Consider the following 288,358-nt stretch of genomic DNA (forward strand, 5'->3'; position numbering starts at 1 on the left):
AGTACAAACAGCTAACTGCAAAATGAAAATACCCTCAAAATGGTGACTTCAGCTCTTCCAAAATTTCACATGCTGTTAGTGAGGGAGGAGGGGAGAGCTGATCCCTATATTAAATTTTCCTTCCCACTTTGAGGATGGAGAAGGTGTCACATTACAACCAGAACTTCAAATTTGCTTTTGAAAAAATCATGTAAAATAAGACATTTCCGACCAAGACTGGATAAATGATTACACAGCTGCTTGCCTTTCAAACAGAATTTGCTCAGACTCTGGGCTTGCCTGGGTGCTCACTTCATTATTAAAGAGCACTGTCATAGCTCACTCTCTGTGTGAGCTGGGAAGCGGGGTGCTCTCTCACATACCCACCCCTGATCACTGCTTCCTCTGTGGAAACAATGTGGGGTGCGGGGGAAGGGAGGCAGACAAAGGAAGGAGGGCTCTAGCCAAAGACCTTTAGGTAGATCCACATCCAGGATTAACACTTTCCACTTCCCAGACTTCACATGTAAATTGACCTGGCAGATCTACCCTCCTTGCTAAGAAATATAAGCATGTTTCCAAGTTACCTAATCAGTGGACATTTTCCTAGTAAAAGATTAACCAACTTGATCAGTTTTTCAGCGACTGAAGGTGAACAGTTAATTCTCTGTTCTACACGCCAAAACATACCCAAAGATCATCTTTCCTCCGTTGAATCATTCACAAAGACTTCTAAAAAATTAAATAAATATCATTTCCTAATGTAAACTTAAATGACACTAACTCAGCCTTACCCTCTAAAAATGAACAGACACATCTTGGTTTGCTTATATATTTCTAAACTGCTATATGCAAAAGATGCATTTCGCTTGAAGGCAAGCAAGAAAATTTATTTTTCCATTTGTCATTAATTTGTTGTTTACAAGTGTCAGTGCTATTTTCAATGAACTGTGATGTGACATTGATTACATTAATATTTAAATGATGCTATTCTAAGAATGATTAATTTTTTATTAAAATAACTTATATGTTCCATATAGTAATTTTGAGATATTTGAAACTTATATTGGGATTGATTTTCTTGAGTGCAAAGGAACACATTTCCTACCTTCCTATCCAGAGAACTTTCCTCCTGGAGTATCCTCTTTAATGAAGTGCTACTTCTCAGAAAGTTATGTTTTTATAACTTGTTGCCATTAATTCAGTGATAGTAGTCTAAATAAACATCGTGAAGTAATTTGATAATGAAGAAGTAGGAGGAGACACCATTGTTTAACCTCCAAACTATGCTAATAAGTAGGGTGATAGACTTGCCTTGTGCTAAATAATGGAGCTGTTATTCTAGCCCAGTGGGACGGTCTCCAGAGCCTCCTGGGAAGAGCTGCTGACCTGGCTGTGTGCTGCCCATGAGTGCATAGCCTCCCGTGTCCAGTTACAGCACACTTATCAAAGGAAATCACAATTTGGAAGAAAACCACATTCTCTACTCTTTCAAATAAGAAACATCCCTGTACATTGCTTTCATTTTACATGTTTTACCTAGGTAAAACAGAAGACTAATCTGGAAAAGTACTTGTTAATACAAAGAACTACAACACTGAGAGAATTTCACTCCTTTGTAATACATATTTTAAAGAGGCCATTTTGATATTGTCAGGAAAAAAGTATATTTTCTTTATAAAGCCTGAACGTGCTAATATATTATTATACACAACGTAAAGTTAAGGGTGTTTGAGCAGTGGAAATAGAAAGCATTCGTAGTTATTCAACCCTGAATGCTTAGGACATTTCATTTCTTTTTACAGCAACCATATTCAGTCAATAAAAGATCAAATGCTTTTGGTTACTGGACTGAAAAAAATCAAATCCTCCAAATTTTAGCACTCCATGTTCCCTGAGTATTTGCTCTCAGCTATATCTCATTAAGTGAGCTGATCCACCATTGAGTCTATAAATTGAAACACAAGCAAAGAGCTTTCTCTTCCTTTTCAAAGTAGATGGCACCCAACTGAAATGCACCAAAGTCTGGGCTATTTACAAATTCTTCTTGCACATCGTAGATTACTTTTTGCAGAATAAACGCATGTCATTAATCTCCCAATTTTTCAATAATGATCTAATTAGGACTTCTCTGGGTAGGAGTGGTGAAACTGTGATTATTAATTGATAATTGGATGAGATTAAGGGGAGATGATGCAAAAGGTAAAGGAAGCTAGATAAACTGGTATTTCATAATGGTATGATTTGCATTTACTTGACAGATTTTACTGAATTTTATTTATTTCATTTCACACAAAAATAGTGTTAGGCACTATTCTAGACATTTTATAAATATAGTGTACAAACAATTCTATGAAATGGGTGTTATCACGTATCCCCTTATTAAAGGTGATAAACTGTCACAAAAGTTACAGAGCTAATAAGCAACAGAGTTAGTGTTACAGCACCAGGTTTGTTTTTGCCCACTGCCTGGAAAGCCAAACACCGAGACAACGAGATTGCAGCAGAGAAAGGGTTTAATCACAAGGCAGCCATGTGAGGAAGCAAGAGCATGAATCTCAAATCCTCTTCCTTAAAAATAGGGACTCAGGGATATTTACGGGATCGGGGGCAAGGTGGTCTGAAGTGTGGAGATAGATCATTGGAGGTGAGGAGAGATGAAGTAATTGATGATCTGCTCAAGCGTAGTCAGCCTTCATGGCTTTTCACAGGACACATGCTCACAAAATGGTGACATTAGTATGATCTGAATGTGGAGTTTTTAGCCTCTTAACATCAAAAGGTGGCTTATCAGACATCTGTGCAGGCCCAGTTGATGGGTTGGTGGTCTCAACCAGCCTGAAATGGACAAGGGGTTCTAATTCCCGAAAAATAGCTCAAAACACCCATTACCATCATGATCCAGGCTCCAGGGAGATGTTATCTACAGGAACCTCGTGAGAATCACCTAGCATATTGCCTAAACAGCACAGTTAATAATGGGTGGGTTAAATAGCTAAAAGCTATAATCAGTAATTGCAAAAGGGAAAAAAATTTAATTCCTACCTACTTAATCATCAATGTCTGTTTGCTGGTTTTAATCCCCCTCTTCCTTGGTCATCTCTTATTCTTGAGGGATTCAGGGCAAGGACTTATGGAGCTACTTCCTGCTGACTTGGGGCATAGATCTGGGTTAGAGGAATGAAACTGTTTAGCACTCATTTGGACATATTCTCTTGTTCCCGGCTTCAGGTTGACATTTTGCATTATTAGAAATTTTTACCTTGCTCAACAGTTTTGGAACAACACCTAAAGGCACATTTTATAATCAAGTATCAGACCAGAAGGATAGGAAGTATAGACAACCCAAATTTTAAGTCCCTGAAAAATAGTTCTTATCCCACTGTGGCCTCCATCTTAGTTCCCAATAGTCTTCTGTTCCAGTGGATATATATCAGAGACTGGAGCAATGCCCCATACCCTGATCTTTCAGTTGTCATTGATGATGGCTATCAGCATAGACTCTCTGCCTGGGGGTCATCATATTCCTAAGGAACTCAAAAGAACAAAGTTATCAACTTATAGCAGCTGGCAGGGGCCATAAAATCTACAAAGCATGTCTGGGTTAATTAATCAGAGGTCATTCAAAGCTACAATATGGTTTCTTTTCTACAATATGTCTTCCCTGTGTCAACACTGTGTTGAGCCGGTATCATTAGAATGTGAACCCAGGGAGTATTAGCCTGGAGTTTATCCTCTTAACCAGTACACTACACTACTTCTTGCCTCTTTCTTAAGGGATGCTAAATAAGGAGGTTTTTTTCTTAAGGGATGCTAAATGAAGAGTCCCAAGGTATTTGAAGTCAATTGACCAATATATAGTAGTCAAGGCATTTACACTACCCATTTCTACAATCTCTCCTTATATAAAACATCCTATTAGACAAAATATAATCAAAGATGCTTTGTAATCTGGTGCATATGGTGCCAATTCATTCATTTTCAACCAAATTTCCATCATAGAGGTGATACTGGTAGTATTACTGATTTTCAGTCTCAATTATTAGTTTTCCTTTATAGCTTACATCAAAGAAAAGGTTTCTAATATTTATTAGGTCTTAACCAATCCAAGATATTATTTTAATAACAGTTCTGCAATATTCTCTAAACAGAGAGCTTGGTTGTAGGGTTAATTTTTAGTAGTACATTCTAGTGTTACCATCTTAGAAATCTAAATTTATGTTGGTTATCTATAAGATTCTGGGGAGCAAGAACCATCATAAAAGTCTCAAATCTTAGTAATTTAAGACAGAAGACACCTATTCCTTCTCTACAAAGTAAAATTCATTCATTCCACAAATATTTATTGAGCATCCACTAAGAACCGGGATTATAGAAGTGAGCTATACATCCTATCAAAATCCCTGCTGACTTCTTGCAGAAATTCACAAGCTGATCATAAAATTCATATGGAAATTCAAAGGACCTAGAATAGCCAAAACAATCTTGAAAAAGAGAACAACGTTGGAGGGCTCATGCTTCTTGATGTCAAAATCTATAAATCTGCGGTTATCAAGACAATGTAATACTGGCATAGGAAAAGGCAAATAGATCATGGAACATCACTGAGATTCAGACATAAACACTCTCAATTACAGTCAATTGATTTTCAACAGAGTGTCAAGACAACTCAATGGGGAAAGAATAGTCTTTTCAAAAAATGGTGCTAGGACAACTGGGTATCGACATGAGAAAGAATGAAGTTGGATCTACGTCTCACACTTCACACCATATATAAAAATTAACTCCAAATAGATTACAGACATAATACAAAGGCTAAACTATGAAACTCTTAGTAAAAAGCAGAAATGTAAATCTTCATGACCTTGGATTAGTCAGTGATTTCTTAGATATGACATCAAAAACATAAATGAAAAAAGAACAATAATCTGGACATATCAAAATTAAGAAATTTTGTACTTCAAATGACACCATCAAAAGAGTGTAAAGGCAATCCAGAGAATGAGAGAAGACACTTGCAAATCACATATCTGATAAGGGACTTACATCTAGAATATATAAAGAACTCTACCATCTCAGTAATAAAAGGCAAATAATCATTAAATGAGCAAAGGATCTGAACAAACATTTCTCCAGAGAAGATGTACAAGTGGTCAGTAAGCTCATAAAAAGATGCTGGACATGATTATTCATCAGGGAAATGCAAATCAAAACCACAATGATATACGACTTTACACCTGTTAAGGTAGCAAGAATTTTTAAAAATATGTTGGTGAGGATGAAGAGAAATCAGAACTCTCATACACTGCTGTTGGGAATGTAAAATAGTGCAACTGCTTTAGAAAAACATCTAGCAGTTTCTCAAATGGTTAAATATAGAGTTGACATATGATCCAGAATTCCACTCCTAGGTATATACCTATGAGAACTGAAAACAATGTCCAACTAAAAACTTAGACACAAATGTTCATAGCAGCATTATACATAATTGCCAGAAATTGGAAACAACCCAAATGTCAATCAACTGATGAATAAACAAAGTATGGTTTATCTATAAAATGGAATATTATTTGGCAAAAAGAATGAATGAAGTACTGATACATGTAACAACATAGATGAGCTTTGAAAAAACACTGTTACATGAAAGAAGCTCGCAAAGGACCACATACTCTATGATTCCATTTATATGAAACGTCCAGAATAGGCAAATGTATAGAGACAGAGAGTAGATTAGCTGTTGTCTAGGGCTGCAGAGGATAAGGAGAAGCGGGGTGATGGCTAGAAAGAGCAGGATTTCTTCTGGGGGCAATGAGACAATATTCTAAAATTGATTGTGATGACGGTTATTCTATGAATATGCTAAAAGCCATTGAATTGTGCACTTTAAATGGGTGAATTATGTAATATATGAATTCTATCTTATTAAAGCTGTTTTTAAAAATAGTGAGCTATACAGATGAAAGCCCTGCCCTTGTGGGGCTCGCCTTCTAGTAGGAATAATAACATGTCAGGTGGTGATAAGTGCTATAAAGAAAAATAGAAGGTTAGAGAGTGATAAGGGGAGGTCATGGTGAGATACTATTTTATAGAGGGTGGCCAGTGAAGGCCTTTCTAATGAGCTGAATCGAAGAATTCTATATGGTACATAGACGATTATAAGGCCTTTGTTTTTTATTTTGAATGAGATAGGAAACTATTAAAGGGGTCAGAGCAAAGAACTGACAGGATATGATTTCTGTTTAAAAGGATCATGCCATCTACTGTGTTAAGAATAGATTACAGGTGGTCAAGAGAAGAAACAGTGAGACCAATTAAGAAGCTATTTCAATAATCTCGCCAAAAAGTAATTGTGACTTGGATCACAGTGGTAGTAGTAGAAACGGTAAAAGAAAAAAAAGTTGAGATATATTTTGACAGAGAAAGAGAGGGCACTAGAGATAGAGATGGAGATATTTTGAAGGTTGAGCTGACATTATTTTGAATGTGAGAGAAAAGAGAAGTCAAGGATGACTGCAAAATTTTTTGAGCTGAACTCTCTGAAACATGGAGTCATGACTTACCGAGACGCTTCCTTTGGTCAGGGTGGTGGTGCAAGGGTGGAGGAAAAGATCGAATTGAAATGATAATTTACCACCAAAACATTAGTTATGTCATAATCAAAGTGACTAATGAAATGAAACCGATACAAGTACACCACACATAAAGAAAATTCTTTTCCAAAAGAAAACTCAATCACTACAAGACTCTTAAAAATAACAAGTCATATCAGAGCATTTAAATTTTTTAAGTATTTGTAATTCACGTTTTACAAATTACTAAAGTAATGCATGGTTTTTAAAAACTTCAAGCAATTTGAAAACTATAAAACAAAATATCAGAGTCTGTCCCCTCAACAGAGGTAACCACATTTAGTAAGTTAATGTTTTGTTCTTATTAACCATTTTATAGGCATATATTTAAGTGTTCTATGAGATATTAAGGGATATTTAATAATGCAAATAAAAATGCTTTGAAAATGTAGTAATATTTTACAAATATACTAAAAACATGAGAGTATTTAGAAAAATTCAATTGCTACACAACTTGTTAGAAAAGAAATGTTTAATAAAATCAGGCCATGTAAAAAATATAAAATGCATAAGAATATATTCCAATGCCTGAGATCACATCATAAATTTAAATACAAATTTTAGAAGTAAAGTTAGTTTATTTTTTAAAGTTCAGATAACTTTCAAATTAATGATAAATTCAGTTCTTTATGCCACTTTCTGGTGAGTTATTAGTCTTTTTATTTTAACAGACATTAGTTTTTGGAGCACTTTTAGGATCATAGCAAAATTGAAGGGAAAGTACAGAGAGTTCCCATGTACTGCCTGTCCTCCCACACACACAACCTCCCCCACTATTGACATCCCTCACCAGAGTGGTACATCTGTTACAAATTGATTAACCTACATTGACACATCATTAGCACCCAAGGTCCATAGTTTACATCACATTTCCTTCTTGGTTTTGTACATTCTATGGGTTTTGACAAATGTATTGACATGGATCCACCATTATGCAGAATAGATTCACTGCCTTAAAAATCCTCTGTATTCTGCCTATTTATTTCTCTCTCCCTAATCCCTGGTAACCGCTGGTCTTTTTACTGTCTCCATAGCTTTGCCTTTTCCAGAATATAATATAATTAGAATCATATAGTGTGTAGCCTTTTCAGATCAGCTTCTTTCACTTATGCATTTAAGTTTCCTCCATGTCTTTTCATGACTTGATAGCTCATTTTTTTTGTGCATTGGGTAATATTCCATTGTCTGGATGGACCACAGTTTATTTACCCATTCACCTGCTGAAGGATGTCTTGGTTGCCTCCAAGCTTTGGCAATTCTGAATAATGCTGCTATCAACAGCTGTGTGCAGGTTTGCGTGTGGACATAAATTTTCAATTCATTTGGGTAAATACCAAGGAACACTGTATGAGAGGAAAAGTTTTCCTCAACCCTCTTAGGGTTCCTGGCTGGGCCTGAAAATTAAATGTACGAAGACAGATTAGCAGGAGAAAAGCATACAAATTTATTTAATATAAAGATCTATGTGGCATGGGAGTCTTCATAAGGAAATGAAGATCGCAAAGAAATGGTTAAGCTGAGTGTTTTTATGCTGTTTTGATGAAGAATGAAAAGTCGTGGGGAGATGGTAGGGCAAAGAGGGTGAGACAGGTGAAGTAAACTGGGGAAACAGAGAAAGGCCTGTTTGTTCAGCCTCCTCTCCGTGCTCCCTGTCTTCAAAGACAAGCAGGCTCCTTTCCTCCCAGTGTCGGGAGGGTACCTCTCACATGAAGGTTTTATGACCTGCTTCAGGAGAAGATCAGCAAGTCCTTCCTGCTCATGCCATTTCTCAAGTTCCTTCAGCTTGAAATATTCAGTGTGCCAAAATGCCATATTTTGAGGCAGTGTGTCCTGATCCCATCATTGCTGTTACTGGATTGTGTGGAAAGAGTATATTTGGTTTTGCAAGAAACTGCCAAACTCTCTGCTATGGACTGAATGTGTCCTCCCAAAATTCATATATTGAAACCCCACGCCCCGCCCTTCCCCAACATGATGGCATTGGGAGAGCCTTTGAGAGACAATTAGGGTTAGATGAGGTCACATGGGTAGAACTGTGATGGATGGGGTTAGCGCCCTTATGAGAACCTTCGAAGGCTTGCTCTCTGCTCTCTACCATGTGAGGATATAATGAGAAGGTGGCAGTGTGCCACCCAGAAGAGGGTCTCACCAGAACCTGACCATGCTGGCATCCTAATCTTGGACCTCTAGGCCTCCAGAACTGTGAGAAACAAATTTCTGTTGTTTATAAGCCACCCAGTCTTTGATACTTTCTTATAGCAGCCTGAACTGACTAAGACGCTGTCTTTCAAAGTGGCTGTCTCATTTTCCTTTCCCACTAGCAATGAATGAGAGTTCCTGTTGTTCCACATTCTCATCAGCGTTTCATGTTTTGGATTTGGGCCATTTTAATAGGTGTGTTGCAGTATCCCATTGTTGTTTTAATTCGCAATTTCCTGATGACATATGATGTTGAACATCTTTTCACATGCTTATTTGCCATCTGTATATCTTCTTTGGTGAAGTGCTGTTGAGTTCTTTTGCCCATTTTCTTAACTGGGTTGTTCATTTTCTTATTTTTGAGTTTTAAGAGTTCCTTTTATTTTGGGGATAACAATCCTTTATTGGATATGTCTTCTGCAAACATTTCCTCCCAGTGTCTGGCTTGTCTTCTCATTCTATAATCCTCTATTTTTGTAAGTTTAAGGTACTTGGTTCTCGGAAGTAACATACCAATTGGAAAATTTTTAAATTTCTACCGTAAAATCCTGTTTTCTCCCTTACATATTAATTAAAGTCTTGCTGGTCCCATTCTCCATTCAGTCTCCCAAACTTAATGCCTTAAATTGCCTAGAGTCATTTTACACTCACTTCTCTGAAAGACCCGGTAACTAGATTTCCCACAAAAGAACAGGCCTGTTTAATGTTGCCCTTTGAGCCTTGGATGTCTGATACAAACACAGAGGAAATCTCCTCACTTTTATCCACCTATATTCTTTTTTCAATTTCCTTTTCCTGAACCAGTTACCCATTTGCTTCAATTGTTCTCCTATTCCCTGCAGAGGCATAAAATAAAAATGTACCTTAATTTCACAACCAAGGGTGACAAAGAATTGGATGTGGTCATTTTCACATGTAGAATACAGTGCTAGAGCCAGCAGCAAGGCAAATGCATTTGCTCATTTGTCTAATCGTTTTCAGGTGTTAGTACCTAACTTATTAACAAATGATTTAAGGAAGTTGGTGGAAGAGGGTCCTGCATGAGGACAATTATTTAGATTTTCAAATAGTTTGAAAAATTGAGGCATAAATCTAAAGCTTGGTATCAAAGCTCTGTGTTTTCCGGGCATGTCTGCGGAAATGATCAGACGTATGGAATTACAAGAACTCCTCCTCATTTAGGGTGTCCATGGAAATCAAAGAACAGTAGAAACCACTGTTGTCCAGGAAACAATGCTGCCTTTGAAAGCTTCATCTCCCAAAGACCTGTCTTTCTGAAATCCATGAAAAAGCCACCCTGGCCATTGTGGTGGAGCTCAGATGTCTCACACGTGCAGCACAGCCTGGAAGACACTGGTTAAGTCAAAATGACTAAATCTAGCCTGCCCAACAAGTTTGTTTTTCAGATTTCTAAGAGTAACTTGCTCATTGACAGATATTTATACCTTCCCTGCTCTGTGCAAATCGGCTCACACAGCAAGAAAAACATATTCAGATGGACATATAAGATACCAAGAGCTAAATACCGTGAGAGGAACAAAAGTCTATTCATCAGTTCTTAGAAGGAGCCAGTACTCTCATTCAGTACATGTGATCAGACAGGCTTTCAGGAGGACATGCAACATGAGCATGATTTTAACAAAGGTGAGGACATTGGCAAGTGGAGACGGCAGAAAAGAGTAGTTTGGATGGAAGAGCATCCTGAGGAAAAGGTGTAGACATAAAAGTCTGTGTCCTCTAGTCCTGTTTGGGAAAAGAAGACCAGTTCAGTTTGGCTGGAACTTAAAACATGTATAAGGATATTAGCGAAATGAGAAAAGAGATATGGGAAAGAGCATCAGAACTCTTGTATTAGTTGTCTTTTGTTGCATAACAAATTACCCAAAACTTAGCAGCTTCGGGCAAAAAATAATCCTTATTTCACAATTTCTGTGGGTCAAGAATCCTGGTGCGGCTTAGCTCGGTGATTCAGGAGAGGCTGTAATCGAGGTATCTATGAGTCTGGGCTGCAGTCACCTGCAGCTTGTCTGGGTCAGGAGATTCCATTTCTAAACTGTCAGCCAAAGGCCTTAGTTCACGTCCATATGGGCCTCTCCATGGCTTCCCCCAGAGGAGTAATGAGAGCCAGACAGAGAGAAAGATTGGAACAGAAGCTCTAGTGTCTTTTGTAATCTGATCTTGGAAATGACTACCATCACTTCTACCATGTCTTCTCGGTCACACAGACCAACCCTCCTACAATGTGAGTGGGACTACACAGGAGTGTGGATATCAGGAGGTGGGTATCATTGGAGGCCATTCTAGAGTGTGACTAGCGCAATTACCATTACAGTTGTACAGATGGGCCATACATCTCTAAGGGTCTTCATTCATATTGTTGACATTATGAAAGAATTTTTGAACAGTAGAGTATATGAACACATAAACAGAATTGTCTGCCTCCCAAGATGTAACTAGTGACATTTAAACTCATGCATTAGATAAATGGTACAATGAGTAACCAGCAGGGTGAAGAGCTGGAAGGACCCTGCAGGTCTAGATGAGATCTAACAAAGCCTCAGCTGGGATGGAAACAGTGGGATGGGAAAGAAGGGTCAGATGCCCAAGTCAATAGCACAAAGGCTAAATCAACAGAACTTGGTATCTACCTCCAAAAGAGTTCAAGCAGAGGTCTAAAGATGTCTAATGTGCTTGTTCTATGCATATTAATATGTGAAAGACACTAAATATTAAATATTTGGTGATTGGCAAATAGAGAAACAATATCTTTATAAAGATCTATATAAAAAGAACATGGTTTTAAGGACTAGCAGCTATGAAATCATTTCCTTTTTGTGATTTCCTAGGAGGTCATCTAGTTTCATGAAAGTAAAGAAGGGAAAGAATACCATGTGCTCTTTCCAATCCCTTTGCTCATCACAAGCACATTTCACTCCTCACCTGCTTAGAAAGCCAATAAGCCAGCAAACCCCTGGGCCAGGGCCCAGAACTGGCATCCACTCTAGCCCTTGGACACGAGTCAGACCAATTATAGGTTGTGGAGACACTGCAGGTTGTTTGAAAATACTAAGTAGGTCAAATCATCCTGTGAAACGTAGGCTGCCAAGTTCTTTATTAGTAAGAAGACCATTTATTCAATTATTCATGTATTTGACATCTGTTTCTAGAGTTCAAGGCAGTTTAATGGGGATTTTGAGTCTTACCAAAATGAGTCAGAGGCCCTGACCCCTGGAGACCCATAGTCTAGAAGGGAGATCGACACAAAAGGCTAACACAGGGTGGCAGTGTTATATGCCATACAACATACAACAAATAAATATTGTTATTTCACAATAACACAATTTAAACAGTCCATTGACCATTTTTTTGATCTCTCACTGGCAGCAAAGTTGAGGAGTGCTGAAAAAACTGCAGTAAGACATTGCTATCAGCTGGGAACCAGTATTTCTGGGCCAGCATCCAAATGCCAAGGCGGCCCGTGGCTATATATAGTTTAGGTGTTTCAAAACTATGCTTCAAGAACTTGAAATATCACATGCCCCTTTTTTTAATCATGTCAAGAAAAATTAGTTAAAATCATAGCAGCTCCCTGAATGAAGAGAGCTTTAAGACTATCTTAACTGGCATCAGTGAAAGTCATCCACTAAGCCAGAGGTAGGCAAAAATACCAACGTGTGCCAAGAGGCAAGCAGAAATATGGAACATCACGAGGGGCTTTAGAGGTCAGGGGCAGGTCAATACTCCTCTGCAGGCTGCCTGAGAAGAGCTTTAGTGATCAGGCTGATGACTATGGGCAGCTTCTCTGTGAACAAGCTGAGCTGCAACAGAGCAGAAAAGTAGAGACACAGACAGTGGAAAGGATTCTGAATAGGAAAATGATCACCTCCACAGAGTCACAAGAAAAGATAGGGCTGAGTTGCTTCCATCCTGAAGGCAAATTCTGAAGGTAGCTTAAGCTGAGATGGACAAGCTGAGGACCCTAGTGGACATGCTGGTAGCAGGACCCAAATAGTACCATGGGGTATGGAAGAGTCAGTAGCACAGCTTGATGGATGACCAAAAGAGATGCAAAGGTATCAGCAGGACTACTTGTTCTTACTTGGTCTAAATTGAGGGAAGAAATAGCCACTACAACTAGGTGGTGATTTCTTCCATCCAAAATAAGTACCCCTCATGGACATTCCCAAAGCATCTCGAATTTACTCGTCTCACAGCACAGGATTGTAATGTCTACTTACTTGTATGTGCCCCTGCCTAGACTGTAATCTCCTTGAAGTATCTGTTATTTCTCTATATTCATTACCCAGCCCAGTGCTTAGCATATAGGTATCATTAAATGTTTGTTAAATGAGATAGTGATTGGATGATTTGTAGTTGGGTTTTGTTGGAATGGGGATATAGGAGGGTAAGTTGCAGGACATTAGATTCAGAAGACAAAGTGAGCTTGTAGTGAATCTTTATCATTTACCCAGCATCTAAACCACCCTCCTTTTCCTTTGAGGAATTCCCATTTTCCTTTATGCAATTTACTGCTTTTGAGTCATGGAAGGGGGCAGATCCCACCCTGCCATTGAAGACAGCCAATCTGCCAACTTCTTATTCCCAATCTCCCTTGCAGTTAGGGCATGGGCATGTGACCACCAATTAGATGCACCCACCTCCCTGCTTTTTTAATAGGGAGTTTGTAATGTAAGAAGCAGAGACAGAAAAAAATTGACAGCGGCATTGGTGACAGTTGCAGAACGTCATGCTTGGGGCAGCAGTAGGATGATGGCTGCAGCAGAAGACAGTGCCCATGGCAACAACGTCAGTAGTGGGAACTGCCTCTTCCAGTGTTTGGTGGCAGCAGCAGTGGTGTCCTCATCCAACTCGGTCCTCGGCGTGATTTTGAGAATTAGTTCTGGCAGCATAAGCTTCTGAGCCTGGTTCTCCAGAATCTCCCGGCAATTCTGTGACCTGCCCAATATCCTTTTTTAGAAACTCCTTTTTTTCTCAAATCAAACAGAGTCTGTTTCTGTAACTTGCAACGTGGAACCCTATCTGGTATAGGGCTAAATCCTGGCGGACCGGGTAGAACTTTCCAATATTATCTGCAGGCAGCAGGGAACCGTTTACAATTTTTAAGGGGATTGCGACAATCCCAGAGGTACTCTAAGAAGATCAAACGGTCAGCAGCATGTAGCACGAACTGGAGGAAGGTGAGTCTGGAAGAAGAGACCAGGTAGGAAGCTTTTACAGTGATAGAGGTGAAAAGTAATGCAGTAATGAGAGACTGCACTAGGAGCTGTGTAACTACCCAGATGGTAGGCAAACGGAAATAGGTCCGTTTCTGATTCACTTTCTGGTTTTCCACAGGTACTTTAGTCTAGTTTGGGAAAAATTATACATCAATGGGAAATGCACTGTTTAAAGCACACCTTTACAGGTTATCTGATTCTGGTTTTTCATTGTCTTTGAGCTATTTTACAACTCTAATTTGTAGACAACTCATGGGGATGCAAAATAATTTTTGGCTACAGACATCTAAATTCTACCTAGTGGAGGTTCAGCTGACTTTCTTCCCCGCTGTGGAAGAGGCCAGTTTTGCCTCCATTTGCATGTTCATTTCAGTATTTTTGATCTATAAATGTAAACTTAAAAAAAATTGTCCCTTGAACTGGTTGAAACAGCTCACTAGTTTCCTCATTAATGAAGTAAATTTAACTTGTGTTCATATTTATATCTGTATGAGACTCAGACTTGGTCTTTTTATAAAACATTTTAACAGCCTTCCTTTCTTTCTTTGTAAATGGCTTCTTGAAACAAACCTCCAAATGCAGGTGGATGACTGTTTTTCCTGTTATCCTAGGTTGGTGTTGAGCACTAGAGGTAAATTTCTAGTAAATGATAGAATTTACCTTGAAGAGGCCACTTGCAAGTGCAAAGGCCAACGGTTTGAGAGTTAAGTACAAGCAAAATAAGTAAGGCCTGGTGCCATCTCTGCCTTCCTTCTGGAGGATCCTGAGAGTGCCCGTCTGAGCTCAGTTGTCTTTTCCAGTTATTTTTTGGCCTACTCTTGAAAATAGCTCTTTTCCTCATTGCAAAAAAAGCAAGATCATGTCAGGGAGCAGAAAAAGAATTTCATTTACTTTCATTTTGTCAGGAGTTACCAAAAAGAAATGGATATGTCCTTTTTAAGAAATGGAAACAGGCGAATATTTATTTTTCACCCGGCCTGCCCTTTCATACATAAAGTATTTGTCACCCAGTGTCCTAAGTACATGGAAGATCCAGTAGAAGTGTACAAGAGGTTAAAATCTGCCTATCTGACACAGTTCAAAGTAGATTGCAATCAACACAAATGGGTGGATGTTTATAGTGCCAGTTTTATGGCTGCATGCCAAATTCCTTTCAGTGGACTCCAAGGAAATGACCCAATTCTATGGTTATATTAGAATTTTTGTTATATGGAATATTGCTTAAAATAAGTGGGCCATCAGCTAAAAGCAAGAAATCTTTGAATCTATTTCAGTGGAATGGAATTTGATTTGTGCTACAATCATAAAATGTAATCTAGCAGTGCAAGATACCCTTCTACAGGTTCATGAATACGGATCTATCTTTTACACAGATATATCTCAGAAGCTAACATTCGGAAATGTGCTCACACAATATGTCACAATATGTTGTTTAACAAAAATATAGAAAAAAGTCATATCTGCCACAAATGAGGAATGTCATTAATGCATCAGCTGCAAGTTGTTCACAGGCTTCTGACTTGGCAGTTGGCTGAAGAGAACCACTTACTTAAGCAATTCCTCGCAATTAGATTTTGCTTGTTGCTCTTGGCTTCAGCACAAAGCCGCTTTCAAAAGCAGGTGACAAAATGAACTCTACAAAGGCTTAAATATACTACCTTATTTCCGGTCATTTGTAACTTCACAAATCGTTGGTAAAAAATGTAAGAACATTAATAGGTTGGTATAGTTTTCTTAACCCACCTGAATAGGGTGGTTCTCAGAAAGACCCTTGCCATCACAAAGCAAGGACTTCAGAGACAGACTGCCTGGGTGCAAATTATGGCTCCACCAACTCCTAGCTGTTTGACCCTGAGCAAATTACTTAAACCTCACAGTGTCTTGGTCACTCATCAGTAAATCCTAGAATTCTTGTGAGAAGTGAATATGTAAAGTGCTTAGAATGAAGTCTAGACGGTAGAAATGCTACATAAGTGTGTGCTGATATTAGTAAGATCAGATCTATTTAGTGGTTGAAAAAAGCATTCCTAAAAACTACAATGGTCCTAGCTACTTTCCAACATGTGGAAGTGAGAGAACATTCCTCAATATTGCCAACAGCTAGAGAAGACCAAAATGACTAACTACTCCCTTCTCTAGTCTAATATTTCCTCTCTCCTTTCCACATTTCCCACATTTCTGGGAAAAGGGCCCAATAATGAGGATGATTTGTTTGCAGGAGCCTCCCATGAGATGTGAAAGGGATGGTACCTGGTCTGAAGCCCATTCTTCAAGGGAAATGCCCAGACTCTTCCTCTACTCAGTGGGAGTGATCAAAATTTCTTTTGATCATTTTTCTGCAAATTTCAGTGAATTTCATCCCAAGTTGTAAGCATAATAAACGTGGATGCCATCTTCTTTTATCTCTCTTGCAAAATAGTTAAGAAGTCTGAGAGAGGTCCTTACACCTTTAGGCTTGTCTTGAAGAGTCAGTCCTAAAAGAGGTAGACAGATTTCCTGCTCCCCGAGCAGGCTTCATTCTGTTAGCATTCCGCTAACAGGGTTAGCATTCCGCTGATAACCCCACTAGTGTGCTCTGTAGGGAAATGGACAATGCCTCCCAGGCTCCCATTACCCTAAACAGGAGGGCCTGGGAGGCTTGGGAAGCATTCACCCAGAGCATGAATGGGTCACATCACTTCGTATAACTTGCAACACAAGCTTTGTTTAACATTCAAGTAAGATTACTGGGATAAGATAGAGAGAAAGAGGGAGAGAGAGAGAGAAACTTAAGTAAGCTATAGTGAGGACAGCCTAAAGGTCAGAATTGTAATATTAAATAAATCTTACAAGATTTTATAAACCCTAATTTATTGTCTATGTGCAACTGACATTTTAGCTCTTGGTTTAATACCAGACACTTCAAAGTATTCTTGTAGAAGAATGGTTGATAACCCTCTTACACAGTATAATTGGAATTCTGCATGTTAGAACATTTGGTTTCTGAAAGATTTTTGTAAATGTTAATAGCTGTCTTTTAAAATGGTATAAGTGTGAAATGCTATGAAAAGCAAAGGTTTAAATGTCACTCTGTCTATAATTTTTATATAGTAAAAACTAAATAAGTTTTTAAAAATGGAAAACCTAAAAGCCTGCTATAAGTTTGAAGATATCAACTCATTCATTCTTCCTTTTTGAAATGGATACGACATTTAACCAAATGAGCTAAATTTAGAATTAAAGGTAATCTGTTTTTTCTAAAGTTTACTATTGAACATTTAGCCTAAACTGAAAAGCACTTATATTGACAGCATTCTCCTCTTTTTCCCTTATTGCATGAGAGTATGATTAAAGATCTGTCTTTAAAGCATGTACCTGATGAGCCACCCAGGTGTACATGGTCATGACCATCTGCGTTTTTGTTCCTGACTCCAGGCAGTCTGACTGAGGTGTTCAGGCACCCCGGGTAGTGGTGGAGCCAGGTCATTTCTCCCCAGCTGACTGAATGATTTGGCCACTATGAAAATCAAAAATACTTTTCCATCCTTTTTTCTTTCTTTCCTTTTTTTCTCTGGCTAGCTTTCTCTGCCTTTTACAAATTTACTGTGCAAGAGAAAAACTGTTCATTTCCTCCACTTACTCTACTTGGGGATCTGAACTCTGCATCACCTCCAGCATTTAGCAGCCTAACTATTCAGGTCAAGACTGAGCAACCTATAAACAAAAAAATAAATAAACCTGGTTCACCCAGAATAGAGTCTGAACATTACAACTCAGAACCCATTTTTGCCTAAGTACTGTTTTTTGTTTTGTTTTGTTTTGTTTTTTGAGGAAGATTAGCCCTGAGCTGACATCTGTGCCATCTTCCTCTATTTTATATGTGGGATGCCTGCCACAGCTTGATGAGCAGTGCGCAGGTCTGCGCCTGGGATCCGGGCGGGCGAACCCCGTGCTCCCAAAGCAGAGAGCACAAATTTAACCGCTTTGCCACCAGGCAGACCCCCTAAGTACTGTTTAATGCACAAGTGTGGTTCTAAAATGTGGTGTTGGATATGTGGGTGCCACCAGAAATTTGTTACTCTTCATTAAGTATCAAAGATTGCAAAGGAATCAATTAATAAAAATGTAAATGTGATTTCAAGAATTTTCGTATGATACGTCACGCTCATTAACTGCGTTTCAATATATTTTGCTGACTGGAAGACAGAAGAGCCCAGATACAGCTCAAATGCCAGGAAATACACACAGCTCATAGTCTAACCTCCCCCTGCTCCTATAAGCACATGCTCTACATCTCAGCATCCTTTGCCTTGTGCAGCAGAGGAAAGCCAGTTGAGGACGAATGGTTTTAAATACACTAAGGCTATTTTCATAGAATCACTTGTAGCTTTTACTGATTGTCCCTCAGCCTTTAACTCTGTGAATAGAAACCAGTTTTAGCCTAAGCCGATGTTAGAGGCAGAGTCAGGAGGTACAGTATTGGCCAAATCCAGTATTTTCCATTGGGATAAATTAGAGACGGATGTAGTCTGATCCTCTTTCATCTTGACTTTGACCTTAAGAATATACCCTAATAATATATCACTTTGACTGTAAACTGGATGCTCTGCCTCCTCCTTCTCCATAGAGAAGGAAAAATAAGCATCCTTCCATGTGAAAATAATAAAAAAAAATTTGGGGTCATATCCTGGAACAGTCTTAACAGATGACTAGCCCTATCATTTAATTTCAACACAAGAATAATGATTCTCAAACTGTAGCCAGCGTCAGAATCACCTGCAGGGCTTGTTAAAACACAGATTGCTGGGTCCCCACCCCCAGAGTTTCTGATTCAGTAGATCTGGGATGAGGCTTAGAATCTGCATATCTAACAAGTTCCCAGATGGTGCTGATGCTGCGGTTTGAGTTTCACACTTGAGAACCACTGAAATCGCGTGCTTTTCCAGCACCCAAGCTAAAACATAACTGGGTTATAGTTAACAACCCTAAATGACAAACTTACTAAGTCACCTATGGGCATATTTTATTTCCTGCTTTGCCAGAAAGATAAATTACACCAAACTAGACCTTTGCCAGATGATTTACAAAGATCATTTCTAATGGCATGGATCATGGCGTGGTAAAACAGCTTAAAAATTTTCCAGTTAAATTATTGTGGACATTCTTCATTTGGGGCCTTGATTATCCATTCAGTCCTCTTTTTTTCCTGCAAAACAAAAATAATAATAACTTCCATTTGTTCACTTCTTCTTACAACGTTACTGGCTCTGATTTGCTTGGTTCCCATCGGTTTACCTCATTCAACCCTAACTGCAATCAGTGAGGAAGATTTATCATTCCCATCTGATAGATCTGAGCACATGGCTGAGGGAGATTAAAAAAGGGCATTTGGAAATACTGCTTTAGATCCTCCACAGGTTAACCTTGGAGTGGACCAGACTGCAGAGAGCATTGTCACTAGCTAACCGCTTTCTTTTTATCCACTGGACTTGGCGTCAGGCAATCAGCCACACTGAGAGATCTCATAAGGAACACCCCCATAACTCATTCACTGCTTTCCTGTAAGGATGTTGTCAAGGACATTATTTACTTCATTACAAAGTGTCTTCTTTGTGAGGGCCTGCTGGAGAAGCTTCTCTTGGGTCTCAGCGCCAGGAGGAGTTGTGTTTCTCCTGAACCCTGGGTTTGATCTACAGACAACGTAATCCCATACTCAGGCGTGTCCTCCTTTGGCTTTACTTAATTTTTTCATCTTCCAACATCTACATAATAATATTTACTTTTTTGAATGGCCTCAACAATGAATATAACGAAGACAATCTGAGGAAACTGATCATAAACTTTGTGTCAGCCTAGCCGAGCCTGTTTCCTGCAGGAAGATGCCACTGTTCCCACTGAAATGGAAAACAATAGAAGGAAGTAGGAGTAACTATGAGGGGACCTGTATGGGTTGAAAGAGCTGAGTAGAATCTGTGTACATCTAATTTATGTGAGAAGACTTTGGGACTATCATTATCGTGCCCTTAGCATTTATATGCTCCCCCGGCTCTTCTCTCGTTCTTCTCCTTTAATAATTCTCTCTATACCTGTCACCTTCCCTCGCAAAAATGGCATGGGGGAGGGGAGTTCTTTCATTCTTCTGTCCTCGAATAATCAGCTTTGCGTTTTGGCTAAGGCGGTAGAAGGGGAAGGGCACTGATTGATTCTGCACAGCATTGTTCACCACAGAGTAAGAAAAAACTAAAATCCAAATATGTTTAGTCACCATGTTTTGTAAACTATTTAAGAGATCTTATCCTGCTTCCTCTTAAAATATGTGAGAACAGCTTCTAGCACCTTGTTGTTCAACTATGCTTATCTTAGAGCGAAGCCAACTAAGAGAAAGAGACTGTCCTCAAAATTTACTACTTACTGATAAAGGGGAAAATAGCAGTTTAACAGTGGAGAACTCTGGCGGGTGCCACTCTACCCAACTTTGTATCACCAGGAGGGGGATGACAGCATCATGTGAAAGGACACAATATCACTTCCTACTTCCCTTGTATTCCTAAAAAAAAAAAACAATTATATATATATCCTGAACTCTTACAATGAAACATCATATGAACCCAAACTGAGGGATGTTCAACAAAATAAATGACCCACACTCTTCAAAACGATATCGTGAAAGACAAAGAAAGGTTAAGGACACATTCCAGATTAAAGGAGAATAAAAGTCAAAAAACTAAATGAAATGCAAGATCCTGAATTGGATTCTGAAGCAGGGGAAAAGTTACTCTAAGAACAATATTGGGACATTTGGCAAAATGTGAATGAAGATCTGTAGATTAGATAATGGTATTATATCAACGTTCAACTTCCTCATTTTGATGATTGTACCATTGTTATGTGAATGCATAGCACTCTTCTTAGGAAATAAACACTGAACTATTTAGGGCTAAAGAGACAGTGGGTCTACAGCTTATTGCCAAAGGGTTCAGAAAAATTAATCGTATAATCATTATATATATTTATATGTATTATATGTGGCTTTAACCCACGTTCATTATGTTTTGCTGAGTAAATACATATATATTATGTATATACATACCATATATATAATATTATTTACAGAGAGAGAGTAAATATCTTTCCATCTATATATATCTCTCTCTATATACAGAGAGAATATTAAAGCAAATGAGGCAAAAATGTTAAAAACTGGTGAATGTGGATGAAGGGTACACTTTGTACTATTATTTATTCTTTGTACTATTATTGCAATTTTTCTGTGTGTTTGGAATTATCACATAAGTTTAAGTTTTCTTTAAAAAAAGAGAATGGCCACAGAGTGTTCTTTTCCTAAGCAATAGTGGATGAAGTGTTGTTTGTGATGTGGCAAAGCACATAGCTGCAAAATAAGGTCATGCACATAACAAGCATAGTCATCTTTCAAGCATGATGCCTCACGAAAACCACTTCCTTTCATGCATAGACTTGGCTAAATCCTTTTTAAAATTTTTTTGAAGCACCAGAGTTTATTATTTACACCACAGGGTTCTCATGTGGTAGCGATGTTATGCATGCCATCTTTAAAACATGCTTGGACCTCAAAAATCCCTTCCCCCATCCTCTAAAAAAACATCAAAACATACCAGAGCTTAGGAGTTACCAGCTGGAGTCATATATTCTGTTTTCTTTGACAAGGGTAGTGCCATTATAATCCAATAGGCCCATGTGAATGTGCCGCAAACATTAGCTTCAATTTTTATTGTGGAGCTTGATAGAAAAGAACATTTGTTCCTTTTCATTCCTGAATGTTTTCACGGTGACATTTCTCAATCCGTGGGTTTGGGGGTGGGGGGTGTGTGTGTGTGTTTACTGCTTTCTTTTCCCTCAAAGAGATCATCCAGTGACCTTGAAATCTGCACTGGCATTTTGCTGGCAGGAAGAGAAGCTCTCTCTTCTCATTTGCAAAATGAATAACAATTTGATCATCCTTAAACTTCTAAAAGGTTAATTATGCTCTCTCCATGAGTACTGAATAAAAACCTGTTTTATCTCTGCCCAGATGAAGCCCACAGGGCTCACCCTCCTTCTAACTCTGCCAGGAGACCACGTCCTTCCGGCTGTCAATTAACCACTATCAACGCCTAGATCTGTGTGAGCTGCAGTAGATTTTCTCATCCAAAAACCATGACAGCCCTCATTTGCTAGAGCTGTGTGGTGACTTTAAAAATTTCTCAGCAGGAAAGTGTTATCTGGCTGCGGGCATGACAGAAAGAAAAAGGAAGCAAGAGGAGTCAGCTAGAGAGAAAGAAAGAAAGATAAGAAGGTGTTGGATTACTGAAACTTCATTTCACTTCAAAGATTTCCACAAGAACAAAACAACAAAACAGAAATGCACGCACAAAGATAATAAAAATAACCACCATTAAAATTAAAAGCAAATTTAAAGTGATTACGCTCTACTGCTCCCGGAAGCATCAGATCCTTGCTGACCTGCCACTTCTCACAGAAGGTACTGTCCCCACACTCGACTATAAGAGCACCTGTGGGTCAACACTTAGGGGAGGGGTAGGCGACAAACCTTGTACAAAAAAGTTTCGACATCTGCCCTTCTCCCATTTAAGCTTTGTAAGCTACTACTCTTTCTTGGCCATAAACAGCCTCTTTAGCTATAAAGTTATAAGCCAGAAGCCGTATCTTAAAAAGCAAGTCTAAGAGAGTTACATTTCATTTTTATTACAAGAAAACCTCATCTTTAAAGGGAAAGTAATGGCAGAGAATGGGGGAGAGGTGGTGTGGAGTGAAGGGCAGGAAATCCCTGACTTCTGCCTGACACTCACGGCTTCTTGTTTTAATAACTTAAAATTCATAACTTGAACAATTTCACAGAAGCCAAGTAAACATTATTATATGTGAAAACAACAACAGAAGAAAAGATGGGACAAGCAATATATTTTTTTCTAGAGGAAACATGTTACTATATACAACAGTTCAGCAGTAATATAATTACCAAGATGCCACATGGGGCCTGATCTTTTGGCCAGGCTGAAGTGGGTTACTGTATGTGTGTAAAAAAGGCCTCTGTGTAGCTTTATCCCATGTTCACTATGCAGCGGAGTCAATACTGGTGGGGAGGGGGCCCCACGTCTCTTATTTCTACTGTGACACCTCTGTAAAAAGATCTGGTGGAGACTACAACTATCCAATGATTTCATGAAAACTGAAATTATTTTCACCAAGAAGCACTCATGCCAAGAATATAGTTTTTGGTTTTTTTTTTAAAGATTTTATTTTTTCCTTTTTCTCCCCACAGCTCCCCGGTACATAGTTGAATATTCTTCGTTGTGGGTCCTTCTAGTTGTGGTATGTGGGACGCTGCCTCAGCGTGGTTTGATGAGCAGTGCCATGTCCATGCCCAGGATTCGAACCAACGAAACACTGGGCCGCCTGCAGCGGAGCGCGCGAACTTAACCACTCGGCCACGGGGCCAGCCCCCCAAGAATGTAGTTTTTGTTGCTGTTCTTCCTGGATGGTGTGTGTATGGTAAAAAATACATAACATAAATTTACCATTTTAGCCATTTTCACGTGTACAATTCAGCAGCATTAAGTACATTTACAATGTTGTGCAACCATCCCCACTATCCATCTCTAGAACTTTTTCATCACCCTAAACAGAAGCTCTGTGTTCACTAAACAACTCCTCCTCCCCTCCTCTCCCTCACGCTATGATCTGAATGTCTGTATCCCCTCAAAATTCCTGTGTTGAAATCGTAATCCTCAAAGGTGATGGTGTTAGGAGGTGGGGCCTTTGGGAGGTGCTTAGGTCATGAGGGTGGAGCTCTCATGAATGGGATTAGTGCTTTTACAGGAGACCCCACAGAGCTCTCTAACCCCTTCTGCTATGTGAGGATACAATGAAAGTCTGCAACCTGGAAGAGGGCCCTCGCCTGACCATGCCGGCGCCCTGATACCAGACTTCCAGCCTCCAGAACTGTGAGAAATAAATTTCTATTGTTTATAAACTACTCCGTCTGTGCTTTTTGTTATAGCAACCCAAACAGAGGAAGATACCCCAGCCCCTGGTAACCTTTATTCTACTTTCTGTCTATGAATTAGCCTTACTAGGTACCTCATATATTTGGAATCAGACAATATTTGTCCTTTTGTGTCTGGCTTATTTAACTTAGCACAATGTTTTTAAGGTTTATCCATATTATAGCACGTATCAGAATTCCATTCCTTTTTTAAGGCTGAATAATATTCCATCGTCAGTGTATACCATGTTTTGTTTTCATTCATCTGTCAATGGTCATTTGGGTTGTTTCCACCTTTTAGCTGTTATGATTAATGCTGCTATGAACATTGGTGTACAAGCATCTGTTTGAGCTGTTACTTTCAATTCTTTTGGGTACATCCCTGGAAGTGAAGTTGCAAAGTATATAGGTTTTTTTGTTTGTTTATTTTTTATTTTTTGTTTTGTTGTTTATGGATTGTGTGTGTGTGTGAGGAAGATTGGCCCTGAGGTAACACCTGTTGCCAATCTCCTTTTTTTTTTCTCATGCTTGAGGAAAAGTGGCCCTGAGCTAACATCTGTGCCCATCTTCCTCTATTTTTTCTATGTGGGTTGCCAACACAGCATGGCTTGATGAGTGGTGTAGGTCCACACCTGGGATCCAAACCCACAAACCTGGGCCATCGAAGCAGAGCACACAGACTTAATCACTATGCCACTGGGCCAGGCCACAAAGTATATAGTTTTTATAAGGCAATAATCGTGTTAGCCAGGTCATTATACATGAGTTAAGAAATAGAATAGAAATTTCACTTAGCAAATATTGGATATTACTTGCTTGAATTCCATCCCAAGATCTTTTTTGTTGTTGTCCTTGAATTATTTGAGTGTTTGTAGGAAGATTTTGAAACTTTAGAAAATAGAAGAGACTGAATCCATCCTCTTTAGAATTTTCTCCTAGGAAAAATACAGAGTTTAAGTCCAAACTAAAGCATTAACGTGGGTAATGACTGTCTTCCTCTGAGTGGTAGACAGAGCAAGAACTGGGCATTTCTTAAGAAAAGTTATTATTTGAGAGGGACAGTTGGCAAGAGTTCCATCTCCAGCCTCCTGTGTACCTCTTCTCTCCCTGGAGTACTGGGGATGTTTCCCACTGCCCATCCTCGGTGTTCTTTGGCAAACTGCCCCTCCGTTCCTTCACTTTTCCCTCCAGCCCAACTGTGCCCTTCATGAACAAGATCATCCCACTGTTCTGCCCCCAGCTGATGCTAATTTTTCTAGGAATAGGCTCGTGATCCAAGGAGGGTCAGTCTAGACTGGCTAATTGATCAGGTTTTGGATTGCAAACATGAGCTGAACTAGTTGGGCTCGTCTCTTAGGAAATGAGAATCAGGAAACAAAGACGAATCATATACTCACTGAAGCTGAGGGCAAAGATTGTACTAAGAATGCTATGAAGTAGAGTTACATTTGGAGAGAATATTGTAAGTCAAAGTCACATGCAGGTTGAAGTTATGAGAGAGCAGAGAAAATCAGAGATTAGGAAAACATGGATCAGGGGCCGTCCCGGTGGCGCAGCGGTTAAGTTTGCACGTTCCGCTTCAGCGGCCCGGGGTTCCCCGGTTCGGATCCCGGGTGCAGACATGGCACCGCTTGGCACGCCATTCTGTGGTAGGTCTCCCACGTATAAAGTAGAGGAAGATGGGCATGGATGTGAGCTCAGGGCCAGTCTTCCTCAGCAAAAAGAGGAGGATTGGCAGATGTTAGCTCAGGGCTGATCTTCCTCAAAAAAAAAATTAATAAATAAAAAGAAAAACATGGATCAGATACACAGAGAGAAGTAGAAACATCATGTAAGAAAGAGAACGTACAGCCCACGAGGAAGATGGCAGAGCTGCTTGCAAGACCTGCCTTTGTGCCTAAGGCTTACCATTTCAAGCTCCCCATGTGTTTCTTTACCAGTGGACCCTTTTGTTGAGTTAACTGGAGTGGGTCTCTGTTTCTTGCAGTTTACCAAGCCTGACTGAAACTCTCTTTTTTGTTGCTTTCTTATGTCCACCTCCTTACAATGTCTTTTTTTCTCCTTCTAAGCCCCCTTCTTTCTTTTTCCTTCTTTTCCTTCCCCTCCCCCCACTGTCAATCCCTCAGGCATACTGCTAGGGCCCATCTCTATAAAAGACCCCAAAAACTGAAAAGAAATAATACAGTGGGTTTTTTAATAGCAGCTTTATTGAAATATAATTCATATGCCATAAAATTCAATATTTTCAGTGATTTTTAGTATTATCACAGTTACACAATCATCACTACTGTCTAATATTAGAACATTTTCATCACCCCAAAAAGAAATCCCATACCCATGGACAGTCTTTCCCTGTTCCCTTCTCCCCCTAGTCCTAATCTACTAATCTACTTTCTGTCTCTATGGATTTGCCTTTTCTAGATATTTCATGTAAATACAATACATACAAAATACAATGAGTGCAATGTGTGACTAGCTTCTTTCACTTAGCATAATGTCTTCAAGATTCATCCATGTTGTTATGTAGATCAGTCCATTCCATTTTATCATCATTGAGTGATATTCTGTTGTGTGGATATAGCACATTTTGTTTATCCTTTCACCAGTTAATGGGCATTTGGGTTATTTCCCGTTTGGGGCTATTATGAATAATGCTTCTGAACATGAACATGAACATGGGGAACAGGTATTTGTGTGGACATGTTTTCAGCTCTCTTGTGCAGATATCTAGGAGTGGAACTGCCAGGTCATATGGTATAGCACAGGGCATTTAGTTGTCCTTTTGCTCCCTTTTCCTTTTTAGGATATTTTGAGACCTTCTTCAGGCTTTGCTGACATCATTCTCTGTTCTTCTTTTCATTTTCTTTGTCCGTTACCACTTTCAGTACACTTTTCCGTTTTTCTCTTCTCCTCATTTCTACTTTCATCATTTGAGTTCATTTTTAAAAATTATCCTTAAATCACTTTACTGTATTCCCTTTATCGTTGCTTCCTTCTCTCTCCCTATCTCTGATAGTGCTTGAGCAAAGTCTGTTCACCTACAGGAAAGTAAGTCTCGTGTCAAATATAGTCCCATGAAGTAGTTCTATAGTGTAAGAACTTCAGAAACAGAAACAGAAGGACGCATTCAAGGGTGCAGAGACATAAGGTTAAAGTAGCTTATATGTAAATGACCGTTGCGGTCATATTTTTATTCCTGTATTTGCTAAGTCTGACCAAAAAACTTGATGTTGACCTGCAGTCTCTTCCATCCATCCCTCCGAACAAACTGCAAATATAATGTGACTCCCAGGTAATTGCTGCTGCCGCTGCTCTAGGGTATGTCACCAGCAGCAGCACTAACCCTTTGCCTCAGGCACCATGTGGATGGTGACAGGCAAATCACCCTGAAGAGATGAAGAACTGTGAGTGGATTGAGGGAGGCCTTTGACTTGTCCCAGCCCCACTGCTTCCCAGTAGGATGCGCCTCTGTCTTATTCTCGCTGGAAACTCAAGTCTGAAGCTGAGAAGCACCAATTTTCCTCGGGGAGATGATTCAGTATTTTCCAAGTTTTTGACAGCTGACCAATTAAAAACCAGATGACACCATTAACAAACTCAAATAAGCCAGGATTGAGAGCAACAGAAGGCACCAAAGCGCCTACTATACAGACACTCTCAGTGTGAATTCGAGAGAAACTCAGTGATAATTACAATGGTGAAGATGAAGCTGATGACCTCAGGGATGCTGGGCAGGATTCAAATCATTAACTGGAAGGCAGCAAATTCTGTTTCTTACAAATATTTCCATGAGCCTTCCTTTACTCCATTTCAGTATTTTCTTCGTCGAAATTCTCAAACTTTATCCAGTTCCAGTTAATGATTTGAATCCTGCCCAATGTTCCTAAAGTCTTCATCATTTTCATCACCAACATAATTATCATTGCATGTTTTTCACACTTATATTGAGCATGACCACATGTTAGATAAAGCAATGTGGCCGATTTCACATGTAATTCTAAAAGCACAGTTTCATCCATTTTTGGTCAAACCACCTAGTCTATATCCCTAGTAAGATGTTCGTAATGCCCTTTGTTAAGTCTTTCAGTCTGTGAATAGGGACACTGGGATGTGTTTCAAAAGAGAAAAAGACACAAACTCATAATTCTGAAATTCATTAAGGTTACCATTTTGTAAAAGCTATGGGGAATTTTTCAGGACTAAAGAATGACAGAGAGGCCTAAGCCCAAAATTGATTGGCATGGTCCTTTACTTACAATTCTGATAAATATTCAGTGTGTCAAGCAATAGAACCTTTGTGGATACAGGGCATGTGAACAGTAATGCTTTCTATTTTCATTTTTGTACTCTTTCTTAGCCAATATACCAAACTCCTTGCCAAATAGAGCTAGAGCCAACATCTATCAGGATTTCTGGATGAGTCAGGGCACCCTTTGCTCTGTATGAGCAGACTTCAGTGAGAGGTCCAGAACAACGAGGGTGGGGGCTGCTGGACTTTAGATCTGAGTTGCTATGAAAAGGGCACATTAGAGAAGTTTCGGATAGCACAGCATGATGCAAATTGCTACCATACGCATCACTTACCAGAACCACGCCAATCTCAGGAGAGGTGGCAGGAGTGACATCACCAACACTGTGATTTGAACCACCCTGAGGAAAACATAGCTGATGGTGGTTAGCAGCACACAGAGACCCACCAATCCACACCATGTGAGACCAATCAAGAAGCCGTCACAGGGGTTCTCAGTTTCGTTTCTCAAATTTTACAGCCAGCCCACATAGAGAACTTGTAAGAGCAACTTGGGACATTTTGAGGCAATGATGGGAAGTGGCACTGTGAGCAACATTTTACTTTGTTCTTATCAGGTAAAGAATCACCAGAAATGAAAGTTTTCATTTGCCAGTATTAAGAGCTAATGATTCCGGTCACCAATTCTGATGTCTGGGTTTTTTCCCCCACATCACGCAATTCTCAGACACCAGCTGAGTGTCTCACAATTCAACTCAATTCTGACACTATCTACCTGGAGACAGCATATCTGATCCCACATGTTAAGGCCTCACTCGTACAACACTGCCCGCTCCCCATTTCAGATGCTAATATCAAGCCCCGATTGTCACCTGTGCTTCTGACCAACTGGCTATAGATTGGAGGTTCCAAGGAACCCTTCTTGGGTTTGATTCACTTGCTAGAGCAGTTCACAGGATTCAGAGAAACACTTTACTTACTAGATTATGGGTTTAATATAAAAGGATATAACACAGGAACAGCCCAATGGAAGCGATGCACGGGGCAAGGTATGGGGAAACAGCGCAGAGCCTCTATGCTTTCTGAGCACACCACTCTCCTGGTATCACCATGTGTTCACCAACCCAGAAACTCTCCAAACCCTGGCTGTTTTGGTTTTTATGAAGGCTTCATTACACAGGCATTATTGATTAAATCATTGGCCATTGGTGATTGAACTTAATTTCCAGCCTCTCTCCCCTCCCAGAGGTCTGAAGTTTATTTACTTATGTTTTCCCCCGCTAACATGAAAACTCATGAAAACAGAGTGCTAACTGGACTAACGCTGTGAGGAAAAGCCAAGCAGAGGGAACAGCCTCTGGGAAATCCTGAGACAGCAGAGAGCTCAGTGTGCTGAGCAACTGACAGCTGTGTGGCTTTATGATTTCTCTGGAACCACAGATGCCTCCAACTCTGAAAGGTGAGGCAAAGGGTTGGGCAATAGAATGAAAACACTGTTAGGAAAAGAGTCCCCAGTATGCAAAATAGCCCAGAGACACGGAGGAAGGGGAAAGGAGTGAGAAGAAGAGAGAAGTCAACTTGCACTGCTCTGCAAGGCACCCAAAAAGTCATGCTTCCAAAAACATTAAATTTCATGAGTATTGTTTGTTCCTCATTTTCTTGATAAGATCAATTGAAAAACATCTGCCTTTACAAAATTCAGCTAGAGAAAGTTGGTTAGGAAAGAAATTGTTTTAGCATGAATCAGTGAAACCTACACTCTCAGCACCTTTCACAGCCCTTGCTATTGTTAGGCACTTGTTAAGCTCACAATGTCATTGTTTATGAGAATAACTAACAAAAACATGTCCCAAATGAATTATAGTCCTTTTACTTAACATGTTATTCTCTGGATGCACTGCTCATTGAGTCAGTATTATTGAATATACCAGTTAAAACAGGGAATCACACACACACACAAAAGTACCATAGACTCCCTTATCCTTGGTTCTGTTTTCTGTGGTTTCGTTTACCCGCAGTCAACTGTGGTCCAAAAATATTACCTGGAAAATTCCAGAAGTAAACAATTCGTAATTTTTAAATGACATGCCTTTCTAAGTAGCATGATGAAATCTCGTCCTGCCCTGGAATTATCCCTTTGTCCAGCATATCCATGCTGCATACGCTACTGCCCATTGGTCACTTAGCAGCCCTCTCAGTTTTCAGATCAACTGTCGCAGTATCTTGTGTTCAAGTAAGCCTTATTTTACTTGATCATGGTCCCAAAGAACAAGCGTAGTGATGCTGGCAATTCAGATATGCCAAACAGAAGTTATTGTTAATCTCTTACTGTGCCTAATTTATAAATTGAACTTTATCATATATGTATGCATAGGAAAAAACATAGTACATATAGGGTTCAGCGCTCTCCACAGTTTCAGGCATCCACTGGGAGTCTTGGAACATATACCCTGCTGATAAGGTGGGACTACTATACATGCTTATCTCAAACATTTTAACACTCATTTGCCATTTTTCTGATATACAGCTGAGATCAGGGACCTCAACATTGGCTTTCTTATTTAAATTACACCCAAAATGCACCACCAATTTTTCTAGGAAAAACTTAAACACATTTATGATGTAATCAATGCAAATCACTTCTAGATTTCTAGGCTCCTCTCCCCAGAATATTCATAGTTGTTTCCACCATACCTAATCAACTGCCTTTCCTTTAGAGCAACTCTATGCTATTAAGTATTTCTAACACTTTCAACTTAGTTTTCATTGAAATAATGTTTCTTTTCAACCTCATATTTTATTGGTTCATGTAAATTTTAATTATGTTTATAATTACAATAGCAATTAAAACTTGCACAAACAGGTTCGGGAACAAATGTAACCCCCTTCATGAAGAACTCAACTTAACCGGTGGGAGAAGCGACTGCCATATTTTAACCAGCACTCAGCCCTAAACTAACCATGTTCTCTGCGGCTGCCTCTCTCTGATATTTACTACCTAAGTACCAGGTACCTACTAATAACTCTTCTCAAGAGGATGCCAACCTAGTTAACATCTTCTCTAACATTTCAGTCAATTCACCACATATATTTTAGATCCACCATGTGCAGAGGTTTACAATAGATTCAGCAGGAGGGATTAAAAAATAAATGAAAGGGGAAAAAAGATGTTGTTGACACTAAAAGACCTCTAATATTATTGTACAAATAAATACCACATCCTTGTTATTAGCCAACATTCATTGACTATCTACTTCGTGGTAGGCATTATGCAAAATATTTTGCATACATTATCTCAGTTAATCCCCACAACACGTCTCTGAGGTAGATACAAATACTATCAACCCTGTTTTACAGATAAGTTAACTGCGCAAGTGACGCAGCCATGATTTGACTCTGAGTGAAAGTTGCTGCCACTCTGCTTCATTGACCTTCACTATTAACAACGATCAGAAGCCTTGGATCAGTCTTTCTGCTGTTGGGCTCCGATAAACATTTCTCCTTATTTTTTTGCTATTAGCATAGAGAGCTTTTCTTTTTTTAATTTTTCTCCCCAAAGCCCCCTGGTACATAGTTGTATACATTTTACTTGTGGGTCCTTCTAGTTGTGGCATGTGGGATGCCACCCCAATGTGGCCCGATGAGTGGTGCCGTGTCCGCACCCAGGATCCAAACTGGTGAAACCCTGGGCCACTGAAGTGGAGTGCACGAACTTAACCACTCGGCCACAGGGCCAGCCCTAGAGAGCTTTTCTTAAATCATGCTCTCCACCAGAAGTTAACACTAAGATGAAGAAGACCTAAAAACTTGTGAAGTCTGTCAAGAATTCACCAAGCGTCCAGCATTGTGCTAGAACTGCAAACACTGAATCAGGCTCAGAACCCAAATTTCAGTGGTCTTGACCAACCAACTGGGCCATGGCGTGACTGATGGGCATACTGTCCAGAAGCCACAGTGAGTGCACCTCTTCTCCACCTGCTAGTGAAACCCAAATTTTATTACTCTTATTACGTTTATCTTAATAGGACTTCTTTTCTCAATTATTTTACAGAACTGGACAGAATAATGAAAAAAAGAATAAACAAAGAAAAATATTAAGTGGTGGTTGTGACCTACTTCTAAGACATTAATTTAATACCAAGATTTCTTTAACAATGATGAAAATGTCATCTTCTGCATTTACAGTTTGTAATAATCATTAATACACATTCTGGTAAATAATTCCAACAATATAGAAAAGTGTGAAAAATAAAAGCACTCGAAATTCCCACACACACTGACAACCACCATTAGCATTAATTTATATATAATATTCTCCATGCATAAATAAAATTTTGGTGGCATACTGACTTATTTCTCTGTAAATAATTATCTACTTAGATTTTCACCTTTGCAAAGGAGTAGGAAGTATCCAGATCTGCCATCAGGTGGTATCTCCTATGGCCTTTCAGGAACTTCCTTTCACAAATCCAACTGGAAGTAAAGTAAATACTGTCATGCAGATACAATGATGTCCTGTTGCAAACATCTTGGCATTGAGACACAGCCTGTCTTATATTTTTCTCTTGAGTGCATATATGTGTGGTTCCTAAATACAATGGTCTCTTTTTGTACCCCTTCCATAGAATTGATGTGTTTAATTAAGTTGAATTCCATTGATTTATTACAGTGAACTGAATTGAGTTGAATTAAAGAGAGCCATATGGGAATTGTTGAGCAGTTGTTAAAACATATCTCTACTCTTGTGGCAATGTGGCGCCTTCAGTCTCATGGACTTAACAATAAAATAAAAAGACTTACAACCCTTTAAGATAGCAAAATCTCCTAAAGTTCCATCCCAGTGAACAATGTACTGTTCTACCCAAAATGTCCAAAAATAAATTACTCCACCAAGGGCTCTCTCAGTAATTGAATGAATCAGAGAAAAAGAAATTTTTCTTTTTTCATTGATATGTGTATGTAGTATCTTTATTCTCATTATTATCATTCCTTCATACCTTAATCTATTCTTGAAATCCTTTCCCATCTGGAAATAGAACTACAGCTAAAATATTTTAAATACTGAAATATATGGTTAGGAGAAGTCAGAAAATCTGGAAGTAAATAGCCAATTGTTAAGCCCATTGCGACTTCTCATTGATGGCCCACTGAGGGTCACTGGATGGGGAGATGCTCTACAGTTCTGGCTCTTTGGGGAGCAGCAAAAGGATGTCATCACTCCCTCTGAAACAAAAGGGTCTCCTGTACCTAGTAATTGCCACCAAGAATTCCTAAAGTGGCATTCTTTATTCAACAAGGAGATTTTAGAACTTTTTTTACTACTTTTCACAGGTATGGCATTTTTTTCCTTCTTCAGATAGAAACTAGAGCTCTTTAATACATATCTGATCAACCTACTGGAATGTGTCCTACAAAGGGAGCTACACTTGAACAGCACCCTGATAATCTTCAGAAATAAACAAGCATCCAACACAGCAGGGGAAGGAGAGTTGTATCCTATGCGAAAAGCAATTTCACTACATGGAATGGGGCCTGGGAGCAAAAAAGATCAATTAGAGCCCTTTCATCTACAGAATCAAGATAAACAAAAGCAGTGGAGAAAACTTAAACCCCCTATGCCTGGTAACTGGCCACCATCTGCCTTCCATAAATCCCTTGGAAGAGGAGAAAGCATTTCAGGTGCTAAATGGGACAAGGCCCATATGTTGAAATCAGTGCATTTACAAAAGCCATACCCTCAACTACAGTTATTTACAAATGGCAGCAGCTGCAGCTATTGCTTCCCAGTAGTCATTCTCCCCTTATTTAGTAATAGAATCCTGACTTTCTCTGAGTGCCTCCATGAACTCCGATGAAGGACTCTGTCAGCGTCCCTTGCTGTTAGATGTGACCATGTGACAAAGTTCAGGCTAATAATACAAAACCAAAATGTTATCTACTGGCCCTCTCCTGGGCCTGAACACAGCTTCATAAAACTTCTCAGTTCAGTGAAGATTCAGGCCACCACTACCAATTCTTTGGGCTGGACGTAAGCCGAGAGAGACATATCATACAAAGGCTCTATAGCAGTGTTTCTCAACTCTTTATTTCATTCCACTTCTAGTAAACATAAAAAGCTCCAAGCCCTGGCACTTGAGATAATGATACCTCCCTGAAGGTAGTACCCACCCCCCATGCCACTGAGAATAACTAGAACAGAGCTCCCATCAGCTGTCTGGGTGCTGCCGAAGGTGCTCATTAGGGGGCTTTGTTCTTTGTGTATAAAGCAGTTCTCAACTTTTTTTTCTGCTTCAAGAAACAGAACAGATGATATTCACAATGTGAAATACCCATGGGCATGCCCAGAGTGAGAAGAAATTCCCAGCTTGCTGGCTGTAACTCCATCATTTTCTATCCCACTCAAGAAAGCATATAGGAATTGGGATTAGAATGACATTATTATAAATCGTATAATGATGGGACAACTTTGAATTTGCTTTAATATATAAAGATAGTAAATCATATCAAACTTTCATAAATAACTAGTCTTAAAGATCATTTGTAACAACTCTCATGAAAACTGCTTTAACATGCTGCAACACCTCCAACAAAGTCACTCATTTATAAAACTCTACCCTTGCTATAATCATACTGAAGACTCCAGATTCTCCTCAGTGATTTCCAAGGCTGCGAGAGGCTTCCAATATAGAAACCATTCACCAGGTAAACAGCCGAGCAAGCTTCCTCATGCAAATGAGTTTTGAATAAAAATCTCTTTAAAGATAATAATGAGAATGCTGATCAGAGCCAATTATTTCAAGCTTCATAATTTGTATATTAACTAAACACCCTCATAATTAAGCAAGTTAGCCTAGGGAAATACCATTCATTAAAGGCTCCGGTGTATTTTGCTTTTGGATTTTCTGCTCTAAAATATTCCTGTGAATAGGAAGTGAACTTGTCCATAAGTAACAGGAAGGTGAAAGGAGAGAGCGTAAACAAATTTCGGGTATGATTATCATTATTATTACTATTTTCATATAAGCAGAAGTCTGGAGGTGAGCTCTCAGAGCTGATGCTGTGACTCCAGGTGGCTAACGGGGATCCAGGCTCTTTTCTATTTCTGCTCAGCATATCCTCAGGGTGAGCTCTCCTTAGGGTGTCAACCTAATGTTGACTGCTCCACTCCAACTTCCTACCCTGTTTCAAGCAGGAAAGGGAAGGCAAAGGGCAGCCACCAGCTGAGTCAGTTTCCTTTCTAGAGAGCTTGCCTAGAAGCTCTACCCAGCAACTTCCACTTGCATATTGGTGACCAAACCTCGAGCTACAAATTTTGAGGCAGGGAGGAGGGGGTGTTAGTGAGAGTGATGGTGAGGAGGGTAGGAGGGATAGAGAAGAAAGGGTGATGCAAAAGTTCTTCAGCAGGGCAAATTCTTTCCCCAAACAAAACCATGGTTCTACTAGGAAGCAAGGTGGGAAAATTGAAATTGGGTAAGCCACCAACATTGTCACTTATCACCTAGCACTCAGAGGGTAAAGGAAAATCATAACTGAGGAATTCTAAAACCCTCTTAAAAAAATCTATGTTTGAGTCTACCAATAGAAGTCATGAAAACCCTACTTGGAAGGCAACACATAACATTGGGGTTCATGCTCGTCTCGCTTCAGAACTGGAGCAAAGAGGTGGAAACTCTGTCCGTACAGAAGTGCCCACAGACCCCGAGAAGCTGAACCTAAAAAGTCAAGCTGCCTTCAGCAATGCAACAAACGTGAGGAATGTTGTATTTCTTTTAGTAAAAGATGAAAGAAGACTGAAATGTAATGCTTACTATATTAAACCTTTCTTCATTTTTCGGTTGTCCCTAAAGCATCCTTGTTTTTATTTAAACTTCTGTTTTCTCCTTTTTATGATAAAACAAAAGATTCTGAAAAGCTGCCATAATTGTGTTTTTCTCATATTTTCTTCCTGACCTACAATGTTCTGATCACTTGGGCCCTTCTTTACAAGTCAAAGTGTGCAGGTTTTTATTTGTCAGTAATGGAAACCCAGCTTGACATGTGACAGTCAGGCCCGGTCCTTTCTGCTTTACGCGTCAGTAACAACTGGAACAGTTCTGGAATTAGCGCTTCGCTGTCAGTTTTGTTAATGATGTTTGAGGCAAAGAGGAACACAATCTCCTCTTCTGGGAATATAATGTATTGACTCTGCAGAACTGACAGTAGGAAAATGTTGGTTTATTGCCAAATTCCTTTCAGACATGTCATAAATTCTAAACATCTGAAAAAAGAATTAATATGGCTTAACCCTATATAAGCAAATTGTGAAAAGTTGAATTTAAAAGTTGGCATAAGAAGAGATTTTTTAAAATTATTATTAATCGCCAGAAAATCTCCATTCCAGGGGACATAGAGAAATGAACAACAGAAATACTTTGTGCTCATATAATATTTTCCTATCCAAAATAAAAATGATGATTCGCTAATATTTTCAATGAGCCCTGAAATAAGCCTAGACAAAAATTATATAATTTTTTCAGTAAATTGACATAACGGTTGAAAATGTTCGGTAAAAGTTATATACTGTCATCATTTTTTGCAGGAAAATAAGTCACCTCCTCATGGTCTGTGAGCCCCATGCTGTATACCGCTTCAGTGAGGCAGCATATAATAATGAATTGTTTTCTTATCGTGAAAGCATTGATCTAAGAAATTAGAACTAAGCCTCCAGCTTTCTTGTTAGAATTTCTAACTGCAGATTTGCCAGTTGAACAACACAGGATATGCTATGTTATTCCTTGAATCTTTGTTCAAAAACATGCTGAACGTGTTTGTGCAAAATGCACAAACGCAAGTAGGACACACACATCCAGCTCCGGGGAGAAGATTCTAGCACCTTATGTTCTTAAACTTCTGTGCTGTCTGTCCACTGAAATAAATGCACTGCCAATCTTTCCTCTTTTATCAAATAGACTTAATAAATCTACAAGGTAAACTGCTTAAGTGCACCAAGAACATATTCCAATTTTATTTATAGATCAGTTTGATAGGTTAAAAGCACGAGTTTCATGAAAACATTGTGTTAAAGGCATATCAAGCATAGTTTTTAAAAGAATAAAACAATGGCACAATCATAAGAGCGTGGTCAATCTTTTCACATAGAGCAAAGATAACTATTTTTTCCTATGTATTTTTAAAATTATTTTTAGTTGTAGTGAAACACACATAACATAAAATTTACCATCTTAACCATTTTTAAGTGTACCGTTCAGTGGCATTAAGAACATTCACATTGTTTGCAACCATCACCACCATCCATCTCCAGAACTGTTTCATCTTCCCCAACTCTATACTCTTTAAACAATAACTCCCCATTCCCCGCTCTTGCCCGTCCCCTGGGAAACATCATTCTACCTTCTGTCTCTATGAATTTGACTACTCTAGGAACTTTAAATAAATGGAATCATATAGTATTTGCCGTTTTGTGACTGGCTATTTCACTTAATACAATGTCCTCAAAGTTCACCTATGTCATAGCATGTGTTAGGATTTTCTTCCTTTTTAAGGCTGAATAATATTCCATTGTATGTATATGCCACATTTTTTTATCCATTATCCATCTACGAACATTTGGGTTGCTTCCAACTTTGGGTACAGTAGTGCCCCCTTATCCGAGGTTTCATTTCCTGAGATCTCAGTTACCTGCAGTCAACCACAGTCTGAAAATATTAAATGGAAAATCCCAGAAATAAACAATTCATAAGTTTTAAATTGTGCATCATTCTGAGTAGCGTGATGACATCTCCCACTATACTGCTCCACCCCACCCCTACCCCGACATGAATCATCCCTTTGTCCAACATATCCATGTTTTATCCACTATCCACCCATTAGTCATTAGCAGCCATCTCGGTTATCAGAGCAACTGTCTCAGTATCACAGTGCTTGTGTTCAAGTAACCCTTATTTTACTTCATAATGGCCCCAAGGGGCAAAGTAGTGATCCTGGCAATTCAGATGTGCCAAACAGAAGTCGTCAAATGTTTCCTTTAAGTGAAAAGGTGAAAGTTCTCAACTTAAGAAAAAAATCGTTTGCTGAGGTTGCTAAGATCTACAGTAACTTTTATTACAATATATTGGGATACTCATTCTATTTTATTATTAGTAGTTGTTAATCTCTTACTGTGCCTAATTTATAAATTAACCTTTATCATTGGTACGTGTGTGTAGGAAAAAACATGGTATATACAGGGTTCGATAATTATCTGCGGTTGCAGGCATCCACTGGGGTTTTAGCACACATCCCCCACGGACAGAGGAGGACCGCTGTATTGTGACTAACGCTGCTATGAACGTGGGCATACAAATATCTCTTCAAGTCCTTGCTTTCAATTCTTTTGTTTCCCATGTGTTTTTACATGGTAAATCTGAGTCCTGGGGTTTATTTCATATGTGGAAAAATACTTCAGAAATATTTGGAAAAAATTTCAATCTACTGGGTAGCAGGGCAAGAGCAGAAGATGGTAGAAAGAACAGACTCATCTTGGTGACTTCCCAGCTTTGTGACCTTTTGAGAGTCACTTGAGTTCTGGTTTCCTCACCTGTAAAATAAAAACCTCTAATTATGTGGTTAGGTCTCCATTCCGGTTCTATAATTCCGTGGTTTAATGGCTCTAATCAACTCACGGCTTCCCCTCACCGAAGCTTACATGGCAGTTCATGATGCTCCAGGGCCTGATCCAAAGTGTGAGGAATTTTTCTTTTTCTTCTAAGTTTGCTTTTTAAGCTCTGAAATGTCTCCTCCCACTTGCAGGGAAGGGAAAACTAACAAGACATTTATTTGCAAAGCAATTGCTGTTTTTCAAAAGAAATAGTAGAAAAATGAGGACACCAAGGCGTCATCCTTGCAGGTTATATTCTTTCTGAAAAGAGAAACATATTCACTAGTAGTATCTCTGTAAATGTTGTAAGAATTGGCAGTATATGTTATTTTTCAATATTGTCCACTGATGCGCTGTTCTTAAAGTACAGTTTAACTAAAGGAATCTCAACAATTATGTTATCCAAGTGAAGTTTTTTAAATTACATTTTACTCAGACAGGGGTGTGTGTGTGTGAATGTTTTCCTCTAAGCTGTGCCGTGAGCATCTTCGACTCTTCCACACAGTTTGGTTCACGTCTGAGAGTCGGATTACGCAGTTTGGATCACTCCTTGGTTCAAACAAGCTACATAATTGCAAACTTTCCACTTCATTTTCTGTTGAGTAAACACAGAGTTTGTGTTAAGGCTGTGGTTTTGTAATACTACCAAGCCCACTCTCCCGTCCTGGCACAGAGGCCACCGATCCCCTGCCTCCTGGGTCTGGCAGAGCATCAAGGACGGCAGAATCGGCCAGCGGTGGTAAAACAGATTCATGCAGCTGCTTCTCTCGGGATGGGGTGATGCGGCAAATTGCTCTGCTGTAAGCCTTTCCATTCTGTGATTGGTTAGCGCCGTGGCAGGAGGCATGTAGGACACATCTGATTGGAGCAGAAAGTTAACCTGTATGCTGGGTACCTTATTTAGGATCTACCTCACCCTCCTCTTCCACGCCTGTGAAATTGAAGGATGCAGATAACTTGCATGCATGCCCGCCTTTGAGCCACTGCCTAGTAATGTCATCTTAACCTCTGTGTGCCTCAGTTTTTATGTCTGTAAAATGGGCATTACAAGAGTACTACCCCTTAAGGAGTTTGTGAGGATTAAATGAATTAATACAGTCAAGATGCTAAGATCTGTACCTGGCACATGGTGAGCTACGGGTACATGTAAAGGAGCGTTATTCTTCCCTACCACGGCTCTGGCTCTTGATTACCATCATGGTGTGTCCCAGTGCCTTGATTTTACGTGGAACCCCCATGTGTCTTCTGATTCTGGGCATCTTCTGTGGCTCCAGGCCCTTACAGCTTGCCTAATGTTTTTGTGCACTTATGCCAGAATCTGACCAATTTCCAAACCTTTCTTATCACACTCTCCTGGGTCTCTACCCTCAAGGTTTGGTCTTGATGAAAAGCTCTCTTTTTACAGTCTGATCTGAGGGGAGATTGGCAGTGGCACATGTAGCTTGGACGTTGTCTACTGGATAACCTTCTAATCTGATGAAAAAGGAGAATGCTGGAGCCCTGTTCAAACCCTTGCACCCCTCTCCCCCCAGGTCTGCTCTATAATGAATGTGGGGTCGAAGCCATGTCTGCTGTCCTGAATCATACAGGATGTCAGTAACAGAGCCAGAAACCGGGGCCAGCTCTCGGCTTTCCCATGGTTATATTCTACCCACTCAACTATAATGCCAAAAAAAAAGAAAAAGACACCACAGACATTTCATCAACCTGTCTCTTCTGTCAAATTGCGTTATTCTCAAATTGTGTAAGCCTTATGTAAACAATATCGCTTCACACATGGGGTTCCATAAGTACATTTTCTGCGTGTTTCTCACACAGCAGGTTTTCTATGGATGGGTATATAAAAAAGTGCCAAGATTTCAAACTTAAGAAAACACTTAAAGGGCAGCCGTCCAGCAGCATTACAGTCATTTTTTGCCCTGAGGCACGGGAGCGTAAGTTCTTTGCAGCTGGGCTGTCATAGGTGGTACTCATTATCCAGCGCTTAAAGCGCATGGGTTCCCTACTCTGCCGATTCACCAAGACCTAACGGCTGACGGATTTGACTGACTTTTGAGGTACATTAATTTACACTTTCTTGCTGCATTTTTCTTCTTTCTTTTTCTCCATTTCGTCACTCTTCTGCTCCCTCACTGTCACATTCACCACTCAGAATAATCATTCTCGCTCTCCTCTCCATCCCCCGCCAACTCCCTCCTCTCAAACAACACACACGTTTATTTGGAGTTATTATGTCTAGGGAAGAGGAGTCTCTTTCAAAGCTCCCTTAAAACACCCAAATTCATTGCATAAAAATGCTCCTCCTATCTATCTGAATCATATTTATAGGGTTGCTGAATATTTATTGTATTTTGTGAAAAAGATGGAGTTTCCTCCTAGTAGTTACTAGCTACAAGTCATTAAATTAGCTTTTACTACAATAAAATGAAAGCATTTAATTGATAGTTAAATAATTTAAAACAGGCTCACTAAGGTATATTGCCACAATTTAATATGTTGTACCATAAAATGAAGACGCTAAAACCTTGACAAAGAACAGCTTTAGAATTCAGCAGCAGGTCTTATAATTTATATATATTATGCTGATTAAGACATTATCTTAAAAAAATAGCTTTTCCTGCCTCCAATCCCTTGTCTATCCAATCTATCTAACCCACACTTGCCAGCTTAATCTTCCAGAAACACCACTTTATAAGCGTTACATGCCTTTCGGAAATCTTCTGTGGCTTAGGATAATTTAGAGCTGTGGTTCTCCAATGAGCTCCCAAAGCACCAGGAGGGCTTGTTAAAACGAATTCAGATCTGGCAGGACTAGGGTGGGGCCTGAGAATTTACATACCTACCCAGCTGCTGGTCTAGAGTCCAGGCATAAAACTTGGATATTAATATGACTTTCAAGGCCTTTTCTTATAATAATGTGGCCTTTATTTCCCTCTTCCAATGGACGTCCATGAGTCTTCGTCACAGCAACCTGTTTTAGTGTAACTCTTCTATTTGTTTTTCCTGAACTTTTAGCTTCATGTCCTAGTTTTGCTATGTATATAAGTCCAGAGGTGGATTTACTATGAAGATAATGAAGCTTAATCTTCAGGCTCATCACTTGCATGATGGAATGGACCTGTCCCACACTTGGTGAGGAATTCTAACACTGAGTCCACGTGGTCATATACTTTTGTAAATTTTGCAAAAGTAAAAGATTTTTTTAAACTTTTTGCTTAAAGAGGGCTCCCAAAATTGTATAAGCATCAAACCGTACCTAACCTGGGTCTGGCCCTGGAGACAGTTCGTGTTTATAGATCTAAAATTAATAAGGCAACCAAATCAAAAGCCAAATTAAGGCCCTCAAAAATAAACAATCACTCCTTCCCCCAGTTCTCAAATTTGCTTTGAATCCATAAATATAACCCTAGAACTATTTAATCAAACGAAGATACATGTTTTGCTATTTGCAAATTGGCAGCCATCTTACTCATTTGTGAAAATGGACAATATTAATTTGCATCCTCATTGATTTTATGTGATTATATTATAAATAACATTACATGAAATACAGTCAATTACAATGTTAGCAGTGGTTATCTTTGTAAATCAATGTGGATCCCAGGGAATTAAAACTTGTATTTTGATGACCAGCATGACAAACTAAAAAGCTTAACGCAATCAACAAAGCATTGCATGTTTGCATAATAAGGATGTGTGAAGGAGTGATGTCTCACTAGCAAGCATAACACATTACTCAACTCTTTATTTCCGCAAAGATCATAGGTAGAAGGTTTAGAAAGATCTGAAAGGCACAAACTGTAAAAGTTAAAATTGGGCCTTTTAAGCTTATGATCAGAGAAGCTTATTTACAGATGCTGGAATATGTCTAGTACTTACACAAATTTGTTTCAAAAACAAAAAGTAGTGTTTTCTTTCAAAGCAATTCATTGTGAGCAATTTGTCATCACAAACAACTTCTGGCGCTTGACCAATTCTTTTTAGAGACTTGCTTTAAAACAAATGGCCATTAAAATCTTACAATGTCTCAATAGAAAATTCTTAACTATGATTCATTCTTAACGCAAAATTTGCTTAAATTACTGTATTCATTGAGAGATTACTAAACTTCGTTTCATAAACAAAGTCATTTTCATAAGCAGTAAATCACAATTTAGATTTCTCTTTACTTTCATCAGACACATTTTTGGTTTCCCGTGTATAAGATCATAACTGTTTTTCTTCAAACAGTGAGTAATTTCTAAGAACAAAGATTTTCATTTTTAGCCCCCATTTCTTAAAGATGCGATAGAAATGAAGTGAAATTTACCTTATTTGGTACGTTTAAAATTAGGCTTACATTTTTAAAGCCAAAAAACACAAAACGTTCAAGTTAAGGGTCAGAAAAAGTGTTCAGCAGGGGCTGGCCGGTGGCATAGTGGTTGAGTTCGTGTGCTTCACTTCAGCAGCCCAGGTTCACCGATTTGGATTCTGGGTGCAGACCTGCTCACCGCTTATCCGGCCATGCTGTGGCAGGCATCCCACATATGGAATGGGGGAGAATGGGCACAGATGTTGGCTCGGGGCCACTCTTCCTCAGCAGGAGGAGGAGGGCTGGTGACAAATGTTGGCTCAGGCTAATCTTCCTCAAAAAAAATTTAAAAATTTAAAAAAAGAAAATCTTCAGTAAAGCCCATTGTAATTCAAATTAAATGGATACTATTATTAATCACTATGTGCACAATCAATGGCACAAAGAAATTGCTCTATAAATGCTGTTTGAATGAATGACAGATGGATACATAAATTAACTAAGGCTGAAATGTTGAGAAAATTTTGCAGTCTTGGCCATATACAACCAAAAAGGCTCTAATATATTAATAATGGAAAGATGACCATTCACAATGTATTTAAATGAAAATTTTCTGACTCTTAACACTGGAGACAATATCAGTCTGCTTAACAAACCTTAGTAAACAACCCTTATCTACCATATATTTCCAAGTCACCATCCCACAATTTACTACCCATAGGACCCCAAACCACTCCCCCTTCTCCTTGTCTAGTCATTTCTCTACAATTCATTGTCCTTTGTTAAAATGGTATATAAGCCATTGGGTCTAATCACCTCTTTGGGTTTTTTGCTTCTTTTCTGTGAAGCACATAAAAATGTTAATAAAATTTGTATGCCTTTTCTCCTATTAATCTCTTTGTCAGTTTAACTTGCAGGCCCCATAAGAAGAACATGAGGTTGGAGGAAGAATCTTTCCTCTCCTACACTGCTTTGGGGGATGAGTTTGTGCCTTGGAAAGGGAGTTGTTAATGACAGGGAATACTTTTAGGGACTGTTTCCTTAATACTTCAAATCTGTGCCAATTAGGAGAACAAAAAGTGTTTGCTTCTGGGGCTGGCCTGGTGGCACAGTGGTTAACTTTGCACGCTCTGCTTTGGCGGGCCCAGTTTTGCTGGTTTGGATCCTGGACGCAGACCTACATGCTGCTCATCAAGCCATGCTGTAACAGCATCCCCACATACAAAATAGAGGGAGATTAGCACAGATGTTAGCTCAGTGACAATCTTCCTCAAGCAAAAAGAGGAAGATCGGCAACAGATGTTAGCACAGGGCCAATCTTCCTCACCAAAAAAAAAGCTTGCTTCTGATCCACTGCAGCATTATTTATTATTTACCAGGAAATTTCCCCCCACATTGGAGTACAATGAGGACTTCAGCTGAATGTATGGACTTAGTTTTCAAACCAACTGAGAGTAGGGTCTAGGAACTAGCAAAAATGGTAGTAGTTGAACAAAGCTGATCTCTGAATTTAGAACAGAGGCTGCTGTCTTTCACTATCTTAGACTTCCTGCTAGCTAAGAGCATCCCTTGTTCTAGAGGTATTGATTATAGCCAGAAATAAATCAGAGACTTCTGTGCCTGCTTATGTAAAGAGAAATCAGACTTCACACTCTTGACAGCTCTGCCTGGGCCACGATCTGTGCCCAGCCAACACAAATCCTTTATAAACGTAAGGAAGAAGGCACTCTCTGAGCATGGCCAAAGTCACTGAAAGCATTAAGCCAAAGCAGTTGCTCAGTCCCCAAATTGGCAGCATCAGCATCATATGGTCATACACACACCCACAGAATCAGAAACTCAACAGGGTGGGGATCAGTAATCAGAGTCTTAACAAGCCCTCCGGGTGATTCTAATGCAAGCTAATCATTGAGATAAAGGAATACTCTTCCCATGTGTATTGAGCACTTCCTATGTACCTGGCACATTTCTAAGCCTATTAACTCATTTAATCTTTACACCAACCCTGTATGGTGGGTATCATTTTTATCTCATTTAATGGATGTTGAAAGTGCAGCTCAGAGCACTGTTTCACACCATTATCAAAACTGAAACCAGTCAAGTACCTGGCACTGTCCTGTATTGGCCACTTGGACACAATAGAGAGCAAAAACACATATGACTCTGTCCTAATGGAACCTACAGTCTATAGTAGCCACTAAGGACATAAACAAATGAGAGGTATAGGGCAAATTTTTTTACATAGAGATATCTGAACCATAAAAATCGTTCCAAGGTGACTCTCTCACATGGGCAGCAAGTTGGTGCTGGCTGATGGTTGAAGACCTCAGTTCCTCTTCACATGGGCCTATACTTGAGCATCTTCACAACACGGTGAACAATCCAAAAGAAGAAGGTGGAAGCTGAAAAGCCCTTCATAGGGTTGCCAGATTTAGCAAATAAAAATACAGAACGCCCAGGGGCCGGCCTGGTGGTGTAGTGGTTGTGTTCGCACACTCCACTTCAGTGGCCTGGGGTTCACAGGTTCTGTTCCAGGACACAGACCTAGCACTGCTCCTCAAGCCACACTGTGGTGGCATCCCACATAAAATAGAGGAAGACTGGCACAGATGTTAGCCAAGGGCCAATCTTCCTCACACACACAAACAAAAATACAGAACAACTAGTTAAATTTGAATCACAAATAAGAAATAAATAATTTGTTAGTGTTAATATGGCACATGCAATATTTCAGACATACTTATACTAAAAATTTTTTTGTTGATTGTATGAAATTCAAAGTTAACTCAGCATACTGTATTTTATCTAGCAACCCAACACTTGTGACTCAGGGTCAGAAATCATACGCCATCATTTGTATGTATTTACCATACTTTTGGGCCACACAGAGCAGCTCTGATTCCACATGGGAGAAGACGGCAGAAGGATGTTAATACCAGGAGGTGAAAATTACTGGGTCCTGTCTTAGAAGCTGGCTAAGACACCAGATCTATAACCTTGTGACCTAAGGCTTTCTCCAAGGATCTATTCCATTTTCTCACATTTTTCCCAAGAGGAAGAGTGATCGTTCAGCATCTGTTATCACAATTTTATAGTGTGAAAACACAAAATAAGAATAATAAGAACAATTTCCCCTAAAGGAAGGGGGAGGTGAACAATGTAAGCCTTTTCTTGAAGGCACTTCCTCAGCAGTGAGATCGATGTTTGCATATGTGTCTGACTTTAACATCTATTCAAAATTTTATCTGTACCCACACATGCAAAGGCCTTTCAAACAACAGTGATGATTTTCTTCTATTCCATTTATGGTTTTAAATGACACTGTGGGTATTTGCATCCCCCTAGAATAAAACATTATGTTGCTTTCCTGTTCAAGATCTTTAAGTCATTGTGAGCCTTTTCTTCAAGGCTAATAATATTTTTAAATTAAAGGCTTTAACGTTTTCACAGTATCAGTAACATAGTCAATGCATAGTGTTTTATCAACTATTTAGACTTTGGAAAGCAATCAAGCAGAAGTGGAAATAGGAACTCGCATTTCTTAAGTACCTGCTAATGTTTGGGAACTTTTCCTATCTTTTAAGCCTCACTAAAAATCTGCAATGTAGTTATAATATCTTGGTTTCCTTTTTCTCATTGAATTTTATCTCACTAGTCTACAAGCTGAACACATCATTTTATTGAGGGTTTTAAGAGACCAGGAATTAAATACCTGTTTCATTGCGCCTAGCTGCAGGCAATAGAGAAGAGCAAGTGCTGGGCCAGTCAGAGCAGAGGTGGAAGGCGGCAACCTGGTTTTCATGGTAAAGTTGGCAAGGATCTGAAAATCAGGATGTCAAGTAATGGAAAACAATATAGCAGCATCTGAAGGCAAGCTATAGTTTGACAATGGAGTAGGGGAAATTTGTATTCTAATGAGTCAAAATCAAATGCTGGTTCTTCCATCACACCATTCTAACACTTTCGGTTAGAATTTACATTTATAGCTCAGTGCCTACAAAAGAGTTTTACCTTTTTATTTTGGCTTTACCTATTTTATTCTGCATTTTATTATGAATAGTGATAAAAGCTCCCATTCATTGAGTACATTACATATGTGAGGCATTTTCTTAAGTGCCTACATATATAGGCACTGTCCTATATAGAGTGCCCATATGACACTAATCTTTACGCCAGGCCCAAAAAATTGGTTTTCTTTCCTTCATTTCATATATGGAAAAACTGACGTTCAGAGTTACAGTAGTCCCCCCCAATCCACAATTTCAGTTACCTGCAGTCAAACATAGTCCAGAAAACATGCTACGTCACAATGCCTGTCATTCATTTCACTTCATCTCATCGTGTAGGCATTTTATCATCTCACATCATCACAAGAAACCGCTGAGTAAAGTACAATAAGAGATTTTGAGAGAGAGAGGGACCACATCCACATAACTTTTACTATAGTATATTGTTATAATTGTTTTATTTTATAATTAGTTATTGTTATTAATCTATTACTGTTCCTAATTTATAAATTAAACTTTGTCATAGGCATGTATGGATAGGAAAAAACATAGTATGTATAGGGTGCAGTACCTTCTGCAGGTTCAGGCATCCACTGGGGGTCTTGGAATGGATCCCCATAGCTGATAAGAGGGGACTACTGGACAAAGTAACTAGCCCAAGTTTGCAAAACCATTAAGTGTCATAGTTGTAGCATCACCAAATGTTTCAATTTGTCTGGGGTAGAAGCCCTTCCCAGGATGCAAGATTTTCAATGCTAAAACCAGTGCAGTTGTGGGGAAACTGGGAAGTTTGGTCATCCTGCATAGGGTTTAGACTCCAGAGCCTTTGAATCAAAAGTACATGTTTTTCTATTACTCAACATTTCATTGTTGAGTTGTGTAGTCTCTGTTTACTCCCATTACAGCAATCCTTAGCATAGTCCTTTGTACATAACAGCACTAACTAAATACTTATTGAATGAATGAAAGGATGGGTAGATAATTTCTGTAAGTATGACTGTATAATAATGCCTATGGTATGCGTAGAAAACGTTAAAGTCATGGGGCTTCCAGCTTTCTTTTTTTTTTTTTCTGTCCAATTCAAATAGAACGCTGGCAAATGTGCTAGTAAATGCTTAACAACTCTTAGGGGCAGGGGAGGATGAGCGTGTGGGAGAGGGAGTGAGTAGGCAGCCCTGAGTTGTAGTTTGCTGATTTCCCACGATGGCCAATTTCAAGCTACCAAGGCAATGTCACTGAATGTGGAGTTGGGAAGAGATGAAGTAGCACATCATTATATTTCCATCATATAGACATGATAAATGTAAATAACCTCAAAAGGATAGGTAATAGGAAATAATTAGAACTTGGTAAGTTTTTATGTATTACCTTTATTTGAATACAATTTATTTAAATGTAAATTTACATAATTTAATTTTTAAGAATGACTGTGTTTAACAACCAGCTCATCAAAATCCTGAAAACTAAGCAATCAGTTCTTAGAAACAATGAGTTCCACTGGTTGGAAAGCTCCTGGCCCATGTAGCAGTCCCGCAGATTTCTCCCACTGGAGAAATTACTAGTGAATGTATTGGTTCAGGTCAACTCCATCATCATGCCTGGAAAACTCAAAGCCGATATCTCTCTGATATAAAAAAAGAGCAGAGCATATTTTCCAGAGATAAAGTACCAGAATCATTGAGGTAAGACTTTGCAGGATTTTAGAAATTTGGTGGGCAATTAACATTTATGAAAGTATTTTTAAGGTTGGCTAAATTTCATAGAAGAAAGCAGTATTCTCACATAATTGTGCATCTTTATTTTAATTGACTGATGAAAACAGACTTCAGCCAGTTTCCTGGAGAAATGTGATGATGTAGCTTCACCTACAAATATTTACGTATATAGCACAAGGATTTAGTTATAATATTGTACATACAGAAATATAAATACTTAAAGAAATCTGTAATGTTTGTGATATTCTGTTAGTTCTATACAACTATTTCCTCAAATGAAATTCACCTAATAAAATTAATTCATAATTAGGAGTAGGAATAATTAGGAAAGAGACACTATAAATATCTAGTCTAAAGGAGATTTATATATATACTGCTTTGTCAGTGACGTCAGGTATAGTAAGATCTTTTCGTTGTTGTTGAGATCTGAGCTTTAATTTGAAGGATAATTAACTCTAAGATTATGGCTATGCAGGTAAAGCAAAATGAATCCCAAAAGCAATTATCCATCCCTATTTAAGCAGAAGCAACAACTGTTAAACAAACATGCTTTTCCAGGTAGATCAACTTTGCTCCTCGTTCTTTCCAGGATAGGCTCAAGGTACAAATGTTCTTATGTTTGGTGAAAGGTATGTCCCAATTCTGCGCTGCCAAGATGGGCTCCTAGAGCACCTTTGTGACTCCTCTCCGATGAAAGAAGATCTAAAATATCCAGAAGATCCAGTCTAGACATGTCCTGGAACTGACCGATAATTGACAGTGCCACAATTATATATAAAGATCTTTAGGACCCTCAAAAGCAGCTAGGCTTATAGGGTGCCTTTGGCTCAAGAATGACATAGAGGGGCAGGCCTGGAGGCCGAGTGTTTCAGTTCGCGCACTCCGCTTCAGTGGCCCAGGGTTTTGTGGGTTCAGATCCTGGGCGCGGACATGGCACCACTCATCAAGCCATGCTGAGGCCGAGTCCCACATGCCACGACTAGACGGACCCACAACTGAAAAAATATATATATACAACTATATACTGGGAGGATTTGGGAAGAAAAGAAAAAAAAGCACAACATAGGGCTGCTAACAGGGCCACCTGGAGCTGTGCGCCCCAGTGCACTAGTGTGGATCTTCATGTATTCTATCAATAAGTACTAAGGAGCTCCGGCCACACGCCCAGGCCCTATGTTTCGATCCTGGGTGAGCCAGATGTAGTCCCCCCTTTCATTGTGTGCCAGGGAGACAATCAGACTCTGCCTGGACTTAACATTCCTGAAAGGAGTCAAATATAAGCTTTTAGCAATATCTTTAAATAAGGTTATATAGTCACAGGAATACACTGACAAGATGGCAATTCTTTTTTAAAATCAGATTTATCGAGGTAAATTTTTTATAGTAAAAAAAATCACCGTTTTTAAGCATACGTTTGATGCATTTTGACAAATGCATACAGTTGTGTGACTACCACCATCACACTACTTTAAGCTTACATCGTGGTAGTGGACCACACCACCTGTGAATGAAAATATTTTTAATCCTGCAATTAATTATCTTAAGAGTAGCATAAATATGATCTGCCTTAAATATTTTACTGGTAGAAACACTAAATTTGTTCAATGTAAGTCTTCAAATATACTTTAATGTTTTTAAGCCTGTTTTGGCCATTCTTCATTTTTCTAATTATCCCAGGGCTATCAAAAAAGGGAAATAGTCCTGGTCTCTCTCCTGTACTGGAAGGATTTGGTCTAATTATTTAATAGGTTTTGTGTATAGCTAAAAAAATGTGAAAAATAAAGCGTATGCACACAACACTTTGCAGAAAGTTGAATTGGATTCCTCTTGCATTATCCTTGTTGTACTCCATTTCTTTCATCATCACCCCTGAGTATAACACTGGCAAGAAAATAAGTTTCATAAAGTAATATTTGAAAACTAGTGGGTCTGTGCATTCTAAATATATGAGACACTGGGAATGGCCTGTCAGTTCCTCTTCCCCTCCCCCACCCCATTCCCACTTCCCCCTCCTTGAAAATAAGTGAGCCCACATCACTGCATATTATTAAGGGTTTTTCAAGCCTGTTCAACATCTACAGCGTAGCAATACTCCACCTCAGAGAAATTGGTCCCAGCACAGAGGGGAAAATTAATCACTTGGGCAAATGACCAGGCAAAAATTATGCAAAAACATTTGACAAAGACTTGTAGGCATGGATAGCAATGGAAATATATAACCTTTTGGTAACTCTTTCCCTAATTCAACTCCCAGTGACTCACTATGTGAATCTGTGTTGTGTACTTCAACTTCCCATGCTTAGATGTGCTCATCTGACAGAGGGAAATAACATATCTCGTGGGGTTCTTAGGAGAATTCAATGAGAATAACATGTTTACCAAGCAGAGCCCCTAGCACACAGAAGATGCTTCATCATTTTAGTTCCTTCCTCCCCTCCTCCTTAAAAATTAGCATCAAAACTCACTTGAAATATTCAAAGCTATTTATGGGCCCAAAAATCCTCATTTAAATCAAATGCATTTAGTAAGAAGACAATCAATAATGCTGACCCTTAGCAAAAGTAAGAGACTATCTGGAAAGTCCAGATCCCCTCTGGGTGGATTTTGTGTCTCAACTTCTTGAATCAAGTAAACAAGGGCCTTTTGTGGTAATCTCTCCCACATGAGCAATGGGAACCGATTGTCTTCAATCTTAAAGCGAATGAGAAATTGCTTAAGTAAAGGTAGTGACTGTATGAATCAGAAACCACTTTCTCAAATAACAGCCATTAAGCAAGTCTGTGTACAAATTTGACAATTTTTATTGCCCTGCCTTTTGACAGCCCCTTAGAAGAGTTTAAGAGAACGAGATCTGACTACAGCTTTCAAAAATTCATCACTGAATATTTGTTAACCTTGCTCCCTGTGATAGCTAAGAACTAAGATAATGCCGTTCAAATGGAGATAAATTACAGTCTTTCAAAAGATTATCACAGTCTTAATCGAGTTTGCTCCGGCAGCTGAACAGCCTGTGACCTTGTTAGCTGTACAACAAACATCTCTGTTACTTTATGCTTCTATAGGTAGTAGGGTAGAACCTTTAATCTCAATGTTTTCTGTATAGAGAAGGATGGATTCACTTCAGTTAATCCAGCTTTTGGAGATAAAACAGAAGATTCAGCTTATTATAAAAAGAATGCATCAAGCTAGTTCAGATATGGTTCAGATGTTTTACAAATGTTTCCTATTGACATCATTTTGGAAGTATATAAAAGTTGAAAGAATAATACAAAGACTGTCTGGATATCTCTCAGTCAGAGTCCCCAAATGTTACCATTTCATAGATGTGTAGTATGATTTAAAGGCAGAGGAAGGTAATTCCAGGTTCAGAATCAGGCATTACCTTGTATAATTCTGTGATAGTGTGCTGTTATACATATGATAAAAGCATAATCACAATTAAAATATTCAGGAGAATATTAGAGAATCCACATTCTTAATTTCTTTGAAAGAAATCATTTGCCAATTTTTATATATAAATGTAACTGCAGGTATATGAACAGATTTCAACATATGGCCCAGTTTATGAAAACTACAATTACTACATCTTGGGAAATTAAAGTACTTTTATTCTGAATATAATGTTACAATAGCATAGAAATCAGCACGTTGGGTGTTCCAGGATGTCAGCACATCAGCAGTTATGCCATAGTGCCAACTTTCAACAGAAGGGAGGGAGAGTTTGAATGGTATTAATTATTAAATGGTAACATTTAATCCTAGATCCTTATTATCTGTGCCAAGTGAAAACATCTGTGGGTGCTTAGAACAGGCAGATTTGGAGCATCCATACAGATTCTGTTAGGTTTTGATGAAGCCTCCCAGGGAACAAGGTAATTTGGGAAGCTAAGCATTTATTCTCCCGCTTACACTCTTAACCTCTCTGCAAATGGATGACTCTGTGGTACCCAGAAGGACTTTATGACTTACCCCATGTGGCAGAGAAGAAAAGGAAGGGAGCTTCTTTTGCAATTCTGCCTCGTCAGGGCTATTTGAAACAAGTTCAGTGTCAGTCATTGCACAAGAGAAAATTCAGTATCCCAGCCTCGGCCGGTCCAGCGGTGGCCACCATCTGTATGACAACATCCATTCATTCTGTTTCCTGCTGCCCCTTGCCTCTCTGTTTTAGTGTTCTTTTGTAAGTGTTCCTGACATTTTGTTTATCTTTCTTTTAAACATTCTGCCAAGATTATGTCTGAAAATGAGAAAAAAACCCTCCATTTTTCACTTGTTAAGTCTGTTGCAAGGGAAACAATTCAGCACCATTCTCAAAACACTAAGAATGTTTCAAGACACTCAAAAGTCTTCAGCAAATAGGTGGGCTGTAGTACAAATGCAAAAGGGACAAAATAAATTCTCATACATGATGCTACTTAGATGAAATCAGACTTTTAATTGATATTCTAGTCTTTCCATTGTTTAAGTGACAAACAGTCTTAAAGAAAAACACATTTTCCCTCTTAGCCTCTCAAGTAGACACATACACAAAGCCCTGGTACTCCTCTTTTGAAATAAGTGCATTAATGTTCATTTTGTTAGATTTTGATGACTTGCTTAGCAATGGACGCCCCAAATGTAGTGCTTAACCATTCTGTCATAAAATGCTGCAGCTCGTCAACAGAGGAAAGTTTATAAGGAAGTCAAAAAAAAAATCCTGTTTCACAAGAGTCTAAAGACTGCTTTTGAATTTTAAACTTAATCCACCATTATAAATCTGATTTCCATGTTATCAGATTTCTTGTCTGTGCTTTTCATTAGCTAGATTGTTGGGTGCCCTCCTCCCCTCCCCCGTTTCTGACCTTTCCTTGATCCCTTCACCTCCTAATGTTTGAATCATGCTTTTTCTCCCCAAGATTTGGGTAAACTTAGAAAGAAGATAGAAAACTTCCAGCAAAATGGCCAGAATTTTTCACTAATTTCTACGTAGTCTGTTTATAATATTTGTAAATCCATGACCAAAACTTAGACCAGTTTTTCAGATGACTGTCAACTAAAGAAGCACAGCGAAAAAAGGAATTCCTAATCTTTGCTGATGTCCTTCTCAAACACTTAAGAATATCCAAGAATGTAGTTTTCATTAATTCACTTAAAACCTCCTACTTTTGTATTTATTTTCTAAGCCTATAAACTCCTGGGAGCTTCTCTCTTCAACATTCAACTCTCTGTCAACACAGTACCTTGTCATTGTCATCTTTGTCATTCCGTCTTCTCACCCTTCATACCATTTGTTTTCCCATGTGACATGCTCTCAATACATTAACGTCTTTTCCACAGAGCCCCTCAAGACATGGTTCTTCTGCATTGGTTGTTCCACCAAAAATGTTCATGTGGCTTTTATCATTGCTACTCCCACTGTTTTAGGCAGGGACCCTCAAACAGAGCCACATTAATTGTAATAGTTTCTCAAGCTTTCCTTTCTACCTGCTATTGTAAGCCCTAGAGACTCATGTAAAGCCCACCACTTAACTCTGGGAACTCCCAAGGGTTGTCTCTGAAGTTCTTATAAACAAGGCTCAGTATCAAACAAACATAGTTCATGATTCAATCTTTAGCCCACACGGCTGTGTAATCTTAAGCATATTATTTCCCTACCTGCTACAGTGGGTTGAGTAGTGTCCCTTAAAAACTCATGTCCACCTAGAACCTCAGAATGTGATCTTATTTGGAAATAGGATCTTTGCAGATATAGTTAAGGTAAGGATCAAAATGAGATCCTACTGGATTTAGAGTGGCCCTAAATCCAATGAGTGTCCTTATAGGGACAGAAAAGGACACACAGACACACAAGGAAGAAGACCATGTGAAAACAGAGACAGAGACTGGAGTTATGCTGCCACAAGCCGAGGACACCAGGAGCCACCATGAGCTAGAAGAGGCAAGGAAGGATTCTCTCCTGCAGACTTTGAAGGGAGCAAGACTCTGCAGACACCTGATTTTGGACTTCTGGACTCCAATACAGTGGGAAAGTAGTATGTACCTCATGAACGTATTGTGTAGATTAAATGAGATAGTGCAAGTGAAGGACCTGCTGCAAGACCAGGTTCAAGTCTCTGCTTACCATTCCCTAGTGATGGTAGAGAACACTCCTCAAATTCTCTGAACCTCAGTTACCTTAGCTATAAGAAAACGGGGATAATAATTTCACCTACCTTCACTGAAGAATTTTTATGATGAATAAATAAAGTTATAAACATAAAAATTCCTGGTATGTAAGAAACAATCATGAAATGTGGCAATCTGTGCTCTTCCTTCCTCCTTTGCCCTCCAGCTACTGGAGGTGGTAGAATGGGGACAAAAACAAGATAATCAGGATATAGTTACTTCAATAAGAAGAATGACCATCTGCAGACAGCAGCTCCAAAGAATTCTGGTAGTATCTTCAGGTTGACTTCTGGATCTTGTTAAGCTGTTATCCTCTAAATATAGCGTTCAAAAGTGTTAATACTGGTGTCACTAAGCCGTAACAATCTCTGTGTAGATAGAACTGGTAAAAACCATATCAGCAGTTCTATCAGTTCAGCCAGTCCAGATCTTCCTTCCTCCTTCTCTTCCTGCTTTCCTTCTTGCCAACTTTTCTTCACATCTACTCTCTCTCCATATTGTTACACCGCTGTGAAGTCATGATTGGGATAATTCTGAAAAGAGAGCAGCCCCAGTCTGTGCAGGGTGATTCCTCATGGTCTAAGCTTGACTAGTCAGAAAGTACTACAAAGGTATGTTCCTGGGCACTGTGGCAGGTTTCCCTAAGAACTGGGACAGATCGCTCAAGAGAGCATATGCAGCATAGAAACAGGGTAGTAGGTATTTGCGAACGATTCAATAAATCACAACGATCCACAAGACCAAGTTGGTGGCTGTAGACAGGGCTATAATTTCACATGTGGTGACCACAAGACCACAAAAGTATCAGGGAGGAATCAAGCCAGGGAAATATGTGACAGGAGCACAGCCTCATTATCAGCTGTTTATTCAGGGCCCTTGAGTTTACGGCAGTCACCTGGGAGAGGAGCAGTCAGGTACATCGCTGTCTTCTGAGGGCCTGCGGAGAAGCATGGGAAATACCCAGAGATAGAATCCCAAATGGCCCCACACCAGAAGGCTGCCCGGTTGATGCCTACTACTTGCTCCGCAAAGACACAGCCTGAGGGTACTGCAAGAGTCCAAAAACCTTTCCAGGGGGATAAAGGGTTAAAAATGTTTAAAGTGTAGAAAATATATGGCTTTGGAGTCATCCAGTCCTTGGTGTGAATCTGGCTCTGACATGCACTTGAGTGGCCTTGAGAAAATGACTTCTTGAAGCTTCAGTTGCCCCACATATAAAGTGGAGATAAAAATAACCTACCTTGCAGGCTCATTGTAACATCTCACTCAAGTTTTATATAAAGCACCCTGGGACTTAAGACTCGGAAAAAAATGCATTCTTTCCTTCCTTTCTTCCTCTTTTTCCCTGAGTTCCCATAAAATCACTTTTCCAAGATAAGGACTAAAGAACTTTTACATCCCACATGAAACAATCTATTTCTTGTTTATTTAGCATTAAGATTCAAATGACCCTTTTCATAGTAAAAGCTAGAAGGGACATTGGTAAGATCTCTTACAGACACCTCTAGATTTCTAAAGCTGGTGACCATCTGAATGTAAGCTCCCTCTCCACTTGTCGCTGGGTAAAGGATCCCCGTATTGTCTACAAGAACTAGGCCACATGTGTTATATATGCACTTCCATGCTCCTAAATGCTCATGTGTGGCAGGCCTAGAATAGACAGAGAAGAAATGATAAAAATGGCAAATTAATAGTAGCTAAGTTATCTGGGGGTCATAAAGCTGAAAAAGATATAAAGAAAGACAAGGTAAATGGCCAAGAAGTTAATGAAAGCTTCCTGAAAGCTGGGAATGAATTAAGGCCTGGAGTGAGAGATTGAGACTTAAAGAAGGTGGATTACTTAGGAAGATTTCAGCTTCAGGTAACAGAAAACTCAGTCCAAAATTGCTTAAACAATAGATTTATTGGCTTATATATCAGGAAGTCTAGATACAGTGAGGGCTTCAGCATTGTTGGATCCTGTGGTTCAATATATCGACATGGGGCTAGGTTCTTTTAGTCTTTCTACTCTGCAGTCCGAGTGTCAGCTCAGCACTGGGCCCCCTTCCTTGTTACTCCCAGGATGGCTGTAGTAGCCATCAGAGCCATGGGTGTGTTCTTGTTCACATGTGGTGGGAGAGAGGAACAGGCTTCTCAGAGCTAAGAAACCTCCTGCAAATCTGTCTTCACTTTAACTTCACCAGATTCAGATCACATACTCATTCCTGGCCAATGAGGCTCTGTGCTGGGCTGTGTGGGGGTCAGCTTCCCTGCAGAAATTTGGGCTATGTCAGGAGGCTTAGGTACCTGAACAAAACTGGAATTTATCAGGAAGAAGAAAGCATGAATGGGTCCAGGGTAGGCCACCAACCTTTTGTACTACAGAAGATTAGCGACATAAAATTTACAAATTTCTGTGGGCCAATTTTTTGTATGTGGGGGCAATGCATACAGGGAATTACTGACAAAGTCAGATCTGGGCAGTTTTCTTAAATCTCAGGCAGTGAGTTTGCTTTATTGTTGTGTTTTGTTTTAACCGTACTACACCACCTCTTAAACAAGTAGTACAAAATCTCCTCTCTGTAACAAATGCCTACAATAAAGGATTTCCAATTCTAGTCAGGTCCCAAGCCCATACATCATATAGTGCCCCCAGTGGAACGTCCTGGGAGTTTTGTCAAGATCACTGGTTCTTAACCTGACCGAGCAATAGGATCACCTGGGATGCTTATTTAAAAAACACCTGCCAGAGACACTGACTCAGTAGGTAAGAGATGAGGGTTGGACATCGATGTATTTTTTAATCTTGGATGAGAGGGGGTTGGAGACTGGAAAACTAAAGGCTGGGATGGGAGAGAGCATAATTTCACTTTTTTGTATCACTTGGATTTTTTTTAAATCACGTGTGTGTTATTCTCTGCCTTTTCCTTCCCTTCTCTTTTCTATTTTTAGGCCCCTGATGTTTCTGAGGTGCAGCCAGGGCTGAGAACTTTTCATCTATCTAGTCCAATATGAAGCTTTGGATTGGATTCTCTCGAGGCCAAAGTGTTTAGAACCATTTTGTCAAATCATGAAGGAGCATATTGCCTCGTTAATGAAAACCCTGAGGCCAACAAGGGGGTCAGTGTTAACATCTGACTCAGATTCTTGGACTCATTTCTTTTCTGGTTTTTGCATAGACAGAGAGTCTCAAATATGCTCCATTTCTTGAAGTGAAGACACAGGGATAACCAGAGAGTTTTGCTGACAGACACAGAAAAAGAGAATTCCACAGAAAGATGCTCTGCTTCCTTTAGAAATGGTAAGCAGCAGAAGCGCTCTAAGTCAAATCAGCTCCATGCTGTTCTCATCAGTCCACTGACACGTGTGTGTCTATGACACAAGGAGAGAGAGTAAGGTGATGTTGTTTTATTTTAAGACCTCATTGTAGGTGTTCTTTCCAAAGTCTAAGTGATCAGAGGCACTGCTCCTCTTTGAATTACAACCCTAAGAGGCAAGAATCATTAACTGGATGTTTTAAAGCCCTTCTCACTAGCAATTTAAAGAGATTGGAAGGTTGATGGAGAGAGATGTTTTTAGAAACCATTAAAATGGTAGACATGGTTTTCAGAAAGGATATTCTTTGTTCAGTCTTTTGCAGCTAGTTATGGTCGGATGGAAATCAACCACAAAGGAAATTCAGTGTAGCCTATCGGTCATTTTAGCAAGAACAGACCAGATGGCTTGTGGACACAGGATTTACTCTCTCTTTCACTCATGCTTCATACAGGATATATTTTAACTTGCATATAAATTGTTTGACAAATCTCTTAGGTATACCATATATGGGAATTGTTCCTCCTATAAGGCCAAAGTCATAGCTTGTCCTTACCAACTGACTCAAAACCTTTTAGGTGCAAAGTGTCCCTGCCTCTGTATACCTACACTGCACTTTCTCCCAGGAGGGCTTCCTCTTTTTATAACACCTGTGTAGACATTCTTCAGCAGCCTAAATTTAGAGGAAAGAGTTTGTCTGTTTGTAAGATGCAAATGCCAGGTAATTCTCGGGTAGAAGGGTTCAGAAGATGTCTCACTGATGAAATTTGTGCAGTATAGGGAGTGACTCAGTCTGAGGAAACATTGATCTGAGCCATTGGCATCAAATTTCCTACAGCTCCCTCACAGTGGCTTAGCCTTAGCCTGGACTTGGGGCCTGGGGGTTCATCCAAAATGGACAAAAACTCAGATTAGTTCCAGGAACTGATGAGAGAAAGTAGAAGGGAGACCAACATTTTCCTAGGGCCACTTTTCCCATGAAGCGTTCGTAGGAAGGAAGCCAAATTTTCTGTGTTCTAATTTTTTTCTGTTCCTATCCACCTACCTGGGTCTTAAATTTCTAAATATACCAAATATGATTATACTTAAGAACAAACCGAGTTCTACAGAATATGTATTTGTTTAAGTGAAATTTGATATTCAGTGTTCTGCACTACTTTAAAAATTAAAGAATTTTTTTTCTTTAGTTCAAAGAAGTGGGCAGAGAACCAACTTGCTGAGTCCCAGTTGTGATTCAGTTGCGTGTTGGATTTTTATGTTATCTCATTGAATTCTTGTAACCATCCTGCAAATCAGTTACGTTGTATTATTTAATATGAACCCCCAGATAGTGTCTACTGTGTGTTTTCTCTCTTCTGGGGACCCTTGCAGGCACTGGGGACTTTGTGATCCCGCCAGCAACTCAGTCTGGCGGGAAAGACAACATATGAATGACTAATTACAATAGGACAGAGAGGTGCCATCATAGATCCATGAATAGAAGGCTGGGGGAGCATGCATTTTAAAATTTAAATCTCTCTAATGGATGCATCAAAATGGTAGATTTACCCCAGAGACAAATTGAGGTAGTTGCAAGGGCTCCAAACTTTTGATACAATCAACTTACTAAAAACAGATGAATAATTAGCTAGGAATGTAAACTGCTCTTAATCTTTTTTTCTTTTAGGGAGCATTGGGAAGCTTTCTGAATCTCTCTTTTTTTCTGAAAAAGTAACTGAAAATGTTCTAAAGAGACTTCATTTATTCATTCATACCACCACATCATTTTTTAAATACTTTAACATGGCTTATAAAAATACATGTAACAGCACAGGGTAAATAAAAATACTCAGTAGCAAAATGACTGTATCTATCTATGTCAGTTTTCTCTTAATATCTGTTTCCTGTTCCCCCCAAATACCTGTTTCCTGTTTCCTGGTTTCAGTTCTGTTTTGAGTCACTGTGGCTATCCTGGGGAGCTTGGGTTTCCTCTGGAACTGATTTAGTGCCTTGCTCAGGCCCCAGACTGACTGGCTTGTCTCCACGTGGGGTCTGTGTCGCCTCCTCCACAAGCACAATTAAGTCTCCAAACTACTTAGGCAGGAACTTTTGTCTCAAACAAATCTGTTTATCAGAGAGCAATTGGATTGCATGTACAGAAGCCTCAACAAACAGGATATTCCATCTCAAATTTATGGCCTCTTGGCACACACAAGAATGCCTCCCAAGGAAGCACGTGGTTCTCAAGAACACCATGGCTTGTCTTCAACCACAGTTGCTGAAACAAACAGGCTAGACATCCACTCATTGGAACTTCCCGGTTGAAGTACGACAATTAGTGCCTTTTTTGAATTAATACAGCTTTTGGATTATTAATTTCAGGATGGGAAATCATTAGTATTCCTAATTTAAAGAGGAAAGCTTTGGACAAGAGTCTGCAGCTATAAATCAATAATAAAGATTTTCTCTGAATTGTGATGTTTTTACCTGACTCTAAAATTGGATTTTTTTTCCTATCATTTTTGAGCTTTTGAATTTGACTTACCATACTGATTCTGTCAGGTTCCTGTGGCGAATTGATGATGAAATTATGAGAGACAGGGTCCATGGACTCAGAAGGCCTCTGCCATCAGTTAAGTCTCTTCTCTGTTTCTGTAGCTGGCTTGACACTCGCTTAGTCACCTTGGTTTTGGCACTTGCCTCTGACACTGACACTTAAGAGAGCAGAGCTCAGAATGGAGATGAGGAGGTAGCGTGGTAAATAGACGTTATCAAAAAAAAGACAGAGGTGAAAATCAATACTTCCATTAACATCTAGAAGCAGACTTTTCAAAGAACATTTATATAGTTTGCTGACAGTAATGTACCAAGAAGACTAGTTCCTTTAAGGATCACAAATTATGTGACTAGCACTATGGTGTCACTTCATTTTCTCTTCATTTTGCCAAGAAATTTCACCAATAGAATTTAAAAATAAATCAAAGCAAAACAAAAAAAATCAGGCAACCAAAAAACTCTGCCTAGCAAAAATATTGAAATAAAGGTTACATTTTTCTAGAAAGTAGATATGATAGAATTCTGGTGATATACATCAAAATTATTAGTAATGTGCAACAAAATACCTATTCTCTTGAAGTTTGTTATAATAGGCATTGATTTGTATGTGTATCTCCTGTATAAGATCGTTACTCTTGTAATACAGACAAGTGAGATGCCTGTATTGCAATGAATTGTCATTTTCTGTTTTTGTTTTGTTTTGTTATCCTCTCATCCTCAAATGTAGGTTTAATTCCTGGCTTCTGCATTCCCTGGCTCTGTGACTTAGAGAAGCCAGTCAACTGATATAGTAATGCTCAGTTTCCACATGTGTGAAAATGGCACTGGGAGGAATAAATGATGTGTGTGTAAGTGCCTATGCAGTGCCTGGCAACAATAGAGCCTCACTAGATATGATTCCCCCACTGTCCCACTCTGTACTTCTTTGTTTTCCATTTCTCCCATATTAGTTCCTCTGGGTACTACCTCTGCTGTACCATCTCCACTCCATACCTTCAGAGGAACACCTCTGGGCAAAGGGTGATGGCATTCAATGACTTTGGATAACAGATGGACCTGATAGCCTTCCCTCCCGTGAAAGAGGCTGGGTACCTCTCCTGAGGCTGCCACCACTCCTATTCTGGCATTCTTTACTATGCCTGTGCATAGGAGTCAAAGCTTGGGAGGACCACCCACCATCATTAGGCAGTGTGGGGTTTGGAGCCCTCTTGCCTCTGGGGGCAGAGGTCTTCAACCCAGCAGATAAAGAGATGTAGATTGTCAGCTTGGACTTAGAGGACACGGTTACTCTAAACTTCATTCTGATCTTCAAGAAAGGACAGGTTGAGAACAAAGAAGTGCTAAAAACCTTGGGAGAAAATGAGAGCTTCTTGGAATTCAAATGAGCAAAAGACAGGAATGTTAATCAGTATCTTACATGCATCCTAGACTATGGAAAAGTGAATTTCAAAAAGTTCAAAGAAAATATATGTTTGGTCTTATGTCCAGAGGGTTTCTAAACGGGTATAGATAGGTCCAGAAGGAGTAGAAAACGAAATTCTAACTATATAATAAAAATTAGCCGTATATGGAAGAAAAACTAAAGAAATCAATATGGTTGCTCTGAGAACTCTCCTTTGAGCTCAGATTTGTAAAAAGTAAGTCTGAAAGATCAAAGAACTTGTAGCCAAGAACAAAAGCAATGCAATAGCACAAACCTAGAAGAATGGTGTCACAAAGAATAAAGTAAAAAGCAAGCTCAGTTTTTCCAGGGAACTAAATGACGTTTATCAATGTATAAGGAGCAGGAAGAACAAGGAACTGTTAGTCACATTTCTAAGAGATTATGATGTAATGTTAACAAGACAAAGAGAAAATAGAATTACTCAACTCCTATTTTGCTCTGTCTTCTCTACCAGAAGAATGACCTTCAGACTGAAAATGTAAAGAAGCCTGGCAGATGTGCCTGAGGACTGAAAACAAAAAGTCCTGGGCAGAGAGCCCCTTAATGATTTGCCATAGGGGAATGCAGCAGTGTGATGGATGACAGAAGCTGGACCACTACTGCAGTGGTCCATACAAGAGGTGATGAAGGACTGAAGTGAGGCAGTGCAGAGGGGACAGAGAAAGGAGGTAAAGTGAAGAGAAGCTGAGAAGATAGAACTGACAATCCATTGCAAAGACTCTCGAAAGGATTGGATATGCTGTTTGAGATGAGCACAGAGAAGGAAAGGATTTCACAGATCATTTCTGGAAACAGGAAGCAAACAGGATGAGGCGAGTGGAAAATGTGAGCAGAGAACAATCACATGAGCCTAGTGGTAGAGACAGAAAGTTGGGGTATGTTTCAGACATAGTGGGAACCGGGTTTCCCAGAATCACAGGTGATGATCAGGGAAATAGCTGGATATAAAGGGGCCATGGAGGAAGGGATAAAGTCTAGGTCCAAAGAATTTATGACCTATCAGAAAGTCCAGAATGAGGGCTCAACACCTGAGGAGGAGCTGGGGATAAGTAGGAAAAAAAAAGAAAAAAAAAAAGAGCCGTTCATGTACCTCCTCCTGTGGACACCATGTAACTGGAACATCCAGCTCAAACCTGAAGGAATCAAGAATTTTGTGAATTTCTTTGTGCTTTGTGGGATTGACTAGTTAACAGCAAAACTATTGAAAATGGACAGGACCACTCCTCTTTTCCCTCTTAAAGGAAGGGTATCTGGGTTACTTAATTGTTGAATGGCAGGGTGTTAATGCTAATAAAGTAAGTTTTGTGGTCCCACCAGCACTTAAAGTAAGGCTTCCTAAGGTAGACCAGCAGTCAAGAGAGGCTGCCCCAAGGACACGACGTATGGGCTGAGAGCTTGCAGATGAGTAAAACTTTGCTTGAAAAAGTATTGCACACATTGGGAGCGTTAAGACTTTATTCAGATCTGGGTGCCTCGCTTTAAAGAGAAATATTGCTAAACTGAAGCTCTGCTATATGAGGAACAGGAGACAGCCAGCCAAGAGTCACTGACACAGCAGGAAAGCTGTTTTATCATTCTGTGTAGCCTCTGAGGAGAGTTGGATCTAATTCTGAGGCAATCTAGCATCGAGGTCAATCTCAGAGTCTCCAGACTCAAATATCTGGATTTGAATCCTGGCTCTGCCATGAATGACATTACCTCATATGTATAACAACAACAACAACAATAATAATACATACTGCATAGGACTTGGGGGGGTTAAATGAATAAATACATGTCAAGTGTCTAAAACAGTGCCAGGGACATAGCAGTCGCTCAATACATGTTGGCTATTATTGTTCCCTAGTGAATAAAATTTATCACAAATAGGTGTGTGTCATTATATAATAGAATGTTTTAGCAATCCAAGTTGTTGAACAAAATAATCTGAGTTATCTGAAAAAATAACCTGAAGTGTTTACCCAGACAGTAGATGGTCATCTGGAAGAAACAAGGAGGAGCTGACACGTGCGTTGAGTGGGCAGATGAACTGGATGACATCTAGTCTTTCTGACTTTCAGATTCCCTAATTTCACGTCTAAGAACTGGATATTCCAAGAGTATTCATTTCAACTAATAGATATGTTCCTGGTAACAAACTATTTATTAAATGTTCTGCAGAGCTTTCCTTGTCAGGAGAAAAGATCCATTTTTTAGTTTCAAAAGACCATAGGTCTTTTTTTTTTAAAAGATTTTATTTTTCCTTTTTCTCCCCAAAGCCCCCCGGTACACAGCTGTATATTTTCAGTTGTGGGTGCTTCTAGTTGTGGCATGTGGGACACCGCCTCAGCATGGCTTGATGATCGGTGCCATGTCCGCGCCCACGATCCGAACTGGCAAAACCCTGGGCCACCAAGCGGAGCGCATGAACTCAACCACTCGGCCACGGGGCAGGCCCCAAAACCACAGGTCTTAAGCTAAGACATAGCTGCGTATTTCAATTTGTGTTGAGTCAAATCCCAAGGAAAACTATGTCTTTAGGTGATAAGGTGGAAACAAAGAACACAGAATTTTTAATAGGTTTTCATTCCAAATGTGAAATGAGGGACTTTTAATTTACTGTCAAACCGCCACAACCATTTTTTATGCACTTCTTGGTTATTAGTAAACTGATTGTATTTAATCAAGTCAGCAATGAGCAGTAGGATCAGTCAGAAAACACAGATTTTGTTTTCCTTTCCAGGGTTTTCCTCAAAATTCTTGATCTCAGTGAGAGCACTGATAATCCGTGAATTATCTGGGCTCTCAAAATGCAGAAAAGAATGAAAGGAGATTTAGAAGGAAAACATTGGCCTATTTTACTGAGAATTCAGCCAGGCTGATTTGCTCAATGGTTAAAGAGTAACAGCGACTACACTAAACACCAGAATGGTCAGTGCAATTAATGCAATTAAAGTAATTAGTCCTGGCAGCTGTAAGGTCAAATAGAGGTAGCTTTGTAACAACAATCTGCCACTGCAAAATTACTGACATTTCCAACTAAATTATATTCTCTAAATTGTTGCCTTAATGCTAAATAAATAAAGTTATGCTAATGTAGGGACTGATTACAGATTGAAATTAGCACAATTGCTTGTTATACAGTCTGCTAGGGTTAACATTTTTTAAAAACATAATTAATGGCCTTTGCTTACTGTCTCTGGTTATAGATCCGGCAGCTCATTTGCATTCTTTTGCAATATGCTGACAGTGCTAAATGTCTAAGAAGAAAGATCTCATCTGCAGGCAGAAAATGCGTTTTTCACGTCATCAAGCTAAAACTTGTTATGGCTTCAGGCCAGTGTTAATAACAAAGATGACCAGAAAGGGAATGGATAAGAATGAGGCTAGAATCCCTTTTTCTTTTCTGTCTTGTGATCCAAGCCTTTTCTGGAGTCAATGTGAAATGTAATTGCTCTTTTGACCTCTATCTTCTCTCTCCCCAGGTCTGAGGAAGAGCTACACTGGTTGATTATTGCAGGAATGAAAGGCACTCTGACCTTGTCGACCAAACGGCTTGCAGCTTTCAATGTTGCCCATTATACCGAAGGCAGCAACTCCTGGAGAGAGGCGGAATCTACAGGAGAGCTGCTCCCCGGGCAACCTGCCAGAAAAGGCTTCATCAGCAGCAGTTCAGACGTGGCCAAACAGCTCAGGCAGCAAAGGAAACAGCTGTGTGTGTGGGGGGGAACATAGTATATAAAAATATTGTTAGCACACAGACTAAAGAGCTCTCAGGCATCTATGCTAGAGAGCGCCTTTGCTAATACCTTCCCGTGTCATCGCCTGAACTGAAGACTGACCTGGTAAGGTTTGCTGAGGAAGGAAGCAGTAACCAGTGTAAGAGCAGCTACTGATTGCCTAAAATAGGCTGTCACTCACTCAGAAGGGTTTATGATAATACTCCTATGTAAATAGGAATGTAAAGTGATTTTCCGGCAAAAAGTAGGTCGGGATATTTAGTTACAACAATTGTTCTAGATTATAAATTATTCACTACAAACCTGGTTGGATTGTTTTTAGAATTTATGGTTAACGGAAGGATTAGGGTACAACTCACAATGAAAGCAACATGCTCTCTCCTCCAAGCCCTGCAGTTAACGGAGGCTTTGCTTAAAATCAGCTGTGGTTACTTTGCATATCTGCTAGTTCTACTCCAATCAATTCTATTCAGCAAAATTTTATCAAGCATTTATTACGTGCCTGAGCATTGTGGGAAAATAAATGACTTGCAAAGTGTGCCCATGAATTAATGAGACTGGTGGACCAAACAGACACAGAAATGGCGCCGTTTGTGTTGTTGTTCCATTTCATTCACTGAGGCAGAGCACTGAGGGCCTGCTATGAGTAAGGCACGGTGTTAGGTCCTTTAGATTCTGACTTTCATTAAAGTCCTTCAGTAATTTTGAGATTTGTAGTATCATCCCCACTTCAGGCAGAGTAGATTTCCTGCAGTAATAAAGGCTTTGGAGTCTGGAATTAGCCAGACTTGGGTTCAGACTCAATTCTGTTACTAGTCAAAATCTGTGCAATCATTTTTCTGGGCTTTGCTTGGCCTAATTCCTATAACGGAGGAGATCAGATGAACCCAAGAGTTTTTCCAGCTGTATATTTCTATGAGAAATATTGTTGAGCAACCATAGAGCCCAGATTTTCTGGGACATCACAACTCCAAATATAGTGGCCCGTTGTGCCTATAAAAATATTTATGTCCATCAAATGCTGAATTCAGGAATCACGATCTCCCTATCTATAAATAAAAAGAATCGTCAGAGGTAGGAAAAGAATGACAAGTAAAGGCTGGGGAGAATGGTTTTAAAAGATAATTTTCTTTTTTTTAAAGATTTTATTTTTCCTTTTTCTCCCCAAATCCCCCCTGGTACATAGTGGTGTATTTTTAATTGTGGGTCCTTCTAGTTGTAGCATGTGGGATGCCGCCTCAGCGTGGCTCGATGAGCGGTGCCATGTCCGCCACCCGGATTCCATTCAAGGAAACCCTGGGCTGCCTCAGCAGAGCACAAGAATTTAACCACTTGGCCTCGGGGCCAGCCCCATAAAAGATAATTTTCAAAGAAGGGTAAAATCGTGAGCCTCATATAGATATAAAAATGAATACACGGTAAAGATTTGATTCTACCTATTAATCAAAGAGGGAACGGACAGATGTTATAACTGGTTCAAGAGCATCTGAAGAGGCACATTTAAAGATCAGGAATATTGAAATCAGTATGCATATGAAACAAAACTGGTTTCTCCACGGGGAGTGAGAGGGAAGTCAATTGAACCTCTACCAGATGGGGAAGCATTTGCATGTCTGTTACCTTATAACATATGAAATTGTAAAATAGACCAGACAATGAAAGGCTAGCATCAGAGAGCAGGAAGGCTGTGCTGTATGCAGACAATGCATAGTTTCCCATTGAAGCACAAAACTTCTCGTGGAATATGGCATTTCATGTGATTTCTGATTCTTCAACGGATATCTGGGGAAGGATCTCAGTGGGGGCCTGGGTGTGATCTGGGATCGCCTGGGAAACTTTCAAAACAGAATCCCCACCTCCGACTGGCACTGAAGATTCTAATGGATGCTCTGAACAATTAGAGGGCCTCTTCAGCTGCTTTTTCAGTTTGAAGTTATGATTGGAGGAGACCTCGAAATTCAGCTGTGTGCAGTATTTACAGGTGCCGTATTTCTTCCTGATCCTCTAAGGAGCCTTTTGTGACTTTCCTTGTTGTGGTTTGAAAGTCATGGAGTTGTTAAGAGTTTAGTTCACCAGGGTTGCTACGGACCAATGTTCACAGTGAAGGCACAGGAAAGTCAAAGGAAAAACAAAAGAGAATTAAAGGAATAAAAAAGAGGGAAGACTAGGATAAGGAAGAATAGGAATAGGGAATAAGAGAGGAATCAGCTGGTGCAGAGGCGTGCCAAGGATGCCTCCCGTAGAGCTACTTTGTTAATAAAAACACCATTTCAAACTCAGGCCCATGAAGAGTAGGAGTAAAAAGAAGCTTTATTTGGAAAGCTCTGCAGCTTTGTAGATTTCCCACCTCCACTGGAAATCCAACTGGTCATATTTTTTACAAATTTATCAGAAAGTATGTATTCTATTTCTGTTATAATATATGAAATGCTCTCAAACACATTGTTCCTGCAGTTTTACACTTTGAGTTTTTTCCCTCTCTTTCACACTTCCCTCCCTACACAAAAATTGAAAATAAAGAAAATGATCAATTGGAAGCTGCATTGAAGACTTTTCTATTTTATTTTTTAAAACACACCAGAGTAGTTCCCCGTTATCCGCGGTTTTAGTTACCCGTGGTCAACTGCAGGCTGGAAGCGGATGATCCTCTTTCTAACCCATCTTCAGAAGGTCAGTAGTAGCCTAGTGCTAGGTCACAACGCCTACGTCATTCACCTCACTCCATCTCATCACGTAGGCATTGTATCATCTCACATCACCACAAGAAGAAGGGTGAGTATAGTATAATACAATATTTTGAGAGAGACTATATTCACATAACTTTTATTACAGTATATTGTTATAATTGTTCTATTTTATTATTAGTTCTTATCAATCTCTTACTGTGCCTAATTTATAAATGAAACTTTATCATAGGTATGTATGTGTAGGAAAAAACATAGTTATGTATAGGGTTCAGTACTATCAGGTGTTTCAGGCATCCACTAGGGGGTCTTGGAGCATCTCCCCCTCCGATAAGGGGAACTACTATATTTTAAATGGACTAGACTAAAGGAGATAATTATAGTTCTGAAAAGGAGGTTTGTGAAAATACCACAATATGGGCTTAGCTCAGCAGCTAAAATGAAATATGAAAAAAGAAAAAATGGAATGTGGAGAACTTTGTGGTGATTCTAGGAAGATTGTGAGAATCACTAGAGATTGATAACTGAGATGAAAGAAAGACAGCATAGGGTCAGAGCATACCAGCCCTTCCGTTTAGTAAAGTAAACGGAAAGTAAATGTGAATCTGGAGTCACTCTTGAAATAAAATTTGAAGAAACTTGATAACTCTCAAACTCAACGGGTCAACTCAAAACGGGAGGCTATATCATCTTGACTAAATCCTTCATGAAGTATGGACACCAGGAAAGGAATGAGGCCCCGTGGTTTTTCTACATGACATAGTGCAGCTGGCCAGGCAAACTCCCTGTTGGCAGTGAAATCACTGTGTTTGGACAAGTCAAAAAGGGTTAAACCAACTAACACCGTGAGGCAAATGAAAGAATGCTACTTGAGCCTCTTTGAAGTCAAAGTTTCAAATAAATTGTTTGGTCCAACAGAATAGTTTCTTTCTTTTCATTGTTTTAACCTAAGTGATGAAGAAAAATAAATCAATGTCAGATTAAAAAAAAAAAAGCTCTGGTACCTGGACATAATATATAAAAAATAAAAATAATTGTTTGTGGGGAGAAGAGAAAGCCAATAAAACTTATAGAAGCTTCCTTTTAATAGTACCCATTGTTTAAAAAGGAACCTTAGAGCTATTATTCCTCTTTTGATCTTCCCCAAAAGCTATGAGGTGTACAAAATCCACCCAAATTGCACTGCTTTCTAGCTGTCATGTTTTAAATAGTATCATACACATACCTTCCAAGTTTTGAAAAGCCCATTCAATGTTTTATATAAAGGCAAGTTACCAGAAATGAGCAGAGATCGCCCTACTAAATATAGCAACGTAATTACCGTCATGTAAATTATCTCGTCTACATAGTGTTAGAACAATGAGAGAAAAGGTTTATCTCGACAAAGTTTGAATAAGTAGAGGTGGCATTGATTCAGAATATCCATAAATTCATGGTCCACCGGCAGTGGGAGGGGGAAAAAAGAGCTCCTTTAATTTCAGTATCCACACGCGCTTCCTGTTCATTTGCATTTGGGGAGTTTTTCCACAGTGTATTCATTTGCTAGTGAGATAATGTGTCCCTGCGTGATCAGATAACAGAGGGATAGAATTACTAATGATGAAAGGAGGCAGCCCAAGGGCAAGAAAGCAAAGCAGCCCTTCCTTTTCTCACCTAATCTGGGTGGATCTGAATTTCAACCATCTCAATCATTTTTTTCTCATGGTGCTGGTGGGGCCATTTTCCCAGAGCTGGGTTGGGTATTGCAGATGGAGTTCTACAGATTATTTTTTGAAAGTGCCATTCAAAGAAGTAATGTGATGTCATTGGGCTGACTGGCTGTTCTATTCTGGCTATTTGTATGTACTTCTCGGCTAAAAAATTGAGGGCAGTTTAATTCAGCCGTCATTCAATAAGTGTCAGCTATTTTCCGGGTACTATGGAAATAATAACACAGAGGTTTTGTCCTTTAAATACAATTTTTGAGGGGACTGGCCCCGTGGCCGAGTGGTTAAGTTCGCACGCTCCGCTGCAGGCGGCCCAGTGTTTCGTTGGTTCGGGTCCTGGGCGCGGACATGGCACTGCTCGTCGAGCCACGCTGGGGCGGCGTCCCACATGCCACAGCTAGGTGGACCCACGGCGAAGAATATACAACTATGTAACGGGGGGGGGCTTTGGGGAGAAAAAGGAAAAAAATAAAATCTTTAAAAAGAAAACAATTTTTGTATAGAAAGTTAGAAAGCTGTGATTCAAAGAAATGTTTAAATTAATGATTAGAGTAATAGGATGTTACTGGCAGGAGAGCCTCAGAAGAATATAGATAGTCTAAATAGAAGTAGAGGTGATGTCTTATCCTTAAAGTAAAGACAAAAGTAACGGATTTCTCAGAGCACTCAGTGGACAGCAATTCAGTATTCCCTAGGACAAGTGAAAGACAGGAAGCCAACCCTGGGCACTGGAGCTGGGAAGCAGAATGGAGACTTGCCTTGGGTTCAGGCGTCTCTGGTCTGCAAACTAGACAATTAACCTGGCCCTTGTTTTCCCTTACTGTACACTTCCAAAAGTCTCCAGAACAGGAAAACTGTGTCCTTTTAGGAAAAATGTGGGAAAGCAACAGCATGAAGATCAACATTTCATTGATGTGAATAATACAGAGACCAAACACAAACATTCTTATATAATGGAAAGGATGTAGTAATACACAATGAAGAAAGACTATTTTGCTTTGGCAGACATAGGAAACTTTCCAAAGGTAGCTTGGAAGCGTGAAGCACTCAATTGGCTGACCTGACTGGGGAAGGCTTAACGTTCTGTCATCTATTGCCTGCAGCTCTTTGGGTCAAGTTCTTCCCTGGGGTGAAGAAGAGCTTAGAGTAAGAAACAACTTGCCAAATTTGAAGTCACTCTGCCTAGGCCACCCAGAAATGCCATAACTCTCAATGGGCTCCTAATACATTCTTGCTTCCCTATACCAGCCCATGGGGGTTAAGCCTTGTTTGGTTCTGAAATCTTCCAGGCTGAATAATGATACTCTGGGCCTTGTCTCCCACAGAGAGCAAAAGGAAGTATGAAATAGTCACAGTCTCAGGGAGAAAATAGTGTTTCTTTAGCGGAACACTGGTGCCCACTGAACAACTGTTACAAAGGAAATGTAGCTCCTACAATGAGGGAAATTTTTCCAAGCCTACTTTCCAAAGGTGAGTGTGTAATAGCAATAATCCTAAAAATGAGAATGCAATTCATGAAGGAATCCCTTGCAACCTGCCACCCTCACATTCTAAATGTATTCATTTCCCAAAACCATCAGAACATATCCTAAATTAAGACCAACACACAAGCAAAAGCAGCATTGTACCACCATTTTTCCACCACTGCACTGGCCATTTTTCAACCACAGACCCCCATCCCACTGAGCCCAGACTAGGGCAATTACAGAGGAGATAGCGAGAAGTGAATAGAGGAAAAACTGACAAAGATAGATCGGGTACGGGCAGAAGGGGTGGTGATGGCAAAGAATGTTTCAAAGATAGTCTCTCAGTTTCTGAAGGGAATGATGATGCGTTTATGGAGATACAAATTCTGGAGAAAGACTGGATTTGGAGGAGAAAGACCATGATGGGGAAAAATCAGAAATGAGAAACATCCTGCAAATAGAGAAATGGGAACAACTGAAAGAACCAGGCCCCACAGGAGATGGTAAGGAACCAAGTCTGCATATAGGTTGAAAGGTTAACCTTAGAAAGAGGAAGGACAGACATTCTTCTTCTAAACTCGGAAACACCTTGCTCTAAGTTAGGAAACTCCTTCATTTAAACTAGGGAGCTAACATTTACTGATGGGTTTGCATGTCCCTGGCATAATGCTTCAGCACTTTGTCATATAATTGGATGCTGTTAAAAGAGCAGGCTATCATATGACAGCCTTTATTTTCTTTGAGTCTACAGAACAAGGACATAGGCTAAGACTAATAAAATAGAGATCAGATTAGAAAGATGGCTACATTTGGGGGTATGCATTGGGGAAGGTGAAAGGAAAATGACCAAGGATGAAAAAAAAAAAGGAACACCAAATAGTACTGAGTAGTGAGAGCTGAATATGCATATGTCATTGTCTTAGTTTTTCTTTTTTTTACATCATCCAGAGTCTGTAGCAATTAGAATGGAAGAAAATGGTTTGCTTTGTTCTTGAAATAGTTATATTCTTAAAAAGCTAGGCTGAAAAAAAAGCACTGAGAAAACAGAAGTTGCTAGCATATTTCTAAGCTTAAAAGTATGGAAGATTCTTAAATCCATGCCCTTCCCAGGTCAATAGGTTAAACGTAAGTCTGTATTACATTGGTTCAGATACCCAGCAGGATTCCCAAGGGTTTAATCCTACAAATTAACAGCACTGGGAGATAGGGTTCTTGCATAACTCCATGAGCTCTCTTAACAAGTGTTTTGTGAATCTCTGAGAAATACAGTGCAAATGAAAAAAAGCAATATAGTTGAATTGCCTGAAAATGTTACATATTCTAGCAAAAATAGCTACAATAAACTCTCCTGTAATACGCAGTTGAACAAGTTGGCTTATTCAATTTAACAAACATTTACTAGGTCCTCCTAGGTGTAAAGCACACTGCTAGACACTGGGGGATACTGTGATGATGATGATGATGATGATGATGACAGGAGCTAACCTTCATGGAGGGCTTACTATGTACCAAGTACTGTTCTAAGCTCCCTACGTGCATCTGTCTCAGTAAGTGCTTATAACAACCTTATGAGGTAGGTCTAATCCCCATGGTTCAGAAGCGAGAACTGAGGCATGAACTGGTCACCCTCTTTGCCCTGCTGAGGCTCAAGGCAGTAAAAGTCAAGCCTTGAGGAAGAGCTTCCTGTCTTCCTTTCTTCTCCCTTACTCTCACTGTAAAAGTGTTATTAGCAGGGAAGTTGAACTCAGAAGTTACCAGGGTTGGGGGCCTGCCTGATGGCACAGTGGTTAAGTGCACACGTTCCAGTTGGGTGGCCCGGGTTCGGCGGTTCAGATGCCAGGTGCAGACATGGCACCACTTGGCAAGCCATGCTGTGGTAGGCGTCCCACATATAAAGTAGAGGAAGATGGGCGTGGAAAAAAAAAAGAGGAGGATTGGCAGCAGTTAGCTCAGGGCTAATCTTCCTAATAAAAAAGGAGTTACCAGGGAAGTACAGTGGACTTTTACATGAAGTCTAGATGTTGAGAAAATAGACCAATTCTTTATTGTCATATCATATCAGATTATCTTGATTGTCATAAAGATATATTTAGAAGTGTTACAAACAGCCTTGAAAAAAATTGTCTTTGGATTGTTGATTGTATTGGTTAATGGGTAACCGCTGAAGGCAGCTGGAGGCAGCCATATGCACAAGACCATCAATCTTTTTTTTTAAACCTTAAAATGTCTGACAGGGTGTGAGTGCTCCTAATGAGAACGTAGGAGTGAATGCATGTGTGAAAACATTCTAATGTGATAATTCATATTTTATTTGTCTCCTTTAATAAATTTTTTAAAAAAGGAAATTCTGTCCACTGAGAAACATCTAGAAACATTATATATCTATGTCCTAAGATACTTTTAGGGGCTTCTCTACTACCAAGATTTTTAAGAATCATTTCCATATTGGAACTACTCCTCCCTTAAAACGTCTATCTACCATTCCATTTAATTGCTGACATTGGATTTCTTTTAACCCCACCAAAAATGTATCAGCTACCACTTGAAGCCTCAAGAGTATATACAAATTTGTTATACCATCTTTAGAGAAAAACTTGTAAATTTTAAGTGTTTATGTTTAGTTTATTAACATTATTTAAATAGTGACATAACCAGTGTTGATTTGCTGCCACTATGTCGGAAATATTGAAACAGTATTATAACTTAGCTCCACATTCCAGTTTTATCTCTAAAATTAATGCTTTTAGGCTCAATTTATGCCTGTCAACAAGTAATGATCATAGATGTGAGCTGGCTCATAATCCAGAGGTACTAGGTTACAATGTGTTGCCATGGAAACTGTGTTTTATTGCATTTTCTCTTCTTGATTTAAGGCATTTGACAATCATAGCAACTGTTTGCCAGTCTTCCCACATCATAAAAAATTCAAAAACACAAACAACCAAAAGGGAAAAAAAAAAGAAAAGAAAAGAAGATGGGGGGGGGGAATCCTCTAATGTTCTTGGACCTCACTAGAAACATAAAAAAGAAATGACAGCCTTATGTTCAACATGGACCTTTTGTGAATTGTTTATCTCTCAGAAAGTCCAGGAGTGTCGGAAAATTCAATCAGTGGTTAGTCATCGAATGGACGTGTCTGCCTGTGGTTCATTTTGTTTATTGCACCATATATCTTTTATGATCACCGGGATTTTAGCCTGAAACAGCATTTTCTTTAACAAGAGCCATGTTTCCTTTAACGTTGTTTATTGCGTCTGAAACCTTATTCTTTGAAATCATGGTACGTTTTCTGTTGAGCAAAGGTCGGCAACTGAATCCTGCATGAATGTGTTTATTCAGGATCTAGAGTAAAAAAAAAAAAGAAAGAAAACTCGACCAGTTCATGTAACATTAATCACTTTGCCAGTGTTCAGCTGAGGTCATTGCCACATTCCTAGCAGTATTAAGGCAAGTCAAGATTAATCACGTACATTAAACCTTGGAAGGGAAGCGCGTGAAAGGGATCTCAAATTAGACATTTCTTAAAAGATGGAGAAGGGACTGCAACAAAATGGACTTATTCTGCGGCAGCTCGTCTTGCAACTTGCTTGGTTTTACTGCATGTGGTCAATATAACCGCTCTGAATCTACAGGCTTCCTTTTTCCTGTTTCTGGCAGTTTATAGGTCAAATTTAAGGTCTGTCTGAGCATTCGAAATGAAGACTCGTTCACTAAACATTTTCTCAGAACACGCAAACCACCAGGCACCAGCTAGGAACTGTTCATGCAAAGATGAACCAGATACCGCCCTCCCTCTCCCGCCTCCTCCGAGAAGCGCATGATGCACCCGGGAAGACCCGTACCAGATGTGTACAATCTGAATAGAGTTTTGTGGGAGTACAGAGGAGGGAATGAGTAATTGTGATGAGAAGGCAGAAAAGTTCACTTTACTGAAGTTAACGTTACAGGGGGAGAAAGGTGAGAAAAGCAGTTGAGGCGAAGGGAATGACATAAAGGCCTCCCGAGTGTTCTCAGATTCATCAGTGATTTGATGGGGCTGGAGCAGAAGGCTCTTGGGGAGGAACTGAAGGGAGTAGCATCGGATGGGATTGTACAGTAAGTTGGAGCCAGAGTGCAAAAACCTCTGAACATGCACTTTATTCTAACAGTGATGAGACGTCTGTGAAGAATTTTAAGTAGGAAAATTTGAATAATCAGATTGTATTAGAAACTGATTATAATTTGGGTGGAGGGCAGGTTGGATAGCAGGTACGTTGGTAAGAAACTAGAATCACTGTCTTCAAAGAGGAGGAGAATATAATCATTCAGAAAAGCGATAATAGCTCAAATTTGGCTGTAGAATAGAGAGACACTTATATTATGGAACCAGATGGGATAAGAATAGTCAGCTGAGTTCCGGAAAGGAGCCAAAGGGTAGGTGATGGAGAAAAAGGAAACTGACCTGATGCCAAGAGATCTAGCTGGGGTGAATATGCAGAGGCTAATGCCGTTAACCAAGGCTTCTAAGGTCATGGGAACATTAAAATGGTGCTTTCTATTAAGATGTTGGACAAAATATTATGGCACTGATGAATGACTATAAGACTGGATACCTTGATTTGGGGGTCATGAACTTATACTTGGTTGTTTAAGTCATAGGGGAAGATGAGAATGTCCAAGGGGAGAAGGTAGAAAAAAAGAGGGGCCAGCCCAGTGGCGCAGCGGTTAAGTTCACATGTTCTGCTTCTCGGTGGCCCAGGGTTCACCAGTTCAGATCCCGGGTGCGGACATGGCACGGCTTGGCACGCCATGCTGTGGTAGGCGTCCCACATATAAAGTAGAGGAAGATGGGCACAGATGTTAGCTCAGGGCCAGTCTTCCTCAGCAAAAAGAGGAGGATTGGCAGCAGTTAGCTCAGGGCTAATCTTCCTCAAAAAAAAAAAAAAAAAAAAAGAAGAGACAGCCTAGGGAAGAGTTTCTAGGAGAGAAACTGTTTCTTATTTGTATGATAATTTTCACACTGAGAAAAAAAAAATAGAGGCTTGAGGAATTTTTACATTTTTCTCTATTTAAATAAAAAGTAAACTTGGCACACAGAATAATAATATCTAAAAGAGAGAAAATTTAAGAACAAATATTGGATTAAAAATACTTTCCCACTGGTTGCTTATATATATAAAATGCAATCTGTATTTAAGATGCTAGTGGGCTCATATTTAGAGTAATGTTTCATATAAGAGGCTAACATTATTTTGAACCATTGCAGCTTTAAATGTTCATAATATGCATATTTAAATATGTTCTTATACTATATGTGACAGATTTACATACTTCCCATGTCACCATCATACACTTCCATTAAAGATTTATTTATTTTTAAAAATACATTTTATATCCCCATAAAAAGGAGAAATTAAATCATAAAAATACACACCAAGTTAGTGTTTATAGTGTAACTACTACTCGCACAAAAAACCATCAGTTGGTGGCTGTCTTTCCCGTGCTCAGTATGGAGAGAAGGCCCAGGCGAGAGGTTAGTTTTTGCTCGTGGAGCTTTACATTTCAAGGACAAAATTTTCCTAACAACTCAGATATAACAAATATGAGATACAAAATGTCACTTTCTAATAGAGCAGAAGGTTGAAATTGTATTCATCCATGCTCAGTCTCACCTTCATTAATATTGAAAATTTAAGAATTGTTTATCATCCAGTAGCAACAAGTTATTGGAAAAATCAGTACTATACGTAGAACTCAGAAACACTATTTTTGGGTGGTTTATGCATTCCAACTAGTTTTCTGTTCATGTAATCATTCATTCATTCAGTAAGAACTTACTGAGCAGCCATAATGTGCCAGACTCTCCGAGTGGTTATAAGATGGTGATACCATCCTTGCATTCAAGGAATGAATATTCTTGGCCAGAAGATGAGATAAATTCTCAGGTTGCTATTGTGATCGGCTGTGCGGGCTGGCCTCTGTACAACCCCAGAGGGAGCCATTCACATTATAGGCTACACTGTAGCCCTGGAGCAACCCCAACCCCGGCTTAAGCTAATCGGCATCCCCATTTCCCTGGTCACAGTGACACAATCAGAGCCAATGAGATGTGAAGAGATGTTTGCTGGAACTTCTAGGGAAAAGAAGTTCCCTCTGTCTTCCGAAGAGCTACCAAAAGGAGCCCATTTTCTTCTGGATGATGTGATGTGAGGATGTGAGGTCAGGAATTGCTTCTGGTGTTTTCCCACTGGGAGCTAGGAGCCCGGAGTTGGTCTTCCGTCATGTGCAGCTTGAAGAGGAAGGCAGCAACGAGGCGGACAGAACGGGGGAGGAAGCACCCCGATCCTTACCGACATTGTGGTAGCAGGGGATCAGGCCTCCTAAAATGCCAGAACTAACTCAGTTCCAAAAGCCCATAAATACCCTTTTTTTTTGCTTAAGCCAGATTGAGTGGGACTTCTTAGTCACAATTGCCAGAATCCTGACATAGTCACCAACACTAACACCTCCCCTCTATGTAACTTTTGTGCCTATTCAGGTATCAACTGGTCATGTTCTTCCCAACGTGTATTCTGGTTTAGGGTAAAATGGATCCCAGTGGAGTCTGAGAGAATGGATCAGTTCAACCCCTCTAAGAGCTTGACCTCTAAGCATAGAGGTGGAGCCGACTGCTTTCCCATCCATCAGTTCTCTTTCAACCTGATGTGGAGATGATGACAAAAAGAATGGACTTTAACAAGAAGTATTTAACATTCAAAGCCAGCCTCCTGACTTGACACTATCCTCCTAGATTTGGAGGCTTTTTGTTTTCATATCTTCAGTGACACCTAGGAAAGTGCTTAACATGTATGTAATGCTTAATAAAGATTTGCTTAAAATTTTTTTGTTTTTAGTGTGGTAAAATATACATAACATAAATTTACCATTTTAATCATTTTAAGTGTACTATTTAGGGGTATTAAGTACACTCACAATGTTGTACAACCATTACCACTAGCCATTTCCAGAGCTTTTTCATCATCGCAAACAGAAACTTTGTACACGTTACACAATAGCTCCCCCTTCTCCCTCCAGCCCTGGTAATCTCTAGTCTACTTTCCGTCTCTATGAGTTTGCCTCTTGTAGGTACTTTATACAAGTGGACTCACACAGTATTTGTCCTTTTGTGTCTTATTTCACTTAGCATAGTATTTTCAAGTTTCATCCATGTCGTAGCACAAAGATTAGCTTTGAAATGTATTCTTCCCCCTTTCTCTCTAGAATGTTTAATTTTTGCTATTCAAAAAATAACATGTAAATATTGGGTTAACTTTTTAAAAAAACTAGAACATACTCAGGAACTGACGTATATTTAGGATCCACAAGGGACGAGGCACTGTACTAAGCCCTTTACAGACATTACATTATTTAGTACCCACAATCCTAACAGTTATCTTACTTTCAAAGACCCAGAATCATAAAATCGCACAGTATTATAACTAAGAAACAATCCCAGTTCTCTCCGACCCAGAGCCATGCTTTCCTCATTTCTCCACATTGTGGTGTTCCAGATAACCCAAATCAGAGAATGGTCTAACCATAAACCTATTTCTAATTATTGAATAGCTTTAAAATGTCCAGGATTTATCCTTCTAATTAGATTTTATATGTGTTGATATAAAAACTAGTTCATGCTAGCTGGGTTTACTCAAATCTTTGGCATGGGGCTACCCTCCAGAAACCTACTGAGTGATAGATAGTCTCACTTGGGGACTCAAGCTTTCTGTGTCCATGCTAGAGTTCACCGCACACCCACCATACACACACACAGGTTGCCATTTGTCTGGATGCCCGCTGTGCTTTGCACACAGTAACCAATCAATACACGTGTGCTGAATACATGCTATCCTTGCTTCTCAGAAAGGATCTAGGCTCCCTTGGACACGAGTGCTGATGAACTCCCGTGACCGTTCTTCAACAACCACAATAGGGCCAGTGGAATCTTTAGGGACAAGATGGAGCTTGCCTCTGCCTCTTCTGCCCTCTACAATCCCTTCAAGTTCCTTCTTCTATCCCTATTAAAAATAAATAAATGCAAATTACCTGTGATTTTCAGGATACTTATCATTATGACAGAGCTCACCATTCTTCTTGCCTCTCTGTGCTACCATTCTACCTATCCCAGAGGAATCCTGCCCAGCAGCCTTGAGAGCAAGACGAGGACCACTCTTCAGCTCAAATCCTATGTGATTGTCTGAAAAGGGATGGAAAAAGTCTTCTGGCGAATTTATCTTGTTTTCTAGAGGCAGAAAAAAGTGGGTCAGAGATTCTTTCCAAATCTAGGGCAAACCTATTTTTTGGTTAAGGACTTTATAAGACATTGCTCAATTTAACAAGCAAACCACATTGCCACATAGCCAGTTCTTCTGAGAGAATTGTTTCCCCAAGTTTGGATCATCGCTAAATGTGCAGTCATGCATTCTTCACTCACATATAGTTTAGCCTTGTCAATGGCTCTCTGGGGACGCTTTGGGGGAATTAGTGTATGTACTGGCAAGTGAACAGACAGTGCAGTTAGCAGACTTGGGTTGGAATCACTGCTCTAACACTTTACTTAATGTGAGGCTAGGAGCAACTCTCTGAATCTCCCTCTAGCAATTATTTAGCTATTGCTGTATAATAAAGCAGCCCAAAATCTAGTTCCCAGCTGATGCCGGTGCTGCTGGTTTGGGGACTACATTTTGAACACCACCAACCTAGTATACTCTATCTTATTAAAAAAAAAAAGAAAAAGGCAAAACTCTCCTCTGATTTTACAAACACCTCCAAAAATGGTGCTCCAGTTCCCTCTTCCCCTTCACGGCCAAACTTCCTCAGAACATTATCTAATCTCACAATTTCCATTTTCTCACCTTATGTTCACCTCTCCAGCTAAAGCGCCCCACACCACCCACTTAGTCATTCCTTGACAGATAACCCTGTTTGTAACTATTGCATTTACTTTGTTTGTTTTCTTTGCCCCCCTAGCTAGAATGCAAGCTCCATGAGGCTTGCCTAGGGATTCAACATTATATCCCCAGGCACTACTACAGTGGGGGGGGGGGGGGGGTCCTGACAGATAGCCCATGGTAAATAGACACTCCTCAAAGTCATGAATGAATGTGTTGAATGAATGAATAAATAATGTGATAACAGGTTTCTTTCATTGAGGTGAAATGCACAAAACATAAAATTAACAATTTTTTTTTTTTTTTTTAAGATTTTATTTTTTCCTTTTTCTCCCCAAAGCCCCCCCGGTACATAGTTGTGTATTCTTCGTTGTGGGTTCTTCTAGTTGTGGCATGTGGGACGCTGCCTCAGCGTGGTCTGATGAGCAGTGCCATGTCCGCGCCCAGGATTCGAACTAAGGAAACACTGGGCCGCCTGCAGCGGAGCGCGCGAACTTAACCACTCGGCCACGGGGCCAGCCCCTAAAATTAACAATTTTAAAGTGAAAATTCAGTAGCATTTAGTACATTCACAATGTTCTCCAACTACCATCTCTATCTAGTCCTAAAATGTTTTCATCACTCCAAAATAAAACCCCTTACTCATTAAAGTTACATCCTATTTTCTCTTCCCCTCAGCCTTTGACAACCTTCAGTCTGCTTTGTGTGTCTATGGATGTCTGTGGATTTATCTATTCTGGATATTTCATATAAATGCAATCATATAATATGTGACCTTTTGTGCCTGGCTTCTTTTGCTTTGCACAATGTTTTCAAAATTCATCCACATTGTAACATGTATCAGTATTTCATTACTTATTATCATTAAATAATATTCCAGGGTACGTGTGTATGTGTGTGTGTATATATATATATATATATATATACACACACCATAATTTGTTTATCCACTCATCTGTTGATGGACATTTGCATTGATTCCACTTTTTGGCTGTTGTGACTAGTGCTGCTATGAACATAGATGCACTTTTGTTTTCAATAGGTCACAAATCTCACTTGGAACTTGAGATGTGGGCAGTGATTTCTAGAGCACAAGCCTCATTCAATTCTTGCCTCTTTCTGATTTCCCACATACCCCTCATGGCCCAGGATTTCTCAGAGTCACTGAGAGTGGTTTTATGATCACATCTGCTTAAATATCATAGAATTCATAATCTAATTGTTTACTCTATGGATTAACACAGCAGGTTCCAAGTTGAATCAGGCTGCAGACAGAACTGGAGGTAGGTGGGAAGAGATTAAGGAGAAGGGTGGTAGGTGTAGTTAAGATTATGACTTTTTAAAAACATGCACATTATAAGGTAATCAATTTACTTATCCACAGATGGACTCTATGTTTCCCTCAGAAATGTCAGTAGCTGCTAATGCTTTCTGAATTAGACACTTGGAATCCCTTGGTGGTACGTTCAGTGCCATCGCCAGTGTTAGAAAGTTTTAATCCGCAATTAGATATATATTAAGCCATTAAAATATCATTGCATTTTAATGATTTGAATCTCTGAAAATATGTAAATTAGTAATGGCTTATTAAACTTTACAGTTTCGGCTTATTGTACAAAAAAGATCTGTATAGATTAGGGGCAAAAGCCTTTCGTGTATTTTCTTACATCGTTCTTCAGTGAGGATGACAACAATGAAAATATTCGTGCAATTAAGGATTTTAAAAAATAAATATATTAGCTATTTGAATCAAAGCTATTTTCATGAAAGCTGAGTACAAACAGTTGTTTAGGTCTCAGCACTTTATCTTGATCCCTGGCACTCTATTTTGTGCTTTGGAAAGCTCTACTCAATTCAAAACATAAATTTGGAAAAGGCTTCCTCCCTGAACCCTCCAAAAGCCTGTCGTTATGGTAGTTACTTAAATATTATTTCCATAGCTACGCTGGCTCCTAGCCACAGCCGAAATGCATATCAACAAGCTTGGTGTGAAATGAGAAGGGAGGGAGAAAGCGGAGACAGAGGACACTAATTTTCCTTCTTCGGAGCAGGAGGTATAATGTCTTTATAAAGTAATAATTAAAAGAAAAACAATTACTGGAACCTTATCTGGACCGTGCAGCTGCACTTCCTACTTGTGCATTAGCAGTGTTTCTAAGGTTATGACAAACCATGAAAATTGCATCTTTAGAGGAGTTTTATTCCTTTTCCTATGATTTGATTGAAACAGACAGCTACATTTTGTGTATATATAATTAGGCAGTAAAATCGGCTTTGAAGGCAGGTTTCCATTTAGTATGTGAGTCACACGCACAACAGCCTTTCATTCAACAGCCAAAGACTGATCTTTTTAATGCCTCGACTCGCTCAACATGTTTTCTGAATGCTACATCTTGCACTGAGGGAAAAAAAATCAGCCTTGAGCCCATATTTCTTTCTTTTTTCATCTTCTTTCCAAAGGAAAAACAATCTGAAAAGCCAATCTAGGAAGTCTTTGGTGATTTAACCTTACGGCAAACTGATTTTTATCGTCCTTTTTCCAGATTGTCGTTGGGGCACCAGTGAATGCCGCCCCAGTTCTTGGCGTATCTAATCCCTCTCATAAAAGGCCATTGTGGCAGTAAAACTGAGACCAATGGCTTTTTCATTCTCCACCTCTCAGCTCTCCAAAGTAATGGCACTGGGTCTCCTCGTCGTGTTTTTCTTTTCAGATGCATAGTTTCTCCCTTTAACGAGGTTTAAAAAAAAAGGGGAGGGGGGAAGGAATCCAATCCCATTTTCTTGGTGCTGTCCCCATATGTGGCACTAAGTGCTTTTTTTTCCTGAACTTAAATTAGGAAGAGCGTTTGAGATGCAGCCTGTTTTTATGCAAGAGATTTCCCTCTGAGATTTTGAGGACAATGAGAACAACCCTGGGTGTATTTTTTTTCTCCTAATAGAAATCAGGCCTATCAACTGTGCATCATCATCCCTTATCTGATTAAAAAGCCGTCGCCTATTAATCTCTATCCTTTCATCTCGCTGTATACCATTTGCTATCTCCTGTCCTGTTCTGGCAAACCCAAGGATGGAGAGAAATAATATCAAGCTACTTGGCTGATTTATGCAAGTGATAGTTTGTGTTTGTAGAATGCCTTTCATCCCAAGACCTCAAAGGGCTTTACGAACATTATCACATTGACAGGGCCCAGCTCCAACAGAAAGGGCACAGAACGGCCATAGTTATGCAAATCTCAGTTTCTAGTCTGATTAGTACCCTGGTAACCAAGAGAGAGGAACTAGGTTCTCATTTTTGATGTGAAATTCGATGTCCATGCAGGAATTTCAATTTCCAATTCAGGCCCCATCACAAGATAAACCACTCAGTATTCAATTTACCTCCTGAGATGTCCCCCTGGGGAATCTACTCCCCAAGATGAAGGGCTTTACATGACAGGCAGGTGTATATATTTCTTCAATTGGCCTAATCTAATAAAGCTGGACATGATTTATATGTGCAAAATGTTGCCACGTTAAATAATTCAGAATGAAACTGCCTTTTCTAGTTGTGCTACAAATAGATGTCAATCTGCATTTGATGGTGCCTGTATCCCCCGGGGACTCGGGACCGACTGAGAGAAAATACATTCCTTGTGCTGGTTCTGAGGCAAAGCATTGCGGACAGCTCTCCTGAGCATATGTGATTTGGGCCCAAACCAAATGAAATCTTTCAAAGGGACTGTCCTGGCTGGTTCTGTTTTTGAGATTAGGAGGAGCAGCTTCCATTGGAGACTGCGGTACCCAGTAGGATTTCTTTGTAAATCTGATACAGAGACTTCCCCTGTTGTAAGAGATGGAGGTGGACATGGCCAGGGCCCCAAATTGGCATGAGTGGCTTCACCTCCTAACAGTCCCGTCTTTGCTAACTTTCTCATTCCTCTTCACATTTCTCCCCTATTCCTACCTCACAATCTCTCTCCCCATTTCAATCTCATTCTCCTAAACTGTGGATTTTGAAAGATTTCATTTCACCGAAACAATATCTTGGGCCAAATTTTTATTGTAGCTTATCTCAAAGTCACAAAGTTTGCATTCATCTTTTCCATATTAACCATAGAGACACAATGGGGGCTGTCAGTTTGTAAAAAGAAGATCTCCACATCTCAAGAGCTTTATGCCTTTGAACTTCAGTGATGGTTTTCTTTTACGTGATAAAACACAACAGGCATTATTTCCCAATCGGAGCTTCTTTATTTACGAAAATGAAATGGCAACGTTATGAAAATGATCTGGCTAATATCGAGAGTTTCTTGATAACTTCAAAATGCCAGTTTGTATTATCGACTTACCCTGATTTTATCTACGGATGTGATAAAACAGGGGAAATTTACGTCCTGCGCCTTTGTGAACTAACCTGAGCACAGCAGTCAGTTATTTCGCCAATCTTGAACAGCTGACTGGAATCCAGTGTTATGTTACCCCGAAAGAGGCCGCAAGAAAAGGCCAGTGATGGAGTGGAAAATGCCCAGTGGGCCCTACCCATGAGCATCCCTGGGTCACACAGAACCAAGACGTGATTTTTCTGGAGCTGGCCCCATTTCAAATGGGCAACGTGTAGTTAATATTTCTATTAATGCAAGCATATTTTTGGTGCTTATTTTAAACTCAATTCAGAGGAATATTCTACATTTAGGAAAGGAAATCTTCATTGATTTTTAATGATGGAGTGGGGGCAGTTAGAGAGTTAAAATTCCTCCTGCTCTCATCACAGTCTCTCATATCGTCCTTTTCTATTTTCTTCATAGCATTTCTTACTATCTGAAATTATTGTATTTATTTACTTGTTTACTTATCATTTCTCAGCTTCACTAGAGTATAAATTCCATGACAGCGGGAACTTTGGTATATGTAATAGATAACCCTGGTGCCTATAACAAAGCTTGGCACACAATGGATACTCAATAGGTATTTGTTGAAAGAATTAATGAATATTGGTAATATGGTGAATGCCCAGAAATACCTTCTTCTAAACAGATATATAAACATTTGATAGATTTCTGATTCTGTAATTCTGATGTAAAAAACATTTAACTAGTATAAAAATGATCTGGGCCAGCCCCGTGGCCAAGAGGTTAAGTTTGGTGCACTTGGCTTCAGCAGCCTGGGTTTGGTTCCTGGGCACGGACCTATATCACTTATAGGCAACCATGCTGTGGCGGCGACCCACAGACAAAATAGAGCAAGATTGGCACAGCTGTTAGCTCAAGGCAAATCTTCCTAAAGCAAAAAGAGGAAGATTGGCAATGGATGTTAGCTCAGAATGAATCTTTCTCAGCAAAAAAAAAAAAAAAAAAAAAAGATCTGGGGGGCTGGCCCTCTGGCTTAGTGATTAAGTTCAGCACACTCTGCTTCAGTGACCCAGGTTTGGTTCCCAAGTGTAGACCTACACCACTTGGCAGCAGCCATGCTGTAGTGGTGACCCACATACAAAATAGAGGAAGACTGGCACAGATTTTAGCACAGGGCAAATCTTCCTCAGCAAAAAAGAAAAAAGATTTTATTACTTTATTTTGATTGTTGTTTGGTATAAACATTAATCCACTAGAATTAATTGCAAGCTGATATCCAATGACTCTCTATGTCCACTTTATCATATCTACACTAAAATGAAAAATCACAGGTATATGAACGGCAGAATTAGTGTAAGATGCTAATGTGAAGTTATGATTTTGAAACAAAGTTTAGACATAGGTTGTAGGTAGTTTATTATATTCAAATTCATAGTTTGTGTAAGTCATAGACTGCACCCCTACCAACTAGTCTATGAACCAAGGACTGGAATTGCTAAATCCTGCACATGTTCTCTTACTGTTCCTCCCTTCTACTTTTTTTTTTTTTTTTGGTGAGGAAGATTGGCCCTGAGCTGACATCTGTGCCAATCTTCCTCTATTTTGTATGTAGGATGCCGCCAGAGCATGGCTTGATGAGCAGTGTGTAGGTCTGTGCCTGGGATCCACACCCACAAACCCCGGGCCGCTGAAGCAGAGCATGCAAACTTAATCAGTATGCCACCAAGTTGGCTCCTGTTCCTCCCTTCTTTGGAGGTCATGGACCACAGCTGTTGAGCATGTGGACTTTGCACTATATTACGCAGGTTAAGCTCTAACTCTCCCACTATGCCTCCATTTCTTCCTCCCCAAAATGAGATAATGGTTCCTAACTCAATTTTGTGTGTGTGTCTGTGTTTGAGGTTTTAAAAAGATAATTATGTAAAACACTTAGCACCATGCCTGGCACATAGCACTCAATAAAATTTAGCTATAAGTAGTAGTAGTACCACCATTATTCTCTTATTGCAATTATTCCCAAGCCCTTTCTGGTTAGTGAGTCAACTGCTAGACTCTACTTCTTGTATCTACATTGTCTCCCGCTCAAGGTCTCCCTTCAGACAGCCTGTTCTTTCCTTTAGAATTTGTTTGACCCACTTCAGCTCTTTTATTGGAACGGATCATTCAACAAATCTGCCTTGACTCCTGGCTGTTCGTGAGCTTCCTCTAGTCTCGTAGCCCAGCCACAGCAGGATTAACCCTGGAATCCCAGATTCTTAATGTAGCCACCACCTTGAGCCGGTCTCTCACTTTGGATTTGCAAAATGGTTTCAGAGATAGCTCTGAGTAACCAGAATATTAGAATAACCTTGCCACTATCTCACATGTATGGTTTTGGATAAAACGCATGCAAACCGAGTTTCTACGTTTTCAGCTGCAAAACCAAGGGAGTTGGATTAGAATATTCTCTAACGTTTTTTCCATCTAAAAATATTTGATTCTAATTATGTAATACTTTTCTTTACTTTCATACCTGTTCAGATTAAATTTTCAAAGAATTTGTACTATAGCAAAACATTCAACCTCACTATTATTTTATCAAATGTTAAACTCACTGATCTAGATTGCACATTGACTATTATGTCTTTATCTCGACATCTCCTATAGCTATCAGTTGCTAATATATCAGTTTCTAACATACTCTTGGGCTCATATGTATAGAACTGTTCTGACTCCTCTATCAATTCTTACTGGAAATACAATTTCAGTGTATAATATTAGCAAATTTATTATACCTGTTTGTATGAGCCACAACAGCCAAGATGGAGTGTCATTCAACTACAGGTTTATTTTATAGTTTCAAAATTCAATATACAAAATGAAAATGCATTGCATTTACAGATAGCTTTATGTTTTAAAAGTACCTTCATGCAGATTAACTCCTGTGACCCTCATAACAAACTAATGAGGTAAGTAGAGCAAGCCTTATTGTCCCAATTTATAACAAGAAAAACTAGGGCACAGCAGAAAACTTAAGTGGCTTGCCCCAGGCACCACAGTTGATTAGTGACATTTAGGACAAGAACTCAGGATTCTAACTCCGCATCTAGGGTTCTTTCCGTGGTGCCTGCCCCCATTTGCAGCCAACTTGCTCATTCCACTAAGTGCAAACAACCAAATCCTCTCCTGCTCTGAGAGATCCCCCCTACCCACTAACCACATTGCTTTGTTTCGGCAGAATTAGTCAAGGAGTTATTATATAAAAATGGAAAAGTGCACACACAAACATATGTACGAAGAGCTGACAAAGGCATTTCCAGTTTTCAGTTTTAGATGCAATGTATTGCTGGAGCTAATAGAAATTCTGGCTATGCTTGGCTTTATTGCCCTATTGCCTTCTTGGTTATGGATCCTCATGTGGAAATCATCTAATAATCAGTTAAAAATAACAAGCAAACTGCAGGATTTTAGTGAAGAATGCGTAGCATTGCTGCTTATGGGAAGCGATGAAAATGCTTACCGTCTGAGCTGTGAAGTCCTTTCTGTTTACAACCCTGAATGAACTGTTGGGTCAGATGTTTACCCTTGCTGACTTCCACTCGCGTTCCCAATTTTATTACTGTAACATCAAGGGCATTGGTATTAATCTCTTTCAACTTCAAAAAGCCTTGATGTTTTAAAATTTTGCCTCTTCTTCAATCTTCCATCACTCACCTCTTTCACAATAGTGAGTTCATGTATCATGTATCATAGTTGTTGTCCTTTCATTTCATTTGCAAATTTTGTGAAATCAGATTGTATTTGTATATTGCTCAGTCTACTCCATGTCTAGTCACAGCCGAAGCCCTGTAAAACAAAAGTAAAAGAAGGAGAAAGTACCATCTGTCCACTCGAAGTCTTGAGAGCCCAAGGTACATTTAAAAAGACTCTAGAGAAAAATATACCACAACTTATGGAAAACTACATCATGTAGTACATAGTGCAAAGAAATAATGAAATCAGAGAAGTAAAAAACTATTTGGGCTAGAAACCATGATGGTTTTAGGTTTACTTCTTAAACTTGTAAGAATTGTATGATTTGGATTGCATGAAGTCTTGAAAAAAGGGGGAAGGGGACTTTGGACTCATACAGACCTAGGTTCAAATTCAACCCTTGTTGTCAAAGACAGCCCTGGTGTCTTTCTAGCTACAATAATAGTAGTTATTATTTGAATGCCGATTTTGTGCCAGGATTTATGTCACACACATGATTTCATTTAATCCTCGAAACAACCTTGCCACTCAGTGCCTGACAGAATGCCTGGTATGGTAAGAGCTCAGTAAATGCTTGTTAAATGATTGAATACTAGAGTATGGTCCTTATTTCATTTACAAGGAACCAAGGCTCACAGAAGTTCTACTACTTGCACAAGGTTACACAGCTAACAAAGAATAAAACTGGGATTTGAACAAAATCTGTCTAATTTAAAAACGGGGATAGTACTTTTCTCGATTGGTTATGGGTTACATGAAATACTCTGGCTAAAGTACCATGCCTGGCACACAGAGAGCTCTTAAATAAATATTAGGACAAAACATCTCACAGAAGTGAACTGATCTGAGATGAATAAGGAACAGTAAGGAAAGCAGTAACACAGCTATTTTTGGATTTTCAACAGTTTAAGGCAACGTGTTCAGACTTGACAGAACCTCAGATGACCCACATAGAACAAATAGTTGACAAGATGGTTCCATTCATGCTCAGCCATGGCCAGTGTTACTTAGTTCTTTCTGTCTAATAATTTTAATCTCAAGCATAAGAGACAACTAAATGACTTTTCCTGGAATAGTCTCCATTTTCCATATGTAATAGTGGTTTAAAAATATTTTCTATGATGATATAAAACGTTGTTGCATACTCCCGATTCATAGAATACCTTGATAACTCTTTGAGGTGTTGAATCAAACCGTAAGCTTTTTGAAAACAACCTAAATATGCATTGTTAGTCTGTTCAGACTGCCATAACAAAATACCATAGACTGGGTGGCTTATAAGCAAGAGAGATTTATTTCTCACAGTTCTGGAGGCTGGAAGTTCAACAACAAGGCACTGGCAGAGTTGTTGTCTGGTGAGAACCTGCTTTCTCATTGCAGCACTTTCTCACTGATCACTGGCTTCTCACTGTAAACTCACAGGGCAGAAGGGCAAGCTAACTCTCCGGGTTCTTTTCTATAAGGACGCTAATCCCACTCATGAAGGCTCCACTCTCATGACCTAAGCACCTCCCAAGATCCCACCTCCAAATACCATCACATTAGGCATTTGGACTTCAACATATAATTTTGGGGCAGGCACAAATATTCAGTCCATAGCATCCATCAACTGGAGAATTGACATCATAAATTACAGTGATGAGTTGCTTAATGACAGGGATATGGCCTGAGAAATGAGTTGTTAGGCAATTCTGTCATTGTGCGAACATCATAGAGTGTACTTACACGAACCTAGGTGGTATAGCCTGCTGCACACCTAGGCTATATGGTACCAATCTTATAGAGATCACTGTCATATACGTAGTTTGTCATTGAACGAAATGTCATCATGTCTGCCTGACTACATAGCATTTCCACCCTAAAGATATTATGCAGCCATAAAAGGAATGAGATCATCTATATGTACTGACCTGGGAAGATGTTGACCATTCTTAAGTGAAAAAGTAATTGCAGAAAAGTTGTAATAGTGCGATTCCAGTTTTAGCAAGAAAAAACTTCTACATATCTTGCATATTCTTGTAAATGCTTGGAAAAACAGTGTGGAAGGGTCCATAGTAAACTATTGGGAGAAGCTTCTACTGGAGAAGGGGGTGTGGTTAGGAGGAGAATAACAGGAAGCTTATGGTTTTTGCTTTATGTACAATTATATCTTATCTTTTTTGTAACTTTTTGAGTTGAGCATGATTATTTTTATTTCTTCAATTTAAAACTCAATAGGGATTATATCAAGACAGTGACCTAAGCATACCTATGTAACTCCCCTGACACCCAAAACTCCATTGAAATGACAGAAAATAACCTTTAGGAGTGCTGCAAAACAGCACAGGTTACTATGAGACGTCTGCATATTTTGAGAAATTCCTGGAAGATAAAAACCAGTAGAGAAAAACACGGATAGAAGAAAGCTACTACAAAGGTGACGTTAGTAATCCCAACAATGAGCAAACATGTGCAAAGTTCAATGGGGTCCCAGTGTAATAACCCTCAGGGCGCTTGAGGAGCCGCATTTGACAAAGCTGCGCTAGGAGAGTCCAACTCCTCGCTCCTTCGCCACATCAGCCGAACAGCTGGAAACAAAGGCTTTCTGCTTTCCGATTATTATCCTAACTGCTTTGGAAACAAAATAAGAAACAGTAAAAGCCAAGGCCCCTAGCATGTGAGTTCGAGTTGGAGATGAACCCTATGTAAGACAAGACCTACTGAGGGGGGAAAATCTATGCTGGATTCAACTGGCCTCCTTTCCGTAAAAGGAAAAATAAAATTTGTATGTAAAAATAAAATTTGCTATCAGGACAAAATCTTGAATAGGGGTCTCTGAAGTGGGGGTTCTTACAGATGTGCACTGGAAGAGGTACCCCAGATAACTTACAAATGCCAAGAAGAGCTCTCAACCCAGGAGATAAGCTGGGAGCACACTGCTCCTTCTCAGATGGCGAGATATCATCAAACATTTGAAGAAAAGTAACATCTTAAAAAGAGGCTCAAAATTCAGGAAGTAGAGGAACTAAGCCCTGAGGGAACAGTCTCAGATAATAGAATCATATATTTAAACTAGAAAAAATTATTATTGTGGAAGATTCAAGAGAATATTGTATACATGAAAGAAAAGGCTGATATGAAAAAGAAACATTAGAGTTTTGGGAAATAAAAATTATGATTATTGAAATAAAAATCTTCAATAGGAGAAATAGCAGAGTGGATATGCTATGATCCAGTTACTGAGCAGGAAAATTGAGCCCAGTGTTTCTACCAGAAGGTAGGGCAAAAGGACAATGTCACGGGCTGAACTGCGTTCCCTTAATACTTCATATGTTGACGCCCTAACTCCCAGTACCTCAGAGTGTGACTATATTTGGATATAGGGCCTTTATAGAGGTAATTTAGGTTAAATGAGGTCATATGGGTGGGCCCCAATGAAATCTAACTAATGTCCTTACAACAAGAGGAAATTTGGGCACACAACAAGATGTACCACGGATCTACGCCCACAGAGGAAAGGCCACATGAGGACACAGCAAGAAGGCAGCCACCTGCAAGCCAAGGAGAAAAGCCTTGATCTTGGACATCCAGTCTCCAGAATTATGAGAAAATACATTTCTCTTGTTGAAGCCCCCCAGTCTGTGTTGTTTTGTTATGGCAGCCCTAGCAAACTAAGACAGACAAAAACATGGAAAGTATGAGAAAATAGTTAAGAAGCAGAAAATAGACCCAGAAGTTTTAACATTTATTCAATAAGACTTCCGGAAAGGTAGAATAAGTGATAATGGAAGAAAAAATATATTCATGAAAAATTCCCAGAACTTAAGTAAGTCTGCTAATTAAAAGAGTTTCCGGTTTGCTGAGCAAGATGCAGGAAAAAAAAAAAAAAAAAAGACCCACAACTACACGCCTTGTGAAATTTAATAAATAAATCAGGAAAAAAGTGACGTGGAGTTCTCTTTGAGGACAATAATCTATTGTCAACCTGAACGCACAGTGAGTTTTTTGCAGCTCAACAATGGTTCTTGATGTCTTTTCAGTCTCCCATTGACAGAATCAATATTTGGAGCTGGATCAAAGTTTAGAAGCCACCTTTCTACAAGTCTCTTATTTCCTAGAAATAAGGAAATTGAGTCTCGGAGAGATTAACTGGCTGGGTGTTTTTAAAAACGTAATTTCAGATTCTTTGACATCTCCCATAGACCTCTATAGGTATGGGATCTATGTTCCCTCCCCTCGAACCTAGGTGGGGCTGTGACTGCTTGGACTGATGCAGGATGGCACTAGGACGACCAAGCGTTCTGGGTTCCCCAGGACAGTCCTGGTTTTAGCACTGCAAGTCCCCCAGAAAATTCCTCAGAACTGGATAAACCAGGATGGTTATCTGAGAAGTGCTTTCCAAGGTTGGATCATCAAAGGCCATGCAGCTGTTACCTCGTTTGCTAGAACACTCACTCTTAGAGCCCTGAGATGCCCCATAAGGAATCTGACTATCCTGAGGCTACCAGGCCGGAACAGTTATGTGTAGGCATTTCGGCTGACGGTCCCAGCTGAGCCCAGCCTTCCAGGCCTCTCCCCAAGGTGTCAGAAACATAAGAGATGCTGTCTTCGACCTTCTTGACCAGCCCGAGTTCCAGCTGAGTACCACCAAGTGACCTCTATTGACACCACATGGAACAGAAGGATTCACCAAAGGATTCACCGACCCTTGAAATCATGAAATACATAAAACTGGTTATTTTAAGCTACTAAGTTTGGGGGTTGCTTGCTACATAGCTATAGATGATTAGAACAGTGGCTGAAATTATCGAGATTCTCAAGTCACTTCAGTTCAAAATGAGTGTAGATTCTCTTCCTACATTGAGCTATAGCTTTCTGGATATTAGATGTGCTTATTGGTCTACTGTAAGTGGATGTCAAAATATACTGTCTTCTGATAAGGAAATGGTTATAAAGATTTTTTTAAAAAGCAGATATTTCTGGCTCACACTATATTTTTATATCATTCTACATCTAATTAGGGAGAGAAACCAAATAGTAATTTGAACAGGGAGAGTTTAATATAAATAATTATTAAGCGTAACAGGGGATTGTAGTAACGAGGGACTGGCTAGTAGTAAATTATGAGAACTTTAAAGAATATAAGAATAACGGATACATAGTATCAGAAATAACACAATATAATATAGCCACTAACCCTAGTGCTGAGATAAAGCACCCAAGGAAGAATTCTCTCCTCCACACACCCAGAGTTGAGATGCAGACCTTTTTGGAAACAACATGGACATAACTCACTGGATAGCAAAGAAGGCACTGTGGGGCCATGCCAGCAGAACTGGTAGGAAATCTCCCCTTTATGGTGTTGGAGAAAGCTGTACACAGGGAGGAGTCTCATAAGAGGCATTTAGCTATGATACTGGCCAAAGGGGTGCCAAGGCAAGGTGCTGGCCGTTGGGTACCACTGGTCACTATACACTGAGGGAGCAGAGTGTTATGCTGCAGAAGCTTGGTGCTGGAGAAGCCACCCACGCTGCAGGAGCGCCAGGAGAATATGCTAGAACCAGGACACAAAATCCTTTTTTGCGGCAATGTCTCTCTAGTGCCCTCTACTAACAAAGTTTGACATTGTGCCAGCTGGCAAAAAGATGTATTTAAAGGCTCAGATCCACTTTTATAAAACAAACAAAAAGGATGAATTCAGAGCTGAGTGGATGAAAAGTGAAAAAAGATAACTGTCATAATTATTATGAACTATACATTAGGATTTCACTTTATCATATCTTGAACTTCTCATATCAAGTTCTGTAAAAGATTATCCAGATGTTTTTAAAAGGTGAATATTTTAGATGGTAATGGTCATATGTTTAAATAGTAAATTTATTACTTTCCAATTATAACTTTGATGTGAATGCCATTTTGCAGAGTATCAAATCATTAAATGTCGTTTCTGAAATTATTAAAAACCCCATTGGTGACTGTAAATACCCCATTAGTGACTGTAAATAGGCACAAAGTTTCTTTTGAGGGTGATGGGACTATTCTAAAATTAGATGTGGTAATGTTTGCAAGGTTCTGTAAATATGCTAAAATTCATTGAATTGTACTAAACTGGGTAAATCTTATGGTATATAAATTACATCTCAATAAAGTTGTTTTTAAAAAATCAGATACTAATTATCTGCCAAATCCAGTTTTCAAATGGAAAAACAGACATATATCTAAAGGTCTGAAAAATATTAGGTAACCTGTTTTCCCACTGCTAATTCATGTAATAATTTTAATACTGTAATCAGATGTTACATGCATATCCAGTCCTTACGTTTTTTTCCATTGTATAATATTTTGCAAGAGCTACAATATTTCATGACTTCCATAAATCTTTTCTGATTCCTCTTGAGCATGATATACCACTCCCAATTGTTTTTTCCATTTGAATACCTTTGAATGTTTTGGAAAACATTTTTAGAGTATTTGTATAATCATCTTTAATAAATAGTTTGATTTTACTGGCAGCAAAATGATATTATCACCCTAGGAACTTTGTTCTTTCTTACTATTTAGTCTATTAAATTTAAATAAACGTTCTGAGATGGCTGCAGAGGTTGCAGATTATTTTTGTTTTGTTTGTTTTTTTTCCTTTTTCTCCCCAAAGCCTCCTGGTACATAGTTGTATATTTTCAGTTGCGAGTCCTTCCAGTTGTGGTATGTGGGACGCTGCCTCAGCATGGCCTGATGAGCGGTGCCATGTCTGTGCCCAGGATCCGAACTGGCGAAACCCCGGGCCGCCGAAGCGGAGCGCACGAACTTAACCACTCAGGCACGGGGCCAGGCCCTGTTTTGTTTTCTTCTTGAAACAGTCTCATCTCGGAAGTTTTGTTTGTGACCTGGTGTTACCTGAGGTTCTGACAACTTGGATCCTGGACCTGGAAATCCTGGGTCCTGTTTTCTGATACTGACCTGTACCTCAGCCAGGGGATGACAGGAGTCCATTAATTGGTTTCTTGTTTCTGCATTACAAGTAAAGGTTAATGACGGTAGGATGACCTTCATCCATAAGTGACCATCTAACTTTTAAAAAATATTTGCAAATAAAATATTTAAAAAGAGTGCTTTTTAAGAATTAATCAATAAAATTCTTTTTTGCATCACCAAATCCAGCACAGTGTCTGAAATATAGTTGGTGTTTACATGATACTCAAGTGAATGAAGAAAGTAGTGATATAAAATAAACTAGTGAGATTTTAATGGGAGCAGCTCCACTTTGCATTGAGGCATGTGTCTCAAGTGTGGGTCAAGGACGAACATTGACTTTTGGTTTACATATGGCTATCCGGGTCAATACAGAAGCCTTTTATCTTAGACAAATATGAGCCAGCGGGACGTAAAGTTGGAATGTAAAGAAAAGCCCTAAAGTTTCTCCTTATTTTTGTCATCTAAAAAACTTGTTAAGAAATGGAGAGATTAATTTAGAACAATACACTTATTAAATTCTTTATACTTTGACAAGATAAATCTAATATCCCAAGTCAAGTTTCTTTCCCCTTAGTTCATCAGCTTCCCAGAAAGTTACTGGAGATACTGAATTATTAAGAGCTTTAGGTGTCCGAATAAAAAAGTCTAATGATCTTGGTCTCTATTTTACTTCTACTGCATGCTAAGACTGTTCTGGGTTCCACTGATGTCCTGACACTACTACTGCATGAGAGGCAGTGACCTTGTCAGAGCAGCTCCCTAAGTCTCACTGACTCCCTCCAGCTTGGGTTTCCTGTGTTAGAAATACTTGGTCATGACTGAATGCTCTCCTTCCCCTTCACCCCTTTCCCAGCGAGGATCTTTGTTCATCAATTAGCCTCTAAAACTTCAACTACTCTCCCCAGTGACTCCTCTCTCTCAAAATGTATGTTGAAGGCTGTTTCATAGTAGAAAGATGCAAACAACAGCAAAGTCTCCCCCAAGACTCTTCAAACTACCCTTCTCTATTCTCTTTCGACAAGAAGCTTCTAAAGAGAGTAAGCTTCATTTGATCTCTCATTTGCTGCCCTTTATTTCAGTCCTGAACCTAGTGATTTTGGCTACCATTTTACTTACATTGCTCTCTCTAAGGTCACTAAGTCCTCCCCCAAAATAAAAACCAAGAGAGGCTTAAACTCACCTGATTTCTCTGGTGCATTTAGAAGTGTTGTTCATTTGTTCTTTCTCAGAGGTATCCCTTACCTACTTGGTTTTTGGGTTTTTTTAATCTCTCTGCTCACTCATTCATCATTCAAGCAGTTATAGCTTCTGCTCCAAACTTAGATGTTGGTGTTCCCAAGGGATCCTATTTTTGACCCTGTGTTCTGTTTGTCGACATTAACTTTTGCTTCAACTGACATGTTTTCATTCATGAAGACCTATCTTTCAACAGGTTTTCATTGAGAAAGACCGCTCCCTGCTCTGGTTGGTTTATTTAATTTGGCTGTAGAATATTCTTGTAGAATTTGTACTTTCTAAGTTGAGGGTTTCTAAGTTCAGAGTTGGCTTATTACATATTTATTGTTATTGTTTGTCCACTGAATATACTCATTGGTTTGAATATTATCTCAATATACCTTGAGCTGCTCATAACCATTATTGTCCCCTACATTTTTGGAGAATCTTTTCTACTATTCTCACATATAGAAGCTCAATGCAAGTTGATTAATTTAACATGTTTGAGCATTACAATTTCCAAGAACTCAGCCAGGCACGGATGATATAATTTATTTACTACCTCCTGTACTTTTTCTGTCACCTTTTCTCTTTTTTTTTTCTTTCTCCTGAAAGCCCTCTAGTACATAGTTGTATTTTCTGGTTGTTAGGTCCTTCTGGTTGTTCTATGTGGGACGCCACCTCAGCATGGCCTGATGAGCGGTGCTGTGTCCGCATGTAGGATCCAAACCTGTGAAACCCTGGGACACCAAAGCAGAGTGCATGAACTTAACCACTTGGCCATGGGGCCAGCCCTACTTTCTCTTTATATATATATACATATATATTATAAAAGCCTGCCCCTTCTTAGGCTGACACACCATTGAGCCAGGGCAAATAGCTTGATGAGCAGAGCATGAGCTGGATGTCAGCTTCCATTGTTCCCTCACCAAAACACCTTCGTGTGGGTTCATAGTGGTCCTATCTACAATAAGACTTCAACCCACAGCCTGACCACCATTCCTTGCCTTCAACATCCCTATGATCTAGCTAAGCTGGACTAACACTGCTGTCCTATTGTTTTTTGCCTCTACACATACGCTCATTGTGTTTCCTCTCCTTGGCATGACCTTCCCTACGTCTCCATCCTAATATGGCACAACAATTTAACTGACTTCTTCCCGATAGCTAATAATGATTCCTTAGATAAAGTTAGCTTTTCTTCTTCCCCAAAGCAATACTTTTTCTATGTATTAGCATAAAACAAATCCTTTTTGGAGTTCGGCAAGTGTCTTATCTCAACTATGAAACTTGAAGCATCTCAAGAGCAGAGATGATGTCTTCATCTTTTTCGTATCTTCTGTGAATCTGTATAACACAGCAGAGATTTGGTGAATGAATATCTCAAACTTAACTAGAGGAAATGAGTTAATATTTGTAAAATACTTAGCATAATGCCTTTTACATTGTAAGTACTATACAGGTGTTTGTTAAATAAAATGAAAGGTTGATAGGACATGAGTTTGGATTTGAGAGGACTATTGTTATTATAATTAATGATAATTGCGTCCATAATTTATTAATAGACTCAGAGATACTTCCTTCTTTTACCACTAGACTTTTAGTAATGTGGAACCATGGATAGAAACATTGCTTTCTTTTTATATTCTATTCCTTTTTCTAATTACATATCATTTCTCTCACAGTGATAGTTAAATCTCATTATATTTAATGATTTATCCATTTTCTGCTATAACAGTTTTATCAGTGACTCCTTGTGTTATAATCTCATTATTTCACAAAATTATATCCTATTTGTTAAGAATAGTAACTGTTACCATGATTTCATCTTCTTCAATGCTCTATTTAATCTCAATGTCACAGCCTTCTTTGTGAAAAGATTAAGCATTTTTTCTCTTCATTTAGTCTAATTCTGTTCATGTTGCTTATATTATATAGTGTCTTTCACTGCGTTGCTGTGTTTTTTTAGAGAATTTAAATGTGTCTGAACTGTTTCATTTCTACAACTCTATTTCTTTGAATAAGACATAATAATATATGCGCTGAAGAAATCTAAATTACCAAATATTTTTTTCTTTCTTCCAATGTATAATATACCTGTAATGAAATATTGAATCTTCATTTAATTTCTATTGAATATATTTCTATATAGGAGCTTTTCCTTCTTGTTTGAAATATAGTTTATACAAGAAAGTTATAAAGTGTCAATTGAGTCTCCCAGTACATGTTGAAAATATAAACAGAACATTACAGATTTTTATCATATATGGCCTAGCAAGAAAACTTGACCTAAAACAAACAAACAAAAACCTGCGTAAACAAATGGTAGGAAGCGAGTGTAATCTATTGCTTATTTGTACACATAGCAATGTCATTTGAGACAATTTTACCCTACTGGGCAAATGCCAAAAATATTCCAAAGCCAAGGAATAAATTATGTTTCTGAATAACTCCTTCTCTAAGACCTAGAAGCTTTTTTCTTTCGATTTTTAATTTAGAAATTTCCAAATATATATGTGTGTTTTACATAAAGAATAATATTATGACCCCACGTACGCACCCCTAGTCTCAATAATGACCAGTCTTATGTCATTTTTAACCTGACTCTGCCACCCATTATGTTTATATTTTTTAATGTTTAAAAATTTTTAATTGAGTAATAACAAGAAACTGATTTTTATTTTTTTATTTTTTAATTCTGAGTCTTAGGTGCCGTGTTTTCTGCTTGTCATAGTATTGATCTCTGGCGGAAAAATGACCACAAGGGCTTTTCTTTGATTGAAAAGCAGTTATGTTCATTCTTTCAGGAAGAGCCATCAGTCACCTGCTAATGTTTCTATGCTCAGCAAAATAGGTAGGATTGTTGTCTGGAGCCATGTTTTGGTGGCCGTCTACTGCAGTGGCTGAGCATTCAGACTCAGGCTAGGCTTCCTGCATTCAACCTTGGTTCCACCAAGATTTGACTGCAACACTTGGGCAAGTTACTTATCTTGATGACAATAGTACTTATCTCATGAGGTTGCTATGAAGATTAAATGAATTAATACATATGAAGAATTAAGAAGAGTTTCTGGAACATGGTAAGTCACATACATTTCCCACTATTACTCACTTTCTTGAATTACAAACCTCCTTTAAGTTGGAAAGAGTTGTGCATCCTGAAGACATTTGTGGATCTTTGGGGATAACAATGCAAAATTTTAAAACATTTTAAAAAATTATAGATAAGATGCCACATCTTAATTATGAAGAAAAATTCATTGTCTCCTCTGCTCCTAAAAATTGTCTTACATGACTCCTTTCCAGTATTAAATCGAAAGTGATTTTATTCAATGTTTTAACTTTTAAAAATTTCAGAGAAAAAATTCTAATCACGCACAGATAATGTTTAGAATATAAAAATTGAAGCATTTTTTAGAATAATTTGTTCATTTAACTTTTGTAGGATTCCTCTAAAATCCAAGGACATAAGATGAGAACCCAAATAAACAGAAAACATCAAAATATGGTAAGAACAAATATCCCTGTGCATTAAATTTTATTTTTAGCAGATTCCCAGTATGAGAATATGTTTTAAAGGTGTTTAAAAAAATACAGGGTGCCTACCCCCCGAAGATTTTAAGAAGTTTTAAAAAAAGAAGGAAGGAAAAGGAAAGAGAAGAGAAGGTGATTAAAATATTTTTGGAAGAAGAGGGTCCAGGCAGAGCAGGCTGGCACTCCGTGTACGTGAGCTCTAGACACCTTAACATACTGGCCCAGGAGTCAGCCAATCAGGAAGCTGAGAACCATATTTCCATAATGATGATTGGCTGGTGGACTGGAGGCTCAGCTGAGCTGAGAAGATGGGGAAGAAATGCTCTGCTGAGAAAATAGCAAAACAACTTTCTGGCTTTCTGTTGTTTATTGCATATTCTCTAAATGATTGTAGTGATTCATCCTTTAGGAAAGCTTGTTTTCAAAACAAAAGAGGCACAGTTGTTCACAACAAAAGTGATATTCAGCAGCCAAAGAAGCTGAGTAAAATGGTACTCTTATTTTTCTTTAAAATAAACTTTAGTCTCCCGATTGTTTCTAACCAAATATGTTAAGACTTCCTAGGCTATTCATAAGGGTTTGATTTAAATTATAAATTAGACAAGGGTTACTATTTCTGATAAGCATCTTTGCTTTATTAACCTTCTGTCAGTTTTGTGAAACATGCACAAATAGAAAGCAGTTCGTTCGTAAAGTGTGGAAAAATCCTTAAGCTCCAGCCCCAGAAGTATTTGAAATACTTTCCTAATTAAGGTGATTCTACTACTCTCCAAAAAAGTAGTTATAATAGGAAATCTTTTTCTTGCAGTTACGTTTGTGTGAGAGCTAGTGATATATTTACCAATGTATTCAGTATTACTCTTACAAATTTTTACACATATATGAAAATCCACTGTCACTAAATCATAGAGTTTTTTTTTAAATATATTTTTTGGTGAGGAAGATTGGCCCTGAGCTAACATCTCTTGCTGATCTTCCTCTTTTTTCTTTTCTCCCCAAATCTCAGTACATAGTTGTATATCCTAGATGTAGGTCATTCCAGTTCTTCTATGTGGGATGTTGGCACAGCATGGCTTGATGAATGGTGTGTAGATCTGCGCCCGGGATCTGAATCCATGAACCCGGGGCTGCCGAAGCAAAGCCCACAAACTTAACCACTCGGCCACGGGGCTGCCCTGAGATTTTTAAAAGTGATAAAGGAGGGAGCGGAGAAGGAGAAGCAAGGGAGAAAGTTGGAGTAGAACAGCTTGGCTGTACCCTGCTGCCTTTTGGTCCTCTCCCGTTTGGTAGTATTGTACTTTGTTGTAGTTGTTGTTTTAGATTCAAATGGAGCAGTGACAACATTTCACCTACAAGTTTTTAAATTTAGTTTTACAGTCATTCTTTCCACAGACTATCTTTCTGGAAATCAGAATAATTCTATAATGCAGATTAAGCAGAAGTATTTTGCAGTCTCTCCCAGTGACCATTCCTTGGCTGGGTAACAGACCAGCCATTCAGAAGCAATTTTCTTCAGGCTGAAATTATGTGCTGACCGTAGCAGATCACTTCCCATAATAACCCTTCCCCCACCCAATGCTAAACACAATCTGTCTCCCACTCACTGTAATAACGTGCAAATGACTGTAATTTTGCAGACAAGAAACAGCCCAAAGTGAAACGTGTCTAAACAGAGGTCGATTTGAAAAATCAGGGCTATTACCTAAATCTGTAAAATACATATTGTAATAAAACCAGCAACAGCAATCTCCAATAAGTAGTTTTAAAAAAGTGTAGCTTGTGTTTTGATCTTCTTTATGCGCCCAGTCTCCACTGGCATAAAAGAAAAGTCCTTTTCCAGAAATGGTTTCATTACATGCAATGTAAATTGCCTTTCTTTGCTAACCGATCTGCAGACCTGGCTCGGGCACCGGTTCAGATATAGTAGCGCACACTACACCACAAGAGCCTGGGCCAAGTGGAGGTAAGATTTCAGACACTTAACATTGACCTACATTGCCGTTCTCTCCATGTGAGCAGTATACAAATGTTTTCCTTTAGAAGAATGTGCTGTTTTGCAATATTTTGCTAGGTTCTTTAGAACTGCAGGGCATAAAAGGGACAAGATTTGCTGCTTTTTCTTTTTGATTATTTTATGGTTGAGAATTGGGAGAAGGAATGGGGAACGACACACATATAGGGAGAAGCACCTCCTTCTTTAACTTTACATTTCTTTACTATTAAAATTCACTCTCGTCTTTAATCAGGGCATGGAGAATTTGCTTTGGATCATTTCAATTTAAGCAAAGCTTTATAAAGTTTTTAAAGTTATGAAGATTTGTCAAGACAGTCACTCTCCTTCCCCTGGATGTAGGGTCTCTCTGTTACACTATGGGGAGTTTAAATTGAAGGTGAGCTAATGGGGCAGAGAAATGACCTGAAAAGTTAACACAGCTATTTATACAATGTGTGTAAATATCCCATTTCACAAGTGTCTATCAGAATGTCCCTGAGTCCTTCATGGCAGGGTGAACACCACAGATGTTTTTCTTCCCTAAAAACCCCCTCAAAGAAGGACCAGGCTCCTCTCTCTCCACTGGACACCTGCTTCTTGGCACTTTATTTTGGTCCAGTTAAATTCAGGACATTGCAAAAACATCAAATGTTTGGCCAAGAACACTGCTCATCTCTTTTTGGTGACAGTTGTCGAGAGATGGATATTGTTAAAACTACTCCATAGAAACTCGAATTGGATTTATTATGCACAGGAGAAAAGGCAGAGAGAGAGATTTCTCTAGAAGGCCTTTAATAGGAAGTTAGGATGTTAGGGTAAAAAGAGCGAAGACCTTCTAGTATTTGTGTGGGTGTTTAATAAATCACCAACTCTGCATTCCCTAGAAACCACGGCAGGTCACCTGCCCACTGCCTTGAGGCAGGTCTATTCACAAGCAACCCCAGACAGATAAGAATCTTTCTTCACACTCTTCTTGGGCAGCCAGAAAGTTTCTCACTGTGCCTAAATTAAGTTCCTTTTCCCATAAATTAAGCCCAGTTCCAGGTAGGTTTTATTTTTTATAACTTTGCTTTCTATTTTTTTCCCTTGGTTTTGAGTAAATCTCAAGTGTCAGTGTTGGCACAGATCTAGAACAGTGAGGCCCAGGTAGAAACTTCCTTCCAAATAAACAAAAACCCAAGAAATTATTTCTGATCACAAATCAGAGGAAATGGGCACCAAAGACAGACCACTGAGTTGCTACTTGAAGCCCCTGGCCTCCTCGGCATTGAGCAATTCTGCTTTCGAAAAGCAGGAAAAGACTTGTGCCAGGTCCTTCTGATCACCTTGTAATCTATGCGGTATGTGAAGGGGCAGAGCTGGTGGTGGTGGTTACTGGAGATGGGATAACACTCTTTGCTCCCATTACACTATCCTCATGCTCCTCTCACCTCTCCATTCCTCCTAGACTCATTTCCAGACATCTCTTCTTTTCTACCACATCTCTGAGTAGACACGCACTAAAATGTAGAATTACAAAGTGCACATATTATACAATATTGTAATGCTATTATCAAGTATATGCATGTGGATATTAGTACAGAGACTGGTGTGTTCCCTATCTTTTTTTTTTTTTTTTTTGGTGAGGAAAATTTGCCCTAACATTCATTGCCAGTCTTCCTCTTTTTTTGCTTGAGGAAGACTAGCCTTGAGCTAACATCCATGCCAATCTTCCTCTACTTTGTATGTGGGATGCCTCCACATCATGGCTGATGAGTGGAGTAGGTTCGCATCCCAGATCTGAACTGGTGAACCAGGGCCACCTGAAGCGGAGCTTGGCCACCTGCCGGTCCCTGTTTCCTGTTATCTTAATAAGAGATAAAGATAAAATTTCTTCTTTAAAATATAGTAGAACTTCTCAGTTTTGTGAGGGGAGTAGCTCTGATTTTCTAAGCTGGTAGTTAATTATCATAGTTTCAGTCATCAATTAGCTGATAGCCCTCTGATGTCTCCTGACTGGTCCCTTTGTCCAACAAAACAAAACAAACACATGCAAAGCTAGCTTAACAGCTCTGGTTTGTTCAAGTCTCCTGGAAGAACTTGGGGGCAGGCCGTGGGGCTGGGGTGCGCATCGAGTGTGGAGATGTTGGAGTGGAAGGAAAAGGCTTTAACTGATCAAAATGATTTGGGTTAAACATGTGACTGAGTTGGCATAAGCTTTGGCTTTGACCAGAGCGGTTTATCAAAAAGGTTTAAGATTTAGGGTTAGGTGTTGAAGTTAGGCTTAGATCAGATTAAGTTTAAAAGGCTAAATTTTGGTTTTAGTTACACTAAATCTATGCTGCAGACCCTGTGATTTGTTTTCACCAAGGGAGTGTGTTGGACTGCTTCTACTCTTTTCCAGCTTCGCCAAGTCTTATTTTCTACGTCTTTTGAAGCCCAGTCATCTTAAGAGCTAACCATTGATTTTTCCAAACTGATATAACATATGGGGTAGCCATGGGCTTCCAAAGGCTGAAACGTACATAATACTCCAGGGACCCAGGAAGTGCCCAAGAGTGATCCTGGTCCTTTGAGGAACCACTCTTCTAAAAGAAGAAAAGTTAAAAATCACCATATGATGCTGTGTTGTTATCAATGGACATACACAAATTGTAAAATCTGTACATTCAAAAATATAAAACAAACATCAAAGCTAAAATAGAGGATAAGTGGTATCAGATCTAATTTGCCCCATTTAACTTGTTAATGTACAGCTTTTATTTGAATCCAAATCTATTTAGGGAGATCTAAGGACTACACAGATTGCATTCCTCTAGTTTAGCCCAGGAAAGGGTGGAAACTGCTGTTTATTACTATTTGCAGCATCAAATCTAGTTCATCTTGGGTAGTGAAACAATTAATTGGCAATTTTTTTAATGAACTAAATATACTGAAAGCTCAAACAGGAGTCAATAGCCATTACTTAAAACATGTGACATAAATATTTTTATTGATCCACAAAGTCATCATTGAATATTTACGTCATAAGCTATCTTCTGCTAACACTAATTCACTTAATATGTCCATCTGACTCAGTTAAGACACATTCTTAAATACCAGTTGTCATGTGGAAATTATAATCCCAGTAATGCTGGATCTTTAAAACTTGTAATCATGATACTTTCAGTTAAATTCAGAGTATCCTTTAAAATATCCGTATGAGAGCTCCTAAAAGTAATGGAAAATAACAATGAAAAATCAAAAGTGCTCTAAAGGTGTGATATATATAAAGGCATTAACTTATGTTGGCTGTTACGGTACAATACTGAACTTGTTATTTCATATTACCCTCTCTTATCCTGTGACCTCAGAGTCCCATTAACTTGGTTGTTGGCATCTGTCCTGCAGTAAATTCTAAAATATTTCTGTATTCTTGGTGGATTGCGGTGTAGCGGTCAGAGGAATTTGACACCCGTCTCTCCCCAAGACGGGGTGAAAGATTTGGCGGAAGGCGAGCTCTGCAATCCGTCGGTTTAAAAACGCGGAGGGGGACTGTTTAACGGGTTAATCTTCCTAGTACATTTATCTCCCACAAATCGATTTTTTAAAAAATGAGGCTGGCCCGAGGTATTAATATGGTTGGCTGGGACCTTATTTTATTTTTTATTTTTTTGCAGTCGCCCAGGGCCAGGTGGAAAAGATTTGTTACTAATTCCAGGGAAGAACTGTTCGCGTCGTGGGGGTGAAACGGTTGCCAGCGTTCACACTTCAGTGCTTGTAGACCAGGAGACTGGAAACGAAAGGGTTACTTGTTTCCCCACCACCGCCTTTACCCCCAGATCGATTTTTCTTATTTAATCAGAAAGTAAAAAGAGAGACACGGGGGGGAAAAAAAATTGGAAGAAGGGCAAAGTGGTGGGGGAGGGTTGAAAGCCAGAAGCTGCAATACAGAAAATCAGTCTCGGGAGTTCGCGCTGCCGAGTCCTTGCAACAAGGAAGAGAAGCCAGCAAAACGCTCGCAGTGGTTTCCTCACAGTCACCCTCCCTTTTCTCCTCGCTACGCGCTAGTGGCTCATTTGGCTTCCCTCTGCCACCGAGCGATCACATACATTATTTCCCCCAAGATAACACAATCAAACTTGTATTTATCGACATCCTCTCCTCGCAGTCTGTTTGAGATTTGTTTTAATAAATAAGTGTTTTATGTGAATGATGTAGTAATTGAAATGGGCGCACCATTTTTTTTTCTTCTTACTGCAGGAGGTTCCTCAACCCCAATCTGGTTGGAAAATAAAACGCTTTGTCTCCACAACCACCCCCCACCGCACCCCCACCCGCTCTCAGTGTGTGTTTTATACGTGTGTATATCTCAACCCCCTACAGTAGCCAAGAGAAAGCAGCTAGCCAATGAGAAAGCCCAGTTTCATAAAAGCTGCTCTCTGATTGGCCCGATGCGAAAGGGCAATGGGAACAAAGAAAAGTCCCTTTCAGGTATAGAGGCTGAGAGCTCCTTTTGCTCCACTCCCCCTGTGTGTGTGTTGTGTTTCAGTCCTGATTTCAGTGTTGCAGAACAAGCTTGTTGTGTGTGTGCACCAGGGGGATTTTTCTTTCTTTTTTCTTTTTTAATTTTAATTTTTGCTTTTATAAAAAATACACAGGACGGTCTGTGACATTTGATGGTCCATCTTCTTTAATAATAAATTTGTTGAAGAGATTATAATTTCCAAAATAAAGCGGCTGCAACCAAACACATTCAATGCAGTTAGAAGGAAAAGGTCAACTCGATCCAATACAGACCGTAAGTACGGTTGCGTGGTGTGTCTCTATATAGCACTTAGCGGGGACTTCATGCAGGGGAATGTGCGAGTTTTATGCATTGAAATGAGGAACTAGTTACAGGGTTTGGCTTTTGCATTGAGAACAACAACCCAGGAAGGGTGAATTTTATTCAGTGGAGGGTGAAGCATTTGTAACTTCTTCACACAAATTAAGCTTGACTGGGCACTCGGGGTAACTTAGAGTAAATTACTTTTTGGGCTCTAACCCAAGGAGAATAAAAGTGACACAGTTACATATCCTGATCTGCAGTGTCCATTCTCTAGCTCACCTCACCCCCTTCCTCTCCTATCCTAGCTGCGCAAGACCCTCTTCCAAACAGAGCCAGGAAAATGGGGGCAAGGGCAGAACAAGCCGATTTCTGTCTCCTGTCACATACTAGTGCCCAATAATTTAATACTAAACAAGGGAATAGTCACCCATTACATGTAATGGTTATAATTACCATTTTCCACCTCCTTAAAAAAGCAAGCAGCAAAAACACCATTAGGAAAAAAAAAAGCCCCACCCAACCCAAACAAACCCACAAATAGTAACAATGGTGTGTTTATTACAGGACCTGGCTTGGGAGGTAGCAAAATGTTTTTCTTTGTTTAAGACATGAGGGGGTCCCTAAAACCCAAGTAGCTCGGAGGTGCCCTCCCCCCTTGCCTAGGCCTCTTGGGAAAGCCGACAAATTGGAGATAAGTTGAGGAAAGGTTTATAAGGTGTTTCTTTAAAACATCTGCTTTGCTCTTGTGCTCATTACATTTCACTCCTTCCGAAGTTCCGAGATCCTAGATCTGCGAGAAATGTTTCACATTCATAACTTGTAGCTGCGCCCACTGCAGGGGGGGAGGCGGCGGCGGGGGGAGAGTGTGTGCAGGGGGAGGGGAGAGACCTTCAGCTTTTTTTTAAAGACCAGATCAGTATTTTCTTGATACGCTTGTCACCATTTTTGTTCTCACGACAACCAATTGAGCCCTTGATCCTCACGTGATGTGAAAGGCTTGCACTGTAACAAAATCGCTCCTTTTAGATGGTTGGTTGTTGCTAACTCGCCCATCCCCCTCTCCCAGCCCCGACATTTCCAGCAAAGCGACTCTCCACTTCCAATCCATCAACAATTCATTACTGCTTTTAGCTTCCAAACCCCAGCTAATTAAAAATACTAAGCCAAGCTCCGGGGCCATCTGACTAAACACAGGAGGGGGTGGGCGAGAGAGGAGGAGGAGAGAAAAATAAATAAAAGGGAGACGCACCGTTTGCTGCGACTATAAATGAGAAAAACTGTCCTGAAAAAGGTCGCCTTAAAAAAAATCTTTTTTTGACTCTAATTATCGAATTACCACATGACTGATCGGCTTGGGCGACAGCGGATTTTTTCCCCCTTGGGGACTATACTAGGAACTCGGTTCCTTTTTCTTAAAACAACATAAAACAGGAAAACATCACATCCTTTGGGTTTCGAAGACTGAACCAATTTTAAATGCCGTTATTTTCCCCACCCCACTGCCCTCCGCCCCCCGCCCCCCGCCCCGAGCGAATGCTGTTATAACTGGTTTATCAGCTCACTGAATCCTCCGCTCCCCTCCCCCTCCACACCTTTCTTTTTCTCCTTTCGCTCCGCTTCTCATCCCACCCTTTCTTCTTCCTCCTCCTCCCCCTCTTCTTCCCCCTCCTTTCCTCTTAAGTTAGTTCAAGAAATCAAATCTGTCAGGACGGGCGGAAAAATGCCACTTCCCGACTAACAGGCGGAATCCAGCCCAGATTTTCAGTCCTTTCTTCTTATTCTTTCTTCCCTTTCACTAATTTATCCCGATGTTAGCACATTCTGTCTTGTTACTAGCGGACGCCTGTAGGTTTGCTACATGGGAGCATTACTTACTGATCACGGTGACTCTGAAGTCTGGAACTGAAGGCGGAATGAGAAGTTGGGAAAACTTTTTTCTCTAAGCTCTCTCTTTTTTAAAAAACTATTATTCTCGATGCTTGTTAAGAGGAAAAAAAACCTTTGGTGCTTCTGTTGTGAATGTGAAACATTATCTTCCAGCTGTACAGTGACACATTTTTTTAAGGAGAAAAGGACTCCTGATCCGTTTGCCAAAAGGGGGGTGGGGAGGTGGAATAATGTTATCGAGTGATTATTCTGGCTGAGATGTGTTATTTGGTTTCTTCCTTCTTGATCATTTGGTGTTTAAGTAAAATGAGGCACAGGCTTATTTGCCGAGTGGAGTGGCAAAGGCATTTTGATTTGCTGGCCTAATTAAAAAATGATAAAGGATTAAAGGTAAGCAATGTGTGTGTGTGTGTGTGTGTGTGTATGTATATTTATTTATTTTTTTCTTGACAATCAACTGTTAAAAAGGGGCTGATCCCTTTAAAAACCGTTTTAACTGATCTTTGTCAAACACACACTCATTTGCGGTCATTGAGGCCACCTTGGCGCAGATCACTTAAAGTGTATGTCTTAATCAGTTTGCCCGTACAGTCAGTAGCACCATATTTAACAGATTGAGCAAGTCTGTGACCTAGGAATATGGTAGAATTGTTTGGGTGTAATATTTTTCTCAAAAAGCAGATACTGAGCCTTTTATTTAACACTGTCTTTTCTATAGAGAAATGCTCTTAAAGACGTGTGTATATTTCAAAAATAAAATTGTTTAAACTGTTGGGGAAGAGAGGATAGGAGGGGGTATGTGTGTGTGTGTGGGGGGGTGTTGGTTGTTTTTTTCTGTTCCTTACTGGGAACAAAAACCAGATTGCCCAGACAATTTGTAAAAAAGAAGTAATAAAATTAGAAATATGGAAAATTTAGCAGCATCATTCTGAAACTAGCCTCAGAAAACTTCCAGGGTCTGGTCTTTGAAATTGCAAGATCTAGGACACCGTGAGGGTTTAAAGCCGTGTTCCTCCCTCGTCTGAGTGTTCAGGCTGTGTTTCTGGGGTTGAGAGATCACATGTATGTGTTAGAAAAAAAAATCCTAAACTCTCTTTTTTTTAAAACCTTTCTGGACTTGACTCAGATCCTTAAGATATTTTAATGCCTTTAAAAAAGTGATTATCCTTGTGTTGTTGATAAAGGGATTTTCTTTTTTAGCTACTGTAAGATGCTTACTGTCATGGGTATGTTTTTCGGGTTTGGTTATATTCCTTTAAAACCGATATTGGACTGTGGAGACAATACATGAGCCACCTTACTCTCCATCCTTCCCTGTACCCCTTACTGACTCCCCAGTATTAATCGTTTTTATTCTGGTAACACCCAGACAAGAAATATTCGACTTTTCCCCCTTCACAGGAAAAGGTGGACCTGGACTGAAGGGTGTAAGATCCCTGGACACATTCCTGGGGCAGGAAAAAGAAGAGGAAGATTAGAAGATTTTTTTTTTTTTTTTAAGAGAAAGCCCAGCGGAGCTAAACGAATGTCCCCTCATCTCCAAAGGAAAGTTCATCGGATTTTTATTCTAGAGAGCTCATCTTCAGGATGTCAGTGAACATTTCCACGGCAGGAAAAGGTGTGGATCCAAATACAGTTGATACTTATGACAGTGGCGATGATTGGGAAATCGGGGTTGGAAATTTAATAATTGATTTGGACGCTGATTTGGAGAAGGACAGACAGAAATTTGAGATGAATAATTCCACCACCACCACTAGCAGCAGCAACTCTAAGGATTGTGGAGGTCTGGCCTCCAGTGGGGCCGGTGCTACCGCAGCCTTAGCTGATGGCCTAAAATTTGCTTCTGTTCAGCCCTCTGCTCCCCAGGGGAATTCACACAAAGAGACCAGCAAATCAAAAGTGAAAAGGAGTAAAACTTCTAAGGATGCTAATAAATCTCTGCCTTCTGCTGCCTTGTATGGGATTCCCGAGATCAGCAGCACTGGCAAGAGGCAGGAAGTCCAAGGGCGCCCTGGAGAGGCAACTGGCATGAATTCAGCGCTGGGTCAAAGTGTGAGCAGCGGCGGCGGCGGCAACCCAAACAGCAACAGTACCAGCACCGGCACCTCCGCTGCCACCGCGGGGGCGGCCTCCTGTGGGAAAAGCAAAGAGGAGAAGCCAGGTAAAAGCCAGAGCAGCCGAGGCGCCAAGCGGGATAAGGATGCGGGGAAATCCAGGAAGGACAAGCACGACCTGCTTCAGGGCCACCAGAATGGCAGTGGCAGCCAGGCCCCTTCCGGGGGGCACCTCTATGGCTTTGGGGCCAAGAGCAATGGAGGTGGCGCGAGCCCCTTCCACTGCGGGGGCACTGGGAGTGGCAGCGTCGCGGCTGCAGGGGAAGTTAGCAAAAGTGCCCCGGATTCAGGGCTCATGGGAAACTCTATGTTGGTAAAGAAGGAAGAGGAGGAGGAGGAGAGCCACAGGCGAATCAAGAAACTGAAAACTGAGAAGGTAGGATAAAGTCGCCTTCCTAGATCTTCCACTTTCCTCTTTGTGTGCATTTGTGTGGGTGTGTGGGGGGTGTGCCTCTGTGTGCCTTACTCTTCTTGTTCGTGCTTTCTGGTTCTTTGTGAGATTTCTATTATCTGCATCCTTTCCTCGAACATTTGGTATGGGGGAGCTTGCTTGGGTGCTAGTGTTCAGCTCTCGCTTCTGCTGCTGCTGCTTGTGGTGCTAGTGTTTGGGTCCCCAGGTGGGAAGGCCTGAGTCTTCTCAGTACCTTTTGCTCTGCAGAAGGGCTCCTGGCCAGTCAGCCAGTTGCCGTGTGCTTTTAATAGAAAACCTGTGCATTCCACCCACTTGACTCTTGTCCTGGTTTCTCCCCTAAGGAGAACTGTCTTCTGTTTTAATTTACACGTCCTAATATTTCTGGTAATGTGTCCTTACGTGCAGGGTTCACGTTCCCTCCCTGGAGAGGTATGCTGAGGATTCTAATTTACACTCCACCCTCAACCCATTTATTTGTTTGTTACATTCTCCAGAGTAGTTCTATCAAAGGGTATCATCCTGTTATTGGTTCTGAATTAAACCCCAGCCTTGGTGTCCTGGGGTCATTGATGTCATAACTGTGTGGAATGGAATGGTTTTGGTGGCTGCTAAGACTCTAGCCTTGTTCCCTTGCCCAGTTCTTAGCTGGAGATTTAAGAGTGTTATCACTTGGATTTCTAGCTTGACTAGGGAGCTGAAAGGTTGGTAAGAGTGAAAAAGACAGTGGATTGGTGTTCCTGAAATGTGAAAGCAGAGCCAAAGGATGCTAGTTATGCATTGCATTTGAGCAATGGGGATTGTTGATTCAGGCAATTTGGACCCTTCCTTCCCTCTTTGTCATTGTCTTAAAGTCTGGTTAGACACTGCCTTTGAGAAACTGCCCCCAGTGTTGTGCTGCTTAGTTCCGGAGGCCTGTGACTTACTGGTGTGGCAATTGTGCACTCACGTCCCGGGACTGAAGGGGCTCTGTCCCCTGGGCAGGTTGGGAGCTGAGGGAGTGCGTGATGTTTCTATAAAATTAATCTTTAGATTAATTCTACAGATGGTGCCTTGCAGAAGCAAAATTCATAGCATGTGGATTGTGGCTTCGTTGTTTGCAAATATGCTTTTTAAATAATTTGATTTTTGCTATTCCTTACTTGATCAGAATTGTAAAATGCCTTGGGGTAATTATTTCTGTGTACAATTATTCACTGTTCTCTATTTAAACCTTTATATTTTTGTTTTTGAGTGTTCAAGATTGAAATTGGAATTCAGGAATAAAGTTTTGATTTTATGCTTTTAGAAGTTGATGAAGGTACATTAAGGTGTAGATAATGCCAAAATCGCGAAAAAAGCTCTGAACCCTTTTATTCTTGTCTCCTTGGTCAGATAGCATTTTACACCGGTGAGTTGAAATGAATTTTTAAAAATCCACGTTTCAATTCTTGTGTTGAAATGGGAAGTTTCACATCACTTCTGCTAAAAGGAGTTCTGAAATCTTATAACTTAGTACAGTAGGGCATTTGCTTTTGTTGCCAATAGTCCTCAAATTGCAGTTCTAATCTGCTCTAACTATCTAGATGAATTGCCCTAATCCAGTGCTCACAATGGCTGTGGTTAAGGAGTCAGAGCCATTTGATTGGATTCACTGCTGCCTGGAATGTGGGAGGTACTGCCCTTTTGCATTCCCTTTAGCCTTTTAATCTTCCAGCCAAATGTTCACATTCAACAATTTTGTTTAGCTGGCAATCGGAACATTTCAGTATCTCAAAGGCTGCTGTCATGGCAACTGAGATTAGAGCGTGGTGTCGGTTCTCCAGTTTTTGTGTTCTTTTCAGTTTCCAGTCACAGAGGAAACTGGATGAAGAATGGAAGAATTAAATTATTCATATATGTGCAACTCATCTTCAGTCAGAGCAGCATAAATGTGATAATGTGAATTACATAAATGAAGAGCAAACAAGTCATGATGGGGCTCGGGTGGGGGAGGGGAGAAAGCACAGGGCATTCGGATTCACTCCACCGCCGCCGGCCAGAGCTCCTGGTGTTGGCACAGGGACCCTTCAGGGATGGCTCCGAGGGGGTTGGATCCTGCCCTGTTGGCCATTCTCCGTCAGCCTGGGGTGTTGGCTCAGGATCTCCAGCCCTGCTCCTTCAGGCTTTTCTCCCCGCCCCCACCCCTCCCCAGAACGACTTGTCTTAAGAATGCTTTCATCCTTGGCACAGAGATGGCACTCTCTTGCACAGATGCCACCCAGGGAAGTAACTAATCCACCAACTCATGGCTTTGTAAAACTAGACTTCAATTTAAAAAATACTTCCTAATGATGCAAGGATACCTACTGAGGGCAAGGTTTCATAGGACAAGCTTTACCTCCCAAAATGTCTCAACACTGAGGCATCTTTGAGAAAGGGTTTTTGACATTTTGTATAAATGTTTTAATTTCAGCCTTGCTGGATTATCTGGGTTTGTGAAGAGTAAGTGCCTCAAAAGTGAAGATGATTAATTTTCAGCAGTCAGATGTGGCTTATGAGGGGCCCAAAGTGAAAACCAGTGGGGGTGGGGTGGGGTGGGTGTATGTGTGTGTGCTTTTTTTTCCCCTGGTTGGAAGGTTCACAGGAGATTCATAAGACTCGCTGTCACCGGTTAATTTTCACAGCATGCTTAAGTGTCTATTTTTGGTCTGTTTATTCTGTTTCTTCACTACACAAAGTCATGTAAAACATGATAAATTGGACCTTATGAAACCTAATTAAATCAATGAATGTTCTGCTCCTTTATGTGGAAACCACAAGTATGTTGTAAAAGTTGCCACTCCCTTAATACGTGAACAAAATCAAAACATGCCATAATTCTAAGATGTTTGAGCTATATTTCTATAGCCCATTTTGTGGTTAAGCCACCAGTGACATGTCTGAATAAGTAGATTTGACAGGTTGGCTTTTGGTTGTTAAAACCTGCTTCTCCACCTTCCCCCTCCTTTCTTTTGAAGCATAATAGCCTGTATTGAGGCTCTTCTGCATGTATCCTCCTAGGCCATCTGTAAGTTTTGACTTATCAGACATAGGCATTCGGCTGGGCTGAATAGTTAAACAGAGGACATGCGTCTATTTAATGGCTGGAAAATTCAAAAAATATATAGAAAGAACTCTTAAAAACAACGGATGCTTAAATAGACATGGAAAGCACAAGAGATCTTATAGTTGTGTCTTAAGGTTCTGACCATTCAGTACATATTCAGAAAAGAGAATTATTTCTCTAATATCATACTGCTTTCATTAAGCTGGTCCTTAACAGCCTAAAGGTGGTGTCTGCAAATGGACCCGTCTATAAAGGATATCATTCATTTTATTTTATTCTCTTGTAGAAGCCTTTTTACACTTCACTAGGGAATTCTGGCACATTTTCTAAGTGAGTGTGAGCAGTTTAAGAACATATTTTGATTAATGAGTTTTGTGGACGGTATGCCTCTTTTCCCCCCGCAAATATAGTGCCCCCTACAAATTCTGCTTAGGGAGTGCAGTTTATCTACTATGAAATAAAAGGGCAGAAAGGTCACTTGCTATAATTAAAGAACAAAGTCCATTGTTGTAGGACAGCAAACTGTTTTGAAAGCTACATAAGGGATTTAGCTGTTAAAAACCGTTGGTAACTAAGGGTGGCTCCCAGTCAGCATTGATCCTTCTTTTTCTACAGGCTTCCTCCGGAGGGTCACAGGGCTTTTTGAAGTGGGTGCAGAGGGGCTGCCCATTCTCCAAGGAAGTTTTCTCTGAGAATCCCTGGAGCTTGGAGTGTTTGTCTGACCAGGCACAGCACTGAGGTCTAAGCGTAGTATGTGAAATACGCTAGGTTTGCTGGAGAAACTTAAAAACACACACACAACTGATCAAGATTGTGCTAAAGGAGATAAAGAATGTTTAGCAACTTTTAATAACTTTGCAAATAGTCTGTAAAAAGGAGGGGGGAGGGAGGGATTGTCCAAATGTCATGAGGTTAAGAATGCTCTTCAAGTGAAATTGCTAGGCTGCAAGATGGTTTTAATTAGAGTGTTATAAAGACTTATTTTTCCTAAGCAGCATTTTATAGTTAGTAAATGAAATGTATGCCGAAAGTGCTAAGCAGAAATCTCCCTAACCACAGAGGTGTTCAATAACCAGATTCAAACAACATGGAAAGTACCATCTGTTCTTCGTTTTCAGCATGAAAAACAAGGATTGAATGGCTGAGATTTGCTCCAATTTTGACTGTGTCTGTGTGTTTTTTTTTAAATCTAAAAAAGTTCACCTGGTACTTCATAGAAACTTGAAATTGCAGTAATATGAGCAACACTGTGAAAACACATGTTCCTACATTTATTTTAACCAGTTCCACTTTCATTTAAAAGATTTCCAGAAGCCCAGCCATTGAACACTTTATAATGGTTATTCAGTTCCTGCAGGCAATCACAACGAGGGGTCAGTTCTTCAAAGATCTAACTATTTAGTCAGTACCTGAATTATTCTGTCAATTTTCCCCCTGGAGGCAGGGGGGCAAAGGCTCTCCCAGGCTAACTCTGGTCAGCGTTTATCGGTTAATCTAATTGTGTGTGATAGCGCCCTGGACTGGTGTTTACTATGCACAGACCTTGCTCTGGTTCAGAGCTGTAGTCTAGGATCGTTGATAATGAGCAAAATGTTCTTTTAACGATGATAACTTTTGAGTCCTTGACTTTTAGACGCTAAGCTTCTTGGTTCTGGTTTTAGTAAGAGCCCTGGGTAAAACATTATCCGGCCTTTGTTTGAGGTCTTTTATAGAAGCTAATGACTGGGCTTGTGCCTCCCTGAGATAAATGACATTATCTCTGAGTGGGCTGACAGGAAACAGACATGTTAATGGTGAAGCTGCAGGGAGGAGCTGCTCCGGTTCTGACAAAAGAGTCGAGAAGGGACCCCTGGTTGTGGTCATTAACACATAATGCATTCTTGCTCTTCCTAAGAGGCCCTTGATAATTGGAAAGCTATTTTAGCCACAAGCACTTAAATCATAAATCTACTACTCCTAGTTCCTTTGCATTCTTAAAAGTAGCAAAGTAATGTGTTTTCTGTTAACATGTGTGTGATCTGGTTTTTCAAAATGGTGGCACTTCTAGTCTGTGTGGTGACGTCGGGGAGACCTGGACCTCGAACTGTTTTTATCAGATGGGATCGCTCTTCGTCCTTCATCAGGGCTCAGTGATCCCTCTACTTTAATAAAGTGACAAAGTGGGTCCAAAAGCTAAAAAGAAATCATTTTTACATTTGAAGATGTCTCGTGGGAGAGGGATGAAATCTATTTTTTATAAGTTGGGGAAAAGATTTTGCTCAGTGATTTGAATGTGATGAAACCTGCCTTTTGAAGAGTATGTTTAAAAAGTCATAGGTATAATTGAGTTTCAATGCAGTTTAAACTCTCTGCTTCTTGAACGGAGATAATTGCCGTGTTGAACACACTCGAGAGGTGTAGAAAAGGTGGAGGGATCATGTTATTCTATTCTTTAATATTAAGCACTGGAAGTTTCTCATAGTAATTACTGTAGCACACCATACTTTGGATTGCCAGCACTCTGAACTTGCCAGTGATCTGAACATCAAGGGTCTTGCTTGAATACTAAGCAGTTTATTCCTAAGTTACTTATATAGCTTTGTTGTAGAACATGGAAGCCAGAACTAAGGAAATATTGGGCTATCTTTAGCAACGTTGTAGTGGAAATAACCCTTCTTTGCTAGGATTGTTGTCAATAAGTAATAATACCCTCTTGATCTGTACATTTAAGGTTATAGGGAAAGAGTACAGGAGAAATCTCTGCCTCAGAAATGACCTAGGTGACATTATAGACTACTATAGAGATCATACTGGTGCCCTGTATCCAGTATTTATTTCCTAGGTGTGTGTATATAAATGTTATTATGGCATATTGTAGATGTTGGGTTGGGAGTATTTAGTTAGTATGGGCTTTATTCTCCAAAAAAAGGTGTCACCGTAGATTTTATGTGCCACTCTGCTGCAAAGTAAAGGGGCCCCTCCGCATCCCATTCTCTGTCCCAGCTGAAGTTTCTTTAGTGACTATTCTCTCTCTGCTGCAAGTTCTTTTTAATTTAAGCTAAAGGTTTTGGCAATTGGAACAAGGCCTTTGCAACTGAAGGAAAGGTTGTTAAACTATTCATAGTAGCTTGACCAGCAGTTGGGCTGTTTGTAATGTTATTTTGAAAGCTCAAAGAATATTCCAGAGGGTGAGGTTGGCACATTGCTCCTAAAGCTGAGTTCTGCATATCTGCTAAATTTTGGTTAGAAGTACCTTTGGGAGTGTATTATAAGAGATTATGGGTTTTGCCTGAAGAATTGAAGTGATTCCAAAGCAAATACTTCTTATATTCTGATAGGTCAGTGGGCCTTGGACCACGTGGATCTCATCTGGTGTTCAGAAAGCTTCCCCCCTCAGTGAAGCTAAAGGAAAATTTAAAAATATGTATTTTAGTTGTAATAGAGAACTTAAAGGGAAGGGCGTTTCTGTTAGGACAAATGGGTTTGAAGTGATGCGTAAATACTACTGCTGACTTTTCAAAGCTCCTCTCTCTTCTTTCTCATCTCCACCTCCCACCCCAGTTTCATTATTATTCACTGCCACTATTCCAGCTCAACCACTGAGCTTCTTGCCTCCTGGGAATCCTCATTGTCAGCCAGCACCTTAAGAAAAATGTGCCTACGGGGACATTTAGGCATATTCCAATAATGCCATATTGCATGCACCTTTTACAGTTTAAAAATATATTGATTATATTTTGTGCTGTACATAATGATTTTAGAAAGCAGATATTTAGGTTGTGGGATTGGCTTATTATGTTAACCAGAGAGCAGATGGCATGGTGCCACAGACGTATAATTTTACTTAAAGGGACTTTTAAGGTTTTGATATGTTTTCTTTTCCTCTTATTTCCCTGATGGCTTCTTTTTATTGAAGGGTAACTTAAGGAGACCTGGTAGCAATTTTACTGCCTTCCCCTGACAGTTTGAAATAATAGCTCTGTCTTTGCTTGCACTGATCTTCTAGCAGTCAACTTGATTCTGGTTTTTGTCAAGTGGCAAGTGAATTAAAAAAAAAAACAACTGTTTGTTGTATGTTTTAAGAAATAGACTCTTTTATATGCTTCAATTAGCAACAGACGACAAAGTTCCAATTGGTCACACTTTCATAAACTCCTAGAAGTCACTGTTCGTCCTTTTGATTAAAGAAAACTCCTCATTTGGTTTCTTAGGAAAGCACATCTGGCCCTCGGGCTGCTTTAGGTCCACCTTTTTGTCTGTCGCATTAGTCACTGAAGGTTCAAAGGTTGCGTCTAAGTTGTTCCTTGTTAGGTTAGCAAGCTTTGTCCATATTGGAGGGCTGTACTTTTTCTGCCTGCTACACCCACCACGTGTGTGTTTGAATTCACTTGGCGTCAAAGTACCATTTGTTTCTATGCCTAGGTTTTACAGTTTTACGCATTCTTCACTTAGAACATCCTTAGGATGAGTTGGAAAGCATCTCCTAACTTTTTTTTTTTGGCAAAGTGTACATAGCCAGACCAGATTACTTTTGGATTTCCTGTCACCTCCTTAGTTGACTTTATGGATGGCTCATGTTAAAAGCAACAATAATGTTTGAATTGGAAGGGCTGAAGCCTCGCGTTTTCATTCTTCACGGAGAACTGTTTATTTGTGTGTGGTTCACCACAGTACATGGATAATGCTATCAAATCTGTGCTTTATTATAGGCTTATGACTAGCACAGCAGCACTTGAGTTATGGATTTCTGCGTTTTAGTTCTTTGCCAATTCTTTCCCGATGGAAATGAAATTAGAACTGAATCTTTGCAGCCAAGGGGAAAATAGGCACAACACATAGAAATTGTCCCATGAGTCAGGTCAGAAGTAAGCAGTTGTGATTTAAGAATAATTTTTTTCAAAGAAAGTGAAATATATAGAAAAGTACTTCAGTTGAACTTCTCCATGAAGATCTGTGGAAGATGAGGCGAACACTTCGACCAATGCAGGCTGCTCCCGCAACGAGGCTTTATCCCTTTATATTGTTTCACACCTTGAGTCACTGATTGAAAAGCGATTCACATTCCCAAACCTTTAAACCGCTTTGAAGGTGGAATTTGAGTTAAGTAATATTGTTTGCTTCTGCTCCCCAAAGGGAACGACATGATTTTAAAACAGAGCAATTGAGCTTTTCCGCATCAGACTCCATTTGGCCAATTGTCTGCATTCACATTCCTTGCCCAAATCCTTCACCAGCCTTTCCCATGATGCCGCAGCAGATGCCAGACACTGAAGTAGAAAGCGAGCAGCTGTTTCCATTACTCCATTGCTGTATTATCCTCCGCGATCTGCTTTCTTTTTCTCTGCCTTCCCCCCACTTTTAAAATAAAGAAAGCTCCTCTCCCTCTGACTTTTGCCTGCGCCAGTTTATCAGTCTGCGGGGTCCACGGGTTTCCTCGGCAGGCCCAGTTTATTGTCTCGCAGCGGGAGCAGATGGAGGGCCCGGCCCCCGGGGGCGTGGCCGCTCGCGCCGCGGGCCGGGCTGCGCGCTCCCGGCGGGGCTGCGGGGACGCGCCCGCGTCCCCGGCCCAAACCCGTTTATAGCCCTGAGCGCTGTAAATCTGTCAGCTCTTCACGACGCCCTCACCTCTTTCTTCATTTGCTGCCGCTTCTAGTTTGACAACGTTCCCCCGGGGCGGAATTCTAATCTGCTTCCAATTAGTTGCAAAATGTGACTGAAATTTCCACATTATGACTGCTGTTTTACTTGCACGCACACATCTAGAAACAAATTAATGCTCTTGAATATTTATTTTTTGAGCCTTTGGATTTACTTTAAGAGGAAGAGTTTCCAACTGTTTGGAATGACTTCCAGGATTTGCATTTTTTCCTCAAAGCCTCATGTACTGGGTATATTACAAAAAAAGAAAGCGCAAGTACAGTGGGGGTCCCCCCCCCCCGTCTCTTAGTAAGTCTTTCCCATCTTTTCAAGATTTCTCAAAATGTATTACATATGTTTAAGCTACGCAAATACATTTTGTAGTATTTCTCAAATAAATAAAACAAGGATGTTTGCCCAAATTTAATGGAGGGGTCTGGTGCGGTGTTTTAACAGAACACAAATACACACATTTACTTCTAAATATAGTTTAAGTATAGTTGGCCAAAATACAAAGGCTTGTTACACACTTCTAAATTCTTTAATTTGATATTCAAAAGCCATAAACCCAGATAAACTAACTGGGTGATTAAGTGGCTTAACAAATGCAGGGACAGCATTAAAGATGCACTGTGCGCATTAATTTTATTCTACACGTTTGTGACTAGACTCCGGGCACACTGTTCTGAGCACACTGTCTGGAAGCTGTTGGAACTTTGGGGCTGCAGTAGGCATGGTCGACTGCGACTTTAGTGCCCCTTACCCTGCTACATAATCCACTGTTAGGAGAATGTGCTAGACTCTAGTTTTGGGATGGTTCTGCTTGGAGGGAGATCATTATTCCAACTCTGTTTCCTCCTTTTCACTGTTTTTGTTTTGTTTTAAAGATATTGATCTGCCTGATTAGAGTTGTTTAAATCTTGGTTGCTGAGAAGGTCAAGTTTAGATTTATTTATTAGTTGCCTTAAAAACCACTTTCTCACGTACTGGCGAATTTTAGTACCAAGGCAGTAGTTCTGTGGCTTTGTTTTTTCGGAAAGGTGGTGCTCTTAAGTTCAAGAATGTAAACAGGCAAATTTACTGGTGCATTTTATAGTAGCGCTCAGTCCTCAGCATCTTGGCAGATTGATATCAGCAGTAATAATGAGCTTTAAAGAGGTGTGAAGAATTTTATTGATGGTAAAGTGGTTATGTTGATCACATTACTTTGTATTAGTTTCTAAATAACACCTTCACATGTAAACAGATCAATTGTGTTTTTTTTCCAACATCGTCACATATAATCATAAAAGCCCTATATTGATTGATTTATAATGCCCTTTTTTTAATGTGCTGTTTTCAATCTCTGTAACCAGGAGGCGGAGCATTTATTTCACTTCATTTAAAGCAAAACTTATTTTATTTTAAATTATTTATTATATACAGAATATAAATTATCTATTCTACTTAGAAACTTTTGGCTATGTCAGAATTCCACAAAAGAAGCAGGAGCGTTGTTTGCGTTGCTCCCTTTCTTCTTACTCTATGACTGGTAGTAGAAAAAATGGCCAGATTGAAATCCTTAAAAATTTAAAATGTGGGCCTTTCAGACTGCAGAGACCTCCTGGGTTAAAAAAAAAAAGAAAAAAAAGAAAATAGTGGCCCCATAGTGAAATGCTCAATAGGCACGATTGTGCTAGCCCCTCAAGTCCCGGTGTTCACTAATTACCCTTTAATGAGGTCAGTCTGCCCGGCTTTTTCCCTACCTTGGGAGGGAAAAGCACATAAGACAGTTGGAGTTCAAGTGGATCTTGCTGAATTTGCAACTTAGCATAACTGCTTTGAAGGCCCCCAGGGCGCTTAATTGGGGCTGGGCATTTTTGTTTTGGGGGAGACTACACACAGCTCCCCATTGTGTGTGTAGAAGCCACTGTGCATCTTGGAAGCATTACATGCTTTTGTTGATGGCGCATAGTTTTATAAACTCCAAATGAGCTTATTGCCTTTTAACCATTGGGAGCACTAAATAATGGAAGAACCTAGAAGTCTCTGGGTTGGGTAGCCGCCAAGCAGTTTGGAAAAAAAGGAAAAAAAGAATGAATGGTCTAATTGTAGAGCAAACCATTTGTTTACAGATTAAGATTTATTTGGTCACCAAATCCTATGGACCAGGAGGTAAAAGAATGAGGCCATAAGGTATAGGAATTGAATGCCCAGTGTTATGTTTTGTGATCATGCTCACCTGTTTTTACCCCTGTTTTTTGCAGAAGAAGAATGAATTGTTTAATGGTGAGAACTTCCTGGCCAAGTGTACTTTGTAAGCTGTAAAGAGAGAGGGGAGGAAGGCAGAGGCAGGTTGTCATTTCTTTGCTGCCTAGTCAGGAAGCTAAAAACTTAGCTTCTTCCAACTGAGAGAGGGACAGTGTGGCTGTTGCTGAATTTCCCTGTTTGTTCAAATGAGGGGGAATGGTGGTGGTGGTGGTGGTGGCAGTGGAGATAGGGAGTAAAAATTAGGAAGAAGGTGTGTGGGAAAGGGGGTGGTTGGTGGAAAGGCTTTGTTAAACTGGCCCTAGACAGTGCAATGTCTTGAATAATTGCGACCGTTTACAGAAATGCCCCACTATTTCATTAGTTAGTGGCCGTGGTACTGAATAGAGAAGAACTCTGCAGCAGCCACAGTGAAGTGGTATAGCAGTTTGAGGAGGAAGAGCTGTTGCCTGGCAGCCAGAATTTCAGGATGTCTTTTTTTCTTTAGGACTAGATTATATCTTACAGTAGAAGACCAGAAATCATGGCGTTTGTTGCCATTGTAGTTGTAGTTTGTCCTTCTAATCTTTTTATGAATAATAGGCTTAAGGAAATCACTAGTAAAGTGTAGTTTTCTAGAAGTATCATTTTGAATACTCCCCAATTCACTGTTTTTATTTTTACATTAGTCTTCTTGGGAATCAAACCCTTTATCAAGTCAAAGTGCTCTTCTGTGTCTAAACTGCCACCGTAATGGTAACTCAGGATGCTTCCAAGTATTGTTTCTACATGATGTCTTTGTATTCTGTTTGGCCATGAAAAAGCCCATTCCTTCTGTAACATTAAAATCATTAGTTACTTGATGCATATTTGATAAATTGAACTTTTAAATATGTTAAGCTGGCTTAACATGATCTTGTTTTATTTTCTCCTTACTAAGTTCTGGTATTATTCTTTTGGTATCATGATCCTTTTAAAACGGTTTGATTTTTTGAGTCTAAATCATGGCTGATAGCTTCATTTTACAGATCTGTTTCTATTGGGGGGTGGTGAGCAACAGGAGGATTATGGGAATGGGGGAACAAAGGGTGTAAAGAGATAGCTCTGAATGTTTTCAGCCTTGTCAAACTAGTGACTTTTTAATGTTCATTCTGGATGCTTTTCTGTTATTATTTTCTATATTAGGGAAGAAAGAGACTAGATTTTACTTCTGTGAGCAATCCAACATAATTTTTAAAATTTCAGACTTTTAAATCTCATAAAATTTAGCACTGTCATAGTCACTAAGGAAATTAAATTTGTGTAAATAGCTTTTTAAAAATCATGCAAAAAAAAACACCCCAAATCATGTTTTACCAAAGAGGTAGGTCCCTGCAAATGCTCACCGAAGTTTGATTTCTTTGTGTGTTGTTCGACTGTTAATATGTGCTCAAGCTAGGTTTACTTAGCAAACCAAAACAAAAGTGCAAAGATAAAAACCATAGCTCATGTTAATATTTATGACAGCCTAGAGGCTTTGCAAGCTTGAAATCTCCTTGCGGTTTTAATCCCTCCTGGAAAGAAAGTTGGTTTTTTTTTTATCGGATTGTCAGTGCCTCCACAATGTGAATGCTTCTGAGGGTTTTAATCCCCCCTAAACATAGCGTGTATTTCAGTGAGTTTAGTTCGTGTTCACTTGCACATAAAGAACTGAGGAACCAGTGCTGAGCTTCCTGCATATTAACAAGGGTTCCCCTTGTCTCTGGTTCTTCCTCTCTAACCTGTTCTGTATACTAGGTGAGTGGATGCTTTTTGTTGCCCATATGAAATGTGGAAGGAAAAGTGCTAACCTTTTTAAGATGCTCTGAAAAATGTTTATAAACGTCCTTACACCAAAGTCTACTCCTTTCTGTTTCAGCTCATATTAAAGGCTTAGTTAAAGGCTCCTTTGAAAGGCCAGCATATGACACCATGGGCTGGTTATAAATTCATGTACATTATTTTCTTGTAGAAACCAGGTTTTCCACTTACCTGGACTTAGTATAGCCGTGGAGTTACTTCCAGCAGATAATCCCGTCCAGTTTTAGATTAATGGAAGTTCTGTAATATGTACGGCTATTTACTGGTGGTTAGATGACAACACGAAATCCCTTGCCCTTGTTGGATTTCAGCTCTCTGGGTATATTGAATGTTAAACATGTTGAATTTTCCTTTTCTGACGCTTACAGTGAAATCTGAAGAAGTTCGAACACTCTCGTACTAGAGAAATCTACAGAACGCCCAGTGTATTCCAATCACATTTTTACTGGTGTTCAAAACATAGATACAGATCTCATCAAATTGCCTCTGAGTTTGGCTGAGCAGCTTGTCAGCACACAGTAGCAGTAGGAGGAAGTTAAATGGTGATGGAAAAATAGGTACTGTTTTACCTTTTGTCTGTAAAATAAATTCTGAAAGGTTTTTGGAGAAGTTCATTTTGGGCCTGTTGTAACTCGCGTCTGGACCTAAAGAGTAGGACTAACTGTGCACATATTCTGTGTAGTGAGGGATAGCTGCCTCTGTGTTATTTGAGCCTGAATGTGCGTGCATAATTGGAGAGGTTATTGGAGAGAGAGTGTTTTGCTGTGGTAGATGTGGTGTAAATCCTAGCACTGAGCATACCATTTACTTTCTCAGCTTACCCACAAAATCTGTGACTAATTTAGTGAATGTGAAGATTTGAGTCCAGATGGTTAGGTTTAATTGTAAAAACTGGAAAGATTTCAAAGTACCCTTTGGGGGAGTGCGGGAAACAACAACTAAACAACAAAAAAGTAAAGTAACTGTAAGTCACTAAATATAGCATATTTGTATATTATATATTTATGAACACACAGAGACATACATACTTAAACATATATATATGCGTGTATGTATAGTCAAGGTAAAGCTTGAAGAGTTTATTTACCAGTCAGCATGAGCAGATAGGATCCAGAAGAGAAGTGATTTTTAAGGTTTAATGATTTAGTATTGCCTGTTTAAAGTGTTTCTTAATATGGAGGTGTTTGGCCTTTGCTGGGCTCAAAATAGGTTTCCTGTCAACGGTGTTAAGAAGATTCCACTCTCCTGTTACCCGCTAATCTTGGTTAAAGAGCATTGGCAGTTACCTCATCAAACCTTAGGGAAATACCACTCTTGCCCAGGCCTTGGGGGTGTCGCCTCGCGGTGGTGCTCTCTGAGGCCTGGGCCAGCCTGCTTCTCTGAATGTGCGGCTGTGAAGCTCAGGGAGGGAGTCAGCTTGCAGAAAGGGGCCCTTAGATGGTGCTCAGTGCTGTGGAAGGACGATCCTCCTTCTCAGTATCCACTTATTCTTCACAGTTCCTGCATTTCGTGGTCGTGCTGGAATGAGTACAATAATCTGAGCTGATGCTTTTAAAGCTACTCAAGACCATCTTCTTTTGCTTCCTCTGCAGATCAGAGTTTTAAGGATAGAAATTGGTCGCCTCCTCTGTTGTAGTTGGGACAGCACTGACCTAAATCTTGGGCCAGTAAATTAGCTTGGAAGTTTTAGGCTAATAGGGCTCTACAGCGAACTTTATTTGTGTTACCTGGAATTACAAGGAGAGACAGAGGGAAGAGCAATGTATCGCAGACAAGAGTTAGACCATGGGGCTCTTCATAAGATCTGCTTTGTTCCAGGGTAATGGCTGGGGTTTGTGGCATGGTGATCTACAAGGCAAGCAAATAGACACATTTCTTTCACAGGAATGGAAATATGCCCAAATATTTACATATAAACACATTTCATAATATTCAGAAAATGTAGAGAAGTGAGTTAAATTTCTATGTGTTATATTTACCATATATCCATTGCTTTAATATCTAATGAAGCCCTCAGCATTTTAAAATGGCACAAGGAATGAGCTTAAGGTTATCTTCCACGATAAGGAAGGAAAGCAGCTGGCTAGCCGTGTTGGGCTAGTGATTTTCAGATTATGGAAAACCTGTATAATAGAGGCCGAGAGAAGATGCTTCCTGAGGAGGAGGAAAAGCATAGATCTGAGGCTATTGTTGTCCGTATCATAGGAGAGTAAGATAAACGAAAAGGCCAGCACCCCAAATCAGAGGTGGTCTTTGCTTTGATTCTTGTAGCTAAGTCCTTTTAAACATATCTTTCTTTTACCTTCTGGTATGTTCCTATCTGCTTTGGGCCAAATTCTTCTCCATTTATCAAGAACTTTACCCTCTGCTAACAATCCATTGAATGACCCATAAGGTGATTTTAAGATGGTGCCACCAGCCTCATTGTGAGTAGACTTTTAAAGGCCCAAGGAATGGAGCTCAAGTGTAGGGACTCTCTTGGAGGAGGAGGGGCAGGAGAGCTTTCCTGGTGTCTTAATCACAGTCACCCTTTCTGCCCCTAAAGCTGGTGTGTGTAAAGCTGGTTTTGGAGAGAACCTCTTCTGTAGATGTTTCTTAAGATATTTGAAGCTGGCAACAAAGATGTAAGTGATGAGGTTGAAGCAGGGTCTAAAGTGGCTTTTTTTCCCCCTGATTTTACAATGGATGTTGTAAGAGACTTTCATAACTAATGTAAGGAGTGAGGATCACATAGGGACCTGATAGGCAAACGAGATCCTGAGGATTGATACTGCCATTAAGTTGTGGGGTGAGTCAGACTTGAGAGTAGTATAAATGTCATATATTTTTATTTTCCATATTTGCTAATATATTTACATATGTATGTACATTTATGTGAGTTGTGTTTTCTTCAGCTGCACGTTTCTAATATACCTGATGAATTTGAGGACTAGAAATAATATAAATAATGTGCATAACTGAAACAGATCTGTGAGGGCAGCTGTACAAGATCAAGGTTACTGGAATTCTAAGGGCACAAGTCAGAAAGTTAATGGGTGATAAGTTCACCAGTGTACCTCTCAACTCCTCTCAATTCACCGCAGACCAGAGTTCCCCACAGTTTGTACAAACAGTGGTACTTTTTATTTCTTCTGAAGCCTCGACTTGGGGAAAGGAGAGCGTTTTAGGGCTGACAGAGGACACGGTTGTGTATTCTTTCTGTTGGAAATCCTGCCTCATCTTAGGACACAGTGGAAAAGAGATTCGTTGGAAAAACGGAGTAGAAGATTTGCCTACTTATTGAGAGCCTCTTCTGTTGACATTTCTTTAAGACCTCTGACGCTAGGAGCTGAGTGTAAGAGATGAGGTTGAAGCAGGGTCTGATGCAGCTATGGTTTTGAAGCCCAATTACAGGGTGGAGAGCTGCATCGAGTATAAACTTGAGATGGGAGAGAAAGAACAGATTCAGCAACTGGCTCTGACTTGAGGGGAACCAAAGCGTGTTCTCCTGATTGATTGGATGTTTGTACTTTTTTCTGGACATGCTTCCTGGTCTCTCTCTTGGCTGACTGCATATGCTGTTAAATCCACCCAGAAAATACACACGGAACGTCTTCTGGACAGACCATGTCTAGATTGCATTGGGAGTTGGGCACAGGCCAGATCACGCAGGGCCTTGTAGGCCGGCCATTATAAAGAGTTTGGATTTTAATTTGAATATGATGAGGAACCTTAACAGAATTTGTAATAAGGGAGTGACATGATTTGGTTTGTTTCTGAAAACTTGCTCTTGACTGCTGTGTGGAGAATGGACTATAGACAAGCAAGAAGAGAAGTAGGGAAATGAGTTGCAGGACTTTTTTAGTAGTCCTGGCAAGAGAGGATAGACGCCTTTGGTAGTCATGGAGGTGGTGAGAAATGCTCACATGGTCTAAGGTGGTGAGGACGGGCCTTGGATACGGAGTTGTGAGAGGATGAAAATTAAGGATAACATCTAGAATTTTTGGGGTGGGTGGCATCAAGAGTTGGGACACACTTTTGATGTACCCCGTGGCTGCCAAGTGACGATGCTCAATTGGAGGGCCAGTGCTGGAGGCATAGATTGGAGGAAGTGGGTGTATAGGTGGACTTTAAAGTTGTGGGGCTGGAAGAAGTCACCTAGACAGTATAGTTGGAAAAGACAAGGGCCCAGGGCTGAGCCTTGGAATGTTAGGGGGAGCCAGCTGGCACAGCGTCCAGTGAGGAGGAAGAAAACCCAACCAGTCTAGCATTTCTGGAAAGCAAGTGAAGAAATTCTAGCAAAGAGGGTGAACTCAGATGTGTCAGATGCTGCCAAGAAGTCAGGTTAGGATGAGACTTGGAGTTGACTTCTGACTTTGGAAGGATGACTGTTATTGGTGATCTTAACACGGGTGGTCCTGGGTGAGGGATGGGGATGGGGAGATCAACGTCTGATTGGAGTGCTTGGATTTTGTGAGGGTGGTAAGGAAAACAGGGCATGATGAGAATAGCACACTTTTCTTTCTATAAGGGACAACGTGAGGTCAAGGCGTATGTATCTCTATCGTTTTTTAAAGTAGAGCACTCTAATAAGTAGACTGTTTGTATGCTGATGGGAATGATACAGGAGAGGGAGAGAAGCTGATCATACCAGAGGGAGAGGGGAGAAGGTGCCCTGGAGTAGGCGTGGGGTTGGGGTGGGGAAGATTTGCTGCATGGGTGCTTCTCTGGGCCCCTGGACTTGGGACAGCTCCTCCATCGTAACAGGAGGAAAGGCAGAAGATATGTACAGATGCGGGGGGGTTGGTAGGTTTTGTGCTGGAAAAATTAGGAATTTTTCATTTTTATCATTTGTGCAGGCTACTGTTGCTATGTTAAGGGATTCTTTTCAACACAGATATTTTGGACAATTAAATATTCATTTCTTCATTTATTCCCTTCGTCCTCCTACAGTTTAGAGAGCTTTGACTGTTTTGTGTTCTGACAACAGACATATTAGAAAGGGGGAGGTGTCAATGCAGGCCTCAATTTATTCTTTCATTTGTTCCTTTATTTATTCTTTCACTCAGCAAATATTTTTTTGAATGCTGATTATATGCCAAGCACAGTCTGGGTCCTGGAGATACAACAGTGACCAAAGTCTCTGCTCTCATGAGGCTTATATTCTAGTTTATTCTGGGCAAATAAATATCCTTCGGTTGATGTTAAGCACTGTAAGGGAGAATCAAGCAGGAGGAGGTGGTAGAGAGGGATGGTGGGAAAGGAGAGTTTATATTTATTTATGTTTGAGTAAGGACCCGAAACAGTGAGCGGGAGCCATCTAACCCCCTGGGGAGAGAACTTTCTAGACCAGGGGTACAGCCTGTCTATAAGCCCTGGAGGACGGAGTGTGTTTGGTGTGTTCAAGGAGACACCAGGGTGGCTGGAGCTCAATGATGGACAGGGGAGAGTGCTAGGAGATGAAGTCCAAGAAGGAGCATGAGGTCAGGCTCCAGGGAGCCGTGAAGAACCAAGAAAGACTCAGAGATGGGAGGGACTGGGGGTTTGAGCAGGGCAGGGCCGGGCTCTGACTTACGTCATAGAAGGATCTCAGTGCGTGGAAACCGCCCCTAAGCCTTAACTTCTGACTCTATTCCTCAAGTCTTTTGATTGTATTCTAGTTTCGAAGTGGTTAAGGGAGATGGAGGTGTTATCTTTTGTGAATTATGTCAACAGCTTTCAGGTGCAAGATCGTAAATTTCAAGTTTTTTTCAGTGTGTACAAAACGGTACCTTCCTCAGAAGACACTGAAAAGAGACTATTACAAGAGAAAAGAAAGAAAAAAAAAAGAGAGAGACTATTACTTTCCCCAGAGCAAATGTCTTCTAGGGGTTTGTAGTGTATACACACACACATGCTGTTGTATTAATGTAGTCAATAATTATTAAAATTCTGAACAAGAGAAGTTTAAAAAGATGAGGTAATAGCATAGATAGACATTTCAGGCTTTTTTTTCTTGCACCCCACTGGATCTCTTGCATACTCTCTGGGGATTTCACAAGCCTCCTGGTTTGGAGACAGGTCTAAAGCCCTGAGGAACTTGTTGGATTTATTAAAAATGCTGTCTAATTAGCTTTTTTTTTTTGAGGAAGATTAGCCCTGAGCTAACATCTGCTGCCAATCCTCCTTTTTTTGCTGAGGAAGACTGGCCCTGAGCTAACATCCGTGGCTATCTTCCTCTACTTTCTATGTGGGATGCTTACCACAGCATGGCTTGCCAAGTGGTGCCATGTCCCCACCCGGGATCTGAACTGGCAAACCCCGGGCCACCGAAGCGGAACGTGCACACTTAACCACTGTGCCACCAGGCTGACCCACTAATTAACTTTTTTTAAAGTTAAAAAAAGCAGTGCATGAGTCTGTAGAAGTTTAAACTGTGCTATAATATTATATAATGGAAAGTAGGTTTTACTTCCCCCTTAGACTTGCTCCCCAGAGCCAGCTACTTTTTACAGTTTTGTATGTTTTTTCTCAGATAGTCTCCATATGTTCAAGCATAGATATTTGTATTTCTTGTCTCCTTACATAGATCAGAACATATTGAAGAATCAGGTCTGCGCCTTGCTCTTTTCACATACCTGTACGTCTTGGATATCATATGTTCCCTTACTACCTTCGATTCTATAATTTATTTAACTGATCCTCTACTAGTAGCATTTAGGTGTTTCTAGGCTTTTTTAGTTACAGAATGCTTTAGTGAACATCTTTGTACGCATGCATTTCGAAATTTAATTGTCCCCCAACTTGATTGCATCAGTTTGTGTTCCCACCAACACTGGAACATGAAATGCCTGTATTTCTACAATTTCACTAATACCAAAAAATTATAATTTGGGGGCTTTAATCTGTGCTAATTTGATAGGAATCCATTATTTTAATTTGCCCTTTTCATGTGTACACGTCATTGTATCTCTATTTTTCTACCTATTGACAATTTATAACTTCTGATATTTCCTGATGAGTTAGCCATTTCTCATTGATTTTAAAGTATTTCAGTGTATATTAATTAAATGCACTTTTTTCATGTATTGCAAATATTTTTTCACGTGCTTGTAAATTTTCCCCCATCTCTTCACTTGTCTTTTGATTCTGTTCATGCTAGTTTTTTCCCTGTGTAAATGTCTTAAATTGTGTAGTCAGGTTTATAATTAATTTCCTTTGATGACTTCTGGGTTTTGTGTTGATGTAGGAAGACATTTTTTTCCTCCAAGATTATTAAAAATTGTTTTTTCTTGTACTGTTTTCTGATAGTTTATCTTTATAGTCTTCAATTGGAAGGTGAATATGATTTTCATCTTACTGGCCTTTGGGGTCATATTTCCATATGAATAATTTTTGATCTAATACCCCAAATCCTTGAATCCTTAATTTAAAACATTGTTTCTTAATCAGCGCTGTGCATCTGAATCACCTGAAGGATGCTTAGTTTTTTTCCTTTGCCCAAATACCCAGTCCCAGGTCCCCTGTCCCTTTTCTGATTGTCCCCTTGAGAGGGGGACTCCTTTGGGTACATTTAGAAAAAGCTTCAGATAGCTCATTTGAAGATGTCTTTTTATTTTTCTCTCAAAGGCAGATATTAAGAATGGTTATTAGAATTTCCTGTTTTTTTTTTTTTTTAAGGTTCTTTATAGAAAAATTACCCCAATATTGCTTTAAATATGACTTCATTAAGTGTTTTACAGGTGGTTAATTAGTGTGCCTGGTCAAATGGGAGTAGAGCAGGAAGGACTAATGATTTGCAGCTTCAGCCCTAGGAGTATTTACAGCCAGGTATCCCTTACGGTGTTTACTAGAATCCTAGAGCAGAGATATCCCTGCACAATGAACTGCTTAAATAGTAGAGATGAGCCATGGCTTTGCTTAGTTAGCCATTTGGGTTTAGTAGCATGTAGATAATGCCGTGGAGGCAGGCGGAAATGTTTGGGCAGTGTAGAAAGCATGCAGCTCTAAGTGTTCCTGCTGTAGGTCTGATCTGTGGAAGTCATCTCTTCTGGTCAGCTGGGTTTCAGAAAATTGCCAGTTTGCTGTGGTGCCCTCTTAGTCACCAGAGCCTAGCTAGCAAGCCCCGCTGATGTTGGCCCCACGTGGCCCTCAGGTAGATTGTTCCCTGTAGCGGCCTGTTGCTCTGATTCCTGCCTGGGTCATGATCCGGGGCGGAAGCTCTGGAACTAGGAATTGGGAGACTGGGACCCACTTGGTGTTTTGGCTTGGACTTCTTTTATGACCCTGAGCAAAAGCCACTGTCTCTGGGCCTTAGTTTCTTCTTGGAGTATGTTTTCTGAGTGTCCATCCAGTACCAGAAAGAGTTATAATTTCCCCTATTCTTAGTTCTTGCAGTAGAGACAAGTATATTGTGTCTGTACTTCTCCTGTTTTGTTGCTCTTATCTGTGAATGCACGTTTCCCCTGCTAGCCTGTATGCCTTTGAGGACATGGATGCCATCTTATTTATTTTTATCTCCCTAGCACCTAGCACTGTGCCTGATTCCCTTTTAGTAGGGTTGCAGAGAGAGGAGGGCCTCAAGGCTGGCTCCGCTGGGTCCACATCTTTTGTCCTTTTTTGCATGTAGAGATCACAGGCAAAAACATTGCTGGGAATTAAAACATTTCTGGATTTTCATATATCTTGCATTTATGTGGCATTTTAAATTCTTTAAAGCACCATCATGTGTATAATCAGTTGTATCGCACCTGCTTTCCCGGGTCTGGTAGAGCGTGTCTGTTGCATTTTAAAGAATAAAGATGAAATGCTTTGCCCAGAAGGGTTATGCTGTGTCAGAATAACAGATTGCAATGGCATCCTGTTTGTTGGCAGACTTTTGTCTGATGATTTCTTTGTCACCCACAAAACCCTCAGGGCTAAAATGGAAGGCTACTCTTAAAAAAAAAAGTCATTATTCAAGTAAGAGAGAAGTGTCTGTTATACCTTATAGCTTAAATGTGACCTTGGGAAAATTGTTTAAATCAAATTAACAATCTAACTTGCAAAAAAAAAAAAAAAAAAACGCCAGTCCAGGAGTTCGGAGTGTAATAAGATCTTGGAAACTCAGGCATGAATTTGGCCCCTTTATCTTTGGTGAAATTTGTGTAAGAACTTGGAGCACAGCCCACTCTGATAGCTTTGGTGTGTAATCATGGATTACCGTCGTATGTCATTGATAGTCATAACTGTTAATGAGAACAGTGGTTTGATTTTTACCTTGAAGTTTCCTATTAAACTCATATTATTAAAATACATTTTCAAAAAAACACACTTGCAATATACATTTACTAGATTGAAACTATACATATTGATTGTGAAGGTCTTTTTCACCTGAGCGGGTTGCATCAGATTGCCAGGGCGTGGCTGCCGTTCTTCTAGAGTCTCTACTGAGCTGTGTGCTTCTCTGACACTGAGAGCTTTTGCTGGAAAAGTGGTGGAGAAAAGAAACCTCACAATGAGATGTATCGTACAAGATGACGATGACCATGCCCATTAATGAGAACTCTGACATCTTTTCGAGTGGGCTTCCACCACAGCATCCACTAAGCCTGGAAGAATAGTTTCCTTTGAAGATTCCCCCCAACCCTTTGAAGTTTCCCAGATGAATTATTTACTCAGAAGGCCATTTCCTTTCTAATATCAAAAATGCCATCAATAATTATTAATCTTTGTATAATGCCATGCATCTAGCTGCCCAGGGAATGTTTATTGAATTCGATCTCACTGCAAATTATGTTTAAGTACTCCTACAGCCATATCCTGTTGGGTTTTATGACAGCGTCTGAAGGTCATCAGAGAACATGTTATTGCTCTGGTTTGACAGGTAAGGAGACCGAGGTTTAGAACCCAGGCAGTGCCTTTACTTAGCAAACATGGACAGAGGATGCACAAAAGAAGCCCCGCTCTTGCCTTTGATTTTACCACCAGATCCATGCTTCTTAACTCTATTTTGGCTTAAGATTTTATTGAGCATGTATGGACTCACTCTCTACGAGGAAAAAAGAAAAAAAGAAAGTGTACCTATTACAAACACGTAAACCTTTGCTTTTATAATTACAGGGTTTCTTAGACTCCACAAAGTCTTTGAACCCCAGGTAAAGAATCTCTGATCTAACAATTGCTTGTCAGCTAGCCCTTGAATTAAGTGACTGACTTAGGGGCCAAACAGCTTGACTACTGAGAAGCAACAGGGACCCCATGCTTCTTTTTCCTCCCCTAATGCTCTTCCCACTACCCCATGCTAAGTTTGAAATGATGAACAACAAATGAGATATTAGCAAAACACTCGTGTTCTACAAATAAAAATGCAAACAGATCTCTAAGTGGCAGGGGAAACCCAGGCCGTGCATTTTGTAGTGTGGTTTCTCTTCATATATTAGGGAGCCTGCTGAAACCCCACTAAACTGTTAGTTGCCAGCTGTTTGGTTTAATCTGATCATTTACAAAAATATAGCAGTCCTCTCTGGTGCGTATGTTAAATACTGATATCACTGAAATAAATGCTGTGCCTGTGGCATATCCTTTTGCAAATGCTTTCTATATATGGGTTGTGAGAGCTGGTTTAATTCTAATTGCAGAAATATCAGTGGGATTTATATCTGTCTTCCTGAGATGATTGGAAAGAAGGAATTTAACTTAAAGTTAGAGGCCACATTTTGATTTTTGTTCTGCATTGGAAAGAGCCATGTTGATTTGAAGAAACTCATTAATGGGCAGGTTAGTACCAGTAGTTGTCTCTTAGTTAATTAAATTTTGGTGGATGGTGGAAGTATAAGAAATATGAGAGATTTTACAAAATTTCCTATTTTGAGGATAGAGAAAAAGCCAATGGATGTTTCTACCATGCATATTAGTTTAAAAATAATTCAACGATGCCGTCCTTTGTTTGATTCCAGCATTATAAAAGGGACATGAAGAAGGCTTGCCTGTCTTTCTTCACCAAATAGCAGTTTTGCAGACCCTTACAAGTTCCCATATGTTAGTGAAAAACATTTTCCAAGAAATTGGCAGCATTGCACTTGGTAGCTGATGCCAGCTTCTTCCTTGGGCCAATTCAACAGAGAAGAGAAGAAAAAAAAATGCCTTGTGTTAGTGGCTGAATTACTCTGACAAGCTTTCACATTGCCCCTCCTCTTATTAATATTCTTTTTGATGTGAGCTTGTAAAACAGAGGATTGGCTGTTAATCTCCAAGATCTCAAGGGCTTTTGGCAGTGGCCCATAATTGATGTGTTCACATGGCTGTTGTCTGACTACTAATGATTAGACAGCAGTGTTATCTACCAGCTACATCAGTGTTGCTTATAAATCACACTTGATAAACTGCAGTTTCATTTCTTCAAAGAGTCTGTACGTGTCTCCATACTTTGATAGAACTGCCAGAGGCATTTCATGGTTCTATGACAGCTTAGATTAGGTTTATTTTTCATTTCTGTTTGACAAAATATTAGACTTTCGAATGCATGTGAGAGAGAATTTTTTTGGTCCTCCTACAAGGCACTTGGAGAACGACAGGCAGAGAAAGATTACCTGCTCTCGGTGGGAAGGTGTACAAGTTGGGTGCCAGGTCGATTTTTGCCTTTGCTGTTCATGTCGAGGTGAATGGAGCGGGGCCAGGCCGCTCTGAAGGAAGCGAAGAGCTACCGGGTAGGAAGTTCTCAGAATGTGGGCCTGTACTCAGATTGTGACATGGCTGGGGTCGGCCATCTAGAACTGTGAGATTGCACTGACTGTTCAGTCATAGTGTGTGCTCAACCCACGTGTCAAGGTATGACTCTGCTTTATAGAAGGACAAGAGAAAGCAAGGAGCTTTTACCGGAGGAAGAGGTAACAGCCACAGAAATTGTTATCTGTCGTCCTCCTCCACTGCCCCTGTGGGGACACTTCACTGGCCCCAGGGAAACCCAGAGGGCTCTGGGCACTGCAGAGATGAAACCAGGGTGCACACTGCGCACACACAGTGGGCTTTGGGAACCTCTGCTCAGTCTTGGGCCCTTATTCTACTGTAAACTGCTGTGCCCTTGAGCTAACTATCCTCATGTATACCCCCGCCCCCGGAAAGACCCTAAATGGTTTCTAAGATCATTTTGCTGCTTTCCTTATGTACTTTTGCATATCCCTGCACTGTTATTCCAGAACTTCTCAAAGTCTTTTTGCTAACGTTAGCTAATTAATCTTCACTTAATTCTTAAGATCAAATATTAGATTTCAAAGAAGTAGTTCTATCATAAATATTTGGATTTTAAGAAATTTTTTAAACCCAGTTTAAAAAATCACATTGCTTTTAAAAGATGTTTATATGGGTTTAAAGTGTGTCAGAAGTTAAATATTTTATCAAAATTTACAACTTTTATTCAGAATAAAATTATGTGGCAAAGATCGTAGTAGGGGTTTTGTTAATAAATTGTTATAGTTTAAAGAGTTATTAGAGCTCTAGAATATGGGGATTCAGGAGAAGGCATTGAACACCAAAGCTACGTGAAACAAATTTCTCCCACCCAACCCAACCCCACCCAAAGAAAACAGAAGTCACATAGGATCTCAGAGTGCTTCAGAGTTATTATGAAAGATATTTAAAATTGTTGGTTAAAACAAATGCTTGATAGATGTGCTTTTAATATACTATTTGGTATTTTACATACATAAAACTGTTTCTTCCTACTTAGCTTCTCACTCGTGTCCTCACTTCTAGGTGCCAAATTTGTTCCTTTAACTGCCTAAGCCTGGCTTTGACGTGAGCACTCCTTTTCCCCAGTAAATGTTAGGGCTGTAATTAAAATGAGCACTATAGTCAAGGAATAAATGTTTATCGACAAGTATTAGCATTGAAGAACAAAGGTACTTAACTAAAAGCCGCTTATCTTAAAATGATTTGTGGTTGAAGGAAATACCCTTTTTTTATTAAGCAAAACAATTTAAATGGAAGTTGTTTTGGTAATGGTTATTAGATTTTAATGCACTGTGGAAAAATATTCATGATTAACTTAGAGAAGATAGTCTTTGGGTGATGTAAATGGATGCTTCGTTTAGTAGTTTTGATACATAAAGGAACTCTATTAGAGTTTCTAATGTAGCTGTAAAATGTGAAAATCTATTAAAAAGTATTGAGTATGATTTTGATTATATAAAATATGTATGCATATGTAAGGGCTGGATGGTAATATTAAAAATAAAAACGAATATTTTTAAAGGTTTTCTATATCATCTTTAAGTAAATTTTTTTAAGAAAGTAGTGTACGTATATATATCTATGAGTTTTATGAAATATTCCACCATTATGTCAACAATAAGTATGCATTCTTTAAGTTTAAAAAGAGATCAGTTCTTCTTGACTGATGATTTAAATCATAATTCAAATCAACTTGATTTGAATTTAGCTTAGTCTAATGCAAACACTGTTTGCAGGTGTTTATCGACTAACTGGAATTTGCTGTACTATTGAGGGAGCACATAGTAGAAATATGCGTTTTAATATAAATATGGGAAGCTCTATCGCCCATGGGGTGCTTATATTTTGATATTAGTATATAGAATATGTCCCCCATCATTTGCTTTGTTTTTTGGCTACATCATACAAAATTTCTTGTGCATTGGTTAAAAGAAATCTTGGATAGGTTATATTATCCACTAAAAAGTTGTGGCCACCTGTTTATTTTGGAGCCCACCTCTTAGGGTTCTATGTGAACAAGGTTTAGGGCAGGTTTATTTGATAGATAGGAGATTGGGTGACTTGCCCCTAAAATTAGTCTTAGTAATTTGTTATAGCCATCTAAAATCTATTCTGAAATAAGACACGTAGTACAATTAAATATTCTGGAAATACAGATGCTAAGATGTGTGACCCTGTCCCCCCCCCCCCCCGACCTAGGCCCTCATTCCTTTTCAACACTAAAGAGTAAATAAAGTAACTAAAATGGATTAGTGACTGTGCTAGTATAAATAAATAACCATATTCATTTTTATTTACATTTGTGCATTCTTTCGAGACTATTTTCACAGAGTTTATTTTGATTCCTAAAGTACCCCTATAAAAAATAACTAAGGCAGGCATTTTTAATGCCATTTTTTGGATGCTCACACTAGAAGGCACCAGTTTCTGGAAGCTGAACAATCGTTCTTCTCAATTAAAATCAAATGGTATACCTAATTCTATATCTGTAAATGTTCAATTATAGATCCATCTCCAGATGTTTTGAAGTTTTTAATTTCTTTTGAAAAATCATCCTCTGATTTTCGGAGACCATAGTAGCTTGTTTTTAATGTGCTGGTTTAGCCATGTGACAAATTGAACAAGGCTAGTAAGCATGTGCTACTGAGGTTGGTGGAAACAGTGTGTGCTGTGGATAACAGTAATAGCTAACATTTGTTGAACACTTATTATGTGATGGGATAATAAGGGCTTTTATATGGATTATCTCACTTAAAGTATCTATTACATTAAATACAAGTCAGTAATACTATGATCCCCACTTTATAGGTAAGAAGCTAAGGCTTAGAAAAGTTAAGTAAAATTGTAAGATTATGCAGCTAATAAGTAAATGATCTGAGAGTCAAACACAGAGACTTGTACTGTCATTTATAACATTCTATCACTCAGTTCTAAAGTGTTAGTGGGACACTTGGCATGAGACATTGACCTGTCTGTCATTATACTCTGAGAAGTAGCTTCTGGGACTGACCATCTTAGTTGTCCCATTCATGACTTTAGACAGTCCCATGTAGACTTCTGGATGAAAGAACTCCAGGTTTCTGAAAAAACTCGGTTTTCTGGGATTGCTTAACTCCTTTCTAGTCCCCAACAAGATGTGTTTGAGAACAATTCCTTCATCTAATTCATTCACTTATGAGGGAATTAAGATAAAATATCCTGGTTTTCAAGATTAAAATATTACCAAAAAACACATCGCAATTACACAGGATCCTTAAGTTTCCATCACTCCCATATGAATGAAGAGGAGTAGTTTATCTACAGTGTTGTTTTTTCAGAAAAAAATTGACTTGTGTGTAAGCTCTGTGCAGGCAGGGATCTCATGTCTGTTTTGGTTATCATTATATTAGTGCCGAGCATAATGGCTGTCATAATAAAGAGCTATTCAATAAATATTTATTGAATGTTTTAAGTTATGGCTGCTTAACTTAGAATTGAATTATGCCTCTTTGTGTCTTTTTTCTGGGTTATGACTCCTGGGTTTTATTGGGAGAGCTAGGAAGCAGTGGGTACATTAAATTTTTTTTTCTTTTTCCCTCATTCAGAAATGGATCTCTATACTTACTTCTTATTTCCTGTACTTCTCCCCACTTTCTGCTTCCGTTTTTTCCTCCTTCCTGCTGTCTTCCAACATCTCCTCCAACCCCTTCTTCTCCTCCCTGCTAACATACATTAGTCCAAGGTTGAATGTAAGTGAGCTATTCAAAGTACAGGCATTTCCCATGAATTAGACCAGGAGTCAGCAAACGCTTTCTGTAAAGGGCCCATAGTAAATATTTTAAGCTTTGTGGGCCCAATCACAAAATCGTGCATGTTAATATAGGTACTTACATGGTGAGGGAGAGAAAAGAATTTCTATAGATTTTTATTTTTTTAATTGATGAAAATTAAAATTTAATAATAGTAATTGAGTACAATTTGTAATACAGGTCTGAATGGAATTCTCTTTTTATGAGGGTGGTGGTAACATTTCATTTAATATGGGTCCAAAGTTAGTCGTTGCTATCATTAAATTGATTGTAAAAATTCATTTGTAGAAACAGTTCTTAGCTTGCCAGCTGTACAAAAAGTTGGCAGTGGGCCAGATTTGGCCCGCCAGCCTTCCTTTGCTGACCCTTGAACCAGACCAGGGACTAAAGATGGCCTGAGCAGGGTAGACTGCCCTGCATCTTCTTCCTCTGTAAAGGCTCATTGCTCCTAGACTGGAAAGAGAAGTTGTTCACTTTGGGGTAAATGGGATTTGTAGGCTGGGAGCAGCAACACAGAGAACAAGGAAGCATTTTTAAAAGTGAAAGAGTAGGAAGATAAGGAAGAGAGGGTTTATTTCTGTTCAGGGCTGAGCAGTGATTCTCAATGTGAGGTGCCTTGGATGCTTCAGGACATCGCTCTGGGAGGGGCAGGATCAGGTGAGCGCAGTTTGAAAAAGCGCACTCAGGATGCCCACTGCTTTTGTGATACAGCCTCCTGAGGTGAAAGCCTCATTCTTGGCGGCCAGTGACACAAAAAAGATGGAGGGGGCTGGCTCTTGGGGTTGGAGTCATCTAATGGAAAAGAGGTGGCTGCAGCCATGGTGTTGAATCATTATTTCTTTGCCAGGATTGAAACAAGAGGTCCCAGGGAGGTGTAGGAGCCATACTATGGGGCTGCCAACGACTGTTAGGGTGAAATTAAGGGATACGTGAGGAATCACTAGCCTTTAAAAAGCTAGCGGTCTTGCTCTTTCTTCTGGTAGGTAGAAGGTCGGGAGGGGCCCCGGGCCAGCTCCTCAACGGTGGGCATTATCTCCTCTTGACTTCTCTGTAGTGTTGGACACCAGGCCTCTCAGACGGCCCCACAGGCGATCCTCTGCCCACATTCCCTGTCGCAGGGAATCATGATGTCCTCATCAACTGAGACAGAAACCCCAGCCTCCTCCTGGAGTTCACCCTCTTCCCCGACCTTGCTGAACGCCGCTTTCCTCCCCCGCCCTACCCCCAGCCCCGCCATGGCCATCTCCTCCATGGACTCCTGTAGTAGCTTCCTAGCATCCTCCTTCCTTCTCCATTTCCACCTGTTTGCTGCTTACCCACTGAACCAGCCCATCCTCCCATGCCCCTGCTTTCAAATCCCCAGTGCTCTCTCCGAAGTTCACCATAACCCCCCAAATTCTTTGCCTGGACTCTTCGTGAGCTGCTTGATTCCCCAGCCTCAAGTCTCCGTCTTCTCCCTGACTCCCTAAGTGACGATCCCCTCCACTGACTGTGCCCAGCACAATGGCTCAGCTCTGCAGGCCCCTCCCGACCCCTCCCCGGGTCCCCTCCCCTCTGCTCCTCGGGCTCCCTCCTGCTGTTCAGATCCTTCTTGCACACGCCCCACGCCCCGGCCTACCCCTTGGTGCTCCCACAACGCGCTGGGCCTAACCAACGGCCTCAGCCCTGACCACAGGCTGCTCCACGGCCACTGCGGGTCTCCCTGTAGCCTTGGGGCCCCTCTAGGGCTCCTGGAGGATTGCTTGGCACTTGGGGGCATCTGGCAAAAATTTGTCAAAGGAACAACTTCCCCGACAGTGAGAGAGCTTTAAGCAGCAGCCTTTATAAAGAGGAGGGCATAGGGTCAATACACGGTCCCCCTGTCACACAAACTAGGTCCTTATTACCACCCTTGGCCCGTTGATTTCAGGACCTCTGCATGAGGCGAGGAAATAATAGTCTTATTAATCGTGCACCACCACCTTTCTGCATTAGCATTTGTTTCCTTTTATCTTAAGGTGGAATGGCTCTGCATCTTTTTATTAAAAATTAGGTTTTTAAAACATTATGAAAGTAGCTCATGTTCATCCAGCACAGAAGGCTGTACAATCAAAAGGATCCCCACATGCATGTTTTTATATGGATAAAATTTCTGAAAGGATGCATAAGAAACTGTTAGAAGAGAGGTTCTCCCTGGAGAATGACCTGTTGGTTTTTAAAGTCTGTTCGCGGGAGGGAAAACAGAATTCTGGATGTGTGAGGAGGTTTTTTGTGGGGGGGTTCTGTGAGAAGAGACTTTTAGAAGTTTGAGTTATGGTACAGAACTTGCTAGAGAGCACGATAGCCCTTGCCGGGATAGCCTGTGGCCTCTTGTTTTGCTCCTGACCCTGAGAGGTAACTTATCTCTTAAGTCTTCCGTTTCCTCAGTAACAAAAGCAGATGAGAAAACCCACCCGTGCCTTTTGGTAGAGCTGGAATAAGAATGGGTGTGAGCTCCAAGGTGTCCTTAAAAATGGGTATGTAGGTGGCCATAGGAGGTGGGTTTTGTTCTCTCTGTACCTTCCATCTCTGTTATAAACTGTGGAGAGCTCTATTGAGTTGTTGCATTTGATATGCGATTAAAATGTCAAAGTTTTCATTAATTTATTGAGATTGATCAGTATTTTGAACCAGCGTTTGGGAGGTATGGAGGGGAGAGGGGTAACATGTTCATTCTGAGCCTCTTAGACATGAATTTGTATGAGCAACGTTTAGATTATGTAGGGAGGAGAGTGAATGGTACAAAGACAGTGTGCTTGGCAAGGAGTCAAAGTTACCCCCTCTGTGGCCCACCCACCATGCTTTGGAAAGGCAGGTTTTTGACTCTTTCCGTGATACCATCTTAGTTCCCATACCGTGTGACTCAGGCACTCCCCTGCTATTTAATTTATGACCAGCGTGTATTGCATTTATAATTCAAATATCTGAAACTTTAGTTGTAAATACTCCTTTTAAGTGGTTGCCAGGGAGATTCTCTAGTATAAGGTAAAGAAAAGAAGTGCTGTTAGTTGAGAAGATTAGGAGTAAGGTGATTTTTCCCAAACAGGGTACCCCCCTCCCCATCATGTCTGTCCAGAAGGGTGAGGGTGAGATGCCTCCAGCCTTTGCCTAATCTCAACCTAATTTCAAGGAGGAATTGGGGTCATTCAGAGACAGGCAGTGTATTGATGGCCACTATCTACTAAGATACTCGATATTCAGAGGTTTTAAAATTGATTTCTACTAATATAAGTGCACCATGTTAGCAAAATCCAGAGTTAAAAGTCCAGAGTTTTACCACGTAGCTTCTTTAAATTTCACTCTTAAAAATTGGGCGCCAGATGTAATTTATAGAACTGAGATTTGTGTTGGACTTTCCAGGAATTCAGCTTTGTATAGAGTGTAAAGGGACTCGCGAACAGGATTAATCCAAGAAGACAGACCGTTTTAGTACTTTTACGAAGGTCGGTCTTTGTGGCGTATTTTGTCTTTTCAGTGTCTTTGGAAATAGGCAGAATGAGAGGAAATCAGAGAACTCTTAGGAACAAGCTATGAAAACACTGATCATTTACTGTTCCTATTTAAAGCACACCCAACTCGGAGCAGTGGAAGATGTCAGTGGCACTTCTAAAGCAGATGAGGAATCTGGAGCTCAGCAACAGGACAGGTTTTTTTCAAAGAACGCAAATGAGGCTAAGTATGTGACAAGTGATGCGGTCTGGTGGAAAGTGTGCTCAGGGCCTGAGGCACTGTGTGTCCTCCACCTCCACCAGTGTCACTTTCCTATGGAACTCTACAGTTGAGGGCCTTCTAGGGGAGAATTTGGTTGGCTTCAACAAATAAAAATTTAAGACATTGACTCAAGTAGTTTAATTATACTCTGTCTTTAGGTGCTTATACCTTCTTTTTTTCTTTGAAAAACTGGCACAGCTAGAGAATGAAGTGAAAAATAGTCACTATTTAAAGTATATTATACACATGTGGCTGGCTGGTGTGTGCCTCTGCTTTGTGACCTGCACATAGGGTCACTTCTGGAGTCATACACTAACATTCAGTGAACTCCCCTTCCCCCCACCTTGGAGTGGCATTCCGTGATTTCTTTGTAGCTGGAAATGGAAGCATCCATCTTGGCCCCACTGGCCTTGGGGCCAGAGCCTTGGTCCGTCCCAAGGCTGACTCCTACCAGGTCAGCGGCTAGGCCTTGAAAAGGCACCTGAGCAGCTGAACCTTTTGCTTCATATTTAGGGTAGCCTCTGGTCTTCACACCTGGGAATGAGAAAATGAAAATAATGGTATAATTCCCAGTCATTGTACATAGTTGTAGCTTTTGGAATTGGATGATGTAAAACAATAACAACGCCAAAACAAAGCCTGAGCTTTGGTTTCAGTGAGGTTTTTAAGTGAGGTTTCTGAAAGGATTGCAGTATTTGCTTGGACGCTCCGAGAGGCTCCATTTTAAACTCTGTGCAATAACAGGTAATTCAGGTGTGTGGCTTCTCGCATTCAGAAAAGGTCAGAAATTACCTTAGAGGAAGGTTTCTTTTCATCTTGTCTTCTATTTTATGTTTAGAAGAGTTTGCTTTTGCTGTTAGATCAGTGTGGATTCAAATTCTGGCTTGGCCACAGACCCCAAATGACATTGTAAAGTTACTTACTTTAATCAAATTTCCTATTTTCACAATCTTGTGAAGATTGCAGGAGAGAATGCACGGTATAATCCCTCCTGGGTTTTGTGTGTTAAATAGTAGCTGCTCATGTTGTTGTTATTTTTACAAGAAAGTCTGTGGACTGAAATCAGAGAGGCTGGCCTTGAAGTTCAGCTCCCTGGAGAAGTTGCCCGTCCTCGGAGATCTTCACTTTCTGCCTCTATAAAATGGGGATGTTGTGAGAGTTAAAGGAGATAGGAAATGTGTGGGGCTTGCCTTGTGAAAATTTGGTCGTGTTGTTTTCACAACAAGCTGTAAAGCGTGCCTTGCTTTGATCACGGTTCTAAAAAAAAAAGTCTCCGATCTATTTAGGAAAGACAGAATTAGCAGTGACCAAAATACTGTTGTTCCAAGTTTGTCCATCAGGGATGGAAATTAAACCTTGACAGTCCATTTTGGAGAAAAGATCAATGCCTAAGGAAACAGTTTTTTAAGCTTCCCTTGCTTTGCTAATGAAGCAGTGATGTCAGGCAGAAAGGGTGGTTAAAATGCAAAGTGAGAGACTGCAGCAGTGGTCACCTTTAAAGAGCTGTGATTTCCCCTACACGAAGTGCAGTCTCTGTCTGATGCCTTTTAAATTAAAGAGGTGACTGTGGGCAGTCTCATAGAACAGCCAAATACCGGGATATGGAGAAAACGTGAGCATTAGGTAATTGTGCCCCAGTGCGCTCGTAGAATGTAAAAATATTGACTCTGAGCAAAATAAAATTACCATTCCACTCTGGTTGGTGGTGATCTGAGAATTCCGGGATTGAGGGGTTAATAGCAAGATGAGCATGGAGATTTGTGGCGACAGATGGAAGAAACCTGGGGCAAGCTCCCCTGTCAGGGTTCAGACCTGCCCCGGGGTGTGGGAGAGAGTCTTTTGTTGGGGCTTGCCATGGCCTGGCCTCAGCCACCCCTTCTCCCTCTGCCTGGCAGCACTAGCCATTCTTGCAGCAGAGCCACCTGACTGTCTCTTTGTTGGGTGTGAGGGGAGCAGGAGTGCCCGCTGGAGCACCCCTAGCCCTGCCCTGGCGACTTTTCCTCCTGTGCTGTCAGTTTCCGGGTACTGGAAACCATCACTGGCTGACATAGTCAATGCTCGAGTGATGCAAAGCTGCTGCTGCCGACTCTCCAGCTTTGGAGCCTTCCTTGCTCATCAGCACTCAGGAAGCCCTTGAAATAAGGTGAACAGAGAAAATATTGCAGAATCTCACTGCAGAATTTTTTTTCCAGCCCTCTGATTACACACACTAAGTGCCGCTATCTGTGTAAATAACCTTTCCTTCCCCGCCTCCCTCTCCCCTCCCTGCTCCCCCACTCCCATGCTCTTAGGCTCTCTCGAGTGATAAATAGCCAGGCTACTGCTCAGCGTGCACCAACACCTGGGAATAATCATGCAAAAATAACAGTGAGAGACTGCCGCGCGTCTGTTCTTGACATTAACTTTCCTCAGTTTGACAGGCTGCCACCACCAGCTGTTAGACTTATGGGTCTTTTTTTTCCACTGGAGATGGCTGCTTTCCTGCTTTCCTCTTTGGGGCTGTAATAGGTTACATCAGTGTCCCATCAAGATGACAGAAAAGAGCTTTGACAAAGGAACCATTGCTAAAATTGGCCAGTTCTCCATTCTGATCTTTTATTCCAGTTGTTAGGATTATTAAACTAATAATTCCCTGTTGATTTTTAAAATGGAATATCTGATTATTCTTATTTTAGGGTACTTCCTTCCAGAAAGCTATTCATAAATATGAACTGCCTTTCTTGCATTGCCTTTGAATGTAGTAAATTCTAGCATTTCGCCTTATAGGGCCAAACCACCAACTGATTTCCTTTTAGTTCAGGTCTCAAGTATATTAGTAATAATGATGATAATATTGACAATGCCAGTAGCTTTTATTTATTGAGTGCTAGTCTGTCCCGGGTCCTGAACTAAGGTTGTTTGTATGAGCTCATGTAGTGGTCCCATTAGCCAGGTGTTATTTCCATTTTACAGATAAAGCCACTGAGTCCCAGAGAGATCAGGTGACTTGCCCGAGGTTACATACTCTAAGGGGAAAGCTGGATACCACCTCCAGAGACTGAGCCCTGTGCCACACTGTCCCCCGCTCCTTGCTGGTTTTTCTGCTTAGGCCACCACGGACAGCCCATTGGATGGCGTTCTGCAGTTACAGTTGTAATTTTGCTGTATTTGTGTGATTATTGCTTAGTGCAAGTCCTGCCCACTCCTGTTTTGCTAGCAGGCTGCACAGTGCCTGGCACACAGCAGGTGTGTAGTAATTATTTATTGGGTGGATATGTGATCCAGCTTAGGCCGGTAAAAGGAGACTTTTGGACGAGCAGTGCATGAAAAGGAGGTGCAGCTAGAGATTAGTGGAAGGAGATCTTGTAGAAGTGTAGGGCTCATCAGGACCTCTGATGAAGTGGGGGTGGATTAAGCTGGTCGACTGCCGCCAGAGGCCCGTGTATGAAAGGAGCGGTATTTCCCCAGGCTCAACTTCTCAGGGTTAAGCCCTTTTTCTTATACTTTTAACACACTTTAACTGCACTTAACCATGCATTTGGAGGGGATTATAGATTTATGTTAAATATAGTAGGATGTAAAAAGGAGCTTTGTAAGGTTGCGTGCAGGGTTAGGGAACTGCAATATCAGGCTGGGGACCTTTTTCAAAACCAGTGCTTACTGAGCTAAGTAAGCACTGTGTTGAGCATTCACTTTGCTTGAATTATCTCATTGGGTCCTCACTGTGACCCCATGCGGGTAATCGTTATTCTTCCTCCGATTTCTTAGATCCAGATGCTGAGCCTTAGAACAGCCAGGTAACTTGCTTAGGGTTCCACACAGCTGGTACCGATAGGGCCAGGATTTGAACCCAAGGCTGTCTGTGAACACAGCCCCGAGGTCCAGCATTACCAAGTCGGAGTGTATGCTGCCTGCTCACTGGAGGGAGTCCTTGCGGGAACTGTTACTCCCCTCTCTCTTAACAAGCCTCATTGGTTGAAGAAATTATGGTTCACTGTATGGATCAGTGACCTGAGAAATCAGGGTGCAGTGGAGTTGATCTTTTGTATAAGGCAAAAATAACTATTGAAAATCCTTTAAAATCCTGCTTTACATATGGTACATGTGGCTTTGTGTTAGTCACCATGAGATACACAAGGGAACTGAAACCTTTTGGGGGGAACATCTCCCACTGGGGGCATTAGCTGGCAGAAAGAATTGGCCACACTGAATTATTTTCGTTGCACGTCTCTTTTGTCCCCTAGTGTCTGTTGAACTCCTACTGTGAATTTTCTGCTTGTAGGATGCTGCCCTTTGATGCTCACCTGGGCTGCCACTAGAGATGGCTTATTGCCCTTGCACAAATGTGGGTCACATTTTTCTCTAGAATGAGAGGTTGGGCTAGATGACCTTCTAGCTAAAGCGTTCTGTGATTGTCTCAGGGAAAAGCTGGAAGCGCAGACCCAGCTGCCTACGTCTGGGCAGGTTACTGCTAGGCTCAAGGGAAACTCAGCCCTGTCAGTTGAAGCCATGAGGATTGTGGGCCCTGCATTGGATATTATCCAATTATTATTTTAAGAGATAGTGCAGTTCAGGCTTTTTCTTAACTTTTTGTGTTGGCAAAAAATTGGAATGTTTTTAAAAGTAGCATCCCTGCCAAATAGAACACCTCTGGGAGTGGCTGTAACTCCCCAGCCCCCTCTCCCGTTGGTGACTGCTGGGCAAGAGGGACCCCCAGTAGACCACATGGGTGGTCTTTGTTCTCTACTCCAAGTCCTAAAATCCCAAGGGAGAAAACTTCCTTTTCTCCTCTTGCTGGTAGTGATGAGCTGGTACCTATGGGAATGGCAGTTTTGAGCTACCCCGAGGAAGCCAGTGGAGGGGAAGAATGAAGAAATTCACTTGTAAGTCAAAGAGCTGAACCTTTAAAACTATATTACCTGTCAAGTTTACCTGTCGAGTTCAAGAGTTTTAGACTATTATCGCATTGGGGCCTATTTATAGTTAAGTTCCCTTTTATAGTTAAACTATCTGAACCTTAGTTTTCTCATTTTAAAACATGTGGGGACAGGGCTCCAAGGTGCCTTCTGTGGATGTCATCAAGTAAACTTTTTCTATCGCCTTTGGATTGTGTTAATGGAAATAAACAGAGTTAACTTGCTAATAGGCCCATGGCCTCTCCCCTCAAGCCGTCTAGATTCTTTCCAAATTTGATCTTTGGAATTACATAACTATCCCAAATAGTATGTGAGTGTGTGTGTGTCTGTATGCAAATATATTCATAAGCAGAGTTATGTTGAAATAGAGTTTTAGTCTAGAAATTCTGTTGTGGTAGGATTTGTCATCAATATTAGACGGACAAAGAATACATTTTCCAGTTGAGGAAAATGGGCCTCAGTGAGATGAAATGACTCTCCAAAGTCACAAGCTAATTAGTGTCAGAGTTGGGGCCAAAATCCTAGTGTCAACATGCCCTATGCCTGTAAATTCCGTTGCACGCATTGTCATTGTGTCCTGACCTCCAAAATCAGAGAATTGATGCTCTCTAAGACTCCTCACCTCTTTTTATTCCATTTTCTTGTTTTTCCTGTTGAAGCTATATTTATTCTATTGTAATTAATGTAGGCTGTCGATCAAGAGATACAAAGAATATTTTGAGAATATTGTTCCACTTTGTGTTTTCAGTTTGTATGTATAGTGGCAGATTATGGTCAATTTACAACTATACAAATGAGGAGGTTGGGAAACAGGCAGAAAAAAGTTCAGTAACTGGTTTATAATTTTCTTTGGTCTCCCTTTTTTTAATTTTGGAAAGTGATTCTAACCTCACACAAGCTTTTATCTGTAATAATGCCTACAAGGTAGCATTGGCTATTTCCCCCCTTTAAATTTCCTTCCTCAGAACCGCTTTCTTCATTTGTCAGCTCAGTTTTAAAATAGGAACTATCAGTGCGAACTTTGATCCACATTAAGCTGCATTTACACGAAAGCATAAATCATCCGATCTGGGGTTTGGGGTTGTTAAATGCTTTTCTTTCTTAGGCTCTGTGATCAAGAATGCAGAACAATAAAAAGCGTGGAGCAAAGGAAGTTTTATGGCAGCTTTGAGAGCAGGAAATTAAGTTTCTTTAACATGCAGTTGGATGAAGGCTGTTCCGTTGCGTCTTGGATCACTCAAGCAAGTGAACGTCAGTTTATCATTTTAGTGAAATGCAAACTGTAGAAATAGTTCCTACAGTCATATGAACAAGGAGCCCACACAGATGACTGCTTCAGCTGTTTAACTAGGAGCACACTTCCTCCTGTGACTTCTCTTGAATACGCTCTTGTCGTGTTTTTTTTTAAACAACAAAGACTGTATAATATTATGTCTGTAGCCAAGTGTTGATTTCTTACAAAGGTCAACTGGGAATATATGAACAGACTAAGATGGCATTTTACCAGAACAACCTTCTATGTATCCTTTTCACACATACGATTTGTTAGCCCAACTGATAAAACATGCACAGTGTCGTCCCTTGTGTGTGGGCGGTGTCTCTATACACCGTGAGGACATAGGTGATCTGGAGTCCTGGTGCGGACGTGCTTTGTGCTTGGCTCTTTCCCATTTGATAACCTGTCAGCAGGGCCAGCGCTGTTCTGTAACACTCACAACAGTTGTTAAAATAGGCTGAAAAGAATGAATGAGTTGGTTGGTGATCTACCTATTTAGTACATGCATAGTCTTTGGTTTCCTTGTGGCCAGACTCCTAAACTTTTTGTGGTGAAGAACTCTTTTGGTGCTCTCCTCAAGATAGGGGTTCAGAGGAGATATTGCACCTCAAGGTCTTGTATTGGCTGTCATTTCTGTTTCCTGGATTTAGGGAGAGGGCTGCTGACTCTAGGTCAGACTCATCAGGGATCTTTACAGGTTGAACCACTAAAGGACTTGTGTGTTGGAGAAACTCAAATTTTTTGATATTGGGCACTTGCATTTATTTTCTCATTTATATGAATTCTGCTAAACTTTGCAGTAGAACACTTACTTAGGAGTTGATGCCTAATACAGGCTCATAATATCCAGTTTATGTGTTTCAGTGTGTGTAATCAAGTTTGTGTATTTTATATATTCAGCAGAGTAAGTTAATATATTTTAGTAGTGATTTAATTCATTATGGTTTATAAAGTACTTTGAAAACAATTTTAGTCCATCTCCCATGCTTAAATGTCCAATGATGCATATATGGTGTTCACTGGAGTTTCTCCTTTGAGAAGTATTGTAATTTTGGAAATAAGGTTTCATTACAAGTGGGAAATAGTCTTAATTTTGCAAAGCGTATTTCATTCACGTCTACTGAGGTTAAAGGTTGTCTCTTGGTGCTTTTAGAAGGACATCAAAGGCCTGCCTGTAACTCAGGAAGCTACAGCTCCAATGTTTACCTTGTTTGGCATGAAAAAATAAAATGCTCATTTCTATTCTGCTTTATATTTTGGCACCATTAAAACACTCAAAGCGTATTATAATTGCAAATGGAATTTGGAATGGTGATATATTCTAGAAGTGATGTAAACAGATTGCATTGCAGAACCTCACGGGATGCAGCCCCACTGCAGTAAGCCTGTCTGTCTTTCAGGTTGACCCCCTGTTTACAGTGCCAGCACCACCGCCGCCGATTGCCAGCAGTCTCACGCCTCAGATTCTGCCCTCCTACTTTTCCCCATCTTCATCCAATATTGCAGCACCGGTTGAACAGCTTTTGGTTCGGACTCGTTCCGTGGGTGTCAATACGTGTGAAGTTGGAGTAGTGACAGAGCCAGAGTGTCTTGGGCCCTGTGAACCTGGGACCAGTGTGAATTTGGAAGGGATCGTGTGGCATGAAACAGAAGAAGGTAAATACTTTTTTATTTTTATATATTTATTTTTATGTATTTCCCCATGCCCTCTTGCCCGTGATGTATTTATGTCCACCCGTAAGGGGAATTTGCTTTGTTGTGTTCAGAGAGGAGAGAAAAGGGGTTTTTGTGCTCTCTGGATTTTTGTTGAAATAAGAACTGTTTGTCTTTTTGTCCTTGGCTGCTTTTCCATTCAGGATGCATCAGGTGCCCCTCAAAGTGGTTCTCGCGTTAGGTGCTAGCATGGAAGGACTGTGAGAAGCAGGGTGATGGTTGGCCTTTCCCCTAAGAGAAATCATGGACAGTAGAAAGGGAGATAGATCTTAAGTTCATTTTCTCCTTAGTATGCCAACTGATCTGTCTGTCTTGATGTGGTTGTTTTTGCGTTGTTGAGGCCTATATTTGTCTTGTGAATTGAGCCATGGTTCTTGTATTTAGCGAGGGCCATGGCCTTGATGTGGCTGTGGCTGGTTGGTGCTCAGAGCTAATGAAGCCAAGGTCAAAGGCTTAAGCCCCAATTGCGCCAGTCAGTTCTCTTCTATGGGCGCAGACACAGCACCTTTCCTGCCCCTTAACTCAGCAGGCCATCTGGCAAGTGCAATCTATTAGTCCCAAGAGAAACAAGGTGCAAGAGAAGTGATCAGGATTAATCTATTGTTACTACTGGATATACAGATCACGTGTATGCCATACTGATAGCGGATCCAGACCATAGTTGGCCACATCTCATAGCACATAATCATCAAGTGCCACGTGTTTCAGATGGCCAGTGTCATTGACAGAGGCCAACAGATAGTTAAAAACTAAATACCAAGGAGAGAGCTACATTGCTCCATTGGGTAGAAGAGATGAAGAAGCGTGCCCCAGGGTACACCAGGGGAACAAAGGAAAATGAAGAACATGGGAGAATATTTTTCTTCCTGTAAGCTAGGTTGGTCAAGGATGAAGGAGATGACAGTTGTCAATGTCACGGTCTTTTGAGAGAGGAGTAAGAGCAAGGTTGAGGGAACCAGAAGGGTCTGAGACTCAAAATCATTGTTTAGGTTCTTCTGTATCAAGGGGGGAAAAGTGAGGGGTGAAACTCAAAGAGGAGAAAGTAAAATGTATGCAAAATAGGCTGAGTGGATGGTGGGAAAGGGGAATGTATTGGGGGTAATTGTTGGGAAAGAAGTAGTTGAGAGAAAATAGTTAAGGATAGTGACAAACTGGGGAATGAAAGGAGAGAATAAAAATGAAGAATGAAAATCAGGTGACAGGTGTGAGCATAATTGTCAGAAGGCAGAAAACAGCTCAAGCTGTTTTAAGATAGAAAAATAGTTCTTAGAAAAATCTTGAATTCTGCATATTACATTTAATATACTCTTGTAGGATATATGTCATAATTAGATAAAAAATTTTGTAGCTAGCATTAGTAAGGAAAAAATAAAGGCTTGATTATATAAGAAGGAATCAGAAAGAGACTGCAAGTAGTAGATGTGGGAGCTGTCTTGCTGGCTTAAATGGAAGTGATAGTTAAAATTTACTTTTGGCTTTAGAAACTTTGGGGGTTTAGGGGCTCCTCCCTCTTGCTGCTTTTAACCGGGAAGCCATTTTATGTACAAGGCAACCACATTGGGAAGAATCGATGTTGGAATTAAAATTTTCCCATCTTGCTTGCCAGTGAGACACCTCCAGTGCAAGGGGTCCCATGTGGGGAGCAAGCTGCTTTCTCATTGCCTCTCTTGGGTTGTGCACAGTTTGTCTTCCCTTAGATTTTCCTTAGAGCAGAAGTCGTGGAGAAGGGCTTCAGAATGGTGTCCTGGTGTGAAAAGTATAGGAAAGGAATCCAGACATTAATAAGGTCACAGTTAATTAGTTTGTAGGTGCTGAGTTTCAGGAACAGAAAAAGATTTGGAAAGAGTAAGGGTTAATTTCCATCAACTCGAAAGTAAGATTTCCTTGTATTTAGACAATTTACTCATTAGGATGAAGCACTGTCTTCCATTTCTTAGCTATGACTTAGCACTTGTCAGTTTATTACTTGTCATGGTTTTATGTATTCCACTGTGGGATAGGACCCAGTTCCTGCAGTGTGACCTCACTGGGTGGTAGATGTTGTAAAATTAACCACAGACTTTCTGGAACAGCATTGAGGCTTGGGTTATTTTTCACTTTGCTTAGAAGTCTGCCGGGTTTTGACTTTAACTTTAGCCTCTAATAAAGGATGGGATTATTTAGAAAAAAATCTATTTAAAAACTATAGCAGTACATGAAAGTTGATATGAAATTCTGATCCTCTGGGTGTATGCTTAAAGAGCTTTACAGTATTATTATTATTTGGTAGTGATACATATAAAGCCTTTCCAGTTCCACTCTATTCTCTGAAAAATCAGTCTCCTGAGTTTGATATACCTGCTCTTCGCTGCTGTGATCCCTCCGTCCCTGTGGATGTCTTCCGTACATACACAGACTGATAGCTTTAGAAGCTTTTCAGGCACAGTAGTGGAGCCCTCAGCAGCTCCAGCCTTCGTTTAACTGCCTCACATTGTCTAGAATTTGGAATGTGTGGAGTTTACTGTGGTGACAAGAAGGAGCTGGAGCTGTTAATAGAGTTATTCTTGCTGAATAAACTAAACTTCTGACCTCCCTAGAATTTAAGAACTCGTCTTAGTAAAGGCCTGGGTCATAAGATGTGTGTTTAATGTGCAACCATTTTCAAGAGCATTCCATTTGCATTTTTTCCTCAGTACAGTGTGTTTAAAGCTCTTGTACCAATTTAAAAATTAAACCCACTTGACCATTAATTTTTCCCTTTCGGGAAAAACAAAGAGAGAAACAGAACAAACACATTTGGAGCCAGTTTGGCAGAGTTAAAAGAGAAGGATTTGGGGAGAAGGGGAGGGGAAAGTGAGCCACTGTAGTTTTCTGGTATGAGGTTTCACTAACAAAGACCTTCGAGTCGGGCACTTATGAAACTGCCAGTTGCCTTTGACTAATGCCCTGTAGATTGAGTTGAATAAAATCTCTTCCCTGCTATTTTCCTTCTGAAGGTATTGTATAACTGGTAGTGTTTTCACAAACCTAATTTGTTATGTGCATCCACGCGTGTGTGTATGTGTATGTGTTTTAAGATCCTCGAAATCTTAAGAGCTCATATTTGCAGTCTTTGGGGAATATTGAGTGTTCTTGCGATTTCTTGGATGGTGGTGGGGAACCGCAAGGCTGGAATATGAAATCCCTCCTAAATACCTAATTGTTTCTTGTGTTTGGAATTCCTCATTGGAGGTGGGTTCTTTTAAACGCAGACTTTCCCTTTCGTGTTGCTGCCAGTACATGAAGTCCTGGTTGCCTAAGAACCTAATTGTGCTCAGGAATAAAGTGTTAGGAGAGACGTTCCCTCTGGAAATAATTAGTGGGTTTCAGATCATGCTTAATAGGAGAGAAAAACTATTACTGCATTTGGATGCGTAGTTATTCTACTCTGATCTTTCTTCTTTAAGGTGAATGCGTAAGAGCAATGATGTATTGTACAAAATTACTTGCAGATGTTGGAAAGAATTTCCTTAGTGTTTCATTCCTGACATTTGGGACACACATGCCTATGTAGAGTTACTTGTTTGGAAATTTGCTCTTTTCGGGGGGGCAGAAAAAACATGATGTATACGGCAGTGTGTGTAAATACATATGTGTTGAACATGGCTTTTTAGCTTTCAAGATGTATTTTGCTTTTGATTCTTATTGAATTGTGTTTCTTCTTGGCCTTTTTTTGCCCTACCCGAGGACAGACTGTTGGGCTGCATCAGTTGTTCATGGTTACGACTGTCGTTTACCACTAGTCTGCCATTCTGTTGTTTGGTCCCCTCCACTCTCCTATTGGCCATGCAAAGCGACTGAGGAAAAGGAAGTGAGAGGAAGAAAACTGGCGCTTGCTAATGATGGCCGTTTAAACATCTAGGTTGTAGGACAGTGGTTCTCAGCTCTGTGCTTTCGAATCCCCTGGAGAGCTTTTAAAACATGCTGATGCCCAGGCACCACATCTAGGCATTTATTGGTCTAGTTTGGCCCCCTGACATTGGTGTTTTTTCAAAGCTCCCCAGGGGATTCTAATGTGCAAACAAGGTTGAGAACCACTTCTCAGGGGAAAGAGGGGATGTCCTGGCCCTTTGTAAGCTGCTTGACCTTTTCCCTTTAAGGAAGGTCACGTGTGTTAGTGCCTCATTTTCTCAGGTATAAAATGGACAGAGACACCTGCCCTGTTTACCTCACAGGGGGTGTCTGTCAAGATGCTGTAGTGTGGCAGGGGAACGGGGTTGTCTAATCGCTGTGCTGATGTAAGAAGAGGGTCCAGCTTTGATCCATGATCTCCACAGAAGTTTTGAGGGGCTTAATGAACAACTGATTGGTACCACTCTTCCTAATTTAGTAATACGGTGGGGTGGACCTTACTGTTCATTTCTCGGGTGGGCGTCATTTCTGTATGCTCTCTGCTAAATAATTTTTGAGACAGTTCAGAGAGCCAGAGTCTTAAGGAAAGTTAATAAAGTAGCAAAAAAAGACTGTACTCAGAAAATGTTGGGCATTTTCAGAGGGGAGGGTGGAAATACAAATGGCAACTTATGATAGTAAGTATGGTTTTATTGAGAAGACAACTCCTAGTGTGAGAAGAAGATGCTCATTTATGTGAGGTCCTTCACCTGATGTTCTGGTGTTTTCCAAGGAAAGAAAAGTGATCTTGGGAATTGATGTTTTAAGGTAATTAATTGGAGAAGTAAATGATTCTCTTTTAAACCACCAGAGATGTTCTTAAATTCTTTTGCATCTCCTGCGTCTCCAGAGTAATAAAGAAGATAGCGTTTAAATGTGAAGTATTGTGGGTTTCAAGCTAGCTCATTAAAAAGACAAATGATCCTATATAATTGACGACGAATCTAACGTATGGTACTGTTATTCATATTCTGCAGCATTTACTTACCAATCTTATTATTGAAAATAGGACATTTCCTTTAATGTTTGATTCAAGAGGTTAAATATTAGTCCAAGCTTACTTTGTATTTTCAGTAACTGAGCACAGAGTTGGTGCAATACTTTACTAAGTGAAATACTTCTGTTTGTTGAGATATTTCCCAGTGATTTTATAAATTCAACTTTGACTCACAAGAGGAGTAAGATGCCCACTTTTACTTCTGCATTTCATTACCTGCCATACCGCTGATGTTTATAACTGTGCAGTAATGGGGAACTTGAAGACGGCTAATGGGCATGCTCTCTATCAGTACTGTCCTAAATGGAGATAAATCAGTCTCCAGGATATAAGTTTGGCAGGTGAGCAGCATTGTTTAATCACTGTGCTAACAAGAAAAAGGGTCCAGCCTTGATCTTCCACGTGAACTCCACAGAGGTTTTGAGGCGCTGAAAGAACTACTGGATAGTGCCAGTCTATGTATTGGTCATGAACTTTCCCCTCACCTTCCTGGGCCATCTTGCAGTGGTTGTTGTCACTAAGAGTATGGATGGTTCCTTGAGATTTATCACCGTATTGGTGGCAGAGCAGCTCAAAGGATGCACCTTCCACAGTGCACACTGCTGCTCATTTTCACATGCAAAAGGCAACCCAAATAGAAAATCAAACCCGTACATTTGCTGGGCCATACACCATCTTAATGACCTCTGATTATCCTTTGTACAATGGCAAAAAAAAAAAATTTTTTTAATAAAATTGGTTCAATGATCTATATTATAAACAACTAATAAACTCATATCACAATATTTTCTTTTTTAGGATTACTGAAACTAGTGTTACCGCCTTCATAGAAAAATACAGAAAGTGAAAATGGAGACCACGTCTTCACATAGTAGACACTCAATAAAGATTTGTGGAATGAAGGGGCGAGTAAGGAAGGGAGCAGGGAAGGCTTGTCTGTGCCGTTTTCCTGGGTTTTGCTTTACTCTTGGACCTACCTGTGTTATGCTTTCCTGATGAAGTAATGTGGCCAAAATTTGGATACGATGAGCGATTGTGTGTTTTGCTGGAAAGCAGTAACATAGACAGTCACTTCATCTCGTCAATGTGAAAAACAAGCTGTTGTTAGGTAGGATTCAGCTTCATGTTTTTAGACTAAACATTTGTTCTTTTGTGTCATTTGTGTATATATTTTGGTGGTGACGTTAGGTGTTAAGTAGTGAAGCAGTCGGTTTAAAACTCACTGTGTAAAAGCATTTTGTTACCCCTTTGATTGGTTGGTATTGTAGCTTAAACGTATTCTTGTATGTGAATACAGAATGTAAAACATTTTAAACTAAGCTTTTCTGAGGACTTAGATATAGTAAAAAATTTAAGAAGTTGTTGATTTGTGTGTGCGTGTTGTCCTGTGTGCTCGTTTATCCGTTCTCTGTAAAGGAGTTGGTTAGAAAATCTTGGAAGAGTCTTAATATTATAGTGGTTTGGAACTGAAGAGAGATTTCCTAATTACAAAATGCAGATGGTCTTCTTAGTTGCAAAGAATAGCTGTTGGCCCCTTTGGCATACTGGTGAAAGTATTTCATTGACTTTTTTAAATACAATTTTTTATAGCAGCTTTATTGAGATATAAGTCACAATAACATACAATCCCCCCATTTAAAATGTATAATTTAGTGGTTTTTTTAGTGTATTCAGAGTTCTGTAACCATCACCACAATGAATTTTAGGACATTTTCATGACCCCGAAAGAAACCCTGTACCCATTAGCATCACTACCACTACCCCAACCCCCCATATCATTGACTTTTACATCTATGTCCTTACCTATTCTTTGTTGTTTTTATGTGTAAAAGTATATATTTTATGGATAAGAGAAAAGGTTGATTTGTGAAGCACTTACTCTGTGCCAGGCATTGTGCTGTGCATGCTCGCCCGGTCATGCTTTTCTTCAATTCTCAGAATAAAATCCACAGTAAGTTCACTACCATTATATTTTAATAAAGGAGACTTAGAAAGGAGTTCGCCTGTGCAAGGGAGCACCAGCACACCTGGTGAGTGAGCTTGACCTCACAGCGGGTGGATTTCTAGAGCCTTTGCTCTTCACCCCTATTACTGGGTGTTCTAGATTTCTATCTACCACCGCTCAAAAGTTTCTGCATATTTCACTAAGTGCGCTTTGGAGAGAGGGAGTAAAATGTGATGTAATAGCTGGAGTTTTTATTTTTAAGCATGGAATGATAGGAAATTCTTTAGAGTTCTAGCATCTGATTTTGGCAGGAGTAATTGAATCAGTTTCAGCTGGGTTGGTGTATACAAACCGTCCCTTTCAGCCCCACTGTACTGTAAGCTTCTTAAGTGCACAAATCCCATCTGTTTTGTTCACTGTTGGATCCCCAGCGCTTGGCATGGAGTAAGCGCACCATACATATTTGTCGAATGTTGAATAAATTCATGGAACAGAGTGGTATGGTCTTGGTACCTGTTTAAGTTTGAGTAGTGTAGCTTTCTAGTCAGGAATATGTTACTTTTAGGTTAAGTTTGGCCTACACAATCTGGAAAATAGAGTTCCAGAAAGCTACTTTGTCACTGATTTTTTTAAGCCATTGTAAAATTCGATTATATTTCAGCTTCTGACCTTGCTGTTATTAGACTCATCTCCACAAAAGAAGGAGAAGCAAAATATTTGCTGTGCTTTTTCCCTTCGATCATTCATATCCTCAACATGGTTTTTATTTTCTGTTTATAAAAGGAATACATGGCCACTGTGGGATATCTGGGAGGAAAAAACCCCGAGAAAGTAGAAGGAAAAAAAGTCATCTATAATCTTACTTTCAGGCAACACTTTTATTTGTTGATTTACTTCTTTCTTAGCTTTTCTAATACGCTTTTTTAAGAAATGTAATTGAGATCATTTGGTTAGATGCACTTTTGAATATTGCTTTCTCTTCTTTTAATCTTAACTTTAAAATGGGCATTTCTGATGTTACTAAAACACTCTCTAAGATGCCTTTTTCATTGATATAGAGAATGGACACACAAAATCTAAATTCCTCTGATGAGAGATTTCCATTGCCTTCGGCTTCTTAAACAGACACACTGCTAGCATCTCTTTGTGCATGGAGTTTTTGTATTGTTTTATGAATTTGCAATTTATTATGCTAGGATCAGTTTTCGAGAAACAGAATAGCTGAGTCAAAGGACACAAACCTTTTTAATGCACTCCAACACATCATTGCTTAACTGCTTTCCCAAAAGGTTGTACCAGTTTACACTGCCCTGGTCCAGAGGGCCCTTTTTGCCTTTGGACCCACTGACATTTTGATGACAAAAGGGATGAGGTTGTAAGTCAAAAGTAGAGCTTTCAATACCCATATGCAGGGTCCAGTGCTAGACAGAAAGGGAGTGAGATTTTCCCTTGTAGTAAAAATCAAAATGGTTCAACCCGAGAAAGCAACTTTGCAAATGATGTTCCCGAGAGATCCTGCGGCCCAGGCCCTGCCTTGGTGGAGGGGTTTGCTCTGGACGGTAGAGAGCTTCAGATTTCCCTGCTGCTTGTGTCTAGAGTGACATCTTACAGCTTTTTTCCCCAAGTGAAAGAAGTTAAAAGAGACTTTTAGATATGAGAAATTCAAACACCCAGGGGAGAAAATTAGCCTGTCAAGCATCCATTCTGAACTGGGAGGAATTGAAGTCACTTATGTTTCTTTCTCTGCAAACATCTTTCTTTGGGTTCTACTCCTTCAGGATAAGGGCGGACGAAGGGCAGGATCTTTATAGAAAACTTTTGCACCTCATCATTTGTTGATAATATGTAATTTGTCACAACGAATTCAAGCAGTTTGCAGATTCTTCTCTGGCACAGCCAGCCCTACGCTGCCCCCTGATTCCTCCCACAGCCTCTTCCCTTGGCTGCTTGTGTGTGTAGCTGCTGCAGGAGGAAGAACTATCCAGGTAGTTTTTAAAAGTAATATCCACCAAAGCATTCCCATATGTACCCTTCCCCAGTCCTTGTGTTCTCACATAAGATTGGCTAATATTTCCCAGGCAAAGGAAAATAAGCTACAATATGGGCGAAGGCATGTCATTGGTTGCAAAAAGCCATTCTCAGCAAAGAAAGTTGGGGGAATTAGGCTCATGGGCACAATAGCAGAGTATCTAGCAAAGTCTGATGTAATAGTGAGGAGACTCAAGAGGGGGGTGGATAAAAAGTGATGTGAGGTAGGCAAGACCCTTATTGCTCATTTGATAATTGCTCATCACAGAATAGTAAGTTGAGCAATTACATACACACCACACCCATATGTATTCATTTCATAATTAAGCCTTCTGACTCAAGTATGTATTTGAGATACTTTTATAGTATTTCAGTTCTTGGGTGTTAGAAATGTGCCTGTTCCCTTCATGTGACACATGACACATTTGGCGTGTCTGAACAATTAAACATTTTTGCCTGGGGAACATTGCCTTTCTCTGCCAACATCGTGTAATCAGCATCTTCTCATTTATGTGGAAAACTCCTGTCGTTAGCCCTGTTATTCTTATGGAGAAACCGAGGTACAGACAATCTAATAAAACGAATGTGTGTCCTTTCCGGGTTTTTAGATTCTGCCTAAAATGATCAGACTTTCCTAGTTTTAAGTCTGTGTTTGTTTATGTGTGTGTGTATGAATATAACCAATTATTTAAAAAATATGCTAACAAAAAAAATTTGCTTGTCAGTTTGAGGTTTTGACTGAAATGTGGGAACTTAATTCAGCTTATAGAGTGAAATGTTTTTAAACTTAATATTCACCAAATATTTTTACAGAAATACCCAAAATGTCACTTTTGACTACATATTTCATAACAAGAAAAAAATAGCCAACCACTTCCCATGCATCAGAGGCAGTGCCACATGTTCTTCTGGCTCAGTGGGCAACTTGTTTCTCGCCAGCTCTTCAGGGACTCCCATGTACATCTGCACAGTTTGTATGTTGTCATGTAGATGTCTTCTTGATATCCACATTGACAGACAACTTTTGAAGTAAGTCAAGTCGAAAGAGCTGACTGAGAACATTTTACGTGTCTTATTTCGCTTAAGTAGCAGCATAGGCCAACTTGTTTAAAGAGAACCAACAAAGACTGCTTTCCACAGCTTTCCTCAGCATCGTGAGAAGACCTAGTAGCTTTTCCAGAGTATGAAAAGCCAGCCAGTTCCAGCCAGTGCTCACAGTGAGTTGCTTCTTACCAGCATCTCGAGTATACACAGACGATTATTTCTTGTCCAAATAAACACATACAGGGTGCATAGTGGAAGCACAGAAATCATAATTGGGATTGGGGGCATTGGCCTGGCACTCTCTGAACCTGGAACTCAGCTGGCTCCAGTAAGCAAGCGTGTGAGAAGCTCTTTGAGTTCACTAAGTGTTTGAATACTCAAGGGCAGACAAGTTAGGAGGCCATAGACCGGAACTGTGACAATCTTCTTTGCAAAGCACTAGTGCCATAGTGAACTGGTCTCTTCCATAAGACCTCTGCTTGGTAGGGTGACTGAAAGGCATGATCACATTCACAGGGAGTTCTAAAAAAATGTTAGGTTCTAAGTTGATAGTGGGACAAATAACCCAATGGGATTAGGGAACTGAACGGTGGGTCAGCTTTCAAAGAAGCAGAATGCAGTGAGCTAATTAAAATTATATTGACTGTGCATTAATCTTAATTGATTCAGAAGGAGAGCATTAATGACAAAATCCTCAGTCAGTTAGTAGAGAATCTCTAAAGTAAACAGTCTCTAGGACGTCTCACTGTATCTCTGACTTTTGAATTAAATATCTTTTTTTGTTGTTGTTAGGAAGATTGGCCCTGAGCTAACATCTGTTGCCAATCCTCCTCTTTTTGCTTGAGGAAGATTGTTGCTGTGCTAACATCTGTGCCAGTCTTCCTCTATGTTATGTGGGGTGCCACCACAGTGTGGCTTGACGATTGGTGCTAGGTGTATGCCTGGGATCCGAACCTGTGAACCCCAGGCTGCTGAGGAAGAGCATGCAAACTTAACCACTGTGCCACCGGGCCGGCCCCTTAAATATCTTTTAAGAATAAATATCATCAGTCATACCAGTCCTCCTGAGTTTGCGATTTCTTGCAGTAGCATGTTTCCAAGTATGGAATTTCAACAGAGCATAACATACGTTGAGTGTGACTGTTAAGTATTTCAGGCTGTGTTAGTATCACCATCCTCACTCTCTCAAAGTGAGAAAAATGAAGTATTGGGAATTTACGACCTGGGTGGAAATCAAGCCTGGGTCTAAGGGAGAATCAAATGCCACAAAGTTCCAGTAGCTTCAGTAATGACTTGGGAGCGATCTAGTTGTCTTTCCCACATATGCTCACTTCAAGGTTTCAGAAGCAAATGGACTGGACTATACTGGGCTCCTGCTCTGTGGAGTAATTCAGGCCGGGCAGCTAACCCAATCCCCTGGGGTCTGGGGTCTGGTTTGTTGATAAGTTGTTTTTCCTCCAGATTTGCCTCCCACCCTGACCACTCCTGATCAGTAGAGTGAGACTTTCCACTTTACCCAAGGGTGGTACAGATACTCTGCCGAGGGGTACACGTCCTTAACTTGTGTACATTTATTCAGTGTAAATTATTTGCATATTTTGGAAGGTAGAAAGAGTAGTCTTGTGTTTACAGAGGAATATTAGGGGATTGTTAAGGAGCTTAAATTTGTGGTGTTCTTTCACACCACAGATTCTGGAAGCTTCAACTTGTTATGGTTCAGAGTTTGGTGTCCTTGCCCTATTTATTTCATTCTGATCATTAATGAAAAGTGACAGAGGGATAGCAGGAGTGCCAGGCCAGTTGGTAAGCATAATGTGATTCATTAGAACCCAAAATGAAAACATTAAAATTGCTTGAAGGCAGCCAAAGCCTTTCTTCGATTGCACAGGAACTTCTTTTTGTTTTTTGGTTACTTGAATAGTGAAAAGTATCTTGAGTGACAATACATGACTGAAAAAGCACGTGAGAAGCTATGTGCCTTTATAATCCTCCATGATAGCTAAGCAAAAAGGGCCTTTTATATTTCATACAAAATATTGTTTATTAAGATCTTCTGGAAGGGCACAATTGCATAAATCAAGAAGCATCTGTAATATTTTTATTAAAAATTCTCCTTCATCCTTTTGGCTGCAGTGTTCTAATACCTATCCATTTAGCAGATTTTTTAAAATGTATTGTTGCAGAATCCTCAAGAGCGCTTGATATTACAGTTGTGACTGCTATTATACAAAGTGTTTTTGAGAAAAGATGTGTTGGCTAAACCATGAGGAAAACCAAATTAAAACAGTGATTGGTAGAATTTTGTGGTCACTATAGTGTATTGGTCTTAAGAGAAGAGAAAAGTTGAAAAGAAAAGGAAAACTAAGTGACTATTAAACTAGTGTTGGTAACTCCCACTGTCCCCATCTGTTATAAAAATATATGTGTATATAATGATCTAGTGAAATTCTTTTAGAGTGTTCCTGTTGCTTCTCTGCTGTTGCTGAAATAACCCTTGTTCACTATGAAAGCTAATGTGTTTGACATAAGCTGAATATTTGCTGTTGTTGAGAAACGCCTTTGGACTTGTGGAGAAGCTTGATCAGGTACAGGGGAAGACAAGAACCCTAGGAAAAAAGCCCTAGAATAAGTGCCAAGAGGACCAACTCTTCCTTTTCTCACCAACTAGTTGTGTTTCCTTGGCTCTGGGCCTCACTTTCCTCATGTGTAAAATGGGAGAGTTCGGAGTATAATCTCTAGAAGGGCCCTGAAATTTGGGGAGCAAAGGAGTGTGACGATCATAGAGTGTTCTCGCCAGAATGATTTCACACTTACAGAATTCTGAACAAAATTCTTAGCAAACAGTCAGCCTCGATGGCATTACCTTTAAATCACCTTCTGGGTTAGTCTCAGGTCCTGTTGAACAGCAGGTAGGCATGACTTGAATCTCTAAAACTGGGTCTATTTCTGGAGCTCTTTATTTACTCAAATCATTTATTGTAAACTATTAGCAGTTGTGCAGGTAAAGTGGAGTCTGGTCTGAGTAGGTTGACGTTTATTTTACGCTCTGATTCACTCCAGAGAAGAATGAGCACACTGAAGACATTATCTGATAAGATTCCTAAAAGGTAGAATCGCAACAGTTGGCGATTAGCAGGTTTTTGGGCCTCTGGTCTAAAATGACTGCCCAAGCTCTAGCTCGATAGTTACTCTATCTGTACCTTGTGTTAGGACACTTTAAAATGCCCAAAAGACAAGGGTGAAACAGAGACTTTTTTGGATGCATGAGAGTTAACACGTAAATAAGTTTCATTTTCTTTGTAACTTTTATTCAGGTTATACGTGTAGATAGTTTTAAAAGTCACAGAGTTCTACAAGGCCTATAACAAAAGAAAAACCCTGATAGTTTCTTGTTCCACCTTTCCCTTCACCCAGTTCCTACTCGCCAGAGATAATTAACTAAACTCTTTAGCTGGTATCTTTCTTTGTGTTTTGCAAACACATGTGTATATGGCTCTTTCTTGGTGTCTTTTTTCAGTTTTAGCTGTTTTATATTAACTCCTTATTATGGAAAGTCCTGATTTAGCTCTCTCACTGCCCTCCCCCAACACAAAGATATTTTACTACACCCATTCTCCCAATATAGTTATGGGTTATCTATTGCTGTGTAACAAATTGCTCCAAAACATAGTGCCTTAAAACAACAAATTGTATTACCCCACAGTTCCTGGGGTCAAGAAACTGGGAGCAGCTGCCTTGAGTGCTCCTTGCTCAAGTTGTCTCATTAGATTCAGTCAGTCTGTGGCCAGTGCTGCACTCAACTGAAGACTTGACTGGGGCTGAAGAATCCACTTCTAAGCTCACTCTCATGGTTGTTGGTAGGCTTTAATTCCTCAGCTGCTGTTGGACTGAGGGCCTTAATTCCTTGCAGTGCCACGTAAGCCTCTCCATAGGGCCGATCTTAAATAACATGGTAGCCTGCTACCCCAGCAAGATCCAAGAGACACTGAGCCCAAGATGGACTCCAGAGTTTTTGTATAACTTAATATTAGGAAAGACAGCCCATTACTTCTATTTAATTAGACGTAAGTCCAACCCAAACTCAAGAGGGGAAGGTGTCACATAAAAGTTTGAATACCAAGAAGCGGAGGTTATTAGGGGCCATCTTACAGGCTGCCAACCACAAGTAATTTTTGGTTCGGTTGTCGTGTTATGATGTTATGTTATTAAACTATGCTGCATATATTATTCACAACACAGCCAGGTACTATGATTACATTTTTTTTCATCCACCTTTCTCCCTGGAGTTTATAATTGTCTTACTTTTTTATTTGCTTGGTGTTCTATATACCCATCACTGATTCACCATAAACCGTCATGCCAGAATTATAAATTGCTTCTCAGTTTGTTGAAATACATCAAGCATTTTATACATTTTATCTTTTGGAATAGTCTCTCCTGAGACTTCTGATCTGCTTCAATCTGGACCGATAGTTTAGGCCTAATGCAGGGCTATAAAAATTTGAGCTCTTTCTTATACACCATCCTGAAGATTCCGTTCTTATGTTGAAGACCCTATTTCCTGGATCTGTGTATTCTTCGTTTTTGGTTCTGTCTCTTCATTTTGGTGAATAATATCTTCCAATAGCTTCCTCAGAAAGGGTTCATGGGAAGTAAAACCTTTGAAATCTTGGGTGTTTGAACATGTTTTCCTTCTACCCTCATACTTGATTGATAAAGTGGCTAGATGAAGAATTGGTTAAAATTCTTTTTCTCTCAGACTTGGAAGGTGTTGCTCCGTTGTTTTCAGCTCCCCACTGTCTTTGAGAAGTTCAGTGCCACCCTGATTTGAGATCTTGTTTGATACCTGTTTGTTCTCCCCATCTCCAAGCCTTCATCTTTTCTTTGTCCCCAGTATTCTGACATATTTCAGTGACATCCTTTGGCATGAATCTCTTTTAATATGTTGTGCTGAGCTTGGTCCTCTCGTTGGAAACTCAGGCCCTGTAGTGTTGAGAACTATATAGCTGTATTTCTTTGGAGAGGATGTAATTTCTGTTTCCTTGTTCTCTTTTTCTGGAGCTCCTTTTATTTAGAACTTGAACCTCCTGTCTCAGTCCTTTACTTTTCTGATCTTTTCTGTTTTTAAATCTCGGCTTATAGGTTTTTATATATTTTCTGATTTGAGGAGATTTTTCTCAACTTTATCTTTCAGTATTTTCATTGAAAAAAAAATCTGCTGTCTTATATTTTCATTTCCGAAAGTTCTTTTTTTATCATCAGGATTCTTCCCTTAAAAGCCTCCTAGTTTCATGAATGCAGTGTCTCATTTCCTTGAAGATCTTTCTCTCCCTCTATCCCTCCATCTCTTCCTTTCTCCCTCCCTCCCTCCCTCCCTCCCTTCCTTCCTTCCTTCCTTCCTTTTCTCTCAGCATTGTTTCTAATTCCTCTAAGTTCCTTTGTGTGTTTGTTTTGGCCTCTGTGTTCACATTGGAGATGTTCCTCAAGTGCCAGACGATCCTTGGCTCTCTGCATTGGAGTGATCTGTTAAGAAGCTGGTTTGAAGTTCCACGTGCGTGGGTGGACCTTTTGATGGTATCTGGAGATCTGGATGGATCATTCCTCTAAGGGGTCCCCCAGCTGGGGGTTTCCATATGCCATTTCTCTTGCTTTGATCAGTTTCCCCAGAAAAGCCTTCTCTGATTTCCTGGCCACCAACTTTTTTGGTGCCAATTTCAGGGAAAAAATGGGTGAAGGTTTCACTCTCCATTGTGTAAAAGTCTTAATCTTCCTGTTTTTTATTTTTTCTTTTTTGGTAACTATGGTATTATCCCCATTATACAGATGAGAAGACTCTTAAAGAGACTTAAATTCCTTTCTTGCATTTTCTTGGTAGCTACCATTTATTTCATAACCTGAAATTGAGATAATTTCAGTTGATTTGGAATGTGCCATCATAATCACTTTTATTTCCATGGAGAGATCAAGTCATTCAATTTATTATTATCATGGCTTACTTGCCTATTTTTCTTTTTTTATTCCCAATCGTGACTTTAGTTATGCTTGGTTTTTAGACTATAAGTTTGGGAACTTCAAACAGTGGCATATAAATGAAACAGCAAACTGCCTTTTTTGTTTGACTACTGGTCATCTAAACAAAAGAAATTTAGTAGCTTTTGGAATGACAGACTCTCCCTCACCCCAGCTCTCCCTGCCTCGCCTAAAGGGGTTCTGGCCAGATCATTATTTTGGGCCCTAGCTCTGTTTTTTTATCTTTACTTAGCAACGTGAGTTGTTCACCAAACTGATTTTTCACAAATTCCTCTCAGTGTTTATAGCAAAACTCTCATCCCCTTGGTTGTTGACCAGCCCTTTAACACCTGTACCTCTAAGACTGAAACTGAGACAGGCTTCTTAAGCACTTCCTGCTCCGAAGGACAGATGCGTTGAAGACACTTCATTAAAACCCAGGTCCCTTGGCCCTGTTCTGTGGTAGAACCAGGCCCCTGGGCAGGGGGTTTCTGGAAGCGCTCTGCTCACTTTACCAAAGCACATGGAATTACTTGTTTTTTCAAGTTTTTCTTCTCAGTCTAGAAAGGTGCTGCTTGTTTTATCCCTCTACTTTAGTATAATAGAGTACTCACCATCCTTATTGAGTGTACAGGCTGTAAAAGATGATTGTAAGTATATCACGTTGGTATCTTATTCTGAGGCATTCTTGTATGTCTGTCTGGTTCGCGCATGTATCCCCAGTGCCGAGCACATGGACAGCTACAGTAAATAAGTGTTGTCTGAATGAAGGAATGGTGCAGAGAAAGGGAAAGTTAGCCTCTGAGCCACCCTCTCTCTGCTGCCCTCTCCCGCATGGTGCTCAGGCCCATGTTGGCACCCAGAGGGTGTGGGTTTCGCGCTGTCCTGTCACTTGGGTCAATGAGGTGACAGGCAGTAAGCTGAAGGAAACATTTTTATATCCTTAAAAGTGTTATCTTCGAGGAGCACAGTTTGTAATGCTGGCGTGAAAAGAAGCCTCCTCTCAGACGGCTGGCTTGACGCAGGCGAAGCTGCTAATTTGTTTTCAGCTTCAAGGAGATTTAGAGCCTTGGCCTCCCTGGCAGTAGCTCACAGTGGAATTGTTTTCCTGCTCCTTCATCTGCGTCTCTTGCAAAGCATTAGGAAAGGCTGGATGTTTACAGAGCTGGCAGCCACAGATTCTTCTTTTGCAGACAGACATGAAGATTTGTTGACGGGGACTTTTCTGACTTAATGGTGTACTCTCGGGAAAACACACCAATCCTTTCTCATATCTGAAGGCAACCACAGAGCCTCCCGTGGGAATGCAAACTAGAGTGCAGTCATTTACCTGCCAGGAAGGGAAACGTCAGAGCGAAAGTTCGTGCCCGCTTGCCTGGGCAGAGCTGTCCTTAGCCTGGCCTGAAGGAGACAGCATACAGAGAAAGCACAGGCAGCTAACGTGCAGCCTCAGAAAATGCTAGTCAGAGTCCAACCTTCGGCAGGTCGTACCCCTGGCTTTGCCTGTCAGTTCTAGATATGAGCACAAGAACTGAGATGACAGCCCATTGTGGTGGGAATGGCGATTCCAAGTGTCCTCTCTAGCTTCCGGGTTAAGCCCACAGCCTGTTTGGGCTACATTTACAGGAACCCACCAGTAGCACTTACAAGAGGAATATAGAAAAAGAAACTCCAGCAGGTGGTTGTGTTTGTGCACTCTTGGTCAATACTTTCATTATTATGTAGATTTCCATAGTTAATTAGATTAATTTTAGTCTTTTACAGTTCACTAAGATTTTGTCCCAAAGTGGAGTCTTTTGGGTTCTGAGAGTTGAAGTTTTAAAATTTCTTGGTAACGCCTGGATCAACATTCTAGGAATTGCTTCATTGCCAGCTTTCCTTTCTTGGCAATGGAAAATGCGTGAATAATGCCTTCTTTGAAGCTTTAAGACACACAATAAGCTAAGAACTCTCTAATTGAACTTTACAAGCTGAAGGGGCTGACTTATGGGCAGCATTGGAACAAACTTCTAGTCACCATAATTTAGGGAGGGTTAGCTGCCAAAAGCCATGTAAGGCTTTATTTGATCCATTTATGAATTAAGAGCCTGCAGTAAATTAATTACCGTATATTGGGGCTAATAAAATCTAGCAGGATGAGAACGCCTTTGGGTTCATCTGTGGAGAGGAATTAGGACAGAGCTGCTTCCTGGTCTCTGAGCGTTTCCTGGCCCAAGGCCTTCCTTAGTGCTGGGGACGACGGACGGTGTTCATGCTCCATGTTCATCGAAGAGGCATTTGAGCCCGCTTTTGGTTCTGCAACTGCTGGAAGGCTTTGCTTTATTGATCATAATAAGCTGTTCTGTCTTATTAAAGTTGCATCATGGAGTCTGGGTTTTAGGAGCCCTATTGAGAATTAGTTGCAGAAGAAGCGATTTGCTTGTATTTTCCGACGGTTAACAGGCCAAGCAGATGGGAGAGCAGACCTGAAATAGTTGGGTTGGCTGCCTGCCACTGTTCTATGAATTTTGATTTGCACGATATGTAATAGTTTTACTTTTCCCTTTTTTGGAAGTTCTTGCCTATGAGCCTTGGGAAAATTAATCCTTGGTTTCCCGTAAAATGCCCCCTTGTAAGCGAAGGCCGCTGCAGCACGCTCACCGGCCCTGTGTGTATGAGTGAGGCCAGGACACGTGGGCTCCATGTTCTGTCGGAGGAGAGCCCGGTTCCCTCGTCCTGTGGCTTCTCAAGGAAGACTGTTCTCCCTCACAATTGCCCTGCGTCTCCAGTTTTCCTCTTCTTCAGGCTGTGGTCACCAACATACTGACGAAATGGAAGAAAGGGTGTTAAACTTACACTTTAGAAAAGCGTTTCTATACAAATGTGAGCTAAGCCAGAGCAGCCTTTGGGTGAAGAAGATCCAAATTCTTCCTAAGTCAGTTTTAAAACCTTGTTTCATTAAATGTTAAATACATGGAAATTGCTATTTGAAACATATGCATAAGGCATAAAGAAAATGTCTATTTCCTCCCACCTAGATCAAGAAATAGAAAATGGCAGTTTCAGGACCTTTGAAAACCCCTGGGGACCCTTCCTTCATCCCATTCTGCTGCTCATTCTCTCTACAAAACCACTGTTCTGAATTTTGTGTTTTTTATTCCCATGTTTTATTTCATCCCTCTGATTTCCTAAATAATACATTGTTTGTTTTGCAGGTTTTTGCACTTCATGTAAATGCAATCTTATATAGTGTATTTTCTTAATTTACTATTTTCACTCAACATTAAGCTCTAGTTCATTTTCCCTGTTCTGTCAGATTGTTTGAATACCCCATTATTATTTATCCATTCTTGTGCCCATGGACTTTTGGGTTGTGGCCAGTTCTTTGCGATTTCAAACGCTGTCCCTGTGAACATTCTTGTGCGTGTCTCCTGGTATCTAAGCCAGTTTTTAAACAAACCAATCTACTTTAAACAGCATGCTGTGTCTTTTTTTAAGATTTGTTTTGCTAAGAGGGTACACCACAAAATATTTCAGGTATTAGAGATTATAAAATGACCATTTATTACAAACTTCAAAGCAAGGCCTGTATTTACACAACAGTGTAAAGGAACGGTGGCTTTGTTTCTCTGCTCTTAATAGTGGTCCAGATAAAAGTCAGTGCTGCTGCAAAACACCTTTCATTAATGTTTGTTAAAACTACAGCTTGAAGAGTCAATGGAATTTTAAGATCAAAGAGATAAACATTAATGGAAGAGAAAACCTCCCACGTGAAATGACTGCCCCATTTACGTGTGCTGCATTCCCGTCTCCCTCCTGAGTTCATAGAGAATGTATTGTTTACACTCACCACGTGGATGGCGGTAGGTGTTGTGGTTACGTTTTTCCAGTGGCATTTACTAAAGGCCTTTGATGGCATCTCTTCAACTTCGTATATGGTCAGGAACACACTAGATTTTCCATAAATATGGACTGTTCTTCAAGTATGTCTTCTAAGAGGAGCTGTGTTGAATAAGTAGAACTCTATATGTCTTCTGTAGCGCCATCTTGCTGCCTGTGGCGTTTGCCTCGTTTTTCTCTCTGCCCAAAGGCCTCTTCTCCCAGATGGACTGCATGGCCAGCTGTCTCACATCTCTCAAGAAGTACCTCCCTAGAAAGACGTTCCTTAACTCCCATCCCCAGGCTAGCTTCTCTCCTATCAAGTCCTAAATCTTTATACATACTACTTTATTTTCTTCCAGGACTTGGCACCTAAAATTATAGTTGCTTGCTTGGTTATTATCTGTCTCATCTCACGTGGCATGTAAGCATGGAGTCTGTCTTGTTCAGTACTGTGTTCCAGGCACCGAGGACTGCTAGCACTTGGAAGGAAGGATAAAAATGGGTCGAGTAAATTAATTTTCCTTAAATAACAGAGATTAAGGACATTTCTAAGTAAAGGGTGGCTGTAGTCTCGTGGAATGTATCCTAGTAGAGACAAGAGACTTTTAATCAAGTCATCAACTCTTTAGGCCTTGTTTTTCTCATCTGTAAAATAGGGTTATGAATGTAGTAAATATAAAAACATTAATAGATATAAAATGGCTTTCTAAAAAATGGAGAAGATGTGTTATTATTATATATGTTGACATTACATAAACTGCCGCTGGCTATACTAGCCCTTAAGGTTGTTTCTGAAAGGAACTTGGATGGAAAGTGTTGGTAGAATTTTTCTGTAGGAAAACAGTCTTGAAAGATAAATGTACTGGTCAGGTTGGAAGGCTTTATTTCTCCCAAACCCATGACTCCAAGTCAGCCTCAGTAATTTTCATCTAGAATCTGTGTACTTTTGAACGATGTGTGCACCTAGCTGACATGAACGGAAACTTAACTAAGAGCACTTCTGTTTTCCTCTTCACACTTAGGGTCCAGATGTCTATCAATTTCAGCCTTGCTGATACTTTGTAATATTCTCGTTCTTTCATTTAGGTGTATTATTCATCTGACCAGCTGAGTTGCAGTCTCCTTCAAAAGAGAGACTGTTTTGTTCTTTAATTTGTTATTCTGTTGGACAAACATAGTCACTTGCTTGGCAGAGAAAGGGTGTTTGGATAAGAATTTATTATTTGAAAACTTTTTATTAGCCTTAGAATTTGCTAGACCTTTTTTTTTCCCCAACCCACACTGCACATTAAAATCCTCTAGGGAACTTTGGAAAAATGCCATGGCTCAGGTCTCTCATCAAAATATTCTGACCTGGTTGGTTTAAAATGAAGTCTGGGCGTTATTTTTTTGATAGTTAGTTTCTTTGTAACTTCCTACGGGTTATTCTGATCAGCAGTCCGGGCTGAGAACCACTAAACTAGAATAGATCATTATTCGCAAAGGTGGCTGTCCCCCGGAATCAGCTGGGGAAGTTAGAACATCCTGATGTGTAGGTCCCACTGGCAGAGGTACTAATTTAAATTATGGTTGGGCCTCTTGATTTTAAAAGACCGCTCAGGGAATCCTAATGGGCAGCAGATTTTGAACCCCTGAGCTCAACTGTGGGCTCCTGGAACACAGTGTGAGACACGGAGAGGTCTGTGCCTCTTGGCCTGATAATACGATTTGCCTGGAATGCTGGCTAAAACACGCATCCCATCCAGAGTCTCCAGAGCAATGGTTGGGGGACCCCAGGCTCCACAGTAGTTTTTATGATCAGTCAAGTTTGGGGGACATGGCCCTAGCCTAGTAAATACTCCACTTCTTACTATATTGTGGTTGTGGGCGAATTTTCTCATAGTTTACTTGGTTTGTCTTTGAGCAGGGAAACCTTCTTTGTAAGCGCTCACTATCTTATGAATGATTAGAACAAAAGGGACCGCCCCCGTGGCCAAACGGTTAAGTTGGCACCTTCTCTGCTTTGGCAGCCCAGGGTTTCCCCAGTTCAGATCCTGGGCGCTGACATGGCATTGCCCATCAGGCCATGCTGAGGCAGCGTCCCACATACCACAACTAGAAGGACCCACAAATCAAAATACACAACTGTGTACCAGGGGGCTTTGGGGAGAAAAAGGAAAAATAAAATCTTTAAAAAATTAGAACAAAAGTCTTTCAGATTTAGGAAAATGTATATAAGCAGCAAAAGGTGTCAATTATTTCAGCAAACAATTATAATTGCTTTCTTTCTGTAGTTAAATAATCATGAACAACATGCTGCATAAATCCCTGAAATAAAAACGTGTGATCATAGGGACCTGGCACATTTTCAACTGTTTATTATAATGAGTAGTGGTATCATGGATAATTAAAAACCAAAACTGATGAAAAAGTCTCATTATACTTGATGGTCTTCTCCCTAGTCTTTTTAAAATTTGGAGCTGTTGTCTGGTTTGTGTTTCATTTTCATGATTTTGGTGTTGTGGAGATAAGCAAATATAGTATTATATTAACAAGCAAAACAAGCAAAGGTGAAAAGCCAAGAGCTTTCAGTAGAATTGACCAAATTCTTTTGTGTGCCTGGCATTGTGTGAGTCACTAGAAATTAAAAGTATAAGACCATTTCTTGTGGGTGGAGGATAAATATGAATGTTTTGCAGTGTCTGAATAATGTACAGCCTGTTTAATCTACCAACTGGTTAATCAATTGCTCGATAATTGACTGGGAGATCTGTATAATGTAATACATCATACTGTGTAGTGGTTCTAATCATTTGTAAGAGGTTTCCAATCATTTGTAGGAGAAAGATCCCCCCGCCCCCAGTGAGTTAAGAGACTGAGTTTAATAATGACAAGCATTCCCAAGTTTGTGCTGAATCCATTTGAAAGAATTTGAAAGGATGCACAAACCATGCTCACGTTGATGGTGGGAGATAGAGTGTATTGGGACTTGTAGATATCACGGTTAGATCTTCTTCATTGGATATGGGGCCTCCAGAAATTTATTGATTGCATGTGCCCCGTCTCTCATGTTATGTTTTTTCCTGCCATTTGAGAAGCCATTCCATTCCATTTCCCCTTTTTCCCTAGTTTTTTCTTAAAGAGTCACCTTAATTTAGTAGGACCTTACTGTTGTCACCATGTGCTGACTACAAGCCTATGATAAACGACTTGGGTTCATACTTCTTTCTGATGAAAAAACTTTTAGGAGGCATATTTGTTTTCTCTGGATTTCCCCTGAACAATATTAAGATCTGAGATTTCTGCCTTTTAGCATTTGAGGTGCTAACATCAAAAGGCTGTTCCTTCAAAGAACTTCATGTTGCCATTTAAATGGTAATTACTTTTCTCCTGTAGCTCTGGGCTTGCTCAATTTAACAGGCTCAGTATTTTTATTTTATATTGTTGATGCTATGAGATGAGGGTCTGAATCAAAAATGCTAAATTCTGATTTAGGAAGACAGTTGAACACCTGGACTGAGGATTGGTTCCCGTGAAAATGAGTGAGTGATCGTTTTGCTGTTTGTAATTATCCATTTTGCATTGGGTCCTCTTGTACCTGGAGACAGTTTTCCAGTCAGTTTAGCCTACTGATGTGAGGGCAGAGGTTGATTCGTTCTTTAGAGTGGTTATTTCCACGGAGGAAGAGTATTGGAATCTATTTTTTTTTTTAAAGTGCTAGGCCTGGAACCCAGATCAACTGAATCACAATATTTAGGGATCAGGGCATGGTATGGTTCTTAAAAAACACTTTTCCCCCATAATTCTAATGTGTGGCAGTATTAGAAACCACTGATCCAGGCAAACCAATTCCACATTTTATTTAGGTGAGAAAGAATTAAATCGTTTATTTAATGAGTGTCTGTTAATATTTATGCTGTGTGGTATTTCTCAGTAGAGTTTTTAGGGAAAGAAAGTCTTTCCGCTTTTTAATAATTTTGCTGAGTAATTTCTTGATGGATTATTGGATTCTTTCTTTTTCTGTAGAATTAGCCTTCTATGGGGCCGTTGCCTTTTCTGTGCACCCCATGATAAAGAAGCCCAAGGACAGTACAATGTGTCTCTTCTCTTAGCTACAAAAATAAAACCCAATTTCTGTTTTCTTATAAAATCCTTTTGGTTAAGAGCAAAGAGAGAGATTTGACTCGAGGTACTGTGTGAGTGGAGGCATTTAGAAGAGAAGGCTGGAAATCAGACCTGTTGTACTCACTATGTGCTGTGGTCGTTACTAGAAACTGAATGTGGAATGGAATTTGTTTCTGAGGTTTCAAATGACCTTTTCGTTATGGCAAGTTATTTAAAACCCCAGGTGGCAAGGTGAGTCTTGGCACAACACCCATCTAAGAATTGAGCGGGAGACATACAGGCAGAGAAAGATTTTTCTGGGCTTCTCTTTATATTGTGTATTTCTATTTCCTGAACATTTAGTTAGAACTTCCTTTGAATATTTTATTATCTACTTGGTTTATAATCAAGACCACCCACCTGATTTTAGCCTGCTGATTTTTTTTTCCTGCCTTTTTATTCCCTCAAGCTCACAGTGCATGTGTATTCATGTTTTTGCTTTCCATTCACGGAGACCTCCAGCTGGGAAAATATAGTGTGTACAATACTCTCTGCCTTCAACTGACATTGCTCATAAATTGCAACAGAAACACTGCTATCAGCAGCTTAATAGCAGGTAGAATACAGCTCTACATATCAAGTCTCAGCAGGATACAGAAACTATGGGTACCAAGTTTCCAAAAGAGAAGGGGAGGGGGGAGAAAGTTTTCTATCTAAGAATAACTGAAACAACACTGAAAATTGATTCACTGAAAGCAGCTTTTTGAAAAGGACTTATAAGGGCTGACTCAGTGGTTGCTCCGCTGTCACTTTTTGCTGAATTGTTATTTTTGAAGACTGCACAAGAGGTTTTCTGTGGTGGAGCAGTGCGGAAAAGGCAAGCTTGCGTGCTTCTTTCTTTCTCTCTTTCTCTCTCCCTTTCTTTCTTATCCTCTTAAAAGAAAAGAAAAGGCCTTTGGTAAACAATGAAAAGGGTACTGGTTAACTCTCATTCTACAGTGGGGTGATTAGGTGGAGGGGAAAGTCACCTCGGGCACACCCACCCTTCTCACGTTCCCACGTGTTGGGAGCACAGGAATCCTGCCTGTGACAACAGAGAAGTTAGTGTGGCTGTTAGTCTTGTTTCTCAGCTACAAGTTATTTCATTTTGCACAGTGACCTGTCCAGTTATTTGGCTTTTGGTAAAAGAGCACACAGTTATGTAGTGTATCAAGATGTTAATACTTCAGGTTATGATGTGCAAATGGACACTCTTTATTTATAGATCCTTTCCGTTAAAAAAAAAAAGTAAAAGAAAACAGATAGCTCCTCCAGTGTGTGAGTTTCCAGTGCTTTAGCACATCGTTTTATCTTAATAAGTGAGATTATATTAATGTTTTGAAAAGCCTCAAATTCCCCTCTGTGAAGAAAGGATCGCTGGGCTCCATCATCTTTTGTGAGTAGCCGTAGCAGAATTCTGCCTCTTGCCAGAAGAGATTAGTGTGGATGGTGAAATAATTCTTTCTTTAAACCAAGTTAAGCTGTTGTATTAATACTCCTGTCAAAGGGCTCAGGCAAATAAAAGTTCTCAGCCTTCTTCCAGGCTCCTTGGTGACTTTTCCCAAAGGAATTGCATAATATCTCCTACCCCCACCTGCAGCCCTGTCGCCCAGAATGTTAGAAAGTAATTAATCAAAATCATTCTTACCCCCTTTCTTTCCTGGAAAAACTCAGCATGGTTTATGTGTATCTTATTTTGTGTGGTGTACATTTTTCATTAAAGTCCGTTAGCCTAGTTACTCTGAAAAGAATCACCTTAGATGCTTGGAGTAGAGCTAATAATCAGGGTTTTTAATAAGCACTCAAGGGGATTTTTATTATCCAGTGAGTTTGGGAAAACGGTCTGATAGGTCTGAGTTTGAAACCCATATATACCATCTTCCGGAGGTGTGTGAGTGTGTGTGTGTTTGAGAGGAGTGACTCATAGATTTCTCTGCAGCCCAGCCAGGAACCCAGATTTGGAAACCTACCCTATGTTTCCTTCAACAATGGAATCCTGATTAACATTTAGAAAAATCCAAAGCCTCAAAGCCTATGGAGTTCGTTGTCAGTAACACTCCATTTGGTTTGGGTATTTTGCATTGCTCACCTGTTCCTGCCAGTCCCTTGGCCGTGTACCATCTCCATTAGGCCAGGAGGGTGTGATGACTGCCCGCCATCCTGACAATGCCTCCTCTTTCAAAGCAAAGGCAGCGAACGCCCGGGGATGCAGCCCCTCCTTGCCTTTCAGCCGTCAGTGGCTACTTGTTGAACCTTGTGATAAAATGAAGCAAGCAGACCAAGAGGCTCACAGTGCAAGTTTAGATAAACTCTATTTTGTCCTGTGATTTCTGACAGTGCAGAGATGCACATCATTCCACTGGCAGGTAGTGTGGGGCGGTGGAAGTCGGGGAGGGGAGGGAGTCACCAAGTTTCTTCTCTCCACTTAACACCTCTCTTCTCATCACCGTGTTGTCCCAGGAAGGCTATGGTCATAGTTACTGAAGGCAATCAGGTAATGCTTTTTCCAAGGTATTTTTGTTGTTTTTCTTCTCAGTGCACTAAATGAATTGTATTTTAGCAATATGCCTTTTGCAACAGGTAGTCGTCTGGTTCATTCTTTTCAATCATTTTTTGTGCTGTAAATTTGAGACATTCATGTTCAGCTGCCGTGCTAACTGGGCCAAGAAATTTAGGATTGATTAAATGAAAAAGAAAGTCCCTGGTTCTTGTGACACCTACCACAGGACTGTGGTTATGCTCAGTGCTCTAGCTCCTTCTTTACTCAGACCTCAAAGTAGCTTTTTCTTGATCCCCTCTTCTCCAAAGCAACTTCTAATCACTTGGATGTGTTTTAGTCTCACTGGGGCAAAAATCTTCAATGGCTCCTGGCTGTTGACCAGGCCTCCAAGTTCTGTGATGGGCTTTAAAGGGACCTCTAGCTCATTGGAGAAGCACTGAGAGCCTGTCAACTGGTGTCCTGGTCACCACACACCCAGGATGTTGCTGTGTGGACGCAAAGGATCACTGGAAGAAAAGAAAGTGGGACCCCCAGTTGTGGTTTTGTCTCTTGCTTTCCTTAGTCCTAGGATGAGCCATTTAACCTCTCCGAGCCTCAGTTTCCTTGTCAATAATGAAAGCAAGTTTGGAACAAGTGATCGCCAAGATTCTTTTGTGCTGGAAAACTACATGATTCTTTTGATATGTTAGTTTATGGGAATTCTGGACATGATATGATGAAGCTTATTGTGTAAACTGTATACCTCGTCATATGGATTTAGGTCCCTAACAAATTAGGACAAGGGGCAAACCTTTTGAATTGAGGGCCAGGTGTGTATGTTTACCTTCTTTGCCCCAGTATACATGGGGAGACTGATTAATTGTCACAAACTGGAGCCAGACCCCCTGAGTTCCAATTCCCAGGTCCACAGCTGATTGCCTATGTGACCTTGGGCAGTAACTTCCTGCCTGCTTTGTGCCTCAGTCCATTATTTGTAAAAATAGAGATAATATAGCACCCCTTCCCCACATTGGGCTGTTAGAAGGATTAAATGAGTTAATATTTATAAGACATTTTGAATAATGCCTGACACATAGTCAGCACTAAATGCACTTACTAAATTAATAAACAAACAAAAGTATAATTCCCAGTATTGTAATTATTCTAGGCAAAGACGGAAGTGCTTTTCATTAGCTTGCAAGTGTGTTCTCTATAATTTAGGATTCCAGCCTAGAATATAAGAAGACCCTCATACTTGTGGCTATCCTTACAGTTATTAACCGTGGTGTTAATGTTGCCCTGTGTGTCCTTTCTTTTTTTTTTCCCAAAGATTTTATTTTTCCTTTTTCTCCCCGAATCTCCCCAGTATATAGTTGTATATTTTAGTTGTGGGTCCTTCTAGTTGTGGCATGTGGGACGCTGCCTCAGCATGGCCTGATGGGTGGTGCCGTGTCCACGCCCAGGATTCGAACTGCGAAACCCTGGGCCGCCGAAGCGGAGCGTGCAAACTTAACCACTGGGCCCTGGGGCCGGCCCCCCGTGTGTCCCTTCTGACAACCGCGTCAGGCTAGCAAGCGTCTTGACTGCAGGTCCTTCCGACCAAGGTGACCATGAGGGGAGGGGAAGCTGTGGTCAGGGAATGAATGCGTCTTGGGATCTGAACGAACCCGCTGTTCCCAAGAGGCCGGTTCACTGCTTGTCAGAAGCTGCTTTCCTCTGGGGTCACAGGGAATGTAAATGACAGGAGGAGCTATAGCTGGGGACAGTGTTTCATGTGTAAATGCTTTGTAAGAAATATTTGTTGCCCCCTCCCCAGCCCTGAACCCATACCGCTAAATTTCTTTCTTTTCTGTAATGACTGGGGTGGTGAATGCATCCTAAGTAGAAATTACCTTGAGGGATTGTTCCTAAATACGTCACATACTCAGGGATCAGATGATTCATTTTTGCTTTCACTTGAACTGCTAATTTATATTAAGTAACTGAAAATTTACATCTCTAGAATCTCCGTTCCGGAGGACACCCTCTGCATCTCTATTGACCATAGTTACTCAAGTGTTGATTACTGGCATTTACATGGTTGCTGTTCTGGTCATGTCTTTTTAGCATGGCAATTTTTATTAAAAAAATTTTTTTAGTCTTTTTTTCTTCTACTTTGTAGAATATTTGCCTGTACACTGTGATTTACACATATTCACTAAGCTTCTATTTAAAAATACGCCTTACCATAAAATCAGGTTAATTTAATTAACTAGAATTAAACCTTAAATGCCACAATTTGTTGAACAGATTAAAACACATGCGCACAGCCAGCTCAATTAGTATTTTGATATTTGAGTTGTGAAGAGACTAGTTGAAATGAGTTACCAGTCTTCTGGGAAAAAAGTGCCTTTACTGTCTATATCATGAGGGCAAGAATGCTGAAGTGTCCTTTCCACATCCTTCCCTTATATTAGGAGCCAGGTACATGATTCCTAATAGCCCAAAGACCTGACATTTAAAATAAACCAACCTGTTTGTATTATTGGGAGAGCATGAGATACGGATAAGCACACTGGGAGAGAGAATCATCTTTCTGTGTTTCATTTGGCACCAAGAAAGTCCCTATTAGAAGTCACGGGCCACTTGTTGAGGACAAGTGAGGTGTGTACCCACTTCCAGTAAGGCGAACTTCCAGTTAGTGTATCACCAACCAGTGCCAGTTCCAGCACCACTTCAGCAGCACATTGACCAAAAGGCAGGTGGAAAAAGCTGCACCAAGAAGGAGCACAACAGGAAGACATCCCTGAAAACGTCACCTGAGTTTTCCACTGTTAATAATCGTGAATGTGTAACCTGGGATTTGCCTTGCTGAAGGATAGGTTAAATACTTTTCTATCTCCTTGAAATCAATTTCTGGTGATCACAAATGCAGATTGAAAACCATAGCTTTAAGATTCACATTCAGCAAATAAAATTTACGTTCCCTGAAAGGCAAAGGCGGCTGTCATTTCATGCTTCCTACCCTTCATTGTCTCTTTCCCTTTGGTACACACAAGCAGCCTAGAACGCTCCAACCTACGTGCCCATTATGGAGAGAGAGCTTTCTGCTCTGTCAACTTTGTTTTATAAAAGCTCTGTTTTCTTTATTGCCTTTATCTATTACATCTGTAAAATTTATTTAAGCAATGACAAATCTCTCTTTGGGGCCCAGAGTGTGAGAGAATAACCACTGGCGGGCTATTGGGAGGAGATTTGTTGGATGACTGTTCATTAAATTGCAAGAAGTAGTGAGAGAGGCCAACAGTGTGGATCGGCCGGGGCTGGGCGGGTTATGGTCTGTCTTTAGAGCTTCTCCATCAGATGAGTGACAAATGTACCTCATCAATTGTTTTTGTAGTAGTTCCGTAAAAGTGAATGGCTTTTGGCATCCCAGAGGAGGATTCCTGGTTTCTTTAACTTGTAAGAGTACTTATTTCACAAAAGTTTGCAATAAAAGAGGAAGATACTTAAAACCAAATTGCTTTGCATCTGTATTATTATCAAATTATTTTAAAAATGGGAAGAATCAACTGAGATGGGCTCCTTCACTTCAGAGGTATCAGAATCAGGTGACGAATAATTCTCAGCTTTGCAGTTTTCACTTTTATATTCTGTTTGTGTGCATAATTATAATACAGGGGCTCTTTTATACTTTCATTCATTTTAATATTTTATTCGTCTTTAAAAAACCCCTATTTATTGAGCACCTGCTCTCTGCCAGGCACTTTGAAAGATGTGTTGCTTCATCTACTAGAGAGGTTGGCAGGTAAAAATCAAGCATCCTGAGGGTCAGGGTGAGTCCTGTGGTTGGAGTGTCGACGGGGGCAGTCCAGCAGTCTCAGAGCTCCCTGGAGTTCAGCACAGCTGAACTGAGGCTCGGACCATTAAGGCAAGCCAGGGTTCTCCAGGAAAAGGTAGGCGCAAAGTATGAAGTAACCTCTTGTGTGCCAGGGACATTTAAAGGCACTTTGAAGTGTGAGGCAGGGGAGAGGTAGGTGGTAACATGGGAAGGTAGCCAGGACCTGACTTTGGACAGTTGGTCTGGATGAAGAGGAGAGGATGGAGTCAGTAGGAGCCATAATAGCCATGACTTGCTGACCGTTAGATGTGAGTTCTTGAACAGAAGAAGTCTGGGATTGTGAATTGTGACTCCTTTGAAACAACTAAAATCATAAGAAGTTAGAACTGTAGTCTATAGTGAGTTCCAGAATTATCCCTCAGTTTTATAGTATAGATACCTTTTAAGCAGTTAAACATAACTTAAATGTAAAAGGGTTTTCAAGTTCCCTGCTTTTCCCAGACCACTGTTTTCTCTGACAAGGCGCATTATGGGAGGAAAGATAGCAGTTCAGCCAATTAAGGTTTATAACCATTGGTGTGCTGGTAAATAGTTAACAACCGGTTCTGAGGTGGGGTGGTGGGTACCCTGAGTTGTGGTGTTTGCCGTTTTCTGTGCTGTATATATTCTCACCGTGGTCAATGTCAAGTTTCCAGTGTGGTGTCTCTGAAGGTGGAGTTGGGAAGAGATGCGTGCCATCCACAACACATGCCTCTCAGCACATTGCTGGTCGCCACTTAGATGGCCATACTTCCCTTCTGGGTCTCCATCCCTGCATATGTAGTTCCTTCAGGAATCCTTCATATTTATAAACTTGTATTTATGTAAACTTGCATGATGCATTTAGGAGCATGGTATCAGAAGTCAGACTGTGTTCAAATCTCTGACTTTCCAACCTGGGCAAGTCAGTCGGTTAACTTATCTTACAGTTAATTTGCTCATCAGTAGCATAGTAATGATTAAAGAGGCTGGCATGTAGGCACTGAGGAGTAAATGAGATAATCTGTGTAAAAACACTTATTGTTGTGAACTATGCATAGTAAAGTGTTTTGAATACTTTACAAAAAATTTTTTGGCCCTGGTAGCCCATGATGTTTATGAGTTTAATGTGCTTTGACTGTGCATTCTTGGTTGGATTAGAAAACTCTGATTTTCTTTAATGTTAAAGTTGAGTTGAACTGAATGGCACCAGAAAACATAATCCGCGTCACCAAGAGACTTTAGCAGGTCTGAAAGCACAGCTTGTTCTCTGAACTATCTCCTTTTGGGAAAACTTCTCAAATCTGATATTTCATTCACATATCCTGGCGTCTGTACACTATCAAACACACAAATGGATGAGAATTTAATTGAAAAATCGCTTTCTATTCACTTGTTTGGAAAAGTACGCTCTAATTCATACATAGTAATCCACACACTGGGATATGCTAAATAAAATAGCATAATCAGTCTCTCAGCTAAATGTTACAAGATTTTGTGGCTGAAAATTTCTAAATCAAAAGCTAAGTAAAAAACGAAGCCATTTGGTTTTTGTACTTTTTTCCTGCATCCAAGAAATCTGATTTCCAAAATGTCAACACATGTGATTTCTCCTTTGAAGCGTTCAGGTTCTAGCCTGTCGTTCAACACTTTCAGCAAGTTCTGGGGGAACCTTGCTGTTTGGGAGCCTGGTCTTGGCACCGTCACAGCGAGAAACACACCCTGGGGCTCTGCTGCCTACCTTCTACCAGGCCGCCTCCTTCCCTCCCTCTCCCCTGCGAGGCCAGTTTGTGTAAGAAGAAAGAATGGTTTGCCTGGTTTTTTCTTTCAAAGAAAACCGGAAAGCCTTTGGACCAGTAATTCTGCAACCCTTTAGAGTTCTGAATTCTTCAAACGAAGCCTGGGTGGAATTTTGTACTCATCCCCTGAGGCCATCCAGTCTGTTGCTGGCTGCTCACAAATAGAGCTACCAGTTTTGGCTGAAAAAGATCTTTAGTTATTTTAAGCAAAAGACATCAGAAAGAAATATTAGGTTTCTACCTCCTCTCTCCATCAAGCATTTTCCTGCCCTATGTGCTAATCCCCACAGATCTTTGCCATGAAAAAAATATTTATTTAATGCTCCATATGCCAACTTCCAAGTGTTAGCATTGTCCAGCCAAACGCTCTGTGTTTGCATTGGCATTAGATGTAGCGATTCAGGAATGATGATGGGTACAAATCAGATTTTTGTCCAGAATGCGTTTGTATATGTGTGTGTGTGTTTATGTATTGTAACTCGTGAAAGAATTAGAAGGCAAGCTAGAAAGATGTTAAAAGGTCTAGGCAGGTCTTCTTTCAGTGAAAAGAGGTGTATGAAACACACCCTGATGATGAGCAGCAATTAACAGTGCATTACTTTCTGGAAAAGACTTCAAGCTGGCTGCCCTGCAGGTCAGAGTCAATAAAGACTGAGTTACTAACAATAGCCTTTCTCTCTCACTGAAGCCTTGGACTTAACCCTAACTTCATCAGACCAGAGAAGAAGAGAATAATGCGAACAATAGGAGTCTTGGAGGTTGACTTGGGCCTAATGCTTGGAGGCCGTAAAAGCTGTCAGAGAGCTTGATTGATTGGCTCTCACGCCTCAGTCCCCAGTGCAAAGCACTAACGTTCCAGTCTCTTCTGAGAGGGTTGATGTGCCACCTGGGGTCAGAACTTATCAGCCCACGGGGCTAATGTTTCAGATGAGGCCAAAGTGCAGTCAATAATTTATACGGAAATTTGTGCTCAGAGGCACAAGGAAAGCAAGTTTTGACTCAAATTCCTGTCTGTCGAGAAGAGAAGTCCAGGTCAACTTCAGATCTTGCTGCTAACATCATCCTTGTGTGTGTTAATAACACTTAAGACAAACTTCAATTGAAGAAGAAAATGAATTTCGTCATGGAATATTTATTTAGCAGTTATCATGTGGAGGCAAGTTTCAGGAGTTTCAGAATCGATAGGTGACACGGGGAAAGGAAACATCAGCGATTGTGAATTTATCAGAAAACAAAAGTAAATCGCCTCTAGAATGTAATAACCATGTCAGGTTAAATCATAGTGACTTTGGAAACTATTAAGTGTCCATGGGGAGGGTTGATTTATAGTCTTTGAAATTGAGGTTCATGGTACTGACAACACGGAGGGAAATGTTAGGTAATATCAAGGACTACAAGAGATACAGGGATCGGAGAGGGGTTAGTTTTCAGTTAGAGGCCTTGAATACTTCAACCGGTTCACAAAGCAGCGTAACCAGAAGTTAGCCGAGATGGCTGTGAGTGACCGCATATGTGAGTGTGTGTGTTTGTGTGTATAGACCATCTCTGTGTATACATAAACACATGTATTTATACACACAGTATGTAGAAATAGACAGCAAAGCAGTGACACCGGGCGAGGCTGGTCAATCAATAACCAGCTAAGTTTTGTTCTGCTCCAGCAAAACGCCGCCTTGCTCCAGTAAGTGCTAACAAAGGCCCTTTTCCCTGCACTCTGCTCTAGCAGAGCACTATTAGTCACGCTTCATTAGGCTTGTTTACAGAAAAGAGCTGGTCTCTAAGCACGTTATTGAAATACTTGTAACTCTGTTGGGCTTTTTTCTTCCCTGAAAGATAAGAACTTTGGAATGTGGGTTGGGGGAGGGTGGGAAGGCAGCCTCTGACCATTGTCAGGAAAACCGCTCTGTTGAGATGAGAATTGGAAAGAGAGGTTTGCATTTAACCTGCATCTGCATCCACAGAGCATTGTGGCCTTCTGGGTCTCATTTCTGTTGTCAGGGAACCAGGGACCTTTAGTTTCGCCTCTTGGAATTTAGACAGCAGTCAGGCGTTCCGTTCCGTTTTCTGTTCCTGGGAACTAGACGTGAGGTTTCCTTACCCCGGTCCGGAGCGGCTTACGTGATGCTGAGCTGTGTCTCTCACTTGGCTTTACTTCTGAGTGGCAAGATGAGGAAATGCTTGCTTTAAACAATGGATTTGTTAGGAAGGATAACTCTATATTGTTTGAACTTGGTAGTGGGTGTAGGAGGAGTAAAAGTCCTTAATGTTGGAATTTGCAGCCTTTGAGATTCTAAAAGATCTGCCCCATGTGCTGTAAGCCTGGTCACCAGGAGTAAGGGTGGGCAGTGCAGATGCCCATCTCTGAGGTGCTTTACCTGGGAGGGACGCAAGAGCGTGTGCTGCTGGCTATATTTCTGAGTGGGGAGGTCTTAGTATTTTGGCATCTCCGTCCATTCTTCAGCTTATGACCCAATTCCAGGGGAGGATAAAAGACAAGGAGGCCAGAGTCCATTGGCTGAGTGACTGTGCTGGGCCAGTGCCCATGTTAAATGCTTGACATGAATTACACCTTATTTGATCTTCACATTACCCCTATTTTATAGATGAGGAAACTGGGGCTCAGAGAGGTTTAGTTCAAGGTGAAGTGACTTCGAAGTGGGCTTTGAGCCAGGCCAGTCTGTCTCCAGAGCCATCTTTTGAGGCACTCAGGGTGCTGCTCCATTTCATCACTAGTCACTCATTCTTTATTCTTCCCTGGTCCTCAAAGTAAAATTGACTGCACACTGAGCTTGATTAGAGTTAATTCCTTCAGCTTTCCTTATTGCGTCCTGAACCTGAGCCATAATTGTGGCTTCACTCCCAGAGTGTGTGAACCACCTGGCACGCTGCCTGCAGGGCCTGGCGACCTCCAGGTGAGAACAAGGAAGGTTTACCAGCGACAGAACCTCACTCACTCCGTTGCCTTTCATTGTTGGGGTACTGACGCTGGTTTCCCTGGCATCTACATTCCTTGTTTCCTTTTTAGATTTACAAAGATGGTGACTTTTTGGTGACACACAAAATAGACCCCTTTGTGTGCCATATACACGCAGAGGCTTCCCATTTATGAGCATGCACATGCACGCGCGCACGTGCACACACACACACACACAGAGTTGAGAGAGGCAGTTCCCTGTTTTTCAGCTGCTGTTGTAAATTGCTGTTTTAAATTTCAGCAAGTGGAATAATAGCAGAGTGATCATCTCCAGTAAATGCTGTTGGCCTTTGTAAAGAATGGCTTGTTCAGAGGTTTTGTGATTTACAGGAGACACAGCTGGTGGCCAGCAGAGCTGTAGGAATGTGTGCTCTCCTGAGCCCAGTCGAGCTAGAGATGAAAAGGGCCCAGAGCTGGCACAAAAGCAAATAAGCGCTCTGACTTTAAATAAAGCATCATAATTTATATGAAGCCTGGCTCTTCAGTCCCAGTGAAATACATGCATCACTAGCAGCTTTTTGATGTGAGCATAATTGTCAATTGGTTCCCACTGTCTCCTTGTATCTCAAGGACTGGGGATGGTAAGAAATTACTTTAAAACACAGTTCTGTAATCTGTGGTTGTGTTACATCTATTTTGACAAGCAATTCACTAGCATTTAAACTTGAAACTCTGCTGATCACCCACCTAGACTGACCTACAAGAGGTTTGTGAGGAAGATTAGTGATGCAAGGTTTGGGAGAATGATACCTCCATAGTCCCTTCTCCGAGCCTCCCTCCCTTCCCCAAAGTATCTGAGGTTTTTCATTCTTACATTTTATTTCCTTTGCATCTCTCAGTTTCATTCATCTTAGTAATGACTTTGTCCCGCACCTGCCCCTCCCTCCCCTGCTCCTGCCACAGGGGAAGCACAGGCAGGAAACAGACTGCCTGCACCAGGAAGTAGGCAAGTGGCAGATCGCTGTTAAATGACTTCAGATTCATAGCATCATACCCCTTCTCCCCCCTTTTAGCCCTGGAGTGCTTTCTTTCAGGGACAGTGGCAAAGAGGGGAACTTTTTGCTCTAAGGATAGTTTATTTTTTTGTCTGGTTTTGCTTGTTCTCCTTTACCTGTTTTTCAAGTTGCAGTAATGGCATTGTGGAGATCCTGGCTCTAGAAGTTGTTAGCTGAAAAGATCCTGTAATTAATATTACGTGCAGGAAGCGACTGGGCCCGTGATTTGAAAGGCCTGCATTCTTTCAGTTGCTTATCTTCAGTGGCATGCGAGTCTGTAAGTGGGACTGTGTAGAGGCTGTTTCCCGTCTCACTCTGGGGGATTGTGGCCGTGTGCTGTGTGCCCGGGGCCCCGTGGATGTAGCTGTCTCCTAAAATAACACCCTTAACGGAACTGTGTGTTAGGATGTAATAAAGTAACCGTATCATTAACATAGCTCGCAGTAGGCCTAGTTCGATAAATACTTATCAAATATCTTTCCCAAGCCTTTGAATGCTTTTATTTAAAAGAAGAAAAAATTATCTCCTAATGAGCTAATAATTAACGCTTGTGAGACTGGGTTGGGGGAGGCGAGTCGATACTGTTACAGTTGGCATTGAACTTTCCTCTTCCCATGAAGAAAGGGAGGAGGGGAATGAGACATCACTCTGCTACTCTAATGAGGAAATTGTGCCTTAAAGAGGAGCAGGCTTGAGGAATCTGCGGGCACTAGAACTCATTCATCTAAACTCACCAGATTTCAGATAAACTAACGGGTGCCTGCAAAGGAGCATGAGAAAATTCAAGTTTAGAACTTTGCGCCAGAAATCAGAGTGGCGTTATTGCTAAGGCATTACTTACTGGAAAGTTTAATCAAGGACGAGAAATGAAACCTCTTTATACAAATATATACATACATATATTTCATACATGAACATGTTCAGTTTATGCATTTAAATTGCTCCAAATGTCTGTCTCCGAAGACTTTGTATTTTTTTCTGTTTCATCTCCCCAGTCTCTCTTTCTCTCAACTGCCTCTTCCCTCCTTCCGTCATCTTTTATCTCTTACTTGAGTGTATCACCTTGTCCTGCTGGGTGTTGGCCGAGCCTTGATGGACCACGGCCTGAAAAGCATCCCCTTCAGGGTGCAGGGGGTAGCTCTTGATGCAGCCTGGCTAAGTGTCCATGACTTGCTGCCCTTGTTGAAGCAACCTCAGGGGGCTTGTCCTCCCCCCCTACCCTCCCAACACTGTCACCTTAAACATCCTCCCGCCTATCCTCAAGTAGGGACTTTGAGCACCTTAGCAGAAACTGTCAGAGGAACTGCCTAAGCAATAAGGGCTGCATAGTGTGGTGTGAATGGTTGCTATAGATATATATTTTTTTTCTTTTTTAAACTAGCCTCAAGCCACCAAGGACAGTGTTGCTTTAGGATGTGTATGTCCACCTAACTTAAAAGCAAATGATTTTTTGTTACTGATCATGTTTAAAATTACTTTCTAAAGATCTCCATGTGACTTTTTTTCATTATGCTTGCTCTTTGTTCCCCAAATGTCTAGAATGACACCCATGACATCATATAACTATGAAACTTGCTAAAACATCCATAGTGATTGTATAAAAAGAGAAAAATATCTCTTCCTGCGGTAAACATTAATTTAGCTCTAATGATCTGTTTTGATTTGATATTTTTTTGAAAGATATCTTGGACTGTCAAAGTTTTCATTAATGCTTAAACTTGTATAATACTTGGTCAGGGAAAATATTGTCACCATCCACATACACAGCACAGGCTCCCATGCAAATGTATGGGACAGCTTTTCAGTGTTCCCAGAGGTGCCTTACAAAAGCCTTATTTCTGTTCCCTCTTCTTACCCACAAGACTTCTTAACAGGCCATTGTATTTTCTAGAAGTGGGAAAGGATAATGTTACTAGGGAAGCAAGAAAAGAAAAGCAGCAAGAGCTTCTTTTAGCTGACCAGTCAACTGGATATTGACCACCTGTCTTCATGGGAAAGAAATAGATGGCAGTGAATAAGCGAGAGTCTAGTTTTCCAAGAAGCTCAATGATTTTCCCAAATCAATACAGCTCATCAGGCCTCAGAACAAAGGCTGCGGGGGAGGTGACAGTGATGGAAGTGGCTCTGTGTTCTTTTGTGTATTAAACCATAAGGCCCAGGGGGAAACAAGGTTTCTTTAGCCATGGTTTTTTTTTTTTCCTTTTAGAGCTTATTCAATGTATTTAGGGGAGAAAATCCTTTCAGATTGTTTTTTTTTTTAAGATTTCCATAGATTGTATCAAATGTACTTTTGAAAGAGATAAGCACAGTCAAGTAAGAAAGAATACCATCTTTTAAAATGTAGATTAGAACACCATTTTGCCATTGCTTTTTGCTTTTTGGTATTGGTTTAGCATATTTATTTGGATTAAGGTCTTATATATATATATGTATTTGTTGTTGTTGTTATTTATGGATGGGGTTTAGATGAAGCAAAAGAAATGTCTCGGTGTTCAGATTAACCTTGGCAAATAAAGAATCATAACTATCCTCCCATAAACGAACCTTGTTCCTAATGTCCTGAAAATAACACAAACCCTAATAGGAATGCTGAACTGTCACTGGAGAGGTTATAATTAACGTAGATAGAATGGTGCCAACATATTCCAGCCGCCGACAGAGAACATCTATCCAAACCAGCAATTTTTAGCCTTTCCGTCCTTTAATCTTGAAGCTCACTGTGCTTTCATAAAGTGGTACATTAACACCAGAGCAGTGTGTCTCTGGGGTTTATGACCGGGGTGCCGGCACACTAGGGCATAAAGTGTTTCATTACACCTCCCTTTGTTAGCACTGCCCTATCTCCCAGGCTCCGTTGCCGTCCACTGTTTGTTCAGATAAAGCCCAGCGTTCAGGGTGACTAATCGCAGCACTGTGTTCCAGATGGTTTGATTACAGGATGTGGTTAAAGTGACTCTTCAAACATTCAGCCCAGCAGTAGGGCTCTTTAAAAAAATACTGCATTTTCTGGTCACATGACAACATTTTTCTTGTCCTAGGGCTCCATATAGACTTGGCATAAGTAATAGGAAAGTCCCTCTGCTTTTTGGTGTTAGGCATTTCATTGGCAAACTTAGTTGTAAATTTAAAATCTCCCCAAATAATTATAAACTCAGCTTTGTCCGTTGAAGAAAGACCTATCAGAAGGTTAGAGGCTCTGAAGCCAGAAAAATGAACAAGTGTACTATATAAGACTCAGCTTTAAAAAAAAAAAGCACCAGTAGTGGGTACAACAAAATCACCACAACAAGATATTAGATGGAGGGAGTTTGGTATAAAGGAATGGTGATAAATCATATCTTTTACAGTAGTCACACTGCATAAAAATATAGGGTAATATGATAGCCAAAATATATGAAGTTTATCCTGTACTCATGAAACCAGCATATTGTGGCATTTTTATTATCACTAATGTTTCTACTAGAAAAAATATATAAAAGGAAAGAAATGTGTAAACTTGAAAAAAAAAGATTGTAGCATAAATGGCTCACATTTCGGTGTTATTAGAATGAGGTTTCTGTTTTCTGCATGAGCGCACACCAAGTCTATCCAGATGTGGTAGTCTGAATACGAGTTCAAAAAAACTGTGTCTGATTCCAAATTTGGCATTTGCAATGCTTGGCAGAGACTTCTGTCCCAGGGATGAGGCACTTTAAAGACTCTGAAACAGTCTTTAAAATGAAATACAAACAGAGTTGTGCTGATCCACTGGGAAATCAGGCATTTGCCCAGTTCTTGAGGAAACATCTTCACAAATACCAGAAACAGTAATTCATAAACCATATTTATAACATCTTCAGAGCAAAATCTCTCCACAGAGAATTTCTGTCATTTATAAGCTAGTGGGAGATTATACTTATTGAAAAAGTATGGTAATATAGTGAAAAGTCACTGAGTAGGATTCAGATCTGGATTCTCTTCAGTCACCATCTAGGAGTTCCTACGTGTTGAATGGCCTCTCTCTCTGTATGTTGGGCACTGTGCTCACATGTGTGGGAGGTACAGACGCTGCTCCTGTTTTCCATATGTGTAGTCTAGTTGGAAGAGAGAGGCATACTGTGTATATGAGTGGAGGAAACGTGAGAGGAACACAAATAGTCTCAACAGCGTTCAAACATAGTAAGAGTTTATTTGCTGCCCACCTAATAGACTGAGTTGGGTATTCCTGCAGAGTAGAGGTTCTCCTTGTCATTCAGGGGCCCAGATGAAGGAATTCTGCCATCTTCTTGTGGCCTTCGAGGTCACCGTAGTCTCCATCCCAGCCAGCAAGAAAGGAGAAGAGATTAGAAGAATATGCATGGGAGATTGTTATGGGCCAGGCCTGGGAGTGGGACGCACCAGTGCGCTCACTTTCCTTTCCTAGAACTGAGGCGCAGGGCCACATCTAACTTGTAGGAAGGCTGAGGATGTGTCTGACTGTGGACTCAGAGGGAAAACATGGATTCTGGTGAGCATCCATTGGTGAGAGGACTGTGTATGGAGTGCAGTGGGCACCCAGAAGGGAGCGGCCGTCCTTTGGCGGTATGCATGGTCTGTGTGTGACTGGAGAGGATTCATAGAAAAGATAACACTTGACTTTGTCTCTCTTTGGTCCTAATTCATCAGGAAGCTTAGCTTTCCTTGGGGATTTGGACTAGGGCATCTTTAACATTTTTTTCAGAGGAATTAAAAGTGTGACATGAAGAATGTTTGAAGAAACTTGTTCAGGCCGGAGGGGAAAAAAAGAGTGTGAACTGGAGGTGAAGAGAATGTTGACATGGTCATTGTCTGTGCCTGGGTGAAAGGCTGTCAAGTGGACTGTCTGTGTAGGGTATCAGAAGGCACAGTCAGAACCAAGATATTCAAAGACAGAGTTTTAGTTCAGAACCAGGAGCAATTTTTAACAAGATGGCTGGAAAATAATAGGGCAATGGTGGATGCTGGTGAGAGCCCCTTTCAGTGATGAAGAGGAGGAAAGAGACATACACAAGTATTGAAGGCCCTGCCCCACCCTTTGCTTTCCTCATCTCATAGCTATTGCATCCTTGGGGCTTTGGCCCACCACAGTCCTCTCAGCCGTTAGTACCTTGTGACCTTTGGGTTTTTACTCTTGTTATCAACTTTCTCTTCCATATTACTAATTCAGGTTCCCAAAGTAAGTCCCTATTGGGTTGCCTCTGCTTCAGGTGCCCATCACTGGATCAGTCACATGAGGCCAGGGTTATGATTACTGGTCTAACCACCTAAGACTACCCTCTGAGCAGGGACTGTGGGCAGGACAGGCACTATGAAAGTCACATCCAGGGTCTAGTTTAATGTGAAGGATTAAGGGGCCGACTCTCTAAGTATGAGTAATAGGCAAACTGGAGGTCCCCTTCTGGATTATAAGGTATGCCTGTGTTGGTTCTGTTACAAGTATGCAGACCCTTGAAGTATAGAGTTTGGAGGGAATTCCAGCCAGAACTTGGTTGATTCCATAGCACCAAATGGGTACCTAGTGTATACCCTTATAGTTGCATAATAAATGTTTAATGGGCCTGACCATCTCTCTGAGAACACTTAACTGTTAAGTATTGACCAGAGGAAATAGTAGTTAGAACACTGTGACTATGGAAGCTTTATGAGATCTCAGGGCTCTTTTGGCTTGCATTACAGAATACAGAACACGTTCTTAAGTGTTCTGTAGGTAATATGCGTTATGGGGGTCGCAGCTTAGATTCTGTGTCAGTATCTAAGACAAAGCCTTATTAACACAAAGAAGAAAATCCTGTGTGGTGAGCACACTCAAACCATCCATTGCTCTTTTCAGCTGTATTCTTACTTTATTGGTAATAATCTTCAGATGTTTTTCAAATATAACATGTTACCGGGCAAGCATAGCATTTTCAGGAAGACCATGCCCAGTCCGTGGGTGGAAAGGAAGGATAATAAACCTGGTGGGATACTTGAGAATACAAAGATGAAAAGGGCTTGTATGGAGTGTCCCCAGCACCTAGCTCATAGGCTAGACATTTGAAAGAATAAATATGCATTAAAAGAAATATTAAATATCTTTAGAATAAGTGTACATTTATGTCCAATTTGTATAAAATAAGCGAGAACCATAACTATGCCCAGATTTGTAAAATTCAAATTTGTACTTTTAAAGGACTAATTTTCATTTTGCTCATTTATGCCTTTGAAAAGTATAGTCTGCTTTATATGACCCATGGATTACAAAGTGTTCAAGATGTTGAGTCTTCAGCAAAATGATAAACCGTTTACATCCTTTAGAACCAAAACACCACCCTCATACTTGGCCTCTCACAATAGGATGCTGTCTAAACACAGACTTCCTTACAAAGAAACAATACACTTTGTAGTTTATATGAGAAGCATTCCTTAAGCCTTCATTCCAATATAAAGCAGCAGATTTGGCTGTGTAAACACGTGCGTGTGTATATTCGCACGTGAGTTCCAGGCAGATATAAATACTCTGTGGCATTGTGAAGCGGCTTGTACATATAAAGAAAAATAGACACAAGCACACGTATTTAATTAGCAGTGCTTGATGGACACTGTTCAAAACCTCCCCGGGAGTAGAGCATTTATTTTGAGCATTTTAAATACCAAGGGCTTCTAGAAAAATAGGGCTGACTTATTGAGGCCTTTTGAAGTTGAAAATGGACTTTTCTTTACAGGATTTTATTCCCACCGAGGGCTAATAATAATGATATCACTTAGATAAGAGGTCTGCTTGTGGGGCTTCTAGAAATAGTATCAGGCGATGTGAATAGTTTTACAGTGTGGAAATTTCAACTTTGCTTAAGCCCCTGTAACGGCTTCATACGGTAGCCCCACATAACCAATGATGAATTGCTTCTTTGGGGTCCCTTCCTTCTTGCCAGCCCCAGGGTTCCCTTTCGCCTGTTTCGAGGCCACAGATTCGGTTGGGAAGGTCTGAGCAGGGTGGTGTGCCACGTCGGGCTGCGCGGCGTGGGTTGTGCTGGTAAACCCAGCAGGTCACGCAGACGGCGCCTTTCATTTCATCCCAGGGCCCTGCCCGCGTTGCTTTACGGAGCCGAGCAGCGCAGGCAGCCCTCTGTCGCCGCCAGCACCCCAGCCGGCGTGCACGTCCCCGCCTCCCCGGCCGCCGCCCCCCGGGCCGCAGCCGCTGCCCTCCGCGAAGCCCCTTTATCCCGGGCGGCCGCCCTCGGCCCAGCCAATCAGACGCGAGCGTTCCCAGCAGGCGCTGGCCAATGGGCGGCCAGCCTTTGCTGGAAACGCGAAACCCTTAGGGGAAAAGCAATAACAAAAGCCTTTCACTGCAGACAAATGTTAAGTGTCTGCGCAGACTTTTCCTGTTTTTAATTTTATTACTGCAAGAATGGAAGGTTTGTTGTTTCTTTCATGTTTCCTTTCAAGCAATTTTAATTATACATTTGTGCTACATCAGGGACTCTGGAACGCAATGATTCAGCCTATTGCATCTAAAGCTAAAATTCAGTAACCTTCTGGCAATACAGATATATTCTTGCACTGTAAATATAGCTGACATGCTAAAGAATTTTAAGCAGCTGCAAAGGTCTTTGACACCACACACGGTGCCCCAGAGAGCAGATGATGAGAAAACCAGCTCCGTCTTCCCCTTCGCCTCCTCTCCCACCCCCTCCCTTTTCCTGAAGGGATGTGCTCATAAAGAATCCTTTCCTCCAATTGTTCTGTCTTGTGCAAATTTTGACCAAATGCCTAATTACCATTGATTCTCGTCTCAATATGAAGTTTTATACTCAATGGTTTAAAAAAATTTCCTGAGGGAATGAGAATGGAATCAACCGTGATTTGAGGAAATGCTTGCTTGCTTCATGCTAGCTTCCTCCCCACCCCCGCCCCCCAAGACTGTTGCTACAGTGAGTAAATTCAGCTGTCACCGAAGTAATAGCAACATAGACCATATGGGAACAATTTTTAAATCTCTTTTTAGGACTTTTTGAAAGAAATCCTTCCTCCCCCACTACTTGAGTCCCAACCATTCAAATGTTTTACCTGCTGTTAAAACATTCCCAAGGAAATGAGTCTTACCTTCTGAGGCGTCCCCTACCATGAAGGAGTTCAGTATAGGTTTTCTATAAAATTCAAAATGGCAGTGAACAAACCAACTAGAAATAGACTTTGAGTAATGTCCCTTGGTGTCTCCAAGAAAGAATGGGGGGTAGGTACAGCAAAGAAAAGAAAGGCTCACTAAAATATTTCCTTTCTTTGCCCTAATATTTTATGTATGTCTCAAAATCTAGATGCTTTTTGTATATTCTTTAAAGGAGTGATTAAAAAAAAAATATGGCACTTGTCCTCTAGAGAAATAAAGAGGATGTTATATTTCCTTTCCCTGTGACATTTGGTATACTAAGTGCACTTAAGTTTGGTAATTCACAGATGCAGTGCTAAATTAAATTGTCTGTCTGCAAAGCAGTTGGGAAAAGCAGAGTGGCTTGTAGGAAACAAGTGTGTTGGTTTTGAGATTTTTTTTCCTAATCCTCTGTGGCAAATGCTCACTAAAGTTGATTCTAAAGATAACCCCAAGAGCAAACCTATTGTGCACATTTATTTTCTTAAGAGGGTTATTTTAGGAGTCCTTAATATGAAACAAGACCAGACAGTAAAACAGATACCGTACCGAGCCTGATTCTTGTCTCACAAAGCCAGAGGGGAGGAGTAGGAAAGAGAAATCACAGCTGAATTGTCTGCTATCTGGAATCTAAAGCCCCCACTTTCCCCCCTCTATACCTATTTTTTGTGCACCCGCATAATTTTTTTGAAATAAGAATCCCCATTATTTTATATTGTTGAATTGGAAACAAAACTGATTCTTTCAGCCACCTTTGAGTTTAAGCACTGGTAACTGGCGCTTAGTTTTTGTTGGCTGCTTGCCAAGTGAAAGCAATTATGTGTAATAATAGAAAAATTAAGAGGTGAGTGTTGCTGTTTTACAGCAGGACATGGCAAAAACCATTTCCTTCTGTCAGCAGTATCTTGATTACACTCTCACACAAGCCTTACCCTTTTGTACCACATGCGCATGCGTCACACACACACACACACACACACACACACACACACAATTTCCTGTGGGTTTTCACTTGAGGTCACTGAAACCAGAAAGAGGAAGAATGCAAACCACAACTTTTGAAAGCAAATGAGAATAGAACTTTGCTGGTAAAAATAATAGTAATAATAATAAATGAACTGGAAATAGAGTAATTGGTGCTAACCATGGTCGTCCTTCATTCCCCGCTTTTGCAGGTGTCCTAGTGGTCAATGTCACGTGGAGGAACAAAACTTACGTAGGGACCCTACTGGACTGCACCAAGCACGACTGGGCCCCTCCCAGGTATGCACAGGGCCTTTTATTTCAGCCTGTGTTTTCTCTCCTCGTTCCTCCTCTTCCCCTCTCCTTCCCCCATCCTCTCTTTGCAAGGAAACTATAGAGAGAGATTAATAATACATAAAAGTCTGCCTGTAATTGAAACCAGGCAAAAGAGAAATGAACAATCCAGGACTAAATCCAGTAAAATGCAGATGCTGGATTTCTTTTTGTTGAGAGATCTGTACTCCCTGCCCCTTCTCTGTCTCCTTTGTTTTCTTCTTTTCCCAAAATGGGCATTTGAACAGGATTTGAAGGTAGCTACCTGAGCTGTTTTTCTTTGGTTTTCCGAGGCAGACTATAAGCCATTGGTAGCCTGCTTTCTTGCAGGTGTTGAAATTGTCGGTGGGAGAACAGAGTGTCTTTTCCTTACCTGGGCCCAGCCCGCCAGCTGCTGGGGTGTTGACTGCTCTTCCTGCACTGTGTGCCTTGTGATTTTGCCTGACTCTTTTGGGGATGCTCATTTTGACATCTGTTACTTGCTTCCCTAGGTTCTGTGAGTCACCCACGAGTGACCTGGAGATGAGAGGGGGCCGGGGCCGAGGGAAGAGAGCCAGGTCTGCTGCAGCTGCCCCGGGCTCGGAGGCCAGCTTCACAGAGTCCAGAGGGCTGCAGAACAAGAACAGAGGAGGGGCCAATGGGAAAGGGAGGCGGGGCAGCCTCAACGCCAGCGGCAGAAGGACACCCCCAAATTGTGCTGCTGAGGACATCAAAGCTAGCCCCTCCTCCACCAACAAAAGGAAAAACAAGCCTCCAATGGAGCTAGACCTCAACTCCAGCTCCGAGGATAATAAGCCCGGGAAGCGGGTCCGCACAAATTCTAGAAGCACTCCCACTACCCCTCAAGGGAAACCAGAGACTACTTTTTTGGACCAAGGCTGCTCTTCTCCAGTGTTAATCGATTGTCCCCATCCAAACTGCAACAAAAAGTACAAGCACATTAACGGCCTGAGGTACCACCAAGCTCATGCACACTTAGACCCAGAGAACAAGCTGGAGTTCGAACCTGACAGCGAGGACAAGATCTCTGACTGCGAGGAGGCATTGAGTAATGTGGCCCTCGAATGCAGTGAGCCAAGCACAAGTGTATCAACTTATGACCAGGTGAAGGCGCCCGCATCCCCTGGCTCGGGGAACCCCCCTGGGACCCCCAAGGGAAAGAGAGAGCTGATGAGCAATGGTTCTGTCATCGGATCTAAAGCTGGGAAGAATTCTGGCAAAAAGAAGGGCCTTAACAATGAACTGAATAACCTTCCGGTGATCTCCAACATGACGGCCACATTAGACAGTTGCTCAGCAGCAGATGGCAGTTTGGCTGCAGAAATGCCCAAACTGGAAGCAGAAGGACTAATTGACAAGAAAACTTTGGGAGATAAAGAAAAGGGCAAAAAAGCCAACAATTGCAAAATGGACAAAAACCTCTCTAAACTTAAAACTGCCCGGCCCATTGCTCCTGCCCCCGCCCCCACTCCCCCGCAACTAATTGCTATACCCACTGCAGCCTTTACCAGCACCACCACAGGGACAATACCCGGACTGCCCTCCCTCACGACGACTGTTGTTCAGGCCACACCAAAGAGTCCTCCATTAAAACCCATTCAACCAAAGCCCACAATTATGGGGGAGCCCATCACCGTGAACCCAGCTCTTGTGTCACTCAAAGACAAAAAGAAAAAGGAGAAGCGAAAGCTAAAGGACAAAGAAGGGAAGGAGACAGGAAGCCCGAAAATGGATGCTAAGCTGGGCAAACTAGAGGACGCCAAGGGGGCCGGCAAAGATTTATCTGGGCATTTTTTGAAGGACCATCTCAACAAGAATGAAGGGCTGGCTAATGGACTGTCAGAGTCTCAAGAGAGTCGAATGGCCAGTATCAAAGCGGAGGCTGATAAGGTTTACACTTTCACAGACAACGCTCCCAGCCCTTCCATCGGGAGCGCCTCCAGGATGGAATGTAGCACTTTGGTGAACGGGCAGGCGCCGGTGGCCCCTCTGCATGTGTTGACACAAAATGGGGCAGAGAGTTCTGCAGCCAAGACGAGCAGCCCCGCCTATTCAGACATATCTGATGCTGCCGATGATGGTGGTTCAGATAGCAGGTCGGAGGGCATGAGGTCAAAGGCCAGTTCCCCATCAGATATCATTTCTAGTAAGGATGGTGTTGTAAAAGGGCATTCTTCCACTACAGCACAATCATCTCAGATGAAAGAGTCCCATTCTCCCTATTACCATGGCTACGATCCTTATTATTCTCCAAGTTACATGCACCCTGGGCAGGTCGGCGCCTCTACAGCTGGGAACGCTGGGGGCACGCAGGGAATGAAGATCAAGAAGGAGTCTGAGGAAGATGCAGAAAAGAAAGACAAGACAGAGCAGCTAGATGCCAAGAAAGTGGACCACAATTCCGCGTCCTTGCAGCCTCAGCACCAGTCGGTGATCACACAGAGACACCCTGCCCTGGCTCAGTCACTTTATTATGGCCAGTATGCCTATGGGCTCTATATGGACCAGAAGTCTCTGATGGCCACCAGCCCTGCCTATAGACAGCAGTACGAGAAGTACTATGAGGACCAGAGGCTGGCAGAGCAGAAAATGGCCCAAACTGGGAGAGGAGACTGTGAAAGGAAAAATGAGCTCCCCTTGAAAGAGCTGGGCAAGGAGGACAGTAAACAGAAAAACATGCCGTCAGCCACAATCTCAAAAGCTCCTTCTACTCCGGAGCCTAACAAAAACCATTCTAAACTAGGGCCATCAGTGCCTAATAAAACTGAGGAGACAGGTAAATCGCAGCTTCTCTCCAATCACCAGCAGCAGCTTCAGGCCGACAGCTTCAAAGCTAAGCAGATGGAAAACCACCAGCTTATTAAGGAGGCTGTAGAAATGAAATCTGTCATGGACTCTATGAAGCAGACAGGTGTAGACCCAACCTCGAGATTTAAACAAGTAAGATTGTGGAGCGTGGCCCCCACAGGGAGAGAGCAGTCTGAGACACGGACATGTCTGGGCTTGATCTGGTTAGATTTCTTCACAGGAAATAAACCAAGGGTTTATTAGGGTTGACTCCTCTTCTCTTGAAAAATATTTTAAAATATTCTCTCAGGAGTTATTGTATACCTCTAAAATGTACATTACTCACTATTTCCTTGTCATGTTGTGTAGTAGAACTGTGGACATGCGCTTTGCAGACTCGTGTTCCATGTCATTAACTCACTGTGAATCTGACGAGGTTCCTTAATTTCTTACTGAGTCCAAAGTGAGGGAATTCTCACTCAGTGAGGCCACCGAGTGCCCTTCTAACTCTGAGATTCTGAGTCTCATCTCTGAAATATTTGTTCTTTTACGTTTCCAAATTTCTGTTGGCATCTTCTAGGAATTTTAACACTGAGTCTTTAAATTCCCATTTCTCTCTCATCTTTTTAATAAAATTTGGGGCCCAGCTGTCTTTCTCATGGTGCCTGAGATGCCTAGATTTCTGTTTTACTCTCTATGATAAGTGCCCCAAATGGAGCTCAGTGCTGATCACTTGTGAGGAGAGTGAGAAGGTCTGAGCGAATGGGCCTCGAGCCCTGTGGTCCAGCCAGACCTGAGCTTACGTGTGCAAACATCTGAAAATCGGTCCCCGTGAAACCACACGTGCTGGCACTTTCTGTCATGGTTCAGACATTCCTGACTCACTGCTGTCCCATGATTATCAATTCTGGTATTTCCCAGCACCCCCAGCCCCTACTCCACTCCGATGCTTAGACGGCCCTGGTGAATCGGAGCAGCAGAATCCTTTCTTCATGCTCATTTCTGCCCAACTTTGAATGTTCTCGCAGGACCTAAATACGCAGTGGGTTTATATCGTGAATGGGATGGGGGTCACAGGCCATTTAGGATCCTTGGTCCCCCCACTTCTGGAGGCCTGAATCAGGCTGTGGCCTCCCAGGGCTGCATTAGAATTCTACAATTTGGGGGGTTTATAGATGCCTTTGTTTTCTAATAGGAAAGCCATAATGTGTGCTATTAATTTAAAATTTTGTTTCGATTAGGATGTTAGCACATAATGAGATGTGAGCCAATATATTAAGCTTCAGCTGCAGTAGATAAAGAAAATGTATTAGGAAACCCAAGAATTTTTTTCCCTCTAAATGATGTTAATTGATAATAATAATTACTTAAATTTGCTATTATTAGCTTGAATTAGAGTTTTTAAAATTCTTCTTACCTATGTGAGATATTAAAAGGAAAATGAAGGTTAGATTAACTATGTCTGAAGATGTTATTTAATGTTGAGAAATGACACGAAGGGCCCACCTTTGAATTCTGGCAGACTAAGTTTGAAGCCCAGCTCCACCGTGGGCAGCAGTGGGACCCTGATGTTGCTTGAGCTTTAAAAGCTTTGGTTTTATCTTCTGTAAAAGAGATTAATAATAATCCCTACCTGAGACGTTATTACTTTGCGAGAGAAGGCGGTACAGCTCTTTGCACGGTGCGCGCATATAAAGAAACGCTCACTTCGTATTAGAAGTAATAGTGGTAGTGCTGTCATGAGGATTAATGGGTTTTTCTTAAAAATTGACGTTTTAAAAATCTTTTCTTAAAAATCAGGATCCGGATTCGAGGACATGGCATCATTACGTATACCAGCCCAAATACCTGGATCAGCAAAAGTCAGAAGAACTTGATAGAGAAAAGAAATTAAAAGAGGATAGTCCCAGGAAAACTCCCAATAAAGAGAGCGGGGTGCCCAATCTTCCTGTCTCGTTAACGAGCATTAAAGAGGAGCCCAAAGAGGCCAAGCGTCCTGATTCTCAATCCATGGAGGAGAACAAGCTGAAAAGTGATGATCGAAAGACTCCTGTGAACTGGAAGGACTCTCGGGGAACAAGAGTGGCTGTCTCCTCGCCCATGAGTCAGCATCAGTCCTACATCCAGTACTTGCATGCGTATCCTTACCCACAGATGTATGACCCAAGCCACCCTGCATACCGGGCTGTTTCTCCCGTCCTAATGCACAGCTATCCTGGTACGTGTTGGGGGTTCTGGCTATATTGGAGGGAAAAGGCTGTGTTCAAATATTAGCTATTTAAAAACTCAGGATAAATTAGACACTTCAGGAGTGACATTTGTTTTGCTTCTTTTTATGCCGCTTAAAGTCCCAAAGATGAAACTGATTTAATATAAGGTTTTTGTTTTAGACGAAATGCCAAGAGTCCTCAGCTATAGTTTCCGTAGTCTCTGATGGTCGGCTATAGCTGTTAGACTGACAGATACTTTATTGCCTATGAAAATATTCTAAGCACTTACTGTCATAATCATTATAGTTACTATTCCTTTCACTTAAGTGGACACATAAATGTATGAAATGGCTGTGAGCTCAATTCTGTTTATAACCTCCGTTCATCAGGATGAATTAACTGGGAGAAGAAAATCAGAGAACTCAGATACAGTTTAACGATGATGTAGCCCATTCTTAATGTAATCCCCTATTTTAAGATCTCCGACTCTCATCCCAAATTCATGTAATCCAAGTGATTTTTTTTTTTAAGATGTAGCCCATAACTTCATGCGGCATTTGTTGTTTATCTGCAGGAGCCTATCTCTCTCCAGGATTTCATTATCCTGTTTATGGGAAGATGTCAGGGAGAGAAGAGGCAGAGAAAGTCAATACCAGCCCTAGCATCAACACGAAAACAACCACTGAATCTAAAGCACTGGATTTGCTCCAGCAGCATGCCAACCAATACCGCAGCAAGTCTCCTGCTGTAAGCCTCCTTTTGTTATTTAAAAGGACTACATTTTGGGGGAGGAGAGAGGGACAAGCTAGAGAACAGTCTTGAAATATAAATGGTTTTGGAACCCAGCTGTGATTTCAGGATGCCGTTTTCTCCTAATCCATAAGGAATGGAATGTTCAAAAGTAAGATGCTTTCACACATGAGAAAAACAATTATTAAAGCATGTATGGTGGTGGCAAGCTTCTCTGTTGCAAAATCCACTATACCTTACCTACCCAGGAGGAAGCTTGTTAGGTGAATGTTTGAATTCATAGGAACCAACTTTTGGTGTGAAATATTTTTGCTGAAATGTTTTGCTGCACTCGTGTACCTGGGTGAGCCACTTGGCTAAGGAGTGGTGGCTGCATCTGCTCTTTTTTGGCTTTGACTCTATTCTGCTGAAGTAGTGCAAACGTGTGTCTTTGTGAAAGGTTCCCCCCACTCCCAAAAGGGCAACTGCTATTCCCAGCCACTGTTGTGAAGAGAGACAAAAGAAAGGATGTGGTAGTTCTTGGCTAGAAAAGAGAAATTTGGAATAAATTAAAATATAGGATCTGTGATGTGTATGAGTCTGCCAGAGACTATTACAAAACTGGAAAAGATGATTTCTGAATCTTTTTCTGTGAGTACTCCTTCTAGTGCAAAGAATTGTTTCAAGTGAGAAAGAGAACTTTAGTAAGAGATTGGTTAAGTTCTAGTGGGTAGAAATATATAGGAAATACACAATCTTTAACCAAATGACGATTTGGGAGAAGTGGAGCTTCTCTGAGAGTGTTCAGAAATTGAGAGATTCTGGAATGCTTCCAGGGGCACAGGGCAATGATTTCCTGTACATGTTATTGGTATATAATATTGAGATGTGTATTTTCAGGGAACTAAAACAGATACAGTTATATTTAAAATTATGAGAGAGATTCTGCTCACAAAATGTAAATAACATAAAAGGGTAATTAGAGAACTCGACTTTAAAGAAAATCTCCTTTTTTCTTGATCTGTATCTAAAAGTTGTTTCTGGGAAGAAATTGGGTAGATTCTAAACCCGCGGTTGTGATTGAGTATAGAGAGAAGTCCTCTTACTTCAGTCATTTGAGGAAAACCTTGATGGCTCTTGGTTTACTTTTGGGTGTGCAGTTCTTGAGTATTGGCTTAATTCGAACTGAAACTAATGCATGCCTTTGACATTATCTTCAATTAATAAAGAATTTTAGCTATCTATGTATCTACTTTTTAGTCGATCACACACATTACCGAAAGGACAGGTAGGGTAGTGCTCGTGCCTGTTGTTTTTCAGAGGTTTAAGGGGGGGGGTCTCTCTTTTCTGTTGCAGCCCGTGGAGAAGGCCGCAGCTGAGCGGGAACGGGAAGCCGAAAGGGAACGAGATCGCCACTCCCCCTTCGGCCAGCGGCACCTGCATACACATCACCACACCCACGTTGGCATGGGGTACCCATTAATCCCTGGTCAATATGACCCTTTTCAAGGTCAGCAGCTCCGTCGTTATTGTGCTTGTGTTCATTCTACTTTGGAAAACGGTAGCCAAAACTGCCTTTCGTGTCTTAAAGTAAAAATATTGAGCTTCGAGTTAACATTAACTCTGGAGAGTGTTTTTAATACTTACTTCCTAGAATTTCCTAGTAACACAACTAAGGCTGTTCCCACATCTTTGTTTTCTATTGAGACATGAAATGGCTGCCACTTAATAATTGTCAATGGTTGATGTTATCAGCAGCTTACTGTTATCTCACAGACCAAGGGTGGCGGCGGGTGTCTGGGGCACAGAATATAACAATCAGAAGATTAGATAGCTACTTCAGGGACATTGTAGAAAAAAGGGAGGGGAGGGATGGTGGAAGGCTTCGGTGAAGTTGTGATTTCTGCAGGCCTTTCAAGTTGCTCTTTTCCCTTGGAAGTAATGGGAGTAACGTGATCAGATTTAACACTTTTTACAACCTCATTTAGGGCCTCTTCACAGCCCTTCACTGCTGTGACTCTTTCACTCAAGATAGAGAAACATTTTGAAAAAGCCGCAGAATCGACATGATTGAGCCTTCATTTCATGGTGTTTTAGCTGAGCATGTGCCATTTGTCCCAGCTCCGTCACCTCACAGGGGTTGGGTGGTGGCACCATCTTCACCAACAGATCCGCTGGCTAGGATCTTGCTGTCTTGGCTCAAGCTGCCATATCAAAATACCACACACTACTTGGCTTCAAACAACAGAAATTAATTTTCTCATGGTTCTGGAGGCTGGGAGTCTGAGATCAAGGTGCCAGCACGGTCGGTTTCTGGTGAGAGCTTCTTCTTGGCTTATAGGTGGGCACCATCTTGCTGTGTGCTCATATGACCTCTTTTCTATGTGCATGGGGAGGGAAGAAGGGAGAGAGAGAGAAGAGAGCTACTCCCTTATGTCTCTTCTTATCAGGACACTAATCCTGTTGGATCAGGGCCCTACCCTTATGACTTCATTTAACTTTAATTACTTCCTTATAGGTCCTGTCTCCAAATACAGTCGCACTGGGAGTTAGGACTTCCACATAGAAATTTTGGAGGGACACAATTCAGTCCATAGTACTTGCCAAGTTGCCTCTTACTCTGCTGTGTGAATACAAGATAATGTGTTTGAAGATACTTCCAGAAGTGGAAAGTGCTATACACATGTGAAGGGTCCTTTTTATTTATTCAACTCACGTTACTTGATGTCAACTAGTGGTGTTAAAAGAGAATATAAAGGACATAGAAGGAGAGAGTAATCTTCCCTAGGTTTGCATTTGTTTCCTCTCTTTTCTCCAGGATTGTTTTCTGTAGAATTAAAATAACTTCCTATTAAGCAACTTTGTGCCATTTGGAGCTCTTTATTCTCTGACTGCTTCCTTTCCTTGGCAGGATAAAAGTTAAGACTATTTCTAAGTTCGATTCACTGATTCCATGTATCTTACGGGATGCATTGTGTTCAGTCACCAGGGAAAATGTTAAAGTGATAAAAGTTATTATGAAAGTATTGTATTCTAAGCAAATAGCATGTCACTTCTATAATTCACTGTGACTTTTGATTCCTGTTGTTACCTGGTATCTATTATTTCTCATGAGCTTCCTATTCAGGAATGCATGCAAACCGTTTAGTACCATGCAGAGCTGGAGAGATGGAATGTCATATTCTCTTTGAATAGCTATTAAGAAAACCACAGAGTATTCGATAAAGGCATAGATACTAGTTAGACCGAGCAGTTTGTACTCTGTCCTGCTGCATGAGACATTTTGTATGTGTGTTTAGGAAAGGACAAATTGCTGCTACTGAGGCTGCAACTCTTCACCACTGGGCCTGTATCTACTCTTATCTTTCTGCATGTCACAGAAACCTGCATTTTTTCCCCATTAGGCTTGACCTCTGCTGCCCTCGTTGCCTCTCAGCAGGTGGCTGCCCAGGCATCTGCATCAGGAATGTTTCCTGCACAAAGAAGGTAAAAATGCCCTCCACATTTTGAATCAGTTTTCTAGATGGAGACATCTTAATGGGTGGGAGGAAGCAAGTATAGGCTTTTAAGACCAAAAACTTAGCTACTTAGGGTTTTATATTATTGTAATGAATGTGCTTTTATGCCGTTACACTTCACATGTAATTTATATTCTGTGCGCTTCATTTCTATAGCTGTAAGTAGATTAGTAATTAACTGATTTTTTAAACAGTTGAAAGTTTCTTAGGTTATCCTCACAGCTTTATTAAAATAATTCACCATGACTCCCTTTTTTAAATTATGTTTAAAAATAATGTTGCAAATGGAGAAATTTATTTTCATAATGCTAAAGGTAATGTTTGTTCTTTGATATTCTTAATTATCCCTCAAATTGTTTTAAAAGGAAAAATAATTTATTTTTCACCATGTATGTCATTACCCTTGTGTTCATTCACTTTCTTTGGAGTTGAATTCCATAAAATAAGTTTATCTATCAATCTTATGGTTTTCGTATTTTTAGCATCAAATGTGGGTAGAACCGTATGCTAAGGTTTTCTTTTCTTTTGCAGAGAATAACAAGATTGGAAATGTACGTTGTCATGTGACTGGATCACATGGGGAAGCGCTTTATACAGACATCAGTTCCATGGTGTTAATTTGAAATGCCTTAATGGCAGGCAAAAACCAGTCATTTCATTTTTGTAAATTACAGATTTTATCACAGAGTAACAAATGTTGCTGTAATTAAACTTCTGTTTTATATATATATACGTATACATATATGTATATATACATATATATATATATATATTCTTTACTTTTTGTATCAGTAACCAGGCTCGCACACACAGGGTCTGCTGCCAAGTCGCAAACCACTCAGTAAAGGAAATAAAAAATGTATCTGTCATGTTGAAAAGTGTTAGCCACAAAAGGCTGCTTACTTTCTTTTCCTTTTCCTTTTAAATTGTAAATAAATAATGTTATGTATCAGCGTGCCTGAACCTTGCATATCCTTCATATATTTCCCATAAGCCCCTCAGAAAGGCTAACTGTGATGATGACACTTGGTACAATTTAGATGTCTATTTGGTGGCTCCTGTTAACGACGCATCAGTGTAAAATGTTCCTGTAGTCACTGTTTGTACTTGTGTATTGTGGAAGAAATACTTTTGGAAGGCATGGGGTTGCCAGTACCACAAAAACTGTGTTGTATATAATGTAAAGATTAAAATGGGGAAATAATGAGCATCTGTGAATAATGAGGTGTCATTTTTTGATAATCTTGAATGGCAAATAACCCAATAGCCTGCATACCAGAGACATCTGTGATTGTTCTATTACTTGAATAGTCCTGCAGTCCTTTTTTTTTTTTTTTTAATGTTTACAATTACTCAGTTTTAGAAGAGAGAGAATTTAACGCCATTGCCTGGTTACTTGTTTTATGCTGTAATCTAGTTTATTTTATGTAAAATGTATATTGAATGCTTTCCTTTTTTATACCTGCCTTAAATAATTTGGCAATCAGAATTAAAAAGGTTTTTTTTTATAATGGCTTCTTGTCTGTCTCATGTTATTTCCAGCTGGCTGATAGTGATTCTAATTTTCAAAGAAAGGTTTCTTAATATTATGAATAGCCAATGCAAAAGACACAGTACACACATACTAACTTTTCTTATATGATACATAGGTATGACAACCAAATAATGTGTTTAATTCGGTGGTTATATGCATATTTACCAAGTACTTACTCCAGACATGGAGCATGATATCACCATAGATTGGTAGATACAGCTTCTGTGGTATGGAATGATATTCCAAAGATGTCAGTCTTGCGACATGTGGACAGTAGATAAAATATGTAAAAAGTCAATCAGCTAGCCATTTATTTGACTTGTCTTTAAGTTGCTTTACTAGTATATTTTATGCCAAATGTCCAGAATTAACTTCTTCCCCACTTACTTTCTCCTTCCTTGTTTCCCTCCCTGTCTCCCTGTCTCCCTCCTGCCCTCCCTCCCATCAGACAAGTACTTACTGAGCACCTACTCTCCCAGGGACTGTATGGGAGTGAGCTATAGCCGTGAGCAAAGCAGACAGAAATCTCTGTCCTCATAGAGTTTGCATTTTCACGTAGGTGGGGTAAACATAATAAAATGTCTAAGTAATGTGCAGACTATGTTAGATGGTTGATAAATGCTATGGAGAAAAATAAAGCATGGGAGTTTGTGACTGTAAATGTATTGGTAGGGAGGGCCTTGCTAAAGGAGATGAAGGAGCGGTCCACGCACGTATCTGGGGGAAAGCATTGCAGCAAGGTGGAGAAGCAAGTGCACAGGCCCTGAGGTGGGACTGTGCTTCGTCTGTTTGGTTGATTTCAGTGCTTCCTTCCTGCTGTAAGTTTTGATGATTTTACTACAATTGCTAAAGGTAGTTCTACCACTTGGTTTTCTAAAAAGTTCTTTAAGTTGACAGAGTTTGTCTTGGTATAATTTGGTTAGTTCTCCTACTTAGAGGCCTTTGCTTCACAAGTGAATAGATTTTTGCCATCAAAAAGAAATGTTTCCTCTGCTTTTGGAAAACCACCGTAAAGTGTCCCCTTTGCTGCGTGCCTTACCGGTCTAGTCCATGTTCTTAATAGATTTCAGTAGGAGGATATTTTTCTCCTAATTTTCAGTTGGTTTTTCTTTTGAATTTCATCCATGTTATCATTTATAAAAACATTGTTTATGGTGTTTATTCCTATACATAAGAGTATTTCACATATTTTTCATTTTTTAAGTTATCAATTTTTTTCAGTTCTTAGACCACGAATTTTTTAAAACTTATTTTATTGAGGTCATATTGGCTTATAACATCATGTAAATTTCAGGTGTACATTATTCTATTTCTGTTTCCGTGTATACTGTATCATGTTCACCACCAATAGTCTAGTTTCTATCTGTCACGATACACATGTGCCTCTTTACCCCTTTTGCCTTCCTCGACCCCCTTCCCCTTTAGTAACCACCAGTCTCTTCTCCTTATCTATGGATTTGTTTATATTCCACATATGAGTGAAATCATGTGGTATTTGTCTTTCTGTGTTTGACTTATTTCGCTTAACATAATACCCTCAAAGTCCATCCATGTCGTTGCCAATGGCACGATTTTATCTTTTTTATGGCTGTATAGTATTCTGTTGTATATATATACACTACATCTTCTTTATCCATTCATCCATTGGTGGGCACTTGGGTTGCTTCCATGTCTTGGCTATTGTGAATAATGTTGCAATGAACAGAGGGGTGCATGTATCTTTTTGAATTATTGATTTCATGTTCTTTGGATAAATACCCAGTAGTGGAATAGCTGGATCATATGGTATTTCTGTTTTTAATTTTTTGAGAAATCTCCATAGTGTTTTCCATAGTGGCCGCACCAGTTTGCATTCCCACCAGTAGTGTATGAGGGTTCTCTTTTTCTCCACATCCTCTTCAACACTTGTTATTTCTTATCTTGTTAGTTATAGCCATCCTTATGGGTATGAGGTGATATCTCATAGTTTTGATTTGAATTTCTCTAATAATTAGTGATGTTTAACATCTTTTCATGTGCCTTTTGGCCTTAGACCACATCTTGATATATCCTTGAGGACTTGATGTAACTTGCCTTAAACCAGTTAAATACGTACATTTCCTCTGTTCAGAATATGGATGAAAGTATGTCTGTTGGTTGCCTACATGTTATTCCAGTTCTGGAACTAACCGAACAGTTCAGTTATCAAAACACAGGAGCAGAACTAAGATCAACTTACATCTTCACCAGTTGAATTATCATGGCTAGGTGATACCGTGGATTCCTGAAGATTTTCCTGCTTTTGGTAATAAATATTTTTTTAAATCATATGAAAGTCAATCTTACCTTTTGGCTGCAAAGTGACTGGATGTATGCTTATTACATACCAGGCTTTTAATCACTTCTAGTTAGGTACCTAAATAGATAGGGACATCAGACCATGCTTAACTCTGCTACTGTAATAGACAAGAGTGCTGATAAATACCGAGAGATATAGGACCAAAAGCACAATGCTGTTTGAATAGTCTCTCCCCCTAGGCTTTTACTGGAACATTATTCATGACTGGTTTACATTAATCACTAAATGAAGTTTTGTTTCTTCCCCCTAACTGTTGGCAGTATTGTCTCTACTGATGACAACATGAATTGCCAAAGGCCAGAGCTTGTTTATATTGTGTGTGCCATTTCTCTAGTTGAGTACATAGTCAGTACTGAATGGTAAATTAAAGATTCCCCAAAGACAAGCATCCTTGGCTCCATTATATTACTATGATGAATCTGCCATTAATACGGTTCTAATTGTTTTACTTTTATAGACATAAAATCAGTCCCCTTAGTGACTAATAATAGGGTTTATTGATTTTACTAAACATTATTCATTCCAGGCCTGCTCATATCAGCTTGTCCTGAACATATGCAAAAAGCCTGCAGTGCTGACACAGTGCAAATTAACTTCATGGAGAAATGAGAATGAAGAGTTGTTTACAGCTGTGGTCCCATCGAATGCAGAATATTAAAAACAAGGTAATAGGCTCCATATAGAACCATTTGTTCCTAGATTAGGATGTCAGATGGCTTTTTCATGGAAACTTGCCATTGATGTTCAGCCCAGGTCATTAACACTTAGAGGACTAAAAAGGCTGGCCTTATATATTCACACTGGCTGCGACCCTGATCTAGTGTGGTTTCAGCCCAAGGGTCTGAGAGTAACCAGAATGAATAGCTCTGATTGATACAGGATAAAACAGCAGTTTAAGTGATAATTACTGGTCATTTCATTCCCTCCCTGACTCTGAAAAAGAGACAAGACAGGCAAAGCCATTTATTATTGTTTTTGTCACTAACCACAGTCATCCATTCCCTGCTTCCTGCAGAAGCCTGAGTCATAAACGTTGTTTACTTTCAGTTGACTTTAGGAGAGAAAACAAAGTAAAGCCTGCTCTTAGCAGTGCTTCTGTTGTGGATTCTTTTTGATTTTTCTTAACAAAATCACTCTGTGAAAGCAGGGGTTCACAGCCTGTCGACATTTTGGACTGGAAAGGTCTTTGTTGTGGGGGGCTGTCCACTGCACTGTAAGTTGTTCAGCTGGCCTCTGACCACCAGATGCCCACAGCAACTTCTAACCATACCCCCCTCCCCCCAAGTTGTGACGACTAACTGGTTACGGGAACTTCAGATCTCCTGCCTAGCCCCTGTCCCACAGACAGACTGCTGAGCTCTCTTGTTCCTTGTGTCTTTAGAAGCTATGAAAGCCATCAGTGGCTCCTGGTAACACCATGAAAATATAATGGGGATGCTCATTTGACCAATATGGATAATCGACCAGATCTTCTAGTGTTTTAAAGAGAATTGGATGATCCAGATTTTAAGATAATAGTAGTTTTTATAGATTGAAAATAAATTCAATCTAAAAGCCTGTATTCTGAGGGCTGAATTCAACTCACAGCACATCAATTAACATGGGCTTTATATATGTTGTTAAAAATCCTCACACCAGCTCTCTAGAATACATCTTATTTTCCCATAGAATGAAGACTTTCAAGTTGGAAAAACGAATAATTGAGTCAGTCAGAGTTGAACTCAGATTTCCTTCCCATGGGGGTGCCATTTGATTCACGTATAAGAATAAACTTTGGGAGCTTCTCAGATGCACTATACATTGCAGTGAAAAGAAAATTTATTTTCACGTAGACATTTGAAAATAAAGTGAAAGGATACAGGACAAACTTGGAGACTCAGAAAAAAAAAGATCTCCATGGCCATCATCCACACAAGACACTCACAATGCCCGTGAGCCTGCGCAGGCTCAGAGTCCAGGTTTGTGGTCTGATCAGACTGTGGCCGGGCCCTGACCTGCCTGTTGTCATCCTGCTCTACATGGAACAGCAAGTGGGTGCAGGTGGGATAGAGTTCCTCCCCTGAGTCCATAATGGAAACGGCTAATCATCGCAGCTCTCTCCAGCTAAGTGTGGGTGAGACGTCACAACTTCCTTGGCCCAGCTGACCAGGCAGCTTCTGAAAATAGATGGAAATTGACACGCAAAATGAAGCCTGTTTGGCATCCCTGCAAGAAATTAAGTTCTTGAGGAATGGAGTCATGACCTTATGTGTTTCAAGGGCATCAGAACCCCCCTCATTTTCAAACCAGGAGATTTTTAACATGTCAGTACACTTCCCACTATTAGGAAATTTGGAAATTATTTTATTTACCTTCAGCATTTTAAGCAACTGTTATTCCTTTAGTCAGAAAAGTTGGGGAACCAGAATCGTTATTTATTGACTCATCTTTCTACTGATTTCTGAAGGTGTTTTCTTTTTTCTTGTACTTTACTCAGTCATCAGCCCCTCTTACTCTCCTGCCTCCCTCTTCTGAGGATCCTTGAGGAAATTGGGTCCACCAAGCTAATCCAGGATAATCTCGTTTCAAGGTCAGCAGACTGGCAATCTTAATTCCATCTGCAGTCTTAATTTCCCTTCGCCACGTACCCTAACATACTTACAGGTCCTAGGGATTAGGAAGTGGATGGACATCTTTGGCGGGGTCAATATTCTGCCTACCACACCAGCCAACACAATTTCCTTTTTGTCTGGGTAGTAGTAATAACGCAATAATAACAGCAGCTAGCATTTATATAGTGTTTACTATGCACCAGACACTGTTCCTAAATGCTTCACATGTAACAGCTCATTTAATTCTCTTAACAACCCCATTACTATTTCCATTTTAGAGCTGAGAAAACTGAGGCACAGAGGTAAAGTAATTTGCCTGAGTTCACACGGCTATGTAAGTGATGGGGTAGGCTTCATAGCCCCAATGCTTCATACCGCTTCAGGAAAGGGATCATAAATTCCCTAGGTATTAACAAGACCTAGCCAGCTTTCCTCTACTAAGATATTTATTACTTTCAGAGGGGCAAATGAGGGATATGTCTGTGACTCTAGTTTTCTATGAGACAAAACCCTTGTGAGCCTTTCCTGGAGCTGGACATCAACCCAGACCCAGGACCCTGAGAGTTTGGAGGGTCCTCAGCGCATGGCTGGCAGGCATTACTGGAAGTTTTACTTTTTCTCTGGTTGTCCTAGGGGTCCTTGCCACATTTAACACTCAAACTACAACTTTAAACTCATTTACCATAACCAAATCCTGCGCTAGTGCATTTTGCATGCACTGAAGTGGGGGAAGGGGATATGTGAAACATACTTGTTTACAAAATGTAAACAGTTAAACTATAATTTCTTTAACCTTGTATTGGAATTGCTTCTTACTTTTAATATAATGGGAGTCTTAAAAAAATGAATGGCCTAGATTTTTCTTGGCCTCTGAGAGGACTTTGTTCCAGATGGTATGTACTGGGGGCAGGATATGCTGTTTGATTAAAAATTTCTTCCTAATAAGAGTCGCAGGGGGCCACTAGTAGCTCAAGGCATCCTGGGCCCCATGCAATCATGAAAGAACTGTAGGTTGGAAAGAGAAGGTGGTCCCATCTCCCCATCACTTTCTAGAAAAGGTGGTCCAACCACTTACCCCATTCTCCTAGTTCAGATCCCAAATTTTCTAGGGTCTATTTCTAGGGTGGTGATTGACAGGTAGGGGGAAGAGGGGTGAAATCCTCAGCTGAACAGAAATGACCTTTCATCATGATGATCGTGGAGAGGGAGGGCATCTCTGGCAGGGTTGTTGTGGAGGTGGGTATTTTCAGCTGCATGTAACAAAAACCATGACTCAAACTGCCTTAAACCACAAGGAAGTGTATTCTCTTCCGTAACATGAAGCAGGGTGAGCTCCAGACACAGTCCTCTGTGCTGCTGGTTCTGTTTCTCTGCAATACTCTTTGCTCAGTCCTCCTCTTTATCCCCCATGTTATGGCTATGCGAGTTCCAGGAGCCCCATCCAGAGACCTCAATGTCCAGGCGACAGGACTGAGTCTGTCTCTCTCTCTTGGGAGGGAAGAAACCTTTCTCGGACACCTCTGGCCGACATCCCCTCATGTCTCCTTGGCCAGAACCTGGTCACATGCTCATTCCTGAACCATCATGGACAAGAGCATGCAATTACCATGATTTCCTCAGGCCAAGAAAGATAATCTGCTGCTGGATCATGCGTGGGAGGGATGGGTCATGGCTTAGAACCAGGGTTCTGTTAGGGAGAAAGAAGCGGGAGATGAATGCTTTGTTGTCTGAGAATGAACCTCTCCTTGAGGCTAATGGGACTTGGTAAATTCTTCTGATGTCTTCTCCTCTCTGGTTCTGAGGTGTAAGTCTGCATACAGGTGGAGTGCGTGTCGGAGGCAGGCAGTTGTTTGCACTTAAGCAAAACTCAGAGAAACCCTCAATAGTAACTGATTCTCCTCTAGAGAATCTGGCGATTGGGCAGAATTAGGGTGGTGAGGCACTCATGTTACTGGGCTAGAGTGAACATCCAGAAGAATACAGAGGGATTCAGAAACATACTGAGTATGCCTCTGCCGGTGTGAAGAAAGATGCCGCTCTTCACTGCCACCCCCTAACACACACACACACATACACACACACACACACACACACACACACACACACACACACACACAACTACATGCTCTTTCCTCCCACAGAAGTTCCCTAGAATTTATAACCTATAAGAAATGAGAGACCTACCTTCTCCCCAAGCAAGTAGCCTGCATTCTGGAGAGAAAAGAGGAGCTCAAGACCATTCTTACTTGAATAGAGAAATAGTGACTAGGGGTGGGAGGCTGGTAAGGGGACTGGAATGTTAGGAGGGGCATGCAGCAGTCACTGGCACATAAAGAGAAGGGACAAATTAGCCCACCGGCAGAGGGAGAATTTTACACATCAAGAACAAGGAAGATTCCCTGAGGAGAAAGAGAAGCCAGGCTTTAGCCTTGGGTCATGATTTAGAGTTTGAAGACTTTAGGTTGAGAAAGAGCCGTGAGTGGTTCTCTGGGAACAGCCCTGCTGTTGTTGGAAGGGAAGAGGAGTGGGCGAGTCCTCCGTAGTTCCGGTGGGTGGAGCCCACTCCTCTGCCTTGCCCTCCTCTCCCCTCTCAGCAGAGCAGTTGATAGGGAAGAAGATACAGGAGTGGCCTCAAGGTCCTGCCCCTCTATCAATCTTTCCTGGGTTCAAATGTGCACAGGACTAACATGCTTTCTAGGGAGCATGGAAATCTCAATTGTCCCGTGTAGAGGTCCCTGATTCGATGAGGGTGGGCAGTACTCTGCCTGGCAGGTCTAGTGACTGGAAACACTTCAGCTGAGATTAAATTCCTTCCAAAGAAGGAATTTTGAAAGTGGGTGAACAGGAAGGGTGGCAGAATTCATTCATGAGGCATTTCCCGAGTGAATGCCTACTAAGGGCCAGGTGTTTCCTTGGGATGTAATGTCCAGACCCTGCACTCACGGCCTTTCTAGACAGAGTGGGACAGCCCTCCCCTCCGTGGATCAGCCAGATGTCTCTGTAGAGCTGAGCAAAGCGGACCCCTGCAGACCCACTGTTGACTGCCGAGATCTGATATGCAGCCGAGCACTCGCTGGGGGACTCTAGGATCAAAGCTCATAAAGCTTCAAGCCTCCTGCGCAGAGCCTCAGAAATCCCCAGATGCCTGTGTGTCTGCCGCCCCAAACCCCCACTATCCCCTCCATGATAGGATATACTGAGACAGACAATAATAGATGGATTTTATGACAGCAGTTTGGTGACCAGACTGTCCTCCGGGCAGGGCTGCCTCCAGGCTGGGCTGAGAGGCATGAGCCATGGAAAGGCCCCAGTAGGCGGCTCTGGGAGGCCCTCTGACTGGCTGCACTGTGAGCTCTGCTGAAACGGGCCGCTGGGGAGTGGCAGATGCGCCCACAGGTAGAAACTCCGGTGACTCATTTCTTCTCCTTGCCTGGATTCTGCCAGGTATGTAGTCAGCAGCAGAATCACAGGCAAAAAATGCCACCCAGCCAGGGAAGCCCTGGTGCCTATTAGTGGCCAGCCTGTAAATGGTTTCTGTCTTGAGAGTCCTCACACCACAGCAATGCAGCTTCTGGAAACCCGTTGTGACAGTGCAGGGGGCCTGGAACGTTCCTGTGACTGGCTCTGGTGGGTGAGGCCTGCTGAGGCATGTAGGTGACCAAGCAGTGCCCCCAAGGTCAGCTAAAGGGACGGCTTTTATCATCCGCTGGTGAAAACTGATGAACTGGTACTGAATGTGACTGCGGTACCTCCTGGAAGACCAAGCGTCTCTAACCTGCTCCCGGGTCAGCAGCTCCCGGGCCTTGGAGGCTGCCTCTGAGTGCTCAGCAGGCTCACCCACGGACTTCCTGCTCTCTCATGCCACCACGCCTTAGTCAAAGACTTTTACATGGTAAATAACAGAAACCTATTCAAGCCACTGAAGCAAAATAGGCAAATTTAATGTGGGGCAGAGAGGTCTTATGAGAGAAGGGTGGGACTTACGCACAAGTGTCGAGGGGGCTGGCACTAGGACCTAGGAGGTCTTCAGGCACCTCAGCAGCCTCTCTCTCTCTTTCCTCTTTTCCAACCCTATTTCTCCCCACCCATCTCTCTCTGTCTCCCATCAGGTCCTCTTCTCTGCTCTCTCTCCCCCTCTGCCTCATTCTTTCTCTCTGCACTCTGGCTGTCTCTCAGTCTCCAAACACATGGCCAGCCTTGACTGGCAGGACTGTCTGGCATCTCTGTTCTAATTCCAAATTCCCAGGAGAGAGGATCAAAGTGGCCCATCTTGGGTCCAGTGAGCCAGAAGAGTACTGCAGTTTAGAATGAACATGCCTTGTGAGGGAGCAGAGGCTGGGGGCAGGGGGGTGGGGGGGTGGCAGGGAGGGAACAGACTGCTAAGCTGGCTCTTAGGTTTGGCTTCTTTTGGCCAGCCCTACACCACTGCCATCTAAGCCCTGTGTCCAAGGAACGTTTATGGCCAAGAACAGAAGCCCATTCAAACCAGCTTAGTTACAAAGAGAGTTTATTGCAAGCTTATGAGTCAGTCCCAAGGACAGGAGGGGAATTGGCAGGTTGTAGTGATGGTGTCTAGAAAACCCCTAAATCTCTCTTGAGTGTCGTATAACCTCTTACCCTTGCTTCTTTTGGTGTGACTGTCCCATTTGCCTGCTTCTGTTGACAGACTGTCTGTTTCTCCCTCTTCGCAGCTTCCCTGCTCCTGCTATTGAACGTGGCTTGGGACTGCTATGGAGCTCACTCTGGCCCATTTTTCACCATCATGTAACTGACTCAGCCTTTCAATTTCCACTCCAAATTCCTCTGCCTGGTGGATTTCTGTCTCTGTAATAACTAAATGTGGCTGGCCAGACTTGGGAAAGGTGGGACAGAATCATAAAGAACCCTAGACTGTTCCTCCTAGAGGTGTGGGTAAGGCAGATTCTCGAAGGAAGGAGGTAAGTCAATGGCATGTCTGCTGTATCCAGACATGACATTCACTCACTCATTTGACAAATATTTACTGAATGCCTGTTTTAGGTTATAAACTATTCTGGATTCTGGAGATAGAACAATAAAGAGATCAAACCCTGCCCTCATGGAGTTTATATTCTAGTGGGAGGAGATGACCATATGCAAATACACAAACAAATATATAACATGTCAGGTACTGGTAAACAATATAGAGACAAGCAAAGTGGGGCAAGGAGGGTAGGGAGTACTCAGGAAGAAGGGAAAATTTCTACTTTCATAGTGTAATAAATATATATATTTATTTGGTCTTTGCCAGTTCCTGGCACAGAGCTCCTAAAACCCTTGGAATTTTCTAAGTGGTAGGAGTGTCTTGTTATTCATAAGGAGCCCCTTTTGAGCATACCTGAATTTATGCTAATGAGGTGACTTTTGGCAGGCCCCAGGATAGCTTCAGGATGGGGCCTGGTCACCAGAGGAACCAACCACGTTATTAGAGGGTTGGAATTTGCAGAGGGAAGAAGGACTAGAGATTGAGTTCAATCACCAGTGGCCAATGATTTGATAAATCATACTGTGTAATGAAATTTCGATAAAACTCTTTGAACGCCAGGTCTGGGGAGCTTCTGGGTTGATGAACACATGGATGTGCTGGGAGGGTGGCATGCTTGGAGAGGGCCCAGAAGCTCTAGACTGTCCCCCTGCTCCTATACCTTGTCCTATGCATCTCTTCCATATAGCTGTTCCTGAACTGTATACTTTATGATAAAACTGTAATCATAAGTATAATACTTTCCTGAGTTCTGTGAGTCATTCTAGCAAATTACTGAATCGGGGGGGGGGGGATTGTGAGAACCCCCAAATTTGTAGTTGACTGGGCACCAGTGCAGGTAGATTGGGGGTCCTATTTGTGCTGCATCTGAAGAGGGGGCAGTCTTTTGGGACTGAACCCTTAACCTCTTGGGTCTACACTAACTCCAGGTAGTGTCAGAATTGAATTGAATTGTAGGACCCAGTTGGTGTTGGAGAATTGGAGAATTGTTGCTGGAAAATGTTGTAATTTTATACAGGAGTTTGAGAGAAGAGACACCTGATGGAAATGAAGGAGTAAGTCATGTAGATGTCTGGAGATAGTGTTTTAGGCAGAGGGGAGAGTAAGTGCGAAGGTCCTGAGGTAAGAATGTATTTGGAGTATTTAAGGGAGAGCAAGAAGAACAGTGTGGCTGGAGCACAAGTGAGGAGCAGAGTGGTAGATGTGTGTGGACACAATTCTGCAAAGGTAGCCTCCAGGCACACAGCAGGCAAGCTAAGCTATCCCATAGTCAGGGGACAGAAAGCTCACAGATTTAAGACGGACAAATCACACAGTTGATTGAAGCAATTTAAAATAAAGCATAGAGTTAGAAGAAAGTGGAAAGAAATGGAGTGGATTAACACACTTCAGTTAGGGTACAAGCTAATGGAAGGGCCCACCACCTGAATTCTGTGTTACACAATGTTCATTTGTCCTGTTTCTCTCTGTGCTGCATCAGCCTTCCCCCGTGATGGTGTGCTTACGAGGGCCGGAGGTGACGTGAGGAAGAGGGAAGGTGCCTGGAGTCAGCACTGCTCTGTTGGGGAGCTAGCCTGATGAGCAGCTAGGGGCTTATTTGCATGTCTAGGACAGAGGACAGGTGGGGCTTTGCGTGGGTGTCATCAACGAGTGGCTGGAGTATGACCTCATGGATGCTGAGTACTTCGTGTCCTCATGTATATTTAGGCTATAATGAATATTCAGGGATTTATGTGTCTCATGTACATTTAGCGTATCATGAATATTTAGTATTTACTTGGTTCTTTCATTCCTTTTCCATCTAGGTTCACACGTACATGCTCTACTTGCTTTATCTGTCTAACATATCTCCCAGGTAAATAATTTAATTATCTATGCTTAACACATCTAATGATTTGCATCAATCTCATTTGTTTTCTTGTCTTCTCTAGCAGAATTGAATATTCTCAATGCGACAAATGCACATTCATGAGGTCCAAGAGACGGACGTGTATGTTTGGGTGGGGAGGATGCGTATTATTAGGGTCTTATAAGCTGTTGTAAGGACTTCTTTCATTTTTACTCTGAAGGGGATGAAGAAGCTGTCTGTTTAGATGAGCCTAAAACTCCATCACATGCATGGAAGATTTTAAGAAAGGCAGGAAGTAGGAAAATTATAGAAGCAGGTGCCAGCAGATTCTTTGTAGAGGGCATAGCATCAAAGGTGCTGAGAATGTGCATTATTGGTGGGGGGGTAATAGATAATAATTTCACTTGTTTGCTTACCAGCTGTTTCAGTCTTGTCCTGGTGGCAAGGGGAGAACAGGCAGCCTGAGGCAGCCACCCCAGGATGTGAAGGGAGGGGCTGGGGACAGACTGGACAGGAATCAGCCCAGAGAACAGATAACAGCCAGTTCTGGAAGGAATTTTAATGGGAGAAGTTTGCAAGGTCGGAGGAGATAAAGTAGTACCTTTAAGATTGAGATCCACCTTTGCTTTTGACTAATCATTTCAATCTTTACAATAAGCTTGACTTACCTCCCTAAGATGTCCTGTTCCAGTTGTTGCTTATATATTTCTTTTTGCCCATTTGCATGGTTTTTGAATGATCCGAGACTATACACTTTAATTGTACCATTTCTGTGATTTAGGTTAGCTGGGGCAGAATACTAACTACTATGTCGACAAAAGTGTTGCAGTGTTTGTTCATAAAGCAAAAGATTATAGCAATTTCAATTGATAGAAAACCCTAAAAAGTCAATTTAAGCTCTACTGAAAAAGTCATTTGAAAATGCTTTTGTGCAATATAATTGTTTTTACTTTAATTCTTGTTAAAAAGAATTTGAGGATTATTCCTATCTCATATTCCTACAACACAGGATTCACAATTGCATGTTGTTTATTTTTAAATTGCAGAATATGTTTCTTAAGGAAACATATAAAACTTACAAAATTAGTGTAGTGTACTATTAATATTTCAGAAAAGTAAAAATAATACATGAAGGTATAAAAGTAATTGCATCTTTATTTGTGATGAAACGTTGCTTGACCAACAAACATAGTATATTATTGCCTTAAATATACCTTGACGCACTGGTTAGCCATATGCCTGGAATCCAACATAACTCCTTAAAAACAAAAAAAAATCCAGAAGGATCAAATTTTGAGTGAAAGTTTCATAGTACTAGGAAAAAACATGGATAATTTACTTATATTCTTGGAGTGCTTCTGTACCTAGAAACAAATTCAGAAACTATAAAGGAAAAGATGGATAATTTGATGACAGTAAAAATTTTAAAGTTGCTTTGTGGAATAACATCATAAATAAAGTCAAATAAAGGCAAGAAACTGGGGGAAATGTTTGCAAACTACACCTCAGGCAAAGGGCCAATTTGTATACTTAAATTGTTTTATAAGAGCATTGAGTCAACAACTCCATAGAAAAGATGGACAAAGGACATAAACAACTAGTTAACAGAAAAGGAAGACGATGACTGATATAAATATGAAAAGATGGTCATATAGTGAATTTAAAAGGACAACAGATTATTTTTCACCTCTTAGTACAACAAAGGTTAAATGTTGATGAAGGTGTGGGTCAAAGTTCCTACACTCTTAGTGAGAAATATGTTAGAGGCAAATCTGGCAGTGTTTGTCAAAAATATAAACACACATAGTAATTTCCTCTTTAGGAATTTAGCCTACTGCCATTCTTACTCGACTGCATAAAGACACTGTACAAAAATGTTCCCTGCATCATTTTAAACAACTGAGAACTACTAAAGTGTCCATCAGCATGGGCTGGTAATGGGAGAGCCACAATATGCTGCCTTGAAAAGGATGAAATTAGTCTTTGTGTATTCACATGATGTGGTGGCCACAACACATTGTTAGCAAGTGAATTTGCTGGATATGATGTATACAGTATAGGAGTACAATCTCATCTCTGTAAATCAACCAGTACATATTTATATACAAATGTGTGTGTGTCTGTTGTATGTTTGTATATTTGCGTGTGTGTTTGTTCAGTATATTTGTATTTGGATAGAAACTCTGGAAAGCAAGGCTGTCACATTGTTAACAGTGGTTGCCTATGATGAATGGGAAGTTGGGAGAAGAGGCCAAGAGGACGAAGGGACCTTTATTTTTAATTGATATAATTGTGCACTGTTTGATTTTTTTAAATGATGGACATGACTTACTTTAAAGATAAACTATCATTTCTTTTACCAAGAATATGTGAATGTGTTACATGACTCTGTCTCTGTTTCTATCTTATCTCTATTTGTCTTGCTATCTCTTCACTATCTACTTAATTCATCTCTATTTAGTTATTTATATATATAGGTTACATTAAGGGAGATTATTAGCTAGTTATAGAATCTTTCATAATGGTGTTAACTATTTTGAAATTTACTATACAAAGTTTATCCTTGGCTGTGTTTATTTTACTGAATATTTTACTTTAGCAGAGCATCATATGCACGCTTTTACGAGCTTAATGAAGAAAGTGCTCAAATGGAGTAGTAAACAAATAAATACCTTTATTAATAATAGCTTAAGTATTCTCTTATGGTACTCAATATTGAAAAGTTAAAAATAGAATATATCAGTTGTGAAGAAGTCTATATAAAGTTCTTCTAATAAAGATTTTATCTCATTTTGAAATAATACAAGTTTCAGCATTTTAAGAAATCTGCTTGGGACGGTCAGTGAGGAGTAAGCAGTGGACTCGTCTGCACGATGGCTGCCATTTTGGAAAGGGTGGTTTAGGACCCTTGGAGACAGGGGACGTGTCCTGGCTGAAATGTTTCCCAAGAAATGAGTTTAGGGAGGAGGAGTTAGGGTTAGTTAATGCCCAGAGTAACAGAAAGGCTTCCTTTTATCTTTTTTCCCCTGCTTAGCATTTAGGGACAGGCAGTAACTGATGGGACCAGGAGCTGTAAACATGCTTAAGATAGCTCTTAAAGAAAAACTATGGTGTTCTATTTTCATCTCAGGAACTCATGTACTTTTCTATATCAATAGAGACAAGCCTACATTTTTAAAATTTTATATTTGCCTGGAATATCTTTGCGCATCCTCTCATTTCAAGCTTTTTGAATCATTTGTTTTAGATGCGTCTTTTTTATGCAGAATAGAGATTACTTTCAGTATGAAATCCAATCTGAAAATCTATTTCTTTTAATAGTTAAGTTTCGCCCATTTTTGCTTATGGCTATGAAAGATGTATTTGTTTCTGTTCTGTCAGTATTTTATGTTAGCTTTTCTTTTTGCTTATTTTAACATTGTAATTCTTGTGACTCTTGGGAAGGTTTATATTTTTGTACAAATATTTTATATAACTTCTGTATTATATAAAAGTATAATTATAATTACTTCATGCAAAGTCTACTTTTATATAGTAACCCAATTACTACCATCCTTGATAAAATGAGCTTATGTTCTCTCCTTTCTCTGTGTACTCTGCCTCCTTCAACTTTAGTATTATCTTTTTTATTGTCTCCGTTGTCACTTCCACCACTTATTTGTCAATATCAAATAACATTCTTTTGTCCTCACCTATTTTCTGCCTCCTATCTTCTCTTCTATTTTTATTATGTTTTAAAAACATATTATGAAAACGTTTCCTATATTCAGAAAAAAAAAAAACCAAAACATTGTAAATGACTTGGTCTTTTTGCCTGGCTGTCCAGAGGATTATTTCTTTACCTTAAAATTCCCATAGGTTTATTAGATTATGAATCTGTGTTGGTTGTTCTAATATGTGATATGCTTTTAGAATATGTAGATACAAGTCTTCCTTTTTTTGGGAATGTTTTATTACTGATCACTAAAACTACTTCCTCTGTTTTATTTTCCCTTCTGGAGGATTCCAATTATGTATATGTTGGATATCCTTTGACTTTTACATCTGTTATATAAACTTTATCTTTTATCATTATTATTGTCTTTCTAAATCTTTGAAATTTTTTTCCTTATTTTGATCTCACTTTATTAGCTTTTTTCCTTTTTATCTTTAATATTCCTTTTTGGGTTTCCTGCAGTTTCTATTTTCACCATTAAAAAAATTCATTTCTCTAATTTGTGGTTTTTTGTATTTCTTTCCTAAGTTCTGCCAGCATGTATTTTACTCTCCCCTGGGTGTTTGGTCTCCTCTGCTCTGTTTTTACATTTTTATTTTGGAGTCTCCCATTAAGGAGATAATTGTTTTATTATTTTTTTAAAAATATCAGAGTAAAGTTTATGATTATAAATTTCATCTACTCTATATTTTTCTGAATGTTTTTCTCTTAATCTGCTGCTAAGTTTTTTTTTTTGAGGAAGATTAGCCCTGAGCTAACATCTGCTGCCAGTCCTCCTCTTTTTATGGAGGAAGCCTGGCCCTGAGCTAACATCTGTGCCCGTCTTCCTCTACTTCATATGTGGGATGCCTACCACAGCATGGCTTGCCAAGCAGTGCTATGTCTGCACCTGGGATCTGAACCAGCAAACCCCAGGCTGCTGAAGTGGAACATGTGAACCTAACCACTGTGCCACCAGGCAGGACCCCTGTTGCTAAGTTTTGATGCTTGAAAATTTTTTTTTATAACATTGTGCTAATTATGTTTTACATGACTTATTGGGTTAGATTTTACACCTATTTATGGGATGTTTTGTCAGGCGTGGGAGTAGGGCAAGATGAAATTCTAGGCTTTGCAACTCAAGATTCTTCCTTGCCGCCTTAGAGACATTTTGCTTCAATGTGGTGTCTCTGTGCTAGGCAGCCATGCCTCTGTTTCCTGTCGGAACCTGGGCACACAATTTTAGCTCTGTTAAATCTCAGCCATCTCAGAGCCACACCCTCTTTAATCTTTCACTTAGTGGATCCCTTTCATTGTAAATGTATTTGTACTTACACTTTGTGGAATTGCTGCCAGCTTGGGTCCCTTCAACCCTTCCCAGGCTGTTCTTTGTGGCTTCCAAGACAGCTTATTTTGGGTCTCTGCTAGATCTCAGCTGTTTGAGGCGGCATTAATAATAGTGGTAAATTCGTAGTGTTCTTGGTATGCAAGTCATGAAAAAAAACCCCATTTTTTTTATAGTTTAGTTGCTTAGTACAGTTTCCAGGAAGAGAAATCTGAACCAAACTGTCACTTTGCTTGTACCAAAAATCTGTATTCTCATATTTTAAACATTTTTATTTCTATTATATAATTCTTTCATTGCACGAGTCATATATGACTAAGTGATTATTTCAAGATTTAATGTAGAGAAGATCTCATCAAGATGGCAGCATAGGCAGACTCTGAACTCACCTTTTCCCACGAACACAACCAGGTTACAACTATTTTTGGAAAAATTGCCCTGGAGAGAAAACTGAAAACTGGATAAACAGAACCCTCACAACAAGGGACAGTCTTGACTGAGGTGGAAGAGGCAGAAATTCCTTCTGGAGAGAAAAAAATGCCACCTTTGTGAGACCCAGAGATTCACAGCTGGCCAGGCAGGAGCCATCCTAAGGTATGCAGCCCTCCCTGGAGAATTGGGGACCTTAGCAGGGGCACATTACCATTATAAGCATCCTTCAGACTCAGCACAACTGAAATGAGTGTCCTACTATCTGGCTTTGGTGGCTATTAACTGCAATGGGGGATACCCCAAGAAAAGCTGTCAGAGAAAGCCAAAAAAACCTAGCTCTTAAAGGGCCCATGCACAAATTCACCCATCCCAGAGAGCAACCTAAAATCACCAGAAAGAAGGCTGTACAGTCCTTTGGTGAAAAGAGATTCACCTGGTAGGCTCTGGGTGCATCTTGGTGAGAGGTGAGACCTGTCCAGAGACTGAGACATAGGTGGCAGCCAATGTTATGACCTAGTACAGGTGTGCTGACACAGATGTTGGCAGATGCCACTGAAGCTCTTTCCCTGGTCTGTTAGCCCAGGGGTCTGCAACACCCACTAGAGTGCAGATTTAATTCAGTTCAGCCAGGAGCAGGCAGCCCTGTAGGGACAAGCCCCACCCAACGGCAAGCTCTCAGGCTACTTGCCAGCCTGCATAGACTGGGTGCCTTGATCCTCTATAGGGAGATGAGTGTGTCCCCCTCTGTGGGGCAGGGCCTGTGTGAGAACCAGGTGAACTGTAGGGGGTGTTGGTAGGGAGGTAAGGGCCTCCACAGTGGGGTGACTGGATACACTCCAGGGGGTTGGGAAGTGTGCATGCACCAGGACTGTGTTGACAGTGTGAGTGGACCTGAGGGGGGGGGGGTGGGGCTTATCAGTGGCAGAAGACCTGTGCTTCGCAAGCAGCCACAAAGAGTATCAGGCCCACCTACCAAAGCCTGAAACAATTGGGTGCTCCCATGCCTAGGGCCAGCCCCACTCAGCTGCAATCCTAAGAGAGCTGACAGCAGCTTTACCGGCCTGAGGCCTACAGCAACTGTAAGCCCCTGAGCCTAGCAACCAGCTACACAAAGGTACCTGCCCAATTAACAGGAAAACTGCAGTAGGAGTGTGCTATTAGACTTTGTAGCCAACAGTGCTGGGGCTCCCCAAACCCAATTTACAAATAGCGGGCCAGGGAAGGAAAGGCTAGACTCCCTGGCTACCTATATTAAGAGTAACCCTGCCACAGCAGAAGGACACAAGAAGCCCACACAGGGGTCACTCCTAGATTATTTGGATTGGTGACAAGAGGAAAGCACACTGCTGGACCTCAAAAGGCATCTCTTATATAAGGCCACTTCTCCAAGATCAGGAGACACAGCTGACTCACCTAATACACAGAAATAAGAAGAAAGGGACATAATGAGGAGGCAAGGGAATACATTCCTAGCAAGGGAACAGGACAAAATCCCAGAAAAAGAACTAAATGAGACAGAAATAAGCAATCTACCTGACAAAGAATTCAAACAAAAACTCATAAGGATTCTCACTGATATTGGGAGAAGACTGGATGAACACAGAACGTCAACAAAGAACAGGAAAATATAAAAAAGAACCAATCAGAAATGAAGAATACAATACTGAAAATGAAAAATTCACTAGAGGGACTCAATAGCAGAGCAGATGATACAGAAGAATGGATCAGCGACTGGACGAAAGACTAGAGGAAATCTCCCAAGCTGAACAGATAAAAGAAAAAAGAATGAGAACAGTCTAAGGGAACTCTGGGACAATATCAGGCGCAATAACATTTGTATTATAGGTGTCCCAGAAGGAGAAGAGACAAAGGGGCAGAAAATCTATTTGAAGAAATAATAGCTGAAAACTCTCCTAATCTAAGGAAGGAAATAGACATCTAAGTACAGGAAGCACAGAGAGCACCAAACAAGATAAGCCCAAAGAGGCCAACACAAATATCCAAAAATTGAAGAGAGAATCCTAAAAATGGCAAGAGAAGGCAACAAGCAACATACAAAGGAAAGCCCATAAAGCTGTTGGTGGACTTCTCAGCTGAAACTCTACAGGCTAGAAGAGAGTGGCATGACATATTTAAAGTGCTGAAAGGAAAAAACTTACACCCAAGAATACTCTATCCAGCAAGGTTACCATTCAGAATGGAAGGAGAACTAAAGAGCTTCCCAGACAAGTGAAAATTAAAGGAGTTTATCACCAAGAAACCAGTTCTACAAGAAATGCTGAAGGGCCTTATTTAAGTAGGAAAGCAATGACCACAAATAGGGATGAAAATATTATCAAAAAACAAACAAAGAAACAGGCAATAAAATCACTGGTAGGAGCAAAAATATAGTAAAGTTAGTAGATCAACCACCTATGAAGACAATATGAAGGTAAAAGACAAAAGTACTAAAATTACCTATTTCAATGATAAGAGGGTAATGGATAGACACACACAAAACAAGAGATTAGATATCATTTCAAAAACATAAAATGTGGGAGGATGGGAGTAAAAAAGTAGAGCTTTTAACAAGAGGTCAAGCTAAAGAGACTATGAACTCAATATAGATTGCTATATGTGTAGGTTATTATATATAAACCTCATGGTAATCACAAACCGGAAACCTATAACAAATGCACAAATAATTAAGAGAAAGGAACTCAAACATGATACTAAAGAAAGACATCCCACTGTCACCACTCATTTAACATAGTATTGGAAGTCCTAGCCAGAGCAATCAGGCAAGAAAAAGAAATAAAAGGGATCCAAATGGGAAAAGAAGCAGTGAAATTGTCACTATTAGTAGATAACATGATTTTATATTAAAAAAACCCTAAAGAATCCACTAAAAAACTTTTAGAAATAATAAATGAATACAGTCAAGTCGCAGGATACAAAATCAACATACAAAAATCAGTTGCATTTCTATACACTAACAATAAAGTAACAAAAAGAGAAATTAAGAATACAATCCCATTTACAATTGCAACAAAAAGAATAAAATACCTAGGAATAAACTTAACCAAAGAGGTGAAAGATCTGTACACCAAAAACTATAAAACATTGTTGAAAGAAATTGAAGACACAAAGAAATGGAAAGATAGTCCATGCTCTTGGATTGAAAGAATTGACATAGTTAAAATGTTCATACTTCCTAAAGCAATCTATAGATTCAACACAATCCCTATCAAAGTTCCAACAACATTTTTCACAGATATAGAACAAAGAATCCTAAAATTTACATGGAACAACAAAAGATCCTGAACAGCTAAAGGAATTCTGAGAAAAAGATCAAAGTTGGAGGTATCACACTCCCTGATTTCAAAATATACTACAAAGCTATATTAACCATAACAGCATGATACTGGCACAAAAACAGACACACAGGTCAATGGAACAGAATCGAGAGCCCAGAAGTAAACCCACGCATTTATGGACAGCTAATTTTTGACAAGGGAGCCAAGAGCATACAATGGAGAAAAGAGATTCTCTTCAATAAAAGGTCTTGGGAAAACTGGATAACCACATGCAAAAGAATGAAAGCAGACCATTATCTTACACCATGCACAAAAATCAACTCAAAACGGATTGAAGACTTGAATGTAAGACATGAAACTTCAAGAGGAAAACATAGGCAGTATGCTCTTTGACATCGGTCTTAGCAACTTATTTTCAGGTACCATGTCTGACGGGGCATGGGAAGCAAAAAAAAAAAGTGAACAAATGGGACTGCATCAAACTGAAAAGCTTCTGAACAGCAAAGGAAACCATCAACAAAACGAAAAGACAACCTAACAATTGCGAGAATATATTTGCAAACCATATATCAGATAAGGCGTTAATATCCAAAATATTCAAAGAACACATACATCTCAAAAACAAAAAAACAAACAACCCAACTAAAAAATGGGCAAAAGACCTGAACAGACATTTCTCCAAAGAAGATATACAGATGGCCAACAGGCCCATGAAAAGATGCTCAACATCATTAACTATCAGGGAAATGCAACTCAAAACTACAATGAGATATCACCTCACTCCAGTCAGAATGGTTATAATTAACAAGACAGGAAACAACAAGTGTTGGAGAAGATGTGGGGAGAAGGGAACCTCATACACTGCTGGTATTTAGAAGTGTCCTCATACACTGCAAACTGGTGCAGCCACTATGGAAAGCAGTATGGAGATTCTTCAGAAAATTAAGGATAGATCTACCATACGATCTAGCTATTCCACTGATGGGTATTTATCCAAAGAACTTGAAAACACAAATGCATAAAGATACAGGCACCCCTATGTTCACTGCAGCATTATACACAATAGCCAAGACTTGGAAGCAACCTAGGTGCCCAGCACGGGATGAACGGATAAAGAAGAAGCGGTATATATACACAATGGAATACTACTCAGCCATAAGAAATGATGAAATCCGTCCATTTGTGACAACATGGATGGACCTTGAGGGTATTATGCTAAGTGAAATAAGTCAGAGGGAGAACGTCAAATACCATATGATCTCACTCATAAGTAGAAGATAAAACAACGACAAACAAACACATAGCATTGGAGATTGGATTGGTGGTTACCATAGAGGAAGGGATTAGGGGGGAGGGCAAAAGGGGAGATTAGGCTCACGTGTGGTGATGGATTATAATTAGTCCTTGGGTGGTGAATGATGTAATCTACACAAAATTCAAAATATATTACAATGTACACTTGAAAGTTGTATAATATTATAATCCGATGTTACTGCAATAAAAAATTAAAAAAATAATATAAAATATTTCATCTCACACACACAAAAAAAAGAAAATGAGAGGAAAGCCAATAATATGGAAGCCGATACAAATCTGATCCTAACATTTCAGCTACCCCAGGAAGAACTATATAGTCAGGTACTGGAATATTGGGACTCTGAAATCACATTTTTACTTCAAGCTTAAAACAGAAGAGTGACATGCTAAAGAATATAACAAACAATGCTCTACTGGGAGATTCCTATTTGATTTGTGACAATGTTGTTATAATAAAATAAAAGTTTTTCATATCAAAAAAAGATTTAATGTAAGCAAAACAGAAGAATAAAGGGAATAAAAGTCTTCCTTATTCCTCCTCCCATCTCTTAAGAATTAACCATTTTTCATGGGTTGGTATATATCCTTCTAGATATTTCTCTATGTTTGTATATAAACTTAATAGTATATATTCTGAAATTCATAGCTTTAATCTTGCCCTTTGTTAATACGCAGGTTTTCTCTGTTTTCAGTTCCCTTATCCCATCCTAACATTAACTTGTCCTTATTTTATTGCTACAGAACTTGCTGATAAATTGTTTTAAGAATTATTCATCTTGAAATACAGCAATTCCCTCTGTATTCAAGGACAAAATATTCAACAAAAGCTGAACATTATAATAGTAGTGATTTTTACATTTCTTCTACCTGAGGTTTCATTTGAACTCTTCTGTTTTCCAAAATCTGCAAGCAAGAACGGAAGTTATGCTCCCTTTCTCATCTCCATTTATTTATTTCCATTTTCTTTTTTAATTCTAGAAGATTCTAAGATCCTGTCTTGCAAACACATGACAAGATCTCTTTCTGGGAAGATTGTTCTGGAGCAATACTCTTTTTTTTTTTTCCAAGTGTCTTTTTTTCCCTCTGATGTGCTATTACCTTCTTTTTAAGTTGTGAGAATGATTTTAATTTAAATATTTGAATTCGCATTTCTGGGGTAAGCTTTATGAAATTTTTTTATTAGGCCCTTTAATGTTTAAACAATTTCTTCTTCTGATCATAACCATGAAAAAGTTTGCCTTATGATGTATCATTTTTCCTCCTTAGTAGTCGCATATAGTCATCTATGAAATAAGATCAAAGGAAATTTTTATTTTTGGCAGTCGATGTCTTCATGCTGAGTCCCTAAATTAGACTCACTACACGTTCATTTTCTTGTGCCAAATAAAGAAGGACGGACATCACTCTAGCCACTATGTTAGTCATCCACTTGAAAGCTTGGTCCTTGACAATCTATCATTTGGACAAAATAGTCATTTGGCACAGTTTAGATTTTTAGAGTTTATTCATCCACAAGGATATGAATAGCTGCATAAAGGAAACTCTACACAAATGGAATTGCTTAGAAAAAACAAAGAATGGAAGGAAAAGAAAATCTAAAAATTATTGCACTTAGATATGAGATGCAGACACTTCTAAAAGTGTCGTTTACTTCAGAAAGATTTTGTAGTTTCCATGTTATTGGCTGGACTGTGGGGATGCATGAACCCTCCTGAAATAGCAAGCAGTAATTTTGCATGATGCGTCACATATGCGTTTTTCTGGAGAAAAAGATCTTTAGTTTTAATAAGATCTCAAAAATATAAATGAATGAAAAAGTTTAAATATTACTAAGGATACTAATAGTTCACTACATCTCTATTGTTTCTTTGTGTTGTGGTCATTTGTTGTTCCTGCCCGGCATCCATTTCCTCTGCTTTGGTAACTCCACCTCTGTGTTTCTTTCAGGAACTCTCTGTTCGGGTGGAGCACAGGGCTCAGGTGTGGTTGATCAGCTTATTCTACTCTCTTGACCACATGATTTGGTTCAGGAGTGGGAGAATGACTCACTATGGGCCTGTGAAATTTAGGTCTGAGAATTTGCTGGAACTATGGGGAAAGAAGGGCTTTGTTTTCAGTGGAGCGGCTGAACAGAAGGAATCTAAATCTGGGTCTGGCAGGAGCCTCTGTGTGGTGAGGGCTTTCCTGAAGGTGAAGCGAGGTGAAATCCAGTTGAGCCAAGAGATGCAGGGGAACAGTCATGGTACTTTTTTGAGCCCCTGAGTCCAGCAGTGTCTAATGCAGTCTCCTTCTGTACTTTTCCAGTTATCTGAACCAATAAACACCCCTCCCCGAATCTTTCATTTGTTTGTTTACTTAAATGAGTTTGAGGTGGGATTTTGTCACTTGAGTGACAGAGTCCTGACTGACATCTCTACTCTGTGTGTATATATGTTTTTTTAATGTGTGGGAACAGCTACTATACAATTTGGTGAGCATAGCAATATGCCAAGAGTTGTTTAAGGAATGTAATGAACCATTTTGCATATTTGAGACTGTTGACACGAAATACTTTTTAAGAGCTAAGAAGACAAATGATTTTCTAACATGTATCATACCTTATGCTTTGTTCTTGGCCTACCAGGTTTTGCTCATGAAAAATTGCCTTTCTGCCAAAAATGGTTCTCATGTTCACTGAGCTTCATCTTATATTTTAACTCGGCAGCCTGGATGCCCCCACTGTAGCCCGGCACCCAAAGAGGAGAGTAAAAGAATCAAGCCACACTGGAGGGCACCCAACTGTGGCCTCAGGATTTTTCTTATTTCTTTCATTTGGCAATAAGTAAGAAAGAGTGCTTGTTCTATTTAACTCAGTGAAGTTACGAAAGAGAACAAAGAATCATTTTGAAAAATATGCTCATAGTGCTAGCGAAGTGGGTTCTCTTATCTAAGATGAAGTCACAACAAAGACGGAAAAATTCTTACACATCTTCAAGTACTTCTTCAGTTTCTGAAAAAATCAATACCATACTCACTCTAATGTTTGTATAAAATATTGACTGTAGCTACATTCCTTTGAGTCCTTATGAAAAAATGCCCATCTTAATTGTCAGATGAGTTCTAATTGTTTCCCCTCCCCTCCCACAGAAAGAGTAATGAAAGGACAGCTGAAAACAGAACTATATAGTTATTTTATAACTGGCACTAACAAATTTCGCCAATTACAGAGTCCATTCTGTAAGCAATGAATGTGTGGCTCCCAATTAATCTACTGCACCTCCAGGCAAGGTCTAAATCAGCTGGATACAGCTAAAGCAATTTGCACACAGCTAACAGCAAATTGGAAAATAAGTGTTCCACGCTGCTGCCTATCTTTGCAAGCCAAAGACACAATCAGTATTCTGGCAGCAGCCCTCTGTCATGTTATTTGCAGCTATCAATTTTAATTATAACAATTATTGATTAGTTAGGAAAGTGAATAATCTGAAGCTCAAATAAATGACTCTGCTGCTTTGGGTTTCCTTCCCGCCTCTCAAGAGGAGGTGTTGCTCTGAGTCCCACTTAAAGATTCTACCTGGACGTCTAGAGGGTACTCTCCTTATTTCTCTCTCCTCTCCCACCATATATATGGTCTTAGTTTTGCAATTTGGCTTAAAGACTGCTCTGACCTGAAATAAAGCTTGGTCAGCATCTTACTTCAGAGATCAGAGAATTTAGAGACTATTATAGAAAGGTACTTCGCTTTTGAAGATTTGGAATGCATTCAACTATTTTTGTTCAGTTGGGTGAAGAAGTGAGAAAAGAAATTCAGTAAGAAGAAAGGAAGATGTAAGTATAAAAAAGAAAAGAAAATGGTCACTATATCATCAGACTGAGCAAGCAACACAGTGTGACGTCGTGAAAAAAAAGTGGAATTTGGAGATAAAGGCAAGAGAGAGTCTTTGCCTTAAGATGATTGCCACACTTACTAACTGTGTGATCTTGTGGAAATCAAATAACCTTGCTGAACCTTTATCTCCTAATCTGTAAAATAAGGGGGAGGATAACACAGGAAAATAACACCTTCCTCATTAGGTAGTTTTATTTTTTAGGTAAAGAGGGTTGGGAGTAGGGAGGCAATTAAATGATGCACTCGATTAGAAAGAGTTCTGCACGATGGTTATAAATGTTAGGTTGAGCTCTCCCCAAGTTCTATCATATTTGTTGAATTAAGCATGTTCTCCTCTGACTCAATTTTCTCCTGTCAGATTCTACATGAAGGAAGCCCCAGAGAGGTAGGCAGCTATAGAGATGATAGATATGAACATAAATAAATTAATCTCTCAGTTTATAAAATAACGCACGCTAGCAAATTTGGCTATAAAGTGAATTTCTGCAAAGCAAATCCTATATCCCTATTGATGCCTATTATAAAATCAGATTTATATCCATGGAAAAGAATTTCCCAAGATACTAAGTCAAAAATTGTTACAGGACAGCAGCAGTTACTTTGAAGTGTGTTCAGAATTTTAACATAATTGGCAGGATTTTCCCAATTCTGGGATTTATCTGGAACCTATCTTTGCAGAAAAGGTTGGTTAATAACTAAGCAGGATCAACAACTCTTGTAACTCCCCTTCTCCTTTGGTCTAGATGTTTGCAAAATCCGTGGACCTGAGTTATAATGACGTGTGCTAATAGATGGTATCATTTAGCATGCAAAGTAGTACACTTCCCTAAATTTCAGGGAAGATAATAGAAAGTCGATAAATTCTGTGCTTTATCACTTTCTTAATCTAAAAATTTAGCATATTGTGCTCATTAATAACAGGCCAGATAGAGCTGGACACTCCCAGTGTGGCCCATTAGGTGATCCAGTCTGAATGCTACAACCACAGTCCAAGGGACTGATGGTCTCTGAGGTTCCAGAGCGAGACAAAATCCAAGAACTAAAGCGAGATCAGAGCCTTGTTATTCTCAGCAGTTCGTACAGAGGAGCAGTTAAACCTGAAATAACTCATGGTTAATCTCCACTTGCTTCTTGCAGAAAGAATCATACATGTGGAGAAGCATGCATGGTAGGATGCAAACCTCATGGAGAAAACAGTCTAACAGTCAAATAGTGAAGATCAATTTTTTTCTATAGATTTCATAGAAATGACTTCAAATTTTGTGTGGGTACAGTGTCCTTTATTTTTCTCTCTAATTTAAGGGAAGGCAGTGCTTGCTTAGTTAGCTTGCTCTGTATCAAAGAATACGATTTTTAAAAAATATGATTATATAATTACCAGAAAGTCTGTCACAATATTTCAAGGGAATCTATTACTTTAGTAAACATTTAAGTTAAACTCCAGAGTGAAAAAGATCTGCACAGTGACACGAAGAGGAATTTTTAGTCATTCCAGAATTATTTTTTTCAAGCATATTAGACACTTTTGGAGTATCAGATTCTTTTCTAAAGGACCCCATTGTACTTTTGCTTTTGAATCTTTGCTTTCCCATATACTATAGAACTCACAGTACTGTATTTCAATATTTGGTACTTAAAATGCTTTGCTGATTTACCACATTTTAATCAACTGAAATTCTTTTTTTTAAGTATATATATATTTTAAAGAATTTATTTTTCCTTCTTATCCCCAAAGACCCCAGTACACAGTTGTATATTTTTAGTTGTGGGTCCTTCTAGTTGTGGCATGTGGGATGCCGCCTCAACATGGCCTGACGAGCGGTGCCATGTCCGCGCCCGGGATCCGAACAGGTGAAACCCTGGGCCGCTGAATCGGAGAGCAGGAACTTAACCCCTCGGCCACGGGGCCAGCCCTGAAATTCTTTCTTTGAATAGAATGAGCATAAAAATTTCCTTATTTGATAAAAAGTTACTTAGCAAGGGCTGTACTTGGATCAGGAATATCCTTGGGTTATAGCTACATTTAAGACGACTTTCACCTTTGAAGACGGGGTGATTTGATGGAATCATCAAAAAGTATCTATGTTATAACTCAAAGTATGAGACAGGCCAGCCTGCATAGGAGAAGCAGCATGAGATTTGGTATCAGAAACACTCTGATTAGATCCTGAATCTGCGCCCTCTGATTCTGTATCTGTGGGAAAATTATTCAACCTAATGGGCATCAATTCTCTCATCTATAAGATGAGGATAACAAAAGAAATCCATATCAAAGAGAATAAGATAACGAATTGCAAAGTGTATAATAGTTGCTCAGTAATTATTATTTTCTCTTTTCCATTCCTTTTCTTATCTCAAAATAACATCAAGAGGTGCATGAAGGAACCAGGATCCCTCAATTGCTAAATCAAGTATATTTACAAATTTCTGACTTCTCTCTACTCCACATCAGTCAAGAAATAAATAGAAAGTTGAGCTGGGATAATTTCATTATTTAAAAAGTAAAAATCTCTATTGCAGGGGACTCTTTAACCAAACCTTTGAACACCTTTGAAATCCTAAGCTTTTGTCTACATAGTTTCAGCAACATTTTACAGAATCGCAGAATCTTAATGCTAGAAGAGATTTTAAGTATCTCTGGTTTAGTTGCCCACCTACGGTTCTAATCCCCTTTACCTTACAGTGTGGTCCTCTCTGAACCAAAGCAGAGAACAGACTGCTGGTGGGGGTTGGGGAGGTGGGTCACTGAACTGGAATTTCTTCTGTGGAGCAGATCGGTGGGCCACAACATAGGTGACCTTATTAAATATGTTTCTTCTGGAATAAGCCCAATCTACAAGCCTTTGGGGTCCCTTGGTAAGTTAAGGAAGTGTTCCCCCATGTGTCCGATGTGTCCTGTGTAGTTACTTCTACACTTGCTCCAGGGAACCAGGCTGGCTGCTCAGGCTCATGTGCCCAAGGGGCCTTCCTGCCCAGGCCTTCTCTCCTCCTTGGCCTATCTAGAATCTAGACCATTTGCTGTCTTTGCCTTTCTGTCTTTCGTTGTTCTAGACAGCCTGATGAATTTGATATACCAATTTATAAAGTGTTCATGATCATCTCCTTTCTTGGGGTTATTTTCATCCTAAAGGTGACTTCCAAAACTCCCAGTGGTGTCATCAGCAGGAATGAAATGGGGCTATCTGGGCCTTGGCCAACCTCATGGTGGAGATATCTTGGGACAATGAGGCATTGGGAGGGCCCCCCTTGGAATCATACAATATATTTACCTTCTGCCTGTTAGTAAGATCAGTGTGTAGAAGTGTTCATGCACACCAGAAACAGAATGTCTCTTTCAACTTACAGAATTACTTAACACGATTGAAATGCTTTAGCATAAGATTGAAATAACCCAGTAAAGGCTGAGTCCTATCACATTAACTTCTAAATGCCTCAGCTGTTCAAGGTTTCTAAAAAGAAAAAGCCAGTCTGACTGTTCCTGTTTAAATCTGGCACCTTTTTAAGTGGCTGCAAACAGGTAGGGAAGGCCTGCTGGGTGAACCTCTCTGACAGAGGGAGCTGGGAATTGTCATCCCTATCAACACAAAGTTTGCTTTTTTGAGAAGCAAATACCCGAGTAGCGCGAAGGGGGTTCATTTAGAAATACCAATCACTGCTATAGATCTGTGTGCAGAAGAGTTCAAGCCGATGCCGTGAGAATTAGGAGGGCAAATGATTCGGTAAAGCGGATTCCCCCACAGACTGTGTTGTTCCCTGTGCCAGTACCCCAACTCGGGCCTTTAGGGGTCTGTTCTGCTCAGCATTGACCAGAAAATGTGAAGAGAAATCCAGAAATAGCTAATTCAATCTTTTCTTGGTTCTACCAGATGCTATGATTGTCTATGTAATGCTTATCCAGATTGAAAAAAAATACTAAAAAATATACGTATTTGTTGTATTTTCTTTATGTGGCGTCAAGTGCTTATTTCACTCGATGTGCCAATCAGCTGCCTCATTTGGTAAGTATGTTGTGCATCAATTCCAGTCCCCAACTCTGTCCTTTTTTTTTTTAAAGATTGGCACCTGAGCTAACAACTGTTGCCAAGCTTTTCTTTTTTTTTCCTGCTTTTCCCCCCAAATACCTCCAGTACATAGTTGTATATTTTAGTTGTGGGTCATTCTAGTTGTGACTTGTGGGACGCCGCCTCAGCATGGCCTAACGAGTGGTGCCATGTCGACGCCCAGGATCCAAACTGGTGAAACACTGGGCCGCCAAAGTGGAGGGTGTGAACTTAACCACTTGGCAACAGTGCCAGCCCCCCCAGCTCCATCCTTAATAATTACGCTTACTTGACTTTAGACACTCCTAATCACTAACCATTGTTTTGACCACTATGTGAAAGACTCTAGTAAGACAACGGAGGTTAGTTTTCCTCCTCTCTTTACCCTCATCATTACTCACTCTTTTCTTTAAGAAAGAGGATCCTTTTCTTTTTGCCACATTTGCCCTTTCTTGTTCTCTTGCCCCTCTCTCTCTGACCTCCTTGGGGCCCTTCCTCTCTCTTGAGCCATATTGCAAACTCTATCTTCTTCTTCTTCTTCTTTTTTTTTGGTGAGGAAGATTGGCCCTGAGCGAACATCCATTGCCAATCTTTCTCTTTTTGCTTGAGGAAGATTGTCCCTGAGCTAACATCTGTGCCCATCTTCCTCTATTTTTTGTATGTTGGACACTGCCACAGCGTGGCTTGATGAGCAGCATGTAGGTCCATGCCGGGATCCAAACCTGCGAACCCTGGGCAGCCAAAGTGGAGCACACGAGCTTAACCACTACACCTCCAGGCTGGCCCCCAACTCTGTCTTCTTTAATGCTGCCTTCCCTTCTCACATAAATATGATCAGCTCAAGCTTCTATTATCCTAAAAAGAACCTCAATTGCTCAACCATTTTACCCACTGTGGCCTAATGCTGTGTCCCTCCTCTTCCCCATCAAACTTCTTGAGCTTTCTATGGCCCTTGCCCCTTCTTCCTCACCAGATACTCAATTCTTAACATTTTGAAATCTGGTGTATTTCCTCACCCTTCTACTGAGAGTGCTTCCTTGACTGGAGCCAGGTGGTTGACAGATTAAGTGCCACTTCCCTGAAGCGTATGTCCTTGACCATCTGCCACACCTTCAACTACTCTCTCCTCCCTTGGCTTCTGAGCCCTGGTCCAAGTATAATTCTCATCTTTGTTTTTTGAACTCTTCTATCTCCATTGTGGCTCTTCTCACTCCTTTTGCCCTCAAACAATAGATCCTTCCTTAGGCCACATCTCTTTTTTGTCTTTCCTCCAGGTTTCTTCCAGCCTCAGGGCTTCAACTGCTCTTGTCTGTATTACCACTTCCAAACTTGTATTTCTATTAGTGACCCTTCTCCTGTATTTCTACCTACCTTCTAATGATATCCAGCTATCTCCATCTGGATGTCTTTTTTAGTCTTAAACTTAATAAATGAGAAACCAACCCTCTTTCCTCTCACTAAATCAGCTTCTTTTCCTGGGCTCCCTGTGTCTTTCTAAGGTGCCACCTACCACACATACTCAAACCTTGGAGTTTTATTAACGCCTCCTAAATGCTCAGGAATTTGTTACTTCTACTCTGCAATTTCTCTTGTATATATCTTTTACTTTCTCATCATCTCCATAGTTCAGGTTCTCATTTCTTCTTGTTTTTACTAAAATAGCTTCCTGAAATGTGTCTCTGCTTCCTAGTTCTCTCACCCCAGGGCACTCTATATACTACAGTAGAAATATAATACAATATATTTCTCTATATGCTACAGTAGAAATCCTCCTATTTGAAATCATCAAGGGTTGGTAGCTTGTGGGTTAATAAAAAGAACATCAATTACAACAGAGACTCATGAGTGATGATAGGCACATACCTTAAACATTTTCTTTTAACTTAAGGCATATAAAGGTGCATTAATTTAACACTTTCTGGCTCATTGACTCATGTTCTGCATTATCTTTTTTGCATGAGCATCTCAACTGCATGGTTTCTTTGCTTTTGTTTTTTTCAAGTGGAACGGGAACTAAAAGAAATTTTTGAAGCAATCTGAGAACAAAATCCTCCTAAATTTTTATGTATCCCATCAATCATTTACAATTTTTTCATCCACACCTAATCTGATGAATTTTAAAAAAAACCTCTTTCAGAGAAAGTACAAATCTCTTTTTTCTGCCACTTTTATTTTATCAGTTTATTTTAAATAGTAAATAAATTATATAATCATAATGACAAAGACAGTTTGTATGAACAGGTGTAGGAGCAAACATAACCTACTCTTGGTAAATATACAATGCAGCTAATGGGAGCACAGGCGCTCAGGTAGTCTGTCTAGGAAGGAGCCATTAGTGATGAGATGAGCCTTCTGTGTGTGGCGGCCAAGAAGCAGGGCTGGGAAAGAGCAGCTGGTCTGGGGGTTTGGCTATTTGGGGGTCAGTTAACAGAATGTCTACTATGTTGTCAAATTACCTGGAGTGAGATATCTTTGACTCTGAAATCCTAAAGAACCCCACTAATAGTCTGTAAAGCACTCATGGGAACCATACTTTGAGGTGGGGAGAGTGTTGGTGGAGTAATTCTCTATCCTCTGGCCAATAACTTCTGCCTTGGCAGAGATGGCTACTAGTCTGACATCCAGCTGTAGGGCTTTTTCAAAAAAATTTTAACAGAGACTTTACCAAAAAATTCACATATGCAACCATAACCAAAAGAAAAAAAAAATCCAAATGAAGACATTTATACACATCTGATTTTAATATAGAATATCCATAGCAACATATTACTCATTGTTTAAAGTTCAGTAACTTAGAGGCCAATTTGCCCATAAAACAATTGGGTAATGTTCAGATTTAGATTATAGGAATCTTGTTCATATATAAAATATTGTGACCTTGAGCCTTTCAATCTACCATGAATTAATGCCTACTTTGGGAATTGATGTCATATTCCCTAACTAGAATCACTCCTGGAGAGCAAAAATAATTTAGTGAGAAAAAAAAGTCATAAAAGAAATCAAGTGTACTAATCCATGGATTAAAATATAATTTAGAAAAGTCTTTCTAACTTAGAGTTCATCTGTGAAAGGATTTTACTGAGTCTCGTCCTCTATGAGTCCTGGCCCTGCCAAAACCCACAATCCCTTCCCTTTGACATTTAAAAATTTATCACCAAGCCCAAGGCCAGCCCCACACCATCTTGAGATTCTTGAAAAAGTGTTCTCCTTCCAAAATTGAGCCCACTCATTTAGTTTCCAGAGGTTCATTGACTATTGCATAATGAGAGGTTCAGATTTCATTGACATGCAGAAAGCGGACTCTGTGAATTCTTGTAGCCCTTAGACCAGGCCTGGAAAAGCTGGCTTGGGCCTGTCCCTTGGACCTGTGTCAGTGTGCTGTCACCAGGACTTCGGAAACATTTTACAATGCAGCCCTGAACTCTGGTGCACGGATGACTGGTTTTTCGGAAAGGAAAGGAGGCTGGCACCACTATGTAAGCAGAGGAAGTTGACATGATCTCATTCATGGGCCTTTCTTCTGTTTGTGTCAGGGGATTCTGCGTCTGCAAAAGAGCAAGCCTTTCTTTCGGCTACACATGGTTGTCTGCTTAATTTTCCTCATTCTTAACCTTTGCCTCCTCGTTGGAATGAAGTGTGAAATACTGCCGAGACTCTGCATTCTTCACAATATCTTCCTCACAATAGTCAGGAGGAGCAGGATTAAAGACGTTTGGACACTCAGAAAATAACTCCCGTGTGTAGGACCAGATCTCAACAGCCACCTACCAACGGGAAGAGGTTACACATAAAAATGAGTTCGGAGAAAAATGTTGTTTTCTGTCTTATACAACGTACGTGGTAGCGACCTAGTTAAATGTTGTCTAGTTTAAATTAATGATAAAAATATCATGTAAATAATGAAACTCCCCAAAGCAAAACTTTCATTAAATAGTACTAATTGCCTTTGAATCAGTCCTTCTCTTTAAAACTGTTTCCATCCAAGCAGCACATTAATTATTGAATAATATTTAAATCCTTGTGAAGTAATAATTTAATTTGCTACATTTTATAGTGATGCTTTAATTTCCTATTCTTTTAGTTGCTGTACAAGTTGTAGAATTATGAATAATTCTATAGATAAGATTATTTTGAGAAATGTAGAGATAAGACTTTGACTATTTGTAGCCAGCAATTAAATACACGTTCCGTTATGCTACTCACAAGATACTTAAGAAGGCCTTTATCGTGGTCTCAGCTGTGATGAGAAAACGTTTTATTTTTCCTGGTTTACCTCAAAGGAGAATGAGATAGCTCTATTTCTAAATGTCTGGTGCTAATATCAGCTGGTAGACACTGATTTTATTCATATATTCTGTTACTGAACTTCTTATGTTTCATTTCCAAGGGAGGAAAAAGAAGGAAACCATATTCTATACATATAAGCATTTGAGAACATGGGGGATGCCATCTGATGATCTATATATTAGAACCACAACTCAATGAAATGTCATACATATGTCCTTCTTCCCTTCTCTATTCTCTTCTTATTGCACCGTCATGTAGGAACCAAAGAGGACAAAATCATCGTGGAACTCATTTTCCAGTCTAGGCTGCATGGCTTTGGCAGCTTAAGTTCTCTTGGAACCTCCATAACACTCTGAGCCCCCCAGAGATCTTTCAGGAAATAACCCACTCAGGGCCCCTTTCTTCTTTCTTCACATGCTGTCTTAAAGGGACTGCTAACTTCCTCTTAGAGATCTGTTTTCAATCTTTTGTTCCTTTTACTATTTGTTCATTATAACAACATACTAGCATTTTGGAAGACAAAATAGAGGAAAAACTCATCTCCTTTAATAAAATCCCAAGACAACTGGTATTGTTTATCTGTTGTCATCCAGTCTCTTTTACATGAATTTTTTTACATAGTTTTCAATCACGGTATATGTTTTAGGTCTAATTTTTTTTACAAGTAACACAGAAGCATCGTTGCGTGTTCCTACACAGTCTTCATATTATGATTTAAAATAGCCGTATAATAGTTCATGAAGTGGATGGTTCATCATTTAAGAATTCCTCCCATGTTTTTAAAAATACATTTATTTTCTTTCACAAGTATAAGTAACACTACAATAATCATATTAATTCATGCCACTTTCTCTTTATTTTTTAAAACGACCTTAGATTAGAGACCCAGAAATGGGTACACTGGGTCAATGGCTGTGAACATTCTGTAGCTCTTGTCACACATGCCAAATTGCTCTCCAAAAGAGGGGTGCCAACTTGTGCAGCAGCAATTAGGGAGGAAAATTCCAGTTTCAGTGCAGTCTAACTCATATTCTTTATGTCTGCTCCATGCTGCAGCCTCAGGAAAGAACCAGAAAGATAGTACCGGTCTGTTCTATGCTCTACGAAGGAAAGAATATTGGTTGCAGGAAGCAGCCTTTGATTACTAGAAGAGAAAATTGACATCTTTCTCTGATAAGGCAAATTGGAGACCACATTGTGCCTAGATGTTATACTGTTTGAATTCTTAGTCTTTGTTTTGTTTCCAGTGCTTATTCACATTTTATAGGTATGTGTTATTTTATTCTTAAAGATATTTTGATACAGTCATATTTTATAGAGAAGCTATTCAAGTGTGGAAGCATGTGTCAGACTGCAACTCAGCTAATTATATCATTCCCTGCTTGAAAACCCCTCTGGACTCCATTGCTCACAAAATAAATGCTGAATTCTTTACCCTGGCATTTCAAGGCCTTCATTCCCTGGCCCCAAACTTCCTTCCACCCTTATCTCTTACTACAAGGTCTCTACAAACCAGTCAGCCTGTGATACTTGCTCTTCCCCAAATGCTCTTCACTGTCCTTGCTCGTTCTCTGTCCTGCTCCCATCGCGGCTTTGTCTTCCTGGGGAAATTATACTTGGACTTGAAGGTGTTTATAGTCATGCCCTCCCACAGTCTTCCCCAATTCCTGGCATGCTTCTCCTCCCAAGTGCCCATAATTTCTTCCAACTGTGGACCATGGTCCAACTTTTGTTGTTGTTGCTTTTAAAAACTTATTTTCAGCCAATGATTTGCTTTACTTATTTAGCTACAGTTTTGCAAATTTTTCCCCAGCTATCTTGAGGTATAATTGACATAAAAATTGTATGTATTTAAGGTGTATGAGGTGATGATTTGATATTCACATACTTAGTGAAATGATTACCACAATCAAGGTAAATAACACATCCAGCACCTCACGTAGTCACCTGGATCGTGGTAAAAGTTTTGCTTCTCTCTTAAAGCATTTAGCACATTCTATCTCAAAGTTAGATTGTCAAATGCCGTTAAGTTGTAATGTTTTGGAGACCGGAAAACTTCTTATTCATTTAATTGTTCACCATATTTATCAATGTGTCTTATATATAGTAGATACATAGTATTACACATAGTATTAATAAATATTTGTTTAATTAAAGTACATAAGTTGAGCTTAAGAGACCCTAATTAGTGTCATCATCTACCATTTAGTAGCAGCAATTGGCATACAGACGTGAAATCTGAAGGGGAAGTAACTAAACATCTATGCTCATATGGTAACTGATGTGAATAATCCTGGTTTTTTCTTTCCTTTTTTCTTTTTTTTTTGTGAGGAAGATTAGCCCTGAGCTAACACCTGTGCCAGTCTTCTTCTACTTTGTATGTGGGAAGCCTCCACAGCATGACTGATGAGTGTTGTAGGTCTGTACCAGGATCTGAACTTGCAAACCTGGGCCACAGAAGCAGAGCGTGCAGAACTTTAATCACTCGGCCACGGGGCCAGGCCCTGATGCGAATAATTCTGATTCTGAGGTGTTTTGATATCTTTAAGTGCCTTCTGAATCATCAAAGATAAAATGATGCTGTTAGACATTTTCAGGTTGAAAAGTAACCAACATATATTCAAGTTACTTCAATTAGGGTATTTAGTATAAGTATTCATAAGAAAATAAAGAATGATTAGAATAACCTCATTTACCACATATCCAGGGCTCCTGAAGAACCAGAATTTTCAGCTCCGCTGGCCTGGATTCCTTGTCTCGTCAGCACAATCCTCTGCTGCTCCAGAGTTTGGCTATTGCGGGAACTCAGCTTCTGTTCGTCTTTCCTGCCCCTGCTCTCATCAAGCCTGACTTTGTCATTCAAGTGGAAGATTTGACTGGCCAGCCAATTCCAACCTACTAGTGTCCTCCAGCCGTCTATGGGTGGGACCACTGTCTACAAAGTGACCACATGCCAGAGCTTATAGACTGGGGTCCCACCTTTGTCCAGGGAATGTGGCCCAGCCAACTGTTTTGGGATGTTTGTGACAACTGTGAAAATTATGGCCACTTTTTCCATAAGAAATTGTACATGTGGCCAACACTCAGAGCACTATATCTCTTAAACAGGTTTAGTAGTTCAGTGTTAAATTATTTTCTAATTTTGTAAAATTGGTAGTCTATCTTATATGTAAACTCTATTAACTTGAATTTTATGTCAGAACACTACCTATCATGGGTGTCAGTGGATACTTAATAATTGCTAACTTTATTAAGCACTTACCATTGCAAATATATCTCCTTTAAATTTAACAAGTACTCTATGAGTAAGATACTTTTATCCCCATTTCACGGGTAAAGAAACTAAGGCTCAGGGAGGTTTATCAACTTGCCTAAAGTCACATGATTAAGTCTTTCAACCAGAATGTGAACCTAAGTTGGTGAGGTCTCAAAGCCAAGCTCAAGCATGGACAATGTAGAGTCTGGGCTGTTAAACCATCATTTGTCCCTAAGTAGGAAACATATCAGGGTTTTATGTAAGTTTTAACTTCTTCACATTTCAGAATGAGTTTGGATGTTTTGCAAGTGAAATCAAGAGTAGCGAGGCTGAAGGAGCCCATCCTGAACTTGAGCATTGTCAATATTCCTGCTCATTGCACTGTGAAAGTTTTTCCCCTACCCTTCATATTTCTATTCTCAAATATTAGGAAATGACCCAGAACGCCTCATCACTGAAAAAGAATGTGCACCGTGCTGTGACAGAGCTTCCTGCTACGGGGCTTTCAAGAGAGAGTTAACTCAGTGGTGAAGCAAACTTGCCCTTGTGTAAATAGCTTTTCTGAGGACAGCATGCTGCGCAAGTGTTACTGTTGCCTTTATAAATACATACAAAACCATTGGGATAATGAACCTAAATTTGCTAAACTTAAAGTTTTTTTGCAGAAGAAAAAATAAAACATGATCCGATTTCTTGTATTTTTTTCTCGTTAGAAGCTGAACTGGGTTCACAATTGCCTTTCTAATTCAATTATAATTTCAAAAGTCTCTATAGTTTCTTCTGCGATGCCGTATTTCTTTTATCTGGAATTTCGAGTTTCCCTCTTCTTTTCCTGGGTTTGCAAAGCAGCAAAATCAGCCAGTTTACATTTAAGATGTTTTGATTCTCTTCTCAGACTCTTGCCAGTGTACTTAGCACAGAATGATTAAAAGCTGTGTGTTCTGTTAGAACTGTTATAATGTTTAAACAAGGAAGTCTGTGTTTGTTTAAGAGAATGGGGAAATGGTTATCTTGACAGATTAGACTGAAAAAACAGGACAGCCACAGTCTAGCACAGATGTCCACATTTGCCACTTGGCTGGCTTTTTGAGGTATTCTAAACAAAACTGGCTTGTGTGCTAGTGGCTGTGCTCTGCTTGACACCTGACTGAGGAATGCGATTAAGAGCCGCTGCCAGGGCCTGTGTGTCTCTGTGGGCAAATGTTCCCAGGTTTGAAATTTCTCAGAGTCTGTTTAACTGTGTCATAATTAAACTAATGGAACACAAGAGGAATTTCTCTAACTGGCTTAAAGACCCCGTTCAAACGCGATTTCATCTCACATCGCACGCCGTTCCTGTGGCTTCACTGCGAAGTCGAAATGAAGCTGAGCAGAAGCTGCGGGGACTACCGCATTAATCAGTCTCTTACAAATGTGAGCTTCACAACTGGATGAAACGTCAGGGGCAGCTGTGGTTAAGTGGAACTAGCTGTGGATGAAAATTCAGGAAACCTGATGCAAGCCCTAACGCTCTCACTGGCTAGCTGTTTGATCTTGTTCAAGTCATCATTTAACCCTTCCAGGGGAGTGCAGCTGTTGATGAGACTGAGCACAGTGGCAGCTCCTGTCTTTTGAGCCCATCCTCTGTGCCAGGCACTGCTACAGGCTTGACCCACAGTGCCTCATCTTGTCCTCAAAAGAGCCCTATAAGGTGGGTACCATTAGCTGTGCTATTTCCTACCGAAGCTCAGAAAAGCTAAGAACTTGGCTCAAGGTCATATAGCTAGTATGTGAACACTAGCTGGGAAGTTTGAACCCAGGCCTGACTACTAAACTTTATTGGATCTCTGCTTTCTCAGGCAACAGGGTCTTCAAGGCAACTTTCAGCTATGAAATCAACAATTGTGAAATCCGAACATATCAATATTGTTTTAAATGTGTCTACAAATATATTAAAAAGACAAAGATCTTACCCTTGGTTGGTTATAATCTTGGGTATGCATAGATGTCTGTGTCTGTTACCTGGTTGCATGGTTTGCCATAAATATTAATATAAATTTATTTTATCATAAACTTTATGAAACTATAGAATAGCCTCATTTAAGTGGTATTTACTAAGTTAGATCTTGGGAGCTTAAAACTCTGGCAAGTGTGATTTGGGCTTTTTACTGAGGAGGAACTTCAAAATGTAGTGCATAACTTAGGACTTTGGGATATACTTGTTATGGCATATAGGCAACTGCCAACTTAACTCTATTTATTACTATTAATATGTACTTTATTTTGTAATATGGGTGATATTTGAGTGCAATCAATCTGAATTTAGAATTTATTGTACAAAAAAAAAAAACTGAACAAATGGGACTACATCAAACTAAAAAGCTTTCTGCACAGCAAAAGAAACCATCAACAAGACGAAAAGACAACTTAACAGTTGGGAGAAGATATTTGCAAACCATATATCAGATAAGGGGTTAATATCCAAAATATACAAAGAACTCATACAGCTCAACAACAAAAAACCAACAATCCAATTAGAAAATGGGCAAAAGATCTGAACAGAGATTTCTCCAAAGAAGATATATGGAGGGCCAACAGGCACATGAAAAGATGCTCAACATCATTAACTATCAGGGAACTGCAAATCAAAACTACAATGAGATATCACCTCACTTGGTCAGAATGCCTGTAATTAACAAGACAGGAAACAACAAATGTTGGAGAGGATGGGGAGAGATGGGAACCCTTGTACACTGCTGGTGGGAGTGCGAACTGGTGCAGCCACTATGGAAAGCAGTATGGAGATTCCTCAGAAAATTAAGAATAGAGCTGCCATATGATCCAGCTATCCCACCGCTGGATATTTATCCAAAGAACTTGAAAACACAAAGGCGTAAAGATACATGCACCCCTATGTTCATTGCAGCATTGTACACAATAGCCAAGACTTGGAAGCAACCTAGGTGCCCATCAAGGGACAAATGGATAAAGAAGATGTGGTATTTATACACAATGGACTACTACTCAGCCATAAGAAAGGATGAAATCCGGCCATTTGTGACAACATGGATGGTCCTTGAGGGTATTATGCTGAGTGAAATAAGTCAGAGGGAGAAAGTCAAATACCATATGATCTCACTCATAAGTAGAAGATAAAACAACGACAAACAAACACATAGCAATGGAGATTGGATTGGTGGTTTCCACAGGGGAAGTGGGGGGATGGGGGGGGCAAAGGGATGTTTAGGCTCACATGTGAGGAGATGGACTAGAATTAGTTTTTGGCTGGTGAACATGATGTAATCTACACAGAATTCAAAATATACTACCATGTACATCCGAAAGCTATATAATGTTATAATCCAATGTTACTGCAATTAAAAAAATTTAAAAAATAAAAATAAAAATAAGAATTTATTGTAATGCAGTTTTATCGGTAACAAAAAAAGGTTTCCATTCCCTTATTTTAAATAAATAAGATTTTAATTTATTCTCAATATATTCACATGTGGTATGTGAATATATTTTCCAAAAGTCATGGGTGCACAATTTTTATTGAAAATATAAAATACAAAATGTCAAAGTAGCTGGTGACAGTCCACTTCTGCCCTGGCTGTTTTGTCAATGTCAGTGGGGTTACCCAGGTCTTTGGGAGACCAGACAGGATTATGACCATGGATTCTACTGGCCTTATTCTTAGAGACTACTTAGAATCTTCCACTAATGCAAAGTCTAAGAGATTGGTTTAAAGAATTTAGTCTGTAACAATTCTGATACATCTGTACATGTTTATTAGATAATAAAAAAATGTATTAATAATCAATTTCTAGTGCAATTGTTTAAATGATTTATGGTATTGTGTCTTAGCTCTTATAATCTTGACCTGAAGACAACCAGCCTGGATGGCTTCATTACTAGCCTTCTTGCCATAATCCTCTTCATTTTACTTCTGGGCCTAACCCTGCTCCCTTATGGATGTCATTCCTAACATTTGGACCAAACTTGCACTTTACATCTGTTATTTTTTTCTCCTGTTTAGATTAAATCTCTTGGAATTCTAACCTCAACCACCAACCTCTTCTGGATCCTTATGGAATGATATCAAGATTTACCAAACGCACTATTTTGTTTACCACAAAAATAAGAGCCTGCTTCTCCCCAAATAGGAATCTGTTGTTTTATCTTATCTCTTTTAGAATGTAAGAATTGAAAGATCAGGGTTGCTTGCTTATCCCTATGCTGATGGAGTGCCTGGCAATTGATATTAATATATAACAAGGGAATTTCAGTGTAATCATTTCTTAGATACATTCCTGTCAATCTTCCATGTAATTTCCCTGGTCTGATTTCTCCAGGAATTCCTGAGACCAGAAATTTAGATTAGTTTCTGCTAACGTTTAAGAGCACCAAATTGTGGCAGTCATCTCCATTCTATACAGAGCTCAAAGATAAATAGAAATAATGAGCTTGGATATGTTGAGTCACGTTTAGGAAAAGTGAGGTCCAAGTCTTTGGATGCTGTCGGGTCTAGAACGAGTCATATGGCCTGCCCCTTTCACGCCTGTGTATCTTTACTTGGGAGAAGTCAGGGTAATGATCTGAGGCAAGCTGCAGAAGGGCAGTCTGTGAGCAAGGCTGTGGGAGGCTTGCCTTGACACTGGAGGTAACTTATAGGGAACTTGTGTGTTTATGAAGCTCAGGTGTTTTTTTCAGGCTCACTGTCCAGACCATCTCCTTCTTCCTGCTCCCCACCTCCTCTCCTGGACTAGAGCTAACTTGCTCACCTTTGATCCATTGATCGTGTTCAAAGCTCTAGGCCAAAGGTGATTGATCCCCCGGATTTAGAGATAAAGAATTTTAACAAGAGAGTATTTTAGAGCAGTGTTTTCCACTCTTGAGTCATTTTGGACCCCACTCTTTCCAAAATTTGCTAAATCTTAAAAAAAGGAGTTGATTTGCTTTTTTACTTAAATGAATGTATTATACAAGGAAACAGGATATCACATGCCATAAAAAGGAGACACAACACAAAAACTGTGAAGACAAAACAATGGTTTTTAGACTCTCATGGCTAAAAAGGATCTGAGCTTGAGGACTGTTCTCTTTTTCTCAAAAAGGAAGTGTTAATTTTAGAGAGGTGGGCTGGGTATTCTGGTGCCAAACTAAAAATTTCTCCTTGATTTACTTGGAAGGATTGAGAGAGAATTGAAAATATTGCAACTTTCTCACCATATGAGTTAACGTTATTTAATACTGTCTTTGTGAACTATTTCATCTCATACACCTTCCATAGGATGAGTCTCACACGTGGAGAAACATTTTTTTTTAGCCATTATCTGGCCTAGATAGTAGCTGGTGGTGGATTCAAAGGGTCAACATGGGTTTATTGCATGTCTATCCTGTGAGTCATTTGTGCAAGGTGCTATGGGGAATAGAAATAATAACAGAATAATCTGAATTTGGGTTAGAAGACACATAATATATATATGTGTGTGTGTGTTCATGTGTGCATATTTGTATTTAATAAATTGAAATTTGAGACTAGGACTAAATTGACATATGAACAAGTGTGATGTGTGACACAGTTGGTGAGCATCAAGGGATTCAGAGAAAAGGAAACATCATCCTGAGATGTGGTTGCCTTGGAAAAGCTTCGTGAGAATTTGTCTGGTGCTTGAAGAACATGTGTGTTTTGGATTGACAGGCGAGTGAAAGGAGGTTGTATCCAGAGAGCCAGAGTGAAGGCCCAATCTTTATCGCGTGGTCAAGCGTTAGACCCATTGAGCCGTGTCAGATTCAGAGACGGGAGATCGCACAGGATGGATTAGGAGATATCAGATGTCAAAGCTGGATTGGGATCTGATGCTATTGGCAGAAGGGAGACATTTCTGGCACTTGAGCTGCTGTCAGTCTAAGGGTGTGAGGAGGATGTAGCTGGCAGTCGGTTTAGGAAACAGGTGGCCCTCAAGAGCGTATGGTAGTAATAGAGAGGGGAAGAGACCTAAGTGACTATTAGAGAGATACAAAGATTAGTCCACGGTGTGCCAAAATGTAATCATGGGGACTTGGGGAGGCACAAAGGAGAGAGTGAAGTGAAACAAGCTTCTCCTTTTAAGGCCTAGGGCAGAGGGGGCTGAAAGTGAGAGGGTGTGGGGGACAGATTTTTGTCTTCTTGTTTAAGTGTAGTTTTTTTTTTAAAGATTGGTACCTGAACTAACATCTATTGCCAATCTTTTATTTTTTCTTCTTCTCCCCAAAGCCCCCCGGTACATAGTTGTATATTCTAGTTGTAGGTCCTTCTAGCTGTGGCCTCATTGTGGCCTGATGAGTGGTGCCATGTCTTCGCCCAGGATCTGAACTGGGGAAACCCTGGGCCACCAAAGCAGAGCGCACAAACTTAACCATTCGACCACAGGGCCAACCCCACTAAGTGTGGTTCTGAAGGGTTATGTTCAATTTTTGCTGAAGGCAGCTAAAACTACTTTTGGCCTTCACATGAAAAGCCAAACCAGAAATGGAAGTGTCCATTCGGTATAAGGGTGAACACAAGAGAAAGGAATCTCTCAATCACTATAAGGAGAGGAAGGGGAGGAGGAAGGAGAGGTAGCCACACTGATCAGAGCCCCATTCTGTGTCTTGCACTGTGTGGGAGATCCACACACATTCGGCATTTACTTCTCATTGCAACCCTGAGGAAAAGGTGGTACAGAGCCCATTTTACAGACAAGGAATCCAAGATTCCGAGGTCTTAGGGATGCTTCTAATTAGGATGAAGGAGAACAGAGGACAGAAGAAGAGTCCAGAAAGAGAGAGGAGGAGAATCAGGAGAGGGAAGCTTCAGGGAAGGCATTCAGGAGACTGTTTCAAGGAGGCACTTTTCTACGTGTCTTGCCATTTATTTATTTTTTTTATACATAGTTTTATTTTTTCTGCTGCAAACCCTTTAGTGCATTAGGTACTGTATTGATTAAACCGATGAGGGAGTGTCAAGTTAATTGGACTTGATGATCTTTGACAGTAAAATGATACTAGATTTCGCGACATGGCTGGTGTTTTTGCCTCCCCCACTGCCCCCAATAAGAAACGAAAAAATGTTGCATTTCTTTTGGAACTGTGAAGTGCTCTGAATGAAAACTCATGTGTGTGAGGGAGTGCCAAGTAGCTCACAAGAGTGGCCCATTGTCTGGTTTCAACTCATTTTGGGGAAGTTGTAGCCCAAGCCTGATCACATGTTAGCCGCCTGAATGGAACATAGCCACCCAAATCGGAAATCAGAAAAGGTGGCCTTTCTAAACAGCAGTTCTTAGACACACATTCAGAAATGCCAGCATCCTAGTGGGAAGGACTTCAGTCACGGAATCTGGCAGTTTTCACCCATTTTAATGAGAGCGCTCCTCTCAGTCTCCAGGAAGCAGGATACACACACAGATATTTCAGGGGCCTTGGAGATACGGCTGCTTTGGGCTCTGCAGGACACTCAGGACTTAAAGCAAATGAAGATATGGAGCTCTTGTACCAACTCTGGGAATGTGGGCAGTGACAGCTCCTGGTGCAGCTTGTCCCTCACCCTGCCCTAAGGGAAGTCGAAAGGTCACTAGGATAATCGAGCAGCTGGGCTTCCTGTTTGTGTCCAGATCAGCTTTACTCCATAGGGTTTAGCGCCCCTAGACTTCAATATTATACTGAGAGTTTAAAACTTACCTTAATCTGTCCTTTGGGACAGGTGTGTGAGAATGTGTGTGTTCTAGCAAGATCTGCCATGGGTCACGGCTGTGGCTCTGAGTGGAATGGTGGTTCCATGCACAATAAGAAGCAATTCTTTGCTTTGTTTTCCCTCATTCTTCCCTGATTTTCTCTCTGCTGTCCATGTGGTCTTCTGATGCACCATCTCAGCACCATTTCTCCTTCCCAAGCAACTACCCAGCAGAATATTGTATCTTAGCAAACGTTTCTTATCCAGAATACTTTGGGTTATTCCTCAGGGGACCCCATTCAGCAGAATCATTTCCCTTTTCAGAGTTGGGGAATCATAACCTTAAAAGTTCATTCAGGGGCTGGCCCGGTGGCGTAGTGGTTAAGTTTGCACACTCCGCTTTGGCAGGCCAGGGATTCCAGGTTCAGATCCTGGGTGCGGACCTACGCACCGCTGATCAAGCCATGCTGTGGCAGGCTTCCCACATACAAAGTAGAGGAAGATGGGCATGGATGTTAGCTCAGGGCCAATCTTCCTCAGCAAAAAGAGGAAGATTGGCAGCGGATGTTAGCTCAAAGCTAATCTTCCTCAAAAAAAAAAAGTTAATTCATTTATTCAACAAATGTTTACTGAGTGCTTTCACGTGCCAGGCTCTGTACCAGAGAGGCACTTGAATAGATAACACATGTTTGGCGCTGTTAAGAATTCGAATCTGGTAGGAGGAGACAGGCAAGTAAATTGATGGTTACTTTACACTATGATCAGAACTATGACAGATCTACTCCTAGGAGCTACGGGAACAAGGAGAAGAGGCATCTAGATCAGATGTCTGGAGTTCTCACAGCTCCCTTACTTGTCTTCTCATCACAATGGCCACCCTGTGAAGTGATTACCTCACTGTAAGGGCAGAGCACAGGGGGGCCGGCCCCGTGGCCCAGTGGTTAAGTTCATGCGTTCCACTTTGGCGACCCAGGGATTTGCCGGTTTGGATCCTGGGCGCAAGCATGGCACTGCTCATCAAGCCATGCTGAGGCAGCATCCCACATGCCACAACTAGAAGGACCCACACTAACAATATACAACTATGTACTAGGGGGCTTTGGGGAGAAAAAGGAAAAATAAAATCTTTTTTAAAAAAAAAAAGAGCAGCGCATGAGAGCAGTGATGAAACGTTGCTGGCACACACTAGAACGACTGTTGCAGTTGTTACAACACTGAAATACTCCTGTTCCACTTGGTGAGTGACCACAGAGTGTCCCTTCTGCCCCAGATGTGCTAGCATTTTCCCACAGATCCAGCAACTAAAGGCAGAGGAGGGGCCTCCAGTCACGCTCCAGCGCTTTGGCCCGGGTCCATTCTGTTCAGCTGTTACCTGGGCCGTCAAGACTGCTAAATGTTTTGAATAGTCTCTCTGTGTATTGACTTGTAGGGCATTGTATCCACTCACCTGGCTCAGAGACTGTCATATAGCTAGCGCTCAATAAATATTCACTGAATGTTTATTAAGTTCATTACTAGAGGTTCAGGTGAGAGAGGTTAATAGAGCAGGTTTCTTGGAGGGAGTAAGGCTTCAGTCAAGTTTTAGAAATCTTAACTTTGATTTTTTTGCTTATCTTGGAAGTAATAAATGCTCATCATTGAATTTTATGAAAATTGAAAAAAGTATAAAGAAGAAAATAATCAGCAATAATCCTACCATCCAGAGATGACCACAAGTGACATTTTGAAGTATTTTCTTCAGGAATTTTCTATACATGTATTTTCTCCTCTGTGTGTGTGTGCATGCACGTGTGCATAACTGGGCAAAGATTTTAACATGTTAACATGTGAGCTTTCTGTCCTTCTTCAAGTGTCCGAAGAAGACTCCATGTTTGGCCCCCGGTCCTTCAATGTGCTAATTGATTTAGTGCCAGAAGAAGAGAATGGGGGAGCCATGGATGGCTGTGTGGATTTACATGAGACAAGGCACTCGAAATTGCCTTCTGAGCAATCTGAAGCCCAGACTCTGAGGGGTCTGAGAACGAGAAGAGGGAGGAGGGTAAAAGTGAGAAGAAAGCCTGGAAACAACATAGCATTGGCCAAAAATGAGGCCAAAAATGAGGAAGAAGGGAGATGTGGGGAAATAGCTCTCTTGCCAACACTAGGAGATAGGTGGATGAAAAAAAAAGTGAGGATGTTTTCTTATATCTCATGGAATATAAGCCTCCCTTTGTCTCCTCTTCAAGATACTTTCAATAAAGACATACATTTCAAGGCCTCTATGGGAGTGGATTTGTGGTTTTGGATGGAATTCTGTGCTGGGATGAGCTTTAAATCGTGAATAAAAAGCACTGGTTTGTTCAGCCTGTGTGTGTGTGCATGAGTGTGTGCGTGTGTGTGTGGGGGGCCTGTAAGAGGGATGTGGTGGTGATAATAGTTTAAAATGGTTTCAAGTGGTTTCTTTTGTTTTCCTAAGCACTTGACCTTGGCCTACTCTGCCTGAGTCATCCATCTATCCATCTGCTGTGAAGGCAGACAGAAAAAAGTGAGGTAATATTCAACTTTTGATATTCAAAAATAGGATTTTGTTGCAAGTCAATAGTCTTGAAAACCAGGCTATTGCTTTGAGAAGTTTCCAAGTTCCTTTGTCCCTTTACTTTAGGATATCAAAGTGCACAGTTAATGAGCTACATCATAAAGAGTTTCTTAATGGAGGGCCAGACAAGCAGAATATGACTCCCTTGCAGCCCCAGGGCGTGTAGGGGCAAGAAGAAGGAAAGAGAAGTAGGAGAGAGCAGTTGTCAGAAGTGTGCACTGAGGGGAGTTCGAAAAGTGAGGTTAACAGCAGCAGGGTTCTTTCCTACCTCTCCTTTCTGACGTCTGTTTCGGGGTGTGGGAGGAGGTTGCCGGGCTGACTACTTCAGATCAATTGGAAACGAAGCCACAGCAAAATAAACATGGTGGTACATCATGCTCAGGTGGGGAGAGGTCCTACAGTTTCCTCTCTTTGGAGCTGTCCTTGGTTCCTATAGGGCAAAGCAGGACCTGGAAGTAGCTTAGCTTGGTTGCGGAGATTGTTAAATGCGGTTACCACTGGGGTGGAAAGGCACCTTTGTCACAAAAGATGTAGAGCTGACAGCTCAAGCTGGGGCTTATTGGGAATCATAAGACCTGGGAGGCGTCCAAGCTGAGAGAGATTAGGTCACCAGCTCCACCAGCTACGGATAAAAGCTATGAACGGCATTGAGGCTAGTAGCATCAGGTGGTGAGGTCATTGCTTCGGAGGCATGGAAGGCCAAGGAACTGGAAGAATCTGACTCTTTTATCCTGAGGTCAGTGAGCCTCACCCTTCTCCTCATATCCTTATGACAAGTTCCACTTTCTGCAGAGGAACCAAGGGAGTGGGAGGTGATCTGAGAGATTAGCATTTTCTCTAATACTGCTTAAAGAAGGAGTTTGATTGATACGATCAGATGAAATGTTAAATCTAACAGGACATTTAGTCAATGTTTTCTCAGCCAATGACATCTGGGTACTAGAGAGGCTGAACAGCATCCATAGACAAAAGAAAGAAATTGTATTTTTTCTGCACATATCTGAGTTGTATTATTTAAAATTACTTACCCACACACTCAGTTAAGGTCAGCATATGGGGTATAGAGTTGTTCTCCTCAAAGTTCTTTTGTTGGCAAAGATCAGGAAGACCCTGAGGCTAATGCAGGCACAGGGTAGGGATAATTTAAGGATCCCCAAAAGCAATCTCATGGATATCCACAGAGAAGGTGGAAAGAAGAGACAGGCCTCAGGTGAAGTAGAATGAGAAATTCAGGATCCTACGTTATACTCGCCACCTGTCAGAGATCACATGATCTCTCTCATTTCTGCTTCACTTTGCTTATCAAGCTTGTTCTTGGTACAACATAGCAGCCATTCCTGAATCTACATCAGAACCATCCGTTTAGAAGTCCTCCATCAACTGACAACTTCCTTCTGAACATCTTAGCTAAGATTCCAATGAGAAACCATTTACACGGATTAACTAGAAATGGATCATGGATCTAAAGGTAAAATATAAAACATTTAGAAGAAACTATAGGAGAAAGTCTTTGTGACCTTAGGTTAGGCAAACACTTCTTAGGGATGACAGCAAAAGTAAAATCCATAAGAGAAAATAAATTGATAAATTGGGACTTCATCAATATTAAAAATGTTTGTTCTGCAAAAGACACTGTTAAGAGAATGACGAGATAAGCCAAACACGGGGAGAAAATATCTGCAAAACATACACCTGCAAGACCTGTATCCAGAGTACATAAAAAAATTATCAAAACTCAATTATAAAAACCCAAAGAAATGAATTAAAATACAGGCAAAATTTTTGAAGACGCTTTAGCAAACAATATATATTGATGACAAATAAACACATGAAAAGATGCTCAGCATTATTAGTTATTAGGAAAAGGTAAATCAAAACCACAATGAGATACCATTACACTTATTAGAATGGTTAAAAAAAACTGGCAAAGATGTAGAACAATGGGGAACTCTCATACATTGCTGGTGTGGATGCAAAAGGGCGCAGTTACTTTGGAAAACAGTTTGTCAGTTTCTTATAAAGTTAAATATACACTTCCCATATGATGCAGAAATTTCATTTCTACATATTTACCCAAGTGAAATGAAAAAAACCTTTAGAAAAAGGTTCATAGCAACTTTATTCATAATTTCCCCAAACTGCATATAATTCAAACATCCCTCAACTGAGAATGCATAAACAAATTCTGGTACATCGATACAATGGAATACCGCTTAGTAATAAAAAGGAATGACCAATTGATATATGCAACAAGATGACTGAATCTCAAATGCATTATGCTAAGTAAAATAAGCCAGATTCAAAAGGTGACATACTGTATGATTCCATTTACATAGCATTCTCAGAAAGGCAAAACTATAAGATAGAGAAGAGATCTGTGGTTGCCAGGACTTAGGGGTGAGGACATTGTTTGACTACAAAGGGGTATCATAAGGGAATTTTTCTGGGTGGTGGGGATGATGAAAATGTTCTGTATCCTGATTGCGGTGGTAGTGACATGGCTCTACACATTGGTCAAAATGTATACAACTGTACACTAAAAAGAATGATTTTACTCCAGTAAATTTAAAAATAATTTGTTTTTAAGTAAGTAGAAAAAAAATCCCAGTGAGAGAGAAAAGATAATTGGCACTCCTTAGGTCAGATTCCAGCCTTGGGCCAATCATTGGTGGTCCCTCGACAGCAGAGCTCTGAGCTGTTTCTCGGGTTTTGATGGGGCAGTAACAACGGAGTGGAAAATTGGACTGGTTTGCAAATGAACAGGCTTGTCTGGAAATGGTTTTGCATTGTGATATTATTGATTAGCATTATTTAATGAGCGTTTTCCCAAGTCATTAAAATTGTTTTGCAGGCATCCATTGAAAATGTTACTACTGACCCATCTTACCTATGGCTGTATCTGCTGAGTTTCAAAGAAGAATTTGAAAATAACTAGATGAAGAAGGTAAAGAAAAGAGACAAAGAACAGGAAAAGGTATAAATGCCATCTGGTCTCAAAGTGTCAGAACCAGCATCCACTCAGTCAAGAACTTCTCATGGAGAACTCATTTCGAAGATAACATTGGGCTAAACAGTTGTGTGACATTAAAATATACATAAAGATTCAAACTTCAAGTTGCTGAGGAACTCTCTGGCTAGGGAGTAAAACTAACACAAAAGAAAGATAGAAGTATTCTTATTTTCTGCTTAATATATGTTTCTTACAGTCCCCTTCTAAAGTTATATTACATTGTTTAAAAATAGCCCTATTGAACGAAGAAAGCTTTGAAGTATCAAGATCTATGATCTTCTTTGAAGTGTGCAAACTAGCCTCAGGTGATCTGCACCTTGTTGGTACAAGGCAGAGACGTTACATTTTACTATTATTTATAGTTTTGAAATAACTTCCTTGATTTTTATAATCAAGTATCTTTGTGTAATTTCTGAGCATCTTGAAAACACTTCAAAATCAACATAACTGTGCATTCAGTACAAGCATCAAAGCAGCAGCAATTAAGCTTGGAGCTGCTGGCTGATATTTAAATAACAAGTCACATTTTCCATACTATGAAAAATTGCCCAGGCTTTGGTTTACAACATGAAGATGGGTGAATCAGTGCTATATCAGGAAACAGAATTAACATGCTCCCTGGCTATTCTTCCCAGGCAAAGAGCCGCATTACTAATGTCGCTAGGCTGAAGTTTCTTCCTTCTAAGAACGATTATTTCAAGGTTAAAACTGAGGACAGTGACAAGATTGTGTGTGTGTGTGTGTGCGTGTATGTGTGTGTTGGTGGTAATAGTCACCACTATTGAGGAGTAGCCCAATCTCTTTTTATGAATCCCTGATAGTGGCAAATATTAGAATGTTCTCATACTTTATTTTCTGATGAGCAAATGCAGTAATCAAATCACCCAGGAAGCTCTTTAAAAGAAAAATAAGGAGATTTTCAGTAATCTCCTCTTGTCAGACCTCGCATAACATAAATGCATCAGTGTGAGATGAAGCGCCAACTCATGAAAATAAAATAGAATGACTTGAGGGGATTCAGGCAGAAGGGAACACAGTCATTGTTTGTAAATGAAGGTTAATGATATCTTTGCACCAGTTGCAATTTTGTAGCATGCATATTTTGATGAATTATAGCAAGGCTGTATCATAATTTACAACCCATACACAAAAGAGTCAGAGTGAAGTCGTTATCTGCATTTTATTGTCAGCAAGAGATTTTATTTCTTGATTAGAGCCCTGCCTTCTCCCCACCCCCAAGAATCACTGGACTTAAAAAATAAATATTCAGAGTAAGGGTTCCTCCAGAGACTCTGATAACATTGACTGGCCACAAAGTGATTAAAGAGAAAGAGATGTATCAGCCATCTAAATGTGCCGATAGGAGCTGAGGGGGAGGACTTTAAAAATCTTAAATTTAGATTTATTTACTTTAAAAATTATCGATAAGGGTTTTCACATCTCACCTCAAAAGGTGTACAATATCACTGCTGACAGTACATTTACCCAGAGACTGACTTTATGCTAACAAATGTGGTGTTCAGATTGTCAGCAAAACTAAAATGAATGAGCTTAGCACAATTCAAATGGATCTTTGGCATATCATCAATCAACTAAGTTCTTCCTGGCACTCTTAGGTTAATATCAAAGTATACAATACAACATCATCCATTTTCTTTAGCATTCTTCGTGTGCAGTCCCATAAAACATTCCACACAGTTTTCCTTACATCTCCTTTCTGGACTAGAGTGACTATAAACAGTGATAAAGCAAAACATAAGGAGATGTGCCCCAGGGGTTGTTCCTACAGCTTTTTTTTTCTGGTCTCTGGGTGAAGGGTGAGTGTCTCCAAAATAACTCAATTCAAGGGTGAAAGCCTGAAAGCCAGTGAGAAATGGAAGGGTGGGATAATGTCAGAGAGACGGAGTAAACAGCCCAGAAAACTTAACTTCAACTCCAGCAATTTGGTGGGAGTCAACCATGAGAGAAGAAGGAGAAAGAGAAATGTGGTGGGGTATCTCCAAGAGCATTGCTAAAAGCTGGAAGGTCACTCTGAAAAAATAATTCCAATATGAACTCTTTTTTAATCCCTAGTAAGAAAAGAATCTCTTATTCTTATCCCTGGTTTGATTTACTTCATCTCAAATACATTAAATTCAAACTTCATTCAAAATAAAAGTCAGTCTCATTATCAAAATTACAAAAATAGCCGTTTTTCCACGTACAATCCTATTTGGTTGAGAAGAGTCTGGGCTTACGTGCCCCACTGGGATGAAAACTTGTGCTTCAGTGAGAAGCAAGTAAGCGTAACAGGAGAACGGTGATTACAAACTCTGCTCTCCACTGTGATTGTTATAGCTTGTGACTCCGGAGCAATGAAGAGGGCCATCCATATTTGAGCACATTTCTTATTTAACAGATGCCAAAGGTGAATCCCTTATAGCAGTTATTTCTGATCTGAGAGCCACATACCCTTGGGAGTAGGGTGGGGAGTACAGGTATTGCAAAGGGGTCTGTGAATCCATGTGACCCGTCAGTGTTATCAGTAGGAAGAATAATGTCACATATATATGTTCTATTTTAAATGCATGGATATGCTACTAAAACAAAACAGAAATTCCTTTAAAAGTGTGACTGGGTTGATAAAGTTGCCTTTTAGCATTATATACTTTTAGAATCAATAGCTACTAGAACATTCAGACATAGAGGGATAACAGCTTTATTCATAACTGCCCCAAACTGGAAACAATTCAAATGTCGACCAACAAGAGAATGTATGAGTAAAATGTGGTATAGTAATGGAATACTGCACAGGAATAAAAATGAACAGACACACACAAGTGATACACACAACAACACGGATGAATTTTACAGACATCCTGCAGAGACAAACAAAAAAAGCCAGACACAAACGTGCATTGTATGATTCAGTTTAAATGAACTTAAGAACAGGTAAAACTAATTGATGGCCATAAAAGTCAGAACAATGATTGCCCCTTGAGGGGACTATGGGAAGGGACATGAGGCAAACTTTTAGGGTGCTGAGGAACATTCTGGTAATAGTGTATGAGTGGGTACATATGCAAAACCTTATCCAGCTGTACACTTACAATTAATGGACTTTATATAATTTACTGTTTGTATTTATGGCTGTTTTAAAACATGTCAACAAATTCTTTGTGCCCCATCAAGAGGTAGGATCTCTAGCTTATGCTCTTGACTCTGGACAAGACCTTTGGCTCGTTTATAATCAAGAGAGTATACCAAAATGGAAGTTTTGAGATTTCCAAGACCAAGTCATGAAAGGCAATCGGCTCTTTTTTTTTTTTCTGCTTGAGATACTTGCTGTGGGGTCCTGAGCCATTGTGTGAGATGTTCAACTACCCTGAGGCCACCATGCTGTGAGTAAGCCCAGGCCACATGGAAAGGCCACATGTGGGTGCTCAGGTTGATAGCCCCACTGAATTAAGCCTCCGAGTCATCCAATTTAAGGCACATCACACATAAGAGAAGATCCAGAAAGCATAAAACACATTCTGTTTTTATCCTTACATGTTAGCTCTATTATAGCATCGTTGACTTAGCCAATTATCTAGCAGAGCTCCTAGGAAAATAGCAATAAGGAGAGGAAAGTTTTTTGTGTGTGTGAGAAACATTCTCCCTGAGCTAACATGTGTACCAGTCTTCCACTATTTGGTATGTGGGTTGCTGCCTCAGCATAGCTAACAAGTGTGTAAATCTGCACCGGGGATCCAAGCTGGTGAACCACGGCCGCGGAGGCCAAGCACGCCGAACTTAACCACTACGCCATGGGGCCGGCACCAGGAAAGTTTTGATGGGGTCAAAAAATTAAGAAAGTCCAATCACAGTGTTTCTAATTTATTTTAATCACAGAATCCTTTCTTCAAACAAAAACTTCAAAGGAAATTGGATATATAAAAACCAAGTAGAAAGGGTCTCAAAAAACCGTCAGGGCTTTGAAAATCGCTGTTCTATACATGGCTGTGTTGGCTAGTCTAAAGAGGCGCAAGATCTTTAGCTGTTTCTCAATTTGGTGTGGGCCTAGTCTGGGGCTGGTTCCATACGGCACATTTATTTTGAGGAAACAGACCAACAATATGATTTCACTGGGAAACTAGAGGCCCCATATTGCACTTCAAGATCTGCAGACTATTGCTGAGAAAACATGCATTACGAAAGAAAACAGGATTTGGCTCCATTGCTTATATAAATTATACTTAGAAAAATCCATGTTAGAGGAATACCAATGTCACGGGCCATGTACAAATTTTTGGATGTTTTTCCTTCTGCGTGTTTCATGGTCTTGCTTTTTATTCCAGTAAAAAGGCTGTGGCATATGAAAATGCTTAAGTAACTATACAGTGCAGCCTGGGATGGCTGGGTTTTGATGGATGCTGTGGGATTGGGCAGCTCATTGCAAAGTAATGCTTTTAACTTAAATCAAATCAATTTTAAGTGAATATGTTTAACACATCTAGGCTCCAGAGCTTGAAAAAGCTTTTTCCTCGAAAACAGTACTTCTTGAGACCCTCCCACTGGTCAGGGGAATTGCCTCCCTGGCTCAGACAAGGAGAGTGTTTACTTGCTTGGCCTTCAGACTGCTACAAGTTTAGGGCCCACAGGGCTGCTGTCTTAATGAAGCGGTTAATGATGTGTGAGTTATAGATCCTGACAACCCCTTTAATAAAAACAACAGGACTGCATCCACAGTATACTGTGGCTGCTAAATAATGACAGACTGTCTGCTTAGCATAACACAGTATCTTTAAGGAAAGCGCAATTTTTGCATGGCAGCATAGAAAATTCCTAGTCAGTACACAAAGGAATGGGAGGCATGAAGAACAACATCGAGGCACAGGACCCTTCATTCCCATCCAGCTGGGGCTTGAAGTGTGGGAGCCAAAGAGGTTTTAGAGATGCTGCAGGATCCTGAACAAGCAGGAGTTGTTCACATTCTTTGCTTTGGCGGCTTCGCTTTCCTGAGAGGTGCCCATTCCAGCAAAGGACTGTATGATGGATGTTTTCATAGCCTAAAAGTTGCCCTCTTCTCCCTCCCCCCTCTTCTTCCCCCTGGAGGCACAGGAATGCTAGCTTTCCAGTGGATTTTCAAAGACCCAATTGTCTGTTCTGAATGCTGACTGATGTTTGGAAGGGGATAAAGTGTGGGCTCGCGTTTAGCCAGAAAAGCAGCGCTCAGGCCCAGCTGTGGAGCGAGGCACTTTCTGGTCGCTGACCTGGACAGTCAGAAGGCATGAAAGCAAGGCTTGGGAGGGGCTGGAAAACAAACCCAACCCTAAACAAAGCCTTTTCTCCATTTAATTTGGTGGTCACTTTTAAGAAGAAGCGAATTCACTTTCAATTTCTCAATAGGCACTGGATTTAGACTCACAGGCCAAGGTCCCATCCCTTTATCGTTATCCCAGGGATAAGAAAATGCAAATCTGCCATGTCTGGGCAGGGGTAGTTTTCCTTTAAACAGTTCAAGGAACTGTTTGTCTAACCCTAACCATTCAAGGTGACAGACAGCAAAGCAAAGCAAAGAGAATGGCATGCATTCACAAGAGAGCACAAACCCTTCCGTTTGTTCCCAGAGCTCAGAGACGAAACCACTGCAAACAGAAAGGGCCTTGATATGCAAATGAGGCCTCGGGCACCCTGCTTGGCTTCAGGAAAGCCTGTCCTCCCCTCTGGGAGAGGCTGAGGACTGGGTGGGGTCTCGCTGGGCCAGGCCTGCCTTCTCCTGGGAAAAGTGCCCTTAGGAGAAGGGCCAGAATTATCCCAGGTGAAGCTGGGTTTGGGGGAGAGGAGTGTAGTATTGGGAAAGTCAGCAAAGTTACAGGATGACCAACTGTCCCGGTTGGCCTGGGACTTGAGGGGTTTCCAGGGATGCTGGACTTTCCCTGCTCAAACCAGGACAAGTTGGTCTCCCTAGTTTAGAAGGGTTTGCTACCGTTAACTTTCTCAGCTAGAAAGCAAACAGGAACCGCTGTACCTTGTAGAAACAATGAAATCCACTGTGAACTCAAGAATCTCTTTACAATCTCTTGTTTCTTGGCCTTCCTTCGTTGATTTCCACATATTTTCTGTAGTCCACTATAAGAAGCAAAATTACCTAGTTAGATTTTCTTTCTTTTTCAGTCTCAAGTTCCACCCATGGGGAGAAAGGTAATACGTGGTAAAATGGTGATCTCTGGGACAAAAAGAGGGTGGGGAATCTATTATAATGATAAAGGGCGTACTATGTACCAGGTGTAAGTTACATGTTTCATGCTTATTAATTCATTGACCCCCTGGGTAATCCTATGAGGCAGGTGATACTTTGCAGATAATGAAACAAGGAGCTGATAGGTTAGGCATAATTTTCATAAATTTGTGTAGGTAGTGGCTCTGATAACAAAACTCTAGATTTCTCTGACCTCAAGTCCCATGGTGTTCCTTCTGGACACCGCAATGCCTCATGAAAAATTATAGGCGATTGGGGTAAGGAATAGACACTTACTGAGCCAGACACTTTACAGACTTTAAAAAATAATTTATTCATTGAACTCCACGTAGTTCTGCATAATTATTTCAAATAATACATGATTGTTGTAAAATCATTCGCATATTGACGAATATACAATGAAAAGAAAGCTTCTGTACTCAATCCTCCTTCCTTCCCACTTCCCTAGAGGCAACCATGGGTGGTCAATTTCTTGTATAACTTTTTAAAGATTTCCATGTATATGGATATTCTTTCATTTTAGGACACAAAGATCGTTCTGTTAAATAACAAAAATTCAACTGAGGAAATTTTAAAGATTTAATTGGGATCTTGTCAAGATGGTGGTGTGAGCAGATGTTGAACTCACCTCCTCCCATGAACACAACCAGGTTACAACAATTTTTGGAAAAATTACCCTGGATTGAAAACTGAAAACTGGATAAAAACAACCCCCACAACAAGAGACAGTCCTGACTAAGGCAGAAGAGGCAGTAATTCCTGCTGGAGAGGAAAAAGGCCACCTTTGGGAGCAGTGGAGCTTCTCAGCTGGCCAGGCAGGAGCCACCCTAAGGTACACAGCCCTCCCTGGAGGAATGAGGTCTGGAGCGGGGGCGATACTGCTATAAGCATCCTTCAGACTCAGCCCAACTGAGACAAGGGTCTTACTGTCTGGCTTTGCTGGCTATTAACTGCAGCGAGGATACCCCTAGAAAATCTATTGGTCAAAAGCCGAAAAGACCCAGTCTTAAAGGGCCCATGCACAAACTCATTCATTGCAGCAACCTAAAATCACCAGAGAGAAGGCTGACAGTCCTTTGGTGAAATGAGACTCACCTGGTAGGTTCTGGGGGCATCTTGGTGAGAGGAGGGACCTCTCTGGAGACTGAGACATTGGTGGGGGCCATTGTTTTGAACTGGTCCAGGCGTGCTGACACAGACCCCGGTGGGCGCCATTGAGGTTCATCACTTGGCCCGTCAGCCCAGGGGTCTGCCATGCCCACTAGAGCACAGATTTAATCCAGTTCAGCCAGGGCAGGCAACCTGCCCTAGGAACTGGCCCCACCTAGCAGCAAGCCCTCAGGCTACTTTTCAGCCTGCATTGACTGGGTGCCTTGATCTTCTACAGGCAGGCAAGGGTGTCTGCCTTTCTGGGGCAGGGCCTGTGTGAGGACCAGGTGAACTGTGGGGAGCATTGGTGGAGAAGTGGAGGCCCCTGCAGTGTGGCATTGGGGTATGCTCCAGGGGGTTGAGAAGTATGTGTGCAACCAGGACTGTGTTGACCATGTATGTGGTCCTGTGGGGGGGTGAGGCTTATCAACAGCAGAAGACCTGTGCTCCACAAATAGCCATAAAAAGGATCAGCCCCTCCTTCCAAAGCCTGAAACAATTGAGTGCCCACATGCCTAGGACCAGCCCCACACAGCTGCACTCCTAAGAGAACTGACAACAGCCTTGTAGGCCTGAGGCCTATCACAACTGTACACCCCTGAACCTAGCTACACTGGGTACCAACCCAATTAAAAGGAAAACTAATAGGAGCGTGCTGATAGACTTTGTAGCCAACAGTGCTGAGGCTCCCCAAACCGGATTTACAAAGAGCTGGCCAGAGAAGGAAAGACTAGACTCCCTGGGTACCTGCAGTGGGAGCAACCCTGCCACAGCAGAAGGACACAAGTAGCTCACAAAGGGGTCACTCCTGGTTCTTATGGGCTGGTGACGAGAGGGAAGCACACTGCTGGGCCTCATAAGGCATCTCATACATAAGGCCACTTCTCCAAGATCAGGAGACATAGCCGACTCACCTAATACATAGAAATAAGCACAGAGAAAGAGGCATAATGAGGAGGCAAAGGAATACTTTCCAAGCAAGGGAACAGTACAAAACCCAAGAAAAAGGACTAAATGAAACAGAAACTAGCAACCTACTTGACAAAGAGTTCAAACAAAATATCATGAGGATACTCTCAGATATGGTGAGAAGAATGGATGAACAAAGTGAGCACATCAGCAAAGAAATGGAAGATATAAAAAAAAAACAGTCAGAAATGAAGAATACAATACTTGAAATGAGAAATTCACTAGAGGGGCTCAATACCAGAGTAGAGGAAGCAGAAGAATGGATCAGCGAGCTAGACAAAAGACTAGAGGAAATCACCCAAGCCGAACAGAAAAGAGAAAAAAAGTAGACAGAATGAGAACAGTCTAAGGGAACTCTGGGACAATATCAAGCATGCTAACATTTGGATTATAGGTGTCCCAGAAGCAGAAGAGAGAGACAAAGGGGCATAAAATTTATTTGTAGAAAGAATAGACGAAAATTTTCCTAACCTGAGGAAGGAAACAGACATCCAAGTTCAGGAAGCACAGAGAGCTCCAAACAAGATAAGCCCAAAGAGGCCCACACCAAGACATATTATAATTAAAACGTCAAAAATTAAAGACAAAGAGAGAATCCTAAAAGCAGCAAGAGAAAGACCACAAGTAACATATAAAGGGAAGCCCATCAGGCTATCAGTGGACTTCTCAGCCAAGACCCTACAGGTGAGAAGAGAATGGCACAACGTATTTAAAGTGCTAAAAGGAAAAAAACTACAGCCAAGAATACTCTATCCATCAAGGTTGTCAGTCAGAATGGAAGGAGAGACAAAGAGCTTCTCAGACAAGCAAAAATTAAAGGAGGTTATCACCAAGAAACCAGTTCTGCAAGAAATGCTGTAGGGACTTATTTAAATGGGAAAGCAATGACCACAAATAGAGATGAAAAAAAAATTATCAAAAACAACAACAACAACAACAAAAAACCAAGCAATGAAATCACTTGTAAGGTAAAAAAATATAGTAAACACAGCAGATCAACTACCAGTGAAGATAATATGAAGGTTAAAAGAGAAATGTACTAAAATCACCTGCTTCAATGATAAGAGGGTAATGGAGAGACACACACTAAACAAGAGACTATATATGATTTAAAAAACATAATGTGGGAGGAGGGGAGTGAAAAAGTAGAGCTTTTAGAAAGAGGTCAAGCTAAAGAGTCTATCAACTCAATATAGACTGTTATATGCATAGTATATTAAATAGGATCCTCATATTTGTAATAACAAATCAGAAACCTATAACAAGCAAAAAAAAAAAGTGACACAAAAGAAATCAAACAAATTACTAAAGATAGCCATCAAACCACAAGGGAAGAGAGCAAGAGAAAAAGAAAGGAACAGAGAAGAACTACTAAAACACCCAGAAAAAAAAAGTGACAAAATGGCAATAAATACATATTTATCAATAGCTACTTTAAATGTCATTGGACTAAATGCTCCAATCAAATGCCATAGGGTGGCCAATTGGATAAAAAAACAAGACCCATGTATATGCTACATACAAGAGACACACTTCAGACCTAAAGACACTCACAAACGGAAAGTAAAAGGATGGAAAAATATATTCCTTGCAAATGGCAAAGAAAAGAAAGCAGGGGTAGCAATACTTATATCAGACAAAATAGACTTTAAAATGAAAACTATAACGAGACAAAGACAGGCACTACATAATGATGAAGGGAACAATCCAACAAGCAAATATAATGCTTGTAAATATCTATGCACCCAACATAGGAGCACCTAAATATATAAAGCAATTGCTTTATATATAGTAGGAGACTTTAACACTCCACTTACACCAATGGATAGATCATCCAATCAGAAGATCAATAAGGAAACACTGGCCTTAAAGGACACATTAGACCAGATAGACTTAGTAGATATATACAGAACAGTCCATCCAAAAACCACAGAATACACATTCTTTTCAAATGCCCATGGAACATTCTCCAGGATTGATCACATATTAGGCCACAAAACAAGTCTCAATAAATTTAAGAAGATCGAAATAATACCATGCATCTTTTCTGACCACAAAGGTATAAAACTGGAAATCAACTACAGAAAGAAAACCAGAAAAGCCACAAAAATGTGGAGATTGAACAAAATGCTACTGAACAACGATTGGGTCAATGAAGAAATCAAAGAAGAAATCAAAAGATTCCTGGAGACAAATGAAAATGAAAACACGACATGCCAAAATCTGTGGGATACAGCACAAGCGGTTCTAAGAGGGAAGTTTATAGCAACTCAGGCCTACCTCAACAAAGAAGAAAAATCCCAGATAGACAATCTAAAAGTGCATCTAAAGCTACTGGAAAAAGAACAACAAACAAAGCCCAAAATCAGCAGAAGGAAGGAAATGATAAAAATCAGAGCAGAAATAAATGAAATAGATACTAAAAAAACAATAGAAAAATTAATGAAACCAAGAGCTGGTTCTTTGAAAAGATAAACAAAATTGACAAGCCCTTAGCTAGACTCACCAAGACAAAAAGAGAGAAGGCTCAAATAAATAAAATCAGAAATGAAAGAGGAGAGATTATAATGGACACCTCAGAAATACAAAAGATAATAAGAGAATACTATGAAAAGCTATACACCAACAAATTGGATAATCTAGAAGAAATGGATAAATTCTTAGAGACATACAACCTTCCAAAATTGGACCAAGAAGAAGTAGAAAATTTGAATAGACTGATCACAAGTAAGGAGATCGAAACAGCAATCAAAAACCTCCCAAAAAATAAAAGCCCAGGACCAGATGGCTTCCCTGGTGAATTCTACCAAACTTTCAAAGAAGTCTTAATACCTATCCTTCTCAAACTCTTCCAAAAAATTGAAGAGGAGAGGAGGGTTCCTAACTCATTCTACGAAGCCAACATTATCCTGATACCAAAACCAGACAAGGATAACACAAAAAAAGAAAATTATAGGCCAATATCACTGATGAACATCGATGCAAAAATTCTCAACAAAATACTAGCAAATCGAATACAACAATACATTAAAAAGATCATACATCATGATCAAGTGGGTTTCATTCTAGGGATGCAGGGACGGTTCAACATCCGCAAATCTATCAATGTGATACACCACATTAACAAAATGAAGCATAAAAATCACATGATCACTTCAATAGATGCAGAGAAAGCATTTGACAAGATACAGCATCCATTTATGATAAAACTCTAAATAAAATGGGTATAGAAGGAAAATGCCTCAACATAATAAAGGCCATGTATGACAAACCCACAGTAAATACCATTCTCAATAGAGAAAAACTGAAAGCTATCTCTCTAAGAACAGGAATCAGACAGGGATACCCACTGTCACCACTCATTTAACATCGTATTGGAAGTCCTAGCCAGAGCACTCAGGCAAGAAAAAGAGATAAAAGGAATCCACATTGGAAAAGAAGAAGTGAAACTGTCACTCTTTGCAGACGACATGATTTTATATCTAGAAAAGCCTAAAAATTCCACTAAAAAACTTTTAGAAACAATAAAGGAATACAGTCAAGTTGCGGGATACAAAATCAACGTGCAAAGATCGGTTGCATTTCTATACACTAACAACAAAGTAGCAGAAAGAGAAATTTAGAATACAATCCCATTTACAATTGCAACAAAAAGAATAAAATACCTAGGAATAAACTTAACCAAAGAGGTGAAAGATCTGTACACCGAAAACTATAAAACATTGTTGAAAGAAATCGAAGACACAAAGTAATGGAAAGATATTCCGTGCTCTTGGATTGGAAGAATTAACATCGTTAAAATGTCCATACTTCCTAAAGAAATCTATAGATTCAATGCAATCCCTATCAAAGTTCTAACAACATTTTTCACACAAATAGAACAAAGAATCCTGAAATTTATATGGAACAACAAAAGACCCCAAATAGCCAAAGGATTCCTGAGAAAAAAAAAACAAAGCTGGAGGGATCACACTCCCTGATTTAAAAATATACTACAAAACTACAGTAACCAAAACAGCATGGTACTGGCACAAAAACAGACACACAGATCAATGGAACAGAATTGAGGGCCCAGAAGTAAAACCACGCATTTATGGATAGCTAATATTCGACAAGGGAGCCAAGAGCATATGCTGGAGAAAGGAGAGTCTCTTCAATAAATGGTGTTGGGAAAACTGGACAGCCACATGCAAAAGAATGAAAGTAGACCATTCCCTTACACTGTGCACAAAAATCAACTCAAAATGGATTAAAGTCTTGAATGTAAGACCCGAAACCATGAAACTTCTAGAAGAAAACATAGGCAGTATGCTCTTTGACATCAGTTTGAGCAGCATATTTTCAAGTCCCATGTCTGACCGGGCAAGGGAAACAAAAGAAAAAATGAACAAATGGGACTACATTAAACTAAAAAGCTTCTGCACAGCAAAAGGAAACCATCAACAAAGCGAAAAGACAACCTAACAATTGGGAGAAGATATTTGCAAACCATATATCAGATAAGGGGTTAATATCCAAAATATACAAAGAACTCATACGCTCAACAACATAAAAACCAACAATCCAATTAGAAAATGGGCAAAAGATCTGAACAGAGATTTCTCCAAAGAAGACACAGGGATGGCCAACAGGCATATAAAACGATGCTCAACATCACTAGCTATCAGAGAAATGCAAATAAAAACTACAATGAGGTATCACCTCACTCCTGTCAGAATGGCTACAATTAACAAGACAGAAAACAACAAATGTTGGAGAGGATGTGGAGAGAAGGGAACCCTTGTTCACTGCTGGTGGGAGTGCAAACTGGTGCAACCGCTATGGAACGCAGTATGGAGTATCCTCAGAAAATTAAGTATAGATCTACCATATGATCCAGCTATCCCACTGCTGGGTATTTATCCAAAGAACTTGAAACACAAAGGCATAAAGATACTTGCACCCCTCTGTTCATTGCAGCATTATTCACAATAGCCAAGACTTGGAAGCAACCTAGGTGCCCATCAAGGGACAAATGGATAAAGAAGATGTGGTATTTATACACAATGGAATACTACTCAGCTGTAAGAAATGATGAAATCCAGCCATTTGTGACAACATGGATGGACCTTGAGGGTATTATGCTGAGTGAAATAAGTCAGAGGGAGAAAGTCAAATACCATATGATCTCATTCATAAGTAGAAGATAAAAACAACGACAAACAAACACAGCATTGGAGGTTGGATTGGTGGTTACCATAGGGGAAGGGGGGAGGGGGGAGGGCAAAAGTGGTGATTAAGCTCACATGTGATGGGATGGACTATAATTAGTTTTTGGCTGGTGAACATGACGTAATCTACACAGAATTCGAAATATATTATGATGTATATCCAAAAATAATCAAATAAATGAAAAAATAAAACAAACAAACAAACGAAAAAAGATTTACTTGGCTTTACTGAACAATTCACGAATCAGGTAGCATCATATCTAGCAAGTGGAAAGGAGATCCGAGGAGCTGTACGAAATGGAAGGCTTTTTTGGGCAGAAGAAGGAAGGGATAAAGAAAAAGTGGATTACCTCATCTTCCTTTGTGGGGTGAAAAGGGCCCACGTGGCAGATTACCTCATTGGTGCTGACCAGAAATTCCAGACTGACCTGTTACGATTACGTTCCTGGGGAAGGCTGAAACTGCAAATAGGTTAAGTATTAAGCCTTGGTTTGGTGACTTGGGCTTAGCATAAGTGACTCCATTTTGGGCTTGTTGTTTCTTTTTAACAGTTTTTTTTTTTTTTTTTTTAGCAGTTTGGCTGCACTTTATCCAAAAGTATGATATTCTGACATATGTAAGTAAAGCATCATACAATTTAAAGTTTCCTATTAAGGACCTAGGAAGTTTACATTTTTTTCCCCCATTACAAACAATACCATGATACACATTCTTGTTCACTTATATTTCTACCTTGTGGCAGGTATATCTGAAGGACAAATGTCTAGAAGAGTGTATGCTTAAAATTTTGGTGGACGTTGCCAAAAGCTGTTCAAAACTGTACTAATTTTTACACCAAACAACAAAGTATGACTCTTGTTTTACCCTCATCCTAAAAAACAATCCGTGTTAGAAAATGTTCTGGTATTGACCCACCTGGTAGCTAAAAGAAATCAAATTTCATTGTTGCTTTAATTTGCATTTCTTTATGCAAACACTTGAGTATCTTTACATATGTTTATTGGGCATTAGTATTGTTTTTCAACAAATGTGCACCTTGAGAGGTTTTGTGGTAGGTGCCAGGAATACAAACATGAATAGGGGAAGACAACCTGTCTTCAAGTACCTCACAGCCTATCAGACACACAAACAAAAACTACAGTGAAGTATTAAAGGGACCATAGAAGAAGCTTATGTAGACTACTGTGGTAGCCCAAAGAAACACATGGGCAATTCTCCCAGAATGGGTCAAGGCTGTTGGTCAAAGGGCATGGAGGAGCTGATCCTGAGTGTGGCATAGCAGAAGAAAAGGAGTGGAGGTCAATTGGGATCTTGACTGTTACTCACTGTGTTATCTTGGGTAATTTCTTTGACCTCCCTGAGCTTAGTTTCTTAATCTGTAAAATGGGTATAATGCTGCTGCTGCTGCTTCTCTTCTTCCTCCTCCTCTCTGTTCTTTTCAACAAAAGGGAAACTTTTTTGAGGCCCCAGGGCCATGGGGTTTGGGTGGAGGCCACCCTGTAGAGGAAGGAGGAGGTGGTGGAGAGGCCTTATTTGACCTTCTTGGGGCTCAGGTTGGTGGTGTGGCTGCACTTCTTCTTGCAATAATCGACAGTGTAGGGATGCAGGCGAGCATAACACTGGATCATCTCGTTGCAGTTATATTTCTGGGCAAGATGGTGGTGGGAAGGGTTAATGACGCTGTCCCCAGACGAAGCACCAAGCACAGGGTGGACTCTTTCTGGATGTTGTTGTCTGAGAGAGTTTGACCATGCTTCCTCTCTTTGCCTGCAAACATCAGATGCTGCTGGTCAGGTGAGATGCCTTCCTTGTCTTGGATTTTGGTTTTGACATTCTTGATGGTGTCACTGGGCTTGACCTTGAGGGTAATGGTCTTGCCTGCAAGGGTCTTCACAAAGCTCTGCATGTCTGTGTCCTCCTTGAAGAGAACGAATGGGATTATGTTTCTTAAATCACATTGTTGGAAGGATTACATGAAGGAGTGCTGATGTGCAAGTAACTGCTCCACGTGAATTTTGTTGTTAAGAAGAAAAATCTTCCCGTTCAATAACCAGCTTTGCTTATTTCCAAGTTAGAGTACTTCCAAACGCATCCAATTTTGAGTTTTCAATTATAAATCGATAAGGATAGTGACTTCAGAGCCTGGCCTTGCTCTTCATGATACTATCCTTAAATGACCTAAGGCTCTTATTGTTACACAGTGTAGCTGATGTACATTTACACAGTCAAGGGCAATAGTTTCTGAAAGAAAAAGTTTACAAAACTCTTGGAAGGAGAGCTTTAATGTCAAAATAATGAGAGGATGAAAGAGGCCTGAATCAAAAGCTGTGATTTGGAGAGGAGTGTGTTTGAAGCTATGTCTGTGCCTTGGCAACTGTGAGAAGCTGGAACATCTTCAGTACCAGAAGTGTGACTTGACAGTCTTCATCCAAGAAACAGAACTCTTTGGGGTTTCTCAAAACCAAATTAAATATTCAGATACCCTGAAAACAGACTTAGAATATTCCAAATGTCACTACTCTTTTAGTTTCCATTTAATTTAACACGTATTTACTGAGCTGCCTACCGAGGTGAATAGTCACCCCTTGGGGAGGCTCCTGGGAGACAGCAGCCTGTGAGAACTTTGCTTTTATGACCCTGGAACGCAGTAGGTTTAATTCTCACTGGCACAAAAGTTTGTTGATTCTGTTTCCCTGGAGAGAGACCATTTGAATGACTCCCAGTGGGTTTTGGGACTGGGGGACAGTTTGCTTGAACATTTGCTGATACATGAGCATGTTTGCAAATGGACAATTTTCACACTGGGCTGCCAAAACTACCTGTGGCTAACAAAGAGCCCATGTCAAGGAGAGTTAGTTCAGTTTGCACTCTGGAAGGTCAGCTCTGAGGTTGCATGGGGGAGGGCCAGTGCTACACGCACCACTGGTGTGCCTAAAGAAAAAGAATATGTGTGCTTTGGCCTAAATATAGCCAAGTTCCTTTCCATAATGTTCCAGAAGAGTTTATAAACTTCAGGGCAGGCAGGAACTTTTCTTAGAAGTCAGCTTTCTGAAGCCTCCAACCTAGAGTTCAAGGTGGGCTGAAAGTGGGAGTACCGTCCTCAGTGCTCACTGCCTTCCCACCCAAACCTAGGCCTTTAGAGGCCCAAAGCAATGACCAGGTTAGAGCAACTTTTTTTGTGTGGGGGAGGCCCTTTTCCAAGTAATTGAATTGTAGCAAATATTCAGTAACCTGCACAAATCTTGAGGACAGGTGGATGCAATGTTACATAGCTCCCATGTATCTTGAAATAAAATTTGAACGCAAAACTGTAAAACACAAATCTTGTATGTATTTTGAAATTAAAAGGGCTTCTTTTTAGATTTTCTGACTGTTAATTATGGACAAATTAACCAACGTTAAACTGTCTCTCTCTTGGTCTGCTCACCTTGGTCTCCCCATATTGAATCCAGCCCTGCCTGACAAGAGGAAAGGTTGTCTCCCTTTAGTGGTGCCAGAGAGAGTGCTGTTGAGGTCAAGGGAGCTCAAAGGAGAGAATCAGGCTGAAAAATCCCTGAAAATCACTGCAATGTGTTTGAGGTGTTCTTAGGCAGTGCTTCTGGAAGCTACGGAAATTGTGGCTCTGGGTTTGAAGCAATCAATAAATCAAATGTAACATCTAAGGTAATTTCAGAGCATTCCCTGGGATACTTGGCTCCTTCAGTTGCTCCTCTATCACTCAAAACAGAGCTCTTTGTCTTTGGGGCTGATGAGTAGGTATAAAAGCAATTCGAGAGCCAACTGTCAGATAAAGCAAACTCAGCTCATGGCCTATAAGGACAAGGTCGTACACCACATAGGGCCAGTTTTAGATTGGCTTTGAGTAAACTCAGATGAAGAAAAGCTTGTATCAAAAAATAGAAAATAAAAAGAGGAGAAAACCCCACCTTACCTGAGAACACACAGGGATCGAAAGGAGTCCAGTTCTGGAGGGGACACCAGCAAATCGCCCTGTTTCCATAATGACTTCGTTACATTATTGAATACAATGGGAACTTTAAGGGTGACTGCAATAACAGTTTCTCATGAAAAATTAACAAAGAATTTATGGAAATGTAGGAAAAGTCCCAAAGCAATTAGCTTAGATTTCTCTAGAGTCTGAGAAAAGCCTGGATAATTGCATGCAGAAACTGCATAAAGTGGCTATTTTCATTATCGCTGGGTACAGAAAGTCCATTTTCATCACAATGGGATATAATGATGTTAAAGCTAACAGGGAGATATGTTTAAAAAGGTTACAACACAGTTTACCAAATGGTTTGATTTATGTAACTTTGGAGATATACACTTAAGATTGCTGGACTGGAGAGGTTATCCTTGAAATTTCCAAAGCCTCTATATGATAGGAAAATATATTATAGTTTCTGAAAGCTAATTGTACATTACCACTAGGATGCACAAGAATGAATTTAATTTGTCCCAGAATTGAGAGCTGAATTGTACTACAAGCTGGCACATGAATATCCATTCTGACTTGACTTGGTTGTAAATTGGCTATTATGTATGTTTATAGGTGCACTTAAGGCCGGGGTCCTTTCTGTGAGTGTCTTAAAAACTCTGAGGTCCTGGCACCCTATGGAAGCAGAGGCAACATTTGGAAAACGTGCAGAGTCCTTACTAGGCCTACAAAGAGGTTACACGTCATTATTTAAATGTCATTATTTTCACTAAAATAAAATGAAATGAAGAGCATCGTCTTTTCTTCTGATATTCATTCACAAGCCCTGGCAGTTTAACGACTGTTCCCAGGTCCAAAAAAGCCAGCTTCTCCTTGGCTGGCGTAAAGAAATAGAGAAAGAGACATAACACAGTGAGCTTTTATCAACCTCCAGTGTCCTCTGCAATGTCACACACAGATCTGGATATCCTTTTCTATCTATAAAAAGCCGTAGTTAAGGCTGTGCCTGGGAGTCGAATGATTCTTGAAACCATTAAATAGATTCTTGCTCTGAAGCCCACAGAATATTAATAACTTTCGTTAGCTGCAGTGTCAAAAGGATCATACAGTCTCAATCTTATTTGGTAAACAGTCTCCGTTTAACAAAAAAATGAAGAGGAAAGAAGAAAGAGATTATTTAAGTGTTTCCAACAAAAGCCTCAGCAGCGGTCCTGATCTGAATGGACACTGCTGCCTGGGGACAAATGTCAACACAGTTCAAGCTTTGTTAAAAGGATTGAAAAGACCCGCGAGCCTGCACATTGGCACGCTTACGGCCAGCATTAAGAAAATCAATCTAAAATAACAAAACCGCATTCACATCACAACCTGGCCAATACACTTCCAGCAGATGTGACAATCATATTTTGACAGTTCAGATAGCTGATAACGGATGGCAAAAGAAATTTCTATTTGACATGGGACCTGAGTTTACACAGTTCCAGTTCCCCTGTTTGTCTGGGCCACATTAATGATGCAAAAAGCAGAGAGTAAATACAAGCCAATTCGCTATAATCAATGCAAAAGGATGCAAGCCCCATGATATCATTCTAATCTACTTTTAATTTTTACTCACTTCTGCATTTAATAATAGCCCCAAGAATAAATTAAAATTCTTGCAGTCCTCCTTGCTTCCCAGCTTGCCATCTTTCGCCAGCCTCTTTGTCATCCAAAACACATTTTTTTTTTAGCACATTATTCACCTGGTTAATGAAAGGAAGGAAGAAAGGATGAATAGAAAGCTTTGTTGTAAATGGAACTGGCATTTCTCTCAAGCATTTTGAGCAGCTCTGACATTCAACACCCTTGTACCTGAAACTTCTGGACGTCTCCTATTCTGGCAGGTCAAATAAAGCTGTTCCTCAGGGGATAGTTTAAAACTACTTGTAACATGTTTTGATTTACAGATTATCAATTCTGCTGAGCAACAGAGAGACATATTTGGGAGATGCATAAACAAATACATTCAACTGTGCTGTGGATTAACCTAAAGTGACACATTTATTTAAAAATCTGCCTACTTCTTGTCCTCATTGATTAAATGCCCTTAAGAAAGTAAGTCTGATGAAATGAAAGCCATTAAGATGCAGCACACCTCCTCCACTCCTTTTGATGGTTGACACATTCCCTAGAGTGGGAGATTGGACGTCTGATAAGCTAACACTGAATTATAAGCACTTTGTGGAATGTCACTGGCAAATGAAAGATCTACTGTTTTGCTTGCAAAGCAACCGTATGCTTTAACAGCACAAAAATGGACGCGGTACAGAATTATTTCATCCTCTGTGCTCAGAATCTAAACGAATATGTACACGGTGCGCACATTTTCACGGCAGAGATCAGCTCTGAGCCAGCAAGGCTTGTTCCTGGCTACAGTACCATTGATCATGAAAATAGAAAGGCCTGCCAAGGACTTTGTCAACATTGTCAGAACTCCAACGAGCATCTGGTGATTTTGCTGTGGCTCGTTGCTACCTGAGCCTTAGCGGTTTCAGAGAGGAGAGGGTACGGAAGAATGGCAGTGGTGGTGCTGGGGGGTTGAGAGGTTAAATGGAAAACTCTTTTCTGTTTGGAATTGGAGGCGTAAACAACGTTTGAGGTGTAGTGGAGAGGGTGCCAAATATGGAGTTTAAGCGATGTCTTTCCTTACTAGCCTTATGGCCTCAAGAAAATCACTTCAATTTGCTGAACCTCCAGTTTCTTTGGCTGAAAAATGGGGCTAATCATGTTTGTTTTTTATTGGATTGTTGAGAGGATAGTGTAGAATGATGTTCAAGAATGCGCTTTGTAAACTGTGCAACACCATACAAAGATCAGGGGTTGCCGCTGGCTGCCATGAATGAGAGAACCAGGCAGTGCTGGCTCCCAAGCAGCAGACCCCTCCACCCCATCCGTGGGCTGCCCGTCTCCACACTGGCCTCGCTGCTGTGCCCTGGGTCTCCTGTCTGGTTTGGGAAAGGATTAGCATGAATGCTCTTTGCAGACTGTTCCAGGCTGGAACAGAAAAACCTAGAAAATCTGGAATATAGTTTAGATCTCCATCTACATGGTGATATGGATGTTTAACAAGACAAAAGATCAATCTTGCTATGTAAAATAAAAATAATAGAGGAAACCCTAAAGTGCAGTGAAATACTAGTAAGTTTTGGAATTGCTTTGACACCATGTCAGAGACCAGGCTTGAGGAATATTCAAACTTCTTTTATTCTTGTTCTTTCTCTTTATAAGCGACCAAAAATTCTTTTAAAAGTTATCAACGGGAAGTCAATTTTAGGTCTACCCACATAAACATTACTTTTCCTTTAAAACTTTCTCTGGCTGTGCCCACCAGGCGCAGATATTATTTCTTCTCACATTATTATTTATTTTTTTTGCTGAAGCAGATTCTCCCTGAGCCAACATCTGTACCAGTCTTCCTCTATTCTGTATATGGGTTGCTGCCACAACATGCTGCTGATGAGTGGTGTAGGTCCGTGCCTGGGAACCAAAATGGGCCACCGAAGTGGAGCATGCTGAACTTAACCAGCAGGCCATGGGACCAGCCCCCAAGCATTATTTTGATTGCATCATTTGTTCTCAAACATCTATGGGTTGGATTGGGAAGCTTTCGGGGTTAGGCAGACCCATGTCCACCTCTATACAGATCTCAGGGAGTTTTCTCTCTGAGGCTGATTCCAGAGAGGGCCTTGGATGCCCTATTCCAGTCTAAACTCACGAGGGTGGCCAAAGGGTGGTCTTGTTTAACCCCTTGCAATGTGGTGGCCCCCGAATGGACTTGGTTCTGGTTCTGGCTTAGCTGCTAGTCGTGTTTCTGTAATGTCTCTTAACTTTACTTAAGGATTTATCTGTTAACTTCTTTAATAATAATAGTAATGATACTAGTAATAATAATGATGATAACTTCTAGTTACTGAATTCTTATCCTGTACCAAGCATTTTTACAAGGGTTAATATGTTGCGTCTGCTATATTTCTCCTAGGTACATGACATACTGCATTTTACGATTGTGTCTGCAGGACAGGTCAAATCACTTGCTCAGATTCCGTATCTGGTAGATGTGGGAAGAGGGATCATAATGGAGGTCTGCGTGACCCTGAATCCTGAGCCGCTGCCACCCTGCTCACCTCACTGGGCTGCTGAGACTAACCGTGAGCAGGCCAGTGAAAGCATCTTTCTTCCTTTCTTTTTTAAAAAGCATATTTACTTATTCAAAAATTATGTAAGCAAGTCATTTGTTGTGGAAAATTTGGAAAGCACAAAAGGAAGTAAACACTATTTATTACCCTACAGCTTTTTATAAAAAGATATAAAGTAAACGTCAAAGTCCCTCCCTCCAACTCTCACCCCATCCCTCAGAGATAAACTCTGGTTAACAGTTTTGTGTGTGTAGTTCCAGACTTTTTCTTGGTGAAAGTTATGTGAAAAGTAGAAAACTCCAGGATAGACCTGGGAGTCCAGTTTTCCTGCTGTTGTGGCATGAAGGACACAGACTGACCTTGAGCATCCAGGATGTCCATTTCAAGACGCTTTTGGCTGCCTTTGGCTGTGGGACACTTCTGCAGACCATCTGTGTGTACGTCAGGAGCATTGTGGGATGAGCAGCAGTCCCCAGCTGGCCCAAGTGATGGGAAACGTGTGTTTTGACCTGTCTAGGATTTTTGTCCTGGATTGTGTCTCTTTGTTTCCTTCCTTCTCTGCTCTCACTCTTTCCTGCTTTAATTCCTGACCTTCCTCTTCTCCTTGAGCATCCTTTATCTTGATTTCAGCGGAAAACATTCTGAAGTGAAAGCAACTGGTGGGCTGGGAGGAGAGTGTTGAGAAGGAGGGAGGAAAAACAAAATCAATGCTCCATTGCTATTTTTAGGTGGCTGAGATTCCTTTCCTTTGATGTAGCTGAGAGCTTCGGGGCAGAACTGACCAGCACACTCAGTAGCCTCAGGAGATGTCCTATTACCCCCAAGAGAATAAACTAGATATGTGGGAGAAGGAGGGGAGATGGGAGCTATATTCAAATCCAGTGAATGGGTGGAAGAGGGAGCTTGTATTTATTCTCCAAGCCTCTGGAGACACCCCTGACTGGAGCTGAAAGCCCTGATGACAGTGGAGCAAGCAGCAGCAAGGCTGGCTTTCAAAAGAGAATTCAAGCGGATCCCCTTGATCAGATGGGGAGAACCATTAAGGGATATTTCTGCAGTCAGGGCCTTTTTACACTGAAGATTGGAAAGATGAGTGTGGATTTCAGAGCAGCCCACAGTGCTTGCCTGGACACCTGAGCATCACTGCCAAAACTCTCCTCCAGTTTCCTCTGGGCACCTGGAGGATGCGATTTCTCCTTCACAAGGACTGTTACTCCAAGTCAACACTGAACGGGAAAAACTGCAGCTCCAGGATCTGAACACTGGATGTCTGACATCTTGAGTTCTTCCCTTCTCTTTTACATTTGACTGAAATTGTCAATGTAACCAGAACCCAGAAACTTTACTTGCTCCAACTTCTCCTTGGTGCCTCATTTACAAGTACATTTTTATCTCTTCATGACTGGCTATACAGTTTCAAACAAAATCTGGGGTCGTCCAGTTCATTCCTTGCGGCTCTCATCACTTGTTTTTGCAATTGCAGAAGATTGTAGAACTGATGGTGCATAATACTAATAAGGTAGAAATCCCATTGAGAGGGGTTAGTCACTCGTGGCCTCAGAAACCAGGAGAGGGAGGCTTTGAGTGGTTCATCAATGTCAGAAGAAGCTAGAGATCGAATTACAACTTAATATGCACGGTTGGGTGTGTTTTATTATTTATAACACATGCTTCATTTTTAGCACTCCTCTGAATGCTATATCATTCTTCTGATGGGTCTCCCATCCTGCTCGCCTCCCTTGCCCGGCCTCCATCGTTTAAAGTCTTGTGAACTGCTGCTGTCATGCAGACTGGTGCATCATCAAGCAAGGCTATCGCTTTCACTACAGCTTCCTTTCCAGAAGTCTAATCCAGGTTTCTCAGCCAGGTACTCCCAAGCTTAGTGAATTGAAAACAAAAAGAAAAAACAAGCAATTTGGGGGTTAATGTGTCAAAAATGGAGCTTGTACCTACAAAGATTCAAAAAGCCAAAAATAGTAGATTCATTCAACAAATATATATTCCTCTGAGGCAGGCATTGTGCTAGGTATGGGGGTACAAGAGGATGCCCCTGCCCTCATGGAGCTTATATTAGAGAAGACAGACAATATGCAAGATCATTACAGGTTGCAACTCATGCTGTGATGACACGAACCGTAACATGGTGTGATAGACAGTAAGGGCCGGGGTAGAGGAGAGAGTTGCTGTCCAGCGATGCTTTCCACGATGAGGGGGCAATTAAACTGATTTGGGCGGGCATGTCAGTTTCCAGGTCACTGGTACACCATTTTTAAACCCTTTCGGCAAGTCTCCAAGAGCTCATCATTATAATATTGATAATGAGGGAGGATGTGCAAAGTTCATGTGGAGAGTTTCCATGGGAGATGTATTAGTTTGTCAGGGCCGCCATAACAAAGTTCCACAGACTGGGTGGCTTAAACCACAGACAGTTATTTTCTCACAGGTCTGGAGGCTAGAAGTCTGAGATGAAGGTGTTGGCAGGGTTGGTTCCCTCTGAGCCCCTCTCCTTTGATTGTGGATGGCCCCCTTCTTCTTCTGTCTTCACATGGTCTCCCCGAGTATGAACATGTCTGTGTCCTAATCTCCTCTTCTTATAAGGGCGCCGAGTCATATTGGATTAGGATCCACTCTCATGACCTCACTTTAACTTAATTACTTATTCAAAATTCTATCTCCAAATACAGTCACATTCTGAGGTATTGGGTGTTGGGGCTTCAACATATGAATTTTGGAAAGACACAGTTCAGCCCAAAAGGCACAGAAGAGAAGAATGTCTGATTGTAGCCCTTTGTAAAGATGCATTTTGGGGGACATTATCTTATCTTCTGGGTACCTTGTAATATGCTGACCTTGTGCCTATGGGAAACACCCATCAGATGACACACGGAGGAATCTTTTTTTTTTTTTTTTTAAAGATTTTATTTTTTCCTTTTTCTCCCCAAAGCCCCCCCGGTACATAGTTGTGTATTCTTCGTTGTGGGTTCTTCTAGTTGTGGCATGTGGGACGCTGCCTCAGCGTGGTCTGATGAGCAGTGCCATGTCCGCGCCCAGGATTCGAACTGACTAAACACTGGGCCGCCTGCAGCGGAGCGCGCGAACTTAACCACTCGGCCACGGGGCCAGCCCCACGGAGGAATCTTTTTTGCATTCTTTAGATAGACATGGCTCCAGTGGTATTGGTCCTGCCTTCTGAGAACCTTGGACTGGCCTAGAGATTCTTTTAAAAAGTTTTCTCTCTATTATCTCAAAATTGGGAGGTGGATCTCACTACCACTACATTCTGAAAATGTGCTGCCAAACATTCTATGTCTAATTGAATATATATTATTATGTAAAAATCAGCAAGCTAAATCATTAGAAAAAGACTAATTGTGGAAAACTTTGTTGGTACATTCATAATGTTGTACCGCAGAAGGAAATCAATTGACAATTTATTGAAAACTATGTGCTCAGCACTCTGTAAGGGGAATCTGGAAGCACAATAATTGATTTATTCTTTCTCTCACTCAACAAATATTTATTGAGTCTTCACCATGGGCTTCATTTACAAGATCCATTTTTTAAAAAAATCCGGCTAAAGATAACTCAAGCATGATCTGAGTTTATCCAGTCTGTTCTATGTACTTCTTATTGTAGAAGCCCTGTTCAAGCCACTGGGGTGGGTGCTGGGGACGCGGTAGCAAGAAGACTGAGACGATCTGAGTTGCCACATGGCTCAGAGACAGCTTCCTGGAAGATGAGCCTCCCCAAGAATGGGGTTGTGAGGGACATGTAGTTAGAATCCACACAGAGCAAAGGTGATGATGAGGATGGCGTGTCAGTCATGAATATCTGGGAAAGGAGCTAGAAGGAGAAAGGGACTCCTGAAAGTGATACTGGCTGCCATGAAATTATTGGGCAGAACTTGTGAGTCTATGTGTTTCTCATAGTGGGCCTGATTAATAACACATGTATCAGAGAAAGGGGCCAGGTCTTTGTTTTACAAACTGCACACACTCAAATTGATACTCACTTAGCACCTTGCACTTAGCTTACTTAGGTGTTGCGTTGTCTTAATTGCTTACTTACTGATCTACCTCCCACATTTATTCTGAGCATTTCGGGAGCACCAGAAATGGAGCACGCTGGGTGTTCAACAGATATTTGTTGAATGAGTGAATAATCAATTTGGGAGTGGTTGGAAAGTTTTTGTTTGAATAGGTTCTTTCAGGATTTGTAGCAAGGATATCTTTTTGAATCAGGTTGAAAGCGCATCCCTAAATTCTGGTTCATGGTGATAGTAACTAGATAGGGTTCTAAAGTCCATTTGCAAGCATAAATGACAAAATATAATCCATTAGAGGGGCTACAGAAGGTATCTTTTATGCATTGTCTAAATGGAAGGTTACTAAAAATGCATGAGAGAGCAAGAGAGTGATAAAGAGAATCATTCTTCTTGTAGATAGAATGGAATTTAGCATTAAAAAAAAATGAGCACCTTGGCCACATTCACCAAGTGTACCCAAATATTGCTTTCAAAGCGCCTCTCATCGGTGGAGGTGGTGTCATGGGATTAGGTTGGTCCAGTGCAGAAGAAGCTCAGGCCTTGCAGAGTTGGGAACACAGAGCACTGCGGGCTCTCCCCATTCCCAGGGACCAAGGCCCTTGATGTGCCTCCTTCTCATGTTTGCGGACTCCTATTGAACTCTAAGACTCAATGGAAGTTCCTGGAGAGGAGGAAAACATGTGGGAAGTTCCTGGAGAGGAGGAAAACATGTGGGAAGAACTTCTGGGTCCTAGGGGATTTCAACGGATTCTCAGAAATTTGGTCCAAAGACTTTGTCTGGAACAGATACCACCTGAATGGAAGCACTAGGAAACAAGAATCTCTTTGGAAAACAAAAATCACTTCTGCAATGAATTATAACTATAAATGAATGGGGACACCAATAATTATTTTACCTTGAAATGAACAATATCTGGAGACAAAGTAACAGAAGTTAAAATACGTACCTTCAAAATATGTAAACATAAAATTCATTTAAAATTTCTTATGTTCAACAATAGGGGGTTAATTAAATTATGATACATCCTCATAATAGATTACTTGGCAGTCAGTAGTTAAATTTATTATTTATTATTAAATATTATATTTAAAAAGAATTCTGAAAGACAAGAAATGCTTATGACACAATAAATTAAAAAACAGGTCACAAAATATGTAAGTATTAAAGACACAATTGTGTAAACATATGTATAGGAGGAAGATTGAAGGCCCGACCACCAAATTTTAACGTTGGCATTTTAAGGTGTATGGATATGCATATGTGTGTGGGGAACTATGGGCAATGGTTTTTCTTCTTTACTGTTTTCTTGTATTTTCCATAAAACATTTTAAATCACGAAAATTTCAAAGAAATAGAAAAGTTAAGAAAATCATGACACTTATGCCCCCACCACAAAGATTAAACAGATGCTAACAATATGTCATATTTGCTTCAAATCTATTTTTAAAGCACACAAAAAATTCAATATTACAGATAATAGCTTCGGTTCCACACTTATCTCTCCACCCTCCCTCCTTTGCAGAAGTAAGTCCTGATTTTTAGTTTGGCACGTGTTTGCCTGGAATAAACACTGCATTTCCCAGGTATTGCCATATGACTAAATTCTTACCAGTGAAATTAAAGCAGAAGTTCTATGCACAACTTCTTGGAAGATTCCTTAAAGGAAGTGGGGGGGCTTGTCCCTCCCCTCCCTTTTTCGCTTATGCTGGCTGGAATGTGGCTATCAGGGCAGCAGCTGTCTTAGGCCACCAGGTAGAAGCTGTGTGTTAAGAATGATGCAACTAGAAGACGGAGCAATCCTGGTTTCTTCATGTTCGCAGAGTTGCCATTATGACCGTAAGCAGCTTACTTGGACTTTAATTTGACAAACAAATGAAATTCTAACTTATTTAAGCCACTGTAATTTTAGATTTCCTGTCACTGGCAGCCTGAGTTCATCCATTTACTATGCTGTGTATCATTCACAACTATGTCTTATATTTTTACCACATATGTATGTATCTTAGACAACATATATAGTGTTAATATTATAACCAGATGGTATCATATTGTACATATCCTTTTGTAACTTGCCTTTTAAAAATTTTGATATGTGTGATATTTATCCATGTTGATATTTGTGGATATAGTTCATTAATTTTGACTGCTATATACTATTTAACAATTTATCTCTATCCCTTCTGAGGAACAGAGAGATTGTTTTCGCTATTAAAAGTCCTACAACAAACATCTTTGTACATGTTTTGTGGTGTAAAGGTGTGAAAGTTCCCCCCGGTGGATACGCAGTGATAGAGTTTCTGGATTACAGGGTACATGCATGTTGAGCTTTACTGGATCTTGCCAGAGTGGTTCTTACAAAATATACTCTTACCAGCAGTCTATTAAAGTTTCTATTTCTCTCCATGCTGATCTACTTTTGGTATTATTGGACTTTTCAGTTTTTTCCTATCTGATGAATAAGAAACAGTACTGTGTTATCATTTTCAATTTCTCCATTTTTCACAAAGAAAAGGCATCACCTTTAAAATTAGGAAAGATAAATACTAAAACATCTCTCAGCTTGAATCTCAAGATACACATTAAGTTTCTTCAGGGAGTCTAGACATGAATCAAGTATCAGTGGAGAATCTTTCTTAGCCATATGGTTCCCTCTCCCAGCTCATAGAAGTATTTGCTTTATTCTAGAAAGACTGTGTACAGTACTACAGGACAATAAAACTTTTGTTCTGATTTAACACGTTTTTTATGACAACTTCAAAATCATGGTACTGAAGCCAGTTAAATTGGTGACCTGTGATTCTGCGTTTCTGGGTGACTTGCCACAAAATTGTTTTGTTCCGCTGCCCCTATAAGCAAACCTCTCTAATTCTTTGTATCAGCTACTCCTCCAAAATACTGTAAAATGGGAGAAGTATGGTTTTGCTGGATTTCCCTCCTCCCCCACAGTGTCTTCAGTGACTCTGTCCTCTGGGTGAACATGTGCCTCCCTTCTTCTACTTCCAGGAACGTCCCCAGTCCACCTGCCTCCCCTCCCCATTCCCCCACTGATGGCCCTATCTTTAGTCGATTCCTACAGATTGTGGACTTGAGCCTAGCTGACAGTCATGCTAAACTGCTTTCTTGAAGTGGTTGCTTTTTGAAGGGCATTTGCACTTTAAGGAGGGACTCTGGAAGACAGAACTGCCTTCGAGAAAGGAAGAATCTTTTTGGGTGGAACTTAAGACATCTTACAAGTAAAAGAGGGAAAGGTTTGGGGCTTACAGACTCTGCTGGAGGTGCTCAAATGAGACCATAGAATTTACTAATATGAATCAACTTAAGAATATTTGGCCTGGCATGTAAAAAAAATATGTGGACATCAAAAGAATGTGCTAGTCAAGTCCTTCTAAGACACTGTTTTACAAAGTCTATGTTTATTTCCAGAACTTTAAGGTAAAATTCTAGCAATGACAGGAAAAGCCCTTGTTGTGCGAAGTCTTCTACCTGGGTATCTTGTAGCCAAACAAATGTGTACACTGTAGACATTTCCACAGGTGAAGACAGATAGCAGTTTAGGTGGGCAAACTGCTAAGCAAACACTTGCCAGGGAGATTAGATCTCTGGCAGGCCAGGCTGCTAGATCAAGGAAACCCGCTGGTTCTAGGAAGGGACACATTTGGGGGCAATATAAATAATAAGACCAAAAATAGTAAGACCAAATTATAATTAGACCAAATCTCAGGAGTAAGGAAAGGCTCCGAGAGACGTTGGATCAATTCTGTTAGTTGCCGCGAAAAGATTGAAGATTGGGAACTGGGAGGCTTTGCTCTAGACCCAGTTCTGCAGATTACTCATCTTATGCTCTAGATCTTTCTAAATCCTAGGATTCCAGAAAGGAAGGTTGGGCCATACAGAACTCTAGGGTGCCTCCCAGCTCTAACATTCTGTTATTCAGAGCTAGATCTGAGTCACATTTTTACCAACTTGGAATAGGAACCAGGCAACCTACAAGTGTTAGCAAGGTATGATAAAAATAGCACTGATTCTGGAACCTGCATAACAAAAATAATAGCTAACATATAGCATATATTATGTGACAGCATCATTCTAAATTCTTCACATCTATTAACATTTAATTTTCATAACAGCCCCATGAGATGGGTACTGTTCTTATCCCCATTTTTCAGGTGAGGAAATCAAGGCTCCAAGAGGGTTAATAAAATGTCCCAGTTCTATAGATTTATTAAATCCTTGTGAGTTAGTTAAGATCTCTGTGACTCAGTGTTGTTAT

At 40.4% G+C, this 288,358-nt stretch overlaps 1 protein-coding gene, 4 long non-coding RNA genes and 1 pseudogene across 10 annotated transcripts in view; 3 read left to right on the top strand and 3 right to left on the bottom strand.

The window, feature by feature from the left end:
* The first annotated feature begins 67,942 nt into the window (after window positions 1–67,942).
* LOC139075107 (uncharacterized) lies at window positions 67,943–78,791 on the top strand. Its single transcript, XR_011525162.1, has 2 exons — window positions 67,943–68,059; window positions 78,452–78,791. It is a non-coding gene; the product is annotated as an uncharacterized lncRNA (long non-coding RNA).
* On the bottom strand, window positions 75,151–109,397 carry LOC139075106 (uncharacterized). Of its 2 annotated transcripts, none has more exons than XR_011525159.1 (4): window positions 109,258–109,397; window positions 88,862–88,993; window positions 88,668–88,766; window positions 75,151–75,276 (listed from the first exon to the last, which is right to left on the bottom strand). It is a non-coding gene; the product is annotated as an uncharacterized lncRNA (long non-coding RNA). The 2 variants fall into 2 exon arrangements; XR_011525160.1 differs by lacking the exon at window positions 75,151–75,276 and adding an exon at window positions 80,090–80,191.
* On the top strand, window positions 107,021–207,784 carry ZNF608 (zinc finger protein 608). Of its 4 annotated transcripts, none has more exons than XM_008539519.2 (10): window positions 107,021–107,352; window positions 110,671–111,762; window positions 151,299–151,554; window positions 196,909–196,996; window positions 197,521–199,969; window positions 201,617–202,034; window positions 202,601–202,773; window positions 204,112–204,265; window positions 206,160–206,241; window positions 206,805–207,784. In XM_008539519.2, exons 2-10 carry the CDS (start codon window positions 110,857–110,859, stop codon window positions 206,809–206,811), a joined length of 4,533 nt encoding a protein of 1,510 aa, XP_008537741.1. In that variant the 5' UTR covers window positions 107,021–107,352; window positions 110,671–110,856; the 3' UTR covers window positions 206,812–207,784. The 4 variants fall into 4 exon arrangements, with proteins under 4 accessions (XP_008537741.1, XP_008537740.1, XP_008537742.1 ...); XM_008539518.2 differs by lacking the exon at window positions 107,021–107,352 and adding an exon at window positions 109,262–109,659; XM_008539520.2 differs by lacking the exons at window positions 107,021–107,352; window positions 206,805–207,784 and adding an exon at window positions 109,262–109,659 and having other exon boundaries at window positions 206,160–206,245.
* On the bottom strand, window positions 124,968–136,209 carry LOC103564009 (uncharacterized). 2 transcript variants are annotated; one of them, XR_011525161.1, is made up of 4 exons: window positions 136,072–136,209; window positions 133,874–133,965; window positions 126,271–126,391; window positions 124,968–126,061 (listed from the first exon to the last, which is right to left on the bottom strand). It is a non-coding gene; the product is annotated as an uncharacterized lncRNA (long non-coding RNA). The 2 variants fall into 2 exon arrangements; XR_547987.2 differs by lacking the exon at window positions 124,968–126,061 and having other exon boundaries at window positions 126,239–126,391.
* A 65,675-nt stretch (window positions 207,785–273,459) lies between the features above and the next one.
* Window positions 273,460–273,836, bottom strand: LOC103562079 (ubiquitin-ribosomal protein eL40 fusion protein-like; annotated as a pseudogene).
* A 14,139-nt stretch (window positions 273,837–287,975) lies between these two features.
* LOC139075108 (uncharacterized) overlaps window positions 287,976–288,358 on the top strand; it is a 14,971-nt gene continuing 14,588 nt past the window's right edge. The window contains exon 1 of the long non-coding RNA XR_011525163.1: window positions 287,976–288,089. This is a non-coding gene — a long non-coding RNA (uncharacterized lncRNA). The remainder of the gene's footprint in view (window positions 288,090–288,358) is intronic.

This window comes from Equus przewalskii, chromosome 13 (assembly GCF_037783145.1).
Source record: "Equus przewalskii isolate Varuska chromosome 13, EquPr2, whole genome shotgun sequence".
Classification (NCBI taxonomy): domain Eukaryota; kingdom Metazoa; phylum Chordata; class Mammalia; order Perissodactyla; family Equidae; genus Equus; species Equus przewalskii.

What these genes read in the sequence shown, in the direction of transcription:
- ZNF608 (XM_008539519.2), top strand. Translation starts at nt 110,857, where the DNA reads ATGTCAGTGAACATTTCCACGGCAGGAAAAGGTGTGGATCCAAATACA. An exon ending in GTGGCATGAAACAGAAGAAG is followed by an intron (nt 151,555 to 196,908) that starts GTAAATACTTTT and finishes CCGCTTTTGCAG; the next exon opens with GTGTCCTAGTGGTCAATGTC. An exon ending in ACCGCAGCAAGTCTCCTGCT is followed by an intron (nt 202,774 to 204,111) that starts GTAAGCCTCCTT and finishes TTTCTGTTGCAG; the next exon opens with CCCGTGGAGAAGGCCGCAGC.